The sequence below is a fragment of the Rana temporaria genome, chromosome 3 (genome assembly GCF_905171775.1).
Source record: "Rana temporaria chromosome 3, aRanTem1.1, whole genome shotgun sequence".
NCBI lineage: Eukaryota > Metazoa > Chordata > Amphibia > Anura > Ranidae > Rana > Rana temporaria.
This window is the reverse complement of record NC_053491.1, coordinates 126198757-126487114: the sequence shown is the minus strand read 5'-3', so window position 1 is coordinate 126487114 and position 288358 is coordinate 126198757. Positions and strand designations below refer to the sequence as shown.

The window sequence follows — 288358 nt, the reverse complement described above, 5'->3', positions numbered from 1 at the left end:
AAAATCAATCCCATTTGAATGTCGCTCGTCCAGACTGTCTGAAAAGCAATATTGAGGAAATCTTGACATATTGCTGACATTGACCCATTAGAGATTTGCATATGTCAGCAATTATAGATGGGATCTCCGTGAAACAACGAATGCAATCAAATTTGGATTTTAATGGATGGGTGGCCTGAGGTTTTATTTTCATACTGCTACTGATACTGTGATAATATACCCCTTATGTAGACAAACAATGCAGTGCGGTACGTTTTGTAGAGATTTTTGTAAGATTTAGTAAAGATGATAAATACAGTGGGGTAGATTCACGTACCTTGTCGCATTAATACACTGGGCGCAGCGTATCTAAGATACACTACGCCGCCGCAACTTATTTTTTTTTTCGAATCCTCAAAGAATTTGCGCCGTAAGTTACGGCAGCGTAGTGTATCTTTGGCGGCGTAAGGGCGCGCCATTCAAATCTCTGTGATGGGGACGTGTTTTATGTTAATACGTCGTGACCCGACGTAAACAACGTTTTTTTTTTTTTTACTGCGCATGCGCCGTCCGTGGGGGTATCCCAGTGCGCATGCTCAAAATTAACCCGGAACAAGCCAATGCTTCCGACGGTGACGTCATTCTACGCAAATCCCTATTCGCGAACGACTTACGCAAATGTCAAATTTCTACGCGGGAACGACGGCAATACTTAAAGGGGTTGTAAAGACAAAAATATTTTCCTCTTAAATTAAAGTCTGACAGTAGCTGATAAAGTAAAAAGTAATGTTTTGCATTATAACTAGTTTGATACCTGTTGAAATTGAGCTCTTTTATTCACCTCCGTCACTCCTGAATCATTATTCTCGCTGACTTCCTGGTTTGCGGTGCACATTCATTCTTGCTACATCACGGCCTAATGGGAACTACAGTTCCCATTAGGCTTAGCCTCCATGCCTGTGAGGGATAAGAGAGCATCTTCACGCAGGGCTGTAGTCATAAGTAGGGGGTGAGCACATTCTGCTTTCCACCATGCAAAACGGCTCAGATGCTGGTTGAAAGCAAGAAGAGGAGTGACAGGAAATGGCATTTTCAAACATGAATTACTGTATTTTGGAGGTCAAAAGGAAAAACGAGGTAAGTGATATTTAAATGCTCTAGCTTAGAGCAATCAATTGATCTAATAAAAAACAAACCTTTAGTGTTCCTTTAACATTGAGTATGCCTCATAACAGCAGCTTTAACTATACACTGTAAAAAGCCGAACGCAAACGACGTAAAAAAATGCGCCGGCCAGACGGACATTCGTGGATCGCCGTAAATAGCTAATTTGCATACTCGACGCGGAATTCGACGGAAACGCCACCTAGCGGCCGCCGAAAAATTGCAGCTTAGATCCGGCGGCGTACTAAGACGTACGCCTGTCGGATCTAGCCGAGATGCCTTTGTATCTTGTTTTGTGGGTACAAAACAAAGGTACGACGCGCAAAATTTGAAATTACGCGGCGTATCAAGAGATACGCCGGCGTAATACCTTTGTGGATCTGCCCCAGTACGTATACCATAATTACTGCTCCTTAGCAATATTGGGAGCATCCTAATGTTTTTTTTTTTACCTGTTATACGGCTCAAAGTGTGACAATGAGTGTTAATCAAACTACATGCTAGATATCGGTATTGCACAGGAGCACCTTGGAAACGGTCTTCCAATGGTTGTTTTTATATTGTATTGCCATTCCAATAAAGCTATTAAAAAAAAAACAGATTGATTTTCTCTCTCTTTTTTTTTTTGGGGGGGGGGGGGGGTCTTCTTTTGTTTGGCTGCAGGCAGAGTAGTATGGACACACTAGTTATCCATATGCCAGGGTTTCTCAACTCCAGTCCTCAAGGCGTCCCAACAGGTCATGTTTTCAGGCTTTCCATTATTTGGCACTGCCTTAGAAATTATCACAGCCGTTTCATCTGAGGGAAATCCTGAAAACATGACCTGTTGGGGCACCTTGAGGACTGGAGTTGAGAAACACTGCCATATGCAACGTTTAACGACATTCTGACTTTTTGTCTGATGTATTCTCTCAGGCTGTGTGTGTACTATGAGTTTCATCTTTCGGTCACCTCTGATTACTGTTTTTCCCACGTTTGTCTGTGTGAACTCAACTTAAATGAAGAATATAAAAAAAAACTGATGACCCATGTAAATAGACCTCTCAGTAACTTTTCAGTCTCCTTTTCCCAGTGGTCAGGCTGCAACTTTTCAGCAAATTTTCAGCAAGTCACAATGTGAGGGTCTGCAGCAGGGGCTGATCTGTTCAAGACATTTGGGAACAAGGCTAAAGACTGCACAGGCTGCAAACATGAGTGTGGGTGGGGTGCAGCGTGGTGTGGTGGCAATAATTCACACAGTCAGTTGCAATAGAAAACTTTAAAAAATATTGGAGTAAGGCAGCAACAGTTCACAACAACCCAGGCGGGACAGCTACCAAGCCAAGCATACTCACAGTTTCCTATAGTGTGAAGAAGTAGATGCCAGCCGAACCTACAGCGTCTGTTGAGCGGGAACAAAATTCAGCCTGGCCGTCTCATGCCCAATCAGGAAGGGGAGATTTGACCTTCCGTCTTCCCTCCTTATCAGGAACTTTTCCTTACCACGAGTTCTGTACCTAACAGACGGGGAACTCTTCCCTACACCACACCCTCACATGGAGTGCCAAACTCAGGAGCCAGGGACTCTTAAATAGTTTCTGGATAGGGAGGGTACCGCGCTTAGGAGCAAAATGTGTGGATGAAGCAAGAAACTTGGGTGGTAAAGATTCCAAAAATAAATGTATATACTCAAATCCCAATGAGTGTGAAAAACAATAATATAGACTGCAGCCCCCCTAATGAGTAATCCCCTAGGGGACACAGAGATAAGTGGAAAAAAGTGAAGGGGTCGTGGCGCTGTCTGAACTGGAGGCAGAATGTACCAGGTTAGTGGTACAATACTAACTTGAATGTGATCCAAATGTGAGTGAGTAGTGGATCTAATCAATACAAGTGCCTGAGTGTATTAATACGTGAGTGCCTATATGACATGTATTAAACGCTCTAATAAACGTGTAATGAGGACATAGTAAATATTATGCACCAAATGCTGGAGATGCAAATTAAAATGTGGCACTTAACCACAGGGTGGTGAGCCACTAGGTGTACTGCTAAAAATAGCCACCAGGGGCCAGTATACTCAATGAATAAATAATAAATATAAGGGTTAACAGTGACCGCCTTGCAGCGGTAAGTGAATACTGGATCAAAGACACCAACGTAGCAGTGAATAACCGGTAAGTGTGTAACACAACAGTGAAAAATATAAAAATATAAGTATAATGTAATAGTCCAATATGCTAAGGACTCAGCAATAGATCGACAGTCCACATAGATATCAAAGGTGAATATGTTCGTGAACCGGTGCACCCACTCTGGGTGATAAATCACAATATGCAGTTGTGTGGATTCGCACAGTGGTTCCGGTGCTCCCCCTCCTGGGTCCCTACTCACCGGAGGCACTCACCCATGCAGGGGTAAAGTGCAAGTATATGTGCTCTCCAACAGCTAGGCTTTCAGAAAACGTAATCAATACGAAACGTGCGTAAAGCGGCTACACGCACACCCACACGCACTTCCGGATCGATCAGCTGATCCTCAGTGGAACGCACGCCGTTCCCTAGCTGGCGCTGACATATTAACTTACCGGCTATTAGTGCTGTGGTGGGAGGCTCTGCTATCGCTTAGATAGCTGTCTGCTGCTTTGTTTTTATCATTTTTCCCTTTATTTTATTTTATCCAATTTTATATGGAACCTTGGTTCTAAGTTTTTTTGTAACTCCTTGCTCTGTTGCACATGCCTGCTTGTGGCAGTGCTAAATAAAACATTTTTTATATTTTGAACATACTGCGCTATGAGATTGTCTTTTTCCCTGGAGGAATCTTGGACAATTTAAAAGAAGTGGAGCTATCCGGACCGGGAGACCCATCCATCCATAGGACCCAGGGAGACGAAAGCCTAGCTGTTGGAGAGCACATATACTTGCACTTTACCCCTGCAGGGGTGAGTGCCTCCGATGAGTAGGGACCCAGGAGGGGGAGCACCGGAACCACTGTGCGAATCCACACAACTGCATATTGTGATTTATCCCCCAGAGTGGGTGCACCGGTTCACGAACATATTCACCTTTGATATCTATGTGGACTGTCGATCTATTGCTGAGTCCTTAGAATATTGGACTATTACATTATACTTATATTTTTATATTTTTCACTGTTGTGTTACACACTTACCGGTTATTCACTGCTACGTTGGTGTCTTTGATCCAGTATTCACTTACCGCTGCAAGGCGGTCACTGTTAACCCTTATATTTATTATTTATTCATTGAGTATACTGGCCCCTGGTGGCTATTTTTAGCAGTACACCTAGTGGCTCACCACCCTGGGGTTAAGTGCCACATTTTAATTTGCATCTCCAGCATTTGGTGCATATTATTTACTATGTCCTCATTACCCGTTTATTAGAGCGTTTAATACATGTCATATAGGCACTCACGTATTAATACACTCAGGCACTTGTATTGATTAGATCCACTACTCACTCACATTTGGATCACATTCAAGTTAGTATTGTACCACTAACCTGGTACATTCTGCCTCCAGTTCAGACAGCGCTACGACCCCTTCACTTTTTCCACTTAAATAGTTTCTGCCATACCTATGATGGCCACCAGAGTCACATGGGCAGCCGCCATATGGCTGATCCAATGACTCAGGAAACCATAGATGAACCCTGTTCCTCGTGACTTCCTTTCCCTCTGCAGTACCGCTGTGGTTGAGCGCCAACTTCAGTGGAAACAGCAGACTGCACCTGCCCACACGACCATGTCCTTTTTAGCCCAACTTCTGAGCCCAGGAAGTAAATAATGAACCTGGATGATACAAAATACTAAATATTTGGAAGGATTTACACATTACTTAGCATTCATGCACCTAACATGAAAAAATATATCTAATGCTAGGTTCATTTAAAAATGTTGCTTTCTACTGACATATATGTGCACTCCTTAAAGTGGATTTAAACCCTCACATATACTCAGTGAAGTGAACAGGCTCAGATGATAGACAGAGTTGAAACAAATCTCCCTACATAAGTTTTACATGTATATCTGCAGTCCTTCCCTTTCTATATTTTTTAGAAAGTGCCCATTGTGTTAGAAATCTTTCTTCCTGTTTCAGAAGTGGGAGGGGAGTCTGGACATACACTATGTGTGAGCTGATTGGAGGGAAAAAGGCGTGTGCCACATAGGTAGAGGAACAAAGAAACTTGCAGAGCTGTGCTGTGAATAGACAAGCTCTCCATTTATCCATCTCTAAGCTCCCTCCCCGACACAAATTTCCAGCTGCTTTTATATCCTGTGTTGGGGAGCTTGTCAGAAGTTATCATGTTGATAACAGAAGAACAGAGCAGCAGGAAGACACAGCACTGAGAGCTTTGGATAGAGATAGGTAAACAGTACAGGTGCCCAGGTCTCATTTCATGAATGGGGTTTACATCCACTTTATGAGCAATAATTTTCCTGGGTTCATTTTCTTTTTGAGTATATATAAACACATGTCGTGTTCTGCCATCAGTCTATACTTTAAAAATTCTCTAAAAATGTTTTTATACTTGACCTTCTCTTCTCTTATTGGCCACCTAAGGACCAATATGGAGGATTAATGAGGTCTTTTACAGAAAATTCAAGACTTGCGTATGACTCCAACTGTTTATACCTCTGACTCTGCGGGTTGCATTGATTTATGGTTATCGATAACGGCAACCTTTGCTTAGTCTTTTTATAATCATTGGCCCAGTTTGAATTTTCTCGGTTTGCATTGGGTTTACATTTAACAGAATTACCAGTTAAATTACAAGTTGTTGGGTCAGAAAGGTAAAATCATCACCATAAAATCCTATCTGCACAGTACTCCAATAATTCAAAAGAAGTGCGGAATCTCACTAATTGTTCTTTTTCTTTTTTTTGCAATTTTAGCAGCTAATATTTTGGTCTCTTGCCTTTGTTTTTGGCAGAACATATTTTCACTGCAGCTTCAGCAAGCAAAATAGCTCAACAGAATGTCTTGGCTATCTAATCTCCTGGAACATTTGCTGATATTTGTTTTATGACCATTGGCCTTTTATGTCAACTACTTTGTGAGTGATGTTCAATTACTTCAGCAAAATCAGAAGACTAGAGCTTTTTCATAAGATGGAAAAAGTCAATATACGCGCTAGAAGACAGCTAAATGCCAAGAAGTTTAATTGCAATTTACCTCTTAGGGATCCCACAATTATTCCCCTTGCACATGGCAACATTTGCTTTATTAATCCAATACACAAGTACAGGTGTGGTTACTCTCTGGTAATTATGTTATTAGCGCACCTAATTTATAAAATTACAATTATTAATATTACACACAAATGCAAGTATTGTGAATTTCTGGCAATAATGTTATTATAGCAATTAAAAAAAAAAAACTTTTTTTCAATCAAAATACAATACAAACAAATGATGTGCTACAATTAGTAAAATTAGTTAGCTAATCAAATTAGGCCCCATACTCACGAGCAAACATGTCTGCTGAAACTGGCCCGCAGGCCAGTTTCAGCAGACATGTTTGCTCGTGTGTGGGCGCGAGCGGGCCGAATTCCAGCAAACATTTGCCCGCCGGGCCTTTTCCCAGCAGACAAATATTCCTGGACTTGTTTTAAAACAGCCCGCTGGAATTCAGCCCGCTCGGACATGTACGGTCGTCAGTACAGACCTACCGTACATGTCCAGCCGCCCGCCGTGCCTCGCATGCGTCGAATGACTTCGACGCATGCGTGGAAGCATTTTAAAGGCGGGCCGCCCACGTCGCCGCGTCATTGTCGCGGCGACACCGCGTCATCGACGCGGCGACACCGCGGACACGCCCCGCGTATTGTTTACGCGCGGACTTCTGTACGATGGTGTGTACAACCATCGTACAGAAGCCCTCTGGCAGACATGTATGGTGAAAACGGTCCGACGGACCGCTTTCACCATACATGTTTGTCCGTGTGTACCCGGCCTTAGTGTTAGCTGTTAGGAGACAAAGGGCCAGATCCACAACCAGCGGGCGCAACGTAACTTTTGTGATTTAAGTTACACCGCCGCAAATTACACAAGTTAGTGCCCGATCCACAAAGCACTTACCTGGAAATTTGCAGCAGTGTAACTTAAATCCGTCCGGTGCAAGGCTGGCCAATTCAAATGGGGCGAGTCCCATTTAAATTAGGCGCACTCCTGCGCCGGACGTACTGCGCATGCTCCCGATGCTATTTTGCGCTTTGCGTTACGTTACGTTGCGCCAAGTTTTGTGAATCGCGACGGGTAAAAAAGAGATGAGGCGGGAAAAAAAAAAATGTAAAAAGAAATTGGACAGTGACGCGGGAAAGACAGGTATACTTTTACATGGTGTACTAACTTTACACTTTGTAAAAGCAGCCCTATCTTTGCGACGGCAAACTAATACTTTACGGAGACTTAACGAAGGAAAAAAGCTTTGTGGATCTCCGTAAGTGCTAATTTGCATACCCGACGCTGGATTTCGACGAGAAATGCCCCCAGCGGCGGCCGCGGTACTGCATCCTAAGATCCGACAGTGTAAGTCCAATACACATGTCGGATCTTAGGGATATCTATGCGTAACTGATTCTATGAATCAGCCGCATAGATAGAAACAGGGATACGACGGCGTATCAGCAGATACGCCTGCGTATCCCTTTTGTGGATCTGGCCCAAAGATTCCATAGCATCCTACATCCTGTATACAGATATAATCATTTCTGCTTGGCTTGTAAGTGCAGGAGTTCCCATCAACCCTGGTTCCTTAATGCCATTAAATTTGGTCTGCCCAGGAGTGGCTCATAATTAGTTAGAGAAGTCTCCAGAAGCTTTGGCCAACAGAAAAGTCAAGAGTAGGTGCCAAGCCAGGACTATGCAACAGAACAACAACCGGTAGTGCTGGTTGGCTTTCTCACACACCATGACCAACCACTTTTGTAGAAACAACAGCCAGTAAGCTGACATCAGTAATAGCATATTACCTACATAAATGTCCCTTGAAGTGAATGTAAAACCGAAATTATATTTTTTTTTGCTGTCACAATGTAGAGTATTATGCCGCGTACACACGATCATTTTTCGGCATGAAAAAAACGACGTTTTTGAAAATGTCATTTAAAATGATCGTGTGTGGGGCTGCACATCGTTTTCCATCTTCTGAAAAACGAGAAAATAAAAATTGAACATGCTGCATTTTTTAACGTCGTTTTAAACGATGTAGTTTTTTGGGTAGTAAAAAACGATTGTGTGTGGGATAAAACAACGTTTTAAACCCGCGCATGCTCAGAAGCAAGTTATGAGACGGGAACTACTGTTCATAATGGAGTAAGCACATTCATCACGCTGTACCAGACAGAAAAGCGTGAATCGTCTTTTACTAACAAGGAATCAGCTAAAGCAGCCCCAAGGCGAATAGAGCTTCCCCTTTAGAGTGCCGTCGTACGTGTTGTACGTCACCGCGCTTTGTTCATAATTTTTTTTAAACGATGGTGTGTGGGCAACGTCGTTTTTAATGATGAAGTTGGAAAAACTTTGTTTTTTGGACATGCTGAAAAACAATGTTTTTTTTCATGCCGAAAAACGATCACAATATAAGATTCCATGTGATCTGTGCCCAGTCTTGCCACAAAGAGTTAATCCAGCTCTGTGCAATCCTCTTTTCTTTTTTCAGTGAGATAAACGGACAAACAGGTGAAAACTTTTGTCCGTTCTTCCCCCTTGCTGTGAATGACAGGTTATTTACATATCTCATGCACTAGCTTGAGACAGGCATTATTATTTAATTCCCACCCCCACTCCTTTTCTGAAGACATGTGGTTACTTTTCTGGATTTTGACTGGATGTTAGTCATTATAGCAGAATTTAGTGTAAGGAATACCCAGGAGAAAATGCATGTTGACAAGGGGAGTGTAGAGGAGGGCAGGGAGTCTACTGACATCACAACTCCACCCACCAAGCTCCAGACAACCGATCCAACCACAGAATCTGCAGTTTTTCAGTTCTTATAACAGACAGAGGGGAGACATATGACAGGTAAAGATACATGCAGGAGGCATCTATATCCTTATAGATCAGCACTATGGCAGTAGTTTAGAAAGGATGAGAGTGGCTTTACATCCACTTTAACCTATAGTAGGAGCAGTCAGCTAAGTGTAAAGTTTAGTAGGCACCTTGGACAACGTAATTATGTAATTTATTTATTATTAATTTGTTACAGGTATTTATATAGCACCATCAATTTATGCAGTGCTTCACATAGACACTATATTATACATGTATATCAGTCCCTGCCCTCAAGGAGCTTACAGTCACTATCCCACTATCTACAGTCACTATCCCACATTCATACAGACAGGGATCAATTTAGATAGGAGACAATTAACCTACCAACATGTCTTTGGAATGTGGGAGCAAACCAAAGTGCCTGGAGGAAACCCATGCAGGCACAGGGAGAACATGCTAAATCTGTGCAGGTAGTGCCACGGTCAGTATTTAAACTGATGACCCTAGCGCCGCTAGGGGGAAGTGAATGAGAAGAAAAAGAGAAATTAGTGAAAAGGGTTTAAAATTTTGACAAATCTGGTGAATTTTTAAAAGACCATCTTGTTTAGTGATTAGCTGGTTTTCTACATGCAGGTTTGTCCAACGGTGGATTCATCTAATTAACAAATCCAGGCAGGCATGAATTATATGAATCTTTGCAGGCCTTACAAGCCTGCACATATTCAGCAAGTAGGAAATTCATGCACTAATTCACTAATGTCTATTGAAGGGTCTGGCAGATACATTCTGCATAGACATGATATCCAGGCTTAAAGCCGAGTTCTGCCAAATTTATTTTTATTTTTCAAGTCAGCAGCTACAAATACTGCAGCTGCTGACTTTTAAAATATGGACACTTACCTGTCCAGGGCGCCTGCGATGTCGGCACCCGAAGCCGATCTGTCCCTCGGCTCTTGGGTGCTGCCGCCGCCATCTTCGATGAGGAAATCAGGAAGTAAAGCCTTGCAGCTTCACTCGCTGGTTCCCTACTGCACATGCGCGAGCCATGCTGCAAAATCTGAATGGTCCTTGCTATCTTCTGGGTCCTCCGTGTCTCCCAGAAGACAGCAGGGGACGGAGAATGCGACGGACATAGAGTAGATATCCGCGGATATCTATGCCCGGAAGTGGGAGCAAATACCTGGATTAGACAGGTAGCTGCTCCCCCTCCCCCTAAAAGGTGCCACATGTGACAACAGGAGGGGGGGGGGTTCCCAAAAGAGGAAGTTCCATTTTTGGGTGGAACTCTGCTTTCAAGTGGTTCTTCAGTCATCCTATGAAGGATTAAAAGTTAGCAGCTACAAAAACTATAAAGTAAACAGGGTCACTCATCCGGCGCTTCAATCTAAATTAGGGTTAATTACTCTTAATGAAAGTTGGTGGAACTAGCAACCACTATATTAATAAAATACAATATAATCCATAAGCCATTAAGTTTATTCAGAAAAATGCCCTTAAGGCAAAGTGGTGCTTCGAAATAATGTTGTACATCGGTAGATGATAATAGTACATGTAGCGCCCCTTTTGCTTTTAGCATGGGCACTACGCTAGAGTTAGTGGGGAATGGGAGAGTTACTTTGCTCCCATTCAAGATTTGTTCAAATACCGGACGTCTGTCATTCCAGAATTGTCCACTGTGTCAGTCTGTGGTCCAGGGATGCAGTGCCATCCCTGGCCAGCAGTTGGCGCTAGAGGGGTTCTGGCAGAGCAAGCTTTCTCAGCAGCCAATTAGAGGAGTTTTCCCTCGCAAGGCATGCTGGGGGAGAGTATATCTGTGACAGGGGTCATGTGTTCTAAAACTTTCGTGGGGTCCTGTTCCAGGTGCGGTACCCACATTCAGGGTACGCGCATCCATGGACCCCGCCAGCGTGGCCCACCTGGCCAAGGCTCAATACTGCCTCAAACCTCATCGGAAGGAAAAGGTGGACTTCAGTGTTTTTGCTGGATTCCAGGATCTATTGAAAGAATCCCAGTCTGGGATCGGGTGTTCGGATCACTGACAGGTATGCTTGCTGTCATCCGGGGGCCTGTTTAGAAAAAAGTCTACTGGGAGGAGTTGCTCTTTATTCACCTAAGTCCTTTATTGAAATTGAAAAAACAGAGTGCGCCAATCTGAGTGCAGTAAGCCCAAATTTAATAGCTGGAGTAAAATAAAATAAATGTACATATACAAAATGCCTACTCACAAATTTGAGGTAGATGGTAGGCAAAGAGACCAAATTGAGGTCGCGGCCAGTGTGTAAAGAGTAGAGACACGGAGCAATGCAGGGGAAAACCAAGTGGAAACTGCCAGCAACATGGATCTGATGAAACAGCTGACGCTGTGAAACGCGTTATCCTATTGGCCAGCACGGACCTGCACGTCACTTCCGGCGCAACGACGGCACGCTGCGCTCCACGCTGAAGCGCACGCCGCATCCTCTGTGGCTTTCCGGTGTTCCTGTCCCCTGACACCGATTCCAATCCATCTGCTACAGCTTACATTCCGGATGCCCGCCAGCCAAGACCACTGCAGGACTCCAGGCACATATCCATTTGCTGATCGCCCACATCTCCCAATTTTGGTCTCTTTGCCTACCATCTACCTCAAATTTGTGAGTAGGCATTTTGTATATGTACATTTATTTTATTTTACTCCAGCTATTAAATTTGGGCTTACTGCACTCAGATTGGCGCACTCTGTTTTTTCTTTTGATCGTTTCAGAGCAATGCTTCTGCTTTAAGGTGCTGCCGCTAAGTGTTTCCCACAGCCACTTGTACCACATTTCATTGATCCAGGACTTTCATTGGACACTTTTATTATTGGACTTTAGCATTAGAATTACATATACCTCATTTTATTCATTGGTTGCTCCGCAGGATCTTGCGCCACATTTCCGTTTTTTGCATACTGACTTTATTGAAATTGGCCTGTGACCAAGGCCCTAGAGCCGGGTCTGTGAGACAGACCCGTTCCTTCCAGACGGTTCAGAGTGACACTTCGGCTGCCAGGCCTATCATAGGGGTCTGTCCGGGGGCACTTTACCCACTTCGAGTAGAGTGGCGACGAGTTGCAGAAGTTGGTACTATACAGAGTAGTACTGACTGCTTTATTGTTATCCAGGTCTGATACCGCAAGATTTTCTCCTCCTATCCTTTCATCAACCTTGTCCTTCCAAACTAATGTTGATGTTGGCCGTGTTGGCCTGGAAATAAAGCATTGAAAACCCTTCAATTACTGTCTGGACCTTCGCTCACTATTTGTTCTACCACTGCAACCCTGGAGCCATGTCAGGGTAACTTAATTTGCCGATCCCAAATTAATCAGCGGCTGCTTCGGGGGTGAGCGCTACATACAAAACACCCGGTGACAGAAATTCGGTCAAGATGCTTGGGCGACAGTTCATGGAAAACCATCAGGTTTATGGAGAATCCACCATCACTGCACCACGTGATTCCACTCCCCCAAGAATTGCATTTACCAGAAATATGTCAAATCACGCTTTGGATATGTTATGCCCAAACAATATCAAGGGATCATCTTCCAGGATATCTCAAATAAATCACCAGGACAATGGATTGGTACACTCCAATTCACGTTATTCTCACTCATCTGACGTCCTGCCCGCAGACTGTGTGGCCAGAAGTGGGTGCAAATACCTGTCTTTAGACAGGTATCTGCACCCCCTCTCTCCTGAAAGGTGTCAAATGTGACACCGGAGGGGGGGGGGTTCCGATGAGCGGAAGTTCCACTTTAGAGTGGAGCTCCACTTTAAGAGGGAGAATCTGCTGCTTCTGAAAATGTACGTTTTTACTCAAGCCAAATAATATATTATTATGTTATAACATAATAATTTATTATTTATCTATTCACTGTGAAATTACTGGTTTGAAGCTATAACTTCAAACTTCAGTAATTTGTCCGTTAAGCCACCTGCTTGAGTACAGTTTTTGAAAATATAGTAAATTACCTTAAAATCCATATATAATAATTATTTGTATATTACTTTCTTATGGTAATTTACCACTTGCCAGGCAGGCAGTGGCGGCTGGTGAAGTTTTATGATGGGGGGGCGCAATACCCCGCCCTTCCACATTTGGTCCCTCCCACTTCTCATAAGCCACACCCCTTATAGAATCCACCACTCCGTCCCCTGTATTCCACTCAATGTCAGGAGTATACAGCTCAGCGTCACAGCACAGAGTATATAGCCCCAGCATCACAAATCATGGTATATAGCGCAGCCTTACAGATCGGTGCAAACAAACTAAAATATGACACTGTTAGTAATGAAGGACTCTAAATGGGCAGGAGATTACCAGAGACTGCGGACATACTGCACAAGATTACCAGAGACTGCGGACATACTGCACAGGATTACCAGAGACTGCGGACATACTGCACAAGATTACCAGAGACTGCGGACATACTGCACAGGATTACCAGAGACTGCGGACATACTGCACAGGATTACCAGAGACTGCGGACATACTGCACAGGATTACCAGAGACTGCGGACATACTGCACAAGATTACCAGAGACTGCGGACATACTGCACAGGATTACCAGAGACTGCGGACATACTGCACAGGATTACCAGAGACTGCGGACATACTGCACAGGATTACCAGAGACTGCGGACATACTGCACAGGATTACCAGAGACTGCGGACATACTGCACAAGATTACCAGAGACTGCGGACATACTGCACAAGAGTACCAGAGACTGCGGACATACTGCAGAAGATTACCAGAGACTGCGGACATACTGCAGGAGATTACCAGAAACTGCGGACATACTGCAGGAGATTACCAGAGACTGCGGACATACTGCAAAAGATTACCAGAGACTGCGGACATACTGCACAAGATTACCAGAGACTGCGGACATACTGCACAAGATTACCAGAGACTGCGGACATACTGCACAAGATTACCAGAGACTGCGGACATACTGCACAAGATTACCAGAGACTGCGGACATACTGCACAAGATTACCAGAGACTGCGGACATACTGCACAAGATTACCAGAGACTGCAGACATACTGCAGGAGATTACCAGAGACTGCGGACATACTGCAGGAGATTACCAGAGACTGCGGACATACTGCAAAAGATTACCAGAGACTGCGGACATACTACACAAGATTACCAGAGACTGCGGACATACTGCACAAGATTACCAGAGACTGCAGGAATTACTTGTCCTGCGACTTGGGACTTAAATGTTGCATGACAAGTCGTACCCCATGATTTCCAATGAGAACCATTCATATCTGTGCGACTTCAAAGTAGTCCCTGCATTACTTTGGTCCCACTTTGATGCAACTTGAGGTCCGTAGACCTCGAGAATACACAGGCATTGCTTTAAAGGAGTTCTCTAAGCTAAAACTTTTAACCCCCGCTGTGCCCGGGCTGTAAAACTATACAAAATAAACTTTCACTTACCTGCCTATGATCCCCCGTTGTTCCGATATCGCCGTCCCGTTCTCCGGTCCCGTTCTCTTCCACTTCCTGGGGGTCGGTGACTCACAGTGCGCTCAGCCTATCAGCGGCTGCGACGGGACATTGCTGCGGCCGCTGATAGGCTGAGCGCACTGTGAGTCACTGACCCCCAGGAAGTGGAAGAGACCGGGACCAGAGAACGGGACGGCGATATCGGAACAACGGGGGATCGTAGGCAGGTAAGTGAAAGTTTATTTTGTATAGTTTTACAGCCCGGGTACAGCGGGGGTTAAAAGTTTTAGCTCAGAGAACTCCTTTAAGTCACATCAGAATTGCAGTAGAATTGTGCAACTTTCAGACTGCATTAGCCTGAAAGTCGCAAGATTCTGCCACAATTTTTTGGTGCGATTTTGCAGCGACTTGAAGCAATGCCTATGTATTCTGGAGGTCTATGGACCTCAAGTCACATCAAGGTGGGACAAAAGTAATGCAGGGACTACTTCAAAATTGCACAGATATGAACAGTTCTCATTGGAAATCATCGGGTCCAACTCATCCTGCAACTTTCCAGTCCCAAGTCGCAGGACAATTTGCAAGCGGGGGGTGGGGTGGGGTGGTGTTGACGGCCGATATTTTCCCTGCACATTAAGTATAAAAAAAGTTTTTTTTTTAATAACTGGGGGGGGGGGTGGGCTGGTGGGGTAGTGTTACCGCCCGCTATTTGTGCTGTAATGAATTTTTACATAGAAAAGAAATGTTGTTAATAAATGGGTAAATTAATTATAAAAAAAAGATTTTTTTAATAACCGTTATTGGAAAAATCTTTTTTTTATAATTCATTTACCCATTTATTAACAACATTTCTTTTCTATGTAAAAATTCATTACAGCACAAGTAACACTACAGCGGGCGGTAACACTACCCCACCAGACCACTTCCCCCCCCCCCCCCAGTTATTAAAAAAAAAACTTTTTTTATACTTAATGCTAAATTGAATCAAATATAAAAAATAAACTTTTAATAAGCTTAATATATTTAACTAATATTAAATAAAAAAAAACATTGATTGGGGGGGGGGGGGGGGGTTGTTGCCTGGCATTATTTTCGCTGAATATTAAATATTAAAAAATATTTTAAAAAAATATTAAAAAATATATAAAAAAGAAATTGGATTAAGCAGGGGGGTGGAGGGTGGATATTAGATAAAATATTAGAATATTAGATAAAAAACAGAATTTGAATAAGCGGGGGGTGGGGGGGGCCGCCGAATATTAGATAAAAAAAGAGTTTGAATAAGCGGGGGGGGGGGCCGCCGCCGAATATTCGATGCCAAAAAAATGAATAAGCGGGGGGGGGGGGCGGTGCCGCCGAATATTAAATAGAAAAAAATAAGAATAAGCGGGGGGGGGGGGGGGCGCATACGAAACAGTTTGTGGAAACTGCAGGAGGGGTTGGATGATGCTGTGAAGCGGCCGTCGATGTAGAGACAGGCAGGTTTACCTCTTCCACGGTCGGGCGAACTGAGCTCGAGCTGCCCCGACGTCACTTCCTGTTTTTCCAGTGACGTCGGAACGAGCACAGAGACGGGCGGGTGCACACAAACAGTGTATGCACCCTCCCGGCCATAACAATACACTCCATCGCGCCGGAAGCGAGTGGCGCGATGGAGAACGCCACAAAGGCATATTTTTTGTGCCAATGTAGCGCCGCGTCTGCAATCCCGTGATTGCACAGACGTGGCGCTACTCCTACAGCACTGTTCCCGGCGTCCGGCGCGCGGACACAGAGCACAAAAGGCCCGTTTTTGGGAAAAAAAATTCTTAAAGGGACAGATTTAAAAAAAAAAATTTTTTTATTTTTACTGACTGTGGGATGGGGGGCGCCGCCCGGGCGCCCCTATGGACGGGCCGCCACTGCAGGCAGGCCAACTCTGACACTTCTCTCCTACATGTAAAAATCATTTTGTTTTTCTAGAACATTACCCCCAGACATTATATAAATTTTTTTAGCAGACACCCTGGGGAATAAAATAGTGGTTGTGGCAACTTTTTATGTCACACGGTATTTGTGCAGCAATGTTTTAAACACGTTTTATTTTTGGAAAAAAACTTTCATGAATAAAAAATAAATAAATACTAAAATTAGTCCTTTTTTTTGTATAATGTGAAAGATGATGTTACGCCAAATAAATAGATACCTAACATGTCGCACTTTAAATTTGCACACTTGTGGAATGGCACCAAATTTCAGTACTTCTCTCCATAGGCGATGCTTTAAAACGTTTGACAGGTTACGTATTTAGAGTTACAGAGGAGGTCTAAAAATGTGGTGATACATCACATGTGTGGTTTGAATGCCGTTTACATATGCTAAAACAAGTCCTTATGCTGGTTAAATTAGTAAACTATGAGAACTAATGAAGGTGCTATATATATAATTTTTATGGTTTTAATTTAAATTTTTAGGTTTAGGTTCTATTCTTTTATCATATAGATTATATATGGCACGTCCATTAGTTCTCATAGTCTACTAATTTAACTAACATAAGGACTTTAATAAAATCAGGACCAGTGGCGGTGCGTCCATAGTGGGTGCAGGAGCGCCGCCCACTCTCTCCCCTGTACCCGTCACTCAAGTCAACAATACATAAATTTATGCATTGCATGAATCTATGTATTGTTGCCGGCGCCGCTGCCACCCACTATTCAGATGACCGCCCCCCCTGGTGAGCGGGCCGGCCATCTGAATAACAGCAGTTGGTTGGTTTTGGAAGTGTATCAGAGCCAGAGGCTTCCCGATAACAGCCTGTGGGCTCTAATCGGCTTCCAAATAGTTAACCAGGGGACACACAGGGTGTGCATTTCCTGGTTAACACTGACGCGTCTCAGCCAATTAGGTTCATCGGGTCTGGTTACCGGTAACCTGATTGGCTGAAGCGACATCAAGGGCGGGAGAAGACATGGAGGGAGCATGGAGGGAGCATGGCTGACCCAAGTAACGTAAGTGCCGGTCGGGGGGACAATCTGGTGGTATTTGAGGGGGCAATCTGGCGGAATTTTACATGGCAAACTGGTGGTTTGAGGGGGCAAACTGGCGACAATTGATGGGCACAGTGGCGACAATTGATGGCACAGTGGCGACAATTGATGGCATGGCACAGTGGCGACAATTGATGGGCACAGTGGTGACAATTGATGGCATGGCACAGTGGCGACAATTGATGGCATGGCACAGTGGCGACAATTGATGGCACAGGGGCTGCGTTTGATGGCATGGCACAGTGGCTGCGTTTGATGGCATGGCACAGTGGCGACAATTGATGGCACAGTGGCGACAATTGATGGGCACAGTGGCGACAATTGATGGGCACAGTGGTTGCGTTTGATGGGCACAGTGGCGGCAATTGATGGGCACAGTAGCTGCGTTTGATGGGCACAGTGAGGCTGCAATTGATGTATTTTTTTGTTTCGTTTGTTTGCGGCCCCCCAAAATATTTTGAGCACCAGCCGCCACTGATCAGGACTGTTGGTAGCTATATAGAGCACAGTGTAATTGATTTATTTTGTTTCTGCATTCTGTAACAGCCCTATGTACTTGACCAGTGAAATCTCAGCATTTGCAGGGCTGTTACAGAATGCAGAAATAAAAAATAAAAATCTGTTGTCCAATAGATTCCTTTCACCAGACGCTTATTTGTCTCTGGGAATCTGACTGCCTGCATCCTGATGTGCAAGTTTTAAGGGGAAGCCAATTGTCTGAAGATGAAATTGTTCATTTCACAGCGATTGGCTATGCTGTAGGGGTTTATTCACTAAATGGTGATGTGGGGGATTATTCACTAAATAATGTGGGGGATTATTTACTAAATAATGTGGGGGTTTATTCACTAAATGGTGATGTGGGGGATTATTCACTAAATAATGTGGGGGATTATTTACTAAATAATGTGGGGGATTATTCACTAAATACTGTGGGGGATTATTCACTAAATGTTGATGTGGGGTTTATTCACTAAATGGTGATGTAGGGGGGTCATTCAGTAAATGGGGATGTGGGGGGTTATTCACTAAATGGTGATGTAGGGGGGTCATTCAGTAAATGATCATGTGGGGGGTTATTCACTAAATGGTGATGTGGGGGTTTATTCACTAAATAATGTGTGGGTTTATTTCATTAAATAACGTGGGAGATTATTCACTAAATGTTGATGTGGGAGTTTATTCACCATTTAGTGAATAAACCCCCACATTATTTAGTGAATAACCCCCCACGTCACCATTTAGTGAATAAACCCCCAAATTATTTAGTGATGTGGGGGGTTATTCACTAAATGTTGATGTGGGGTTTATTCACTAAATGGTGATATGGGGGTTTATTCACTAAATAATGTGGGGTTTATTCACCAAATAAAGTGGGGGTTTAATTCATTAAATATTGATGTGGGGGTTTACAGTATTCACTAAATGGTGATGTGGGGTTTATTCACTAAATAATATTGGGGTTTATTCACTAAAGCCCCGTACACACGATCCGGAAATCGTACGAAAAATGCCGCTTTCGAAGCAGTGGTTCGTTAGTACAGAGCTTCCGAGAGCCGATCAGGACAGTTCATCCGATTTTATTCTATCGGACATGCACAAATAAAAAAATTTCGGACGATGCCAGATCGTATGATTTTCGTTTAATCAGTACAGCCGTCGTTCGAAAATGCAATATAAATGCATTACAACACATGACATCACTTCCGATTTTTTATTCTGGCGTACGAGAATTTTTGTGACTTTAGTACACTCATCAGATTCGACGTGAGATTAGCATACAAAATAAACGGATCAGATCGTGTGTACCGGGCATTAGTTTATTCACTAAATGTTGATGTGGGGTTTATTAACTAAATAATGCAGGGGTTTATTCACTAAATGGCGATGTGGATGTTTATTCACTAAATAGTGTTTTGGGGGTTTATTCACTAAATAATGTGGAGTTTATTCACTAAATGGTGATGTGGGGTTTATTCACTAAATAATGTGGGGTTTATTCACTAAATAATGTGGAGTTTATTCACTAAATGGTGATGTGGGGTTTATTCACTAAATAATGTGGGGTTTATTCACTAAATAATGTGGGGTTTATTCACTAAATGGTGATGTGGGTTTATTCACTAAATAATGTGGGGTTTATTCACTAAATAATGTGGGGTTTATTCACTAAATAATGTGGGGTTTATTCACTAAATAATGTGGGGTTTATTCACTAAATGGCGATGTGGATGTTTATTCACTTAATGGTGTTTTGGGGGTTTATTCACTAAATAATGATGTGGTGTTTATTCACTAAATAATATGGGGGTTCATTCACTAAATGTTGATGTGGGGTTTATTCACTAAATGTTGATGTGGGGTTTATTCACTAAATGGTGATGTGGGGTTTATTCACTAATAATGTGGGGGGTGCCAGTCAGTCCCCTCCTTTATTTGACCCCGCAATTCCTCACCTATCACAGGTGAAACTCTGAGTACACACACATATTTACCTTAAAGGGGCCTGTCCAGAAGCCATCCCTGGCGTCCTGTACAGAATTTAGAATATTTTTGTATATAAACAAATGCCTTGCATTTCTATTTTAAACCGAATGGGTTGTTTGACAAGGTTGGAGTTCACATATACTTTAAAATTATTCTAAAAGCATTTTGTTGAAATAACAAACTGTAAGGCCTCGTACACACGACCGTTTTCCTCGACAGAATCCATCAAGAAACTTGGTGGGAGAGATTTTTTGCCGAGGAAACCGGTCGTGTGTATGTTTTTCATCGAGAAAACTGTCGAGGAACTCGACGAGAAAAAAAAAACAAGTTCTCTTTTTCCTCGATGGGAGTCTCAATTTCCTTGTCGTGTTCCTCGTCGGGCTGGTTTTCGACGAGAAACACGCTCGTGTGTATGCTAAGAAACCCACGCATGCTCAGAATAAAGTATGAGACGGGAGTGCACCTTCGGTAAAAGTAGCGTTTGTAATGGAGATAGCACATTTGTCACGCTGTAACAGTCTGAAAAGTGCAAATCGTCTCTTACCAAACTTTTACTTAACACGCAGTAACATGAGATTACCAAAAGCAGCCCCAAGGGTTGTGCCAGTGGAATCGAACTTCCCCTGCCATTGTATGTGTTGTACGTCACCGCGTTTGAGAACGACAAGATTTGGTCTTGACAGTGTGTACTCAAAGAAAGCTTGTCAAGTTTCTCCACAAGCCTGACAAGAAACTCGTCGAGGAAAACGATGTTTCATTTACGACGAGTTCCTCGGTCGTGTGTACGAGGCCTTACACTTATCTACTAAGCCCTGATCCTTCTTTTCTGGGGTCCCCACCGGCAATCTTGGCTCCTCCCCCCTGCCATGTGCCCCTATAGCAAGCCCCTCCTGAGCCGACTTTGTGTGTCCCTCTCTCTCCTCACTGGCGGGGATAGACAATGGCTCCTGCTGCTGCCCTTTTGTCCAAAGAGGAGAGAGAGCTAAAGGAGCTGCTTCTCTCGTGCACATCAATGGATCGAGATCAGGCAAGTATTTAGGGGGGCTGCATGCAGAAGATTTTTTACTTCAATACATACAATAATTAAGGTAAAAAAAAATACCTGTACCCTTAGAACCACTTTAAGTTGTAGCTGTCCTTAAAGACAGCGTGCTATAGGGAGTTCCAACATTGCTTTTCAGGGGGATGATATTTTTGCTGGCACGGCAGAGGTATGATGTGGAACAGAGGTATGATGGTGTCCACTATTAATATATAATCTTACTTTAAACCAGTGGTTCTCAACCCTGTCCTCAAGTACCCCAAACAGGCCATGTTTGCAGGTTTTCCTTTATCTTGCTTTAAATCAGAGTCAAGGGCTTGGTATTTTGGACAGCTATTTTATCTAAGAGAAATTCCCAAAACATGACCTGTTGGGGGTACTTGAGGACAGGATGTGAAGCCAGTCTACATCTTTGGCACAAGTAGGGTTAGCTCCATTGCATTTGGTACCAGAGCATATAAATGGTCATGAGAACAATTACTTTACAAATGGATTCATCCTTCAGCAGGTTATTAATATGTGATGTTGCATTTCCTCCTGTGAATACTACACATGGCACATATTAAATGATTATGTTGTGCCTGACCCAAGTTTATAGAAGCAAGCTGTGAAAATAATAATTTTATATATTGTCTAATATGAAAATTGCCTTCCGGTAGTGTGCATGGCATAAATCTTTGTTTGCCCAAGATAAAACATTTCACGTAGTTGATGTAAGAATTATTTTAGTTCTTTTAATTTTTCCTCCAGTTATATAGCATTATAAGCAAAAGGTACAATTAATTAAGATGTGTTCAAGGCATTCATCACTTAGTCTCTAAGTGTATGGTATTAAATCCTGAGCTCTTTAGCATATCTAGAGGGCATTCTTTGCATTCGCAGGACAATTGCCTCATCTCTGGGATGAAGGGTTGGGCAGAGAGCCCAGAGCTACTTTGTGCAAAGTGAGTTCATTGCTCTTTATATTATTATTATTCCTTTTATTTTTATCAGTTTTTAGGAGATCTAGAAGGAGCAAAGAAGCAAATAGGTCATAGCTTATAACATATTGCAGGAAAATATTTTATTAACATATTCATATGCTTTTTAGATTATTTACAGTATATATACACTTTAAATCCTAAGCAAGCAACCATCTCTTACCTCTTATAACACAGAGCATACAGGTTCTACGCAGAACATATGTTTGTAACTCTAAACACCAGTAATAGGTGCATTTACCAGTGAAAGATTTATTCTCAGATAGTGTGGAGCCAATTGTGGGTGCTGTGAACTCCTGTGAGGCATACGACATGGAGTATCTAGCCTTTTACATAAACCCCTGAAAAAAGGCAAAGGGGTTAATTTACTAAAGGCAAATTGTCTGTGCACTGCAAGACATGATATCGGGTTAAGGCCAGGACTCCATAAAGACAGGGATGATCGTATTTGGGGTGGAGGAACTTGACTGTACTGCACAGAGTCCTGACCTCAACCCAACAGAACACCTTTGGGATGCATTATAGCGGAGAGTGCGAGCCAGGCCTTTTGTCCAACATCAGTACCTGACCTCACAAATTAGTTTCTGGAAAAATGGTCAAACTTTCTCATAGACACACTCCTAAACCTTGTGGACAGCCGTCCCAAAAGAGTTGAAGCTGTTATAGCTACAGAGGGTGGGCCAACTCAATATTGAATCATACAGACTAATTCTGGGATGCCATTAAAGTTCATGTGTATGTAAAGGTAGGTGTCCCAATACTTTTGGTAATATAGTGTATACATGCATACATACATACAGACATATATACATATATACAGTCCCTTGAAAAAGTATTCATACACCTTGAAATTGTCCACATTTTGTCATGTTACAAGCAAAAACTTAAATGTATTTTATTGGGATTTTATGTGATAGACCAACACAAAGTGGCACATACAGGTTATTGTGAAGTGGAAGGAAAATGATAAATGGTTTTTAATTTTTTTGTGTGGTGTGCATTTGTATTCAGCTCCCCTGTGTCGATACTTTGTAGAACCACCTTTCGCTGTAATTCTAACACATGAATATGCTTTGATCTAAACCATTCCATTGTAGCTCTAGCTGTATGTTTAGGGTCGTTGTCCCGCCGGAAGCTGAACCTCCACGGCAGCCCTTAATTTCTTTGCAGACTCTAACAGGTTTTCTTCTAAGATAACCCTGTTTTTGGCTACATCCATCTTCCCATCAACTCTGACCAGCTTTACTGTCCCTGCTGAAGCATCCCCACAACATGATATTGCCACCACCATGTTTCACAGTGGGGATGGTGTGTTCAGGGTGATCAGGGCCAGATTAAGAACATCATGGGCCTGGTGCTGAGGATTTTGGTGGGGCCTTTTAGGCTGCATTCACACCTCCGCGACAAGTAACGCCGCGTACGTGGCGTATTTTGCCGCGAATAGTGTAACTTTTTTTTTACAAATCCTTCCTATTGCTTTGTATGGCCGAACGCCAATGCCGCCTGAAAAAAAGGGTCCGGGACTTTTTTCATGCCGCAGGTGTACGGCGTTTATGAGATGTGAACCATCTCATAGACAGCAATGGGAATTCTCCCCTCCAGCGGCACGAGCAGCCGGCGTCGGGCGTTTTGTCGCGGAGGTGTGAATAGGGTGTAATAAATAATAAATAAATGCGTGGGAATGACATGAACGCAGCCCAGCCAAGGCAAGTGACCAAAGGCACAGAACCCAGAAGGAAGACCGGGTGAAGATGGAAGTGCCCGGGCCCCGCCTGATTCATCACAGCACTGGAGAGCTCAGTCTGAAAATTGAAGTGTACACTAATGTGCTAATATGCTGTGCATACTTGTACGTTGTGGCATAACCTACCCCAGGGCCTCTAAAAAGTAGTAATGTCAGGAAAGTTTACTACCGCTTTATTATCACAGGATCCCAGGAGCCTCTCATGGGGCCCCCTACTGACCCGGTGGATGGTGGCCCTTGGGCAGTGCCTAAGTGCACAGTTGTCAACATTTAAAAAATATTTTCAGGGCCACTTTTTTATATAAGTGCTATATTTAGAGTAGCTGAGATCCCCGATGTTCCTCTATACATCATAGTAGTAATCACAAAATTAAATGAGTACTAATAATGGGGCAGAACAAATATGAGAACTGATATTTCCTTTAGTTGAACTAACAAAAGTGTGTCCATTCTAGAGCTGGTAACATTGAGGATATTGAGTATAATTTTAAAGAACTGTTTTTGTGGGTAAGCGACATAGGGGAGGAGTATGGACGGTATATAAGTGGGAAGTATGTGCAGGTGAGGGAGAGGAATGTGGAGGGTCTAACAGTGGGCACTATGTACAGAGGAGGAGTACAAAGGGTACGGAAAAAAGCACTATGTACAGGAGAGGAGTGTGAAGGGTATGACAATGGGCAGTATGTACAGGAAGAGTGAGGGGGTATGACAGAGGGTAGTACGTACCAGAGAGAAGTGTGGAGGGTATGATGGGGCAGTATGTACAGGAGAGGAGTGTGGAGGGTATGACAGTGGGCAGTATGTACAGGAGAGGAATGTAGACAGTATGATAGTGGGCTCTATGTATAGGAGAGGAGTGTGGAGGGTATGACAGTGAACACTATGTATAGGAGAGGAGTGTGGAGGGTATGACAGTGAGCAGTATGTACAGGAGAGGAGTGTGGAGGGTGCGACAGTGGGCACTAAGTACAGGAGAGAAGTGTATGACAGCAGGCACTATGTACAGGAGAGGAGTGTGAAGGGTATGACAGTGGGCGCTATGTATAGGAGAGGAGTGTGGAGGGTATGACAGTGGGCACTATGTACAGGAGAGGAGTGTGTAGGGTATGACAGTGGGTACTATGTACAGGAGAGGAGTGTGGAGAGTATGACAGTGAGCACTATGTACAGGAGTGGAAGGATATTTAGGGACTGAGTAGTGGTTAAGCGGGTCATACATGGATTGAAATTACGCCAATTATGCAGAGACCAGCCATAGTCAATCTATGTATGGGCTAGCTGGTTTTACACAAGTCAATCTATTAATCAACTTGAGTACAACCAGCCTGTTTTTTTTTTCTTAAAACAATCAGTGCTGCCAGCTAAAGTTAGCAACACTGATCATTGTATGCACTGGCAGAACACAATAAAACTGCAGGAGTGATTCCCCCATCCACAGGTCAGCAGGTGAGAGGGTGTGTGGGGACAGGCTGGGGAGAGATACTAGTCAGTGGCTGGGTAGGCACTGGTAGTATCAGAGCCAGATACACACAGGTTACATACACCACGATCGTTAGAGCGAGAACAATAATTCTAGTACTAGACCTCCTCTGTAACTCTAAACATGTAACCTAAAAAAATGTAAAGCATCGCTTAGGATACCAAAAAAAATTGTGCTAACTTAACTAACTAACTGTTTTTTTTAATGAATGAAACATTTTTTTTCCAAAAAAACATGTTTGAAAAATTGCTGCGCAAATACCGTGCTAGAGCTGCACAATTAATCGTTAAAAAAATCGTGATCTCGATTCAACCCCCTGACGATCTCCAATGCAGAGTTTGCCGATTCTTTCATATAACAAGTGGAGAGACTTTCAGCTGTCAAAAGAAAATATCTGGGCAGTCTGCCAAGTGTTTAACAGGAAACATTGTAACTGACACTTCCTTCTTAGATCAAAGGGATACACTTCTGTGTGTAAAGAACAAATCTGGGCAGTCTGCGAAGTTTGTAAACAAAATGAAACATTGTAACTAACTAACATTGTAACTAAATTTAACCACTTAAAGTCCAACACTTGTTTCTTAAAGCGGATGTGCCACGGGAAAATAATATTAAAAGCCAGCAGCTACAAATACTGCAGCTGCTGACTTTTAATATTAGGACACTTACCTGTCCTGGAGTCCAGCGCCGATTGCAGCAGAGCACGAGCGATCGCTCGTCTCTCTGCTGCTCCCCCCGCCATCCACGCTCAGGGAACCAGGAAGTGAAGCGCTGCGGCTTCACTGCCCGGTTCCCTACGGTGCATGCGCGAGTCGCGCCGCGCCAGCCGATTGGCTCCCGCTGTGTGCTGGGAGCCGAGTGTTCCCAGCACACAACGGGCGACAGACGGGATGTGACGGAATGCCCGTCTTTTGCCCGTATCGTGTGGCCGGAAGTGGGTGCAAATACCTGTCTTTAGACAGGTATCTGCACCCCCCTCCCCCCTGAAAGGTGTCAAATGTGACACCGGAGGGGGGAGGGTTCCGATCAGCGGGACTCCACTTTAGGGTGGGGAACCGCTTTAAGTTAGAAAGCAATATTATTTGCTAGAAAATTACTTGGAACCGCCAAACATTATATATATTTTAGCAGAGACTCTAGGGAATACAATGGCAATTGCTGCAATATTTTATGTCACACTGCATTTTCCCACTTCAATGAATAATAAAAACCATAAAAACAAAACAGTGAAGTTAGCCCATTTTTTCTTTTTTGTTGTTTTAATGTGAAAGATGATGTTACGCCGCAACAATCGTGAGAGAATCGTGATCTATCTTCTAAGCAAAAAAATTGCAATTCTCATTTTAGCCAGAATCGTGCAGCTCTGTACCCTGCAACATAAAAAGTGCAAAGACCACCATAGAGTAATTTTCTAGCAAAAAACAAATGATGATTTTTACATGTAGTAGAGAAGTGTCAGAATTGGCCTGGGTGGCAAGGGGTTAATTACCATGAGTAATATACAAATAATTATTATAAGCACTGTGATCCTATCAGTTTGCTGTAGTAGTGTGTCAGCTTGTATTTATATTGGCCGCTCTGAATGTAGCTTCTGACAGGCTGTGCAAGCAGGCCCGTATCTCCGGAACCATAAATGATAGCCGTCCCATATTTTAACCAGTTGTGGGGTAGCTCTTCCCATGCCTACCCCCAAATGTGGGGTTTCTGTGACCTCTGGTCATCGAGCTACAACCCCCCAAATTCGATCTTAAAAAAAAAAAAAAATCTTAACAAAAAAAATAAAACTTTTTTTTTTTTTTTTTTTTTTTTTTGGGCAAATGGGCCTATCTTGTAGAAAGGGGCCTGGAGCTGCAGCTCCATCAGCCCCATTGTTAATCCGGCCCTGAGGGTGATGTGCAGTGTTAGTTTTCTCCCACACATAACATTTTGCTTTTAGGCCAAAAAGTAACATTTTGGTCTCATCTGACCAGAGCACTATCATGGCTTCTCACAAACTGCAAACAGGACTTCTTATGGCTTTCTTTCAACAATGTCTTTATTCTTGTCACTCTTCCATAAAGGCCAGATTTGTGTAGTGTATGACTAATACTTGTCCTGTGGAGAGATTCTCCCACCTGAGCTGTGGATCTCTGCAGCTCCTCCAGAGTTACCATGGGCCTCTTGGCTGCTTCTCTGAATATTGCTCTTCTTGGCCAACCTGTCAGTTTATTTGGACAGTTATGTCTTGGTAGGTTTGCAGTTGGTGCCATACTCTTTCCACTTTTGCATGATGGATTAAACAGTGCTCCGTGAGATGTTCAAAGCTTGGGATATTTTCTAATAACCTAACCCTGCTTTAAACTTCTCCACAACTTTATCCCTAACCTGTCTAGTGTGTGCCTTGGCTTTCATGATGCGGTTTGTTCACTAAGGTTCTCTAACAAACCTCTGAGGGCTTCACAGAACAGCTGTATTTAAATTACACACTTCATTTACTAATTAGGTGACTTCTAAAGGCAATTGGTTCCACTTGATTTTAGTAAGGGGTATCAGACTAAAAGGGGCTGAATACAAATGCACGCCACACTTTTCAGATATTTATTTGTAAAAAATTAAAAACATTTATAATTTTCCTTTCACGTCACTATAATGTGCCACTTTGTGTTGGTCTATCACATAAAGTCCCAATAAAATACATTTACATTTTTGGTTTTAACATGACGAAATGTGGAAAATTGCAAGGGTATGAATACTTTTTCGAGGCACTGTATAGATATATATATATATTGCACATTACTTCTCCGAATCACTGCCAGCCCTTCTGCTAGGATTGTATGATGTATATACTATATGCCATTTTCTAAAATTCTTCTTCTAAATGCAGCTTTTCTTATCCCCGATCATCGGTCATGTGACCACTCAGTGCTGTCTTTCTCCGCTGTATGTATTCCAAAGGGAGGGGCTAAGCTGGGTGGTCACGCGAACGCCCGACGCTGGCTTCCTCCGATGTTTGTATTAGAGAGGGAGGTCACGTGACCGCCTGGCGGACATCAGAGGGAAAGCTCAGCCCCTCTCTCTGGAATACATACAGCGAAGAAAGATTGCACTGGGCGGTCACATGACCGATGATCAGGGATAAGAAAAACTGTATTTATAAGAAGAATCTTAGAAAATGGCATATAGTATAGGGCTGAAACAACTAATCGATTAATCGACAACTAATCGATTATGAAATTAATCGATTACAATTTTCATAATTGATTAATCGGCCAGTAACATAATGGGGTTAAAAAAAACTAAAATTAGCCCTTTATTGTACAAAAAAGCAAATCGCTACTGTAAATATTACTTTCACTGTCCCACAGTAAAAAAATTAACCCATTACAGTAGCAATTATTTGCTCTTTTTGTACATATTTTTGTTTTTTTAACCCCATTATGTTACTAAACAACTCAGGCCTGGGGGTCACACCTCTGTTTTTTGGTGCTTTTTGCAGAAACACACTACAGTTAATTTACATATTTTCCTATGGGACACATTCACATCCTTAATTTTTTTTTTTTAGCTGCTGCGTATTTGTAAAGGGCAAGGACTTTTTAACGCAAAACGGTGCTATTTTTTATTTTTTTTGGTTCAATATACTTCAATGGAGAAGCTGAAGAAAAGCATATAATGTGTTTTTGCGGCAATTTGTGTTTTGTAATCTGCCCAACAACAAATTGGGCCAATTTTTTTTAAAAAGGCTATTATCCGATTAATCGAAACAATAAATCGGCCAACTAATCGATTATGAAAATAATCGTTAGTTGCAGCCCTAATATAGTATATACAGCATATAATTCTAGTAGAGGGGCTGGAAGTGGCTGTGTGCACTGCCTTAACAACCACTTTAACAAGACGCTTCCACATTATACATTTATTGGGCTACTGAATAGCTAAGTTACCACATTAGCTACGGTCAAAATGAGGAAAAGCATAAGTGAATGACGATTTCATTTAATAGAGGAGTGAAGTGCAATGCACAATATTTACTGGGAGAAGCAGGTATCAGATCACAGATTAGGTACTGTAATAAAAGGGTCCTTTTTTTATATGCCTGCTAATCACAGCTTGCTTTTCTTGGTGTACCTGAAGTACTGATAGGAGCAATGAAGGAGTTAGTTTCTACTCTGCTGCTTCTATCCATGTAGCCTCAGCTCAGAAGTGTGAGAGAGCTTTATTTAGTTCTGAGTAACCCACATGAGTCACAGTCTCTGAATCTCTGAACTAATTCCATCTTTAGCATTTAGGGTATAACACTATTAATTCCACTCTCACAACCATTCTCAATCTTTTCTCACTTCCAAACATGCCCAAGAATTTTTATTTCCACTCATTATGGCTTTATTACACCAGCCTATTAAGTATTATTTCAATTTGTACTCCAGGCAAGTAAAGATAAAAATTATTTTAATCAAAGAATGTGTTTGTTAAAACATTACTATAAATTACACAACTTTATGCTTCACAAATAACATTTTTTCTGCATTTAGATGGCCCTCCTCAAAGCCCCTTTCACACTGGGGCGGGGGGCGCGGTGGCGGTATAGCGCCGCTAAAAATAGCGCCTCTATACCGTCGGAATTGCCGCGGGATTCGGCCGCTAGCAGTACGGTATTAACCCCGCTAGCGGCCGATAAAGGGTTAATACTCTGCAGAGGCGCATTGCGGGCGGTATTACCGCGGTTCCCCATTGTTTTAAATGGGAAGGAGCGGTATACATACCACTCCAAAGATGCTGCTTGCAGGAGATTTTTTCTCTCCTCTGGCTTTCACATTGAGAAGGCTGGGGCAGGAGTTTTTCAGGCGGTATTTAGGCGCCATTTTTAGCGCTGTACCGCCTGAAAAACTCCTCAGTGCGAAAGGGGTCTTAGCTGCATTTATGCGTGTTTATATACAAATACACACATTTAGCCACCTTGAGTTTCTAAACACAGCTGAACTGATTGCATTGAAGTGCATTGAAGTCAGGATGCCCACTAACACACGGCTCCTTTCTCTATATGCAACGTAAAGAGCGTCCTGACTCTCCTATAGTCCAAGGGAGGGGGGCGAGCACGACACTCCACACCAGGGAGAAAGCCTTGCATTACTGTGTGGAGTTACAGACAGAAGAACAGGAAGTGAGAATTTCTCAGAAGAAATAAGGACATTTAAAAGCAAAATGGAAGGATGAGGTAAGTGAAGGAGGACTGCACTAAGGTAAAGGAAGCTATTTAGGGGAAAAAAATTGTACATTTACAACCCCTTTAATCCGGCATTTCCATGATTCAGTGTAGAGCCGTTCTCTGCTCATAGCTGACAGCTGTCAAAAAAAAAAAAAGGTAGCCGCAAAGTTTATTACAATATAGCTCAGCGCTGAGTTAAGAAGAAACATTGTATCTTTTGCTTCTTTTAGATCAAAGGAATGAACTTCAGTCTGTACATGAGGGCAGCTTAACCACTTAAAGGCTAAGGGGCAGATCCACAAAGATCTGCCCTGGCGCAGCGTATCTGAGATACGCTACACCACCGTAACTTACTTTTTTTGGTTTGAATCCTGAAAGAATTTGCGCCGTAAGTTACGGCGGCGTAGTGTATCTCTCGCGGCGTAACGCGGCCTAATTCAAATCGGCGAGTAGGGGGGGCGTGTTTCATTTAAATGAAGCGCGTCCCCGCGCCGAACGAATTGCGCATTCCCTGTCCCTAAATTTCCCGTTGTGCATTGCGCTAAATGACGTCATTGTTTTGACGTGGACGTAAATTACGTCCAGCCCGATTCACGGACGACTTACACAAACTAAATTTTTTTTTTTAATTATACGCGGGAACGACGGCCATACTTAACATTGAGTACGCCACCAAACAGCAGCTTTAACTATACGCCGGAAAAAGCCGACTAGAGACGACGTAAAAGAATGCGACGGCCGCTCGTACGTTCGTGGATCGTCGGAAATAGCTAATTTGCATACTCAACGCGGATTACGACGGGAACGCCACCCAGCAGGCACCGAAGAATTGCATCTTAGATCCGAAGGCGTACGAAGACGTATGCCTGTCGGATCTAACCCATATGCCGTCGTATCTTGTTTTGAGGATTCAAAACAAAGATACGATGCAGGAAATTTGAAAGTACGCCGTCGTATCAGTAGATACGCCGGCGTACTCGCTTTGTGGATCTGCCCCTAAACCTTTTTCTGTCATTTGTTGCTTACAATTTAAAATCAGTATTTTTTGTTCGAAAATTATTTAGAACCCCTAAACATTATACAGAGGGCCACATCAGCATTATGGTTGCCCTCAAAGGGCTTGTTGTATCTGTAAGACTAGATCACCCCACCCCCCAACATCAGATGTCATGAGTTTCCCACACTCCCTTACTACATCACAATGCACCCCCCTTACCATGTGCTGCTGCCAGGAAGAAGCTGGGAAGCAGAAAGTGCAGGGTCTGGGGGAGGACCAGAGGAAGGCTGGAGTCAGATGCCAGAGTCAGCTAAATTCTGACACCAGGGGAGGCAGAGACCAGGGGTGCCAGAGAGGCGCAGGATCTCTAGGAGCAGTTCTGTCCTCCTCTCTCCTACCGACTGCTGAGATAGTGTGGGGGGGGGGATTGGGATGAGCAGCTGCACAGAGAAGCGCAAGATCTGGCAGAGAAGTTCTGTCCTCCTCTCTCCTACCGACTGCTGAGACAGTGGGGGGGGGGGTTGATATGAGCGGCTGCACAGAGAAGCGCAAAATCTGACAGAGGAGTTCTGTCCTCCTCTCTCCTATCAACTGCTGAGACAGTGGGGGGGATTGATATGAGCGGCTGCACAGAGAAGCGCAAGATCTGGCAGAGGAGTTCTGTCCTCCTCTCTGCTGCCGACTGCTGAAACATGGTGGGGGACGGAGATGAGGGGGGTGCCAAAGCTGCAGGAGCGGTGCGAAGGCCACATAAAAATGGCCTGGTGGGCCGGATTCGTGCTTTTTGTTCTGCTCACCCTGAGAAAAGGACCCGACTTGGCATCCGGAGGCTGCCCCTTGGGGGGGGGCAATGTCAGGGACCTGCCAATAGGCTCCGGCGTGCACGCATGCGCACACATGCTAATGTCCGGAATCAGCATCAGTCACCTATTCATGTGCGCAGGCGCGTTCCATATGCACACAGTTATGTGCCAAATGCGCGCATCCGTGCGCCAAATGTGCGCGCGCATGCGCCTACTACACGCGCACACTACATGCGCGCACACGACGGCGTCAACGCGCGCGTGCTCGTTAATGCGCGATTGGCGCCACTCGGCCTTTAAAAAAACGAGCAGCTGCAGTGATACTTTGCTGTCTGATCTGCAGCTTTGTATCAGTGAAACCGACCCTCTCCACTCCGACCCCTGGCTTGCCTCTGACTTCGCTCTGCTCTCCTGCCCACCGTTACCAGACCCTGTGCCTGAATCTGACCACGTTTGCCTTAACCACCTGATTATCTGCTAACCCGGCTTGCTTCACCAGCTCCTGCTATCCAGTGCCTGTACCAGCTCCAGAGATGCTGTCTCCTGCACCCACCATCCCGAAGGACCACCAACCGTGCCGAGCTGCTATCATCACCAGGCACTCCTACCTCGCCGCACTCCCGAGCTTGCTGTCCCAACTCCAGCAGCTCCAGAGCTGGGGCTGTAAGAGAGGCCTCCTCCTGCACACTAGGCTCTGGCTACAAGGTACGTTCCAGTACATAACAGTCACACTGTATTTGCGCAGTGGTCTTTCAAACGCAATTTTTGGGGAAAAAATACACTACACTTATGAATAAAAAAAAACACGAAACTGTAAAGTTAGCCCAGTTTTTGGTATAATGTTAAATATGATGTTACCCCAAGAATCAGGATCCTTATTCTGAGCAAAAAAAATAAATCATGATTCTCATTTTAGAACCGTGCAGCTCTTATTTGCAGTATAGATTACATACTAAATAAAGAATGCATAAACCCACCCTGTCACACGTAGAATAACATGAAATATAAAAATTTTGGAGATGTTTAAATTTGTGAAACATAAATTAAATGACAAAAAATTGAATATACTGAAAAAATATAATATAATAACATAACCCAGTCTAATCATTCTTCCTATTTAAATAGAAACAAATGTTAAATCTAAAGGAATAACATTACCCAATTACCTTAGTCAAAAGTTAAAAAGCAATGGCTGTTATACGAATTCATCTAGATGGCATTTGGTCCCCGATGATTCTATATTTACATGCAATCCTAATCCTATGTGCTGGAGATGGAGACACTTGATATAGGAATGCAATTACATGCAGTTCTATTGCTTCAGAAACAACTTTATTTGGAACACAATTATTAATAATATTAATTAAAAAAAAAACTCCCCCCTTCCCTCATCTAACTACTTAATTTGAACAATACATCTGTTTCTCATAAATACAGCGTAAGCAGCAATTTCCCCTAATGGAAGTCAAAGAAGCATTTTGGCTTGAAAGAATGGTATCTGAAGACTGAGCCCAACTCTATCATAAAAAAAACAATAGTGGAACTCATTAGAAAAACCTTTCTTCTCATTGCAGAATTTGGCAAAATGAATAAAATAAATAAAGAATCCTTGTAATCGTTCTTTTCTCTACTCTTAAGCCGTGTACACACGATCGGTTTGTCTGATGAAAACAAACCGATGGACTGTTTTCATCGGACAAACCGATCGTGTGTGGGCCCCATCGGTCTTAAAAAATAGAACATGTTTTAAATTTTTCCTATGGATAAAAAAACGCTAGAAAAATCCGATCGTCTGTGTGGAACTCCATTGGATAAAAATCCACGCATGCTCAGAATTAAGTCGACGCATGCTCAGAAGCATTCAAATGAATTTTCATTTTTTTCAGCTCGTTGTAGTGTTTTACGTTACCGTGTTTTGGCACGGTCGGCTTTTTGACTAATGGTGTGTAGGCAAGACTGATGAAAGTCAGCTTCATCGGATATCCGACAAAAAAAATTCATCGGATTAGATTCCATCAGATATCCGATCGTGTGTACAGGGCTTTAAAGTCCTCATTTTTTAACATGACATACTTCTAACCTTCTGTAAACGTATATGTATAGTGCTTTTTGTATACATTTTTTATATTTGTAGGACTAGGATAGTGTCAGATGTAGAAAAAAATACAGAATATGAATAGTTCATATCGATTTGTAGCCAGCAAGTAGTGTCCTGGATTATTTTCATCAATTTATCAAGCAACTTTTTGCTGCAAAGATCTGTTGTAAACAGAGCTCAGCTGAAGCTCAAATTACACATACGGCTTAATGTATCAGATAAAATATTTTTCCCATTTCCTTCCCACTGTTCTCCTTGCTCTCTTAACCACTTAAGCCCCGAACCATTACGCTGGTCAAAGACCAGGCCACTTTTTGCGATTCGGCACTGCGTCGCTTTAACTGACAATTGCGCAGTCGTGCAACGTGGCTCCCCAAAAAAAATTGATGTCCTTTTTTCCTACAAATAGAGCTTTCTTTTGGTGGTATTTAATCACCTCTGCGGTTTTTATTTTTTGCGCTATAAACAAAAATAGAGAGACAATTTTGAAAAAAACCCCAATATTTTTTACTTTTTGCTATAATAAATACCCACAAAAAAATATAAAAAAAATAGTTTTCCTCAGTTTAGGACGATATGTATTCTTCTACATATTTTTGGTAAAAAAAAAAAAAAAATAATCGCAATAAGCGTTTATTAATCGGTTTGCGCAAAAGTTATAGCGTCTACAAAATAGGGGATAGTTTTATGCCATTTTTATTACCATTGTAATTTTAACAGTGATCAGTGCTATAAAAATGCACTGATTACTGTGAAAATGACACTGAAAGTGAAGGGGTTAACCACTAGGTGGCGCTGTAGGGTTTAAGTGGTCCCTAGAGAGTGATTCTTACTGTTAGGGGGCGTGGCTACATGTGACATGTCACTGATGACCGTTCCCGATCACGGGGAACAGTGACAGTGTCACTAGGCTGTAAGGGCTTACCTTGGTTGGAGTCCATAATGCAGAGTTGTATGCTCACCCTTGCAAATACACACAGCCCACGGTAACAAATTAAGGAGCTACCTGGGATGTGAGTCTTTCCACAGGGGCTTGACAGGGATTTGCCAAAGGATAGTCGAAGTTAAGCCGTGGTTAGGGATTCCAGAATTCAGAATAAACGATAAACATAGCCAGGGTCAGAAGCCGAAGTCAGTCTTGTAGCTGAAACAAAACACTGGAACACAGGAACCTTTGGCAATGACAGGACAGAACAATGAACTGACAAATCCCTCAGAGTGAGGCAGTGTTTTATACCCTAGTTGATTGGGTAACCTGCCTCAGCTGAACTAGGAGAGACAGGTGCAGATTGCAAGTAGATCCAGAGAAGGGCAATCAGCACATCATTCAGAACCAGGCTTAGATGGAAAGCAGGCAAAATACCAAACTGAGGAGTGGCTCAGAGGCAAAGAACCGAAGCAGCAACAGAGAGGTCCCGGGTTCAATACCACCCAGAGCCACTTGGTGCGCAACCATGCCTGGCCGCCTGCATGGCACGGTAGGAACCGTGACAGTCCCCCCCCCCTTAGAAACGCCCTCTGGGCGTGAACAGGCAGTTCCTCATAGGCAAACATACCATATGTACAACAGTGGCGTTAGAAAACTTTTTTCTTTTTGGTCTTTGTTGCTTTTGAAGTTCTAGAAGGGGGTGCATTCGCTGCTTGCAAAGCTCGCTCAAACATTATTAGATCCTGCTTACGGACCATTGTGCCATTCGAGGCATACGTATAGTCAGGTGGAAGAACTTCACTTGGGGACACACTCAACGGAACCTCAATTGGGGATACAGAAGCCGAAACTTCAGTTGGGGACACAGGAAATTCAGGTGGGGACATCAGAATCGGAAGTTCAGCTGGGGACACAGGAACCGAAACTTCAGCTTGGAAGGTAGGTACATCCGACTGGAAATCAGGCACAGCAAGCTGAAGAACAGGTGCATCGGACTGGACAGTAGTCTCTGGAATGTCAAACTGGGGCAAAGGAACTTCAAGCTGCATAGCAGGCAGAGATTCTGGGGTAGCAGGAAGGCTCCCAATTGTACCCACCTGAAGAATCTTTGGCCGAGAAGGGCGAGTTGGGCAGAGAGAAATAAAGTGCCCTCTTACACCACAGTAAAAACAAAGTCCATAGCCTTTCCTCCGCTCTCTTTCTACCTTAGATAGCTTGAACTGGATGGCCCCGATCTCCATGGGTTCCACATCTTCTAAGGTAGGTGTGTGTGCTTCCACAGGAGTGTCAAGGCTTTGTGGTGTTAGAGCTTCATGGCTGGGCACATACAGAGCTTCATAGCTTGGCACATACTGGGCTGGCTTGGTGTTGTGTCTGTACAGAGTATTTCTGTCCCTGGATACCCGTAGGCCACGTGACCAGAGAGCAGATTTGGGAGCACTGGTTTTCTTGGAAACAGGAATGTGAGCGTCCAGAGCAAACATGAAGGTTTCCCAGGTGTCCAAGACTGGACTCTTTTATTGCAACAGCTGATGAGCCCTCAAGATTTGATTTTCCCTGTGAGCAGGTTGATGGAAGCGCGAACCTTAACATAGTCCGTGGCAGAGGTCCTAGGTTTAAGAGCAAACAACAGCTCACAATCCATCTTAAAACACAAGAAGGATGCACAGCTACTGTCAAACCTCTCTGGCATCATAACAGATGGCTCAGGACATGCTGGTTCTGGGGCTGGGCGTACTGTCCCTTTAAGTAATTTAACTTCTTGCTGTAGTTCCAAAATGGTATGGCCCAGGCTGGAGACTTGCAGAGCCAGGGAGGTGAGCATTTTGTACATCTCTGTGGACTCCATGTTGTTGGTCAGTTCATTATGTAAGGGCTTACCTTGGTTGGAGTCCATAATGCAGAGTTGTATGCTCACCCTTGCAAATACACACAGCCCACGGTAACAAAGTAAGAAGCTACCTGGGCTGTGAGTCTGTGCACGGGGGCTTGACAGGGATTTGCCAAAGGATAGTCGAAGTTAAGCCGTGGTCAGGGATTCCAGAATTCAGAATGAACAATAAACATAGCCAGGGTCAGAAGCCGAAGTCAGTCTTGTAGCTGAAACAAAACACAGGAACACAGGCACCTTTGGCAATGACAGGACAGAACAATGAACTGACAAATCCCTCAGAGTAAGTCAGTGTTTTATACCCTAGTTGATTGGGTAACCTGCCTCAGATGAACTAGGAGAGACAGGTGCAGATTGCAAGTAGATCCAGAGAAGGGCAATCAGCTCATCATTCAGAAACAGGCTTAGATGGAAAGCAGGCAAAATACCAAACTGAGGAGTGGCTCAGAGGCAAAGAACCGAAGCAGCAACAGAGAGGTCCCGGGTTCAATACCACCCAGAGCCACTTGGGGCGCGACCACGCCTCTCCGCCTACATGGCACGGTAGGAACCGTGACATAGGCAGAATAAGGGACTGCCTTGTTTACAAAGGCATCCCCCTGTTCTGCCTTTGCCGACCGCAATCGCGGGGCTGCCCGGGAACATCGAGTTCCCGGGACCCGCGAACATGCTCACGAGGCACGCGCACGCTGGGTGGCAGATTTAAAGGGACATACCCATACGCCAATCTGCCTGCCCGTGCCATTCTGTCAACGTAAAAGTGCGTGCGGCGGTCGGCAAGCGGTTAAAGCCATTTGTTTCTGAAAATGCAATGCAATATGGCTACCTAGAAACATAATTTCCTGCTTGTATGATTGGCTCACCAATTTTCCCAGAAGTCTAGATATAAATCAGATTTCAGGCATCTCCTGCAATAAAAAATGTATTTTTGGTGAGATACTTCCAATAGGAAATCACGTCTAAAGCCCAGGAGCTTTTCTCATTAGAGCCCCGCAGGTGCACAGCTGATTGATAGTTATAAAGCCACTCCCATTAGACTCACTTTTCCACATGGGCACAGACACACGCACATTGATTTTTTCAAAATACCAAATGGTAGGAATCTGCAACAAAGTTTGTTAAAATCCTTGTAATGTACATAGATCACCCAGAGGGGAATATTTTTTTCTCAACAAAAGTGGAGTCACACTTTAAGGTGTGGGGCTCCTGGATAGACTATAATGCTTAGGCAAACATTGACTGTTCTCTGCCCTCTTTATAACCTACCCCAGTAGAGGTTACTGAGGCCTACTGGTTGGATCACTTGGGTTTCTTCCTTTTTTTTCCATTTCTCCCTTCCCTCTTACTTTTTTGTCCCAGGCACGTGTTTTTTTCCCCCTCTTGCCTTTAATAGCATATCTGCTTTCCTTTTAGTTGCTGAAGAGCAAACTCTCTCCTATTTAGCATATCACTTCAGGACTCTTCACGCCCCTATCTTGGCCACCTCGCTACGTCTCATTGTGGTTGTTTATGCCTTTGCTACTAAACAGTACCTTGTTTTGTGACGGTATTACTTGTTATTTGTGTAATTTCATACAGTTACTGCCTTTTGTATGCAATCTATTTGTATTTCTATATAAAAAAATAAAAACCTTTATGATTTTTAAGAACAAAATCAACCCTTAAACCTCTTTCCAACTTTTGGTTGGAACTACAGACTTTAGTCCCATAATTCTAGGTGCTGCTAAAGCAATGGTAAAATGTTGGCCAACATTTTCACAGGCTTGGGTTCAGAGTAATTAAGAAGAGAAAGATGCCACCAATAAAGCATTTTGCTAGCAGAATTCCTTGTGGTAGAGGCTAGCCAGGATATCATTTTGAATATCAATTATCATTGAGGCTTTGCAACTCCGAGTCACTTTAAATTCTAACTTTTTACACCTAACTAGAATACATTTTTTTCACTATTGGAATCCAGTACCAACTACCATTTCCACGCCCTGGTAAATTCTAGTTGAAGGACCAGTAGCCAAAAGGCCACAATTGTAATTGAAAATAGCCACAATTATGTTTTATTGATCATGAAGTAAATTGACATCATTAATCATAGTAATCTGCTATCAATTTTCAGTCCCACAACCCCACTCTGTGAAAATTGCCCTTTTAATTTATGGCTGTTAGCCTTTCACCTGGCCATTTTGATGACAGTTTTGGAGCTTTTCCGTCTTATTTTAACCATATAATCTGCTGCTCATAGCTTCATTTGTTTACTAGTTGTAAATGATAAAACACTCATGGGAAAAAAGTCTAAACCATGAGAAGGCATATTCCACCGCAGTCCTATTGTATTGCACCCTGTATCTCCAATTTTTCCTTCAAGGCCTCTACTCTCATGTAAAAGTCTTGCTATTAGACTGAATTTACAACTATTGGTATCATTATAATTAATGTTATTATTGTTGTCAGTGCTATGTTCACTTGTGCCCCAATATATAAACCGTTCTGTATAATTCACAATCACAGTAACAAGAGAATATGCTAAGATAATGACAGTGGAAGAAGAATTATCACAGCAATCTCAGGAAGACATTTCTTATTCCACACGAACATTCATTTCCTGCGTCTTCTGGAGAAAACTATAAAAAAGAATAATGTGACTGTGATAAAATTATGTAAATAGGTGGAATGAGAATTGCATTGAATAATTAAATCAACAGGGCAGCAAGGAGAAGAATGGAAGATGATGAGCAGAAAGTTAATTCAGGAAATAAAGTATAATAATGTTGCCAGCTTCAAAATTAATCAGCCCTCCTTTCTGCAGTCATAGACATGCTTGAATCATTGTGTTATGGCATTGCTCTCAGTTCCATACCAGCAAACTATAAAAAAAAAACATTAAAGCTGAACTCCAGGATAAGTGAATATTGTCTAAATGCATTTGTCATGTCTGTTCTTCAAGGAATCTAGATGTGCTTTCTGTATTTCTTCCAGATCTGTGCAGTAAATCCAGTGTGAAACTTTGCCTTTGTGCAGCAGCCTCCTGTAATAAAGACCAGGCTGCTCTTTCTCCTTGTGCACGGTAACTGGTCTTGTCTCCACTCCCTCTATAGTTTTCTGCAGGGAATCTGTAGTGAGTGGAGCCTGCCACAGCTCTAAATGGGACTAGCCCCTGAGGAAAGTGAAGAACCTGCCTGACGTGGGCCCTGCGTGGTTCCGAAACATTGCCGTATGTTTACCTTGTAACCACAAAAAATAAAGCTTTGGACCCTTTTGAGGAATCCTTGGTGTGCTGATGACATTTCCCTTTGATTGTTTGCGGTTTCCAGCCTATGGTCATTACAGCATCTAGCATCACTGAACAGCCATTTTATTGAACGTGTGCATGGGGAATATTGTGTTTATTCCGTCAAGGAAGTCATGTGATCGTGACATAATGCGTAGGGTGGAGCAGACCAGATCAGAAGTGAAGACTGGTATTTTCCTTCATGGTTTACTTGCGAATTTTATAATTACCGCTATTTTTATGCATATATATTTATATAAATATATATTTTTTTCTTTTTTCAATTTCTCCTTTTTCACCACTAGGTTGGGATTACCAATCGGTAGTATTAATATCCCAAAGATCTGATGAGCTATAAGGAGTCAATCCCCTCCTTTACAGTTTGTTGAATTGTGATTGGTGATCGAATCCTCCCTAAGTGTTTGCCTATAATAACTGCGTAGTAGTGTCGTGCGTCCAATGCCCTGATGACGTAATTTATGATAAAATGCTTACGGCAGAGCTAGGACGTACGACGTGGAACTTACCACGAATGCGCAGCCGATCACGGCCAATCTGGGTACTGGTGAGTGGAGCCGTTTTTTTTCGCTACTGCATTGGAAATGGTGATTTGTTGCTGATGGCATGTAAATTCAATCTTTTAAGAGTCAATAAATAGTTTTAAACTGCATTACGCTATGGTTCGTCTCCCATTTTACATATACTGAATGCAACCTGGTGAACGTGAGCGGGAAGTTGGACCAAGGATGTATCTGAAGCTGGGATTACCTTCCATATCAATGATGAGACCACGGATGTTCCCACACATGAACTTATACGTTGTTATCACTTTGTATGATCTTTTATATCACTGCTACACTTCATGCACTTGCACTTTATTTGAGACATTTTACAGCATTCATGTAATGTTTACGAATTCAATGTTCACACAGGATATGTGTTTTTTTCTAATATTATTGTATTTTGCTTGCACTTTATGTTTAGCGCTGCACATTTTTATAACAATAAACAAACAAAACAACATATGGAGTACAACAGTCAGGATGAGCACCATGTACACTTAAGAGTCCTCCCTTACATCAAAGTCCTCAGCAATCCATCCTTACATCAGAGCCCCCAGAGAACCCCTTACATCTATGTTCCAAAAGTCCCACCTTACATCAGTGCCTCCAGAATTTCATCTTACATCAGAGCTCCCACAGTGTAACCCTACATAAGTGTCCTTAGACTCTCACTTTACATTAGTGTCCCTGGAGTCTCACCTTACATCAGAGCCCCAAGAGTGCCACCTTACATCAGAGCCTAAGAGTTTCATCCTATATCAGAAAAACCCCAGATTGCGGCCCTACATCAGTGTCCCCAGAGTGCCACCTTAGATCAGTTTTCCCAGAGTGCCACCTCAAACCTGGTGCTTTGCACGAAACGGCTGAAAAAAAAGATCCATGTGTCACTGGCTCTGAACAGCTTCAGCTTGTGTGGTGGGGTGTGTGAATAAAAGCCACGTCTGATGTGCACCATGATGTCATCCAGATCTGACCCATAGCCCGATCTGAGGTTGAACCCAGCAGTTCACAAATCGTCTAGCTCCAGAACTGCCCATGTACATTTCATTGCTGGCAACAAGCAGATCTTTTTTACGGGTGCTTTCCTTCTGTCCTGTCCAGTACAATATGCTAAGTGCTGCAATGCCTGTAATAAATAAATAGCTATTGCATCAAAAAGTCTGTAATGATCATGAACATCTTGGGACACATTTGCATAGGTGTGGATAGTTTGTTGTGTTGAGAGGCGGGTAAACTATGTCTCAGGACACAGCAGATTTGCTGTGACCAGAATTCTGCACCAATCCTAGACACATTGGGGCAGATTCTCGTAGAATGGCGCAAAAATGGGCGGGCGTAACGTATCTGATTTACGTTACGCCACCGCAAGTTTTTCAGGCAAGTGCTTTATTCACAAAGCACTTGCCTGTAAAGTTGCGGCGGCGTAGCGTAAATCACCCGGCGAATTCAAATTCGGCGGGTAGGGGGCGTATTTCATTTAAATGAAGCGCGTCCCTGCGCCGAACGAACTGCGCATGCGCCGTCGCTAAAATTTCCTGGCGTGCTCTAAATGACGTCGCAAGGACGTCATTGGTTTTGACGTGGACGTAAATTCCGTCCAGCAGCATTCACGGACGACTTACGCAAACAACGTAATTTTATAAATTTTCGAGGCGGGAACGACGGCCATACTTAACATTGGCTGCGCCTCATATAGCAGGGGCAAGTATACGCCGGGAAAAGCCTAACGTAAACGTAACTTTACTGCCTCGGCCGCGCGTACGTTCGGGAATTCGCGTATCTAGCTAATTTGCATACTCGATGCGGAAATCGACGGAAGCGCCACCTAGCGGGGAAAAAAAATATTGCAGTTACGATCCGACGGTGTAAGAGCCTTACGCCTGTCGGATCGAATGGATATCTATGCGTAACTGATTCTAAGAATCAGTCGCATAGATACGACGGCCCAGATTAGGACTTACGACGGCGTACATGGCGCTGCGCCGTCGTAAGCCCTTTGAGAATCGGGGCCATACTGTTTGCGTTTAGGGTCGGTCGGAGGCTCAATTTCCATCAAGTGCTCAGATTAGTGGTTACCTGGGAACAGCAGTGGTGCTGGCCATTCATTTAAATGTTGTACAAGCGTGACAGCTGCTGCTGTTCGCTCACAGTGTCTGTAGGCCGCATTTAGAACCACCAGCAAGAATCTACCAATTACCACTAGCGGACACACCCGTGCGGCTGTTCGAATGTATCCTTGTGTATATAGGTATCATTAGTCATTACTTATGCTCTGTAATGAAATGGCGCCATTTTTTGTTTTCTTATCCCCACACTGTTGACATTTTCAAGGTAAATATATTATGTAGAAACAATCTTATGTGTAAAAGTCTGGTACTTTATTAGGTCACTTCTGACTTATATGTCAGAAGGTACATACCTCAGACAATAGGTCGGTTTTAAATTCTTTTCTGGTGAAGCGAACAGTATGCTTTGTTACCTCACATAAATTATATCATTAAATTGTCAAGAAATGTCAATAAAAGAGCTCAGCTTTTCATGTGCACACACCTAGGGTGGAGTGCTCCTCATTTCTGGTCATTAGTATAACCAGCTCACAGATAAAATAACTAAAGGAGCAATGTGACAAGTATTTTTATGAAAGACAAGACATGCCTTGCCTAATAAACGTGCATTATTTCACAGCATGATACAACAAGACTGAGAGACACACAATGCTATTACATTACTCATACTGACAGTGTCTCCTTCCATAAACATACATTCTCTATATAAACTGTATTTCTTTATTGGAACATACATATTTACATCATAAATCTTGTGACTGAACTCACATGAAATAGCTAAACTCACAGCTAAAATGTTGATATTTACAATCATGCCCAAAAGATCTGTAAATCTTTTACAGACAGTCTTGTGATCAAGCAACCCCTGATGGACAGCATAGGTAGGTTGGTGACATCCAAGGCCACTTTATTTATATATGTATACCAGCCCTGAGCCCACTACCACTGGAGGTCAGAGGCCACAAAGTCTGCCCTTTCCGGCCTGTACTATCTGTTCTCTTTCAGTGTCAAGCCCAGAGTGTGACTGCCATATCCTTCGTTGAATCCTTATGAACAACCACTACTCCACAGTGCCCTAGTCCTGGTCCACTAGTGGACTGCACCTTACCTCCTTCTGAAAGGGTAACCAATCAGTCTGAGAAAGGGACCATGCAACATTGGAAATAGCTGTTTGGGTAATGAATATGTGTTGGGGTAGGTACATGCTACTATTGGTGAGAGGGCTGTACATGCTGCAGTTAATTGTGTATATTCTGCTGAGGGGTGACAGCCAGGACTGGCTTCTGGAACCTGCTGATTGTCAAGCCATTGGGACCAGACTAGCCACCTGCCAGGAAGTGGTGAACTGAACTAAACGTCCTAAACACCCACCACACACTTTTAGCCCAAGTAGAGACTGCTCCATCTTAGCAGCCTATCTCCCATCACCTATCCACATGCTTAAAGGAACAGTACACCACTTAAAGATGGGCCCCACCAGCTAATGTTAATTACTAGGCACCAAGTACTTTCTACCACCTCCAGGGGTACACCCACACTAGGAACACATACACCCTTCTGCTTTAGGGGTTGTATGCACAAGGTGTACACTGGGACCCTCTTTATTTCTCTTGATTGCGTGATGCCATTTAGGACTCTAGTCACCTGGTTGTAAGCACTACATATAAAATCTTTTTATTTTTTAATGAAAGATTGAAATATGCTAAAATCTTTGTAACATATTGTTCATCATTTTATTTATTGATATATTTTTTTTCCGCGTCCATACCTATTAGCTATCTGTATGTATATAATACAATGACAATGACAGATTAAATTAAATCACTATGAAAGAATAACATTTTTGCTAAACAGGCAGTGGACTGGAGATCTTAAAGCTGAACTGATTAATCTATTTTAGAATGTTTTCTAAGAAGCCCTGAATCAGGTGTGTATTATTTAAATATGTAGGGTCAAAGTCAGACCTCTACTATGTATGTTCTAGGGCTGTGACCCCAAAAATATTGAACACCAACTAGTAGCTCATATGTTTGGCCATTTGCCCCTTTAATGTGACAGTGGTTGATAGTAACAGCCTTGTCATGGGGTCATAAGAAGTGTACATTGTACATGAAGGGGCACATCCATATGTACATTTTTGAACCTGCATATGAATTCCATCATATGAGTGTGAGCGTACTTACATTTACAATAAAGGGCAAATATTCAATAGCTACTCTAGCGCCATGACACGCACTAGTGGATAATAATTTTAGAACACCACCATTTCTCCAGTTTTTAGTGAAATTTAAGTTCAGTGAACCTAAGTTAGGACAAAGATAAACCGCAAACTTTCAGAGGTTAAAAAAAAAATTGGTTTCCACACGATAGGTTGGGGAGGCATACCATGACCTGGGCCACCTGGACCATATTCCATAAGTCATGCTTTACTCCTGAGGTTGGAAGACATGTTGGTGCAGGGAGGAGAGCATTTATCCTCCCCCTCTCCTCCTTACCATTCCTTTACCTTCTCCCCCCCTTTTTTGGGGGGGCTCATATACTGTCCCATTTTTCCCTTTACTGTTTAAGGGCTGAATTTCCATCACATGGTGCATGGTCTCTTGACTGCTCACAGTTCCTATCTTTTGGTGTTACATATTTTATTGAATGTATTCTGATACAACTTCCTAGAATGCTTCAAAGCACTGCAACTTTATATCCTCATACCTGTTATGTTGTGGATTTATAGTTTCTGCAAATTCTGACAAATGGTCTTTTGATTTTGTTCCTTGACATCTATACGATTAATAAAAAACAGATTGAACTTAAAAAAAAAAAAAAAAAATTGGTTTCCAAAGACTGAATAATAATGATAATTTCAAAAATGTCTTTTCAGGAAACAAGTAATGTGTTAACAAATTACAGTTTTTCTGTATCTGAAGTAAATTAAACAATAAAAGTAAATGCAAACAATTCTTAAGGGTCCCAATATTTATTGATTTCTAAAAGCAGTTTTGGAACAAATTGTTTTAATACACCCTCTGGAATATTATTTGGACAGAAGATTGTATGTTCTCATAATTTCAAGAAAAAAGCAATAAAAGAAAGACAGACCATTATAACCCCAAACATTGTAGGTGCTTCCTTTAGACAAATTGCAACAAAAACCTAGGTGTTCATGACTACAGTTACACTATCAAAAAGCACTTGAGAACTTGAATAAACACAGACAGGAATACATCTGGCAGACCGAAGCCACAAAAGAAACAGAAACAAACTTCTAATGCTGCGTACACGCGGTTGGAATTTCCGATGAAAAAAGTCAGACGGAATTTTTCCATCGGATATTCCGACCGTGTGTATGCCCCATCAGTCTTTTTCTGTCGGAAATTCCGATGGACTTAGAAAGAGAACATGTCCGATGGAAAACATTTTTATCGGAAATTCCGTTCGCCGAAATTCCGACGGAGAAAAAAAACACGCATGCTCGGAAACAATTTGACGCATGCTAGGAAGCATTGAACTTCTAGGCTTGTCGAAGTGTTGTACATCACTGCGTTTTTGATGGTCGGAATTTAGTGTGTCCGTGTGTATGCAAGACAGCTTGAACGGAATTCCGTTGGAAAAACCCGTCTATTCCGACGGAAAAAACGGTCGTGTGTACGCGGTATTAGACTCAAAAGCTGGTACGATAGACACCTCACAGAACAATAGTTTCAAGCACAGCTTATAAGTGATCAAAGTAAGCAAGTCTCACTTTAAATGTGAAGAGAAGTCTTCAAAAGTGGGTTTGGGGATTGAGTGCCAGTCATTGCTAAATTGGTAAAACAAGGAAAAGAGGCTTATTTGACCAAGAACCACAGCTAGTAGACGTACTATGGTCGTTTCTGGTGCGATCATGCACATACAGGTGACGTAGGATACCCTAATGTAAGATACCAGTAGCATCAGCACATGTCTATTAGTTAAAAACCCTACAGCTTATTTAATGCATATTCACTTAAAATAAAGTTATTTTAGATTAAGTGAAACCTTAAAAAAAAAATGTTTAAGAGTTATGTTTTATCCACAGACATGAATAGCATTGCTGTGTGCTTATACAACATGCTATGATGTATCCTAAACCTGCATGTCATGCCCAGCTCATTGTGTTTGTCTAATACAGTAGCTGTGAATGAGATATATCAGCAAGCTTGAACACGATATGCTACTGTTCTGGAACCAGGCCATCAAACCATTTGGGAGATGCCAGGGGCATAATTACCAGATCTGTCTGACAAATTATAAATGCACTAAAGTTTGTATCTTTCATTATAATTGTTTTAAAAGTATTTAAGGCTTCTTGGCTGACACGTTTTTTATGAGTTATGGATGAGCTAATAGTACTGTTTGGTACACTAAACAGGAAACAAGATTGGAAATTATTACAACTGTTGTACATGTAAAATGTGCTTAGGTAATTTCTAACAATTTTTTCTTAATTATAGCAGGTTAAGGAAAAGACAGGCAGAGACAGTGATGGCAGGCAGGAAGACCATCACAGGAATGCAAAATACAGGTAGGCATATTTTAATACTGGAGTCTTTTGTTATTCTTTATTTTAGTTCTAAAAAATAACCAGTAATAACTGCAGTTTTTTTTTTTAATGATTTAGGTCATGTGTTGGGTCACCGTCATGTAAAATCGAATTGTAAGTTATTAGACCTCCCCCGATGATAGTACATGATAGATAAAAATCTGCCTTTCTTCTCTTCAGTGTGGGTGCCTTCAATTTTAATTAAATCACCAACATACTCTGGGGTAATGGATCCCCAAACCACCTAAAAACCTCCTCTGTGTATTGCTGCTGCCTGCAGACCGTTGTCCATGTACTGTTCTCCGAGCCCCTTACTGGAAAACCGACTTTATGTAGCCAAAACATTTAAAATTTGATACGCAAAGCACCTGCTGTCATTTTTCTGCATCTTAGTCATGATTTTGTATGTGAATGAGTCTAATTTTATTTTAACCTCAGAGGTATGGCTTTTTGCTCACAACTTTATCTCAAAGACCACTGCTAATAAGACTTTTCTGTACTGTAGATGGGTGTAACGGGTCCCAGTGGTTTCTGACAAATCTAAGTTGAGAATAGTGCTGAGAATCTTCAGAGTTTGAAGAAAAGTTTAAAGTGGATGTAAACCGATTTTTTTTATTATTAAGACTTCTACCTTGTACAGTAGAGGATGTCATGTCATCTGTCCCCAGTCTTGCCACGAAGAGTTAATCCGGCTCTGAGCAAACCTCTAGAAAAAAAATGACACACAGATAAATATGTGCCAGTTTCTTCCCTGTGCTGTGAGTGACAGGTCATTTCTTTATCTCATGCACTAGCATCTCAGAGCTAGCACAGCTATGCCCAAATCTCCTCCCCACTACAGCCTGTGTGGCAGATGCACAGGAGTCACAGGGGGGCTGTGAGTGTGCCCTGCTTCTGCCCAGAATGTGCTCTGTGTCCCCTGTGCGTGCACTTCTCGTATAACAAGCACAAGGTTCATCCTCGTGCCGCTGCCAGCCCAAGGGACTTGTAGAGCTGGGCAGCAGTCTAGTGATGTCACGGCTCCGCCCACTGAGTGCTGCAGCATAGACCCGCCCATGGATTCCACAGTTATGCAGGGCTCCATGTACAAAGGGGGTGATTTGTGAAAGGAGGAAATACATGCAGAAGGCATATATAGATACAGTTGCAAGAAAAAGTATGTGAACCCTTTTGGAATAATATGGATTTCTGCACAAATTTGTCATAAAATGGGATCTGATCTTCATCTAAGTCACACCAATAGACAATCACAGTCTGCTTAAACTAATAACACACAAATAATTAAAATGTTACCATGTTTTGAACACACCATTTAAACATTCACAGTGCAGGTGGAAAAAATATGTGAACCCATGGTTATTTAATAACAGGTTGAACTTCCTTTGGCAGCAAACGTTTCCTGTAGTTGCAGATCAGACGTGCACAATGGTCAGGAGTAATTCTTGACTATTCCTCTTTACAGAACTGTTTCAGTTAAGCAATATTCTTGGCATGTCTGGTGTGAATCACTTTCTTGAGGTCATGTCACAGCATCTCAATCGGGTTGAGGTCAGGACTCTGACTGGGCCACTCCAGAAGGCGTATTTTCTTCTGTTTAAGCCATTCTGTTGTTGATTTACTTCTATGCTTTGGGTTGTTGTCCTGTTGCAACACCCATCTTCTGTTGAGCTTCAGCTGGTGGACAGATGGCCTTAAGTTCTCTTGCAAAATGTCTTTATAAACTTGGGAATTAATTTTTCCTTTGATGATAGCAATCCGTCCAGGCCCTGACGCAGCAAAGCAGCCCCAAACCATGATGCCCCCACCACCATACTTCACAGTTGGGATGAGGTTTTGATGTTGGTGTGCTGTGCCTCTTTTTCTACACACAGTGTTGTGTGTTTCTTCCAAACAACTCAACTTTGGTTTCATCTGTCCACAGAATATCTTGCCAGTACTGCTGTGGAACATCCAGGTGCTCTTGTGCAAACTGTAAACGTGCAGCAATGGGTTTTTTTGGACAGCAGTGGCTTCCTCTGTGGTATCCTCCCATGAAATCTATTCTTGCTTAGTGTTTTACGTATCGAAGATTCACCAACATGGATGTTAACATATGCCAGAGACTTTTGTAAGTCTTTAGCCGACGCTTTAGGATTCTTCTTCACCTCATTGAGCAGTCTGCGCTGTGCTCTTGCAGTCATCTTTACAGGATGGCTATTCCTAGGGAGAGTAGCAGCAATACTGAACTTTCTCCATTTATAGACAATTTGTCTTACCGTGGACTGATGAGCAGCAAGGCTTTTGGAGATACTTTTATAACCCTTTCCAGCTTTATGCAAGTCAACAATTCTTAATCGTAGGTCTTCTAAGAGCTCTTTTGAGCGAGGCATCAGGCAATGCTTCTTGTGAAAAGCAAAACCAGAACTGGTGTGTGTTTTTTATAGGGCAGGCAGCTGTAACCAACACCTCCAATCTCATCTCATTGATTGGACTCCAGTTGGCTGACACCTCACTCCACTTAGCTCTTGGAGATGTCATTAGGCTAGGGCATGGGTCTTCAAACTACGGCCCTCCAGTTGTTCATGAACTACAATTCCCATCATGCCTAGTCACGTCTGTGAACGTCATAGTTTTACAATGCCTCATGGGATGTGTAGTTCTGCAACAGCTGGAGGGCCGTAGTTTGAGGATCCCTGGTCTAGGGGTTCACATACTTTTTCCACTTGCACTGTGAATGTTTACATGGTGTGTTCAATAACATTTAATTCTTTGTGTGTTATTAGTTTAAGAAGACTGTGATTGTCTATTGTTGTGACTTAGATGGAGATCAGATCACATTTTATGACCAATTTGTGCAGAAATCCATATAATTCCAAAAGGGTTCACATACTTTTTCTTGCAACTGTATATACTTTACAATATACTATATATACTTGCAACTGAAGCTTGATGACAAATAGCCCAAGAGGAACCTATACTCCTGATAGAATGAGTCATTACATGAAAAGCCTTTGCTTTTAAACCATAAGCTTGAGATAAACTGAGAAATCCAGCATGAAATAGTAGATTTGGTAGCTGTGTGACCCCTTATTGAGTCCTTTGGAAAGGACCAATAGAGAGTCACGTTGCCCGACTGTGGACATTAATTTCAGATACCCCCTGATTACCTGAGCCACATATAAAGTGTGGAGAGCCTCTCCTAGCCTAGGACAAAAAGAAGGCATAGCAATGTCCTGGTTGAAATGCGAGTCTAAAACCACCTTATGCAAAAAAGATGGCTGAGGAGAAAGAACCACCACGGTAAAGTACCAGAAATAGCTGCCTGCAAGAAAGAGCCGCCAGCTCTGATACCCTCCACAACGAAGTAATGGCAACCAGGAACACAACCTTCCATGTCAAAAGAACTAGGGCCAGATCTGGAATAGGCTCAAATAGAGGTCTCTGTAGAACAAAAAAACACAGATCCCAGGGGGATCTGACTGGGGGAATAATAACATATGTTTCTGCACAAGTAGAATCATTATATCGAATAGGTAGATGTTTATTAACAATGCTCCGAATTTGTCCAAATCCTAAATTGTAGCACAAGACTAAAGAGGGACCCATTTCATTAATCTTCTTATGTGGATTATTTTTAAATAGCAAGTCCATCCTGTTCTTCCCCTTAGCAATGTGATACGCTCTATTAAGGGACCACTTAAGAAAACCTCTATTGAAGCTGTAACATTCTACTCAGGAATTGATCCTGGTACGAAATGTTGAGAAACTAATAGTATTGTGCAGAGAATGGCACAGCAGTAACCATTGTCTTTAGACACTGGCAAAAAAAATAAGTAGCCTCTTATATGGGAGGGGTTATATAGGAGGGAATTTCCTATTTGGTTTGCCAGTGTCCAATCACTTAAAGAACATACTCATTAGGGATGAGCCAAACAACGCCCCCCACCCCACACCCGTTTGGTTCGCACCAGAACCTGCGAACAGACCAAAAGTTTGTGTGAATTTTAGAACCCCATTAAAGTCTATGGGACTCGAACAATTGAAATCTAAAGTGCTAATTTTAAACGCTAACATGCAAGTTATTGTCCTAAAAAGTGTTTGGGGACCCGGGTCCTGCCCCTGGGGACATGTATCAATGCAAAAAAAGTTTTAAAAACTGCAGTTTTTTCGGGAGTAGTTTTTTAAATTACTTTTTATCCTTCAGAAATGACACTTTGTGCAGGAGAGTTCTAAGCACGGGAAACAAGCGCTGCTTTACAGGCATACTTTACACACCCCTAGGTACGAAATGTATTTATTATTAATATTTCACTTTTATGGTTTCACTTAGCATTATTAAAATCACTGCTCCCAAAAAAACGGCTGTTTTTTTAAAACTTTTTTTGCATTGATACATGTCTCCTGGGGCACGAACACCCCAAATTGTTTGCTGTTCGGCGAACAGGCAATGTTCGAGTCGAACATGAGTTTGACTCGAACTCGAAGCTCATCCCTAATACACAAACAACTCTGCCTCTGCGATGTTACAGGCCAGACTGACCCCTGCATGTAATGAGCCTCAGAACCTCTTCAGAGTTTAAATTACTGCACTGATGATGGTCAACAAGGCTGACTCTGTGTGTAAAACTTTGGGATGTATTTAGATTTTTCAAACTTAAAGAATCATGAATCTGGACAAAAATAAAACCTGTGTCACTAGGCTGGTGCTGTAACAGTGGTGAACATAATCCTGTGATTGTCAGTGCCTCTGGAAATTAAATACAGCACTAAAGCATTTAAAGCGGTAGTAAAGTTTAAACTAAAAAAAAATGTTCTTCCTGCAAGGTAAAGGTATAATGTGTATGTGCTAATGCATTGCATACTAGCTCATTATGAGAGACGTACCTTAAAACAAAGCCCTCCAGTGGCGATGTCAGCACTGCAGAGGCTTCCATCTTTGCCCAGTCTACCTTCTGGGCTGCAGCCATTTGAATGACCGAGCCACAATAATGTCATGCGCATGGGAGTCACGATCACAGCACAGAGTTAAAAGCACATGCGCTGGCCACCAGCTGCCAAACAAGCGAATATCTCCTGGACGGGATACACGTTTAGGAGATATTAATTTACCTACAGGTAAGCTTTATTATAAGCCTACAGTACCTCTTAGTAAAAATCAAAATGAGGAGTTTAGAACCACTTTAACTTTTGAAGGTAATCACCATTTTTCTAACTTATCAGTTAGCTGACCACTTTATGATTATGACAGCACTGTTTGGCGAACATGCCAAATGTAGGAGAATATATGCAAACACATTTCAGAACACTGCTTATTTATGAATGGCTCTCACAGAGAAAAAAGCAGATGTTAAGGCATCTATTTATAATTATTTTCACTCAAGAATCACACAATTTACATTAGGAAATGTGTGACTCATGGGTGAAAACGTTGAAAGATAGACCCTTAAATGAATTCTCAGGCATGTAAATTTAGCGGAGGGGTTAAATGTATTGGTAGCCAGAAAAACGAGCCCAAAATGACTAATGGGAATTTTGACTTGCATGTAAATTCCTTGTCTTGAGTACAGTACAGGACACATGACCTACTGGTGAGTAGCTGGGACAGCTGCATGGGCTCCATAATTTTGTTAATTATACTGATATATTTGACCTAGCATTATCTCGAACTAGCGAGGATAGGTAATGGCACATAATAAACAAAATATCGGCAAGATTGTTTTATTATCATAAAGCAATTGTCTGTCATATATATTTTTTAACATTATATCTTTATATTGGTATGCACTTAAATAATTGGGTGTAGTCACAATTTGACTAAATTAAAAAAATATAGGTTAAAACTAATAGTGAAAAAAAAATATATAATAATAATAAAAAAAGGAGCAAATTGTGACAAAAAAAACGTAATATTCCATACCGTGCTCATAAATCATGTGTAAGTTATACAATAAGTCCATAAACCACCATCAAATCTTCAATCCAAGTGAAAAAAAATTAAATGTCAATGAAAAATAGGTATGAATTGCTGTGAAAAATATGTGCCTTCTTCCACTGATAATCAAGCAGACATCTTACTTACGTGACGTAGCAATAAAGATGTGTCCTCAATGGTGTTACGGTACAGTACCGTTGTAAATCCGCCAACAATGATGTGATCATAAACCCAAAGGAGAAAATAAACTCCTCATGTTGTAGTATATAAAAAAGTATTTATTTTCTATAAAACAAGTATCACTTACAGTTGGATGAATTAAAATTGGCCCAAACAGGAATACATGAGCGGGTACGCAGTTTGCCGTCAATCTGCGCTCCAGACAAAAGGCGGAAGTGACGTGTCACGCACTAACAGACCAAAATTTGACTAAAGGCTACTATCCCTGTGATCTTATAAAAAATGGCAGCTATGATAATACTAACGATAGCCCATAATTAATGATAGATCTGTATAGGCATAGGTCCATAATGTAACAAGATTCGATTTATTTACAGTATATTCTATTACAGTGCACCACTAGCTATCCATTGGCCTAATGTCAATGCTGAGTCTTCCTGTCCACTGAGCTTGCTCTTCCATGTGGTTTGGATTTTAAGTAGTTGTACACGTTGCTAACTTCTGTGGCAGGTAGTATATGACATAAAATGTACAAAATGCATATGTGATGCACCGTGTTGCTCAAATCAGCCGAGGCCTGAACATTCATCTGGTAGAACTTGGAGAACGTGTAAACATAGGACCAGGTAGTGGCCTTGCAAATCTAGGAGGCAGATGCTTGATGCAACCCTGGTGGAATAGGCTCCCTTCCTACTGCTCCTTTGGAGGACGGCAGATGGTGTTCCCCCCTAAAATATATAGGCCACTCCCACATATTGGCCGTTTGTGTTAGGGCCATTTGGTTGGCTTACACTTCCACCCTCTAAGTCTGAAGACTTCCGAGGGGAGGACACTCAATTGCCAATGCAAGTGACATCATCACTAGTGACATCATCCGACATACGTGCCACCATCTACAGCGCCCGCCTGCCGTTCTGTGGCATTTCCTCCATTAGAGAAGCCGGGAGGACCACAGAGATGGTGCCATCTTGTCAGGCTGTTGGGCGAGCATTGCAACCAAGTTGACTAGTGTGAGACAGCGACTGTGAATCTAATTTAATTAATGGGTGGCCCACTCTTTGTGCTATATGTACAAGAAAGGTTTTCAGCTGCACATTATACCCTCTTGGCTTCTGTTAAACAGTTGAAAAATACATAATTGCTGGTGACTCAAGACTGCAAGGACTCTTTATACAAGTTATATGCCCAAGTTATATTTTATGGGGTACTTATTTTTGGGTAATGCTATATTGGCCTGGGATAAGAACTATGTATACCCATTCGGAAAGATTTAATTCCCACAAGTTACATATGGGTTTTGCAATTTTATAAAAGATGTATTACACAGTTAAAAGTGTGATTTTCATGTACAGGTGTGTGAAAGTTTTTGCTCCCTTCCTAATTTTTTTTCTCATATTTCTCACACTTAAATGATTCAGATCATCAAACAAATTTTAATATTACACAAAGATAACCCGGGTTAATCCAAGATGCAGTTATTAACCGCTTGCCGACCTTGAGCCATCGTTTGATGGTGGAATAATGGCTCCCCTGTGCGAATCGCCGTAGCTGTATGATGGTCAGTTAAAGGGGTATATGGGGCGTGCGCCCGCTGCCTCACTGAGAAGCCAATGTGCGTGCCCGGCGGCCACGATGTCTGCCGGGCACCTGCGATCACTCCTGAGAGCCAGAATGTGGATGTGTGTGTATGTAAACACACATTCCCCTTCTGGCAGGGTAGAGGAGACAGATCGTGTGTTCCTAGTATATAGGAATGATAAGTCTCCTCCCCCAGGCAGTCCAATCTCCCCACAGTTAGAAAACACTGAGGGAACACATTTAACCCTTTAATCACCTCCTAGTGTTAACCCCTTCCCTGCCATTGACATTTATACAGTAATCAGTGGCTATTCTTAGCTCTGACCACTGTATAAATGCTTTTGGTCCCAAAAAAGTGTCAAAAGGGTGTCCGATCTGTCCGCCGCAGTCTCGATAAAAAAAAAAAAGAAAAAAGCAGATTGTCGCCATTACTCGTAAAAAATAAATAAATAATAAAAATGCCATAAATCTATCCCCTATTTTGTAGACGCTATAACTTTTTCTCAAAACCAATATACGTTTATTGCGATTTTTTACCAAAAATATGTAGAAGAATATATAAATCGGCCTAAACTGAGGAAGTGGGGGGGATATTTACAGTGGGGATAACGAAGCCAAGGAAAGATGGAAAAATCTCCAAAAGGTATCAAATTACAGATTAGACATTCTTATAATATGTAAAAAAAAGTTAGATTTTATTTTCATCATTTACACTTTCAAAATTACAGAAAACATAAACATGGCGTCTGCAAAAGTTTGGGCACCCTGCAGAATTTATAGCATGCACTGCCCCCTTTGCAAAGCTTAAGACCTGCCAGTGTCATGGATTGTTCTCAATCATCGTCTGGGAAGACCAGGTGATGTCAATCTCAAAGGTTTTAAATGCCCAGACTCATCTGACCTTGCCCCAACAATCAGCACCATGGGTTCTTCTAAGCAGTTGTCTAGAAAACGAAAACTGAAAATAGTTGACACTCACAAAGCTATAAGAAGGCTATAAGAAGATAGCAAAGCGTTTTCAGATGTCAATATCCTCTGTTCGGAATGTAATTAAGAAATGGCAGTCATCAGGAACAGTGGAAGTTATAGCAAGATCTGGAAGACCAAGAAAAATATCAGACAGAACAGCTCGCAGGATTGTGAGAAAAGCAATTCAAAACCCACGTTTGAGTGCACGATCCCTCCAGACAGATCTGGCAGACAATGGAGTTGTGGTACACTATTCCACTATAAAGAGATACTTGTACAAATATGGTCTTCATGGAAGAGTCATCAGAAGAAAACCTCTTCTACGTCCTCACCACAAAAATCAGCGTTTGAACTTTGCAAATTAACATATAGACAAGCCTGATGCATTTTGGAAACAAGTTCTGTGGACCGAATAGTTTAAAATATAACTTTTTCGCCGGAATAAGCAAAGGTACGTTTGGAAAAGAAAGGGCACATAATTTAATGAAAATAACCTCTGTCCAACTGTTAAGCATGGGGGTGGATCAATCATGCTTTGGGGTTGTATTGCAGCCAGTGGCACAGGGAACATTTCACGAGTAGAAGGAAAAATGGATTCAATAAAATTTCAGCAAATTTTGGATGGTAACTTGATGCCATCTGTGAAAAAGCTGAATTTAAAAAAAGAGGATGGCTTCTACACATGAATCCTAAACACACCTCAAAATCCACGGGGGATTACATCAAGAGGCGTAAACTGAAGGTTTTGCCATGGCCTTCACAATCTCCTGACCTCAACATAATTTAAAATCTATGGATAGACCTTAAAAGAGCAGTGCGTGACAGACAGCCCAGAAATCTCAAAGAACTGGAAGACTTTTGTAAGGAAGAATGGGCAAAGATACCTCAAACAAGAATTGAAAGACTGTTGGCTGGCTACAAAAAGCGTTTACAAGCTGTGATACTTGCCAAAGGGGGCAGTACAAGATATTAACTCTGCAGGGTGCCCAAACTTTTGCTGCCTTTTGGAGATTTTTCCAACTTTCCTTGGCTTTGTTATGCACATTAATACAAATTTTTACCTGGGGTGCCCAAACTTTCGATCCCAACTGTATTATAGCAAAAAGTAAAAAATATTTTTAGTTTTTTTCAAAATTGTCGCTCATTTTTTGTTTACAGTGCAAAAAATAAAAGCCACATGAGGTGATCAAATACCACCAAAGAAAAGCTCTATTTGTTGGGAAAAAGGACATACATTTTGTTTGGATACAGCGTTGCACGACCAAGCAATTGTCAGTTAAAGCGACACAGTGCTGCTTTGCAAAAATTGGCCTGCTGAAGGGGTTAAATTAATTTTTTAAGAGAAAAAAAGCTGTTCAAACCTGCCTGGCCAAATGTGAAAAAGGAATTGCTCCCTCCCATGCTGAATCATGAATGACCTGTGATTAACCACAATTTGGCTCCTTGCATCTGGGGCTATTCTTCAAGTGGGGCTTTTCTATAAGTGGAAGCACTTCGGCCTCAGCACTTGTCTGAAGATTCTTCTCTCTCTTCACAGGTATGTGTTTGCAGCTGACTGACATCCACCCAGAATTGAAAACTGAACGTGTTTAATTCCCCATAGTCTAAATTGCTGGTATGTGTTTGCAGCTGACTGACATCCACCCAGAATTGAAAACTGAACGTGTTTAATTCCCCATAGTCTAAATTGCTGGTATGTGTTTGCAGCTGACTGACATCCACCCAGAATTGAAAACTGAACGTGTTTAATTCCCCATAGTCTAAATTGCTGGTATGTGTTTGCAGCTGACTGACATCCACCCAGAATTGAAAACTGAACGTGTTTAATTCCCCATAGTCTAAATTGCTGGTATGTGTTTGCAGCTGACTGACATCCACCCAGAATTGAAAACTGAACGTGTTTAATTCCCCATAGTCTAAATTGCTGGTATGTGTTTGCAGCTGACTGACATCCACCCAGAATTGAAAACTGAACGTGTTTAATTCCCCATAGTCTAAATTGCTGGTATGTGTTTGCAGCTGACTGACATCCACCCAGAATTGAAAACTGAACGTGTTTAATTCCCCATAGTCTAAATTGCTGGTATGTGTTTGCAGCTGACTGACATCCACCTAGAATTGAATCATTGCTGTCTGCATTGCTTATGTCCATTTGATAATACTGGCATGTTATCTTTGCTTAACCCTCTGTAGCCCTGTCCACCTTACAATGTTTTATTATCTTCCTTGGCTTACCCAAATCATGGGCCATTAATTTTATTGTCCTCTTGCTGTTCTGTTTCTGAACTAAGAATTCTGCCCTGTTGAACAGCATACCTTATTGCCTCCTGATTAGTTAATTGAAAGCACCCACCCCCTATATCCAGCAGTATAAATGTAAGCTTCCTTTTGGGGGGAAGCATATGCAGGGGGCTCCTTGCATCTGGGGCTATTCTTCAAGTGGGGCTTTTCTATAAGTGGAAGCACTTCGGCCTCAGCACTTCAGCGATTGCACAAAGCAAAACAAATCTTTAGTTTGCTGTTCATGATACAGGTATAATTTTTTTTTTTTTTTTTTGGAGGAATTCACATTCCTCCCCTTCGAAAATGCACTCTCTACCACTCCTTCTGACAGTTGGGTTTTCTATCCTCAAACTTTCTTCCAGTCACCCCTCTGGTCCACCCTACACCCTCTATATATCACCCTCACTTCTGTCCTCTCCTTATTACTGCACTCACCAACTCATGCTAATTCTAAAGTCAAACGCCCAATGCTCCAAATCACTGGGGCAGGTCCACTCATATAAATCGCATTCCCACATTACCTCCCTCACCCTCCTGCTTCTCCTATCCTCTGGTGATATCTCCCCAAACCCTGGGCCTCCTTCATCAAACCGTGCTCAACGCACACATTACCCTACACGCTCTGGGTGCAGTCGCAATGCACACAATCTGGTTCCCATTTCTCTTCTTCCCATGACCAGACTCCCTTTCTCCTGCGCCATTCTGAACGCTCGCTCCATCTGTAACAAACTCACGTCCCTCCACGATCTCTTTATCGCAAACTCATTTAATCTACTCGCCATTACTGAAACCTGGCTCCACGAATCCGACACTGCGTCTTCTGCTGCTCTATCCCACGGTGGTCTTCTTTGGACTCACTCCCCCAGACTCAGTGGACGCAAAGGAGGGGGTGTTGGAATCCTTTTAGCCCCACATAGCACCTTTCAGGTACTTCACCCACCTCCCTCTCTGTCACTCTCCTCATTTGAGGCGCATTGCGTTCCTCTCTTCTCCCCAGTTTCTCTAAGGATAGCTGTGATCTACCGCCCCCCCCGGTCCAGTATCCTCCTTTCTTGATGACTTCTCTGCCTGGCTACCCTACTTTCTCTCTTCTGAAATCCCCACAATCATTCTTGGCGACTTCAACATTCCTACAAATGCTAACACTCCTGCAACTTCCAAACTTCTCAGTCTAACCTCCTCTTTTGACCTGAAGCAATGGATACATGCTCCTACTCACTCTGAAGGCAATACCCTTGACCTTGTCTTTTCCCACCTATGCACTCCATGCAACCTCTCCATCGATCCTTACCCCCTCTCTGATCACCACCTTATTAATTTCACGCTCTCCCTCTCCTCCGTCTCCTCTCCCTCCAAATACTTAACAGTCACTCGTAGAAACCTTCAGCATATCAACCCTTCTCTTCTACACTCTGCAACTGACCACCTCTATGACAAAATTGCACCCCTGTCCTGCACTGACCTAGCTACTTCTGTCTACAACACTTCACTTCTAGCATCACTGGACAGACTGGCCCCCCTCACCACACGCAGAATAAGGCCCCGCCCCCTTCAACCCTGGCAAACTGATGATACTAGAAGTCTGAAAAAACACAACCGTGCTCTCGAGCGCCAGTGGCGCAAGACTAAGTCCCAGGAAGACTTCGTCCAGTATAAATCTGCCCTCCAAAAATACAATTCCAGCCTCCTCGCTGCCAAACAGACCTACTTCATCACCCTCATTAAAAACTTATCATCCCGTCCCCGTCAACTCTTCTCTACCTTCAACTCCCTGCTTCGTCCTCCATTGCCTCCACCCACTAACTCAATCAACGCCCAGGAGATTGCCAATCACTTCAAACAGAAGATTGATACAATTCGCAAGGAGATCTCTACTGTTCAGACATCCTCCACACCTCATGCACACAGGTACAGTCACTACTTCCCTCGTTCAACCCCACCACTACAGAGGAGGTCGCTAAATTACTAACTAATGTCCATCTTACCACCTGCGCTCTAGATCCTGTTCCCTCACAAATGCTACGTTCACCCTCTTGCTCTATTCTACACTCTCTTACCCACATCTTCAATCTCTCCCTCTCTTCTGGCATCTTCCCTAACTCTTTGAAACATGCACTAGTCAGCCCCATACTTAAAAAGCCCTCACTGGACCCATCCAATCTAGACAACCTACGCCCCATCTCCTTGCTCCCCTTTTTATCCAAACTCCTTGAACGTCTAGTCTACAACCAACTGAGCATACACCTTGCTGACAATAACCTTCTTGATCCCCTTCAGTCTGGATTTCGTCCACAACATTCCACTGAAACTGCTCTCCTAAAACTAACAAACGATATACTAACGGCCAAAACTAAAGGACACTATTCTGTGCTCCTACTCCTGGACCTCTCTGCCGCCTTCGACACGGTTGACCACCCACTCCTCCTCAAAAAACTCCACACCTTTGGTCTCTGTGACTTTACTCTTCGCTGGTTCTCTACCTACTTATCCAACCGCACCTTCAGCGTTACTTACAACTCTACTTCCTCCTCTCCTCTACCATTCTCTGTTGGGGTCCCCCAAGGTTCTGTTCTTGGACCCCTCCTATTTTCAATCTACACCTCCTCCCTGGGTCAGCTGATAGCCTCCCACGGCTTCCAATACCATCTTTACGCTGATGACACTCAAATCTATTTCTCTGCCCCTCAACTCACTCCTTCATTTTCCTCACGTATCACTAATTTACTATCAGATATATCACTTTGGATGTCACGTCACTTCCTCAAACTCAACCTATCCAAAACCGAACTTATCATTTTTCCTCCCCCACGTGCCTCTTCCCCTGATCTTTCTGTCAAAATAGATGGCACAACTATCAGCCCATCCCCACATGTCAAGGTCCTAGGAGTAGTCCTGGACTCTGAACTGTCCTTTAAGCCTCATGTTCAATCACTGTCCAAATCTTGCCGCCTCAACCTCCGCAACATCTCCAAAATACGCCCCTTTCTAACCAATGACGCCACAAAGCTCTTAATTCACTCCCTGGTCATCTCTCGCCCTGATTACTGCAATTCCCTTCTCATTGGCTTACCGCTGCATACTCTAACCCCCCTTCAATCCATCATGAATGCTGCAGCCAGACTTATCCACCTTACCAACCGCTCTGTCTCTGCTACTCCTCTATGTCAATCCCTCCACTGGCTTCCGCTTGCCCAACGAATTAAATTCAAAATACTAACTATGACCTTCAAAGCCATCCACAATTCTGCCCCCTGCTACATCACTGACCTAGTCTCCAAATACCAACCTAATCGCTCTCTTCGTTCTTCTCAAGACCTCCTGCTCTCTAGCTCTCTCATCACCTCCTCCCATGCTCGTCTACAGGACTTTTCCAGAGCCTCTCCAAGCCTATGGAACTCCTTACCCCAAACTATCCGTCTATCTCCTTCTCTTTTAGCTTTTCGAGGATCCCTGAAAACCCTCCTCTTCAGAGAAGCCTATCCTACCCACACCTAACAACTGTATTTTAACTTTGCCCACCTGATCACCCCCCACATCTACTACCCTCTGATCCACTTCACCCTCCCTTCTAGATTGTGAGCTCTAACGAGCAGGGCCCTCTGATCATTCCTGTATTAAATTGTATTGTAACTATAATGTCTTCCCTGATGTTGTAAAGCGCTGCGTAAACTGTTGGCGCTATATAAATCCTGTATAATAATAATAATAATAATAATTTTCTGGAAAGCAGATTTAAATTTTACTTGCCACACCAAGGCCTGATTACTGCCAGACCTGTTAAATCAAGAAATCAAATAAATCAAAGCTGTCTGACAAAGTGAAGCACACTAACAGATCACAAAAAAACACACATCATGCCACAATCTAAAACAAATTCAAGAACAGATTAGTAACAGATTAATGTACATGTATCGGTCTAGGAAGGGTTTCAAAGGAATTTCTAAGGCTTTGGAACTCCAGTGAGCCACGGGGAGAGCCATTATCCACAAAATGGAGATAACTTGGAACATTGGTGAACATTCCCTGGAGTGGCCAGCCTACAAAGATTACTACAAGAGCATGACGACTCATCAAGGAGGTAATAAAATAACCCAGAACATCTTAAGAACTGCAAGACTCACTTGCCTCAGGTAAGATCAGTGTTCATGATTCAACAATAAGAGAGAGACTGGGCAAAAATGGCATCCATGGGAGAAGTCACTGCTGACCAAAAAGAACACAAAGGCTCATCTCGTATTTACCGAAAAACATTGATTATCCTCAAGACTTTTGGGAAAATATTCTGTGGACTGATGAGACAAAAATGTAACTTTTTGGAACGTGTGCATCCGGTTACACCTGGCATAAAACGAATACAACATTTAAAGAATACAACATAACAAGATCATACCAACATCCGACCTGGACGACTTACCAAATTAAACCACCAAATTGAACCACAAATTCTGAGCTTTGAAAATTCTAAAGGAGAATGTTCAGCCATCAGTTCGTGGACCTCAAGCTCAAGTGCACTTGAGTTATGCAGCAGGACAATGATCCGAAACACAACAGAAAGTCCACCTCCAAATGGTTGAAACAAAGCAAAATTTAGGTTTTGGAATGGCTAGTCAAAAGCTCGGACTTAAATCCAATTGAGATGCTGTATCATGATCTTACACAGGCCGTTCATTTTGGAGAACCCTCCAATGTGGCTGAATTAAAACAATTCTGCAAAGAAGAGTGGGACAAATTTGCTTCACAGCAATTTGAAAAACTCAAGAAGAAATCAGTAGAAAGACCTGGCAAATGTCAGGCAATTAATACTGACCCAGCGCCCTAATGGATGTTGACTTGTGCGTTTTTTGCTCAAGCACAAAAATCGCTAGTCATCAAATAAAAAAGCAGTGCAGCAGCTATTATATAAACAAAGGTATCTGATTCAAGTATGCCTATAGTATCAATGGTCTCATACATCAATAAAGATAAACATTAACAGCGCTTATTTTTAGGTTCTCTGTGCCTAAAAAAATAAATGTGTTACCACATCCTGCTAAAAAAATATATACGATTAAAAGTCTCTAATAGGAAATATGAATATTAACTTCCACATAGATAAACTCAATAGATCACAAAAGGCAAAATAATCACAAAGTCCTCAGTGTAATTAAACTGCTTAAAAATCTTCAGACAGTGATGGATGTCTGAGATACTGTCATGGACAGAAACGCAGAGTTCTTCTATCAGTCCTACTAAAGTACTGCTGGAAAAAACACTTCTGCTATAACTGTGCTGTTGTACACATTTGACACGTAGGGATCCCCTAGGGGACCTCACTCACCAGATAGATGTTTAACAATAGGCACGAATCACTGGCTGTCTTTCAAAGTGTGTTCAGGTACAGCTGGATCTCTCCTCCGTCCTTCTACTGACACCTGATGGCCTCTGGTGGTGCTCAAATGGATGTATTCATGTAAGGATGAGAGAAAACTCCACATAGTGTAAAACCGTTTATTTTTACAAAATAGAAGAGCTCTTCAATGTTATGCTTACAGATTTAAAATCAAATATGGCGCTGTGTCTCAATCACTAGGTTTGCAGGCTCTCACTACGTTCAGCTGCCTGGGGATTCCTCCTCCTGACGCCGTGAGTCCCGGGATCCCGCACACCTGATTGGACGATTCGATCACGTGGCCACGCCCTGACGCGTTTCGTGATTGGATGTCACGTCTTCAGAGGGCGTGGCCACGTATCGTGAACGAACCGTATTTATAGCGCCATTCATTCAAGCCGCCCGCCTTCTACATGACGTCGGCTGAATGTTAAATGAGTGCTGGGGACGCCCTGTGTTGATAGCTGCAGTTAGACAGACCTGACTGACGTCACTTCTCCAGCTGATAGCTGCGCTGTTTGTTTATTTACTGTCTAGTATAAACTCACTGCGCCCCCAGTGGTCAATGTTCATAGTGCGCTCCCTCTATGTTTAACCTAATGTACATTCTGCCACCAAATGGAATACATAGTAAGCCAGGATATTCATGGTACCTTCCAAGCTTAACTGTGCAGCCTTACAGAATAAACATCAAAGGTTACTAGGGAGACACATCAATGACTATCTCATATGTAATATATATATATATATATATTATATATATATATATATATATATATAATAAAAACGAGAGTAAAATACACAATAAATGATGTTTCCATTAAAATTGCATTGATACTCAATCCTCATCTATATGTTTCTTATCATAAAATTATATAAATATACATAAATATAAAAATAAATATATGAATTCAAAGTGAATATTAAAAACTGTGTTGAGTATCAAATATCTCAAAAATGATCTACACAAAGGACTTAAAAGGTATGGGCAATATGACTGCCCTCCCTACCTACTGTTAAAAGTGGTCATAATTATATTCGCTCTAATCAGCCACCTTACTACTTAGGTATCATGTAATGAATTTACCATTCCTGTTAGGCATATCTTATATACTCACGCTAAGGTATGCCCTAACTTTTAATGGTATCTAGCGGAAAAAAGGAATACAAGGTGAATAATTCTATATATTAGAATGCAGGATCTCTAGTGTATTTTTAATGGTTACTGATAAAACAGTTGAGGTCTAGTTCTATATTTAACCCCTTAGGGCTTAAAGTGTTCGTCAGAAATATCCATTTCGTTTTAGACTTGGAAATTTCCCGTACCATATTAGCACCTCGCCATTTTGGATGAATTTTATCCACCCCCCAGAATTTTCGGCCTATAGGGTCTTGGTTATGTTTTTTGAGGAAGTGTAACGACACGCTATGGTCCTCATAGCCAGTCTTAATATTATATATATGTTCCAAAACTCTTTTTCCTAAGGTGCGTTTGGTACGGCCTATATACATAAGGCCACAGGGGCACTCCAAAGCGTAAACTACATGTGTGGACGCACAAGTTATACATTCCTTAATTTGAAACTGTCTACCATTGGCTGTAGAAGTGAAACTCGTAAGGCCTCGTAGGTGGGTGGATACCTGTTGGCAAGCTTTGCAACGACGGCATGCATGGAAACCCTTTTGATCCCAGAACATCTGTAATGGTTTTGGTTGATCAAGGACCTTTTTAACCACCTGGTCTCCAAACGATGGAGTCTTCCTATAAATGAAGGTTGGTACTTCAGGTAAGGTTGGTTTGAGTATTTTGTCCATAGTTAAGATGTTCCAGTGTTTCCTGAAGATGTTCTCCACTTCCCTATATTGCTCGTGATATTGGGATATGAATCCCCATTCATGCTTCTTGTCAGGATTTTTATTTTTAGGTTGTAACAATGACTCCTGAGAGTTCTTCCCCACAACTTCTCTGATTTGTTCTAATGTGTCATGTTTATACCCTTTTTCCATGAAGCGTTCTGCAATAATTGATGATTGGATCTCATAATCTTTATCGTGTGTGCAGTTGCGACGTATGCGCATAAATTGGCCTTTTGGAATGTTCCTCAACCAATGAGGGTGATGTCCACTCTGCACAGGTATATAGCTATTTCTATCTGTGCTTTTAAAGTATGCTTTTGTGGTTAGCTTATCCTCCTCCTTCATAACCAATACATCAAGATAATGGATTTGTTGTAAATCCCAGTTGTATTCTAATTTAATGTTGTTCGTATTGGTATTTAGCCAAGTCGTAAATTCTTTCAACGACTGTTCAGACCCCTGCCACACTATAAATAAATCATCTATATACCTAGTGTAGAAAATTAGTTCACTACGTCGGTTATTATATATCCACTTGTCCTCCCACTCGCTCATGAAGAGGTTCGCGAGACTTGGAGCGAACTTAGCTCCCATGGCAACCCCCGTTTTTTGACTGTAAAATTCTCCTGCGTACCAAAAATAATTCCTAGATAGGCAAAATTCCAATATCATCTTCAAGAATTTCTTCTGGATATATGGTACATCCTCCCGCTGGCACATAGCCCAATTAAGCGCCAACAGCGCATCGTCATGTTGAATATTTGTATATAGGGCTGAAACATCAGCAGTGACGAGGAAAGTGTCAGTGTCTTTAGATATACTGACCTCTCCCAATTTCCGTATAAAACTGGTGGTGTCTTTCAAGTAGGCTTTAGTGTTTTGTACGCTGGTTTGTAGGAAAAAGTCTAGATATTGTCCTACTCGGGAAGTCACTGATTCGATACCATTGACTATCGGCCTAGCTGGAGGGGCGCTGGGTCAGTATTAATTGCCTGACATTTTCCAGGTCTTTCTACTGATTTCTTCTTTTGTTCTGTATTTATTAACCCTTAGCGAACATGGATTCTATTAATTTCCTGAGCAACCGCCTCCTTAATATGGATTCCATCTTCACCAACGATGGAGGAGGGGAAGATGAGTTGGATTTTAACATTTTATTGAGTACCTTAAGTAATACGCTTGAGAAACAGGTACGCACCTGGTGGGATATTGCCACTTTCGAGCACTACTTAAAAGAAAACATCATTATGCGCAGTTTGAGATGGGAAGTCAGCCCTCAGGATGGTTTAGATGTAGAATCAACTTCAGAATGGCTGGACTTCTTCAATGGGGTGGGTTTCAAACTGCAACAATTGGTGTTAAGACGCAAAAAAAGAAAAATTATTTTTCTGGAAAAAAAGATCTCTGAGATAAAGGAGAAACTAGACCCCGTTAAAAGTACCACTCTAGCTATAAATTTTGATAATGAAATAAAAAAAAAGTTGGAAAAGGTGGATAAAGAAACAGAAGAAAAAAATCAAAAAATATAGACGTGATTACAATGATTTCAATAAAGGGGAGGTGTACTTGTGGCAAAGTACCACTAATAGCGCACCTCCAACTATTTTACCTTTGACTGATCCACCAGTGAGGGGTACCAACCCACAAGTTTCAGGTAGACCTAGTTTTGGACAACATGTTGATCCAACACCACAAGTGGCACAGAAACAACCACTTAAGAACCAACGTGGTAGAGGAAATAATAGAACTGCCCAGAGAGGTAGTGTTCAGGGACACCCGAACTATAACCAACATGATATCCGGATATGACACCCAATCCAATGGGACATACGCAGTAAACACATATAACAGGTTTGAACCTCTGTCCATGCAGGGCATTAGGGACAATATGAATAACGGACCCTCCCCACACCCGGTGTCTTTTTTAGGGAGGGGGAAGAGGGGAGCAGGCCGAGGGAGAGGATGGGGCAACAGACCCTGGAGGGGACGTCCTCAACAACAATACAACCAGAACACCACTCAGGAATGGTGGAACCCTCCACAATGTCAGGAATACCACAGTCCAGTCAGACAGCCAAATATACAACACGCAGAGGCTGCAGAGCAGGCAGAAGGATCAACCAGAAAAAGGCCAAGACAAACAAACAGAGTGGTATATATAATCTCTCCACTATCACTCTATCACAAAAAGAAACAAACATTCTCTGAAGTTTTTAAACAAGTTGTTTTAAGGGACTTGGAAGACCTACCAACCAAAAATAATCTGAACCCTAAGCACATTAGAGAAGGTATCAAGGCTTTGGAAGCCAGGAAAGAAGTAATTATACGCCCGGCGGACAAAGGCGGAGGAGTGGTAATAATGGATAAAACCTTTTACCACACACAACTTCAAAATATGCTTGATGATGATACAACATATAGACACCTATCAAAGGATCCCACTAAAGAGTATAGGACCGAACTTCGAAATGTAGTGGATTATGGCTACTATATGCGAGTGATCACTAAAAAAGAAAAAGCATTCCTATGTCCTAGTTTTAATCGCATTCCAACTATTTATACGGTACCGAAAATTCATAAGCATGCAGTGACCCCTCCAGCTAGGCCGATAGTCAATGGTATCGAATCAGTGACTTCCCGAGTAGGACAATATCTAGACTTTTTCCTACAAACCAGCGTACAAAACACTAAAGCCTACTTGAAAGACACCACCAGTTTTATACGGAAATTGGGAGAGGTCAGTATATCTAAAGACACTGACACTTTCCTCGTCACTGCTGATGTTTCAGCCCTATATACAAATATTCAACATGACGATGCGCTGTTGGCGCTTAATTGGGCTATGTGCCAGCGGGAGGATGTACCATATATCCAGAAGAAATTCTTGAAGATGATATTGGAATTTTGCCTATCTAGGAATTATTTTTGGTACGCAGGAGAATTTTACAGTCAAAAAACGGGGGTTGCCATGGGAGCTAAGTTCGCTCCAAGTCTCGCGAACCTCTTCATGAGCGAGTGGGAGGACAAGTGGATATATAATAACCGACGTAGTGAACTAATTTTCTACACTAGGTATATAGATGATTTATTTATAGTGTGGCAGGGGTCTGAACAGTCGTTGAAAGAATTTACGACTTGGCTAAATACCAATACGAACAACATTAAATTAGAATACAACTGGGATTTACAACAAATCCATTATCTTGATGTATTGGTTATGAAGGAGGAGGATAAGCTAACCACAAAAGCATACTTTAAAAGCACAGATAGAAATAGCTATATACCTGTGCAGAGTGGACATCACCCTCATTGGTTGAGGAACATTCCAAAAGGCCAATTAATGCGCATACGTCGCAACTGCACACACGATAAAGATTATGAGATCCAATCATCAATTATTGCAGAACGCTTCATGGAAAAAGGGTATAAACATGACACATTAGAACAAATCAGAGAAGTTGTGGGGAAGAACTCTCAGGAGTCATTGTTACAACCTAAAAATAAAAATCCTGACAAGAAGCATGAATGGGGATTCATATCCCAATATCACGAGCAATATAGGGAAGTGGAGAACATCTTCAGGAAACACTGGAACATCTTAACTATGGACAAAATACTCAAACCAACCTTACCTGAAATACCAACCTTCATTTATAGGAAGACTCCATCGTTTGGAGACCAGGTGGTTAAAAAGGTCCTTGATCAACCAAAACCATTACAGATGTTCTGGGATCAAAAGGGTTTCCATGCATGCCGTCGTTGCAAAGCTTGCCAACAGGTATCCACCCACCTACGAGGCCTTACGAGTTTCACTTCTACAGCCAATGGTAGACAGTTTCAAATTAAGGAATGTATAACTTGTGCGTCCACACATGTAGTTTACGCTTTGGAGTGCCCCTGTGGCCTTATGTATATAGGCCGTACCAAACGCACCTTAGGAAAAAGAGTTTCGGAACATATATACAATATTAAGACTGGCTATGAGGACCATAGCGTGTCGTTACACTTCCTCAAAAAACATAACCAAGACCCTATAGGCCGAAAATTCTGGGGGGTGGATAAAATTCATCCAAAATGGCGAGGTGCTAATATGGTACGGGAAATTTCCAAGTCTGAAACGAAATGGATATTTCTGACGAACACTTTAAGCCCTAAGGGGTTAAATATAGAACTAGACCTCAACTGTTTTATCAGTAACCATTAAAAATACACTAGAGATCCTGCATTCTAATATATAGAATTATTCACCTTGTATTACTTTTTTCCGCTAGATACCATTAAAAGTTAGGGCATACCTTAGCGTGAGTATATAAGATATGCCTAACAGGAATGGTAAATTCATTACATGATACCTAAGTAGTAAGGTGGCTGATTAGAGAGAATATAATTATGACCACTTTTACCAGTAGGTAGGGAGGGCAGTCATATTGCCCATACCTTTTAAGTCCTTTGTGTAGATCATTTTTGAGATATTTGATACTCAACACAGTTTTTAATATTCACTTTGAATTCATATTTTTATTTTTATATTTATGTATATTTATATAATTTTATGATAAGAAACATATAGACGAGGATTGAGTATCAATGCAATTTTAATGGAAACATCATTTATTGTGTATTTTACTCTCGTTTTTATTATATATATATATATATATATATATATTACATATGAGATAGTCATTGGTGTGTCTCCCTAGTAACCTTTGATGTTTATTCTGTAAGGCTGCACAGTTAAGCTTGGAAGGTACCATGAATATCCTGGCTTACTATGTATTCCATTTGGTGGCAGAATGTACATTAGGTTAAACATAGAGGGAGCGCACTATGAACATTGACCACTGGGGGCGCAGTGAGTTTATACTAGACAGTAAATAAACAAACAGCGCAGCCATCAGCTGGAGAAGTGACGTCAGTCAGGTCTGTCTAACTGCAGCTATCAACACAGGGCGTCCCCAGCACTCATTTAACATTCAGCCGACGTCATGTAGAGGGCGGGCGGCTTGAATAAATGGCGCTATAAATACGGTTCGTTCACGATACGTGGCCACGCCCTCTGAAGACGTGACATCCAATCACGAAACGCGTCAGGGCGTGGCCACGTGATCGAATCGTCCAATCAGGTGTGCGGGATCCCGGGACTCACGGCGTCAGGAGGAGGAATCCCCAGGCAGCTGAACGTAGTGAGAGCCTGCAAACCTAGTGATTGAGACACAGCGCCATATTTGATTTTAAATCTGTAAGCATAACATTGAAGAGCTCTTCTATTTTGTAAAAATAAACGGTTTTACACTATGTGGAGTTTTCTCTCATCCTTACATGAATACATCCATTTGAGCACCACCAGAGGCCATCAGGTGTCAGTAGAAGGACGGAGGAGAGATCCAGCTGTACCTGAACACACTTTGAAAGACAGCCAGTGATTCGTGCCTATTGTTAAACATCTATCTGGTGAGTGAGGTCCCCTAGGGGATCCCTACGTGTCAAATGTGTACAACAGCACAGTTATAGCAGAAGTGTTTTTTCCAGCAGTACTTTTGTAGGACTGATAGAGGAACTCTGCGTTTCTGTCCATGACAGTATCTCAGACATCCATCACTGTCTGAAGATTTTTAAGCAGTTTAATTACACTGAGGACTTTGTGATTATTTTGCCTTTTGTGATCTTTTGAGTTTATCTATGTGGAAGTTAATATTCATATTTCCTATTAGAGAATTTGAAAAACTCATTGCCAGTTATCCCAAATGCTTAATTGCAGTTGTTGCCGTCAAGGGTGGCACAACCAGTTATTAGGTTTAGGGGGCAATTACTTTTTCACATAAAACCAGGCAGGTTTGGACAGATTTCTTGCCTCAATAAATAAAACCATCATTTAAAAACTGCATTTTACTCTGGTTATCTTTGTGTAATAATATTTTTTTGATGATCTGAGTCATTTAAGTGTCAAATATGCAACAACAAAAAATCAGAAGGGGGGCAAATAATTTTTTACACAACTATATATTTATTTTAACATTGCATATAATAAAACACATACTTTTTTATATTTTGTTGTTTGCCATATAAAGTCCCATGGGAATTTACAATTGGTAGAAAATGTGAAACAGGGATATTGGTAACTATAGCTTTATTTATACCCAATACTTGTATCTAATGGGGGAAAGTAGTAATCTGTTCCTAAGGTGTAGGTCCTGGAGATTAGCTGCCTGATCTAGCCAACAATGGTGGAGTGGGGAGCAGAATGTCTTCTATAAGGGCCCACAGGTAGGACAAAGTCTCGGTCCTGTGATTAGAAGCTGTGGCTGCCAGGTAGACCATCTTTAGTAGAAAGGATGCTTTTCGCTCTTGTGCAAACAATAAAGTGCCTCTGTACAGGAAATGGCTGCCAACTCAGAAACCTGCCTAACCAATGTAATGGCTCATAAGAAGGCCCCACTATAAGTGAGGTCTTCCAACAAAATACCTATAGTTGGTTTAAAAGGGAGGTGACACAAGAGGTTGAATTGGGGGTTTACAGTATATGATCTACTCGGGCCAGTAAGTCTGGCCTGTCTGAGAGGCCAATACTTCTCCACAAGAAATCTTAGTATGTCTGTATACTTTGTCCTTCTGGGCAAATTTAGTGCAAGAAGAATCACTGGAACTCTTTTTTCCTCTATCTTGTGCAGCAGCACAGTGGTGTAGTGAGTAGCACTTTCGCCTAGCAGCAAAAGGGTCGCTGGTTCGAATATCGACCACGACACCATCTGCCTGGAGTTTGCATGTTCTCCCTGTGCCTGCGTGGGTTTCCTCCGGGTACTCCGGTTTCCTCCCACACTCCAAAGACATGCTGGTAGGTAAATTGGATCCTGTCTAAATCGGCCCAAAATATATATGTATATCTATGTGTATGACTGTGTGTCCCAAGCATGTCACGATCCTACGGGGTAAAATGACCGCACCAGCCAAGCAGACACTGGCTGGAAAAAGCGCCCAGAGGCGATTCAGTTCGCATGAGTAGCGCTATACAAGTCATACATTCATTCATTCAGTTGAGGGAGTATCTTCATTGGAGGGAAGGCATAAACCAGCTTGGATTGAGTCCAAGGGCATCTACTATGAAGGTAAGAGGATCCCTGGTCTGAACGTTGAATTTGTTGAGCTTGTTTTGAACCTGGAGGCCAGGATGTTGATATCAGTTTTTTCTCATCTTTGATAGGGATTTTGGAAGATCTTTAGGTGCATAGACCACTATCCAAGGTCTAGGTATTGACGGTTTAGGAAGTCTGCCTGGCAATTATCCACTCCAGGGATGTGGACAACAAGACAGCTGGAGAGTAAATCTCCACCCAGGAGAATATCAGACTTTCTTCTCTAAAGGTTAGTTCACATCTGTGCAGTGTATCTTAGGCGAGTTGCTTTTTTAGGTACATTATACATACGTTTTTGTTGTGTTACCATTAAATTATAGTATATATCGTATATAACATGCATTTTCATAAAATTGCAGCAAGGATTTTTTTTAACGCACCACACCTAACTACATATAAAAACAGACAGGTGTGAACATAGCCTTAGGGCAGCTTGACTTCTGGTGACCCATTGATGGTTTAAATGAGCCACTGCTGTGGCATTGTCCGACTGTACCCTGACTGGATAACTTTCTATAAGGGAGGTCCATAGTTGTAGAGATTAGCGGATATCTCACGGTTCAAAAATAATAACAGAGGGTTTTGGATTGTAAATAGAATTGTATAGAAACCTTGAAAATGTGCTTTCCTTTGCCATTTACCATCAAAAAGGCATGTGTAGAAGACAATTTTTACCGTTTAACAAACAAAGATTTTAACCACAAAATTCTGCACATATGTACAAGGAAACAACACATGCTAGAGATCAATTACATTCTCTCAACACAAAATAATCATGCTGGGGGCATCAGCTGTAATTGCTCTAAGAGAGCAGGGTTATCAACGACAGGATCCTGGTCTCTATGCACGGGTCTTCTCCACTTATCAATACCTGACTGCAAGGCAGGGCCTGCAAGAGGGCTTCTAGATGCCTATGAACAGAATTCATAAAAGATGGAAAGTAATTAATAGGAACTGTCTGGCTTTTTTAAGTCGGCCATAGACGACCATGTATTAGCAGGCTGCTTGTACCCAAATTGATCAATTAATCAACTTGGGAACAACCAGCCTGTATGATTTTCTAATTTTAATTATTGCCAGTGCCTATAGCCACTAGCAATAATCACTGTGTTCTCCTGCTTCCCCAGTTCCCCCATGGTTGCAGGAAAGAAAATTGCATGGTCTATGGCAGGCTTTACCTTGTAACAGCAGTTTAAAACTGTATTAAGTGCACTATGTCTTCTATCACTTGCATTATTCCAATACCTAGGCCCAACATCACACATATACCTTTTTATATCTTAAAGGCCATTATTTTAAGTCAGGCTCTAACATCATCCCAATCTCACAGTCATTCTTGGTTGTTCAAGTTTTAATAACAATTCTAATGTATGGTGGTTTTTAATTTTAGATGTAATGTATATGTGCATAATATATGAATGTATATGCTTTGGACAACATGCAATTTACAGAAAACCAAGTTCAAGTGTTGCTACAGACAAAACAAGATTTAGATGAGATATTTAGTCATAATGGAGCAATGCTTATAATAAAAAAGGGAAAAAAATTACTGCAATCACACCCAAACACATTTATGCAATTTTACACTTTAATGGGTTTTGAATGAGCAATTACACAGCAATCCAGTTGTTTTGTTTTAATAGTCAGGGCATGTGCACTAAATATGTATTTTAGAATTTCATAATCATGTCCTCTGTAAAATTGTAAAAGCCTTAATCAAGCAATAAACATTCCTCTTAAACTTTTTTTTTGTAATTTTTGTTTTTTTTAACTTGAATTCTAAAGTGTCTGTTGTAACTATGTAAAGCACTCCTCATTTTGCATTGGTATGAGGGAACAGATTAGCTTTGAGAACGATATTCTAAATGGTTTCTGTATTAGCTGTAGAGTTATCAACTTCAGGGAACAAAATTCTATTTGCAAAACGCTGGAATATTTACATGTCTGTGTTTAAATCTGAAGCCCAACTTTAGGCCAATTTTAATTTAAGTGTCCCCCTGCAAAAAAAAAAAAAAAAACTTACCTTCAGTCTGGAGCTTTTACCAGCTGTACTTTCTTTACACAAGAAGACATTCTCAGGTGGTCAGCATCATTAAGTGTCGAAAACTGAGAACATACTGTGAGCACAGGGTGTTCATGGGTCTACCCCCCTAGATACCCCCTAGCATATACTATGTAATGATGAAGAGAGCGGCACTGACATTATTAAATCCATCCAAGAGGACGGGGGGGAGCACTGGAGGGGAAAAGAGGTTGGAAGTACAGAGCTTGGACTAGGGCTTGAGTTTTTCTGAAACTAGCAGTGTTTGACTAGAGATAGTCAAATGGTAAAAATATGATGCTATAAATACAGATGTGCACACAGCAAATCCAAAATAAGGTTCAACTCATAGGAAAATGTCTGAAGAACACTGCGTACGTACAAGTTCCACAATTATGGTTAACTGACCTACAGAGGATTCATGTGAAAAAATATGATGGACAACCAATTTAAATGGGGTACAACCCTCTTTTATCGAGATGTCAGCAACATCACAGGCATTCTTTTGGTGGTGTAATCTTAAGTATTGGATGGACATATTACTAAAGTCTCAATAGAATGAGCTTTACCTCACTTAAATTTCAGGTTATGCTATGTTATATTTTCCTTTAATAAATACATTTTCCATTGTATGTTGCCCTTGTAATATCGCCCCTTTCATAATCTGGAACTTCTGCTTCAAACACCCAGATCATTCAGATTTGGAAAGTTTGGTTATATTTTATGTGCACCTTTTATCATCTCCCACAACCGGTACCATTAAAACCAAAATGATAAAAAGCTGGAAACATTAAATATTTAAATTTCATAGTGATTAAGCATTTTTCTGATAGAAAATACTGCTTCCTGCTAGTTCAGCACAAACAGAATAAATAATTTCAGTCATCTGAATGGTATAGCACTGTATTTTATTTACCTGTACAGCAGTTATTTGTGAAAAAAAAAAATTCAAGCCACTGCACACACAGCTTTCTAGGTATCCATCTCAAAGCAGCACTGATTTTTCTGTACTTTAGACACTGGCTGAAGAAGTGTGGTTCACACCTAATAGGAAGTGGCTTTATTTAGCTTCCCTAACACACATTATATACCACAGATCAGAAGAGGTCATGCGAGTGAAATCTCGTGTTTCAAAGTTTGTGTTCATACTGAAAAGAAAACGACGATATAAAAAATATGCATTTAAAAAAGAAAACTTCAAAACCCACCGAAAACCATTATTTTAGTGTCAACTAAACATCAATATTTCTTTAAAAAGGTATTTCAGCAGAAAACAAAAATGCTAGCAATGTTAATGTGACTAGCTGTTACACAGCTTGTGACTAACATAGCTGAGGCTGCTGCAGGGTGGTGCATGGTCAGCGATATGACCATTCTAGACCTCACACACCATCTATGCAATTTCAGAAGCTGAGAACTGTATACCAGGGTGTGATCACTAATAGGTAATATTCAACCCCAATCGAGCATCAACCCAACTTTCTAGAAATCATAAAAATAGCAGGTAAATTTAATGAAAAATAAAACAATGAAAATGATTAGCATAAAATATATATTTATTATGCACAGTTAGGGAAAAACTGTAAAATTTACATAATGACATAATCAAATAATAACTCCGGCATGTACAAACTACTGATATACAGTGAGTTAAAGTGAAGAAAATCAGCTGCCAATAAGCATTTACAACACCTCAGTATGTAGAATGTGTGAGGCTGTCAAGACTGAAGCTTGATAACGTGAAGAAGTGATTTTACACCGAACTGAGTACAAACACAGTCAGCTTGTTCCCACTCACTTCAATCAGATACAGAGCAGCTGGAAAACCCAAAAAGAACAAATTGTTTGAAGATTAAAAGTTCATGTTATTCTTGATCTAGCGATTGTATTCAGGATCTAGTGGGAACTCCATTCCAATGCATTCTTGCTTTCACTTGAACCTGATTACATAATAACACCAAAGGAAGATGTCACTCACGGACGGCAGATAGGATTGACCTAATCATCAGAGTCCTCTTCTTGCTGATTCTTTTTCTATTTGGATCAGAACACATTAAAATTATATTAAGATAAAAAATAAATTGCATAAATTAGAGCTGTAGTAAACATCATATTTAAAGGGTTAGCTCAACTTTAAGGACTTTTGCCAAGAACATCCCTATGCATTACAACCATCCTCAGCACAGTAAAATACAGTTCTCCGTTTTGTAAAAGAATGCTTCCTTTTTAATCAGCATTTTCTATTGACCACTACTCTGTCCTGTAGATGGAAGAACATACTGAGCATTGGATGCATGGCCCTGTAAACTCACAAACACTTGGCTTTATTCCCTATTGTGACAGTGCAGGACCATGTCATGGTGTGAGATTAGGAAAGAGATGTAAAGATGACACAAGATTCTCACAGTTTCAGTATATTATGAGCAGAGAATGCTGTGTTTTAAGTTTTCTCTGGGTTTGTAGTCATGGATCGGGGCCTAGAGTTTGAAGGTTTCAGTGTTTATTGGGTGGGACAGAACCTTTGCTCCTTAAATGTGGCCCAATGGTTATCCCAATTATACATGCATTATACGGATGACAGATTGTTTAGAATGGGAGTGAGACCGGATTCCAACTGCCCCAGATGTGCAAGAGATCATGGGGACCTAATCTATTTGTTATGGAGGTGTCCCAAGCTTCATTTATTCTGGACTGGGGTTTGGCCACCGTCAACAGAGTGTATCAGACTACCATACCCACTGAACCAAAGCTGTGCATACTTGGCATCTTAGACAATATTCCCATGGAAGACAATTCTAAACAACCTATGAGGGCCCTGTTTCAAGCCCGCAAGCTGATCCTTAGACATTGGAAGGCGGTTGAGCCTCCAACGTTGAAGGAATGGATTTCCCAAATGGGTAACAACTTGAGATTGGAAAAATATATTTATCAACACAGGGGTCGCTCGGGAACGTTTGATAGGCTGTGGGCACCTTGGCTGGATACCCCTGGCCTCTCCCCGGTTGATCTGGTGATGGATAGGCTGTTGAGGTAGGAGTTGGGTGAGCGAGTACAACACTGAGAGGGTGGAGAACATGACTAATTTGACATTTGCTTGTCAGATGATGGGGCGGGCTTCTAAACGAACAGTCCCTTTAGAGGTTTTGCCTGAATTGTATAATATATGGTGGGAGGGGATGCAATGTGTACTGTCTGAATATACAGTGCCTTGCGAAAGTATTCGGCCCCCTTGAACTTTGCGACCTTTTGCCACATTTCAGGCTTCAAACATAAAGATATAAAACTGTAATTTTTTTTGAAGAATCAACAAGTGGGACACAATCATGAAGTGGAACGAAATGTATTGGATATTTCAAACTTTAACAAAAAACTGAAAAATTGGGCGTGCAAAATTATTGAGCCCCCTTAAGTTAATACTTTGCAGCGCCACCTTTTGCTGCGATTACAGCTGTAAGTCGCTTGGGGTATGTCTCTATCAGTTTTGCACATCGAGAGACTGAAATTATTGACCATTCCTCCTTGCAAAACAGCTCAAGCTCAGTGAGGTTGGATGGAGAGCGTTTGTGAACAGCAGTTTTCAGTTCTTTCCACAGATTCTTGATTGAATTTAGGTCTGGACTTTGACTTGGCCATTCTAACACCTGGATATGTTTATTTGTGAACCATTCCATTGTAGATTTTGCTTTATGTTTTGGATCATTGTCTTGTTGGAAGACAAATCTCCGTCCCAGTCTCAGGTCTTTTGCAGACTCCATCAGGTTTTCTTCCAGAATGGTCCTGTATTTGGCTCCATCCATCTTCCCATCAATTTTAACCATCTTCCCTGTCCCTGTTGAAGAAAAGCAGGCCCAAACCATGATGCTGCCACCACCATGTTTCACAGTGGGGATGGTGTGTTTAGGGTGATGAGCTGTGTTGCTTTTACGCCAAACGTAACGTTTTGCATTGTTGCCAAAAAGTTTGATTTTGATTTTGGTTTCATCTGACCAGAGCACCTTCTTCAACATGTTTGGTGTGTCTCCCAGGTGGCTTGTGGCAAACTTTAAACAACACTTTTTATGGAAATCTTTAAGAAATGTCTTTCTTCTTGCCACTCTTCCATAAAGGCCAGATTTGTGCAGTATACGACTGATTGTTGTCCTATGGACATAGTCTCCCACTTCAGCTGTAGATCTCTGCAGTTCATCCAGAGTGATCATGGGCCTCTTGGCTGCATCTCTGATCAGTCTTCTCCTTGTACGAGCTGAAAGTTTAGAGGGACGGCCAGGTCTTTGTAGATTTGCAGTGGTCTGATACTCCTTTCATTTCAATATTATCGCTTGCACAGTGCTCCTTGGGATGTTTAAAGCTTGGGAAATCTTTTTGTATCCAAATCCGGCTTTAAACTTCTCCACAACAGTATCTCGGACCTGCCTGGTGTGTTCCTTGTTCTTCATGATGCTCTCTGCGCTTTAAACGGACCTCTGAGACTATCACAGTGCAGGTGCATTTATACGGAGACTTGATTACACACAGGTGGATTCTATTTATCATCATTAGTCATTTAGGTCAACATTGGATCATTCAGAGATCCTCACTGAACTTCTGGAGAGAGCTTGCTGCACTGAAAGTAAAGGGGCTGAATAATTTTGCATGCCCAATTTGTTAAAAAAGTTTAAAATATCCAATAAATTTCGTTCCACTTCATGATTGTGTCCCACTTGTTGTCGATTCTTTAAAAAAAAATTACAGTTTTATATCTTTATGTTTGAAGCCTGAAATGTGGCAAAAGGTCGCAAAGTTCAAGGGGGCCAAATACTTTCGCAAGGCACTGTACCTCTTGCAATGATAATAGAACTGTATGACCAACTTTGTGCCTTACATGTGAGCCGTGAAGATTTCCTATTTGTTCTGCTGTGCTTTTCCTTCTGTTTTTTTTTTGTTTTGTTTTCAATAAACATCTATAAAAATAACTGGTGGATGCCTGAAGGTAATATGCCCTCTCTACAGGAGGTATGACACTGAACAAGCTGAACTTCTCCTTACAATATACCCATCCATGTATGATCACTCCCTTTAGTTTAAGGCAGAGCAGTAATAAAAAGGCATAAACTGGCTTCTGCTGATATCGATCTGTTCAATGAGGAGAGAGACAGCGGCTGGAGCACTGCGCTCGTTCGTGCACATCGCTGGATTGGGCTCAGGTAACAAAAAGGGGGGAGGTGTCTGCAGCACAGAAGGTTTTTCACTTTAATGCATAGAATGCATTAAGGTGAAAAACCTTGAGGCTTTACAACCACTTTAAGACACCACTTATGGGTTTAGTCTATTAATTTGTGATAAACAGTCCCATGTTTGCAGAACAGAAAGTTCAGAGAAATGCACTAAATTGTTCACTCTGTCTGCTAGAGGATCTCTGGCATGAAGGATTAGCCAACAGAACTTTTGATTCTGCCTGAAAGACATGCTTCTATAAGGTCGTCTCCTACTTATTTTGTTAGAGTAGCGCTGATATATAGGAGAAGGAATGGCAACTTATTTACATAACAGCAAGTGTCTAGGAGTGCTGGTGCTAGCACAACAACTGGCAGTAAAGGCTTCCAGTTGACTACTAGGTGAAAATACACTGAAAGAATACAGACAGCGGTACTATTTATAAAAAAAAGGGTGTGCTGGCAAGTTGTTTTATTCCACTGTACAGCCATTCCTATTTTATAGTCCAATAGTTAGGCACAAGGGCACTTTAAGAGAAGTTAATTTTGTTTCTAAGGCTGCACTATAAATAAGTCACTAGCATTTTGAAAAGGGAAACAGAAAAATCCACATTAAAACACTTCTACCTTTCAGGGACTTAGCCATTCATAAATCACTGACATGAGAGCCATTTTACAATTTTTACAATTGCCTCATAAACATAAACAGGGCTAGCAGTATAAATGGCCTCCACTCATATGGAATAATACCCAAAGTCTAAAAGTGCAGATGAAGTCATATTATAGTAAATATATAAATATATAAATTGTGTATATATATATATATATATATATATATATATATATATATATATATATATAAAAACACAAACACACACACACACACACACACATATATATTATATATATATATATATATATATATATATATACACACACACACACACACACATACACACACACACACACACACACGACTTTGCTTTTATTGAATGGCTAGCTTTTCATAAGGTATAAATCTTGTAAATATGGCAGCTTTATATTTAGTGCCTGCAAAATCAGTATTATTCACTGAGCCTACTTTCATTTTACTTTCCTTTATATAGTTACAATATCTGTTATAGAACTCATTATCCATATGTAGGTACTTACTCATTGTACAACAATCCCTCACGGTATTAAAAATGTGTTCACTTTACCTCCACTTTTATGCAAATTAAACTTTATTATTCCACTTTATAGGGCCAGTTCATTTAATCTTCTATATTAGCAGTTTCAATCCACTATATGCATTTCTATTTGCATAAGCTGCCCTAATATAAATCAAACTGGTAAAATATAAGTTTACAAAAAAATCAATAAAAGATGTTAGAAACTATTATATAGAACGAAAAACGTATGTAAACCATAACAATGATCTTATTAGCTCTCTTTTAGTCCTAAAAATATGCCAGTGAATTTTTTTTCTTATAAAAAGAACTTTAGGCAAAACATTAATTTGCATTTTGGATTAAGGGAAGGGTATAATCCATGTCAGTTTTTTTTTAAACATCTGTGAACCAATTTCTGCAAATAAAGGGAATCCCTTAGGGCCCCCAAGGTCACCAGAACTAATGTCCCTATTAGAAAATTTCCCCATTATTAAATTTCTGGGGACTACCCAAAATGTAGGATTTTCTTTTACTTTAATTTAATTTAATTTAATAACAGGACAAAGAGGATGAATGTCCCTAATGGGGGCAGAGGTAGCATTTAAAAAAAAACTTTCAGGTGTTCCAATCCCTCTTCACTCTTATCCAAAACTAAAAACAGTTTTGCCTTTAGTTATATTTTAAGTGCAAGATAAGGCCATGTGTGGCTGAAACACATCTATTTTGCTGGGCTATGGATTCCCTTTGTGTCTTGAGTGAATCTAAATAAAGTCGTGGATTTTATATTGAAGTCACCCTGAGTTGCCAGACCTCTTTTCTCTCTCCAGAACTGTCCTGGGTACATGTGTCATCTGTCTCAATGAGCCTAATTAGCACTCCTAGTTCTTATCTTGGGACTACAGATCATTTTATGTTGTTTATGTTTTTGAAAAGAAACCAGATCAGTTGGGGGTTTGAGAAGAAAAAGCCAACTAGTCTATAAAATGCTGTAGGGGTTGTCCGACCCACAACAAAAATTAGAAATGAAGTTCATTTCTGACACATCAACACCTATTTTTTAGTACTTGTAGTGGCTTTAGGGCTGTTTCACATGGAGTAGTGTCTGCTCCAATCTGTAAACAGATCCCCTGCTAAATCAGATCTGAACAGAATATCTGTCAGTTTTTCGACATCCGTGCCCATTCAGTTTGTCTCTGGCAGACCGATGATAGCTCTATGGGGAGCCGGATGTAAACAGGCTCCACTGTCTGATTACAGGCTACCTCTGATCCAGCATGTTTAGGTTAAGAAAAAAAATGGAAAACGACACAGTCCTATCTTTTTTCTTTCCAGACCTGGACAGACCCGAAAGTAGGTGGGTGTAAATGGACGCAAGTCTGCTTACATCCGTCTGTCCATAGTGCTGCATGGCGTTTCTTATCAAGTCTGCTGGTCATTCTTCAGCCTGTGTGAAAAAGCACTTAACCACTTGGCGAACAGCTCTGTTTATAAACAGCAGCTTTTAACCTCTTGCGACTCACATAGTGCTGATGTTTTTAAGCCATCAACCCCAGCCCATATACAGATATTCACTATGTGAGCCAGCGATAGAGCAGAAGCTTTTGTAGGCCATTACAGCTCTTTTTTCCATATCAACCATAAAATTTTAATACGAAAACACAATGTTGGAAAAGAAAATCCATAAAAACCCACAGCAGTTAAAACATTAAATAAACATGAGGCATAGTACCATCCCACTATAGAAGGAACAGGAATCCAAATACATTATTACTCACCAGTTTAAGAAAATCAATGAGTTTGTGAGCATCCTCTCCCGTAGAAAGATCGACAAAATCCTTTGGCAAGCGATAACTCAAGTAAGGACTAGGCTGCACTGTGACTTCACTTGTTGTATAGCGGAATATAGGATGATCCTGGAAAATATGCCATAATTTACTGTCATTCTGTTGTGTTACTTATAGTCAAATGACCCATTTAAATATAAAGAAACAATAGAGCTTGCGCACAACTGCTATATGGGTGCAGTGTTGGTGATTTCCTAAAATGTGTTTAACGCATTTTGAAAGTAATGGCTTTAGTTCCCGAGTATGTACAGCATTACAGTATGCTATAAACACACCCCAGTAAAGGGATGCACAAGCCAGTCACAGTTTTAGCTCAAATTATAATTATGCATGTTTTATAAAATATATAGTTCTTTGTATAAAAGGCACTCTCCTTACTGGTGTGTGTGTGTGTGAATGGTAAAATAGCATCTGAGGAATATTCATCATAAAACTGGAAGAAGCCACAAGCATATATAGTGCAGTGGAAATGCTATGGTTAGCAAGAAATTTAATTCTCCTTCTTTGTGACGATCAACAATTTTAACAATCATACATTAATCTGAGAGTCTATATTTTTATGGCTTTCCTCCATTATTGGTTGTATTAAAAGGTCTAAAAATTCACTGTAACAATAAAATTTTGCTTCCAAGTCTGGAAACCTAATTGTAATATGTAAAAATGTATAGGAAATAGTGCAGCGCAATATAAAATACAATTAAACTAAAGTGCAAAATACAGTTGTTATACCAATACCAAAATGGTAATGAATGGTGCATAAATAATGCATAATAAAAATGTCCAAAAAGTGAAAAGTTCCAAAGGAATAGGGTGACAACCACTCCAAATCTTCACCGGTGACTTTAACTTTAAATAAGTGATCCCTCCACCGTTAAGAATGGCTACTCTCACCTTAAGGTATGGACCCCTGTTTTACCAGGCAGTCATACCAGCAGAAATCGATAAACAGATTGGTGCAATATGTGAATAGCAAACTTCTTAAGGCTCGGCAGCATTGAGATCGAGGATAAGAGAAAAAACTGATCTAAGTGCTCTCTGCTTTAAAAACGGCTTAGGTTTATTAAAAAGGCATTAACAGGCTACTCACATTAGCCCGAAAGGCAAAAACGGCAGAAAGGAAATACACACAACATGTGTCTTCTCAGAGATGGCAGCAAGCAACTTCATGCTCCTTCCCCCGTACGCGTTACGTTGTAGCAACTTCCTCAGCGGGGAAGGGTTTACTTCCTCTTTAACACAATGCCTGTTTATTTTCTGTAATTTTTGGTCTTTTGTCACGATTGCCTTTTTGTTAGGCTTGTATATACATTGAGTAGCTTACAATATCTTCTACAATCTTTATCCTCACCTCAGGCCTGGGTAAGTAGAAAGGCCATAATGGCTTATAGTTTTAGCTGGGCAGACACTGCTATTGATGTTTTGTATAATAAATATCCACACATTATCATTAAATATTGAGAACAAGGGGTATATACAGGCTAGTATTCAAGTGGTTAAGGACTTGCTGAACCTTCAGCCAATATCGTATGATGTTTGGTTATTAAACATGACACCGTCACCTTGCTCATGCTGTGCGAAGGGCATTCCCCGACTCCCAAATACCTTATTTGTGCTCTCTCACAGCTCCTTGCTTATCTGCAGCTGAAAATCGCCTATGTTGGATAACATCACTCTTCTAGTGATGTGAAAGTAGCCGGATCTAGCAATTGATCGCTTGCCTAAGCACTGTGACTGAGGAGCAGCTTACATGCTACAGGCTACATGCCGAAAGTGCCAGGTTATCTCAATGGCTGTGGAGAAGCAAGAAATGGTTAGAAAATGTGCAGGCACAGTGAGCATATCAGGTTGTGGGATGTTCCTTGTGGAGACACTGTTTTGCCTGAATGGGCAAGATGAGTGCGTCCTGTTTAAATACCAACAGCTATGCAATGTAGGCTGAAGGATGAGCTAGTCCTTAACCACTTGAGTACTAGCCTGTATATACCCCTTTATTATCAAGCCATTTTCAGTTTTCAGGGCTGAGATAGTGTGACTGACAATTACTCAGTAAGGCATCAATTTCCCAAATGAACTTTATATACATTTTCTTTGAGATGGCTAGAGCTTTGGTGCCAATAAAAGAGTAGCTCTAATTTTTTTTGACAAAAAAAAATACCATCCCCTCTGTGTGATCAATGTACATTGCCAGGATTTTAACAAACTTTGTTGCAGATTCCTACCTTTCTCTGGTCTGAAGAAAATGCTATTTGATTATGTCAAAGTGCATAGTGAATCCAAATAGGAGTGACCTTTTCATTATTAATCAACTGAGGCACTTGCAATGTTCTAAAGAGGAAAATGCATCCCTTTAGAAGTAATGAACCTTTTGGGAGTATCTAACCAAAACTGAATCCTCCGTTGTAGAGGATGCCTAAAATCGGACTTGTATTATAGTGCAGACTTCTGGGAAAATCAATGAGCAAATCAGACAAGCAGGAATATACATTTCTGGGGAAGTTCTGTACACCAACTGTGCACAGTAGGCCTCCAGGTTTCCATATTGCACTGAATTTTACAGAGAATTACAGCGCTGCAGATTAAAAAGGAAAGGTAATTTTAATAGCATTTCAATTACAACATTGTTTATGCTATTTTTTATTTGCTATTTTTCCAACTAAAGTGGGGTTAACCTTTAATAACCCCTGTTTTTGTTGTTTGGGAACTTCAGGAAGTCTGCCTGTTTCTGTAACAGTCTTTATACTAAAAAAATATTTGGTTTAGGGATTACATAAAATATATCTGATAATAAATCTAAACTGTATATGCTTTGACAGTTAACTGACTGTTACTAGTGTTAAAGTGGGAGTATGCATAATTTGCACCTTCGGGTAAGCTTATAATAAGGCTTTCCTATAGGTACTGTAAATATCTCCTAAACGTGGACAGTTTAGGGGATACTTACTGTACATGCTACCACTTGCTTCACCGGAGCATGCACCAATTGAAGCAACAGCCACCCAGGCCGTTGCTTCAGAGCCCTGTGCTGTAAACGGCAGCTCCTGTGCACTTGTGCGGGAGCGACATCCTCACGACCCGGGCCAGTCACACATCCGGAAGGAAATTGGGTGAAGATGGAAGCCTTGCCTGCGGTGACAGCTCGCTGCTGGAAGGGCTTCTTTCTAAGGTAAGTTTCACAGAATGTGCGAATATGCAATGCATACTAGCACATAATGGCTTTACCTTGCAGGTTCCATAAATAAATAAAAAAAAAAAAAACTGCAGTTTCCTCCTGTTTTAATGGGAAAACACCTAATAACTAACATTCAAGATGTTAGAACTCAACTCCAACCAACCAAACCTTTTCAAACCTTGTATGTGTCCCCACCAAGGTCATTTTGAATATAGTTTATATTCCCCCAGAGCAGTGGTACTCATCCTTTTTAAGGACAAGACCCAAAATTCAGCTATAAATTTTACAGGACCCCAGAGGCTCAATTCACAAAGCCAACACATGAAGATAATGATACTACAGTATTTATAAAGGCAGTGCCAGCTCCACAGCTACACTAAATTATTATATCACAGGAATGCATGGCTCTGCTTGTCTACCGAGTATGCCCATGAGAAAGATTCCAACTTTCCATTTAATCCATAGGTTATGGGAAACAATACGTATCATTACACATCATAGGGGATACACTAGATACATGCCAATATGGGAATAACTATTGTTTATATCGGAGTTGAATAAACTACCAGAATTATTGGAATGGAAAAAAAAAAAATCGGGATTAACTCGTCTATATCAATTGTTCGAAGGAGATGTGCTTTTTACCCTTCGATATATTGAAAGACAGTTTCCAATTATTAAACAGTAATTTCTATCAGTATCTTCAAATACGACACGCTTTACAAAGCCAGACTTTAACATTCCAACTACAATATAATCCATCAGAGATTCTGTTGAAGGCAACCTCAGTACGACCTATGAAACGAGGATTAAATAGGGGACCTCAACCTGATACATGCAGAGAAAGTAGATGGACAGTCGAATAGTTTTAGCCATTGGCAAAAAGACCTGATAGATCTCAGTGAAGAGGAATGGAAAGGAGCTATGGAGAATCGACCTGAGGTATCTATCTCACCATCCCAGCAACTGACCCAGCTTTTTATAATGCATAGAACACAAAAATGATATGCCTGGGGAAAATATACATCGCCCCTATGTCCGCGATGCTCCGTATCCAACGGATCTCTTATACATATGCTTTGGCGCTGCTCTAAGCTTCATAAATATTGGGAAAAAGTGTTTCAGACCCTGAATACATTATGTCGGACAGAAATAACAAGTGCACCTAAAATAGCAATATTGGGAATAATTCCAGATGGAGTTCTACCTGTAGAGATGTATATGATGTGGACTAGAGCCCTCTACCTAGCTCGTAAGCTTATCTTACAAAAGTGGATTGCTACAATGCCACCAACTCACAAACAATGGTGCAATAAGGTAAACTATGTATTGAAAAGAGAAAGACTAGCCTACAAAAATAGAGGAGCTCCCCACAAATTTAACAAAATATGGTCCTACTGGCTTGATTCTAGTAATTTGCTTTATGACGGTTTATGTGAGGAGGATGGTGAGGGAAGGGAGGGGGAGGAGGATGGTGAGGGGAGGGAGGGGGAGGAGGATGGGGAGGGGAGGGAGGGGGAGGAGGATGGGGAGGGGAGGGAGGGGGAGGGAGGGGTAAGAAGGCTAGGTGGGGGCGAGGAGATTGGCTTATAATAAATCAAGAAGCAGAAAACAGAATGAAAATGGAATCCTATCTAGAGGTTTATGTTTATTGTTGTATTTAGATGTTCTTTGTAAAAAATATATCCATTATAGCTATTGTTTGAATTAATCTTTCTCTTTTCTATGTCCACTTAAGACATTAAATTAAATATTTACTATTCTTATATTCATTAAGGGCTCTTTCACACGGAGCGGATCCGTATTTTTCCCCCCAGTGTGTGTCCGTCGGCTCAGCGGGGATCATCCGTAAATCCCCGCTGAGCTGTCGGCAGACAGGGCGGTCCCCGCACACTGTGCAGAGACCGCCCTGTCTTTCCTCCGCTCTCCCCTATGGGGAATCGGATGAATTCCGCCAGACGGAAGAAAAATAGGGTTTTCTTCCGTCTGAAAAAGCGGATCTTTTCGGAGGCGGATCGTTACGGACATTAGCGGATGCATCATCCGCTAACGTCCACAATCCCATAGGGATGCATTACAAGTTCGTAAATGGACTTGTAAAAAACGGTCCGTTCGTCCGCCCGTGTGAAAAGGCCCCAACACATTTTTGTATGTAATAAGCAATAACAAAAACCAAATAAAAAATTATTTGATAAAAAAAAAAGAAAAAGGAGTATGCCCATGTTTAAATGGCATGTGGTGGAAGAGCCTTTCCCACTACCGTGACTACTCTGAATATTCTTATGCTTCCAATTGGGGTTGAAACCTATGGGTTGTGCACCCTGGCCACAGATGTGATTTCTTTTCTCAATCTATTCTGTCCAACATCTTTTTCCTGGACATAAATTTGGAGATAATCTCTCTCACAAGAATGCAAACAGCATTAAACCTGGAAAGCGCTTTTACCCAAATCTAAGGTAAGTAATGGCTGGAGGAGTTTTTTTTTCAGAAGGCTGAAATATGGCATATTTAGTAATAAAGATAGACATTTCGGACACAATCTATTCTTTGGTGTCCATAAACCAGCCCATTTGCTTACTTGATCAACATTTTCTTCATCTCCTGGATTTGCTCCTTTAGTCAGTTCCTCCCAACTGAACAGCAATGAGTCTGTTACTTCTCCAAATGGGTTAAAGTCAATTATCCAAACCTTCCCCTAAAAACATGGACCCCTTTAGATTATAAAAATAGTTTTTTAAACAGAGCATACACAAAATGCAGCAACAGAAGTGCAACTACTACTGCTGCAGTAGAATAAGAAAGACTTTATAGTGAGCAAACACAGAACAAGGAACTTTAAAAAGGTAAATCTAGAATTACAATGAACCATAGAGAAAATAACACAATAGCTGATTCGTCAACAGTCCTCTTCTATGTTAAAGAAAAAAAAAATGACATGGGTAGACTGAATTTATAATGGGCACTTTTAAACAAGAGTCATATCATGTCTAATGTCAGTCTGCTAATGTGATTTCTATCATTCTATCCAAGAAATTGTATTATATAACCTTTAACTCTGTAAAGGTTGAGAGTATTGAAATTGCACACATGAAATGTAAGAGTGCAGTAAAATAAGGAGGAAAAAAGGCATAAAATTATCAAATACTGAACTGAAGATAAATTAATTGTGATATTTAATGTTATAAATTCAGAGGTGTATGAATCAAACAATATACAACCTCTAACAGTAAGTGAAGTAATACTACAGAGGACAAATCAAAAGCTGTAATCTCAAAATCTGTTTTAGCCAACTTAATAAAAGAGTTAGTTGTGCCACATAATGTGGTGCAGAGATGTAACCAATGCTCCCCATTGCAGAAAGAGGTACATTTATCACCATTAGGTAAAGCACCTTGCCAAGATATTGAAGATTGTAGCAAATATCTTAAGAAACTGATAACTGTAAATAGACAGAAAGGCTTTACATATTCAACATGGTAGTCATTTTACCACAAATATTGCTATGAGCATATTTACGGATACCATGCATTTTGCCTGAAATTCAGGGTTAATGTTAAAAGTTAGGTGCAGGCTGAAAAAAAAAAGTTTGCCGTTAAAAGTCATGTTAAAATTAGTAAGGTTCAATAAGTGATTATTACTTCTTCCTTGCTGAAAATTGTCACTGCAACTAAAACACCCCCCCCCCCCCAACAGTTTTTAGAAGCCTCCATCATTGTGTGCTCACATTCAGTAAATGGCAAGCCATTGCAGGCACAGAAATGTAAGTATCTCAAATAAGGGTAAATTCAGCGCTCTAATCCTAACTCAACAGTTTACACATGTCCCATAATGCCATCAAATAAAACTTTGTGTTAAAGGGGTTGTAAAGGTAAAAAATGTTTTCCCTAAATAGCTTCCTTTACCTTAGTGCAGTCCTCCTTCAATTACCTCATTCTTCGATTTTGCTTTTAAATGTTCTTATTTCTTCTGAGAAATCCTCACTTCCTGTTCTTCTGCAAGGCTTTCTCCTTGGTGTGGAGTGTCGTGCTCGCCCCCTCCCTTGAGGGGAGAGGGGCGAGCAGGAGAGTCAGGATGCTCTCTACGTTGCAGATAGAGAAAGGAGCTGTGTGTTAGTGGGCTTCCTGACTCTCCTGCTTGCCCCCTCAAGGGGGCGAGCAAAATCGAAGGATGAGGTAAGTGAAGGAGGACTGCACTAAGGTAAAGGAAGCTATTTAGGGATTTTTTTTAACCTTTACAACCCCTTTAATGTTCTTGATAACTAATAAATAATAATAAATAATAAAACAAACAATCTAATTCTTTGACGTTTTTCTTTGAGAATATATTGTAGATTGATTTATTAGTTCACAAGAACATGGACACAAAGTTTATTTGATAACATTACGGGACATGTGTAAACTACAGTTTTTGTCATTTAGGATTAGAGAACAGTTTTTTGGTTTAATTTATTCAGGGGGATAAAAGGTATTTCCAGCGGTTTGCGACATTACAATATGGTTAAGTGAGTTTTTCCTGAGTGCTGAATAAAACAATTGTGAGCCAATAGGGGTGAAATATGTCACAGGAGCAGGGATCGAGTGACTGTGCCACTTGTTAACTTGTGTGCAGCCTTACATTTAATGTCTATATAAGAGGGGTAGTGACAATGCCCAAAGTCAGGCCAGTTCTTGCAACTGGAGCTAGCAGCTTTGGCAGAGGCTTTAGAGAAGTGATACACATCTACAAATAAGCCACTATAGGCCTAATTTTTTGTTCTGACCAGAGATTGTATGTTTATTTTTTTGTCTCTAGGTTATATAAAGATCTACCTACAAAACATTGATTACATGTAGTCTGCGCCCTCCTAAAATTCAGCATTTTTAAATATTTATCCTGAATTTTTAAAATACGTCTGTACTTGGCATTAGCGACAATTAGGGCAGGGTTCCCCAATTGGTCAATACTGACCCCTAAGTGTCCATAAGAAGATCCAAGGGGGTTGATATAAAGTCTGAGAGTCACAAGGAAGTTAGATAAACCTAAAGAGGTGCAATGGCTCACCCAAATTTCAGAAATGGAGAATCTAACTAACTATAACACTGAAATGACAGGAAGAGAAATAGTGCAAAATCTGGACACCATACTTTTTCTATAAAGACCAAACACCTTTGGCTTCTCAACAGATATAGGTGGGTTAATTTGGTTTTGGCAAATACCATGGTCTGGGAATGTGGGCTTGGGGATGGGGAGAGGCACCACATACCTTCCATTTCCTTAACCCCTGCCCCATCTTTCCCTTCACCCCCCTTTTTCCTTATTCCTTTGACTTGGTGTTCAATATTTACCACCCCCCTCCCTCAACATGTATGTTGAATTCTAAATGATCATGCCGATTCTTCAAAATAAAGATAAAAAAGGGGGGGGGGGACAGGAAACCTGTGGTAAATAGGTTTCATTGAATGATGGGAGGTGGATTGGGGTTTCTGTAAAGTCCTTTGACATCCCTTAGTCCTAAAGACGAGGAGGCTAGCAATGAGACCGTGTTATCCATGATTGCATGGTCAGCCACACATGAGAAGAATTTTGAAATGTCTACCAGCTCTGGGTTGTTAATAGCCCCTTTTTATCAGCATGCTTTGCATTGTGCGTTTGTGACCTGCCACCCTCCCCTTTAAAGAAGGAAACACATACATGTTTAATTCCCCTACTGAGCATACTCCCCCATCTCAAGTTCTGTTGGAGAACCAGTGAGAAGACCCATAGCAATAAGAGTGCTGCCAAAGAACTGATTACTGTGCATTTACGTAAAATTCAGCATTGTAACTACCATATTGGCAACTGCTGATAAGAGGAATGATCAAAATTACTCACAAGAACATTATTATTTGTAGTATTATTTTTAAAGTAGTATTTATTCAATTATTGTATATAATAAACGTGTGGACATTGAGAAACAATCCAAAATGTCTTTATGGGGTTGAGCAGCTGAGGAGTTTAAGGACCCCTCATTTAAGCTACCGGTATTTCTTATTAAATTTGTTACCAGCTTTAAAGTGCTGTTATGGCTTGATAAATGAGGCCCTATCAACCTTATCTAATAAATATTCTAATGTGCTAATTGTTAAGGCCATTGTCAATGGGTTTCTGTTTGAATCAGAATGGCTTTACTCCACTTACAAGTAAATGGTAACGAATAAAGTTTTTTTTTTATCAGTGCTATGCAACATTTTAAATATAAGTACAACAACACTAACAATAATAATTAATAAAGTTTCTCAGTATACAAACACATTTATCCAGCTTCTGAGTTTTCTCATACATCAGGTTCAATGACAAATATTTCACTTACCTCACTGTCTCTGTATATGTCAAAAACAACTATAAGAAGACAAAAAAAAAGTTAAAATTTACAGTTTCAGTGATACACATAGAAGTTATTTAAAACATTTTGAATTTGCTGGAAGCATACTTAAAGTAGAACTAAAGGCAAAACTTTTTTCTTTGTCTTGGATAAAGTGGACATTGATAAGAATATCGGTAAGGTTATTATTGCGGTCTGTGCCCCCATTAAGGAGATCCACCCTCTCCATTTGTCCCGTTTACCATTATCACTGAAAGTGAAAGTAAAAGAAAATACCACATTTTGGATTGTCCCCGCTGAAAAGTAATAGAGATGAAATCATTGAAAGGGGAACACTAGTACTGGTGCTCTCAAGGGATGCCCTTAAATTGCAAGCATTTCTTCTCACTTCCTGTTTTGGTTACGGGACAGAAAGTGAAGGTAAAGCTCTACAATGGAACAAAGATGGCAAAAAGGGGGAGGCTTATTAACCTTTCTTTTGCCCTGTCCAAAATGAAAAAACAAAGTTCTAGTTCTAATTTAAATCTCTAAACTTGGAAGAATAAATGGTTTAGATCAGGTAAGAAAAGGTCAAATGTAGAATTAGATAATGTAGTATCTATAATCCAAAATAGAAACTATTTTAAAGCCCATAAATTCTTGTGCACACTTGGCTATTCACTTATTTGTTCCCTACAACTTAGGAATTAATTTGGATACAGTAAACTATCAGACATAAAACAATTTTTGCATTCATTATATTATTGCCTTTTAAGCTTCAGTATTCATTCTTGATCTGTATTGGTTAATCCAGAGATATAAATCAGAAAGCCAACAACATAGATTACTGAACTGCTTTAATATTCTAAACCAAGTCCTGAACAATGATGTATTAATAATATTCTTGCACATGTGGTACCTGTAGCTTTTGCCATACAATGGGGAACGTTTATCAAAACTGGAGCATACAGAATCTGGAGCATACAGAATCTGGAGCAGCTGTGCATGGTAACCAATCATCTTCCAAATCAAAGTTGTTTAGTTAAGTTTTGAAAATGATAGATAAAAGTTGACTACTGGTTGCTATGCACGTCTGCTCCAGATTCTGGCTGCTCCAGTTTAATAAATTCCCCTCGATGTGTTGCATTTTATCTATTATAGTACTTAACACTTGTACAGGGTAATGTTGGACCTTTATTATTTTTATTTTGTCCCTGCAATTTTCTTTTCTTTCTGACTTTTATACTTTGTAAACCTAATGCCCTGTACACGCGATCGGTTCATCTGATGAAAACGGACCAATGGATTTTTTCATCAGATATTCGATGAAGCTGACTTTCATCAGTCTTGCCTACACACCATCAGTTAAAAATCTGATCGTGTCCAACGCGGTGACGTAAAACACAACAACGTGCTGAGCAAAATGAAGTTCAATGCTTCCGAGCATGCGTCGACTTGATTCTGAGCATGCGTGGATTTTTGTCCGATGGATTTCCCACAGACGATCATTTTTTTCTATCGGTTTTTTAACCATAAGAACATTTTAAAACAGGTTCTATTTTTTTTCACCGATGGGAAAAAAAACGATGGGGCCCACACACGATCGGTTTGTCCGATGAAAACGGTCCATCGGTCCATTTTCATCAGACGAACCGATCGCGTGTACAGGGCATTAGACATCAAAAATGAACAAAGCATGTCTCACTATAGTGTGTACTAATCTGAATTTAAAGCACAGAGTCTGGTTCCTTCCTGATCTCTGTTCTCTCTGCTATCTGCACAACCCAAAGCCTAATAGATTAAGCCAACACCTCCGCCTCCCAGAAGCCATGCCCCCCTGCCCCCAGACTTATACCCTTAGCTCTGCTTCTCTAAACCTGTTTAGAGGGGATATCACTTCCCCATAATCAGCTATCAGATTTCATGGAGCTGTGTGCTCTAGCTCTAAAAAGTGTGTGTGATGTCAGATCCCTGACCCCCGATTTTGCTGTTGAGAGATGCGTTATAAGATGTGCGTTTTTGGAAGACTGTAAAGAAGAGAGGGCTGCAGATAAACAGGTACCACCTAAGTAAGAGGACTGGTTTCATCTCTGTGTATCACCAGAGGCTAGTCACTTCACTGGGCATATGTAAGGATTTACAAACAGTTTAATGTTTGAAAAATAATAGACTAGAATTTCTAGACTCAAATAATTTGTTCTGCAATATATGGGGTAAACGCCCCCCTCCATTGAAATTAATTGAAAGCGCTGTAAAAAGCCTTACCCTTTCACACTGAGGCACTGCAAAAACGCCCTAAAACGTTAGGGTCTTAGCGGTGCTTTACCAGCACATTGGGAATGCAGATGAGACTTTGCTCGAATAACGCTCCAAAAACGCCCCGTTGTGAAAGGGGCCTAAAGGAAGCTTGGCAGCTTACAGTTAGACCCCTTTCACACTGGGGCGTTCTTCGAGCAAATCCTCATCTGCAATCCCAATGTGCTGGTAAAGCACCGCTAAGACCCTAAAGTTTTAGGGCGTTTTTGATGTGCCTCAGTGTGAAAGGGTAAGGCGTTTTTACAGCGCTTTCAATTCATTTCAATGGAGAGGGGCGTTTTTGGAGCGTTTTTTTTCAGTGCCCAAAAGCTGCTCCAAAGATGCTGCTTGCAGGACTTTTCTCAACGCCCCACCAGTGCAACGCCTCAGTGTGAAAGGGTAAGGTGTTTTTACAGTGCTTTCAACTTATTTCAATGGAGAGGGGCGTTTTTGTAGCGTTTATTTCAGCGCCCAAAAGCTGCTCCAAAGATGCTGCTTGCAGGACTCAGTGTGAAAGGGTCCATAGAGATGCATGGAGAGCGTTTTAGGAGCGTTTTAATAGCGCTATTTTTAACGCTAAAACGCTGTAAAAACGCTTAAGCGTGAAAGGGGGCTTATTGTACAAGGAACTGATACTTCTAACAAATCCAATGCCCATACATTGATTGAAATTTGCTGGTCCCTGACGAACCTGGCTGAATTTTAATTAAGGCATGGCTGGCTGGCTTAAAGTGGATGTAAACCCGAAATATTTATTTGCTGTCACAATGTAGAGCATAAGATTTTCTATCATCTGTGCCCATCTTGCCACAAAGAGTTAATCCAGCTCTGAGCAATCCTCTTTTCTTTTTTCAGTGAGATAAACAGACAAACAGGAGAAAACCTTTGTCCGTTCTTCACCCTTGCTGTGAATAACAGGTTATCTATATATCGCATGCACTAGCCTGAGACAGGCATTTTTTTTTTTAATTCCCACCCCCACTCCTTTTCTGAAGTCATGTGGTTATTTTTCTAGATTTTGACTGGATGTCAGTGATCATAGCAGAATTTAGTGTAAGGAATACATGGGAGAAAATGCACGCTGACAAGGGGAGTGTAGAGGTGGGCGGGGAGTCTGACATCACGACTCCACCCACCGAGCTCCAGTCAACAGACCCACCCACAGAATCTGCAGTTTTTCAGTTCTTATACCAGACAGAGGGGAGTCATTTGACAGGTAAGGATACATGCAGGAGGCATGTATATCCTTATAGATCAGCAATATGGCAGTAGTTTAGAAAGGATGAGAGTGGGTTTACATCCATTTTAAGCCTCTAACCATCCTTGTTCTACTAGTGGTTTGTACACTAATACACAGCCCCAGAGTGAGTATCCATCATAATGCTTGCAATGACATGCGTGCACTGGCCAGCACAGCCACATGAATGTGCTGACCAATGCAAAAAGCATCTGAGACATTAAGGCAGCACAGGACATCATGGCTCCCAAGTGTAGCAGGATCTGGGGGTTGGCCAGGAAATTTGGAGTTGCGCAGTACACCTTTTTTTTTGCGAAAAGATTAACTTATTCTTGAACACATTTTAAAGTGATAGTGGAGTGCTGGACTAGCGCTTTTCAGTTATGGCACCCGTTAAAAGTATAACAAATCTCAAAGCATCCCAGTCTAAAATGTAAAAAATGTAAATTGTACTCATCAATGGGAACTGAATTCGCATGCCTGTAGTGGGGGCAGCTTACTGTAAAAAACAGGTCAATGTAGTTTTATTACAACATTTCCCATTTCTTCTGTAAACCGCTGAAGTTTGTTATACTGTGACTGAAAATCTAAAGAAATAGGTGAGCAACCTTGCTTTAAAAGAAAACAGTACTTTGAGCAGTGTTGTTGGATTATTACATATATTATTTGTGTCCAAAACTGTCCAGCTTTAGCAACTATTGACATTGCCATTTAAAAAATTTCCACAGAGCTAACATTTGCACTACACCAAACAAACAAAAAAGAAAGAGTTTGGATGGACACATGATCAGAAATGCAAAAAAAAAAAAAAATACATTTCATACTTACAGTCCTCATCAAAGAAATTGTACTGGATGTCTTTTTGAAAACATTTCTGTATTGATCTTTGGATGTCTTCTTTTTGCTTACAGATGTGATCATAATATTGTGTATAATCTCTTTGTGATATACCTGCAAAGTTGAAATTATTCCATAAGTTCATTTTAAAATGCAGTGTTTGGTAGCATGTTCACTAGAACACGAGGCAACAGTTGGGTAGTGAATGAGGCCGACAGCCTTAGTGAACAGTTTTGTCAATGCTTACCTTACATGGGGGTTGATTTGGTAAAGCTGGAGTGTGCAAAATCTAGTGCAACTCTGCATAGAAACCAATCAGCTTTCAGGTTTTATTGCCAAAGCTTATTTGATCAAGCTGAAATTAGAAGCTGATTGGCTACCATGCATAGCTGCACAATATTCTGGGGGCACCAGCTTTAGAAAATCTCCCATGGTGTTAAACCTTGAGTTGACAAGAGTAAGCAGATATCTCTCCAAGAACAAGAGAGGGCAGCAATAGATCTACTCAGACCACCAAGGTATGGATGCTGCATACATAGGGAGAAAGATCCAATCCTTATTCTCTCAAAATGTAGTAATGAGCACCGAAAGGTTCATTGCTTCTGAAAATAGCTTGGTGACTGACGCCAATTATTCCCAGGGTAAAAAGGGAACAAACCTGCCACCGCTCATATAGGTTCTATGTGTCACTGTTCCAGGCAGTATTTACAATACCCATTTTTCCTGGCAGGAGGTCTGCCCATCCATAGCCAGCCTTAGATTTTACCAGAATAAAAAAAAGGCACATTCAAATTAAACAGCTTCAGGAGAAGGAATCGCATCTTTTCCAGCACACATTTCTAAAAATGTAACAGATACACCGAATGGACTTGTCAGGAAGTATTTATCTTTCAATAGCCTTTTATTGATAAATCAGCAAGAGTACATTAACAGAGATACAGAGATGTAAATACCTCTTCTATTGCAAGGCGGGAGGAGGTAAAAATAGTGTCCCATGGGGGTAGTCCTGCAGTTGTACCTGTACGTTAACAGTAAAAAGCAGCGAGAGAGAGAAAGGAAAGAGAGAAAAAGTAGCAAACGAATAATAGAGGACGGTGTGGTACTCGCTCATCTACACAAATCCAAGTTAGCAAATGTCAGAGATAAATATCTGCCACCATATCTGGTGCAGGGTTCCCAAATGTCATCATTTTGTCAGCAGTATCCAAGAGGATGCCAACTGTTTTCTCCTGTGCCATAATCCATTATATTTTCCTTTTGACCAAGAGAAAGGATACCTTAGGTTGCTTCCAAGCCCAAGCAATCGTTAGCTTGGTTCCAAGGAAAACAAACATGATAAGGCGTTGGCCTAGCTTAGGGGTCTTGGGGATAGGGAAGTTTAAGAGGGCAAATTGAGGGTTCTTTCTGATCAGTAAGCCCATAATTTTCCTAGTAGTGTGAAATATTTTATTCCATAAGCCCCTGATCTTGGGACAATCCCACCATATGTGTAGCATCGACCCGACCTGCCCGTAGTTTTGGAAGCACAAAGGGCAAGCGTACGGATAGATTTTTGGCAATTTTCAGGGGGACCATATACCACCTCATTAGGACTTTCAAGTTCGCTTCAACTAGTGCTATGTTTAGAATGCCCTTGGAAGCCGCAGTCGATGCTCTATGCCATTCCTCAATGCTCCAATTATGTTGCAGGTCATTTTCCCATTCTCTCAGAGTATTTTGGTCTCAGTCCTAGCAAGTGATCGGTATATCACCTATATTCCCCCGCTCTGCTCCACGGCTTGACCACACCACCTTTCATAGTCCGTGATCGAGAGTGGGATGGGTTTAGAAGACCTACAGGACTGGATGAAATGAGCAATCTGGTGGCATCTATATCTTTCCAATCTTGGCATGTCGAGTTTACTTACACAGTGGGCCAGAGTGAGAGGCCCCGCAGGGTTGACAAAATGTTCTATCCTATATAGCCCCTTACCTAGCCACCACTAGAAAGCTGTAATGTCCAAACCAGGAACAAAGGGTTTTCGAAAAATGTGTGACAGTGAATGCCAATGCGAGATCAGTTTTGAGAGAGTCCCATAATGCTAGGGAGTGGGATAGTGTGGGGGCCATGATAGCAGGTCTAGATTTAGCAGGACACCAGAGGATATAGTCCAGGGTATATTGGGGAATATCTTGTCTTTCCATGTGTACCCAGTCAGGGTGTGCCATTTTGGAATATATAGTGGAGATTTGAGATAGCTGTGCTGCCTGATAAATACCAGAGAAGCAAGCAACCCTTCTGCGGGGGGACCCTTATCCCATCCAGACCCCAGCAGAGAGACTGTCAATTGCTCTTCTGATCTGGTCAGGGCCCTGCCTTCCAGGCATAAAATTGACCTTCGTGGATATAAAGGCCAATAAAACTGGATATTCTATCTGCCATAAATAATGATCCAAAACATTTTATGAAAATTATTATATAGGGCGATAATTTGCAATCAGGAAGCATTTATAATGCATAACAATCTGATTTCTACACTACACCAATTTTATAAGTTTAGTGTATATACCTTATTTATCGGCGTATAACACGCACAGGCGTATAACACGCACCCTAACTTTAAGAGGGAAGTTTCAGGAAAAAAACTTTCCATAGCCCCCTGCGTATAACACGCAGGCACAGTTTACCCTCTATTTTCAGGGTAAAAAAGTGAGTCTTATACGCCAATAAATACAGTAACTAAATTACTATAATGAATACTAAAAAAGTGTTATATTAGTTTTAAAGTCTTGCAAATCCGATTCCCTGAAAAAGCAGGTATCAACATTTCCAGATTTATAATGGTAGTGAAAGTAATCAACTCAATAACGTCCCCTTGTACAGAAAAAAACTGGGTGAGGAGATTGAAGTCTGAGAGGAGCAGCGCACACAAGAGGAACACCCAATCTGATTGCAAGATCCACACACAGATGCCCGGGCTCAGTGGGTCCCTACACACCAGAACAAGAGAAATGGATGGATTGAGCCAGCAACTTTGTAGTTGCTATGATTAAGGCTCTCGCTGAAATGTGTCAGGTTTTTTGTTGTCACTCCTTTGTAACCAGTCACCAATAAATTTGAACTACAGTGTTGGCAGCTCAATCTATCCATTGTTCTGGGTGAGAAGGTTGGTGGGGGTTCACCAACTTACCCTTTAACCATGTTGCTTTCATCTTTTATTTGGGATTTGCAATTAATACAAGTAGGAATATTAAAAGGAGTTGGCTATTTTTACGGTATACATCTTCGAATAAAATTTTTTACTTTTTTTTATATATTCTTTATTTTTCAAAAAGGGATGCATCTGAAAATACATTATACATCTTCCATTGTATTTCCATACATGGTACAGTTCTCATCCTATTACCTTATTTAATCCTATTTTTAATCACCTATCTTACCCACTACTCTTTATGTCATAACTTTACATTCCATGTATACTTCCGTAGAAGACACACTAAGATGCCCCTCTTTCTCCTAGGTATCCTTATCTTTTATTTCTTTCAACCTTTCTCATTATTCCCTTTTAAATTTTATATTCCCCCAACTACTCCCCTCCCAAAACAAAACATAACCAAAAAATAAATAAAAAATTTAAAAAAATGGTCCCCTCCTGCCCCTGGGGGCCAGAAAGGACAGACACCCCTCTCCTCCCCTCCCCTAGTGGAGGTTTAGGAATATTGGCCTCCCAATTATTTCTCGTACCCCGAGCGGCCTTACTCCCCCACTATATTTCCCATTAGTCTCTTTCCTTCTTCTGACTGGGCAAATATGTTCCATGTTGACCAGATTTTGGTATATTGCTCTTTTCTGTCTTGGGCCGAAAACACCAAGTCCTCTATGGCCCCCACATTTCTGACCCTGTTGAGCCATTCCGCCATTGTTGGAGGCCTGGAACTTTTCCAATTTTTCGCTATACATGATTTTGCCTCATTGACCAGGTGGCATAACACCGAATTTTTATATATCGGTGTAGGTATTTGCGAGAGATGCAACAGGAAAAACTCCGGGTCATCCGGGACTAGATATGTCACCATTTTTTTAGATATCCTTCGTACCTCTAACCAGTACTGTCTGATCCTGGGGCATGTCCAGTATATATGCAATAAGGTTCCCCGACCACTGTTACATCGCCAACACTGATCTGAGACTTCCGGGAAAAACCTTCCTAATTTTGCTGGCGTATAGTACCACCTGGTCATTAATGTATAGTTTGATTCCTGGGTTTTGGTACATATTGATGAGTTTAAACGCCAGGTATATCATCTTTTGGTATTGAGCTAATGTAAAGGTCTTCTTAAGATCCCTCTCCCACTTTCTCATTGCTGGCATCACATAATTCTCTGCTGGGGCTATTAACATTGTGTATATCTTTGATATTATTCGATTAAGGGGCTCCTTCTCATTACAGTATGTTTCAAATTTAGTCAATTCCCGTTTAAAACTACTTATTGGTCCCAATGACTCCAGGAAGTGTCGAAGTTGTAATGCTTGCCAATATTTTATTTCAAATAGGCCCCCTGATTGCGTCAAAGCCCGCAATTGTGGGCCATGTATCCTATTGCAAAAAATGTGATACCTGGATATAGCCCCTCTCGAAGCCTCCGTAAGGCCCCTGCTTCCATCCCCGGTCTAAAACTTGGATTACCCAATACGGGGTATAATGGAGAGTACCTTGATGAATATTTAGGATTTTGGCAGATTTTAGCACTTATAGACAATGTTGATCCTATAAAGGGATGTTTAAGGGAATCCGGTAGCTTTACATAGCACCAAGTTGCCCTACCCAATGGTACCTGACTGATCTCTTGCTCTAGTTCTATCCATAGTTTGAATTCTTTATGTCTACACCAATCTATGTCTCTTCCCAAATGAACTGCTTGGTTGTATTTAGACACATCTGGGACTACTAAGCCCCCATAGCATTTGGGAAGGGTCATTTGGTTTCTGCTTATCCTTGGTCGTTTGTTGGCCCAAATACATTTGGTAAAGAGCATATTTACTTGCTTGAAGTAGGCCTCCGGAATACCTATTGGTATGGCTTGAAAAAAGTACAACATTTTTGGCAGGATATTCATTTTGATGGTGTTACAGTGGCCAAACAATGAATGAAATCCATGTTGCCATTTGTCTAGTAGGGAGCAGACTGCTTTGTATAACGGGGGGAAATTTACAGAGAATACCTTCTCTAATCTTGATGGTATGCTTATCCCTAAATATTTTAATGCCGACCCTACCCATTTAAAGTTAAAGTTGGGTTGTATATTTTGCCGTGCTACTGAGAGGGCCACCCCCCATCGCTTCCGATTTCGTGTAGTTAATTTTTAAGTTTGCTTATGTCCCGTATCCTATTTCCTTCATCAGGTTTGGCAATGAAACATGGGGGCAAGATAGCATAAGCAGAGATTTTGTAATTCCGATCCCCTATTTGAAGTCCCTGGATATCTGAGTTTTGCCGGATCCTATTCAAAAGGGGTTCTATACAGAGTGCAAACAACATCAGGGAAAGTGGACACCCTTGGCACGTTCCGTTTAAGATTTTAAATGTTTACGAGTAAATACTGTTTACTTTTACCGCGGCCTGGGGTGATGCATACACCCACGCTATTGAACTCCGCATGTTTTCTCCCATTCCCATTTGCCTCAGTACTTTGAACATAAAACGCCAACTAACCCTGCCAAACGCTTTTTCCGCGTCAGTGCTCAAAAAATACAGGGTGTTTTTGTTGTGTTGGCATAATGTACCAGGTTGAGAAACTTTACGGTATTATCCCTAGGGATAAATACAACCTGGTCTCGATGTACCATTTGGTTTAGCAGAGGCTGGAGGCAAGCAATTTAGTAAAAAGTTTTAGGTCTGTATTCAACAATGAGATCGGGCGATAGCTCCCGCACTCCGCTGGATCTTTCCCCTCTTTCGGGATAACAGATATATGTGCCATAAGTGCATCCGGTGGCAGTGCGGGAGCCCGGCCGATCCTATTGAAGGCCTTTGTCATATATGCCCCTAGCATTGAGAAGAAACATTTATAATATTGGATAGTAAATCCATCTGGACCCGGTGCCTTCCCATGTTTAACTGTCTTCATCACTGTCTCCAATTCCTCCACTGATATAGGTATTTCTAGTTTGTTACGATCCGGCGAGGATAACCTAGGCAGATGTGCTGAGAGGAGGTATTCTTCCATCGTAACCTGGGTCACCTGAGTTGGGGTTAAATTATAAAGGGACGAGTAATATTCTCTGAATCTCTGAGCTATATCTTTAGGGAGTGAAATTAACTGTCCGTTTTGCCCCTTTATACGGGGGTTATATACTGTCTTCCATTTCTCTCTAAGTTTCCCTGCCAGGATTTTACTACACTTTTCCCCTAATTCATAAGTGACTTTTCTCCCTGCTTGTATTGCCGCTTTTGCTTTATATCCATCCAAGTAGATCTGTCAGTTGTCTCCACAAATGTGCAAGTTCTATCCCCACTAGCGGCGTCTGTACTTTGTGTTGTACCTCTAATGCCTGAATTTCTCTTAACAGATTTGCTATCTGCCCTTCTTGTGTTCTTTTTAGTCTAGAGCCGTGTTTGATCAAAATCCCTCATTACTACTTTATGTGCTTCCCAAATCATGGGCGGATCACTCCCCGGAGTGTCGTTCATTCGAAAATATGCCTCCATTTCTGCTTAGTTTTTCCCGAATTTCGGGGATCTGTAGCAAACTTTCATTCAAACGCCATCGCCAAATTATTCTGGATCTGCACAGACCTTGAGCTTGACTTTCCTCCATAGACTGGCTCTGGTGAGGACAGCAGCAATGGTCATAGAAAGAAGGAACCGCCGCTCCAGATGATGTACCTCAGTGGTGAATAAAATAGCCCAAAATCCAGTGGGTGCAGGCAATGCACAGAGCATAAATGGGAGAAAATAAATTTTGGACAGCCGCACACCAATAAAAAGGTAAAAAGGTGGTGCCTTTTATTCTGGTAAAAAAAAAATACTACAAAAGCAAGAAAAAAAACAGCAAACTGTGGGGTAATAGAGCTAACTAGTTTCACATTGATAACCAATGCTTAGTCATAGCTGCAATGGTCAACTGCGGGAGGTGGGAGGTTTTCCAGAGACAAAACGAGCAGTTAACCCATGCTGTGCAGCCCTACCACATGGGAGAATTTTATTTTTTCATGGAGTTTTTCTTTAATCAATACTCAGAATAAGTTGTCCAGTGCTCCGCACTGCTATGAATATACTTATTACAGCATAACATGCATGATCAGCGTGCTCTGATTCAATAACTAGGTGACAGTTGAGTTAGATAGATACTCTACGTAGCAATGCCCTCATCAGTTACAGCTGAAGCAGTGTAATTAAATATATATATATATATATATATATATATATATATATATATATATATATATATAATCCAGCGAGTAGAGTTAAGGTTAGAATAGAACAGCTTCAGCCAAGCCAGTTAATACTGTACATACTCATTACAGTTCTATAGTTGCAGACGTCACATTAAGGGTCGCATCAGTCTGCTGGATTAATGTTAATGTGTATATATTACAAACACAAGAAATAACTATGGTATTAAAAAGGTCCCAGCTAAATTAGTTATAATGGGATACTATTACCTACTGTAAACCATAAATTGTAAAAGTTTCCACAAGAAAAGTTCACATCTGAGTCATCAAGCAGCTAGCACTGTGAGGATGTACTTAAAAGTTGACATGACAATGCTGGAGTAAGGTACATATACTGCTTGTCACTTAACATCAGTCTGGTTATAAAGTTATTCATAGCACTGTCATCATATTTTTGCATTTATGGCACTGAATTTTTGAAATACTTGTCAGAGTGTCACTGAGAAATGAGTTCATACCAGCATGCTGAATAATGCAGCTGTGTCAACATAACCTCTTTTTAAAAATGCGCAGCATCAGTGAGGATAGCATAAAGGCAGACAAAACAGAAAAAGATGCACGATTGTTTTGTTGCATAAAATGCCATCAAAAGCTTAGGAAGTTTCTCTGTTCAATGATTTTTATTGTTTTCACAAGGTAGCACACTACAGTCCTGAACAAAATACAGGTCAAAGGGTAGCAGATGTAGACAAACTAATAAAAGACAATTTACAGCTGACCAACCAGACAACCCATATATAGTTTCAGGGCCCGAGCTTAACAATGATCGGTGTACAACAGATGAAAGAAAAAAGGGGGCTGTGGTTGCAGGAAAGAAAAAAAAATGTTGATTCCCTTATTCACACACAATCAGTCTGCCCATACATGGATCGAACCTCGGCTGGCCCCTGATGCACCGGCCGAGATTCAATCAATCAATGGTCAGCATAAGAGAAAGCCTAGGAACTTTTCAATGTTGGCCATACACTGTTTGGAACTAAAGCCTCATACACACGCTTAGATTTTCGGACGACCGTACGTCCGTTTTTGGGGCATGCTAGTCTCATGTCAAAAGTGAAGAGGTTACTCACAATACAAAAATTTTTGTATGACAGAATACAAACGTCAGAAGTGATATAATGTGTTGAATAGTTTTGTATGTGTTCTTTCATTTCTGAGCATGCGTCTTGTTCTTATGATTGAAAATTGGACGTTGAGTTCACTTCCGCCAAAAATTTTACAGCCTGCACATCCAGCTTTTGTCTGACAAAAAAGCAAACATCGGCTGTCTAAAGCACCGTACTAAAAGATCTGAAAAAAAAAAAAAAAAAATCGGCAGACAGCTTGTCGTACAAATTTTTCCCATCCGATTTTCATATCGTGTGTACGGGCCTTTAGTTGGACATGTTAAAAGAAACATTCTAATGATTAACAGCTGCAGATCAGGGATTCTGGACTGTGATCCTACGCTTTTAGGAGAAAATTCTGAAGAGGCCTGAAATGATTTCTTGCCCATTGAATGGTTGGCATTTGTCAAGGTCAGGGTCCCCAAAGCCGACATGATTCTTCTGATCGATAGAAGTTGATTGGTTTGTAACAAAGAAACTTTACTTTTGACTTTGATTATCTTCTACTCCAGTAAGAAGATCCGTTGTTCCACGGAACCGATGCGGTAACCCAAAAATTGTACATCTTGAGTGGGCTCCAAGTTTGAGGTTTATGATGCACCCCAACGTCTCCAGGTGGCTGCAAGCCCTGACCAGATTTTCCTGTAACTTTACTCTAGAAGGGGCAAAAAAAAGGTCATCTAGATAAGAGATCACTGTGATCCCCTGAAGACGAAGTGGTTCAAGAGCTTCCGTCATCTTTGTGAATATTTGCGGAGTGGATGAAAGGTCTAAAGGAAGCACTCTCAACTGCAAATTGGGAATCTGTTTTCCCATATTCACCGCTAGTCTCAGAAACCTTTGAGACTGAGTGGTGATGGGTATGTTAAGGAATGCATCTTTTAGATCTATTGACTCCATCAAAGTTAAAGGATTCCTGACTGTAAAGATTTAGTCCATGCAAAATTTTCTGTCAAGTACAGATTTGTTCAGCAGTTTTAAGTTGAGAATTAGACAAAAATGTTCATCTTCCTTTCTTCACTAGAAAAATACATGAGAGTAGAAACCCTGTGGACATTCTTCTGGCGCTACTCGAACCACCACTCTCTGTTGCATCAGATCCTCTAGAAGGGTGCTTTAGCTGCGTCTTTTGAAAAATTTCTGAGAGAATACTTGAGAATTCTATCCTGTATCCCTGGGAAAGCATCATCAAGATGTACATATTTGATGTTACTATATGTTGGTCCACTGAGGGAGGAACCCCTGAAGCCTTCACAGGAAGTGACAAGCCATTGTGTTTTGTTGGCCTGCGCAGGATGATGGAAAAGTAGTCCACTCTTGCTCTTCAATTTCTGCTAGGAAAAGTTCCTTCTCTTGAACTGGGGCCTGTTGTCTTGGTCTTGAGACCTTTGAGGTCAAAAAAGACCCTTAGGAGGCTGCTTTTTCTTCTTAAGCGGAAATTATTTTTTCCTGTCAGCTGTCCTATCCAGAATAGAATCTAACTCTGGCCCAAACAAAAGATCCCCAGTAAAAGGAAACTCACAAAGCATACTTTTGGATGCCTAGTCCCCTGTCCAGGTTTTCGACTAAAGTGTTCTTTGGCTGAATTAGATAGATGCTGACCTTGCGGTCAATGTAATCTAATAGACTCAGCTGATACATCCACAATGTAGGCTACAGCTGATGAAAGTAGAAAAGGAATCTAACATTTCTTGTTTAAATTTATCTGCCACAATATGTGCCTTTAGCTCCAGATTTCTGGCCACACACGTAGTTTATAATGTCCAGTGTGCATGAGGCCTTATATTCAATAGTTTCTACTTCGAAATATTAAAGTTTAGAAGTTTTAAAGACTATGACAATTTTCAAGCTTGCACTTTGGTATTTTTATTATTATAAATATAAAAAGCAACATTTCCCAAATTAAGAAAAATAACTGACATAATTTAAAGAAATAGATTGATTTTACACACACATGTTCAAACTGATACACAGTTGGAAATCACCACATGAACGCTGGCTAAAGAGCTACCAAAAACACCATTGAAAAAAATAGAAGAAAATACAGAACATGGTAATATTGCATGCATGCACGCATGCACGCACAGGCTCTAACATGAAATGTAAGCATCCATTTCTATTTACTAAAATAGTCATAAAAAGTTTTTTATATTTTTTTCAGAATGTAACTTCTGCATCTGTGGTTTGTGACACACTGTAAAACAAGTATGGGGAATGCAAATATTCTTTGTATGCAAATTAAGAAGGCATGAAATGCAGTCGTACACACTAAGAAATGGAAGATTAATTCTATGGGAAACATGAACAGAACCAAATCTTACATATTAATAAAAAGAGAGAAAAAAATAATAATTTCTACAATATCCACTATCCCCTTCCAGATAATTAAATATTTAAATTCCAACATCATGTAGTGCTCATCTTTAAAGGCCCCTTTCACACTACAGCGGACTACAAAGTCGTGCAATTTGGCCATGATTTCAGGGACTGCCTGTGTAAACATGAGGTCTATGGACCTCACTCGCAAAAAAGTTGGACCAAAGTAGTACAAGGACTACTTAAAGTCGCACAGATATGAATGGTACTTATTGGAAATCATGAGGTACGACTTGTCATGTGACTTTCCAGTCCCAAGTCGCACAAGTGTGAAGGGGCCTAAAGGTTACTCATCCGTTGTATAGTTTATAGTCATGGTTTTGGAAAAGCTTACCTATTAGTTTGTTTTCTTTAACAAAGCATCTAAACTCTCCACCTGGAATCAATTCACACCATTTCCTTAGAACAAGCTAGAGGGAAATAAAAACAAAAAACTAAAAATCCAAACCACTGTCATTATTTGAATCCATTATGAAGTATATCTATGTGGAATTGACATAGTTACTCACAGAAGATTAACTTCTACAAAATGTTAATCAGAATCATTGAGCAAATAACTCACAATTAACAGATTAGTGCAAAGAGCAATGATGCACACCTGCATATGCCAACCAATTAGAATTCAGTAAAGTATTGATGTCACAACAGTAAAAGCCGATGTCTGCTTGGTTACTATACGATTTCCTTAGTCTGTAAAGTTTTCTGTAAAAATATGTCAAGGTTGTGGTTGTGCTGAAAAGCATCGCCCTCATGTCTGGCATAGAAACTAAAAGATGTTTTACAGGAAATTTGCTTTAAAAAAAAAATTGCAATTTACGAAGGCTTAAAAAAACCTTGGTCAAAAGGAAGAGCTGCGCAGCTCCTTCTTTGACCATTATTACTAGTGTTGTATAACATTTTTAGTTGTCGCTTTACCATTTATCAAATCAGCGCAGTACACCCCTCTTTAAAAAAACCTTACCCGAGTCTTCTTTTGATTCAGTGCGGTCCCATTTGTAGCACAGCTGCACTCTCTTCCTTTTCTCCCAGGAGACAGAGCAGCAGGGGAGCTGCGCTGTGTGTGTCTATAGACGCAATCAGCCCAGCTTGGGAACATGGGTGCCCATTCAGCACACTGCTTGCTGAGGGGGCAGCCGGAGTGAAGAAGGAGTGGACAGCGCTGACATGGGACTCTAGAAGAGGAGGTAAGGCACCACTCTGTGCATTACCATTTCACACAGCAGGTAAGTAAAAAACGAAAAAAAATATTTTAATTAAAAGCATTCAATGTTTTAAACAAGGGGAAAAAAATCTAATTCTGAAATGACAAAAGTTGCCAGGATGATAGAAATTTCTAAACAGCAATGTGCCTTTAAAAGGTTAAAAACGGTTGCTCATACTTATCTATTCCCAAAACCTCACATCTACAGTATATCCACTCACCATAATTGTCACTTAAGCTCATGCTGTACTTGTCATACAACTTCAGAGAGTCACAGTATGTGAGACTTTAATAAGAGCTAGAAATGGAATTGGCCTGAAAACACACTATCAGTGATTGCCTGTCTACAGGAAGTAAATATATGCATAATTGTAATATGAAAAGCTAGAGCAAATCGCTGCAACTTCCCAGAAAGCAATTTTATTTACAAAAATTGATCACTGAAGTAATAGTTTAAAATTCCCTTTTGGCAATTCCATTTATAAATTGATATTAATTTAGACGCATATGATAAAGCACTAAAATGTGTATTATTTAAAGTGGAAGTCCGGGCTACAACTAACTAAGCTTAAAACTGCTCCAAACTCCTTCTAACTCCTACACTAACTACTCTGTAGAAGGAAGATGCTTGTACTTGCCTGTTCTCAGGGCACTTCGTTCTGGTCACATGATTGGCTCCCAGTGGCTGCTTAAAAGATGAGAGGGACAGCCAACAACTGACGTCCTGTAGTAAGCCTATAGGTGGTGTGACCATCATGGCATGCTATCTGTTATTGGTACGCTCTCCTCTCCCCTAAAGCTGGCCAGTGGGGAGATCACATGACCAGACAGGAGCGCACTCAGAATAGGTAAGAATATGCATCTTCCTTTTAGAGTGGTTGTACACACCTAGATTAAGGCTTACCTGTAGGTGCTGGAAATATCTCCCAAACCTACACAGATTAGGAGATATTTACCATTTCCCCCACGATAATTTCTACTGCACATGCGCCAATGTATTCGGCACATGCGCACTTTTGAAAGGGCAAGCTGTGCCATTTGTAGATGGGGTCATACCATGACTGGCGGCTCCTGCGTGCATGCCCGAGAGTGACGTCACGCAACTTCGGCCAGTCACAGAGCCGGAGTCCGCGGCCCCGGAAGAAAGAGGGCTGAAGATGGACGCTTGCAGCCAGCAAGGAAATCAGGGACATCGCAGGCTTTAGTTTCAGGTAAGTGACACAAAATGGGCTACTATGTGTTGCATAGTAGCCTATTATGCTTTACCTTTGCAGGGAAACAAAGAGAAAGTAAAACCCATCATGGTTTACTTCCTCTTTAAAGGGTTGTTAGAATAAGAGCTAGAAGAAAAGTGGAAACGGTTTTAGGCTTAGTTGGTTAGATCTACTGTAGCACTGAATTCCACTTCCACGAATGAATTTAAAAAGTGTTACTAAACCCACAACAGTAAATCAGTCTGTATGTGCAGTAAAGTGTGCTTGTTATACTCACTGTGGAACCAAAAAGCTTAATCCTCTGCATTGTGTTTGATCTGGTCTTCTCTGATCCTCCCCTTCTTCTACAGTCTCTAATTCCTCTGCTGATAGAACAGAGCCTTGGGGGCAAGTTGCGCATGCTAAGCTTGGTGTGTATTGCTAGAGTTTATATTTCTTGGGAGAGTGCATGTGATCAGCACAGGGCCAATCAGCACTGTTCAGACACAGGGTCAGGGGTCCTGCAGCATCATAGGACAAACAGGGGATACCTAAATCTCCTCCTACAAGCTTTAACCAGACACTGATAGACGTACCAAGACTTCTCTAATTGTTGATGAGAAAAGGTATATAGAAGTTTATGTTTAATAAAATTGCATTTCCATGTTCTGTGCATTTTGGTAAACCAGTTATAGCGAATGCAGGGTCCTGGGTTTAGTGACACTAAGTTTATAATCGAAATGTGTATTATTTTTTTATTTAGCACACTGCAATAGTTTGGATACATCTTAACAGCTGTCTTAATCAATTCCCATTTTATTTTGTTTTATTGGACAAAAGCAGGGACGCTGTAAAGAAATCTAACTAATATATAAAGGCAGCTCCTGGAAAAATCCTTCTATGACCTGCTGATGCAATGCAGTACGAAATGCAGCTATAATAAAGTATATTGGTTTATTCAACAAAAATTAAATATGTAAGAGTCCAGTATGTGAGTAGAGGAGTTTAGAAAGGAGAAGATCTAAGGTTGAGTATGTTTCTTCCTTTAGTTTGTTTATCTTGCCATCAAGCTTCTTTCAATCTGTATGTAGCATACATGCTAATGCAGAGAACAGGTACAATCCTGTCCGACTCATTTTCCAATAGAAAAACAAGGCCTGTTTCACCATGCTCTCATCACTGTAGCTTCAAACTGAGATACCTTTTAGATGATAACAGGACATTCTGGGGGGATTCCCTGCCCTGAGGAGTTAACAGATTTTGATATGAAACGCAAAGACTTTCTTGAAGTCAATAAAGCACATGGGAATTTCTGGTAGCAATCTGCTTTTTCAATAGACCGGAGCATATTACAAAAGGTCTCTAGTTTCTAGGCCTTTTAATAACCTGAATTTACACTGGGCAATTCTCTATATAGTTTACATTTTCTTGTAAAATAACTTATATGACCTTAATGGCATGCACCAATAAGAAAATTGTACAATAGTTTCTTATATTGTCGGAACCCATTCCTTAGGTATAAGCACTGTATGCAAACTCAATTCCTGTCATTTGGCAATATTCCTGTTTGTCTAAAGCCCTGTACACACGATCGATTCGTCTGATGAAAACAAACCGATGGATTTTTTTCATCTGATATCCGATGAAGCTGACTTTCATCAGTCTTGCCTACACACCATCGGTTAAAAATCCGATCGTGTCCAACGCGGTGACGTAAAACACTACGACGTACTGAGAAAAATGAAGTTCAATGCTTCCGAGCATGCGTCGACTTGATTCTGAGCATGCGTGGATTTTTGACCGATGGAATTTCCCACAGACGATCTTTTTTTTTTAACGATGTGAAAAAAAAAATGTCAATTTTGTTTGGGAGCTACGTCGCACGACCGTGCAATTGTCATTCAAAGCGTGACAGTGCTAAAAGCTGAAAGTTTGCCTGGGCAGGAAGGGGGTATATGTGCCCAGTAAGCAAGTGGTTAAGTTGTCATAAGGTCTGTATTTCGTTTTTTTTTTTTTTTTACACACACCTTTCACCCATTTCTTTACTTTTATTTTTACTTGCTCAGTAAAAGGCCTAGTTAGACTTACCGGTGACGGTATTTCTAAGAGCCTTTCAGGACAACCTTGGAGAGAGCGCAGCTCCGCCCACTTTTTAGGAAACACATGATCCTTTAAGATCCCTCCTCTTCCACCATGGCCTCAGTTATTGTGGTCTCCGACAACTGGAAAACAAGCACAGAAGAACCACAACAAACCATGATAGACATTTAAAACATACTCTTATTCAAATACCTAGGGAGGGAAAATAGCGGTTGTCCTGAAAGGCTCTTAGAAATACCGTCACCGGTAAGTTAACTAGGCCTTTCTCTTATCGCCTTTCAGGACAACCTTGGAGAGGATAACCGAGTAACTTACCCTAGGGTGGGACCACTGCTTGCAGTACCTTCCTGCCGAAGGCTTGCTCCGCAGCGGACAGTAAGTCTAGCCTGTAGTGCCGCAGAAAGGTCGAATAGCTGGACCATGTAGCTGCCTTGCAGATCTGGTCAGGCGTAGCACCGGCTCTTTCGGCCCAGGAAACTGCCGTAGATCTTGTTGAATGGGCCGTGATTCCTGTAGGAGGCACCTCTCCTTTGGCTTGGTAGCTCTCTGTGATGGCTTGTTTGAGCCATCTACCTAACGTGCTTTTGGAAGCCTTTTCTCCTTTCCTTGCCCCTGAGAATATTATAAACAAGGCGTTCGACTTCCTGAATTCCTTGGTGACCGAGAGGTATTGAAGTACACATCGTCTTACATCGAGAGTATGAAAGGTTTCTTCCCCTGCATTAGAGGGAGCTGAACAAAAGGTAGGAAGGATTATTTCCTGAGACCTGTGAAAGGTAGATGAGACCTTAGGAAGGAAGGCTGGATCTGTTCGGAGAATTATTCTGTCCGGAAAAATTCTTAGAAAAGGCTCTAACTGCCAAAGCCTGAATTTCACTGACCCTTCTTGCGGTCGTGATGGCTACCAAAAAAATTGTTTTCAGTACTAAATTCTTTAAAGAAATATTCCCTATGGGTTCAAACGGAGCTCCCGTGAGACCCTGTAAGACAATTGATAAATCCCAACTGGGAAAGGCTCTAAAGGCTACCGGCCTACTTCGACCCAGTGCCTTGAAAAATCTTGAAATTAAATGTTCCTTAGATAAAGTTTTTTCTAAATAAACCGAAAGAGCTGCCACTTGTGTCCTTAGGGTGCTAATTGCTAACCCCTTCTCCATTCCTGCATGAAGAAATTCCACAACTGAAATTACGCTATTAACCTGGAAATTCTTGGACGTACACCAGGAATTGAACTTTCTCCAAACCTTGAGGTAAATTGCTCTGGTTACACTTTTCCTACTGTCTAGTAGGGTTTTTATCACTTTATCAGAGAGTCCCTTTGATCTTAAAAGGTCTTCTTCAGAAACCAGGCCGTCAACTGTAAACGTTCCACTTCCGGATGGTTCACAGGACCCTGAGACAGTAGGTCTTTCCTGAGTGGTAGCTTCCACGGTGGTTTTGTGGCTAAATTCTGAAGTGATGCAAACCACGGTCTTTTTGGCCAGTAGGGAGTGATTAAGATCAGACTGGCTTTTTCTTCCCTGAACTTTCTTAGGACTAGTGGTATTAGTGTGAAAGGGGGGAAGGTGTAGCACAGCTGGTAGTGCCACCGCTGGGCCAGAGCGTCTATGGCCACTGCCTGGTCTTCTCTGTGAAGGGAGAAGAATCTCCGTACTTTCGCATTTTGTTGGTTGGCGAACAGGTCTATCTGTGGCTGACCCCATTCCTGAGTGATTGCCGTGAAAACTTCCGTGTTTAAGCTCCATTCTGCCTCCACTATGCACCTCCTGCTTAGTAGGTCCACCAACAGGTTTTGAGACCCTTTTAGGTGTACCGCTGACAGGGATGCTAGATTTAGCTCTGCCCAAGACAGCAGATGGTTGGCCAGCTGCATAAGACCTCTGCTTCTGGTTCCCCCCTGCTTGAGGACATACGCCACTGCTGTGGTGTTGTCCGACAGGACCTGCACGTGGTGACCCTTCACTATCTGATGAAAGGCCTGAAGCCCCAGGAATATAGCCTTTAATTCTCTCCAGTTTGAAGACCTTCTGGCTTCTGGTTTGGACCAGGTACCTTGAGCAGTCTGTCCCTCTAGATGGGCTCCCCAACCCCAGGAACTCGCGTCTGTTAGGCACTTCTCTACCGGAAAGACCCTTGGTTAAAATGACGGGATTTCTCCACCACCAGAGTGCTCTTTTTATGTTTGACGTCAATCTGATATTTTTCTCTAGTGACTCCTGGTGTGACCAGGATTGAAGAATGCTCCTCTGGAGAGGACGAGAATGTAACCTCGCCCATGGAACTACCGGGATTGAGGCTGTGAGTAGCCCCAGGACTGCCATTGCTGTCCTGACTGACACCCCTAGGTTTGTCTGGACCCGAGCTACCATACCCAAAACCTTCTCCATCTTCTCCTGAGGTAAAAAGACTTTCTGAAGGATTGAATTTATGGTATATCCCAGAAACCTTGTCTCTTGGGAGGGTACCAGATTTGATTTCTCGCGGTTTAGTAACCAACCTAGACCTCCGAGATGAACCTGCGACACCAGAAGGTTCGTCGCAACTTGATCCCGAGAGTCCGTGAAGAACAGCAGGTCGTCCAAGTATGGGACGACCGAAATCCCTTTCAGCTTCAGTGGTTCTAAGGCCTCCGCCATGATCTTCGTGAAGATCCTGGGGGAGGAGGAAAGCCCGAAGGGGAGGGCCCTGAACTGAAGATGCCATACCCTGGACCCCAGGTTCACTGCTAGTCTGAGAAACTGCTGGGAAGCTTGGGCAATCGGGACGTGTAAGTAGGCATCCCTGAGGTCCAGGGATGCCATGAAGCAACCAGGGGTCAGTAATTTTGTTATGGAGTAGATGGTATCCATACGGAAATGTTTGTATCTGATCGACTTGTTTAAAACCTTCAAGTTTAGGATCAGTCGAAACTTGCCCGAGGGCTTCTTTACCAAAAAAAAATGGGAATAGAAGCCCTGGCCCTCCTGATGTTTTGGGACCTGAACTACAACTCCCTGACGCATCAGATCCTGAAGCAGGATAGTCATTGCAGAAGCTTTTTCTTTGTCCCTGGGAAGGGCTGTGATATAGAACCTTCTCGGGGGACACTCTGAAAATTCCAGACTGTACCCTTCCGTGATGATTCTTTCCACAAAGGGACTTATGGGCATCTGCTTCCACTGTGGGAGAAAGGCAGACAACCTTCCTCCTACCGGAAGCAGATCGTCACTTATTTTTGGTAGTCTGTTCTGAGGGGTTTTTGAAAAGGATACCTCCTCTACCTCTACCTCTCTGGGACCCCCAACCTCTTTTATTTTCTTCCTTTTTCTTATGGGATTGCTGAAAAGGACGAAAATTCTTTTTGGGGTTCTGACCCTTTTTAGGGGGAAAAGCCTTTTTCTTATCCGCCGTTCTGTCAAGTACCTTTTCCAGGTCTTGACCGAACAAAAGGTCCCCTGAGAAAGGTAAACCACAAAGTTTAACCTTAGAGGGTGTATCACCCGACCAGGTTTTTAACCATACCGCTCGCCTGACTGAGTTTACCAAGGCTGCTGACCTTGCAGCCATTTTAATGGACTCAGCAGATGCATCTGCCATATATTTGATGGCTTTCAAAATTAAGGGAAAGGACAGATCCTTTCTTGGGGTGCCTGCCTCTACATGACTTTGTAATTTTTCAACCCAGCACTCTAGATTGCGGGCAACTACTGTGGCAGCCATAGCTGGCTTCAGGCTGGTTGAAGCGGAATCCCAGGCCTTCTTTAGGAGGGAATCAGCTCTCTTATCCATCGGGTCTTTTAGAACCCCCATGTCCTCAAAAGCCAGATCTGTGTGACGTGATACCTGCGAGAAAGCGGCGTCTACTTAAGGCCTCTTGTTCCATACTTCAGAATCACTGTCTTCAAATGGAAACCTTCTTTTAAGGGTCTTGGAAAAAAAGGGAGCCCTTTCAGGGTCTTTCCATTCCTTTTTGATTGTGTCCGAGAGGACTTTGTGGACCGGGAAAACCCGATGTTTGGATTCATCCAATCCTTGATACATTTTATCATGTATGGATAACTGGACCCTTTCTTCCTGGATATCCAGGGTAGTGTAAATTGCTTTAAGTAACTCATCAACGTCTTCTAAAGACAATTTAAATTTAGAAGTTTTGCTACTATCATCTTCCTTTTGTTCCTCCTCATCTGAATCCCTGAGGGAGGGGAGAGTACTAGTTCCTTCATCTGCCGAATCTCCCTCTATTTGCCTAGACAACGGGACTTACGGGCTAGGTGGTGGCTGCTGAGGTTCCCCTTGATTTGCGGAGCCTTGTGCAATCAGATCCTTAACCAAACCTAAAGAGCTTGCCAGTTCCTGAACTGAAGAAAATAGGTCCTTATACTGTTGTGAAGTTTCCTCTTCCACCAAATTTTTAATACAGGATCTGCACATTGGTTTTTGCCAAGAATCCCTTAAAGGATTCCTGCAAGATGGGCATTTCCTTGGTGCATCCAAGTGTTTAGTTTTGCCTGCAGATTTTTCCTGCAATGAGATGACAAACCAGAAATTACCATCTTTTTTTATTTTTAAAACACCCAGTGCTGCCACCACCAGAAACAAACAAGGGGCCTGGAAATAAGTGCCACTACCCCTTACGGCTATACAGACCAAGGACATTAACTCGGACTGGTAACCACAGGCTCCCTCAGGGAGGAACAACAAAAAAACACAAAACAAGCCCACCACAGTAAGAATAAAAGGCACCATTGTACCCCTCTTACCTGGGCCTGACCGGTGCTTGCAGCGCCTGTTTCCGCTGGTGCTGTCTGTCTCTCCTCCATCGTAGAGCGCAGCGAGATAGTAGCAGGAAAAAACCCGTTTTTTTTTAATTTTCCCGGGCCTCATCATCGGGGGCCGGAAACGGAAGCGCCGGTCACCTGACCTGCCCCTCAGACGCTGCGTTCCAGGCGTCGAGAACCACTGCGCCACGCCCCCCCAGGAAGCAGCGTCACCGTGCGCGACGCATTCGCCGGCTGGGACCCGGAGCTGGAATGCGGAACACCGCCGACCTGCGGCGGTTACCGCTCGGTCACCAGGCCCTACCGCAGCACCCGAGCACACGCCGCCACCTCCTGGGAAGCCGAATGCTCCACTGAGCCGGAGCGTCTGGGGACTCCTGAACGCCCCCTCCCCGTAGAGGGGGGCCGGGATGGTCACTGCACCATACATAAAACGAGGTAAGCCAACACCCCTCCGCCTTGGAGAGAGCGCAGCTCCCTGGTTCCCTATGATGCTTCCACCATGGCGGAGGAAACACAATAACTGAGGCCATGGTGGAAGAGGAGGGATCTTAAAGGATCATGTGTTTCCTAAAAAGTGGGCGGAGCTGCGCTCTCTCCAAGGTTGTCCTGAAAGGCGATAAGAGAAATTATCTCATTGGTTTTGCGGTCCTTCTGTTTCTCCATCATTAACATTAAAGCCCCATACACACTATCAGTTTTCCTGCAGGTTTTTGTCTTAAGGTTTGACCTCATATTAGATGGTTTTGGTAAACCTGAAGACAAAAACCTGCAGGAAAACTGATAGTGTGTATGGGGCTTTAGAATTTCAAAACAACTTTATTCCAAAAGGCAAAGTTATCGAAGGCACATTTATTTAGTATAATGGCTTTTTTTTCTTCATACATTTTAAGTGAGTCACTGAGGTGGTTAGCATTGCTAACCTAGAGTATTCAGATTCAGCTTTAAAAAGTGGATGTAAACCCCCCCCAAATTTTTTTTTTTTTATGTCACAATGTAGAGAATAAGATTTTTCTATCATCTGTGCCCAGTCTTGCCACACAGAACAGACTTCCAGATAAAAACCTGTCTAAATAAAAAGTCCTTTCCGTCCCCTTGCTTCGAGTGACAGGGTTTTTTCATATCTCGTGCACTAGCTTGGACACATGCACATTCCTGGATGTTTATCATAATATGGGGGGTGATCTACAGTTCATTGTGAGAGGTAATGTATGTCACTCGAAGCAAGGGGACGGAAAGGACTTTTTATTTAGACAGGTTTTTATCTGGAAGTCTGTTAATTTTCACTGAACAATAAAATAGGAGAACTGGATTAACTCTGTGTGGCAAGACTGGGCACAGATGATAGGAAATCTTATTCTCTACATTGTGACATAAAAAAATTGGGTTTACATCCACTTTAAGGCTGTCATTTTGATTTGCCAAAAGTATTGAGATTTTCTTATGCTCTCCATAGTTTATAGCATATGGTCAGTTTTAGTGACAAAGTGCAGCCAATCAGCTTTCAGTACTGTGCAGCTGGTGTTTTCTATGTACTGTACATACAGATGCATCTCATAAAATTACAATATCATCAAAAAGTTACATTTATTTCAGCAATTCAATTCAAAAAGAGACATCTATATATTTTATATAGATTTGTTACACACAGCGTGATATATTTCAAGCATTTCTTTATTTTAATGATTATGGCTTACAGCTAGTGAAAGCCCCAAATTCAGTATTTTTGAAAATTTGAATATTACATTACATTATAGACCAATAAAAAATAAAAGATTTTTAATACAGAAATGTTGGCTTACTGAAAAGTATGTCTATGTACAGTATAATATGCACTCAATACTAGGTCAAGGCTCCTTTTGCATGAATTACTGCATCAATGCAGCGTGGCATGGAGGCGATCAGCTTGTGGCACTGCTGAGGTGATAGCGGCCTTCGGCTCGTTTGCATTGTTGGGTCTGGTGTCTCTCATCTTCCTCTTGACAGTACCCCACAGATTCTCTATGAGGTTTAGGTCAGGCGAGTTTGCTGGCCAATCAAACACAGTGATACCATGATCATTGAACAAGGTTTTGGTAGTTTTGGCTGTGTGGGCATGTGCATAGTCCTGTTGGAAAACTAAATCAGCATCTCCAGCTGGTCAGCAGAGGGAAGCATGAAGTGCTCTAGACGATTTGGTCTACTGTGTTTTATCAAGTGCAAAGTCAGCGCAGCTCTCTAGCAGGAAATTCAAGAGCACATGCATTCCTTTGCTGACCAGCTTTATGGAGATGCTGATTTAATTTTCCAGCAGGACTTGGCACCTGCCCACACTGCCAAAAGTACCAATACCTGATTTAATTACTGAAACAAAACTTTTTGATGATATTCTAATCTTATGAGATGCACCTGTATGGCTGAAGTCTAGGTTCACATCTATGCGGCTGCGCTTAATGTGTTTTTAAGGCACATTTTGCAGTTGCGTTTTGTGTTTTTGAAACCCTATTTGTTATGCGATTGTTTGTATGCAGTTTTCATGCATTGTATGTTTTTTTTTCTTCTCTACAAATATCACTGTATATTGCTGGTTGCTAAGGAGGGGGCCAGGAGGCCATCTGCCGCATCCTTATTCTTATAGCTGTCAGCGGGGCTTCCCCACAGACAAATTAATGTAAAATGAAAGAAAAATTGCAGGCAAAAATAATAAAAAAAGAATAAATAATTAGCAAATTTAACGGCGCGGGCCCATTCACTCCAAAAAGCAGGGAAATAAAACAAACACAACAAGAGCGGGTGGCGAGGAAGAAGACCGCGGCGGCAAAGGAAAATACTTTTTTTTATTAAAAGGACTTGTCAAAAACCATCTTTTTATTTTTTTACATTTCACTGCTTTTTGGGGTGGATGGGTAGGGTTCGATGTACCCCATACCCATTTACATAGGGGGGGGGGGGCCCAAGATTCAGATAATTCCCCCGCTCGCAGACCCCGACAAACACCGACCAGGGTTGTCGGGAAGAGGCCCTTGTCCCGATCAACGCGGGGTAAGTTGCTTTGGGTGAGGGCGCAGAGCTCCCACCACCCCTACATATTGAGGGCATGCTGGGTTGCATACATGTCCCCTCCTTTTCCTGACCTGCTGGGCTGCATGCTCGAATAATGGATTTTGGGGGGGGGGGGGGGGGGGGACATAAAAAAAATTGGCGTGGGGGTTCCCTCTGAATCCATACTAGAGTCGGCAATTTTTTGCCGACAGCTGATGACTCTGTTGAGGATGTGGCTGCCAGCATCCTGGCCCCCTCTTTAGCAACCAGCTATATACAGTGTTTTAAAAGGAAAAAGAACAACCCCAAAACATCAAAAATAGCATTACAAACAACACTTGCAGTTCTGGTGCGATTCCATTGAAGTCTATTACACGCAAAATTCGGGAGAAAAGTCCCATAACCTTTCCAAAAATGTACCGCTTGCAAAATGCATAGATGTGAACGTGTACCATAGGAAACCATGTTAAATGGACTGTAGTGCATTTCTGCAAACAGCAAAACACATTCACATTGAAGAGGTTGCTGGTTACACAAAAACCAGCAAAGCATTTTGATACCCAATTTCTATCTGCAGTTCCGTGATGCCCAGGTGTATTACCTTTCATTCCTTTTTTAAAGCAGGCATTCCAGTCCATTCTGATATCACCAACAATCATTCCTGCAACATCCATCAATTTCAGCTTGAATATGGTCATACTGGTGGTCAATTTCATGCAGATCAGACAGGGTAGTACAAAACTTGAATTACAGCCAAGTTGATATACAATCTGCCAATCATTTTTCAATGCTAATAACAGAAAGCCTAATTTATTGTTTATAAGGAATGGTTTTACGGTTTTGACAATTTAAGGTTTAGAAGTCTACTTTACCTACTATATTTATAGCACCTCAATGATGAATTCTCATCATTGTAATTGTGGTTCAAGGACAAACAGAAAATAAATACAAAATACACTATACATTCTCTTCAAACAAAAAGGGGGCACAAGCTTAAAGAAAGGTGCACATACACAAATTCTTTCTGGTTAAAAGATTATGCAAATAAAAGTATTGTTTACCTCATACTTTACATTGGGGTCAGGGGAATCATCTGTGCAATGAATAAACCTGTAGATCAGAAAAATGAAAGTCTGTCAATAAAATACCTATTATTACATTGCTGTTTGCAATAAATATCTATGGTGGTTAATACCAGTGGTTACCAACCTCCCCAATGGGTCATGTTTTCTGGATTTCTTTCACCATGTAGAGGTGCTTTAAACCAATGCCAATATCTTGGTATTTATAACAGCTTTTTTATCTTAAGGAAAAGTCCCAAAACATGACCTGTTGGGAGTACTTAAGGAATGAGATTGGAAACCAGTTTTTTGAGAATTAAGTGTGATATATACAAAGGGCTTATTAAAATGTGTTGTAGCATTTAATGGTGACCAGAGTGACAAAATGACAATGATGACATAGTTGTTTACCAACTCGGAGACAGAACTTTGTGAACCTCCAACAGAGTATAGATGGAAAATACAATAACAGGATCTTTGATCAAACACAAAAAAAATTCTAGGAGTTTATTAAGGGACGCAGGGTCAGAAGGAAACCAGAAATGTATGACTCGTACTGCCACCTAGAGAAAAAATTGTTAGCCATTCAGTATAACCCACCCATTGCCATCATGTTTCAGTTACACACAAAGGCAGAAGAAGAAGGAGTGATAACAAAAGGATTTTACGCTCAATAAAAACTTCCTGTTGTCTTCCAAGATTTTTTAGGGAACCAAGTCACAAGACTTTACCTAGGTCATGGTGGTCAGCAAAGGTCTTAGGGTTTCAGTCCTCAAGAGCTAGCTAGTTGTCTGCGTAGATTGTTCACCATAAAAGAAGAGGAAGACGGGAGAGCCCTTCTAGTGTAGTAAGTTGGTTCAATGTGGTTCAGCAATCAACTGTTGCATTTGTGGCCACCCATGGGGGTGGTATCATGAAACCTTGCAAGTGCGCTTAGGGAGAAAACCTGTCTCCATGCAGGATGAAAGTGGTCAGTGACGATGCCATGGGGATCCTGATCTTGAGTCCTCTGTGGGGTTCTCAGGCAGGTATAATCGGTGAGTTCAAGAGGAGACCAAAAAAAAGTCCTTCTTGAATAATGCAGAAGGGAGCCACACCAAATAGCCAAGGAAGACTAGTGGAGCAGTTAGTGGATCATGGGCTGGAAAGGCCTGCAGGACCACTTGCAGACAAGCTAGGGAAGACTAAGAGAAGTGGCTGGAATCAAGCAGGAGATAAGGATTCAGGCTGTCAAGCTTGAGGCCCAAGAGAAGGAATACTGCAAGCCCCCATGAAGTTGTTTGTGGTTCATGAATTGAAAAGGTCTGCAGTTTGAGCTGGTTGCAGTCAAGCGAGGGAAGGCTTTGAAGATTGGGTGGATTCAAGCATTGGACAAAGATCCAGACTGTCAGCATCAGGTCCAAGAGGTAGAACGCTGCAAGTCCCTCGGGAGCTGTAAGTGAATCGTGAGCTGGAAATGCTTGCAGGACCACTGCCCTTGCACCAACGATCCGCAATTTTATAGAAAAATAAAAAAAATACTCCAAAGAATACACATGACTTAGCTGCAGACACAGGAAAGGTTATGTAACTTTCTAGGATTAAGTCAACGTAGGAATGAGCAAGGGCTGACCCTGGGACCCCAACAAGGAGCCATACGGGATTCCTCTCTGGCCACATGCAGGAGACACAGAAGAATTGCATGCATGTGTACACATTCCTGTTATGTAACTGTTGTACCACATACTTGTGTTAAAATCTATTCTATTCTCTTTGTATTGCTCCCTTTGAATGAAATACCTAGTGATCCTGCCAGTCCCCTGGCTTTCCTATTTCAAATTGATCACACTAGGCATAGAAGCACATTCATCCAAGAGTGGCCAGTTTTCTAGCTGTGCTGGCATAACAGCCTGCCTGTTCCACAATGGCCATGATTTGTGCTGAAATACCCCCCCTGCACTATCATTCACTAGGAAAATCATTGTACTGTTTATCTACCCTGGCTCTCTAAGCCCCTTATGCAGCGGAGATCAGGGAATACACAAATGTTTTGCCTTTAATTTCTATTTTAAACTGAATGGGTTGTTTTACATGGTAAGGATTCACATTATTTTTAATCCTTGCAGATCGGGGGGCATCCCCACTGCAATGAAGGATTTTTACTTTCCCTATGGGCGTTATAAAAGAATCGTGATTAAAAAAAAAATGTCTTAATAAAAAGGATAATATTTATTGATTTTCTTTGTAAAGAAGACATTGATTTTCCTAGTACACAAGCTAGAAACTTCGATCATGGCCAGGTGACTGGTAGATTGTGGTCTGGACTTGCTGACCCACCATCCCAAAGCATTAGAGTGCAATACAGAGGAATACTTGTAAAGTTGGGGCTGTAGTTGGGAGCAAGAGCTGCATATGCTTATGCCTTCTCTGTAGTGCTGGCTCCTGTCGCATGTGAAGTGATACGGTTTACCCACCCTGCTGGTGCAGTGTACATGCAGCTTTTCTGTAGGTTTGCTGCACTTAGCCATAGACTTCGATTACATCCTGTGGGTTTGGAGTTTTGGTGCGCTTTCAGATAGTGCACCACACCTGCAGTATATAATAGAAGTCTATGGCAATGCGCAGAGAACCCAGAAAAGTTGCAGATGCACTAAGAAACACATCAGTGTGAAAGCAGCCTTATAAGGGGCTCAGAATAGTAAGAATTAATTTACATTTGCAGTTTGGGGGGGATGGTAAAACCCCATAGTTAAGACGTGTTTTTTTCACCCAACTGCACCCTCTTTAGCTGCAGTGGCCAGGGGTGCACACGTGAGGCAGCAGAAGTTATATGCCCTGTCATGGTTGGTGGGTGTAGCACCTGCCAAGCATGACCCATTCAAGTAAATAAGGCCGCTCTGCAAGTGCCCTGTAACCTTGTGCAGTACAGCAAACAAGAGGTTAAAGCAGGCAGCATTGTGTTACTTTTTCAATACCTGCTCTAACCCCTTGGACCCTGCAGAAGCATGCATTTGTAGGGCAGTTGCAGAGTGGCCCCATTAACTTGGGTAGTGATTGGCAGGCAGTAGCAACAGGCAACAGGGCTCTAAACTCCTGCTGCAGAACCACAGAGTTCACAAATGCAGCAGGCACTGCTGCTCCTCTGAAAAGTGAGCCAAGTGTGTTTGAAAGGTCACAAGGAGGCAATGATTTGCCCCATCACCACCCGATTTAAACCCATGATTGCCGTGCAATGCATGCGATTGCGCCACAGTAGTATGTTTCAAGCAGGTGTGAGGAGGTTACTCTGTGTCCGGTGATCTTTGACTTCTCCCATGTTGTTCAGGTAGATCTCCACCTCTTTAAGTTTGCCCACCTCTGGATTAATGTATAACTAAGGGCAAAACGTTTTTTTGTTTTGTTTTGGACAGAGTGGAGATGGATTAGAACACCTATTAGGTTTGTGTTGCTGTCTGTGCCCCCATTAGGAGATTAACCCTCTCTATTTATCCTGTTTACCATCATTGAAAATGAAAGTTAAAGAAAATTCAAAATATTGGGTTGTCCCCAAAAGAGTAATAGAGGGGAAATCTTCCAATGGGGTCTCCAATGGATTCCCTTAGCCAAACAGAATGCGAGAAGAAATCCCTGCAACTTATGGGACAGGAAGTGAAGATAAATCTCCACAATGGGACACAGATGGCTCTATCTGCTTTATCCACAATGAAAACGTTTTGCCTATAGTTCTCCTTGAAGAAATACTCTGCTTGATATGTGCAAGTTATCACTTTAAAAGGGGTTGTAAAGTCTTGTTCTTTAAAAAAATAAAATTAACTCTGATTCCTCCTCCTCTGCTGGGGTCCCTCCTTGGCGCTCCTGGCTCCTCCTCTTCCCGAGTGCCCCGACAGAGAAGCGCTTTCCCTGGAGGGCACTTGTGCGGGCGCACTCCTGTGTCCTGCTTCTGCGTCCATTAACACAGACAGCAGGACACAAGCCCCTCCCCCTGGCCAAAGGCTGCGATGCTATCAACCTATCCAATCAGGGGTGCTCTGGGGGGGGGGGCAGCTGCAGCATAGAATGCATTAAGGTGAAAAGCCCTGAGGGTTTATTATTTATTTTGGGTACTTTACAACCTCTTTAACCAGTTTAGCCAATCCGGGTGGCTGTCATATGACTTTTTTTTGTACTGCCGCCAGTCAGTGTCCCTGATCACCACCACACCAGCTATATGAAGAAGACGCTGTACTCCCTTAGCGACAGTATGTAATTAAAAAATGTAATTAAATTGTGAAAATAGTTTTGGTTTAATTTCATAATTTTCCAACTTGCCATGCCTCTTACTAAATACCCTGGACTGTCTACTTTACAAAAATGGGGTAATTTGGAGGATTTTTGTACTGACCTGACATTTTCAGGCCTTAAGAAATTAGATAGGCCGTCGGTACATTGGGATTTATTAAATTTAATTTCTATACTGTATACATACCATAGATTGCAGATATAATATACGCTGATTTAGGTTGTTTTCAAAGAGATGTAGCAGAATATATTTTTACCTAAATTTATGAAAAACGATTATCTATTTGCAAAATTTTATAACAGAAAGGAAGAGAAGTACGTTATTTCTTTTAACATTTTCAGTCCTTTCATTTAGGCCCCAGTGGTGATTAAATACCACCAAAAGAAAGCTCTAGTTGTGTGAACAAAATGAAATGCTAAAAGCTGAAAATTGGCCTGGGCAGGAAGGAGGTAAAAGTGCCCAGTAGGCAAGTAGTTAAACAGTTTTCTATCATTTTAGTCCCTTACAGCCTTAAAAAAAAAAAAGAAGAAGAATATACATACTGTACTTTCCCAAACAGCTACAGAAACTGGTAAATGAAACACTGAAGATAGATGTACATAATAACAAGTAGGCTGACATATGGCTTTAATATAACAGACTCCTTCAATAACATTGGGTATACAGTTCAGTGTACTGGACACAAACAGTGCACATTTCAGGATCATCCCCTACAAACAGAGGGTCAGTCAACAGAATAACTGGTCATATGTGAAACAGAGAAAATCCAAAACACATATCCAAAGTGTTCTCTGCTGTGATCCAACACACAAATAGTTTTCTGCTGCAATACAAAAGACTGTCTGCGATGATAACTTGCTTGGCTACTTTCAAGAATTTACCATGCAGCTGTCTAAGGCTGAACCCCAACCAGACCGCTAAATACATCCGCATATATGAGAAAAATTGTACATGCCAAATACACAGTAAACCTAAGCAGTCGGTTTTGTGAGCCTGGCATCCCTGAAAGCAAAACTAGAAAAAAACCTCCACTTTGAAAGCAGGGCCACTTGGTTAAGAATATTAGACAAAAAGACCCCCAGCACACTAAAAGGACAATGAAGACCACCTCTGTTCTCACCTTGCTTTCCCATTTTTAGCACGATAACTGTTAACATACCTGCCCTATAGAAGAGACTTATTAAGGGGCTCTTTCATACGGGCTTTCCGCTCAGCGGACTCCGCTTTGCTCAGCCGGGGATCGATCCCGTGATATCTGCTGAGCAGGCAGATGACAGGTCCATCTCTGCTCACTGTGCCGAGACAGACCTGTCAGTGTCCCGTTCTCTATGGGGAGATCGGATGAAAACAGACCGCCTGTCCATTTTTATCCGATCCCATCCGACCTGCTAGACGGAGGGAAAATAGGGTCTCCATCCATCTGGATTTCACAGACAGGATTGGATATCAGCAGATGTCAGTAGACATGTCACCACCCCATAGAGGTGCATGGAGCATCTGATCAGGTCCGCCAGAAAAACTGACAGGCGGACCTGATTGGAAAGCCTGTGTGAAAGGGGCCTTACCTCTCGTTCTGGCCCCACCCTCCCCCAGACGAAGAGCTGATGTGCAGAAGATGATAACTTTAGCTATTTACACTTACTGCATTTAAAAATAAATGTATCTTGCGCCACTACAACCCATTATGCCAATAATATTTTAATAAACATAGAACCACAGGTGGCTCCACAATGACAAACATACTAGTCTACAACCACGCCTCAATATTAGCACAACTAAAAAGACTGGTTTAGACTATCCCCATCTACGCTATGGGGAGATATATAACGAGACACCGTACCATTCAATAACCTACGTCTATGGCTATGCAGAAGACGCCCCAGATCCAAGATTCCCTCTAACTACTCACCTCACTATCAATGCCTAAGCACAGACCTGGTGGAAACTTACGACATCCACTTGGAAGGATACCCCCTTAACGGAGTTAAAGCACCCAATAGGTATTCTGAAATACCTCATTCCAGATATCCGCTTGATAAACTGGCTCAATGACACGGAAAGAACACTTGACATACTATTTGACAAAGGAACCTTTAAATCATTTGATCGACTAGACCTGAAAAACAATATACCCCCTACAGATGTCTATCAGTACCTGCAAATATACAACCCTCAGATCAAATTCACATCCCAATACAGGTGAAAGACTACTTGCACCTGAACTTACATAGAAAGCAAGGTATATCACTGTTCTATTCCACACTTGGGGAAAAAGCCACATTCACAAAACTTTCCCCTATGATCAAATGGGAGAGATTTAAAATGTCAATTCCCCCAAAACCAATGGAAACCAATGCACTCAACACTATTTATACAGCCACCTCATGTACCGCACTATGGGAACTAATCCAAAAATGTACCCAAAGATGGTACTTAACCCCTTCTGTTTTAGCCCACTATAAAGAGAATGCCTCCCCGCTCTGCTGGAGGAACTGTGGCCAAACAAGAACACTTCTATACATAATGTGGGAATGCCCCCATATATGAAATTTCTGGAAAGGAGGTGCTCTCTATTATCAACACTATGGTAACTATGGTAATACTATGGTAAGACCCCCAAGTACACCTATACCCAGGCTTAGCTATTCCTAATCTGAATAGTGATCAAGTACCCCCGGCTGGCAGGAAAGTAGTAATATATATATACACTTCTAGCAGCCAGACTCTCAATAATGAGATTATGGAAAACACCCTCACCACCTAAAGTCCTTGATGTTGTTAACATGATCCAAACACACTGCACATATGAACGCTTATTGACAACTGATAGGGCAAACTATCAAAAAGAAAAGGACAGCATGGCTAGTGTGGACCAAATGGTATGAGGAATACACTAGTTGACTCCTTGATTAAATGGGAAACAACTGGATGTTAACTTAGTTTATTGTTTTGTTATACAATATAATGCTACACTATTTGCCTATAGATGTGATAGTAGGACATGTACATCGCTTATGTAGGTAACTTTGTCTATGTACATGACTGTGTTTCCTCTTTCTAAAGTTGGTAAACCGAGTAAAATAAATATACGTTAATTCAAAGGTTGGCTGAATTGCCTTCGACCCTATGACACAGTTTGTTGCCAGATGGGGGGTCTAGGTGGGGTGGACAATACCTTTATCGTACGTTTAGCACTAGAACTGCATCCACTGTTCAAACTCAACTATGATTCTTGTTTTGCCATTGATCTCATAAGTAGCCAGGGCCGATCCTGGGCAGGTGCACGGGGTGCAGCGCACCCAGGCACCACAGTGGTGGGGGCGCTGAAGCACCAGAGTGCTCCCCTTCCGCCTCCTCTTCTTGTCTGTGTCCAGAGGCAGCTCTCACCGCTGGCAACTGACAGGAGCGGAACAAAGGAGAGACTGTGCCGCCACCGCTGTGTTTCCTGCCCAAGTCATCCCCCCTCCTTCTGTCAGAGGAGGAGAGCGAAGCAGCCATTGAACATAGTGGCAGTCTCGGACCATCTCCTGTATGATGTCTGCAGTCTCTGACCATCGTCTCTGAGCATTTCCTCTAGTATGTCTGCAGTCTCTGACCATCTCCTCTAGTATGTCTGCAGTCTCTGACCATCTCCTCTAGTATGTCTGCAGTCTCTGAACATCTCCTGTAGTATGCCTGCAGTCTATAAAACATCTCCTGTATTATGTCTGCAGTCTCTGACCATCTCCTATACTATATCTACAGTCTCTAACCATCTCCTGTACTATGTCTGCAGTCTCTGACCATGTGGGGGCACCAGAAATATTTCTGCACCCAGGGGTCTGTGACCCTAGGATCGGCCCTGTAAGTAACCCCTCGTTAATAAAAACAAAGCCGCACCATGATGATGTTGCACCAATGTTTTATTTTTATTCAGCCAAACTAGCTTCCCGGATTGTCCCTGCTCATGTCCACGCCCCTCTGATGCATTTCGCCCTAATCAGACAATTGTAGTAGTACCTCTATGATTAAGCCCAATCAGGCTGAAATTAGTCAGAGGGGTGTGGTCACAGGCAGGGCTATACACAAAGCCAGTTTGGCTGAAAAAAAAGTGGCCTGTACAACGTCATTAGTGAGAAGATTTGTTCTCATGTTTTCAGTGGAGTCACTAAGGTTAGTGTCACCCGGTGCGGAAAAGTACAGACCCCCCCTCACCAAGTACAGACCTATCCTCCCACAGTATAGACTGCTCTCCCTCAGTATAGACCCCCACAAAGTAGAGACCCCTCCCCCTCAGTACAGAGAACTCCACCTCAGTACAGACCCCCCAATCCCCTCGGGGGACACCCACTGTGCAGACCCCTCTACCATGAGTATAGACCCCCCTCTCAGTAGAGACCCCCTTCATCAGTGCAGATCCCCTCCATCAGTGCAGATCCCCTCCATCAGTATAGACCCCCCCCCCTCAGACCCCCTTCATCAGTACAGACCCCCCTTCATCAGTATAGACCCTGTCACCCCACTCAGTGCAGACCCTACTCTTGACTTGTGCTAGTACGGGATAGGGTTGTATATGTGCAGGGGGGGAGCTATGGCAGGGCAAAAGGCTTGTGCTCTTGTGGGGGGTTGGATTTGGAATCCAACCTCCACGTCTAACATAGGACCTTCCTCTCCCCTCCCATAGAGCCCCCCAGCACAAGTTCTCTTAATCCCCCTCCCCGATCGCTTCTCCATCTTTTTTTAACTGTTCACTGTCCCCCTCCTCTGTCCTCTGACAATGTACATACCTCAGATCAATGCAGGACATGCACAGCTGTGTCCTTCCCCCTGTGTATATGTAAAAAGCCAGGGGGGGGAGGCGGCTTCGGTCCGCTCCGTTGTGTGTCTGAGACAGGAAGATGGCCACTCCAGAACCATTAAAATTTTCTGCTATAACCACTGGAGGGTCAACTTGGACTTGTGCTTAGGGTCATTGTCATGCTGCAAAAACTTAGTGTCCCATGTGCAGGTTTCGTGCAGAAGAATGTAAATTGTCTGTCAGTATTTTATGATACCATGCTGCTTTCATATTGCCCTCAATTTTCACAGCATTCCCCATGCTTTTAGAGCCCACACACCCCCAAAATATCAATGAGCCACCACCATGCTTCACAGTGGGGATGGTATTCTTTTCGCTATAGGCCTTGTTGACACCTCTTCAAATATAGCACTTATAGTTGTGACAATAAAGTTCTATTTTGGTCTCGTCACTCCAGATTACAGTGTGCAAGAAGCTATGAGGCATGTCAAGGTGTTGTCATTCATATTGTAACCAAGCTTTTTTGTGGCATTGGTGGAGTAAAGGCTTCTGTCAACACGACCATGCAGCTCATTTTTGCAGTATCGTCGTATCATGCCGCTAAAACATCCACGCCATCTTTTTCCAGAGCTGCCTGTATTTCTCCTGAGGTTACCTGTGGGGTTTTCTTTGTATCCCCAACAAGTCTTCTGGCAGTTGCTTGGTATCAAGCGATGCCCACATTTTCCATTTCTTAAAAAGTGATTGAATTGGCATATTTAAGGCTTTGGATATTTTTGTAAATGCTTTGCCATGTTTAACATTTCATTATCTTGTTACACAAGTCTTTTGATATTTATTTTCCGTTTCCCACAGCTCAGTAGCTAGCCTGCTCTGTGCACCCACGTGAGAACTAACAAACTTATTGACTATTTACACAACCATCGAATTGCAATTAAAAAAAGCCACAGATGTGAGAAATTAAACTTCCCATTTTAACCTTGTGTGTCTGTACCAAGGCCAAACATTCCAGGATTTGTAAACTTTTGATCAGGGCCATTTGGGCCCTGTTATCATTAGGTTTTAAAAAGGAGCCAATTAACTATGTGATAATAAATGGCTTCATATGATTGCTATCCTTAAATAAAAAAGACAGTGTTTTTGGCATGATCAGTCATATTTTTAATATCAATGCCAAAATGTTGTGATTTCTGCCAGGGTATTCAAACTTTTGAGCACAGCAACTTTAGTTAAAATAACAACCAAAAAAAAACTGGTTCCATTAAAGCCCAAAACAGGTTTTACTTTTAAATGAGTCTTTTTGCAGGAATGATTGGCTGGCAGAAGGTCCATTTTTCATCTGAAATACTCATCCAGTGTTTTGTGAATGTTCCCTTGAAGAACCAGCTTATCTTTGTACCAGGAACAAAGCACAGTGGGAAAGTGGAGTTGTTCCCATGGTATGCAACAAGGGTTCAATGCTTAAAAGGCAACACACTGGTATGCTGGCCATAGAAGAGAAAGTATTTTCCTAAAAATGATACATGAGTAGATATCCTTCCAGCAACACCTGCCAATATATTGATCTGCCGGTAGTGCATCTGCAGCATTTTTACCCTTTCATTTGGCACATAACATAGGATCAGGCCTTATGCCAAAAAGATTCCTAAATAAATACCGCTTTATCTCCAGCAGATCACAAACTGCCTGATAATCACAAGCAATGACTCCAGTGCATATCTCCAGCAGATGTTTCAGTTATTAGAAGGGAGAGCTCATGAATATATTTGGTGGTGTTTATGTGTAGCCATCCTTTAAAGAGGACACATTGACTGTGTGCTATTCGGACAATTAATCTGCAGGTTGATAGCTTGATTAATATATAAAACAATAAAATGTCTACAGTAACTGCATGAAATAGAACAATTGACAACAATGTAACTTTAAAGAGCGTCTCTTTTTTTGTAAGGAAATGTTATGTGCTACGTGATGTTAGTACAGCGACCTACCCTGTTGTGCTATTGTGTTCTGACAGGGGGGACTGACCCCCACCAGAACACTCCGTTCAGTGCTCTCAGCCATTGGATGATCGCCTCCAACCAGGGCAGCCATCAGGAATTATGGGGCCCCTTACACAGCTTCAGGCATGGGCCCCCTGGAGTAGAGAAGCGGGGGGGGGGGTGGGCCTTTACAAAAATAAGAAGAAAAAAAGAAAAATATATCTAAAAAAAGGGGGATCTCTGTGCCATTTACTTAAATATATATATATATATATATCTATATATATATATATCTATCTATCTATCTCTCACACATACATACAATTTTTTTTTTTATAAAAAAGAGATTACAAAAAAGGGGGGTTGCCACCTGGGGGCCTCTGGACACTTTAATAATAATAAATATATATATATAAATATATATATATATATATATATATATATATATATATATATATATATATATATATATATATATATATATATATATATATATATATATATATATATATATATATATATATATATATATATATATATATATATATATATATATATAAATAAAAATATTTTAAAAAAAGGGGGAGTTGCCATCTGGGGCCCTGTGGGCCTCCGGACCCCCCCTTTTTTTTAAGGGGGTTGTCATCCGGGCCCCTGGGGACCTCCGGGCCCCTTACAGGTGTACTGCCTGTACCCCCCTGATTGCGGCCCTGCCTCCAATACAAAACCCAGTGGTGATCAAATACCACCAAAAGAAAGCTCGATTTAAGGATGGAAAAATTACATAAATTTAATTTATGTACAGCGTTGCATGACTGTGCAATTGTCAAAGTAAGGCAGTGCCGGATAGCTCAAAATGGCCTGGTCATGAAGGGGCACAAATCTTCTGGAGGTCAAGAGTGTAACTCTTGTTCAGAAAAAAAAAAAAAACACTCCCCTCTGGGCTATCTATATACATTGCAGGGATTTTAACAAACTTTGTTGCAGTCTTGCCTTTTTTTATTCTAAAGGAATAGCGGTTTGTTGTTCTTTGTCTATGTGCCAAGTTAATCTGAATAGGAGTGGTTTTACAATTATCAGTCAGCAGCTGCACCTGCGGCGCCCTAATGAAGAAAGTGACAGTGTCTGCATTCCTTTATATGCAATTTCCCTTTGGCAGTATATCACCAAAAAAATTATGTTGCAGGGGGATGCCCAAAATCTGACTTGTATGTTAGTGCAGAGTTCTGGGAAAATCAGCAATGCAAACGCAAAAGAAAAAAAATGAAATTTCTGGGTGGTGTTCTGTACAACATCTGTGTACAGAACACCTCCAAGTTGCCATATTGCATTGTATTTTACAGAAAATTACAATGATGTAAAAAAGGTAATGTTTAATAATATTCAATTATAACGACAATACAATAAGACCTGTGTGGCAATTGTACACAGTATATTATTTTTTTTGGTTTGCACTTTTTTTTTCCACGGAAGTGGAGTTACCCTTTAAACCCTTTAAAGTAAAAGGAATGAAATGCAATGAGATCAACTATGTTCAGGTCACAGAAAGCACATGTAATCGAATGGTTGAAGAGGCAGGCTTGATGTATGGGCCATCTCCTCTTTCGCTTTCCTCTATAAATCATCTACTACTTCACTGCCAAATACAGCCACCCGACAAACATTTACCAACTGCAACTTTCAGCAAAAAAATTATACATATACTGTATATGTCTAATATGTTAGATTAATCAAGCATGGCACAACCAACATGTGTGTATTGTTAGCCAGTGATTTTTTATACTGTTTAATGTCACAGTGAAAAAATATTATAGATGCTACACTTTGAGAGACTTATTTTAATTGTTTCTATTCTAAGAAGAAGTAACTACAGTATGCTTTAAGATAGAGACTAGAAAGTCATGCCAAGCATGTCATGCCTGGCAGGCATGCCATTCATTATGTTTATATGGAATTTTGCAAAAGATCTCTACAAGAAAATATCTGGGGTCACTTAAAAGAGATTCTGTCATATCTATCCATATCTATATATAGGGATTCACAGGTAATCAATTAATCAATGCATTGCCCAGAATAACCAAGCATCAGATATATAAAAATAACTTTATTGGGGTGGCAACGTATAATTCCTCTCACTTTAATATGTATACTAATTTCGGAAAGTAGCATCCTTAAACAATTTAGAGTTTAATGAAGGGTCTGTTAGGGCAGATGTGATTGCACAGTTCGTGGTCTAATTATATGGATGTAGTACATTATGTCATTAGGCAGTCAGTAATTATACAAGATTAAATCCTGGTCTGCTCTTTCGCTGATAAGGAGGGACAGTGTGAGAAATTACAGGTCTCTCGGGCACTAGATAAAGGGGATTGACTGAGATCCACAAAGCATATCATACAAGCTAAGCTGGTTCCAAATTATTCAAGAATTAACACAAATGTTTTTTTTCAGACAATACATTGTGCAGGTTTACCGAATCCCTCCGAAACAACAGACTGCTTAGTTAGGACTCCTACCCAAGTATCCCATAAGCTATACCTCTTACGCTTTTGCAGTTCCTAGCCAGAAGTTTTTGCTTATATTTCAAACTATTATTTTATTTTCATGTTTTTGCATCCTATGCATTAAGGTGAAAAAACACCTGGCTGTCACGGGCCCCCCAGCCCGCCCGTTTTACTTACCTGAGCCACTTCACCTGCTCTGCGTGATCTTCCCCATGGAGTCTCTGCGTTGATTGGATAGATTGACAGCAGCAGTGGTGGACCGGGTGGATAAATTACTGGGAGGGGCTGGGCATGACCCAGCTGTCTTGGTCCACGTTGGAACCAATGACAGTATACATGGAAGGTGGAGGCTCCTTAAGAATCAATTTAAAGAACTAGGCTGCAAGATGAAGGGAAGGACCTCCAAGGTGATATTCTCTGAAATATTGCCTGTGCCATGCGCAACACAGGAAAGGCAGGGGGAGATTAGAGAGCTGAATGCATGGCTAAAGACCTGGTGTAGGAAGGAGGGATTTGGGTTTCTAGAGCACTGGGCTGACTTTTCATTGGGGTGCAACCTATATGCTAAAGACGGTTTGCACTTGAATGGAAGGGGGTCTGCTGTGCTGGGGGAGAGGTTTATGGGAATGCTGGAGGAGTATTTAAACTAGGATTGAGGGGGGAGGGTGAATTAGAATTACATTGAGCAGACAGGTCAGTTAGTGGTCAGACATTAATGGAGAGTGGAATGGGGATAGATGGGGGAAGGGTTATGGCAGGTGACAAGAAAGTTCCCATGTTGCAAACAGCCATTGGAAATAATAGTGCCATTTGTACTACTATAAATTATATGAAAAACACCAGAGAAAAAAAATTTAACAATACATTTAAGTGTTTGTTCACCAATGCCAGAAGTCTGCCAAGCAAAACAGGTGAGCTGGAAGCTCTGGTGCATGAGGAGAGCTATGATGTAATCGGTATTGCTGAAACTTGGCTTCAATCCTCACATGACTGGGCTATTAATATTCCTGGCTATGCTCTCTTTCGGAAAGACAGGGTAAAAAGGAAAGGTGGAGGGGTCTGTCTCTATGTGAGAAGTGACCTCAAAGCAAGCGTGAAAGAGAACCTGGTTGATGGAGAGTGTGATGAGGCTGAAGCATTATGGGTGGAACTGCATACAGATGTGCGTAGTTCAAAATTAATCATTGGAGTTTGTTATAAACCACCCAATGTTAATGAGGAGGTGGAGACTCAGCTCCTTGCACAGATGGAAAGGGCTGCAAGGTCTGGGACGGTGATAATAATGGGGGATTTTAACTACCCAGAAATTGACTGGATTAATGGCACTTCTGGGACAGTTAAAGGACAAAAATTTAAAAACCTATTGCAGGACAATTTTATGGTGCAGTTTATTGAGGCCCCAACTAGGAATGATGCCCTGTTGGACCTGATAATCTCAAACCATGCAGAGCTTATTACTAATGTTCAGATAAAGGAACACCTGGGTAGCAGTGATCATAACATGATTTCATTTAATATTAACTATAAGCAAGAAATACATACAGGAAATATTAAAACACTAAATTTTAAGAGAGCAAATTTTCCAAGGATGAGGGCTGCTCTCCAGGACTTGGACTGGGAGGGACTATTGGCACAGCTGAACACAGAACAGAAATGGGAATTCTTCAAAATGACTGTGTGGAACCTCACTGCAAAGTATGTTCCCATGGGCAATAAGTTTAAAAGGCTAAAAATAAAACCTATGTGGCTCACGGTCAAAGTTAAAAAAGCTATAAACAAAAAGAAAGCAGCTTTTAAAAAATATAAAAATGAAGGAACACTAGTGTTGTTTAAATGTTACAAAGAATATAACAGGATATGCAAAAAGGAAATCAAGGAAGCAAAAATTCAAAACGAACGACAGATTGCAAAAGATAGTAGGACAAACCCCAAAAAATTCTTTAAATATATTAATAGTAAAAAGGTGAAGTCTGAGCATGTAGGCCCCTTACAAAATAATCTAGAGTGGGTGACTGGGGACAAAGAGAAGGCAAATTTATTAAATGTTTTCTTCAGCTCTGTGTATACAATGGAGCATGGGGGAGCTCATGTCCAAAATGGGGGTGGGAGTGACACAGCCTCAAATCCACAATGGCTCAAAAGTGATATGGTCCAGAAATATTTAGACAGAATAAAGGTGGATAAAGCACCTGGACCTGATGGCATCCATCCACGGATCCTAGGTGAGTTGAGCTCTGTCATTTCAAAGCCACTGTATCTAATATTTAGGGACTCATTAATGACAGGAATAGTACCACCACTGGATTGGCGCAGGGCCAATGTGGTGCCCATATTTAAAAAGGGAACAAAGTCTTTACCAAGTAACTATAGACCTGTTAGTCTAACTTCTATAGTTGGGAAGATACTGGAACGTTTAATAAAAGACCACATGGATGAGTTCTTGCAGGAAAAAAACTATTTAAGCAGCAGACAACATGGATTCATGAAAGACAGAAGTTGTCAGACAAACCTGATTTCCTTTTATGAAGAGGTAAGTAAAACCCTGGACAGAGGCGTGGCTGTGGACGTGATATATTTGGATTTTGCAAAAGCGTTCGATACAGTTCCGCACACACGGCTCATGTGTAAGGTAAGGTCTACAGGATTGGATATATCAGTTTGTAAATGGATAGAAAACTGGCTGAAAGACAGAATTCAGAGAGTCATGGTTAATGATTCTTACTCTGAATGGTCCAATGTTATCAGTAGTGTACCCCAAGGTTCAGTGCTGGGACCCTTACTTTTCAATATATTTATAAATGATATTGGGTCTGAGATCAAAAGTAACATTTCTGTCTTTGCAGATGACACCAAGCTATGCAGTGGAATAACGTCCTTGCAGGATGTCTCCAATTTACAAGCCGACCTCAATGCTCTGTCTAATTGGGCGACTAAGTGGCAGATGAGGTTTAATGTAGATAAATGTAAAGTTATGCACTTGGGGGCTAAGAATATGCATGCATCATACATACTAGGGGGAGTACAACTGGGGGGATCTGTAGTGGAGAAGGATCTGGGGGTTTTAGTTGATCATAAGCTCAATAATGGCATGCAATGCCAAGCTGCGGTTTCCAAAGCGAGCAAAGTCCTTTCTTGTATTAAGAGAGGTATGGACTCCAGAGACAGAGATATAATTTTGCCCCTGTACAAATCATTAGTAAGACCTCATCTGGAATATGCAGTTCAGTTTTGGGCACCAGTTCTCAAAAAGGACATCGGAGAACTGGAGAAAGTGCAGAGAAGGGCAACCAAACTGATAAGAGGCATGGAGGAGCTCAGCTATGAGGAAAGATTAGAGGAACTGAATTTATTCACTCTTGAGAAGAGGAGAATAAGGGGGGATATGATCAACATGTACAAATATATAAGAGGTCCATACAGTGAACTTGGTGTTGAGTTATTCACTTTACGGTCAACACTGAGGACAAGGGGGCACTCTTTACGTCTAGAGGAAAAGAGATTTCACCTCCAAATACGGAAAGGTTTCTTCACAGTAAGAGCTGTGAAAATGTGGAACAGACTCCCTCCAGAGGTGGTTCTGGCCAGCTCAGTAGATTGCTTTAAGAAAGGCCTGGATTCTTTCCTAAATGTACAGAATATAACTTGAGTATTAAGATTTGTAGGTAAAGTTGATCCAGGGTAAATCCGATTGCCTCTCGGGGGATCAGGAAGGAATTTTTTCCCCTGCTGTAGCAAATTGGATCATGCTCTGCTGGGGTTTTTTGCCTTCCTCTGGATCAACTGTGGGAATGGAGTTGGGTGTATAGGATTTTACTGTGTTTTTTATTTTTGTTTTTTTATTTTTTGTGGTTGAACTGGATGGACTTGTGTCTTTTTTCAACCTGACTAACTATGTAACTATGTAGCACAGCCATTGGCTCCTGCTGCAGGCAATCAAATCCAATGACGTGGCCGCCTGGGGGCAGGACCGAGTCATATGGTCGGCGTCTATAGATGCCGAGTGTATGACACAAGAGCACATGTGCAAGGTAACTCCCTCAGGAGAGAGATTCCCAGAGGGGATTTAGCTATTGCGTGGAGGAGCCGCTATAAACAAAAGAAGATCAACAAAAAAAAAAGAGCAAAAAAAAAACACACAATGGCCCAGATTCACAAAGAAGTTACGCCAGCGTATTTCGAGATGCGCGGCGTAAGTGTATATATACGCCGCCGTATCTATGTGCCGTACCCACAGAACTAGATACGCCTGAAATTAGGCTTCTTCCAACCGACGTAACTTTCCTACGCCGGCGTAGCGTGGGCGCATATTTACGCTGGACGCATCTGGCGCTCCCATTGATTTTGTATTTAAATACGCAAATTAGGGAGATACGCAGATTCCCGAACGTACGGCAACCATATGGCAGCGATATTTCCTCAGCCTGGACAGGCTCTGTGACGTCAGTCAACAGCAGGCTTCAGCCCGCTGTCGGCTGAAAAAGGGTCATAGGAGTGCAAAACGAACTGCACTCCTGTGATCCACAGGGAAAGTACAGCAAAAAGTCTGCCCCTTCTATCTTTAAAGCGGGAGTTCACCCATTTGTGTTTTTTTTCCTGTTTTCCCCATAGCTGGATGCTCGTTTTGTATAGGGGAATCGGCTATTTGTTTTAAAATATGATCCGTACTTACCCGTTTTTGAGATGCATCTTCTCCGTCGCTTCCGGGTATGGGTCTCCGGGAGCGGGCGTTCCTTCTTGATTGACAGTCTTCCGAGAGGCTTCCGACGGTCGCATCCATCGCGTCACTAGTAGCCGAAAGAAGCCGAACGTCGGTGCGGCTCTATACTGCGCCTGCGCACCGACGTTCGGCTCCTTTCGGAAAATCGTGACGCGATGGATGCGACCGTCGGAAGCCTCTCGGAAGACTGTCAATCAAGAAGGAACGCCCAGTCCCGCAACCCATACCCGGAAGCGACGGAGAAGATGCATCTCGTAAACGGGTAAGTACGGATCATATTTTAAAACAAATAGCCGATTCCCCTAGACAAAACGAGCATCCAGCTATGGGGAAAATGTGTTCTCCATGGGTGAACCTCCGCTTTAAGGCTAAATAACACTGGCATCATTAAACCTGGAAGAATTAGGACATCTTCTGGCAAATAGAGAGTACTGCAGGAGACAGCACTAGATTGAAGGCCAATATTATAGCCAGAGTAAAGAGTAACAAAAATAAATAAAATAAAATTAGCTTGGAGCCTTTTTTTTTTTTTTTTAACGTTTTAGGTTGCTTTTTTTTTTTAAGTGTATTTTGTGCGTATACTCGAGAGTGGAGCCGGACTGCAGGAGTTGGGAGTAGGCAGGCCTCCCCCAGAGGCAATCTGCCACCTTTCTCCATGCCCCGGGTGGCAATGGCGGGTGTGTGAGGGGGTCCTCCCACACAGCCCGCCCTACCTGCTCCGCTTTGAAGCCCAACGGGGCAGAGGGACTCCCTATAAGGGAGTGAGAGGATTAGCCCGCTCAACCAGCCCCGTTAGTCCTTCACCTCTCTTTTTAGAGACCGCGTGGTCAAAGTGCATGCATGCGTGTGTGTGTGTAAGTGTGGTGGTTTTTGTGGGAGGGGGGTGGGCGTACTAAGCGCAGGCTTACTTTGCATAGCACACCCACCGGGAGCCGGGCTGAGACCACCAAACTCAATTCACATGTAGCCGAGACCGGGATCCGAACCCCTAGCTGCAGAGGTGAATGGCTTGTCAGCGCAGTGCCAATCGTGTTGAGCCACCGCAGCTCCCGGAGCTGGCCTTTAAAGCAAACTTGTGCTTTGCTTATGCAGCAAAAATCAACAGTTCACTTTAATGCCCTCTCCCTAGCAACATACTCCTCTTTCCTTTTCTTTTTACATTCCTACCTCGGATCATCCACTGGAAGCAAAAAAAATACCCGATACTTAGGAAGCATGTAAATCACTCCCCTCCCTCTTAGAGATGAATGCCTAATAGTTAAAAAATTGTGATCTCGATTCAACCATTTCTCACGATCTTAATCCAGCATTTCCATGATTTAGCGCAGAGCAGCTCTCTGCTGACAGCTGTCAAAAAAAAATCAGCCTGCCAAGTTTATCACATTTCTCAGTTCTGAGATAAAGAGAAATATTGTATCATTTGGTTCTTTAGATCAAAGGGATTAACTTGGTCTGTAAATGAGGGCAGTTTATCCACTTAAAGGGGTTGTAAAGGTTTTTTTTTTTTTTTTAAATAACAAACCTGTCATACTTACCTCTTCTATGCAAAAGTTTTGCACAGAGAGGCCCTGATCCTCCTCTTCTGGGGTCCCCCAGCGGCGCTCCAGGCTCCTCCTCTTCTCGAGTGCCCCCACGGAGACCAGAATTCCCTTTGACACAGACAGCAGGACTCCGCCCCGTCTACTTGTTTAAGCTATCTAGAATCTAGGAGAGGGGGATGGCCTAGAGCAGGGATCTTCAAACTATGGCCCTCCAGCTGTTGCAGAACTACACATCCCATGAGGCATTGTAAAATTCTGACATTCACAGACATGGCTAGGCATGATGGGAATTGTAGTTCCTGAACAACTGGAGGGCCATAGACCCCTGGCCTAGAGTTATTGCACAATACCAGTCATGGTAAGAATAGACAAATGGGAAATTGAGGCTTTTTCTACAAAAAAAGTAATCATGCAGCTCAACAGTAAACTGGTAAGAGCAGAGTTGGTAAACAGCATTTTACTAGTACATTTAGTACGTTTCCATAAATGATTCCAACAGCCGCTGCTTACAGAAGCATGTTTAATATTTACCTACAGAACATGACAGTACTAGGCCATTAATCAGTGTCCTTCCATTTACCATGAAGGATGATCTGAAGCAGCACCTAGCAACATCAGATTACTGATATGTGCTTGAGTTAACTGTCAGAAGTATTGTCTGGCCAAATAACCTAACACGGTGTGTTTCTGCTTTGAAGCACACTGATTTTGCAGATGAGGGGCCGTTTTCCTGTCAGGTTATGCACAGTCTAGTAATCTTTCAGCTAGTGCTCACAGGAATGCCGTCTGCTCTCTGCGCAGTTCATTTATAATTCACTACAAATCCATGATATACATTAATCCTTTGCCATCAGCTTGTTTCTACTATACATGTAACAAAAAGATATCCTATGTTCTAAAAAAAAAAAAACAGAACCAAAGTCTTATTCTAAAAATTACGTTTACATTTTTCCAAACAGTGCCAGCAGTTTACTGTATAATCCAATAGTATGAAATAGGTTTTCCAGGGTAAAATCAATATTATAATTAATGATTTCACTAACTCAGCAGACATTTTATTTTACTGTTATGCCTGCAACCCAGAACATCAACCAAGAAATTAATCAACAAGTTGTACAACATTGAAAGCTGAAATTGCAGGGGGAGGAAATAAAAAAAATAAAGATTTGCTTTGGTTAAAAAACAGGTAAATACTTATTTGAAACACATATTTAGAATGGTTTAATCTTCCAGGATATTTCTAAAGTAATGCATCTACGATTCAGATCCAACCAATTCTGCTGGGCAGTATGAATGCACAGCTTAACCACTTCAGCCCCGGACCATTTTGCCTGTCAATGACCGGGCTACTTTTTGCGATTCGGCACTGTGTCGCTTTAACTGACAATTGCGCGGTCGTGCGATGTGGCTCCCAAACAAAATTGGCGTCCTTTTTTTCCAACAAATAGAGCTTTCTTTTGGTGGTATTTGATCACTTCTGTGGTTTTTATTTTTTGCGCTATAAACAAAAATAGAGCGACAATTTTGAAAAAAAAAATGAATATTTTTTACTTTTTGCTGTAATAAATATCCCCCAAAAATATATAAAAAAAAAACACAATTTTTTTCCTCAGTTTAGGCCGATATGTATTCTTTTACATATTTTTAGTTAAAAAAAAAAAAAAATCGCAATAAGCATTTATTGATTGGTTTGCGCAAAAGTTATAGCGTCTACAAAATAGGGGATAGATTTATGGAATTTTTATTATTTTTTTTTTTTTACTAGTAATGGCGGCGATCTGCGGTTTTTATCGGTACTGCGACCTTATGGCGGACACTTTGGACACTTGACACATTTTTGGGACCATTGGCATTTTTTTAGCGATCAGTGCTATAAAAATGCATTGATTACTGTAAAAATGTCACTGGCAGGGAAGTGGTTAACACTTGGGGGGGGGGGGAGATCAAGGGGTCAAAAATGTTCCCTCATTGTGTTCTAACTGAAGGGGGGGTGGGACTGACTAGGGGAAATGACAGATCGCTGTTCATACATTGTATGAACATGCGATCAGTCATTTCTCCCCCTGTTTACACACACAGCTCCCGGTTCTCGCTCTGTAACGAGCGATTGCGGGTGCCCGCACCCGAGCCGACCTGCCGCTGTAAAACTACGGTGAGCCGTCGGCAAGCGGTTAAGGACCAGAAAAAAATTTCCCCCTTAATGACCAGGCCATTTTTTGCGACACTGTACCCAAACAAAATTGATGTCCTTTGTTCCCCACAAATAGAGCTTTCTTTTGGTGGTATTTGATCACCTCTGCTTTTTTAATTTTTTGCGCTATAAAAACGAAAAGACAAAAAATTAAAAATAAAGTTTTTTTACTTTTTGCTAAAAAAAAAAAAAAAAACACTTCATCAGTTTAGGCCATATATCATATCATATTTTATCTATTATATTTATATAAAAATATAAATAATATATTTTTTTTCTGTCCTTTTTCATTAATAGAATGAAACAAAAAAACAACAAGGGGGATCAAATGCCACCAAAAGAAAGCTCTATTTGTGTGAACATTTTATTTGAGTACAGTGTTGCATGACCGCGCAGTTTCCGGTTAAAGTAGCGCAGTGCCGAATAGCAAACAATGCTCTGGTTGTAAAATCTTCCAGAGCTGAAGTGGTTAAAAAGAGAACTTTTATGTGTTTTGGTTTTACATATCTGGACTTTTGAAACATTCATATTTGCTGGTTTGGTTTATTACACAAGATTTATGATTATACGATTTGGAGGGGGATCACTTATTATATATAAATATTTGTGGTAAACCACATGTGTTTGATATTTTGCACTAGAGATTGTATTTGTGTCAGTTATATCCGTTTGGATGATCTGGCATATTATTTATATTTAGAAGTTTAGTGTTTATTCTGATATAGCAGCAATGGTCATTTGTCATTCATCTTTGAGTCTATACAAATTGAGTTAGAATAGATTTAAATCACAGAGGAGCACTGCTCAAGTTAGCTGTGTAAATTATTGGTAATAATAATTGGTAAATGATTGGTAAAATAGGTATACAGAATAGCTGCAACAAAAAAGTTTACTTTGCTGTGCGTTTTTTTTATTTTTTTACTTCAAATCAAATAAGCCTGCCTACCATAATGGTCAGCCTAAACTGCACCGCTGTCTTCCCAATACACCATAAAATTAAAATGTATCTCTAAATAGAAGACTAAGGCCCCTTGCACACTGGGGCGTTTTTCATGCGGTACAACGCTAAAAATAGCGCTGCTATACCGCATGAAAAATCATGCCCTGTAGTGTTCAATGTGAAAGCCCGAAGGCTTTCACATTGAAGCGGTGCGCTAGCAGGAGCGCACCAAAAGTCCTGCTAGCCGCATCTTTACCGCGGTATAGGAGCAGTGTGTTCACCACTCCTATACTGCGCCTTCCCATTGAAATCAATGGGAAAGCGCGGTAATACCGCGGTATTAACCCTTTTTCGGCCGCTAGCGGGGGTTAAAACCTCACCGCTAGCGCCCGAATATCGCGGTAAATACGACGGTATAGCCGCGCTACAAATAGCGCGGCTGTGCCGTCACCGCGGCTGCACGCCTCAGTGTGAAACCAGCCTAAAGCTATTATTCAACTGATTGTGATCTGCGTTTTTCTAAAGTGACACTGTCATATTACAGTTCGTTTTGCACAAAGTGATCCCGATCCTCCTGTTCTGGGGCCCACAGTGGCTCTCTCGGCTCCTTCCCACAATAGATAACTCCCTCTGGGCACGCTCCTATGTCATACACTCGGCGTCCATAGCTGCCGAGTGTATGACTTGGCCCCCTCCACTGGCGCCCACGTCATTGGATTTGATTGACAGCAGCGGGAGCCAATAGTTGCGCTGCCATCAATCTATCCAATGAAAAGCCGAGAAGTCGTGGAGAGAGCGACGCAAGATCACGCCCATGGAATTTTGGGGCTCAGGGAAGTAAAACAGGGGGGGGGGGGGGGGGGGCCCCGGCAAGGTGATTTTTCACCTTAAAGGGGTTGTAAAGGTTCATTTTTTATTTTCTAAATAGGCTCCTTTAAGCTAGTGCATTGTTGGTTCACTTACCTTTTCCTTCTATTTCCCTTCTAAACGTTTTTATTCTTTGTTTTCTTTGTCTGAATTTCTCACTTCCTGTTCCTCCTCAGTAAACTGTTCTGGTTGACTAACCCCCAGCCAGATGATGGGGGCAAGCTTACTGAGGAGAAACAGGAAGTGAGAAAGTAAGTGAACCAACAATGCACTAGCTTAACCACTTCCAGACCGCCGCATGTATATGTACGTCGGCAGAATGGCCCATTGTGCGTACCTGTGCGTCCCTGCCTAGACGTGGGTCGGGGGTCCGATCGGGCCCCCCCCCCCCGCTACATGCGGCGGTCGGATTCCCGCGGGGAGCGATCCGGGACAACGGGGCGGCTATTCGTTTATAGCCGCCCCGTCGCGATAGCTCCCTGGAGCTGAAGAACGGGAGAGCCGTATGTAAACACGGCTTCTCCGTGCTTCACTGTGGCGGCGTATCGATCGAGTAATCCCTTTTATAGGGAGACTCGATCGATGACGTCAGTCCTACAGCCACACCCCCCATCAGTTGTTAACACACACTAGGTGAACCCTAACTCCTACAGCGCCCCCTGTGGTTAACTCCCAAACTGCAACTGTCAGTTTCACAATAAAGAATGCAATTTAAATGCATTTTTTGCTGTAAAAATTACAATGGTCCCAAAAATGTGTCAAAATTGTCCGAAGTGTCCGCCATAATATCGCAGTCACGAAAAAAATCACTGATCGCCGCCATTAGTAGTAAAAAAAAATAATAATAATAAAACTATCCCCTATTTTGTAAACGCTATAAATTTTGCGCAAACCAATCGATAAACGCTTATTGCGATTTTTTTTTACCAAAAATAGGTAGAAGAATACGTATCGGCCTAAACTGAAAAAAAATAATTTTTATATATGTTTTTGGGGGAAATTTATTATAGCAAAATGTAAAAAATATTGAATTTTTTCCAAAATTGTCGCTCTATTTTTGTTTATAGCGAAAAAAATAAAAAAAACGTAGAGGTGATCAAATACCACCAAAAGAAAGCTCTATTTGTGGGGAAAAAGGACGCCAATTTTGTTTGGGAGCCACGTAGCACGACCGTGCAATTGTCTGTAAAAAAACCTTGGGTCATGTAGCAGCATATTGGTCCGGTCCTTAAGTGGTTAAAGGCACCTATTGAGAAAATAAAAAACAAAACCTTTACAACCCCTTTAATGCATAGGATGCATAAAGGTGAAAAAAATACAAAGGCTTACAACCCCGTTAGGCAGGAACCGACTACAGCTAAACAACTTATTGCTGTGCAGTCAGCATTACCTTCAGCACCTCCACCTTGCTGTTACATCACCAATGAGAATTTACTCCTCCTCTTAAGAGTTCATCCAGGTTTACTGTTGGAAGTCATAGTAGAAGCCTACTACTATCCTTTTAAAGAAACACATGGGTTTTTCAAAGCGCACTGCTTTAGACACTGTATAGTAACCAAACTGTAAATCCCAATGTATATGTGTATTTTGAATATGGAAGACGCAGTGCTGGGAAACTCCTTATATACCTAATCTGTAGTAAGGATTCATCAAGGTTTCAATGGTTATAGAGCGATGCCGTGTGACTAAAGATCTGTCAGAGTTCTACAGAAAAGAGAATAAACATCATGAATGCAGCAAGGATCCCTCTACTGGAGAACTTTAGCAACTGCCGTGATGGTTTATTTTTAAAAACATTGGCGGCACTCCCACTTAGCACATCTATTAAAAGACCGCAGCAGGTACATGTTACAACAAGGCATTAAATATGCTAGATTTTGCACAGCACATCAGCAGCTGCATCTGAAAGCATATGAGGAGAAATCATCTGTGACAGGAATGTTCAGCTCCACAAACAATACCGATGCAATGAAGTTATTAGCAAAAGGCCATACACTCCACTGGGCAGAAAATGTTCAATTAAAATCTTCACTACTCACGGTTGTGTGAAGTCATGCGTCACAAAATCAGAGCTCTTGAAAATCAGAAAGATGTCACTCAGGGTTTTACATTTCAGTGAGCTGTTGAGTGCGATCCAATAGGCATCCTGTGCAGACAGATAAAAAGAATAAGTAACATAACATAGTACAATGAAAGTGCTCAATTTACCTAGAGATGTCCTAAGGACCGACGACCGAGCCTCTTTCTGACATTTGTTGTTTACAAGTTAAAAAAAAAAAAATTTTGCTAGAAAATTACTTAGAACCCCCAAACATTATACATTTTTTTTTCAAACGCCCTGGAGAATAAAATGGCAGATGTGGCAATACTTTGTCACACCGTATTTGCGCAGCGGTCTTACAAGCGCACTTTTTTTTTTTGGAAAAAATACACTTTTTTTGATTCAAAAAATAAGACAACAGTAAAGTTAGACCAATTTTTTTTTTATACTGTGAAAGATGTTACGCTGAGTAAATTGATACCCAACATGTCATGCTTAAAAATTGCGCCCGCTCATGGAATGGCGACAAACTTTTACCCTTAAAAATCTCCATAGGTGACGTTTAAAAAAATTCTACAGGCTGCATGTTTTGAGGAGGAGGTCTAGAGCTAGAATTATTGCTCTCGCTCTACCGATCATGGCGATACCTTACATGTGTGGTTTGAACACCGTTTTTATATGTGGGCGCTGCTCACGTATGCGTTCACTTCTGCACGCAAGCTCGTCATGGAGGTGCCCCTCTCCTGCCGACGATAATGTTGATCTTGCGGCAAATCCGCCGCAGAGACCACCATTATCGGAAACTGGACCACACGCTGAAGAGATGGATACCTGGGTTATGGCAGATAGCTAGCTGCTGCCATAACAGAGATATCCCTCTTTAAAGTGCCGACTTATATATACAGTGGGCCCTTCCGGAAGTGGTTAAAGCAGTGGTCATCAACCCTGTCCTCAGGGCCCACTAACAGGCCAGATTTTATTTATTACCTTGGGGAGATACAGACAAGAATACTGCAATCACTGAGCAGCAAATGATATCACCTGTCATGTATTTCAGTTATCTTGCAAACCTGGCCTGTAAGGGCCATTTCACACGGTAATGATCCGCCTCTGTGTGTCCGTAAGCTCAGTGGGGATCCTCCGTAAAATCCCCGCTGAGCCATCGGCTGACAGGGCGGTCCCCGCACACTGTCTTTTCTCCGCTCTCCCCTATGGGGGGATCGGATGAACACGGACCGTGTGTCCGTGTTCATCCGATCTGCAGACGGAAGAAAAAATAGGATTTTCTTCCGTCCGCAAAATCGGAGCTTTGCGGAGGTGGAGGAATACAAGTGTCAGCGGATGTTCATCCGCTGACACCCGCAATCACATAGGGACCAATGTATGTCCCTTTTTCATCCGCAAACGGATGGATGAAAATGCGGACATACGGTTCACACATGTGAAAGGGGCCTAAGTGGGCCCTGAGGATAGGGTTGATGACCACTGCTTTAAAGGATTAAGGCACCTTGCATACATAGTAGGTGAGGTTGAAACAAGACACAAGTCCATTAAGCCCAACCTATGTGTGTTATTATATGTCAGTATTACCTTGTATATCCCTGTATGTTGTGGTCATTCAGGTGCTTATCGAATAGTTTCTTGAAACCATTGATGCTCCCCACCGAGACCACCGCCTGTGGAAGGGAATTCCACATCCTTCACACTCTTACCGTAAAGAACCCTCTACGCAGTTTAAGGATGAACCTCTTTTCTTCTAATTTTAATGAGAGGCCACGTGTCTTGTTAAACTCCCTTCTGCAAAAAAGTTTTATCCCTATTGTGGGGTCACCAGTATGGTATTTGTAAATTTAAATCGTACCCCCTCTCAAATGTTTCTTCTCCAGAGAGAATACATTCAGTGCTCACAACCTTTCCTCATAACTAATATCCTTTATTAGCTTTGTTGCCCTTCTTTGTACTCGCTCCATTTCCAGCACATCCTTCCTGAGGACTGGTGCCCAGAACTGGACAGCATACTCTAGATACGGCCTGACCAGAGTCGTGTAGAGCGGGAAAATTATTGTTTTATCCCTGGAGTTAAAGCGGTTGTAAATAAATAATAAAAAAAAATAACAAACATGTTATACTTACCTCCACTGTGCAGCTCTCGTCTTCTGGGGTCCCTCGGCCGCTGTCTCTGGTGCTCCCCGCAAGAACTCCACACATTCATGCGAGAGAACTCGCATGGTGTGGAGTCCTTGCGGGCGCGCTCCCCTGATACAGCGAGTGGCTATAGCCGCTCACTGTATCACTCGGCCCCCGCCCCCCGATGCGCCGTGTCATTGGATGTGATTGACAGCAGCGCCAGCCAATGGCTGCGCTGCTTTCAATCCATCCGCTCTAGCCAATCAACGGCCAGGCCTGAGCAGCGAATAGGATGTCGGAGCCGAGCGTGGGACTTTCGAGGGGCCAGGTAAGTATAACGGGGGGCCGGTATTGCCTGAAGTTTTTTCACCTTAATGCATCCTATGCAACCCTTTACCCTTTTACCTTTACAACCCCTTTAATCCTCTTTTTAATGCATGCCAATGTTCTGTTTGCTTTGTTAGCAGCAGCTTGGCATTGTATGCCATTGCTGAGCCTATTATCTACTAGGACCCCCAGGTCCTTTTCCATCCTAGATTCCCCCAGAGGTTCTCCCCCTAGTGTTTTGTTTGCATTCATATTTTTGCCACCCAAATGCATTATTTTGAATTTTTGTACATTAAACCTCATTTGCCATGTAATTGTCTACCCCATTAGTTTGTTTAGATCTTCCTGCAAGTTTTCCACATCCTGCAGAGAAGTTATTGCCCTGCTTAGCTTAGTATTGTCCGCAAAGACATAGATTCAACCGTTTACCCCCTCTCCAAGTCGTTTATGAACAAATTAAATAGGATTGGTCCCAGCACAGAACCTTGGGGGACCCCACTAGCCACCCTGACCATTCAGAGTATTCCCCATTAATCACCACCCTCTAAAAACGCACTTGTAGCCAGTTTTCAATCCATGTACTCACCTTATGGTCCATGCCAATAGACCTTATTTTGTGCAGTAAACGTTTACACACAGGTGTCAGAATATACTGACGTCTACTCAGTAACTTGTGACGCCCGTGTGCAAGGGGTCAAAAACTGTGTGTAAAGACCTGTGTAATGTTGAGTATAGGTGAGTAAAGATGTGCAAGCATGTACACGAGTATAGATGAATAAAATTAATCTTTATTGCCACTATTGTAATATACTGACTTATTCTTCCGTAAACATTAAACACGCAAGTAAATTACTGCACTCAAAATGTTCCATTTGTGATAACAGTAAAAAAAATACTCATGACCCATTCCTGAAGCGTACATAATTTATTACGCGTGTTTAGAACATTTGTGTAGCAGCAACTCTAGCCAAAAAATACTAATTATTTGAAGGACGCAATTAAAAAAACAAAATGGCCAACACCATTACGGAAGGTTTATGAAAGAATAAAATGTCTGTGTGATCCCCAGCAAATGGATCAGTTTCTTTTTTTGTTTACAAACTTTTATTGTAAAAGATAGAAAGCGGTACATGCAAATGGATACGTTTCAAGGGTAAGGAAGGGAGAATAAATTTGGCTGCCAATATCTCCAAGCAATAGTGTACACACAGCCTGAATATATGTCTACTTAGGGCTGATATTGTAAAAAGTCATATGGATTCACCTGATCATTCTCAATGATTCCAAGATGGATCTCTTTCACTGCCCAAGCCAAGGACTTTAGTATCATTTAGGGATGCACCAATACCGAGTATTTTCATGGGTACACGTACTCGTCAAAATGCTCCCGATATCGATACTTTGTGGTGCGATTTGTGTCAATACAAAATAAATGGGTGCAAATCGCACTGCCCAAAATGAATGCGGTTTCTGCCCAAATCGCTTGCAATTTCCTCCACTGTGTGTAAAAGGAAAAGCGCCATCTAGTGGGCAGTTAATTAAAAAAAATTAAAACTCACATTAACCACGTAAGGACCACCTAATGCAGATATACGTCGACAGAATGGCATGACTGGGCACAGGCACGTACAGATACATTGCCCTTTAAGAGCCCAGCCGTGGGGCGCACTCGCGACTCGGTCCGAAGCTCCGTGACCACGCCCGCGGGACCCGATCGCGGCTGGTGTCCCAAGATCAGTCACAGGAGCTGAAGAACGGGGAGAGGAGAGGGTAAACACACCTTCCCCGTTCTTCTCTGTGGCAGTGTCACTGATCGTCTGTTCCCTGTTATAGGGAACGACGATGAGTGACGTCACACATCCAGCCACACCCCCCTACAGTAAGAACCACTCCCTTAGGGCACACTTAACCCCTTATCGCCCCCTAGTGGTTAACCCCTTCACTGCTGTTGTCATTTTCACAGTAATCAATGCATTTTTATAGCACTTTTCGCTGTGAAAATGACAATGGTCCCAAAAATGTGTCAAAAGTGTCCGCCATAATGTCGCAGTCACGGAGAAAAAAAAAAAAAAACCGCTGATCGCCGCCATTAGTAGTAAAAAAAAAATATTAATAAAAATGCCATAAAAACTATCCCCTATTTTGTAAACGCTATAAATTTTGCGCAAACCAATCGATAAACGCTTATTGCGATTTTTTTTTACCAAAAATAAGTATCGGCCTAAACTGAGGAAAAAAACGTTTTTTTTTTATATATTTAATATAGCAAAAAGTAAAAAATATTGATTTTTTTTTCAAAATTGACGCCCTATTTTTGTTTATAGCGCAAAAAATAAAAACTGCAGAGGTGATCGATTACCACCAAAAGAAAGCTCTATTTGTGGGAAAAGAAGGAAGCCAATTTTGTTTGGAAGCCACGTCGCACGACAGTTAAAGCAACGCAGTGCCGAATCGCAAAAAGGGGCCTGGTCCTTAACCTGCATATTGGTCCGGGTCTTAAGTGGTCAAATTGGTTGTAAAGGCAGAATTATTATTTTTTATATCTTAATGTAGTCTATGCATTAAGATAACAATGCCTTGTGTATGCAGCAGCCCTCCTCAGCCCCCCTAAGCCCCATGTCGATCGAGCAATGTTGCACAAGAGACTTAACTGTCTGAGACTCTCCCTCCTCATAGGCCGAGACAGCAGCGAAGTGCTAATGGCTGCCGCTGCTGTCAAAGTCAGTGAGTCAATGAGGAGAGAGAGGGAGCGGGGCCAGGCCTTGGCTCCGTGTCCCAGTGGACACACAGAGCTGCGGCTTGGCTCGGGTGCCCCTATAGCAAGCCGCTTGCTGTGGGGGCACTCAACAGGAGGGAGGGGCCAGGAGCACAAAAAGGGGACCAGAGAAGAGGAGGATCAGGGCTGCTCTGTGCAAAACCATTACACAGAGCAGGTAAGTGTAACACGTTTGTTATTTTGAGACAAAATAAAAATGATTTTAGTACCACTTTAACCACTTCAATACCAGGCACTTACCCCCTTTCCTACCCAAGCCAATTTTCAGCTTTCAGTGCGGTCACTTTTTAAATAACAATTTCGTGATCATGCTACACTGTACCCAAACAAAATAATTTTTATAATTTTGTTTCCACAAATAGAGCTTTCTTTTGGTGGTATTTGATCACCTGCAGTTTTTATTTTTTGCTAAACAAATAAAAAAAAAAAAAGACAGAAAAAAAAAAAAAGTTTCTCTCTGTTTTCGTTATAAAAGTTCTCCTTCACTGATAAGCTGCACTGATAAGGTGGCACCGACGAGATGGCACCAATAAAATGACACTGATGATGGGCACTGAATGGCTGACGGGTACTTATGGGGGGGGAACTGCTTGGCACTGATAGATTGCACTGGTAAGCATCACTGATTGCACTGGCAGGCACCAGGCATTATTAATGGGCACTGATTGACAGCTGCCTAGTGGTCTAGGGTGGCATACCTGTTGGGGTTCTTTGTGGGCATCCCTGGTGGTCCCGGGCGGGCATCCGCGGGGGGCTGCGCTGATAAACAATCAGCACAGACCCCCCCCCCCCTCAGGAGAGCAGCCGATCGGCTCTACACGTGTCTGTCCACAAACGCGCGATTGCGGCTTATCCTGCTGGACATCATATGACGCCCAGTCAGGATAACTGAACCACTTCCCAGATGTTATTCTGCTAAAGGCCAGGCGGGAAGTGGTTAAGTACATATGTGGCCAAATGCAAATTCTGCATCTGTGTCCCGGTCCCGCTAATGATAGCAAATCAAGCCCTCTGGAGAAGGAGGGCAGCTTCTTCCAGCTCATCTCCCTCTAGAAAGCGTCTATACAGACGCTTATCAGGAGTCAGCCTGATGTGCAGATCTGCATCTAGTCAGACCAGGCAGTGACCTGCAGCTAAAATCTGTGCTGTATTGTAGCAGAGAGATTTGTTTATTGAAGAAACAGATTGCAACACCATTTTTCAGTTTCTAGAGCATGTCGCAAATCCTCTCCAACATATGAGCACTATGTTGTTTATTTGGTGCTTATAAAGTGAGAATCAAATTTGCAGCAAAAAAATGTCATAAAAACAAAAAGGGCGCAAATGTGTTTTTTTTTGGGGGTAAGAGTTTTGTCTCTGAAGGTTTCACTGCAGCTTTCGGTAGAACACAGAAACCGTGCCAGATCTTAACTGCTGTCAATGACCATGGAAAGGAGATCTTCAACATCATCTCAAAACAACAGCCAGGACTTTACAGTAACCTGAGAAACTCTCTGGAATTGATGCTCCAGTCAAGCATAAAGACCCATGTAAATATAAGCTTGAAGGCTTGAAGCCATCTATGATTTAAGTCAGCAGAGCATTGCAGAAATCTCTGCAACTACAACAGTGCATCTTCCGTGTAAACAGTAGTATGCGAATGGCGACTTACTGAATCAGATGTCTTCTATTTACTTATGTGTATCCCCTATGTGAACTGCTTGTGTACATGACAGGTGGGGTTGTCAGATCTTTCAGGCTGCACTTAGAAACACATTAATCAGTCCCCTTTGAACCAGACAGACAGACAAAAATGTCTCACCAGAACATTCGCTTAAAACTGATCTCCAGGTTTTAGTAAACTTTAGTTTGCTTGGACCACACTGGCCCAAGCAAACTATTTACATCACTAAGAGATACAACAGCTGTAAATGCTGTATAAACTGAATGCAACTGCATACACTCCACATCGCTGAAAAGTGGCAACCAGGCAAGGCTGAAATCTAGGCAGATTACACTTTGGCTTTAAAAGCACAGTCTATCCTTCTGGTCATGCTTCATGTTACTTACCTGAATTGCAGGAATATTCTCCCTGCACACACCCGTTTTGAATTTAGCATGGCTGTATATGGCTCTGCGTGTACCTCCATGTCATCCATTAACATGGGTTTATGAACGAAAAGACTACAAGTCTCAGTGGTGACATTTCCACACTTGTAGTCGACTGTGTCCTTCCTCCAGCCCCATACGTCTGTACAGACCCAGGGCTGGGGGGAGAACAGGCATGAGCCTGTGAATTGCACCTACAATGCGCTGATCGCAGTTGCAATGCTGACTCCAATGCACAAATTTAATAAATGCAGAGTTTTGAGATTTTATTAAATGTGGTTGCATTAATATATTTTACGTTCTGTTCCCCAGAAACATGACTACGTGGAAAATGACCTATACCTCTGGTTAAAAAGTTAATCTTTTTAATTAGACTTAACTTATTATTAAAGACACACAGCTACCTTGTCCATTGCTATGGAACAGTCTCTTTCAACCAGGGTACCCAGGCACCCTGGGGTGCTTTGAGGTTTCTTCAGGGGTGTCTTGGCAAAATGCCTAAAAATGTATCAAAAATTGTATACAAGCCAGCAGATGGATCAAGCCTACCTTTTAGTTACACAAAGCCATAGGTTTTCATTGTGCACCATTATGACTTTTTAGACACTTGCATCCTAACAACCAATGACGTCATCAGTTAATAAGGAGGATGACTATTGCCTCCACAGTATTCTTGTTTGACCCTCCTATGCCCTTCTCCCTCAACACTGGGGTGACAGTAGCTGACTGATGGAGAGAAATTGAGGGAGAAGAGAAACATTGGAATACTATAGTCAGTACCAGTGTGCAAAAGTGTATTTCCTTTGGAAGAAAAAATCACCTCTAACGTTGTCCTACGTGTGGATGTTGCTGTATTATGTAAAGCTATTAGCATAGTTTTTTGCATTTTAAAATGGGGTGCCTCGAGACTGTCCATAATTTTAAACGGTGCCCTGAGATGGTTTATAATTCTATAGGGTGCCTTGACTGAAAAAAAGGTTGAGAAACACTGCTCTATAAAGTTGCCCTCCACCCAACATTATGTTCAACTTGCCTGTGCACCTGTCCTCCCTTGCAGCTCCTTGGTACTATGCAGTCAGTAATGAGATTGGCTGTGTTGGACCCAGAGATGTAGTGACATCACTACCCTGATCAGGAAACGCTGCCTGGGCCTTGCAAATACCTGCTAGGCCTGAGCACTTAGAGGAGCAAGTTACGTCCTCCTCCTTACTTGGAAGTGCGGGGATCAACTACTGAGCAGCAAAGTATTGGGAAGGTGAACCAGCAACGATTATGAGGGACATGACACAATGTCACCTTCACTTCATGTGCAAGTTCAAAGTGTCCCTTTTAGGAGGCATGACAACAATACCTACTATTTTCTAGGCAATCTTTTCTGTCCACCTGATGGAAAGATTGGTTGTATGATAATTTCTAGTGCCCAGACAGCATAAGTATAAAATGGCTAATTCGCTGTAGATGTAAAGAGGGATGACAAATGTTTATGCGACGGTGAAAAGAGAAAATAATTACCCTTGGGGAGCTCCAGTTCAGTTTAGGAAAAACACTGCCTCCCAGAGAATTAATGGCTTCTTGCACTTTTATGGAAAACTCTGGAAATTCTGGAGCCTGTGTGAACACAAAGATACATTACTCCCGTAGTACTGGCCAATAGCACCACTACACTTTCATGCAATTTACAGTTGGTGGGATGGTTTCCACAAAGATATCTTACCGTCAGTGTTGTTGTATTTTCATCATCTGACCACTAGGGAGAAAGAAAAAAAAAAGAAGGTTTACTTCAGTATAAATATTGCAGACAACAGTAAAACTATATAAACATGTGAGAATCCAACTACCCTCTAATTATATGTTGTGCATTGTCTGTGGATCTTGCATTAACAGCATCATCAACAATTGTTACAAGTAACACCAGACGGTCAGATACAGTTACACTGAACAGACATTTAATCTGTTATAATTGCATTATACATTATTTAGTTCACATTATGTTCCATATTTAAGGAAGTAGTTAGCTAAATACTGCCTGCATCTAAACTGACCGCATAACACAACCTGATTCAATTTATTAAATGAAAAAACATGGTTGTCATGCCTCTAACAGCTGGGCAAGCTTAAATAAATAAAATGAAGACATGTGGATGGCCACTTGCACTCTCTAGCATATCATAGCTCAGCAGGTTTGCTACCATGATACAATAGGCAATTCAATTAATTTGTATTACTGTATGCAATCCAAAATGAATAAAAAAAAAAAAAAAGAAGAAGAAGAGGTAGTGGGCATAATCAGTTTCTGCAGGGAATTTATGTACTTACACTTCATTTTAAAACTATATTTGCTTAACGTGCACCTGACTATGGACATTAAAGTTTTATGGAAAATAAAGTTTCTAGCTACATGTACAGTTAAAGGGGTTGTAAAGGTTTTTGTTTTTCCTAAAGAGCTTCCTTTACCTTAGTGCAGTCCTCCTTCACTTACCTCATCCTTCCATTTTGCTTTTAAATGTCCTTATTTCTTCTGAGAAATCCTCACTTCCTGTTCTTCTGTCTGTAACTCCACACAGTAATGCAAGGCTTTCTCCCTGGTGTGGAGTGTCGTGCTCGCCCCCTCCCTTGGACTACGGGAGAGTCAGGACGCCCACTAACACACAGCTCCTTTCTCTATCTGCAACGTAGAGAGTGTCCTGACTCTCCTGTATTCCAGGGAAGAGGTCGAGCACGACACTCCACACCAGGGAGAAAGCCTTGCATTACTGTGTGGAATTACAGACAGAAGAACAGGAAGTGAGGATTTCTCAGAATAAATAAGGACATTTAAAAGCAAAATGGAAGGATGACGTAAGTGAAGGAGGACTGCACTGAGGTAAAGGAAGCTATTTAGGGAAAAAAAATTGTACCTTTACAACCCCTTTAAGTAATTCATTTGCAAGGATCCCCAAAATTACAACAGACTCTAAAGCTGGGTTTCAGTCTCTTGCATCTCACAAGTATCTGATGTTTTTTTTAATATATATTAGAAAAGCTGTTGAGATGTTGTATCTCTGGGAAGTAAAAGGGAAAATAAGTTGTCAAATCAATGCCTCTAATGTAAATTTTGAAGAGTAATTTCCCCACAATCCCTATAGCTACAAAGAGGAATAAGGGCTGGTCCCTTTTACCCGTCTACTGAATATGTTAATACTTTAATATGCAGTGGAAATGGTCACTTTAAGTTTCTCTTTAAAATTAAAGTTCAAGAAGATACTGTAGAAAATACCCCTTTTTAATCAAGTTATGATGGAGGAAAGAAAGGGCTGCTAGTCAAAAAAAAGGGATTTTTAATACAGCTTACCTGTAAAATCCTTTTCTTGGAGTACATCACGGGACACAGAGCGGCATATTCATTACTATGTGGGTTATATGGAGTACCTTCAGGTGATGGACACTGGCAATCTCAAACAGGAAGTGCCCCTCCCTATATAACCCCCTCCCATAGGAGGAGTACCTCAGTTTTGTAGCAAGCAGTATGCCTCCCAAAATGGTCCCCATAAGAGGGGTGGGAGCTCTGTGTCCCGTCGTGATGTACTCCAAGAAAAGGATTTTACAGGTAAGCTGTATTAAAAATCCCTTTTTCTTTCTCGTACATCACGGGACACAGAGCGGAATATTCATTACTATGTGGGATGTCCCAAAGCAATGCTTACAATGAGGGGAGGGAGAACATCTTCCCAAAACAAAAGGATTTAATTTAGAGATATACTCAAATCATAATAAATCCAACTTAGTTGAGAAAAATAATTTTTAAATTTAACTCAAAAGGGAGCCCCCGGAATCCGAGGGTCTCAAACTGCAGCCCGCAGCACTGCCTGCCCAAAGGCTGTATCAGTATTCCTTCTTACGTCCAACTGGTAGAATTTTGTAAACGTGTGGACAGAAGACCAGGTTGCCGCTTTGCAAACTTGAGCCATAGAGATCTGGTGGTGTGCTGCCCAGGAGGCGCCCATGGCCCTAGTAGAATGAGCCTTTAATGATAACGGAGGAGGCAACCCTTTCAAGCCGTAGGCCTGAGTGATTAACTGTTTAATCCATCTCGAGATGGTGGATTTTGCAGCTGCCTGCCCCTTCTTGGACCCATCCGGTAAAATGAACAACACATCTGTTTTCCGGATCTTCTCTGTAGCTTTAAGATAGGCCTTCATGGCCCTGACAATATCCAAGGTATGCAGCAACCCTTCCTTTTTGGAAGTAGGTTTAGGAAAGAAGGATGGTAATACCAAATCCTGGTTTAGATGAAAACTGGATATAACCTTTGGTAGGAAGGAAGGATGAGGGCGGAGAACGACCTTGTCCTTATGTAAAATAAGATATGGTTCCTTACAGGATAAGGCTGCCAGTTCCGATACTCTCCTGGCGGAAACCATGGCAACCAAAAATACTAACTTCCTTGTCAGTAAAACCAAAGGAATTTCAGCCAACGGCTCAAAAGGTTGTTTCTGTAAACTTGACAGAACAAGATTTAAATCCCACGGACAAAGCGGGGATTTAACTGGAGGATTAATACGTAAGACCCCTTGAATGAAGGTCTTAACCAGCGAGTGGGTGGCCAGCGGCCGCTGAAACCACACTGACAAAGCTGAAATCTGTCCCTTGATTGTGCTTAATGCCAGTCCTTTATCCACTCCTAGCTGGAGAAAACGTAATACTCTATCGATGGTAAATTTGCGAGAAAGCCATCGCTTGGACTCACACCAGCCTACATAGGCCTTCCAGACCCTGTAATAAATCACCCTAGAGACCGGTTTCCTGGCTCTGATTAGGGTAGAGATTACTTTCTGAGACAGACCCCTACCCCTGAGAATCAGGGATTCAGCTTCCAGGCCGTCAAATTTAGATGCCGTAAGGCAGGGTGGAGGATCGGACCTTGCGATAGCAGGTCTGGCCGTAGAGGAAGAGTCCAAGGGTCTCCCACTACCATCTTCAGGATTAGTGAATACCATGCCCTTCTGGGCCATGCTGGAGCTACCAGGATGACTGGTATGTGCTCCACCCTGATCCTGTGCAGCAGGCGGGGTAGTAACTGGAGCGGGGGAAATGCATAAAGAAGTTTGAACTGATGCCAAGGGCAAACTAACGCATCAGTTCCGCAGGCTCTGGGATCCCTTGTGCGGGACATGAACCTGTCTAGCTTCTTGTTTAGTCTCGATGCCATGATATTCACGTCCGGCACTCCCCACTTCTGGCAGAGTGTCTGAAAGACCTGTGGATGCAGAGACCACTCCCCCGGCAATAGAGTCTGGCGACTTAAGAAGTCCGTCTGTAGGTTGTCCACTCCGGGAATGAATATAGCCGATATGCAGGGCACATGGGCTTCTGCCCACAAGAAAATCAAGCTCACTTCTTTCTGAGCGGCTTGACTCTTGGTTCCCCCTTGGTGATTTATGTATGCCACCGCCGTGGCATTGTCCGATTGTATTCTCACCGGGAACCCCTGCAGTTTGGACGTCCAAGCCCTGAGGGCTAGTCGGGCAGCTCTGAGCTCCAAGATATTGATGGGCAACTGCTTCTCTGCCGCTGCCCAAGTGCCCTGGCGAGTGCAACCATCCAAAATTGCTCCCCAGCCGATCAGGCTGGCGTCTGTGGTTACTATCTTCCAGGTCACAGGACTGAACGTCTTTCCCTTCAGGAGATTCTGAGGGTTTAACCACCAAGATAGACTTTGCCGGACTCTTGGTGAGAGTGGCAAAGGAATCTCCAAGGCCTGAGGCCTCTTGCTCCATGCTGACAGGATGGCTGCCTGCAGGATGCGAGTGTGGCTCTGAGCATACGGTACCGCCTCGAAGGTGGCCACCATCTTGCCTAGTAGCCGCATACATAGGCGAACAGTTGGCTTTCTCTTGCTCAGAACTATTTGTATTAGCTCTTTGATGGCCTTGACCTTTAATAGAGGTAGGAACACCTTCTGTTGTTCTGTATCCAATCTCATGCCGAGATATTCCAGCTGCCTTGTGGGCCGAAATGCTGATTTGTCTCGATTTAGGACCCAGCCGAACCTCTCGAGGTACTGAACCGTGAGGGCGACTGCTCGTTCCAGGCCAGGAAACGAGTGGTCTACGACCAAGAGGTCGTCCAGGTAAGCTAGGACCGTGACCCCTTGGGTCCTTAGATTGGCTAGGATTGGGGCTAGGACCTTCGTGAATACCCGGGGGGCCGTAGCCAACCCGAAGGGGAGCGCCACAAATTGGAAATAACGCTGAGCCACCGAGAAGCGTAGAAATACCTGATGTGGCTGAAAAATTGGCACATGAAGGTAAGCATCCTTTATGTCTATGGACGCCATGAAGTCGTCCTTCTGGAGCACGGCGACAGCTGACCGAATAGTTTCCATCCGGAATGAGCGGACCTTTAGGTACGCATTTACTCCCTTTAAGTCCAAAATTGGCCTGACATCGCCGTTGGGCTTTGGGATGATAAACAGGTTGGAGTAGAACCCCAAGCCCTGTTCCTGGACTGGTACTTCTACTATCACCTTCTGGCACAGCAGATGATTCAATGCCGCCACCAACGCGGCTCCCTTCACCGGGTCGCCTGGTACTCTTGACTCCTGGTAATGAGGAGGAGGGAATTCTGAAAATTCTAGTTTGTAGCCCGTGGCCACGGAAGACCGTACCCAGCAGTCGGGAATGCTGGCCTCCCAAACTTCTGCAAAGAGACGTAGCCTTCCCCCCACCATCGTGGGTGGGGGCGTCCCTTCATAAGGCCGACTTGGGGGCTGGCTTCGCAGGCTTGCGGTACCACTGCTTCTTGCCCCCAGTGGCTTGGCCTTGTGGCTTATTGTTAAAGCCTGATCTTGCAGGAGGCCGTCGATACTGTCTGGTATTAGAGGGCCCCTGTCCCGGGGAGGGCTGGCGCTTAAACGCGGGCCCTCGGGCTTTCTTCTTGACTGGCAAGAGAGTGCTTTTGCCGCTTGATATAGTCTGAATATATCTATCCAGATCTTCTCCGAAGAGTCGTTCTCCATGGAAGGGAAACCCTACCAGGAGCTTTTTGCATGGGGGCTCCGCCTCCCAACTCTTCAACCATAAGAGCCTTCTCATATGGATTAGAAATAAGGATAAACGTGATGCCTGCTGGATGGAGTCCTTGATAGCATCCACCGTAAAGCGTATAGCCCTCGGTATATCCGAAAATTCCTCTGCCTGCCGGGCAGGGATAAGTTTAAGCATTTGCTTAGTCTTATCTGATAATGCTTGGGTAATTCCAATAGCAGCCACAGCGGGCTGAACTATCGCCCCCTGCTGAAGTAAAGGAGGCTTTCAGTAATGTTTCCAAGCGTTTATCAACCGGATCCTTAAACACCTGTACGTTTTCCACCGGACAAGTTAAAGATTTGTTCACATAGGAGATGGCTGCGTCCACCGCCGGGGGCGCCCATCTTTTGGAGAATTTCTCCTCCATAGGATATAAAACAGAGAATTTTTTAGGTGGTAAAAAGACTATCTGGCTTAATCCAATCCTGAAACATGACCTCCTCGAGTAGAGGATGGATCGGGAAAACTGCGTTGCTTTGAGGCGTTCTTAAAGAGCCTAAAGCTGAAACCGCCGATACTTGAGGTTCTGGTATGGGTAACTTAAATGCCTCATGGACCATGTCCGTTAAGGCCTGAACCCACAAACTTTCCCCTTGGGAGGCTGAACCAGACCCCTCAGTATCCAGATCCTCGATCTCTGAACCACCCTGGTCCAAAGCGTCAAGTCTATCCAATTCCCCTAGGGAAAGGATTTCTGTGTCTGAGGGTTCTTGCTCGGGTGACGGGGACCTAGTCCGCTTTCTACCCGATATAGCTTTAGCTATCCTTTTTGCCATTCTTTTCTCTAGTTCACCTAAAGAAACAGCAAGAACTCTCTCAGTGACAAAGCCGGGGTTGGACTGACCTGGATCAGCCCCAGCACCAGATCCCCCAGGTCCCATCAAGGCGTGCCCTGATATGTCCTGTGGGGAGAGCAGCGGCATAGCCGTGTCTGAGCCCTCGGACTTTGCGGGGGAATCCCCACCCTTTGTACCCTCTGACCCAGAAGGCATGGTACAATACCGAGGTACACCTGCTATCACCCAGCCACAGACGTAGCTAAGGGGATCTGTCGGTTTGGGAGCGATAGAGACTAACGCCCAAACTGAGAAGGGAGATCAGCAGTTCTTTCCCTTCTTCTCTTTTTCTTTTTTTTTTTTTTTTTTGAAGAGGAAAATAAACCACTCTGTCTCCCACTAAGTATTGCCAATAGCCATCTGCTGAAAAAAGGAAAAGAAAACCTATCTGTAGGTTTGACAGTCCTTAGAAAAAACTGCAATTCTTCCTTTCGCCACCGGGTGTCCTCCGCGTGCTCCGCTCTGTGTCCTCCTCTCCTCTAGCTCAGGATGACACTGAGCTCTTGGCAGCTAATGGAAGGACCTCCCCTTCCTTTATTTGTGATTCGCCGCCCACCGGGACGCACCCCCACCACGGAAACGGCGCGAAAATCGTTTATATCTCGGGCACGCGCGCGCGCGCCCGTCGGCGGGGGCCATCACACATGGAGGAGGACGGAGCAGCGCAGGCACCCAGGCAGGTAAGCCCTTTAGGTAGGTCACAGACCTCCTTTTAGCATGGGAAAAAGACTCCCCTCTTACAGAGATCCCACACCTAGCGCCAGCAGCCCAGCTAAACAACACTTACCAGGGAGGTCACATATTACTGGGGAAAAAAGATTGAATCATCCTGTCTCTGTCATAGACATAGTGATTCCTTGCCAATGCAGAGCATACCCAGGCCTGTCCCCCTGTGCACCCCCTGTAGGGAACCTGCTAAGAACCAAGTTCCGCAAGCTCCCCCAATACTTACCTGCTCCATGCCGCAGGACTTTTGCACAGCAAGAGGTCCAATCTTCCCCCATCTCCGTGGGTGGCGTCTAGACCTTCAGGCCCTGGGTTCCTATGAAGGAGCCACTGTCCTGGGCCCATATAGCACCCTGGCAACAGAAACATTAGGCCCCCAAAGGTTTCTAAGTTCTGGGCCCAGGGTCCAGCTCTCTGAACAGAAAGCATTATGGGCTATACCCCAATGGTTTGGGGTCCGGTTGCTGACCACTTTAGCACTGAGGCCTTTGGAAAGAACCGGTTAGCCCACCTTAATCCCAAGGATGTGGAGGTAAGCTAAACCATGACCAACACCTAAGACACTGGCGAAAAAACTGAGGTACTCCTCCTATGGGAGGGGGTTATATAGGGAGGGGCACTTCCTGTTTGAGATTGCCAGTGTCCATCACCTGAAGGTACTCCATATAACCCACATAGTAATGAATATGCCGCTCTGTGTCCCGTGATGTACGAGAAAGAAAGGTTCATTGAAATGCACAGTTCTGTTAATACAACAAATTGACCAGCTGATTAAACAGATGATCACATTAATGAGCTGCAGTGCTGTCACTATTCAATCAGTCTTCAACAAGCTGCATTGCTTTATTTGTACTAAAGTAAGGTAAATGGTGATGCCCTGAGCTGGTGCGCTTTTGGCACACGGTTATAAAAAAAGTTTAAATATGGTTTTAACCCCCTCAACAACAATACCCTGCTTACATGTTCTTTGGATTCATTTGACTCATCAGAGCTAGATATAGAAACACTACATTAGTCCTTTCTAGGGCACTACTCACTGCACATAGAATGGTAGTCCTTAGATGGAGCTCCAATGCTCCACCTTCTGTTGAGCCCTGAGTAAAATGAGCTTTATAAACTGTCTGTGTTTGAAAAAGTAACCTATGCACAAAGAGAGGCCCTCCATTAGATATTACTGTACGATTTGGAGTTGTGGGCTGGATTATTGTATTGATCTATTTATCCTGCCTGCTGAATGCCTTTCCTTCACTGGCGGCATAGATTAAAGGGGTTGTAAAGGAATATTTTTTTCGCTAAATAGCTTCCTTTACCTTAGTGCAGTCCACCTTCACTTACCTCATCCTTCCATTTTGCTTTTAAATGTCCTTATTTCTTCTGAGAAATCCTCACTTCCTGTTCTTCTGTCTGCAACTCACCACTAAATGCGAGGCTTTCTTCCTGGTGTGGAGAAAGCCTCTTGAGGGGGCGAGCAGGCAAGTCAGGACACCCTCTACTTTGCAGATAGAGAAAGGAGCTGTGTGTTAGTGGGCGTCATGACACTCCTGCTCGCCCCCTCCAGAGGCTTTCTCCACACCAGGAAGAACGCCTCGCATTACGGTGGCGAGTTACAGACAGAAGAACAGGAAGTGAGGATTTCTCAGATGAAATAAGGACATTTAAAAGTAAAATGGAAGGATGAGGTAAGTGAAGGAGGACTGCACTAAGGTAAAGGAAGCTATTTAGGGAAAAACATTTTTTCCTTTACAACCCCTTTAATGCCTCCCATGCTTGCTTACTGTAGTGTATTCTATATGGCCCGTTTCACACGGGCTTCAGCTTGTATAGGGGCAGTGTGAACAGCAAGCTTTGTTAAAGCTTTTAACCACTTTAGCCCCGGGCCTGTTTTTCAGAGTCGGTGTTTACGAGACAAAACCATTTTTTTTTGCTAGAAAATTACTTAAAACCCCCAAACATTATATATTTTTTTTTCTAACACCATAGAGAATAAAATGACAGTCATTGCAATACTTTTTGTCACACCGTATTTGCGCAGCGGTCTTACAAGCGCATTTTTTTTGGAAAAAATTCACTTTTTTAAATTAAAAAATAAGACAACAATAAATTTGGCCCAATTTTTTTATATATTGTGAAAGATAATGTTACGCCGAGTAAAATGATACCCAACATGTCACGCTTAAAAATTGCGCCCGCTCGTGGCATGGCGTCAAACGTTTTCCCTTAAAAATCTTGATAGGCGACGTTTAAAAAATTCTACAGGTTGCATTTTTTGAGTTAGAGTAGGCCTAAGGCTAAAATTATTGCTCTCGCTCTAACGATCGCGGCGATACCTCACTTGTGTGGTTTGAATACCGTTTTCATATGTCGGCGCTACTCGCGTATGCGTTCGCTTCTACGCGCGAGCTCATCGTGACGGGGCGCTTTAAAAAAATTTTTTTTTTGCTTTTCACATTTATTTTTATTTATTTTAGAATTTTTAACACTGAAAAAAAAAAAAAAAAATCATCACTTTTATTCCTATTACAAGGAATGTAAACATCCCTTGTAATAGAAAAAAGCATGACAGGTCCTCTTAAATATGAGATCTGGGGTCAAAAAGACCTCAGATCTCATATTTGGGCTTAAATGCAAAAAAAAATAAAACATTTGGAAATGTCATTTTTTCAAATGACAAAAAAAAAAAAATGTTTCTTTAAGACGCTGGGCGGGACTGACGTTTTGACGTCACTTCCGCCCAGCAGAGCTATGGGGATGGGCGAAGGAGATTTTTCCTTCAGTCTCGTCCCCGCTCAGCTGCCAGATGGTCGCGATCTCCTCCGCCGCTACCGGAGGGCGCGGGAGAGCGGCGGGAGCCCTCTCCCGCCACCGATAACGGTGATCTCGCGGCGAATCCGCTGCGGAGACAGCCATTATCGTTAACACGGGCGCCCACAGAAGAGATGAATATCTCGATTGTGGCAGCAGCTGCTGCCGTTACCCAGATATTCATCTCTAAAGTGAGGACGTATAACGACGGTGGGCGGTCGGCAAGTAGTTAAAGCGGTGGTTCCCCCTAAAACAAATTTCTAACAATACATTCGTAAGACCCGTTACACTGCGGGTAGGCTGGCTTTTGTTTTGTTTTTTTAGTACATACCTCGATATCGGCGTTTCGTCCCTTGGCGGTGGGCGTTCCTAGTTGATTGACGTTCCTCCGACGGGCACATACTGCGCGTCACGACTTTCCGACAGAAGCCGAACGTCATTGCGCAGGCGCCGTATAGAGTCGGCTCTATACGGCGCCTGCGCAGCGACGTTCGACTTCTTTCGGAAAGTCGTGACGTCACGTATGTGCCCGTCGGAGGAACGTCAATCAACTAGGAACGCCCACCGCCAAGGGACGAAACGCCGAGATCGAGGTATGTACTAAAAAAACAAAACAAAAGCCAGCCTACCCGCAGTGTAACGGGTCTTACGAATGTATTGTTAGAAATTTGTTTTAGGGGGAACCACCCCTTTAAAGTAGCATTCAGCTTCAATTTGTAAATGTTGAACACAAATCCTAAAAATACTGTAGCTGCTGATTTATAATATTGGGGCCCTTACCTGTCCGGGGAGCCCGCAACGTCAGCACCTCAGCCGATCTTCGGATCGACTCCCGGGTGCTGCCGCTGATGTTCCTGGTAAAGGGAAACTGGTAGTGAAGCCTTTCCGCTTCACAGCACGTTCCCTACTGTGCATGCGTGAAGCGCACTGCGCTTTCTAATTGGAGGAAGGAGGAAGGGGGCCGAACTTCTGGGAGATCCGTCTCTGGAAGTGGGGAAGACGTGCCCTGTCTCTGGAAGTAGGGAAGGGGACCTGTCAAAAACAGGTCCCTCGCCCCCCCCCCCTCCTTCCTCCAACTGGGCCATGGGGAGGGAGGGGGTGGGGGGGGGGGAGCGTATAAGCGAGTTCCACTTTTGGATGGAACTTTGCTTTAAGTGTATGTAAACTTCAACAATAAAATGTCTCTTATTTTACTCCTTATGGTCTATTAAACATACAGTGCATCCAGAAAGTGTTCACATCGCTTTACTTTTTCAACATTTAGTTATTTTACAGTCTTATTCCAAAATGAATCAAATGCATTACTTTCCTCAAAATCCTAAAAACAATATCCCATAATGATATATGTGAAAGAAGTTTGTTTGAAATCTTTGCAAACTTACAAAAAAAAAAAATCACATGTACCAAGTATAAGCATTTACAGCCTTTGCTTAACTACTTGCCGACCAGCCGCCGCAGTTATACGACGGCAGGTCGGCTGCGCGAGATCACGTAGCTATACGTCACCTCGCTAGGCAGCCAATAGGGGCGAGCGCCCCCCGCTCGCCCCTGGTCCCGATGCGCGTGCCCGGCGGGCGCGATCACCGCCAGGCACCCCCGATTGCTTGTTACAGAGCGAGAACAGGGAGCTGTGTGTGTAAACACACAGCTCCCGGTCCTGTCAGGGGGAGAAATGACTGTTCGCTGTTCATACAATGTATGAACAGCGATCTGTCATTTCCCCAAGTCAGTCCCACCCCCCCTTCAGTTAGAACACACCTAGGGAACATAATTAACCCCTTCCTCGCCCCCTAGTGTTAACCCCTTCCCTGCCAGTGGCATTTTTATAGTAATCAATGCATTTTTATAGCACTGATCGCTATAAAAATGCCAATGGTCCCAAAAATGTGTCAAAAGTGTCCGAAGTGTCTGCCATAAGGTCGCAGTACCGATAAAAAAATCGCTGATCGCCGCCATTACTAGTAAAAAAAAAAAATATTAATAAAAATGCCATAAAACTATGCCCTATTTTGTAGACGCCTATAACTTTTGCGCAAACCAATCAATAAACGGTTATTGCGATTTTTTAAACTGAGGAAAAAAATTGTGTTTTTTATATATTTTTGGGGGATATTTATTACAGCAAAAAGTAAAAAATATTCATTTTTTTTTTCAAAATTGTCGCTCTATTTTTGTTTCTAACGCAAAAAAAATAAAAACCGCAGAGGTGATCAAATACCACCAAAAGAAACCTCCATTTGTGGGAAAAAAAGGACGCCAATTTTTTTGGGGAGCCACGTCGCAGGACAGCGCAATTGTCAGTTAAAGCAACGCATGGCCGACTCGCAAAAAAGTGGCCCGGTCATTGACCAGCAATATGGTCCGGGGCTGAAGTGGTTAATACTTTGTTGAAGCACCTTTGGCACCAATTACAGTCTCAAGTCTTTTTGAGTATGATGCTACAAGCTTGGCACATTCTCCCATTCTTCTTTGCGTGACCTCTCAAGCTCCATCAAGTTTGATGGGGAGCTTTGGTGTACATATGTACATATGCAGATCTCTCCAGAGATGTTCAATCGGGTTCAAGTCTGAGCTCTGGCTGGGCCACTCAAGGACATTCACAGAGTTGTCCCATAGCCACTCCTTTGTAATCTTGGTTTGTGCTTAGGGTCCTTGTTCCTGTCGCTGAAAAAAAAAAAAACAGCATGATGCTGCCACCACCATGCTTCACTGTAGGGATGGCATTGGCCAGGTTACATCGGTGCCTGGTTTACTCCAGACATGATGCTTGCCATTCAGGCCAAAAGAGTTCAATCTTTGTTTCATCAGACCAGAGAATTTTATTTCTCATGGTCTGGGGGTCCTTCAGGTGCCTTTTAGCAAACTCCAGGCAAGCTATTATGAGCCTTTTACTGAAGAGTGGCTTTTGTCTGGCCACTCTACCATACAGGCTTGATTGGTGGAGTACTGCAGAGATGGTTGTTCTTCTGGAAGGTTCTCTTGCCACAGAGAAACGCTGGAGCTCTGTCAGAGTAACCATCTGGTTCTTGTCACCTCCCCGACTAATGTCCTTCTTCCCAATCGTTCAGTTGGGCCGGGTGGCCTGCTCTAGGAAGAGTCCTGGTGGTTCCAAACTTCTTCCAGTTACAGGCGATTGGGACCACTGTACTCTTTGGGACCTTTAATGCTGCAGAAACGTTTTTGTACCCTTCCCCAGATCTGTGCCTAGATACAATCATGTCTCGGAGGTCTACAGACAATTCCTTGGACTTTACGGCTTGATTTGTGCTCTGACATGCACTGTCAACAGGGAGATATTATATAGACAGGTGTGTGCCTTTCCAAATCATTTCCTATCAGCTGAATTTACCACAGATGGACTCCAATCAAGTTGTAAAAACATCTCAAGGATGATCCGTGGAAACAGAATGTGTCTGAGCTCAATTTTGAGTGTCATGGCAAAGGCTGTGAATACTTATGTACATGTAATTTTTTTATTTTTAATAAATTTGCAAAGATTTCAAACAAACTTCTTTCACATTGTCATTATGGGGTATTGTTTGTAGAATTTTTAGGAAAATAATTTAATCCATTTTGGAAGGCTGTAACATAACAAAATGTGGAAAAAGTGAAGCACTGTAAATAATTTCCAGATGCACTGTACTATTGAAAATACTGTGTTTTATCATTCAGACAAATGCGCAGAAATACCTGCTGATCCTGCCAGAAATCTAGTGATCCGATCATTTCCTGTGCACTCTGCCTGTGCTGCATTTTTGTCAGTAATGTTCCTATTTCTCCCTATAAACTACAGAATCCTTGCCCCCTATGTTATGAAGAGGAGTAAAGAAGGAGGTATCCCTGAGACAAAACGTGTGTCAGGACTACAGGAGACCGTATTACTTCTTTATAGATAAAGTATGGCCAGTGAGCATCTCCACCCTAGGACACTAAATGTAATAATCGAAGGATCAACAGGTGACATAAGGAAAAAAAAAAAATATTTAAAAAAGTGAACTAATGCAGCCATCATATCACAGGGCTGGTAAGCTGCAATATTTTACACGTTTATGTTTATATTTACATACACGCTAAAGCCCAATATTAAAAACTACCAAACTAAATTTGGGATAATAAAACCACAGGTATGTTAAAGGGTCACTAAAGGAAAACATTTATTTTTGCTGAAATGACTGTTTACAGGGTATAGAGACATAAAAGTTAACTGATTCCTTTTAAAAATGATTAAAAATAGATAAAAATCAATCCTATAATGTGCCTGCAGGTTAGTTTCACTTTTAAACTGGTTTCATGTTCCTCTGAACTAGAGAGACACACAGAACAAAAACAAACAAATCCAGGGCAGTGTTTTGTTTTTAAAATGAATCTGATTGGCTCTGTTAAGTTTTAGACACACAGTAATGACAACTTAGACCAACAGTGAAAAGCTCCCAGTACGGTCGTTATAAGGAAACAGGCAACCAGGAAGTGTGGAGATCACAGCAGAATTACAGCTACTTCAAAGCAAAAACGAATAATAAGGACATGAAACCAGTACTGCAGTAAGATAAAGGAAGCTATTTAGCTAAAAAAAAAAAAAAAAATCCTTTAGTGACCCTTTAATGCTTGATCTGTAATCTTTTACTACAGTGATCTGTATCTACAACCTTAATTTGTGCCCGTTATCGACACCCACTTCCTCTGAGATAGCACTATGCTATATTTCTAACATCTGAATAATGATTTACATAATGCAGTGACTGTAGCATTGACTGTTATCAGCGTAAAAACAAAACACTACCTGTACCTCTTCTTCCTCATCGTTACTGTTAGAATCTGGGTGGGAACACCCAGCAGAATCCTCCCTAGAAACAGAAAAACAATAGACCTTTATGACATCACTGAGTAGCAGTAACAAACAAATAAGAATACAGGGTGGAGCAATGTAAATTGTTTTAATGCCCTGATGGTCAACTATTAAAGTGTCTGGGTTATAGCAAATATAAAGTCCAACATACAGAACCAGTTATCCAAATGCCATATATTCCAGTATATAAAGTCAGATCATTATTTTATTTTTGCTCTTTAAATAGAGGGAAATTACTTAAATGTTACATTGTTTCAGCTTGGAGCAATGTAAGTATACATGAGCCATGCCTGGCCTATCTCAGTGGAAGGTGAAAAAATCACTGTGGTAGGCATTGCCACTACAGTGATTGCTGCAGATTTTCAGGACACAGGAAGCTGCTTGCTCGCCACAATAAACTGACCTCATTTGCAGACCAACATTCATCCATTTCATCTAAAATAACTAAATGATACAATGGGGGGGTTATTTACGAAAGGCAAATCCACTTTACACTACAGGTGCAAACTACAAGTGCACTTGAAATTGCACTTGGAAGTACAGTCGCTGTAGATCCGAGGGGGACATGCAAGGAAAATAAAGCTAGACCATGATTGGATGATAAAAAATCGGCAGAGGTTCCCCTCATTTCAGATCTACCCCTCAGATTTTCAGTGCTATTGTACTTGTAGTGCAAAGTGGATTTGCCTTTCGTAAATAACCCCCAATGTTTCTTTTTATCTCAGCTTTGAGCAATGTTGCGATTGGCTGGCTGCCCTTTTCTTTATTTTTATTTTTTTGACAGCTCTGAGCAGAGAATGGCTCTGCACTTTGCATGAATCATGTAAATGCTGAATTAAGATCGTGAGGGGGGTGAATCGAGAACACAATTTTAACGATTAATCATGCAGCTCAAATATCTACCCAACAAGGTAGATGCAGTAAAAAAAAAGAAAAAAAGAAAACTAGCAAGGGATTTACCCTCTTTCCTGCTCTATCAAAAATACAAATGTAATTTACAGATACCCTTTAAAACATACACAAGAATACCAAACGCAATGACAAGAAGAAACACACATAATTGCAAATACGGTAACTGTGGGAATAATAAAATATGTGGTACCTTCCAGAAACAACAAGGGTTCCATCGTCTAGTAAATAGTCTTTCACATTTTCTGGCAGTGGGATTATAACACTAAACAAGAGAGATAAATGTGAAATATGAGGATGCAATAAGAAATCTAATAAAAAAACTCATGTACAACAAGAGAAATAATATGCTACTAACAACCATGAAAAGAAGAAAAACATGTTTGGGCACATTAAAGGAAAAGTTCACCTTTTGAGCATGCAACACGTTACACCCATATTGAGAATGTAATGTGTAACATGATCCAGGTCTGCCACCTTAGGCTCCTTTCACACATGCGGACCGTATGTCTGCTTTTTTATCCATCTGTTTACGGATGAAAAAGGGACATACATTGATACCTATGAGATAGCGGGTGTCAGCGGATTAACATCTGCTGACACACGATCTCATCAGTGTCCGCAATCCTCCGATTCTGCAGACGGAGGAAAATCCTATTTTTCCATCTGTCTGCAGAGTGAACACGGACAGACGGTCCGTGTTCATCCGATCCCCCCATAGGAGAGAGCCCTGTTATTCGCCAGCTCAGCGGAGCGATCCCCTCTGAGCAAGCGGAGGTTCACTGGGCGGATCATCACGGATCCGTCCCGTGTGAAAGGGCCCTTAACTAGCAAGGCCTTAATAAGAGCTGTGATAAAGAAAACTTACAAAAATATAATGAAACAAATGTAACTGTAAAAATATAAAATTAGCCTACCTTAAAAATGGACAATAGGGCGGTGGACATTGTCAGTAGTTTTTTATTTGTATTATTTTACTTATTAGAATTTTATTTTTAATTATTTTTTTTTAATTTTTTTAGCAGTCCTCTTAGGGATGCATAGCTATATTAAAGTCACACGCCCTGGCCTTACAAAAGAAAAGGCACATCAAATTAATGCATTATAAGCTACATGTGGCCATCTCGCTCTTTTCTCTGCAATCAGTGGTTTATGGATTACAAAAATACACCTCAGCTGATCTCCAGTTCTTAAACTACAATAGTGCACATAACTGTACAGGGGAAAAAAATAAAAAAACAGGAAATCCTCTGGGATTTATTATTGTAAATAGATATTTTACTATAAATGTTAAAAGAGAAGCATTGTATTTTTTTTTTTTTTTTTTTTTAGAGAATCATACTTTCCTAGGTGGATGCAGCATCGGTCCGATGCGGCATCTGGCTTTAACATAGAACCGAGCGATCGAACACCACAGATAGCTCTTTGCTCACTAAGCTATGAGAACTAAGCTAAGGACTGTCAGTCACCAGCTCCCTGCTCTGCCCCCCCCCCCCACGCTCACTGGAGCGCTGGGCTGTGGAGGGGATGGGAGCGGCCGACTCAAGCTCTTAGTGGCTCGCTGAGAAGCTGAGCCGGTTGCTGGTCCAGGGATCTGGGCGGATCCTGGTCATATGGTCACGATTTCTCAAGCCTGGACCGGCTCTGTGACATCAGCAGACTTTACGAGTATAATTTACACGCTTGTGACCTTGTGATCCACAGGAGACGTACAACCAAATAAGCATTAGCTGTACTTCTCCTTTAAGTTCTGAAGTGCGAAGTTATTATACATGTACTACCTTATCAGTTGTTTCTTGCCTCACTCAAAGTCCCAAGTCCTTTCTATATCCCTTTGATTTAGGGATGGAGGCACACATTATAATTTATTGTGTGCTTCATGTAAAGTCCCAAAGCAATTCCTATCCCTTTGAGTTTAGTAGTGTACTTATGTATAGGAAAAGTTAAACGCTTATGTTCCTGCAAACCTCTATACATTCTATCCTGGACTAATGCTGCATACACACCATCACTTTATGTGATGAAAAAAAACGTAATTTTCTGTGAAGTAAAAAACAACATTTTTGAAACTTCAATTTTCAAAGACGAAGTTGCCTACACACCATCGTTTTTTCACAATGCTCTAGCAAAGCGAGGTTACGTTCACCACTTTTTTCCATTGAAGCTCGCTTCATAACTAGCTTCTGGGCATGCGCGGGTGTAAAAACGTTGTTTTAAACGTTGTTTTTTGCTACACACGGTCAATTTCTGTGAAGTAAAAAAACGACGTTTTGAAAAACGACACATAAAATTAAAGCATGCTTCAATTTTTTTTTGTAGTTTTTCACAAGACATAAAACGACGTTTTCCCCCACACACGGTCATTTAAAGTGACGTTTTTAAAAACGTCGTTTTTTTTCATCACATAAAGTGATGGTGTGTACGTGGCATTACAGGAATGGCTGTGAATCCTCAATCTGCACAAATGTGTGAATCGCTTTTAAAGCTTATCAGTCTCTTCTACCAGAGGAACCTAGCTGCACCGACTCCACATGCATCTTTCTGTTCTGAATCAGATCCTCCATACCCCTCCTCGATCGCTCCTGCCCATTGAAGTCAATGGGGCACCGTGGCTATACCGCCGGCAATGTACCTCTGAAGAGGCGCTTTTTAGCCCTTTCTCGGCCGCTAGCGGGGGGTAAAACCACCACTGGGCGGTAAAAAGCGCAGCTAAAAATAGCGGTGTTATAACGCTGACGCTGCTCCCTCCCCAGTGTGAAAGGGTCCTAACTCACACATACACATGCTAGGGGCAATTTAGATTACCTGGAACTTCAAATCCCTGGACTCCTACACTGGCACTGACAGTTCATCACCCACATACTGTAAGAGTACAATCGGATCAGGGGGAGGGTAAAGTGTTTGTTTACCATTTTAGAAAAAAGAAAAGTGAACTAACCCTTTAAACGCTCCTTACGCAGACACAAATCAAATGTGTTTATAAAGCCTAACCCATGCCCTTTGTTAACAGAGTGGAGAAGAGTTACTGATCAAATGCACATATATTCGCCAGCACATCACGGAAGCACGCCAGCACATCTTTATGCGCTGGCGTGTGATGACATTGCTGTCACATTTTTATCTTGGTCTGCGACTGGGGAGATTTGAACCCAGGACAAGAAATACAGTGATCAGCTGCCAGCGGGACAGCAATTAAAATATCATCGGTAGTGCTAACCCTCCCCCACTCTTCAAAAACAAACTCTGTCTGAGATTTTTACTGTGATCGTCTGTCCTCACAGGAAGTAATAGGAAATCTCCTAGATTTGGGCACAGACAGCAATAACAGCGCTAACCATTCCCCTCTTTATCCAAACTAGAACAAAGAGATCAGCTTCACTAAAGACATCCAGGCTGCATGACAAGACACAGAAACCCAGCTCTGCACATGGGACATTCCTATTAAAACAGTTCTAAAAAATTTAAAGTCAGCAGGTAGAAATACTGCAGCTGCTGACTTTTAATATAAGGACACTTATCTGTCCAGGTATCACGCGATGTCGGCACCCTGAGCCGATTCGTCAGTAGGATTTGGGTGCAGGCGTCGGCATCTTCACTAAAGGAAACCTAATGCCTCGTACGCGTGACCGGTTTTCCCGGCAGGAAAACTATCATGAGAGCTTTTGTCTGGGAATCCCGGACGTGTGTATGCTCCATCGCAGTTTTCCTGACAGGAAAACTGCAGGGAAGAAATAAAAGAACTTATTTTTTCCTGCCGGGCTTCCCGGCTGACTTTTTTCCATCGGGAAAACCGGTCGTGTGTATGCTTTCCCGAGGGGGGGGGGGGGAACGCGCATGCTCAGAATCAAGTATGAGACGGGAGCGCCCGTTCTGGTTAAACTAGCATTGGTAATGGAGATAGCACATTCGTCACGCTGTAACAGACTGAAAAGCACAAAGACTGAAAAGCGTGAATCGTCTCTCACCAAACTTTTACTAACACAAGGATCAGCAAAAGCAGCCCAAAGGGTGGCGCCGTTTGAATGGAACTTCCCCTTTATAGTCCCGTTGTACGTTGTGTACGTCAACGCGCTTTGGACGGGCGGTATTTGGCCAGAACGTGTGTATGCAAGGCAGGCTTGAGAAGAATCCCGTCAAGAAAAACGTTGTTTTTTTTCTTGTCGAGGCATTACAGGTTGACAGCCCGTTTCCTGACGCAATGCACTTTCTGAATAGTCCCACTGTCTTCTGGGACATGCGAGTCTCCCAGAAGGCAGGGGGGATTTCATAGATCACTGTGCGTTTTGAAAGGTATCCCGCTCCCCCCAAAAATGTCCCAAATGTGGAGGGGGAGGAGGGTGCGAACAAGCAGAGCATCCCCTTTTCGGTGGAGTTCCACTTTAAGTCCAACCTCCCAACTTCCTGTGATGAGATGACACCTCTTCTTTTACTGCACTAAAATGCCATGTAGTGTTGTCAGCTCTGCTTTACTAAAGAACATTTCCCCCTCTCTTATTTCCATAACATAATACTGGTCTAGATATGACTGAAGGAGGAGGGGGGTAGTGAAAGTGAGCAGTGGGTTATATTGCACTCCACCTCCTAAATAAAAGCAATGCTCCTTCTCCTCCAGGCTGAACCACGAACCATCTCCTCACCTCCTAATACTGAGCCGCTTAAACCTGGGATACCACACAGAAAACTGGCAGTTCACCACTTGCTCCTTCTTCATGCTGGAAACACCGGGACCGGAAGTGTGCCCTCCCTAAAACCTTCCCTACAGAACATCGCTTAGAATTAAAGGTCCCCTATGTGGTAAAACACACCGAGGCTAACAGAACGTGCACAAGTCGTTTTAATTAGCCCACACAGAGCTGCTAATCTTTGAACATCACGTCCCTACATTTCTAATGAATGGCACACACAGACTTTCAGTCATTCTCACACATTCCGCTTGTTCTAAACCTTTCCAGCCCTGACAGGGTTAAAAAATGAGGCATTTGCGAGTCACGCCTCGTTTACATGTCATTTCACAGTCCTGTACAGAAGACTATTGGCTGAGTTCTCTTCGAAACGAGGCTTGGCTCTCTCAGAGGTTCCGCGCTGATTGGCGAAGGGGCGGGTATTGTGGTGACGGGGTGTGGCCTGTAGGTAGGCGTGTTGTAGCGCTTGCATGTGTCCTCTGATCGCTTGACTTGTGTATCGTTGTGCTGTTCTCGCTGTACAGGTAGGCCAGGAGGGGGGCGGGCAGTGCCTGGGAGAGGTGCCAGATTTCACCGGTCTGTGTGTGGAAGGCTCGGCTTCCTCTGAGCTGTGCGCTCTCTGTGCCCAACGTGCAGTGCTGGACGTAGTGGAGGTTCGGATTTAGCTAGAATGGGACGTGCCTGGAAAGGAATTTTACTTTCGCTTAGTACAGAATGAGACTAGGAGGATTTACTAAAAGCGGAGAATGGGAACCAATCGGCTTCCAGGTTTTATCGTCAAAGCTTAATTGAACAAGCTGAAGTTAGAAGCTGATTGGCTACCATGTGCAGCTGCACCAGATGTTGCACTCTTCAGTTTAACAACTTCACCCCCGGAAGGTTTTACCCCCCTTAATGACCAGACCATATTTTGCGATACGGCACTGCATAACTTTATCTGACAATTGCGCCGTCGTGTGACGCTGTACCCAAATAAAATGTAATGTATTTTTTTCCCACAAATAGATCTTTCCTTTGGTGGTATTTGATCACCTGTGGTTTTTATTTTGACCGGCGATGAAAATAAATAAATAATAATAATAATAATAATGTATAATTTTTTATTTATGTTTTCCTTTCTGCTGTAAAACATTCAATAACAAAATGTAAAAGATCAAATTTCTTTATCAATTTAGGTCAATGGGGGGGGGGGTGGAGAGGAAGATCCCAGCCGAGGCAGTGACAGTTTTTCAAATGCAGGGGCCGGGCGTGACGTCATAACGTCACGCCCGGCCTCCGAATGATCATAGAAACTCCGTGGACCATCTGGTCCGCCGGAAATCTCCATCATCTGGTGTTACAATTCATCTTCTCTATCCAGCACTAATAAAAGAGAAGTACGAAGTACGGACCCGACGGGGGGGAGGGGGGGAGTTTGCACAATCCGGGGGCTGCAGCCACTGGGATTGTGTGCAAAACTGACCGGCAGACTCCTGTGATTGGGGGGGGGGGGGGGGGGGAGTTGCATAAAACAAATATTAATAATTTATTAATTTATTTTGCAAAAAAAATTGAAACATCCAAGCACATAAAATCCCACCACCACATATACGCACGTATGAACATAAACGCATGTCCTGGGGGCAACTACATGTGAAAACATTGATTGCAATAGACGTTACATATCGCTGCACACGCTGGAGTAAGAGTAATGATTGTAGCACAAGACCTCCTTTGTAGCACTTAGGCTGCATTCACATCTAGGCGGACGAAATCGTGGCGTTTTGTCGCCGCAAATCGCGGTAGAAATAGCGGCGTTTTGTACCGCGATTTGCGGCGACAAAACGCCGGTATTGTCCGCCTAGATGTGTCCCAAGATGACCACCTCTATGGAGATGATTCCCATCTCCTAGCCGAACGCTCGAAGACGCCTGAAAAAAAGGTCCGGGACCTTTTTTCACGCGGCAGGCGTCCGGCGTGGAGATGTGAACCATCTCCATAGAGGGACATCTGTTTTCAGCCCTCTGGCGGCAGCGGCGTAGCGCTACAGGCGTAAAAACGCCTAGGTGTGAATGCGGTTTTAACTGATGATTCATAGGGGGCTTTTGACACATCGCCTATAGAAAATATAGGGTATTGAAGTCTGTTCCCATTTCACTGGTGCACGCAAATGTAACCCCTTTGTGCCAACTGTACACAAATATGCAGTCTCTCGGCACTTGGTTTTTAGTGCGAAGGGGGAACAGGTTGGCATTATTTGCCCTCAACTGTGTTTACACATAGCTGTGTCGAGAATGCGCGTGCTCCCAGCACAGTTACCGTCGCTTTACCAAAAGTTTTCGGACCACGTGACCGCCAATCACGGTTAAGCCGCTCCCGGCATCATAAACCAGGAGGCGCCGGCACAAAGAGGTTAAGGTTTGATATTTTGGATATCTATTTTCCCAGTGCAACCGCATCTTTTATATTTTACCTTTGTGGTAATATGATTTGACATAAAAAAAAAAAAATTGGAGCTACCAGTATTTTATTCTAGGGTGTCTGCTTTTAAAAAGTATTTAATGCAGGCTTTATGTAATCTTCAGGTCTACATTTATTTTTATGTGTGCAAAAACATCAGAAACCGCTCTGGCAGTGAAACGGTTACAGTGGGTGTAACCAAAGTGACCTTTCTGTCTGCTGCTGCTTCATTCCTCTGCTATCAGCATGAATCACTTCTGACACGTTTTCCTGACACTTGTCAGAAAACATGAATCAGACCGAGACAGAAGTACAGTTAAATCACACTTGTTTAATAATTAAAGTAAATAGAACAAACGTAGTCAAAACATAGCCAAAGTTTGGTAATCGGAATGGATAGTCAGACAAGTCAGGAAGCCAGGAATCAGCGTAGTGAAACAGCAATCAGGATCTGGAGCCAGAAGGAATGTCAGCCAAGCAAGTCTTTCACAGGAATGCAGGAGAGTCTCTGTGATGTTGACCAAGGCGAAGGCAGAGATCATCTGGGCTGGATGGTTTAAGGGCTCTTTCACACGTCGGCTCAGTTTTTTAGATCCGTTTTTTTTTTCATCAGTTGATCCGTCTTTCCATCAGTTTTCCATCCGTTTTTTTTATTTTTTTTTTTTTTTATTTATTTTGGGGGCTTTTTACATATTTTGATGAAAAACGGATGTTAGCGGATCGGATGGTAAACGGATCATCCGCTAACGTCCGTTTTTCGTCCATCCAGTTTTTTTGACGGAAGAAAAATAGGGTTTTCTTCCGTCCTTAACGCAGACGGATGCTAACGGACGTTAGCGGATGCTCATCCGCTAACGGACGCTAGCCCATAGGGAAGCATTGCGGTCCGTTAACGGACGTCCAAAAAACGGACGAACGGAACGGACGTGTGAAAGAGCCCTAAGTAGGCAAGACTGACAAGCAGGATATCCTCAACAGGAAGAGATAGGAGCTGGCTGACAGCTAAACGCGGCCAGCTCAGAGAGGGAGGGGCTAAGCCCAGCCCTAACAACACCAAGAGAAAAATGGTGACAGGGGAGGGACCTCCAGCAGATTGACAGCCTCAGCTCTGTTCCTGTGTCCTGATTGAAAGGGGATGTGTCCCTTCCCTCCAATCAGCTCTCAGAGCTTTCCTCACTGTTGGAACTTCAGCTTTCTTCCCCCTGCTTTTTAGAGCTGAGAGATCCTGTGTAAATTCTGCATTTTGAATGGTTGTAGGAAAGATGGTTGTAAATAGTTATAACTTATGTAGGGAGATTTGTTTCATCTCTGTGTATCACCTGAGGCCAGTCACTTCACTGGGTATATGTGAGGGTTTACATCCAATTTGAGTCAAAGGGCTCATTGGCACTAAGTGCCGTTTCCTGTGTTTTTTCTTCATGGATAAACGCAGGTAACTGCAATGACACATGCAAAATAAGTTTTCTGTGTGTCATGTTTACACCAGAATACCGTGAGCTGTGTGAGATTATGCAACATGTTTGTAATAAGATTGCACCTCTCTGGATGGTACTGCAGGTTAATGCACAGCAAGGTCATTTCACTGTGCTGCTGATCAGTGCCATGAATGAAGGGTCACTTTGTACCCGTCATATAAAGTTCCGTTAAAAAAAAAAAATAGAACGTACGTTATACCACACTGCACCACTCTGCAGCTCAAAATGCTGGTGCCACCATACTAGTTTAGTGTGCTGGCAGCAGCATTTTTTGGACTGTGGGCTAATGTGACCGGGCCCTGAGCCAGAACAGCCTATTCTGTGCCACACTGGTTCTATTTAAAGTAGTGTAAGGGAGGATTTGAATAGAAACAAGAAATGGTAATAAGGGATCGATACCTGTAAGTACTATGAATATCTCCTAAACCTTCACGGCTTAAGAGATATTCACACTTCATGCAGCCAGTGAGGTCACCTGCGCATTTGCTCTATAGGGATGGTATACCCATGCCATCCCTTCAGAGCTCCGTGGCATAATCACGGTGAGGCCAATCAGACGGCTCAAGGATGCAAACCCGAAGGAAGACCGGGTGAAGATAGTAGCGTCTGTCAGAGCTCACAGCGTGGCAGTGCAGGGCTTCATTTTAAAGCGGAGTTCCACCCAAAAGTGGAACTTCCGCTTAATCCACTCCTCGCCCCCTTACATGCCACATTTTGGCATGTAATTTTTTTTGGGGGGGGGGGGGGGGAGTAGGGGCTTCAGGAGGAGTGGGACTTCCTGTCCCACTTCCTCCTTCCGCCGAGGGACTGCTAAGGCGAATAGTCATATCGCCTTTTGGCAGCCCCTCCCTGTAGGCGATCGCCTAGGACACATGACAGGTCCCAGGCGATCGCCTGTCCAATTGGATGGTGCAGCGCCGCTCGCGCATGCACAGTGGGTGCCCGGCCGTGAAGCCGAAAGCTGTCACGGCCGGGTGCCCACATTTAGAATGAAGACGCCGGGTGGAGAGGAGCCCTGGCCGGCGCGTCGCTGGAAAGTGGAGCAGGTGAGTGTATGTTTATTAAAAGCCAGCAGCTACACTTTTTGTAGCTGCTGACTTTTAATAAACATTAAAAATGACTGGAACACCCCTTTAAAGAAAGTATTTCATAATGTGCATGCATACTAGCACATTATGCCTTTTACTTTATTTTTTTAATTGAAACTTTTGCGCGGTTTACTTCCTCTTTTAAAGTAGAAGCCAAAAACGAACTAATGCAAAAATCGCTACACAAACTTTTTCTGCAGCCCGCCTGGTCCAACATGGAGCTGTTGGCAGCGGCTTCTGTGTGTAGGTGGGTACAGGAGAAGCAGCCAACAACGGAAGCCCTATAGTAACTCTATGGGTGTCACGTCCTAGCCATTGTCCGCTGTCTCTTCTATGCAGCATCCGCTGCTGGAGACCAGACCATTTCGGCTGCTGGAGACCAGACCGGATCGGCTGCAGAAAAGTAAGTATGACGATTTTTGCATTACAGGGTTAGATTGAGTCTTGGGATTTAGCTGCCAGTAGATTTGGAGTTAGTTTTAGGCTAAACTTCTACTTTAATGACACCCCAATCTAAAACAAATCCCACTGTGTAGTTAAAAATGTGACATTGTTGTCCTCTTCTATTTTCCCCAAGGAACCACACATGGGCCTCCCATATAATCAATAAAATGCAACAAAATATGATCTAGCACAATACAATAAATACAATTAACCAACTATGTCATAGAACATCACTGCAGATTTCATACAATTCGTCAATTTAAAGGCATAAAAAACCTGCCTATGCAGATAAGGGGCCTCTGTAGATAAAAACAAGTTGCTTTTGGCCAAAGGTAAATAATGCATTTGCTATAGGTGTAGGCCATTTATGTACCTCATGAAGCCTGGCTGGAAAACGTCTAGGAAGCCTAGTGTTACAGCTCATCTTCAGCATCACAGATGGTTTTTGTAAATCTAAAGGAAATCGGACAACAAAAGTTGTATAGTGTATAATGGGGTCTTAGGTCAGCGTTTGAAAGTTCCCTACTGTGATAATGGAGGTGAGCAGTAACGGCTAGGCCTCTCTTAGCAACATCCTAAAAGTTTCCCAGTTAGGCTTCATGAGGTACGTAAATGGCCTACACCTATAGGAAGGGCATTACTTCACTTTAGATAATGTTAGATAAAGCTGTACAGTTTGTTTTATCTACAAATATCACTTGGTGGGCAGTTTTTTTGGTAAAAGTGAACTAACCCTTAAAGGGGTTGTAAAGGAATTTTTTTTTTAATTTCATAATAAGCCAGGGTTTGACAAATTTGCTTGGAATCTAGGAGCCAGCTAAAAAAGTTAGGAGCCAGAAAACGCACCTTGTCCCGACAAGCTTTCGCGCAGAAGCGAACACATACATGAGCAGCGCCCGCATATGTAAACTGTGTTCAAACCACACATGTGAGGTATCGCCGCGATTGGTAGAGCGAGAGCGATAATTCTAGCCCTAGACCTCCTCTGTAACTCAAAACATGCAACCTGTAGATTTTTTTTAAACGTCGCCTATGAAGATTTTAAAGGGTAAAAGTTTGTCGGCATTCCACGAGCGGACGCAATTTTGAAGCGTGACATGTTGGGTATGAATTTACTCGGCGTAACATTATCTTTCATAATATTAAAAAAAATGGGGATAACTTTACTGTTGTCTTATTTTTTAATTAAAAAAAGTTTTTTTTTTTCCCAAAAAAGTGCGCTTGTAAGACCGCTGCGCAAATACGGCGTGACAGAAAGTGTTGCAACGATCGCCATTTTATTCTCTAGGGCAGGGATATGCAATTAGCGGACCTCCAGCTGTTGCAAAACTACAAGTCCCATCATGCTTCTGTCTCTGGGAGTCATGCTTGAGTCTTGCTATGCCTCATGGGATTTGTAGTTCTGCAACAGCTGGAGGTCCGCTAATTGCATATCCCTGCTCTAGGGTGTAAGGATAAAAAGTATATATAATGTTTGGGGGTTCTAATTAAAGGGATGAAGATGGCAGTGAAATAGTGAAAAATGACATTAGAATTGCTGTTTAACTTGTAATGCTTAACTTGTAATACCAACGGCCACCACCACATGGCGCCAGCTCACACAAGGAAGAGCTGGGGACTTCACAAAAAAAAAAAAAAATGTTTTGCCCACCTTCCAAGCTAAGTCGCCGGGATGCTATTTCTAGTCGCCCTGGCGACCAGGATTTGTCGAGCCCTGTAATAAGCAACCTTTACCTGCAGACATTCCTCTTTTCACTTCCTCATTGTTCGTTTTTGCTCAGAAGTTGCTCTATTTCTTCTCTGTTCTGTTCACTTGTCTGATTGTTACTGACCACCGTGAAGGGAGGCTTTACTGCGGTGGTCAGTAACGTGCTCGCCCCCTCCTGGGAACTACATCTGTGGGGCAGGACGCTCTCTATGTGTTAGAGACTTCAAGGAGGTGTGAATTACTGGGCTTGCCGCAATGCATACTGGGAAATGTAGTTCTTGCATAAATGAGCGCCGCAAACCAGGAAGTGAATGAGAGAACAGAAACTAGAACGCCAGAGGTGATATAGATGAAGGAATTTAATAGGTATTTACTCGTTTTTTAAAGCGGTTCTCCACCCTAAAGTGAAGTCGCGCTGATCGGCACCCTCCCCCCCTCCGGTGTCACATTTGACACCTTTCAGGGGGGAGGGGGGTGCAGATACCTGTCTAAAGACAGGTATTTGCACCCACTTCCGGCCCGGCATTCACGGGCAAAAGACGGGCATTGCGTCACATCCCGTCGCCCCCCCCCCCCTCGTTGTGTGCTGGGAACACTCAGCTCCCAGCACACAGTGGGAGCCAATCGGCGGGCGCAGCGCGACTCGCGCATGCGCCGTAGGGAACCGGGCAGTGAAGCCGGAGCGCTTCACTTCCTGGTTCCCTCAGCGTGGATGGAGGGGGGAGCAGCAGGGTAACGGAGCGATCGCTCGTCCTCTGCTGCAGACGCCGCTGGACTCCAGGACAGGTGAGTGTCCTAATATTAAAAGTCAGCAGCTGCAGTATTTGTAGCTGCTGGCTTTTAATATTTTTTTTTGAGCGAACATCCGCTTTAACAGAATCTTTACACTATTCTGTCTGTCTACCTTGCAGACATTAATTTTAGGCAAAACAATGTTTTCCTTTACAACTCCTTTTAAGCATGTTGGATGAGCAGAAAATTAAGCTTAAGAAATAATCATTCATTCAAAGCATTAGCCTGCAATGCACGCAGTCACAGGACATCATGTACTATGCATCAAGATAGTGTATCAACATATGTAGATAGGTTGTCAGCTGAGTATTGTGACTGAGGGGTTGATTTTACTAAAACTGGGGAGTACAAAATCTGGTGAAGCTTTGTATGGTAGCCAGTTGGCTTCTAACTTCAGCTTGTTAAAGTGGTACTATAGGTCCATTTGTTATTTAAAAGAAGAAAAAAAAACATATCATACTGTGGCCCGAACGCCGTTTTCTGGGCTTCCTCGGCGGCTCTCTCGACTCCTCCCGCCTCAGATAACCCCCCTCTGGGAAGCTCTCTCCCGAGGGGGATATGTATGTATGTATGTGTGTGTATATGTATATAATTTCATTTCTATGTTAAACTGAATAGGTTGCTTTACAAAGGGTTTACAATCACTTTAATGCATTGCATTAACTGGAATACTGTACATTGAACGTGTGTATTGCCACAATGCATTGGTGTAAAGTGACCGTTTTATACTTAAAGGGACACTAAAAGTTCCCGTTTGTTGTTTAAAAAAAAAAAAAAAAAAACATGTCATACTTACCTTCCACTGTGCAGCTTGTTTTGCACAGAGTGGCCCCGACCTGGGTCTTCTGGGGTCCTCCGGCTGTCACAGATCTTCCCTGCATCAGCTAACCCCCTTCATAGGAAGCTCTCTCTCCCATGGGGGTTAGATTGTGAGCATGCTCCCGTGATACAGCCGGCGGCTATAGCCGCCGACTGGATCACTCGGCCCCACCCCTGGCGCGCCTTGTCATTGATTTGATTGACAGCAGCGGGAACCAATGGTTGCACTGCTATCAATCAACCAATGAATGAGCCAAGAAGCCAGGGCGTTCACGGTGCGGGACTTTCGAGGGGGTCAGGTGGGGGCTGGGGGGCCACTAATCCTCGGTTGTTTTTTCACCTTAATGCATAGAATACATTAAGGTGAAAAAACATGTACCTTTACAACCCCTTTAAGCTGAGCTGTAGACATTTAGTGGCCACAGCTGTCAGGATCAAAGTTGCAAAGCATTTTTTTCCTGTCATATTACTTTTAATCCAGCATTATAATGTCTAGTATTACAATTGAAAAATTATTGCATGGTCAGGAATGTCCCTAAATGATTGCAAGTTTGTGGTCATTGACAATGGGCCATACATGAAAATTGACAGACAACTGTCATACTGTAGGAAGTCCTTTTTTTTAGAGAGTAAAGTATAACTAATGCTCAATGAGTGGATAGAGATTTGAACACCTGTCAGGTTTTTATTGCTATCTGTGTCCCCATTAGGAAGATTATCCCTTTATAAGTATTTGTCATGATTATTACCAGGGCTGTGGAGTCGGAGTCGAGGAGTCGGAGTCGGGGGAAATTTTGGGTACCTGGAGTCGGAGTCGGCAAACAATGCACCGACTCCGACTCCAACTCCTACTAAATTTAGATTGGAATAAAAAAAAAAAAGCAAGTTTAAATGTCCCAATTCACAAAAAGTTATAATTAATGACTTCTCTACTGTAAGAATAAAGACCAATGCATGCAGTGCCTCACGTAACCGCAAAACGAACATGTTAAGTGACCGTGAAGAAGCATGCTTTTCATGTGCTTCACTATATGGCACGCAACGCACAATTAGGAGCTGCAATACTTATACTTTCCATAGTGTTGTGTTCTGCTTTTACAGGGAACGCAGCGTCCATGTGTAACCTAGCCTCTCACTGATAAGGGATTAAATAAATATGTTTTTTGCAGGACTAGAGAGTGAGACACTTGTATAAGTGAAGGCAATGGAGGGCCAATAGTTCAAGACTGAAGCTGTAAACCATTGGAAAAACTGCTGTCATTCAGCTAAGGCTATAAAAACTTGTAAACTCCGATTGTTCGCTTAAACTTTAAACATGACTATGGGATTCTCCTAGGAAAATCATGTTTTAGAATAAATGCCCCTTCCTGGATCCTGCCACTGCCCTATCTTCAGCAGCAGATAAGCACACAAAGGAGAAAGCAGCCGCCCAACTACCTCTCTGCTAGAAGAGCTTAGAAGAACTTGGTGGAACAGCTTATTGGATTCAACTGTAAGTGTTTTATATTTATTTTAAAACCTGCATGCCTGCTTGTCTGTATGAGGGAAGACGTGTACATGTTTCTAGAAGAAACTGTCTATCCTAGGTTTGTAAGTGTGGTGCAGGAATGTATGAATGTTTGTTTATGTATAGTGCAGATTGCTTATATGCTCTGAGTACTAAAATGTAGGCTCTGTGTTGTGTGTGTGTACAGTACATGTCTGTGCATGTTTTTCTGTGTAGGACAAATCATGTCTAGATTTAGTGCTGGGATATATAGCTTATTTGTTTGTAAAGCCATGTACGTACAACTTACAAGACTGTGTATGTTGATATACTAACTGGCATATAATTAAATTTTTAATAACATATTTTATATTTTAGGGAAAGAGGCCTCCTAAACAATGGCAAAAAGACTGCTAACAACAAACACGACAAAGTCTACTGTTTATGAGCAAAAAAACGTTCAGAAATCTACTGGAGAAGAACAATCACAAATAAGAAAATTCTTTACATCTGACAAAGTTACCATAAGGATGACACCAGAAAAATTCAAACACCACATTATTGAAATGGTAGTAAAGAATAGTTTACCACTATCCTTCTTTTCACAGACAGCCTTTTTAGGCCTAAATGGAGAAATGGCAAAAAAATTGGTGTTTCTCTGGAAAGAGAAAGTATAAGGAAATGTATAATTGAGGAGGCCAAATGTAAAAAGGAAGAACTACAGAAAGTTCTGAAAGGACGTTTTGTCTTCCTTAAAATGGATGCATGCACACGTCACAGAGTCAATTATTTTGCTATTAATGTTAGATTTGTGGATGAAAATAACAAAACAATAACACGGACCCTCGGATTAAAGGACACTCGGGCACATCACACCAGTGATTACCTTCAGAAGTTAGTGGAGGATGTTCTAGAAGATTTTGAAATTAAAAAGGAACAGATTTTATGTGTTGTGACAGATAACGCTTCTAACATGTTGAGCAAAATTGAGAAGATGAACGCAGATGAAGAAGGTAACAAACAGATATTAGAGTTAGAGGAAGACAGCTCTGCAAGTATTGGAGAAAGTTTAGAAACTGAAGAGAATGCTGACATTTTTTTAGACAACTTTGTTGAAGAAGCATTGAAGCTTGGTAGTACTACTATTCATCATATGCGATGTGCTGTTCATACACTGCAACTTGCCATAAGAGATGGATTAAAAGATCGCCATGCAGCTACACTAATTGGCAAATTACGGCAAGTAACTGTTGCAGCCAGGGCCCCGAAAACAGATGTAATTTTGAAAAAACGTGCAGGAAAAGGAGCCATTTTGGATCAAACAACTCGCTGGGGAAGCACTTATTTAATGGTGAAGCGTTTGCTTGAACTTAAAGACTTCATAGAAGAAATGGACAATGAAAATCTTGCATTAACTGAAAGCCAGTGGACACAAACAAAAGAGCTGGAGAACCTTCTTTCTCACCCCTTCACTGTCACCAAGAGGTTGCAATGTGACGATCTAACCCCGGGTAAATTCCTCTTGGAATGGAAGAGCCTGTTATATCGCCTAAACAAAAATGGAGGGTTAATAGCTGAGGGCATTGCATCTTCAATGGTGAAAAGAGAGCGTCTTTTGCTGGAAAATGAAATCTTGTTAGCGGCTATTTATGTCGACCCAATGAGCCGACTTTTGTTGAACAGTGAACAGACTGCTACTGGGAAAAAGGCCCTCTATGATGTAGCAGTTCGCATGAAGGGATTACGACCTGAAATACCTCCACAGGATGAAGTTCTTTTAAGCAATAGTGGTAACTCCGGATCATCTTCTTCAAACGAAGAATTAGACTTTGATTCCTTCTTAGACAAAATGGAAGTTGCTAAAGGAAAAAGACGTCGCATAAGCGTTAGAGAACCAGTAAGTGTCCAAATAAAAAAATTCCAACAGGAGTTTTATAAAGCACTAAAAGAAGTTGAAAAGTATGATCGCTCATCAAAACTTACTGTTGAAGAAGCCATCCTTGTTTATCCAGAGATCGTTAGTGATGTGGCCAGAATAGTTACTGCAATGCCACCCACCCAAGTCAGTGTCGAAAGATTATTTTCAGCCCTAAAAATAATAAAGTCTGACTTAAGAGCCTCTATGAAAGAGGATCTGGCAGAGGCAATTCTCTTCCTTAGAACTCTACATTGAATTGATTTGCATTTGCTAAGCCTATAACTACATTTAAAGATTAATATAAACCATTTCTAGGTTTTACAGATTTTGTTTTTGGTTCATTATAGATAAGCTTTGTTTTTGTTCTAAAACAACCAAATAATGTGGCTTGTATTTTTGAACTGGTAAAGATCCTGTTTCTGATGTTTATGCCTGCTGCTACTATCCAGCCACTTGATTGATTAATAAAAAAAAAATTAATAAAACGTTGTTTTCATTGTGTTTGTCTTTTGCTTAAACTGTGCAATACAGTAGACTGTTGGCTTCCCAGCCAGTAGTCCTGTGGTAGGTTGCGTTTCTTTCCCTCAAGGAATGTATAAAATACATTCGCATATTAATACAGAGGAGTCGGAGTCGGGGAGTCGGAGGTACATAAAACGTCGGAGTCGGAACATTTATCTACCGACTCCACAGCCCTGATTATTACTATAGTTGTCATGTAAGCGAAAGAAAGTCCCAAATTTTAGGTTGTCTGCAGAACAGGAATAGGGAGAAATGCTTCCAATGGGTACACCTGTTCTGGTGACTCTGGTAACAACCAGGGATTCCCTCAGTTTCAACAATTTTACGTCATCCCTTCTTTTGGCACAGAAAGTGAAGGTAAAGGTCCCAGTTGGGACACAGCAAAAAAAAAAAAAAAAAAAACTGCCCAAAATTCCAAAACGAAGGGATAAAGATTTGCCATGCGAGGTTCTTCTCATCTTTTTAAACCCCCACCTCCTGCACTGTGATGTCAAACCAGGATAGGAATTCTCAACTTTCCAAGGATATCGCAGGAAAGTCTCTGAAATCACCCTCACCCTGGGCACCATGGGTGGAAACCGGGGTGTATTGGAAGTATGTTTTTTTTTTTTTTTCCCTCCTAATGTTCCGATCGTGTATATGTATGTATGTATGTATGTATGTATGTATGTATTACTAGGTGCTTTTACGTGGGCGAAGAGTGGCTTTTTAATAAATGCAATATTGAGCTACTGTCTCTCTTACCACGGCTAGTAAGGAAAGAATAAAAAATATTTTGATGTTTTCCAGAAAAATGGAAAGCGTGAATTCAGAAGATGCATCAAATTCTACAAAAGACACCATCATAAAGGAAAAGGTAAATTTGCAGTTATTACATGTTTTTAATAGGTCAACATTATTCTAAACACAAAAACAAAAGCATAAAACAAGAAAGCATAGGTAATATAGAGGTAAACGTGTGTAAAGGGGAAAACTAAAGCGCTGGTCAATACTCTCACCGTGAGGAAAAGATAATAAAACAATGATGTGAATAAATTAATAAATGCAGCTCGAATCTAAAATGTACTAACGACAAAGAATAATTTGAATAAGGTGAAATGATGAGCGCAAAAATTGATGAATAGTGAATAATAAACAATAATGAATATACATAAGATCCCCAATCAAGGGGAAAGAGCCAATGGGTGAATAAATTATGTCCTCAATAAAAATTATCACTCAAATCACTGTGGCAGTGATAACAATAAAGCAAAATGTCCTGTGTTATAAATAAAAGGAAAAATAAATGTCCCAGAGTAATCCACAATGAACTTGTGCATCCAAATAAAGGTGATCAAACATATGTGTCCCAAAGTGATCGACAATGACCTTGTGCATCAAAATAGAGATGTTAAAACACGATCCCACCGGCAACTGAGCTCACGGAGCGCTTACCTTTCCAATATGTAAAATCAGCGTGTGGAAACTCGGATGGAGACTTTCAAAACTTCCCTCTACTCAGATGAGTTAATACGATCCTCTGTGATGTTGCTTGGAGAACGTCCGCCCTCACTGTGGGTGGTCCGGGGCTACACCAAAATGGAGGCTCCGTATACGGAGCGTGCACAGGCAATCAACGAGGTGTATAAAAAGGAGGAAAAGAAAGGGGGGACTCCAAATAGTGAAATACTTCTTGGCAAACAAAAATTTTATTGGTCCAAATAGTAAAATGCTCAACAGGAGCTTTAAAAATCAAACGTAAAAACGGCAAGTATCGAATGTGCGGACGGGACTAAACGTCACTTCCGGTCACGTCTAAACAGGGCCTTACGCGTTGCGTCGCGTCACGTGACTCTGATGAAGTCACGTGACGCAACGCGTAAGGCCCTGTTTAGACGTGACCGGAAGTGACGTTTAGTCCCGTCCGCACATTCGATACTTGCCGTTTTTACGTTTGATTTTTAAAGCTCCTGTTGAGCATTTTACTATTTGGACCAATAATATTTTTGTTTGCCAAGAAGTATTTCACTATTTGGAGTCCCCCCTTTCTTTTCCTCCTTTTTATACACCTCGTTGATTGCCTGTGCACGCTCCGTATACGGAGCCTCCATTTTGGTGTAGCCCCGGACCACCCACAGTGAGGGCGGACGTTCTCCAAGCAACATCACAGAGGATCGTATTAACTCATCTGAGTAGAGGGAAGTTTTGAAAGTCTCCATCCGAGTTTCCACACGCTGATTTTACATATTGGAAAGGTAAGCGCTCCGTGAGCTCAGCTGCCGGTGGGATCGTGTTTTAACATCTCTATTTTGATGCACAAGGTCATTGTCGATCACTTTGGGACACATATGTTTGATCACCTTTATTTGGATGCACAAGTTCATTGTGGATTACTCTGGGACATTTATTTTTCCTTTTATTTATAACACAGGACATTTTGCTTTATTGTTATCACTGCCACAGTGATTTGAGTGATAATTTTTATTGAGGACATAATTTATTCACCCATTGGCTCTTTCCCCTTGATTGGGGATCTTATGTATATTCATTATTGTTTATTATTCACTATTCATCAATTTTTGCGCTCATCATTTCACCTTATTCATAGGTAATATAGAGTTTTATAGAAGGTAGGGGCAAGATAAAAAAAAAGCAAACAAGGCAAAAGGATGTGGAGCAGAGCAAGAATGAGGACATGATTTTAACAAGGACCCATTCACACTACTCTATATGCATTGGGCAGGTTTGCCTTGTGTCCTATTTGTTTTTGGCTCAAAGGTGCAGTGTAGTTCCACTTTACCCCCCAAAAATATAAAAAAAGCATAATGCTTCCACCTCCCATGTTTGACGGTGGGGATGGTGTTCCTAGGGTCATAGGCAGCATTCCTCCTCCTCCAAACACGATGAGTTGATACCAAAGAGCTCGATTTTGGTCCCATCTGACCAAAACACTTTCTCCCGGTTCTCATTCAGATATTCCTTAGCAAACTTCAGACAGGCCTTTACATTTGCTTTCTTAAACAGGGGTACCTTGCGGGCGCTGCAGGATTTTAATCCTTCACGGTGTAGTGTTACCAATTGTTTTCTTGGTGACTATGGTCCCAGCTGCCTTGAGATCACTGACAAGATTCTCCCGCGTAGTTCTGGGCTGATTCCTCACCGTTCTCATGATCATTGAAACTCCACGAGGTGAGATCTTGCATGGAGCCCCAGACCGAGGGAGATTGACAGTTATTTTGTGTTTCTTCCATTTGCGAATAATCGCACCGACTGTTGTCACCCTCTCACCAAGCTGCTTGGCGATGGTCTTGTAACCCATTCCAGCTTTATGTAGGTCTACAATCTTGTCCCTGACATCCTTGGACAGCTCTTTGGTTTTGGCCATGGTAGAGAGATTGGAATCTGATTACTTCTGTGAATAGGTGTCTTTTATACAGGTAACAAGCTGAGATTAGCAGCGCTCCCTTTAAGAAGACACCTGGGAGCCAGAAATCTTGCTGATTCATACAGGATCAAATACTTATTTCACGCATTAACCACTTCCAGACCTGCGCACGACGATGTACGTCCTATTTTTAAAGACGGATATCTCGGTAACGGCAGCAGCTGCTGTCACAACCGAGGTATCCATCTTTAGGGTGCGCGGTCTGGAATCCGATAATGGCGGTCTCCGCGGCGGATTCACCGCGAGATCGCCGTTATCGGTGGCGGGAGAGGGGCCCCCCCCCCTCCCGCCGCTCTCCCGTGCCCTCCGCCGCTTACCGGAGCCGTCGGTAGCGGCGGAGGCGATCGGATGCTGTCGGCTGGTGAGCGGGGACGGGACTGAAGGAAAAATCTCCTTCGCCCGTCCCCATAGCTCGGCTGGGCGGAAGTGACGTCAAAACGTCAGTCCCGCCCAGCCTCTTAAAGAGACAAATTTTTTTTTTGGTCATTTGAAAAAATGACATTTTTTATTTTTTTTCTATTTTTTGCATTTAAGCCCAAATATGAGATCTGAGGTCTTTTTGACCCCAGATCTCATATTTAAGAGGACCTGTCATGCTTTTTTCTATTACAAGGGATGTTTACATTCCTTGTAATAGGAATAAAAGTGATAATTTTTTTTTTTTTTTTTTTTTCAGTGTTAAAAATTCTAAAATAAATAAAAATAAATGCGAAAAGCAAAAAAAAATTTTTTTAAAGCGCCCCGTCCCGACGAGCTCGCGCGTAGAAGCGAACGCATACGCGAGTAGCGCCGACATATGAAAACGGTATTCAAACCACACAAGTGAGGTATCGCCGCGATCGTTAGAGCGAGAGCAATAATTTTAGCCTTAGGCCTACTCTGTAACTCAAAAAATGCAACCTGTAGAATTTTTTAAACGTCGCCTATCAAGATTTTTAAGGGTAAAAGTTTGACGCCATGCCACGAGCGGGCGCAATTTTTAAGCGTGACATGTTGGGCATCATTTTACTCGGCGTAACATTATCTTTCAAAATATATAAAACAATTGGGCCAAATTTATTGTTGTCTTATTTTTTAATTCAAAAAAGTGAATTTTTTCCAAAAAAAGTGCGCTTGTAAGACCGCTGCGCAAATACGGTGTGACAAAAAGTATTGGAATGACCACTATTTTATTCTCTAGGGTGTTAGAAAAAAAAAATATATAATGTTTGGGGGTTTTAAGTAATTTTCTAGCAGAAAAAAATGTTTTAGTCTTGCAAACACCGAATCTGAAAAACACCTAAGGTCTGGAAGTGGTTAAAATGCAAATCAATTTAAAACTTTTTTGAAATGCGTTTTTCTGAATATTTTTGTTGTTCTATCTCTTACTGATAAAATAAACCTACCATTAAAATTATAGACTGATCTATTCTTTGTCAGTGGGCAAACGTCCAAAATTAGCAGGGGATCAAATACTTTTTCCCCTCACTGTATGATTTTTTTATTCTGCTGCTTGATGTGCAGATGGATATTGATGCCTATAGCTGGACCAGTAAAATCTCGGTTAAAATGTCTTGGTTGATAATTGGCCAGTCTATGAACAGATGTCCAGTGTCCACTTTGCAAGTGTTGCAGAACACATTTTTCTAAATTTTCAGATGCAATTTTTTTCCCCCCATACTGGATGAGCATGGAACTCGGTTTTAAATGATATTCCTTACTACTGTTTCAAATAAAACTAATTGGATGTTTGCTCTTGTTCATTAGATCTGTGTTTTTGTTTTAGACACTTCTAAAAGGAAAATGGCTACAGCTTGAGGAAACTACATATGTGGACCATGAAGGAAAAACCAGGTTGGTAACAGTTTTCAGCACAGCATAATAGCATGTGTTAAGACCTGCAGTGGTTATGGTACTGCGGCCTTCTTTCCATCCCTCAATCACCAAGCATAAGTGATTATCACTACCATAGGAGGTAGAGGGATAGTGGAGATGAATGCAGTTTCCAGGATGATTCTTCCCAATGGTTAGAATATTCCCCTAAACATGAGCCAAGACTTCATGAAAGGTGTACCAGGCATAGACAATCTTTATTGAGAAGGCAGGCTCTTGTATACACCAAAAAGAATACTTGCAGTAATCAGGACAATGACACACTCCACCCACAACATCATACAATAGGTACTAACGAGCCTCCAATACACATCTTTTAGGAAACAGACATACTGTCTCCGAGATAATCTACATGAGCTAATTACTAATCATTTACCCAGACAAGGTGACTCCGAGATAAGCTCTTCTCACCTGCTATACAATATACATTTATCGTCAATAGAAATTCACACAATACAGTGTCAATTGGCATCACACAATGAAAGGTTCTTGAAAGCCAAACTAAGGTTCATTAACATGACAGTAGCAGACGACATTACCACAGCAAGCTTTTATAGTACACCTGCCCTCTCTCTGCCTTGGAGATATTGAGATCAGTTAAGGAAAAAAACAATTCTCTCCTGGCAGAGAGCACACAATCTTCCCAGTAGTTGGAACACCCATTTCCACACAAGGTATCCCTACAATTACATATCCCCTCATAGCCCTGATCTGGGGGACCAACATATCCAAATTTCACTCAGATCGGTCCAGGGGTTCATAAAAAAAAAAAAAACCTGAACCTATGAGAAAATACCGAAAAAAAGTCTATTTTCTTCACAGCATGGTATTTATTTTGCACTATGGACTGTGGCGGTATAGTGCCACTATTTTTAGCGGCCCTATACCGTCGAAATTGCGGCGGTATTTGGCCGCTAGCAGTGCGGTTTTAACCCCTAAATATTGCAAATAACATGTTGGAACTGGATGAAAAGCAAAGGTATAGCTCAAAGCAGCCATTTTCTAACATGCTATAAAAATGATGAGCCTGTTGCCTGAAGTAGACGGCATAGATACTAGTCTCATTAGCCAGATTTTGCTGTAATCAGATTTATTGTGGGCGCCAGTTATATTTAGCAGTCTTTGTTTGCATGTTTTATAACCTAAATTATAACCAAAGGCAAAACTTTACAGTGTGGCGAGGAATTTGAAGACCTATTAGGTTTTTAATTCTGTCTGTGCCCCCGTTAGGGAGATTAGCTCTCTATATTTGTCCTGTTTAACATTTTCGCTGAAAGTTAAAGTAAAAGAAAATTCAAAATTTTGGGTTCTCCCCAGAAATGTAATACAGGGGAAATTTTCCAATGGGGGGGGGGCACCAGTTATGTTGACCTGGGCATTTTTTTAGAATTTGCAGGGTGTTACTCTATTTAACTTTTTGGTTGTGGGACAGGAAGTGAATGTAAATCTCCTTAATGGGACACAGGTGGCAAAAAAAAAATGACGGACATTATAACCCTCCCTCGCTATCCGAAAAAATAAAAAAAAGCCTATAGTTCTACTTTAATAATAATAACAGAAAGGCGAACAATTCCCTTTTCTTTAATTCATGCTGTACAGGTATTGGTAGAGAAGGATTTTCTTTTATTTGTATACAATCGAAATAAACAAGTTCTAAAAACTAAGCCTATTTATAAAGTGATTTTTATACATTTTATTAAGGATATCTACAAATGTGCAAGAAACAGTAATGAACTATTGCTCATCTGAATTTTCTGTAGGTTTAACCAATTCCGGACCGCCGCACGCCGATATACGTTGGCTGTCTAAGAGGGATATCTTTGTTATGGCAGCAGCTAGCTGCCATAACCCAGGTATCTTCATCTTCAGCCGGTGGTCCTGTTTCAGATAATAGTGGTCTCTGCGGTGGATTCGTTGTGAGATTACATTTATCGGCGGTGGGAGAGGGGCCCCCCCTTCCACCGCTCTCCTGTGCCCTCCGCTGCTTACCGGAGACGATCGGGTCCTCTTGCTGGCTGGGTATGGAGACAAGTGAGGGGAAGATGGCCCCCACCCATCTCCATACCATATGTGCACTTCTAAGACCCAAAAATGGAACTTCCACTTTTGGATTCCTCTCCCCTCATGGTCGCATTTGGCACCTTTCAGGGGGGAGAAGGGAGCAGATACAGGTATTTGCTCCCACTTCCTGGCATAGATCACCTCGGTGACCTACGCCACCTCCAGCGCCTATTCTGTCCTCCCCCCGCTGTCTTCTGGGAGACACACAGGTCCAGTGAGGGCGCCTTGTGGCTTCACTTCCTGAGATTCCCTTACCAAGGATTCTGGCGGGGACAGCCGATCGATTAATCGGCTTCGGCTGCTGACATCGCGGGCACCCAGGACAGGTAATTGTCCATATATTAAAAGTTAGCAGCTGCTGTATTTGTAGCTGCTGGCTTTTAACATTTTTTTTTTTTTTTTTCGTGGGACCCCAGCTTTAAGTGGTTATTTTGCACAGCTGTCAAATGCGAAAAGTGAACTTTTGTAGGGTTATAAAGAAAAGTGATGTTTAGGAAGGCTTTGTCATTGGCGTTTCTAATTTTACTATGGAAGTATGAAATTAATTCTGTATAGATAATCAAGTCAGCACCCAAATCACAAGTGGACTTGCATAACATCAGGCTGGGTGGACTTGTGTTTCTATTTCTGACTGTCATTTGCACAAAATAATTTTGCAATCTTCTTGAATATAGTATGGGCAGATTAGGAGGTCTCAGTGTTGCTTGAAGGTATTTTTTGTATAATAGTTGCATCTACATATTGTTTGAAACAGATTTGGGACTTGTGTACTCAATGTCGCCTCAAAACTACTTCTCTCCCAAAACAAGTCGAGGGGAAGCAAATGCGGAGAAGACGCACATTGGCAACAAGTGCCTTAGAACAGCGGTCCTCAACCTTTTTTGGCACCAGGGACCGGCTGTGTGCAAGTAAATTGTGCCAAGGCCCAGGGGGTCGGCGTGGGGAAGCTTCTTTTTTTTTTTTTTGCGCGCAATGGCTGGTGTTAGTGCTTCAATCATCCCGGTACTATGGTTTTATGGTGTCAGGATGATTGAAACGCATTATTTCTATCATTACTAGGGGTGCAACGGATCAAAAAACTCACGGTTCGGATCGTTCCTCGGATCAGGAGTCACGGATCGGATCATTTTTCGGATCAGCAAAAAAAAAAATTTGCAGCCTCCCTGTGCCCCAAATTGCCGCCTCCCTGTGCCCCAAATTGCCGCCTCCCTGTGCCCCAAATTGCCGCCTCCCTGTGCCCCAAATTGCCGCCTCCCTGTGCCCCAAATTGCCGCCTCCCTGTGCCCCAAATTGCCGCCTCCCTGTGCCCCAAATTGCCGCCTCACTGTGCCCAAATTGCCGCCTCACTGTGCCCAAATTGCCGCCTCACTGTGCCCAAATTGCCGCCTCACTGTGCCCCAAATTGCCGCCTCACTGTGCCCCAAATTGCCGCCTCACTGTGCCCCAAATTGCCGCCTCGCCAGGGTGGAAGAAGTGAGAGGGCAGCCAGCAGAGCTGGATTTCCTTTCCCTGCCACCCCAAGGCCAGGTTTTGCAATGCACCCCCTCCCCACCAACCGAACCACCCCCCGGAGAATAGCAGTTGGATGGCAGGGGCGGCACGGTTAGTTCAAATATTTTTTTGTTTCTTCTTTTTTTTTTTTATTACATTATCACTTTTTTTTTTTTTTTGTAGCTTGTCGTTTTTACTTTTTTAATTTTTGTATAATTTTCTTATTTTTTATATTTTTCTTCTTCTTTACTTTTTAATTACTTATTTTTTTATTAATTGAATTATTTCTTATTTTTTTTTACATTTAACTTTATTGCTATTACACAAGAGAAAACAATTCCCTGTGTCATAGCAATTGAAGGTGACAGGTTCTCTTTGTTAACCCTGTCAGCTCCAAAAACAGTCCTCACAGTTGAGATGGGAAGAGCATAGCTTACCCATCTCACTGTGTGCTATTTGCAGCAAGGACAGGAGACTCGTCAGCTGGGGGAGGAGGAACGAACGGACGGAAGGCAGCTGGGGGGAGGGAGGAGGGGAACGGACGGACGGGAGGGGGGGGTTATCAGAGCCAGCAGGGAGAAGTGTGGGGGGAACGGACGGACGGCAGCTGGGGGGAGGGAGGAGGGGAACGGACGGACGGGAGGGGGGGGTTATCAGAGCCAGCAGGGAGAAGTGTGGGGGGAACGGATGGACGGCAGCAGAACATTCTCTGCTAGGAACTAACTGAACTCACCGCCCGTATGTTTAAACGTCTCCACTCCTGCTCGTACACAGCCCCACCTCCTCCTAAGCCCACGCTGTAATAGACAAAACACATCAGCGCATTGGACACGCATTCTGTCTATCACAGCGTGGTTAGGAGCAGGCGGGGCTGTGTGCAAGCAGGCGAGACAATTTCAATGTGTTTTTTTACCGCTTTGCTCTGCAGTCCCGCGGCACGCCACGGATCACGTGTGTGCCGATCCGAAGTCATTGATCCGTGCGGATCACGGATCAATGACGATCCGTTACACCCCTAATCATTACATTGTAATAGTTCAAACAAAATGAAATAGTTCAACTTGCCATAATGCAGAATCAGTGGGAGCCTTGAGAGTGTCACTTGCAACCATTGCTTGCCACTTTGCCTGCCACCAGATGAGGATGTCACTTGCCACTTTGCCTGCCACCAGATGAGGATGTCACTTGCCACTTTGCCTGCCACCAGATGAGGATGTCACTTGCCACTTTGCCTGCCACCAGATGAGGATGTCACTTGCCACTGTATCTGCCACCAGATGAGGATGTCACTTGCCACGCTGCCTGCTAGCATCATGGAGATTGCCACAGTTACCTGGCTGCCACCCAAAAAATAGCAGTTTGTCATTAATTAATTTACATGTCACATGGCTGCAGAGTACTTGCAGCCAGGTACAACGCTGTCAGCCTCTCCTCGGTGAGGTAAAATAACTGCAGGTGAAACACATGTGAGGGCGGGCGGGGTAGACATCATTCTCTCTTCTGGGTCGCGGCTGCACCCCCATGTAGAGCAGCCTTTGTGGCCCTGTAAGTAAGGGCGAAACAGCGGTGCGGGCAATGAGAGATGTCATGTCTCTCCCCCGTTGCCGCACCGCTGACATTACTTGTCTCCTCCACGGCCTGGCGTTGGGCCAGAGGACCACAGGTTGGAGACCTCTGCCTTAGAGGATTGTGGACAGCTCTTTAGCTCACTATTGATGATTTTAGTTATTTGTTTTTTGATCAGCCAGTGGGGTGGACGGAGGATTCTCCCACCACAGTATACTTTGTTCACACGCTGCAGCCCTGATCGAGAGAGGCTTTCTAGTATTCCCCTTCAACAGAAGTCAATCAAGTGTTTGACTTCTGTCAAGCAGGAATGGGCCACACAGTGATAGAAATTCGTCTGGTCCTTGCTGAACTGGACACATTTCAATCCACCTATGGACAGCGTTAGAAGCATCTCAAAGTTTTCCTGAATGCTGCATTTAGTCTCATACACATACATTTTAGGATGTTGTCTGATCCCAAACTCCACATTTCTCCCCAAAGCTTTCCTCGTTTAGCTCTGTTGAAGGTCCTCCAGCATAATTTTTCTTAAAATTTTGTTTTGTACTCGCCTGTACTAAATTCTTCACAGTGCAACTTTCCTTTGATTCTTGTCTGGTAAAATCATTGTCACTGGGGCAGAAGGTAAAAGGAGCCATGGTTATCCATAAAAACCGAACAAGGGTTCTACCCAAATCTAAAACCTAAAATCTAAAGAGTTTGTTAACCCTGCTCCTTTTTAAAGCATTTTATACAGCACAGTGCTTGTGCTGTGTGTTTTGCCCCCCTTTAACGCGTGCAATACCAGGCTGATCCTGACGGTTTCTGCTTTCCCCTATGTAAACTGACCACGGTGTATCATGGCTGCTGAGCCTGACACCATGGTCAGTTTACGTACCTCGTCAGCCACAGCTCTCCTGTCATCCTGTGTGCTCCTGTGCCAGCCCCCTGTGCTCATCACTTTTTAAAATTCATATAATCCTGCTGGTTCCCTAATGACAGGCGCTGTTTTTTCTGTGTTTAACTTTTTTTTTTTTAAATGGCTCGTTTACTGTATTTCAGAGCAGCTCCCGTGGTCACATGACCGGCCAGCTCTCTCCTCTCCTCCTTGCGTCCCGTGTGACGTCAGCGGGGGGACTCTCGCATTGTCATTGGGGAAGCAGCAGGATTATGTACATTTGTAGGGGTGGGTGTTAACAAATACTTTAACCGTTTTAAGAGTTTTTCTTCATCTCTTCCCTTAGAACATGGGAGACTGTGAAACGTACAACCAGAATAAAAGGAAATGCTGTAGACGGTAAGCAATTTTCTCCAGTTGCATTTCATTTGTTAAAAATAAAGGATACAATCTGGTTACATTTAGAGTGTTAATTATTTAAATTGTTGTTGTTCAACAGGTGTAGCAATTATACCAGTACTACAGAGAACTCTTCATTATGAATGTATGGTGCTCATAAAACAGTTTCGGCCTCCTTTAGGCTGCTATTGCCTGGAATTCCCAGCAGGTCAGTGTTGCTTTGCCAGCATAATTTTCAACTTGTCCTTCTTTAGAGCCATTGACACTATTGTGCTGCGGTGACATGCGTATAGCAAGGTACGTTTTAGTATATTGTTTTGTGATTTGCTATCAGTAAAAATGATCCAGGTGGGTGTAGAGCCACCTGATGATAATTGTTACAGTACCGAGAAGATGACGCTATGATGTTACCTTCTATGCCATTTTATAAAAGGCCTAGTAGCGTGCTTATTTTATTTTTTTTAACACTGAATCTGTTAAAGTTATGGGGTTTGTAATTTTATAAAAAATATACAGATACCTGAAACCTTAGCAATAATATTACACAGTCCACAAAGGCCTGTATTTCTGACTAACTGACTTATTTTTAATCGCTGTACTGGGTTTACCTTGCCAGGCCTTATTGACGAGAATGAGACTACAGAACAGGCAGCACTTCGAGAACTGGAGGAAGAAACTGGATACAAAGGAGAAGTTATGGAATGCTCTCCTGGTGTGTTGAACGTTTTTTCTCTCCTAAGAATGACTTTCTATTAAAGTTGAGCTGTTGCTATTTTCAAAGGTTAAATGGTAACGTCACTTTTGTGGGGAAAAAAATGTAGAGAATAAAAATATATATAGCATATACTATATATATGCATGACACAAGCTATACTGTAATTCAATGCTATGAAAAAAAAGTTTTCCTTTTTTTTTTTTTAATTCGTAGCACTGCAATATTCTGTAAAATTTTATGGCAACCTGCAGGCGTTCTGTACACGATTGGTGTACAGCGGGGGTCAGCAACCTGTAGATCGTGGTCTGGGATTGCTTACCTGCCATTCCAGTGCAATGCAGAGGGACTACTTGTAAAGTTAGAGCTGTTGAAGGGAGCAAGAGCTGCATAAGCCGATGCCTCGTCTGTAGTGCTGACTCCTGTCCCATGCGGAGTGATACCAATTGTACTCCACCTCTTATCCTGGCTAGCAGTCTCCAGAGTGGTGACAACAGGCAGATAGAAGAGATCTTCAGGTCACTGTCAAGCAATACACTGGGCTTTATAGTAGAGATGCAGCGAAATTTCAGCCGCTGAAAATTATCAGCCGAAAACTGTGTTTTTCTATATCGGCTAAACGGGGGAAAAATGATACCGGAAGGGGGCGGGGTCCACCCCAGGTGCCGTCCATAGCGGGAGTGTCATCCTGGCTCATCCCAATTCTCCACTCCCTCCTCTCCTCGTTGCAATCTCTGTATGTCACAGACTTGAATTGCAGGGGCTTCAGTAACAATGTCCCGCGTCCTGTGATAGACGGCAGACTGATCAAATGCAGGGGACATTGAATTAGTGTGACGTGACCACAAGAGGTGGGACATTGTCCTCTCCATGACACAAGGCGATTGTCGCTCTGATCTGGGCACAGGCAGGCTGGATCCACAGGCACTGGTGAGGTTGCTGGACACAGGCAGGCTGCGTGTGACGGGCACTGGTGAGGCTGCATTGATCTCTTGTATCATGTCTGCTAGAGGTGCACCGAATGGAAATTTTGCTAATACTATTGGCAGTGGCCCGGATTCAGAAAGAAGATACGACGGCGTATCTCCTGATACGCCGTCGTATCTCTGAGTTTGGCCGTCGTATCTATGCGACTGATTCATAGAATCGGGTTACACATAGATATCCCTAAGATCTGACAGGTGTAAGTGACTTACACCGTCGGACCTTAGGCTGCAATTCCAGGCCGGCAGCTAGGTGGCGCTTCCGTATTATTACGCGAGGAATATGCAAATGAGGAATTACGCCAATTCAGAAACAAACGACCGCCCGGCTTTTTTTTTTACGCCGTTTGTGTTCGGCTTTTTCCGGCGTATCTCTGCTGCTATATGAGGCGTAGCTAATGTTAAGTATGGCCGTCGTTCCCGCGCCGAGTTTTGAAATTTTTACGTCGTTTGCGTAAGTCATTCGCGAATACGGATGGACGTAATTTACGTTCCTGTCGATACCAATGACGTCCTTGCGACGTCATTTAGAGAAATTCACTCTGATTTTTTTGGGACGGCGCATGCGCAGTTCGGTCGGCGTGGGGGCACGCTTCATTTAAATAATACACGCCCCCCTACCCACCAATTCCGCCAGGGGATTTACGATACGCCGCAACTTTACAGGCAAGTGCTTTGTGAATAAAGCACTTGCCTGAAAAACTTGCGGTGGCGTAACGTAAATCAGATAGGTTACGCGGATCTAAAGATCCGCTCACCTATCTGAATCTAGCCCATTGTGTTTAAGTAAGAAACTGCAGACATGATACAAGGGATGGTCAGACTACAGACTGCATTTTTCTTGAGCTTTGCTTGCACTAAAGGTGACAATAATGGCCAACAATAAATTCATATTAATTTAAATTGATGCTAATAATTAAAAAGTGGAATATAATACAATTGTGTATATAAAAATATAAATGTTTCTTAAAAACTCTTTTTTTTTTTCGGTTTTCTGTTTTGGTACCAAAATTTCCATTCGGTGCACCCCTACATAATGGTATAGGGCTGCTTTCACACTGATGTGCTGCAGTGTACCTGCAGGTTTGCTATGCTTGGCCATAGACTTCTGTTATATCCTTGCTGTTTTACCACCCCCAACTTTACGTGTGAATGAGCCCTAAGGGTGCCACTGCTGAATGCAAGGGCTCATTCACAAGTGTTGCTCCTCCTAAAAAGCAATCCGAGTGTGTGTTGATGGGTGCTGGGGAGGCGATGTGTTGCTTTCTTGCCACCCCGATTTAAACCCATGTTGCCATGCAATGCACGCGTTTGCGACACAATAGTGGTGCTTTTAGAGGATTAAATCGGGTGTGAGGAGGTGACTCTGTGCCCGTGATCTTTAACCTCTCCCGTGTTCAGGTATATCTCCACCTGTTTAAGGTTGCCTACCCCATGTGCACAAAAATGCCTACATAAATTTTATTTTCTGCTTGTTTGGCTGACTGATTTTCCCAGAAGATACAAATCAGATTTTAAGCATCCTCTGCAACAAATATTTCATTTTTGGTGAGCTGCTTTCAAAGGCTTAAAGTGGTTGTAAACCTCCAGACATGAAATATGAACAAAGCATATGCCTTTATAGTGTGTACTTATCTTAATGTTCTATCAAGAGCACGTAGTGTCATTTCTGTTTTGCTGCTTCTTTCCTCTATCAATATGAATCACTTTTGACAAGTTTTCCTGACGCCAAGAGAAAAAAGGTAACGGGGAAGGGATCCCCAGCTGACTGACAGCCTCAGCTCTGTTTCTGTGTGAAGGGGGTGTGTCTCTTCCCTGCAATCGGCTCTCGGAACTCTCCTCATTGAGCTCTGCAGAATGTAACTTCAGCTCTCCACCCCCTTTTTTTTCTGACAGTTAGGCAAGCTTTAAAAATTCTGTATTTTGAATGGATGTATAGTAGAAAGACTGCAGATACAGTACAACTTATGTAGGATTTATCTAATTGCTAAGTATTACCTGAGGCCACTCACTTCACTGGGTATATGTAAGGGTTTACAACCACTTTAGTCAATTTTAAAGCTATGGAGACCTTGCAACTTTCCTCTGCAAGTGCATCAGCTGAACAATAATGAAAAAGTCACTCCCATTCAGAATCAGTATCCAAAAGACATAGAAGAACAAACTGCCTTTTCTTCAGAGCAGAGAGACTGGTAGAAATCTGTGGCAAAATTTATTAAAACCCTCATAATGTACATGGATCATCCAGAGGGGATTGCTTTTTTTTTCACAACAAATGTGAAGTTACTCTTTTTTCAAAGAGGGCCAGATTTGATTAAGTGAACATGCGTGAGGGCCGACTATTTTGCCTGACATTCTTTGAACCATTAAAATTTGGTCTAAGTGTATTCGCACTACTACACTGCCCAACAAGAATTCTCTTGCCTCTGTGGCTGTGTGGTGAATAGAAGAGCTTGGGCGTGTTATTTGGATATACAGTATATATTTCTTTTGTGGCCCCAACGAATCCCAGAGCGCTGCTTGGGACTAAGGATGAGCTTGGGCGTGTTATTTGGATATACCGTATTTATCGTCGTATAACACGCATGGGCTTACCATTGCCATGAATGCAGCCTCACATGTGCCATGAATGCAGCCTCACATGTGCCATGAATGCAGCCTCACATGTGCCATGAATGCAGCCTCACATGTGCCATGAATGCAGCCTCACATGTGCCATGAATGCAGCCTCACATGTGCCATAAATGCAGCCTCACATGTGCCATAAATGCAGCCTCACCATTGCAACCAATGCAGCCTTACCATTGCAACCAATGCAGCCTCACATGTGCCATGAATGCAGCCTTACCATTGCCATCAGTGCAGCCTGAACGATGCCCATCTGCAGCCTCGGAGGGCAGAGGGAGGGGCGGGACGAGTGCTGACAGATTACAAACAGGAGAATCTCTTGTTTACTCTGTGGCTTCTTTAATACAAAGTCCCGCCTCCTATGATAGACAGAACAGTCGTCCAATGGCATCCTAGGAGACAGGATTTCCAATAGAGACGCTCCCGAGTAAACAGGAAATTCTCTTCATGTAATCCGACGGCGCACGTCCTGCCCCCTCCCTGTCCCCTCCAAGGCAGCGCCAAAAAATACAGTATATATCTTTTGTGGCCCTGGGGGGCCACAAACATATAGAGATATATATATATATATATATATATATATATATATATATATATATATATATATATATATATATATATATATAAATATATATATATATATATATATATATATATAAATATATAAATATATAAATATATATCTATATATCTCCATCTCCAAATCCCCAGGGGGGGCCATATTAAATCAACAGGGAGGCCGCATTTGGCCCCCGGGACGGACTTTGGACATGCCTGCTCTAAACACTGCCAATCCTTGCAGAGAGAGAACTTAATACCTACCTGTGCCGCTGCTCATGCTGCCAAAGTTTTCTAGGCACATTTATGGATGTATCACTTGCATGGTCCCATGCTGCTGGGCAAGAATTAAAAAGAGAGCGCCACTAGTTGATTCAATGTGAAACTACAAACTATTTATATGCAATTTTAAATTGTGATTACTCAAGTGCTAATATGGACCAACTAAAATATACAAATATAACTAATTATAACGAGATGAAAAACAGCTGCAGCTATTCAAATGTGTTCTGATAGCACATAAATTAAAAAAAAAAACAATAATAGTGTTCTAAATTTCAAAATTGACTGCTTTACAGAAATATCCAGTGAACAGGTGAGAAACTATATTCTTCAAAATAAGGAAAATCCACGTAATCTGTGCTCCGTGACAGTCTTTGCAAGACGATCACCACCACCTTAAAGTGTGATGCCTGCTCACCTCAATTAAAGACCTCCTTGGGGCTAATGTCACTTTCAGTCTCTTGTCTCATATACCTGGATGTGTAGTGAGGAGGAGAGCTGTTTCATAGCTAACTGATCATTTTCAATGCGTTCTTTTTTTTTTTATTTTTTTTTTTTTACCAACCTTTTTTTTATTTATTTTTTGCAAACAAATTTGTTTATTTCATGTGGATTTTCCTTATTTTGAAGAATATGGTTTCTCACATGTTCACTGGATATTTCTGTAAAGCAGTCAATATTGAAATCTGTTGTGTGGTGTCTGTTTTTTTATTTTTTTTTATGCAATATTCTATTTTATTAAATATTTCTAAAAATTGTATTTACTCCTGACGATAAGAAAATATAATTTAGTATGCATTTCCATCAAGGTTGACTTGTATAGAAAAGTGACATTTAGTTTTTTATTTTCCTAGTTTTGCTTTTGTTCACTAATTAATTATTTTTTTTACTTCACTTTTTTTAGTGTCTTGCTTGGATCCTGGATTGTCAAATTGTACAACCTATGTTGTAACTGTGCACATTAACGGGGATGATTGTGCAAATGGCAAACCTAAACCCAAGCTTGGTAAGTTAACTTTATTAAGGTGTTCAGTGACTAAAACAGAAAGGTAGGAGGAGGATCTTTCCAGTGGCGGCTGGTGCTAAAAATGCCTCCAGGTCCGCACTTGCCAGAGGATGCCTTGCTTCCACAGGATGAGAAGCCGGAAACCGTTAGTGACGCAATGACAAATATTGATTGCTAAAATCAAAAGTGGTTGGGTTCAGGACAACCTGAAATAAGCTAATTCGAGCCTCGGCCTCATCAATTTTTCTTTAGATATTTTTTTGGACCTAATTGTGCACCCCCCAGCATTGTGTAGGATGCCTGCTAATCATATGACCACTGGCAGCCAATAACAGGCTTACGAAGTACAATTTTTATTTTATTTTTTACACTGAGGTACAGGCGGTCCCCGGGTTACAAATAAGATATGGTCTGTAGGTTTGTTCCTAAGTTGAATCAGGTACATCTTTAAGTGTAGCTCCAGCCAAAAAAAAAACGATTTTTAAGCTTTTTGGATAGCAAAGGGGAGGGTTAACCCTATAATGTTTGTTTTGCTGCCTGTGCCCCTGTTCAGAAGATTTCACCTCACTTTCTGTCACAATGACAATTGGATTTTGAAACTTTTGGGTTGTTGTAGAAACCAGCCTATGTGATAAAGCATCAGTGGAGGTACTTTTTTTCCCATAATAACTTGCAGTAGTGAATTTCCCTTCCATGGGGAAGATTTCCTCTCACTTCCTGTTGTCTCCCTCCGTAGGAGTTGTTTGTAAGTTGGATTTTTTGTAACTAGGGGACCACCTGTACTGTCAGGTGACACAACCCTGGTGAAAAGTCCTTTTTAATGAGACATTAGGTGTCTTTCATTTGTGTTGGGGGGTAAAAAAAGAGTCCTTGGAAAGGGCAGCTCTACATCTCTTTATGGCCGGTGTATAGTACATGTCAACTTTACCTAATGGCTTAGAGCAGTCAGAGGCTTTGGAGATTGTTGGATCCAGTTCTGATTAGTAGGGGATCCTTGAGATCATCCCCTGCTGAACAGAGCAGAGTGGGCGGGCTCAGTTTCTGCAGCGCGAACATGGGGAGAACACACTCTGATCTAAGGATGGCCAAGAGTAAATGGACTTTGCTGTCCATTTAAACCTGGCTACCTTTGATCGGCTCCACCTAAACAGAGGAAGATGTAGTCCTCCTCCCCTTCTTTTTTTTTTTTTTTTTTATTGTGATTTACAGCCGCCTGCAACATAGAAACACATGGACCTTCTGTCAGGTCTGCCTGAAAATCTGACAGGTGGACCTGATTGGAACACCCGCCATACTGTAAATCTAAATAGATAAAGATTATTGGAGTATGTTGTGGAAAGATTATGTTGAACAATATTAATGGAGACTCCCAGTTTAAATAAAAGCTTCTTGCCTTTTTTTTTTTTTTTCTTAATGAATTATTTAATTTGTTAGTAGGTGAACATATTCTTATTTTTCTCTTTTTCTGTTTTTATGTCTTATTCTATCCCCCTGTTACACTTAGCGGATGGAGGTATGTGATTTTGTTTATTTGAAGTCTGTCCACATCATAGAGCATTATTTATATATTCTCCATACAGCATTAATATAACTTTTATTTTATTTTATAGAATTTACAGAAACTATCTTGATACCGAAACTTGAGCTGCGCAAGCGCATTGATGGTATTTTTAATTATTTTTTCTCCTTACACAGTAATATGTTCTACAACATCTATGATCTCAAAGGATTTTAATATTTGGATCTTGTAGTAATCTTATAAATCATCTCTAGCTGTCTCTGATTCATCTTTCCTCCAGACCATCTTGGGAGTCTTGCAACCCTGGGAATTTGATATCCAAATTCTTCCTAGAACTTGTAAAGTTAAATTCTGTCTTGTCCCTTTCCAAAACGTTGTGAAATCTTTTAAAACATGGGAGACGACATTGTGGAGTTTTAATTAAAAGTATAATTAAAGGCAAAACCTCATTAGTTTTGGACAGAGCCGGGAAGGATTAGAACACATGTCAGTTTTTATTGATGTCTGTGCCTCTATTATGGAGATTCACTCTTTGTCCTGTTTACCATTATCATTGAAAGTAAAAGAAAATCACAAATTTTGGGTTGTCCCCAGAAAAGTAATAGTTTGCAGGGTTTTACTCTCCTTTTGGTTATAGCCCTCCCCTACTATACACAAAATGAGAAAGTTTTGCCTATAGTTCTACTTTAAGAACCTTGGTTCGATTTCTATAATATAGAATAGAATCGTTTTGTTCGATTTCTATAATATAGAATAGAATCGTTTTGTGAGGGTTCGAACACTGTGGAGTAAAGGTAAACTAGTGAGTGATGCCCACTACTCTAGTACATCCAAGGTGGTGGTGATGGCAGGATGTACCAGAGCTGCATGTGCGAAGCGGTTACTACCACTGCAGCCGCCTTGATTTTTGTGCAGGTTCAACTTTACGAGAATATCAAGCTTTGTTTTTTCGGTTCAAAAACATCCCAAGTTTGGAAATTTTCTAACGAACGATGGATTGACAGGTTAATGTGTTTCACGTCTGAACTGTTTGCACTAGGTATATGTAAAAAAACAAAACTGAGCGATTTATTAGACATTACATGATGGCACTATCGTTTGCTCTCACGGCAGAATGTCCGTGTTTTTTTTTTATCGTGTTTGCCCGATTTTACGTATTGTGTATAGCCAGCATAAGTTAAATAAGTAGGAAGGCCTTCATATAGAAGCCTAAACACCTGTAACAATTTTTGCATAAGATCAGTAATAACTTTCTTTTGAATACTGTGCATGACTATGTAATGTCATCAAAAGAAACCTATGTGAATACTTTTACTTTTTACTTTTGTCATTATGTTAACTAATATCATCATGTTTTTAATGTGTTAACAGAGCTTGTGGCAAAAGAGAAGCTGGTGGTTGATGCAAGAGTCTACACGTATGCCTTGGCTCTGGAACATGCTGTTGCTAAGCCTTATGAGCTACCATTCCTAAAGGGTTAGGGTCACTAGTTTGTAACCTTCATATCCAGACATGGCACTTAATGTTTACATCTTTGAATTGCACAACAGCAGCAGCCCTTCTGATGTGTCACTAACATAGTGCTAATGCACTTCACATTTTTATTTCAATATTCCATCCACTATAGAACACTCATTTCGATATAAAAAAACATTTAAAATTCAAAATTCACAACGCCTCAAAAGCATTCGACGTGAAAATGAACTGGAACATTTCTGTAGAGATTGATTATACATTCTACAAGCATGTGGCTTTGCTTTTGCATGACTAGAAATAGGTTTGACAAATACAGTGAAGCAGTGTAATCTTAGCTCAGATGCAGCAGTACACTTTATTTGCAATTTGTCCCTAACCAAATTGGTACATTTTCTGAAGTATTTATGAAGGATTGCATTGTCAGAGGAAATCGGTGGAAGTGAATTTGCTGCCTTCAGTTTTGAACCAATATAAAAATCAGTAACTTTTTTATTATTGTCTGCATTCGATTTAGGATTAGTTGGTAACGTAAAGGTTTACCCTTTAACTGTTTGACCAGTTCTACAAGAAAAGACCATTATTTTTGTCTGCCTTCAAAGGTGTCTTACCATTTTGATCATTTAGAAAATAAGATAAAAATAGCATGTGTTGTGTGCTTACTGTCAAGGCCTGTAGCAATGTTATCCATGTTGTCACGTTAATTTCTGTTGCATTACTCACCTTTTGCTAAAGGTTACATATGGGTATTAATGTCGGACCAAAAGGAATCAATGGAGGAAAATGTAATAAAATGATGGGACAGCTTCTGCTTTTTTTACTCATCTATATACTTTGATAACATGATTTCTACCTCCCAAGTCTATGAACTGTATGCTGTCTAGAACAGCTTTTCTCAACCTTTTTTACCCTGAATAACTCTTGAAATAATTTTCAGGTTCTTGCTAAAAAGTTTTTTTTAGATTCTTGCTAATAAGGCTTGCACCTACAGCTTATGGTACATTAGTGTTGTCAATAAGTTTTAGTTCAATAAGTTGAACAATTTGTTTTCTATATGCTTTGTTTTTCTACATTCCATCGCCTATGTTCACACCATACTGTACCATGCAGTGGTATGCAGAAAGATGCAGCTTGCCAAATATGGTGTGAACAAGCCCTTAAATAAAAAGTTAAGGTAAAGTAAGGCACCTAGTGTATTTGACACTCGAGGCATATTTATTTTCTTAACCAACCCACTAGATTTATTTAATTTTTTGAAATTTTCTGGAAATGAAAAGAATGGCAGATGGTAAAAATTGTGGCATGCTTTAACATTAGTGGTCTGTGTAGTAGTGACCCCTTGCATTGGTGGTTAGTAGAAAACTTCATGCTTGCATTGGAGGTCCATATACTGTAGATGGAAGATCAGTCCACCATTGTTCACTGTTCCAAGGAACCCTGGTTGAGAAAAACTAGTCTAACAGCCTAAAATCTAGACTTTAACATTCTTAATAGCATTTAAATGCACATGTTTTTGAACTTTTTATAATAAACTATTTGCTGGTAAAAAATTCTTCTGTGTCTCTAAATTCTAAACGCATGTTAAATGTGATGTACAAAGAATTGCATGAAATACTTTTACTAATTGCAATAATGAAAATATTTAAGAATATGTCAGATGTACAAAGTGCTTTTTGGTAAAGGAATTTGTTCAAGTTTTGGTGGTCTTAAAGTTACCATGCTTTGATAAGGGAATACACACTTTACGGTGTGATTTTTCTGAAGCCATAGAAAAAAAAAAGTTCAGCGTAACACAATGGGGTTGAGTGCAATATCGGGTGCAGCTCTGCATAGAATTCAATCAGCTTCCAGGTTTTGCTTCCCCTTTTTTTTTTTTTGTGTGAAGGCCTAATTGAACAAACCTGAAGTTAGAAGCTCATTGGCAACCATGCAGAGTTGCACCGAAGCAAGATGTTGATTCAGTGCACCCCTGATAAGCATGGTGCCTAACTCTAAACTAACAGAGCAGACTTATCTCAAAGCAGCCCTTTATAAAATGTACAGCAACACAATGGAAGCGTCCAGTTTTGCTTTCAAATGTATTAACAAGGTTTTTGTTAATCTTAATCGCACAGTACAGGACACTGGCAAAGTATCTAGAGACCCTAAACTCATACATTTTGGAGGACACTCCCCCTGGGCACCTCACCCTCAACCCTACCCCACTCTGAATCCTGCAGGGAGCTATACAGGTCCAGTGCTGTGGTCCATCCCTTTAGAACCCAGACCCTGAAGATGCCTTTGAGGATATTCCCACCAAGATGGGAAAAGCCTGGACTTTTATATACAGTCCAGGATTGGGGACAGGTAAGACAGGGTCACTCTGTCTGTTACTCTAAAACACCAGAGTTATTTTTGGAATGTATTCACTTTACAGTGTAAACGTTTCAAACATGGTGCTAAAATGTAACAACTCAGAGCTTTTAAAACGCCTACTGAGTGAAAAATTATATCTGTAAATGGGTCTGTGAAACCTCAATAAGATAACAAGAAGGGGTTAATTCCTAAATTGGGTAGAAGCCTGAAAATTATCATTTACATCACAGTAGCAGACGATATTAACCCCTAACAGTCTATGTTCCCACATTGAATGAGTCACTCTTTCAATTGACCTGTTGAGTTCAGAATCAAGTTATATTTCAAGATATTCTGAATGACCATTATGTTCTGGCTCATATTTTGTACAAGCTTCTGCGTCCCACGGGCCCTCTCGTTACACACCATCCCTACTGTAAAACATGGCGGTGGCAGCATTATGTTATGAGGATGCTTTTCTTCAGCAGGGACAGGGAAACTAGTCAGAGTTGATGGACGGAGCCAAATACAGGGCAGTCTTGGAAGAAAATCTGTTTGAGTTTAAAAAAAGACTTGAGACTGGGGTGGAGGTTGAGTCCAGCAGTACAACCACCCTAAACATACAGCCAGAGCTACAATGAATTAATTGGTTTAGATCAAAGCATATTCATGTGTTAGAATGGCCCAGTCAAAGTCCCGACCTAATTCCAATTGAGTATCTATGGGAAGACTTTAAAATTGCTGTTCAGACACTCTACATCCAATCTGACTGAGAATTAGCTATTTTGCAAAGAAGAATGGGCAAACATTTCACTCTCTAGATGTGCAACGCTGGTAGCGACATCCCCAAAAAGATGTGCAGCGAAAGGTGGTTCCACAAAGTATTCCACAAATACAAATGCACCCCACATTTTTCAGATATTTGTTAAACATTTTGAAAACCATTTATCATTTTACTTCCACTTCACAATAATGTGCCACTTTGTGTTGGTCTATCACATAAAATCCCTCGAACATTTATTTTCAGTTGTAACATGACAAAATTTCAAAGGGTATGAATACTTTTTCAAGGCACTGTATGTGCATCTATCCAGGAAGTGAACAGGCTGCAGCTTTAGCTGCCCACAGTTAAAATGGCTGCAGCCAGACTTGGTGGAGGGAGATTTCTGCAGCATATTTGGCAAGTACAAATTCACAGTATATATAAAATATTATGCAAAGTGGTTGGAGGGAAGCTTCAGAGTGGCAAAGATGTTTTTTTATTACAAATTATTTGAGCAGACTGCAGTTCCTCGTAAAGTTCGCTGCTCCAGGCGGTCTTATTTTGGAGTGGCTCTGCTCTCTGCAGTATCCGATGGAGCCACCCTTGCATGCAGATTTGTGTTTCTCTACATTGTGTGCATCAATAGAAACACACAACCATGTAACATAGGATGACAAAGTACTCCTCTGCTCAGTTCGTCTCCTCCCAGCAAACAGACTGGAGCCTGCACTGTCCACTGTTAAAAATTTCATGTGAAGCACAGATGTTCAGGAAAGCAACACAGAAAGCAGGAGGCAGAAACATTGAAAGTTAAAACGACTAACAAACAAATAAGGAAAATGTTAGATGCTTTGCCGTGCATAGATATACTTTTATTAGTATACAAGAAAAATTACTAGAAAAAGACCCCAATTACATTGTCACAAAAACGACAGACATAGCCAGTATATTACTGCACTAAATGTAAAATGATCCTACTGCTATAAATCGAGAAACAATTAAACTCAAATATAGAAGTCTTTATTGAAAAACAATTACAGAGTTTTATAGATAAGTACTTTGAGACTATTCATAGACAACTATAAAAAGTAGCAAACATTCAAATAATTAATACTTTAATTCAATCACATATACTGTATCTTTTTCAAGTAACATCTAGGATCTGCACTGGTTTGTAAACATTATTTGTGAGCATCCGAAAAATTTGCATTATCACATATGGTTTCTCATCAGTAACTTTACTTTTATTTTATATTTTTTTCTCTCCCCCCCCCCCCCCCCCATTTTTCTTTGCAGGATCACATTACAGTTAAAGAAAATCAGATTTTTGTGCTGGCAGTTAAAATCATTACTTTTTTGCAGTCTATGGGAGGACACGGCTTTATTGTAAAAACATAGGATTATACTGCCACCTAAAGGAGAAATGGACACTAGGCACTTAGAAAACTGAAGTCCAGCACCCTTGAGGCTGTAACTCCTCCCAGCTGCTCAGTTAAACCCAAGCAGTCAAAAAGAGAGACCCATAGCAAATGAGGGGTGGGTGCTGTGTCCCACAATGGACTCGGAGAAAAGAATTGTACAGTGGGAGTAAAAAAAACGATTTTCCTATCATGCATTGATGGACAGTACTTGATAGTAAGAAATCTACAGACAATCAACAGAAGTTCAAACTGAGAGATGGGCACACAAACAATTATGGCCAACCAATCCAACAAGGGAAACCAGGGTCATTAAATAGCTGCTTGCAACCGAAACTAGACACATGCACTTTGTAAAATGTCTGAAGGTCTGTACATAAGACTAGGTCGCAAACTTACAGAGATAACACATACAGGGCTGGTGGTAAAAAGCTCAAGCGTCCCTTGACCCAGTGAAGGGGGGGGGGGTTCAACAGGAAAAGGAGGACTTTATCTTAACACAGATAGGCCTGCTCAACAATCTTCCTAAACCACAGAAATATTTAAACCGTTTATGAAGTGTGTGGGACTACCAACATCACCGTGCCAGTGGAGGGTTTCACCCCAATAAATTGACCAATGTATAGGTAAGTGGTAGGATTTTAAATACCCCTCCAATGGACAAATACGAAATATTAAAAAATATATACAAATCTTTATTTCATCCAATTTAAAAGCTTTGATAAAAACATGTATCATAAATGCATGAACATTGATACTACCAATCATCACCCACTAAGGGGACATGAATGCTTTTATATATAATTTTAAATATTACCATAATGTTATTTTTAAATATACCAAACTTTAATATAATTTGTGTCCATTGGAGAGGTATTTAAAATCCTACCACTTACCTGTTGTGACAGGAAGTCAGGTAAATCTGTGGGTGTTGTCACAGACGGAACATACATTTCTGCCTTGTTTAGACAATACACCAATCGTTATTAGGCGTCGGCTGGAAAATGTAGCCAGGAAGGCTAAGGGCCGTTGGAAAACTTCAGCTGTTCAGAATGAGGCAATTAAGACCTCTATAAGTAGTCCAAAGGATTGCTGCATTCTGAAGCTTTGTGAGGGAAAGCGAGCAGTAACTGAAGGTCTTGTGTGGAGGTGAGGAGAGGATTGATTTTTCTGTGTGGTAAAAATCAAAAATACTATTGTTTTGTGCTGTATGACCAGCACTGTCTACCCAGCAGTAGGCTGTGTTAGACTTCATAGATAGGTTCCTGTGTGAAAGGTAGACGCCCAAAGTGGCCAGGAGTTATTTTATGTTTAATTTTGTTTATGCTGTTTGGATGCTTGCAATTGTTTTCCAGCAAGATGGAAAAAATAAACCAAAAACGTTGTTTTCAACCGTCTTCGACTGCCAGTCTGTATAAATTCAGTGTGTGGTGAACCCATCCAAGGGGTCACACACCCCGCTTCCGAGCTAACCCCTCACACTGTACATTGTTTAACCACTTTAGCCCCGGACCATTTTGCTGGTCAATGACCGGGCCACTTTTTGCAATTCGGTACTGCGTCGCTTTAACTGACATTTGCGCGGTCATGCGACGTGGCTCCCAAACAAAATTGGCGTCCTTTTTCCCCACAAATAGAGCTTTCTTTTGGTGGTATTTGATCACCTCTGCGGGTCTTATTTTTTGCGCTATAACCAAAAATAGAGCGACAGTTTTTTTTAAAAAAAAAAGAATATTTTTTACTTTTTGCTATAATAAATATCCCCCAAAAATATATATAAAAAAAAATGTTTTCCTCATTTTAGGCCTACCACATATTTTTCGTAAAAAAAAAAAATCGCAATAAGCGTTTATTGATTGGTTTGCGCAAAAGTTATAGCGTCTACAAAATAGGGGATAGTTTTATGGCAATTTTATTAATATTTTTTTACTAGTAATGGTGGCGATCTGCGATTTTTATCGGTACTGCGACCTTATGGCGGACACTTGACACATTTTTGGAATCAGTGTCATTTTTATAGCGATCAGTGCTATAAAAATGCATTTACTGTAAAAATGTCGCTGGAAGGGAAGGGGTTAACATTAGGGGGGCGGTCATGGGGTTAAAAAAATTCCTCATTGTGTTCTAACTGAAGGGGGGTGGGACTGACTAGGGGAAATTACAGATCGCTGTTCATACATTGTATGAACAGACGATCAGTCATTTCTCCCCCTGAAAGAACCGGGAGCTGTGTGTTTACACACACAGCTCCCGTTTCTCGCTCTGTAATGAGCGATCGCGTGTGCCCGGCGGTGATCGCGCTCGCCGGGCACTCGCATCGGCACCAGGGGCAAGCAGGGGGCGAGCGCTCCCCTAGTGGCCACAATGTAAAATCACGTAATATTACGTGATTTTGCGCAGCCGAGCTGACCTGCCGCCGTAAAACTACAGTGGGAGGTCGGCAAGCGGTTAAAAGCACAGAAATAGTGGATCTGGAAGACTATTTTAGGCTCTTCAACGGGATAGCAGCACAATATCTAAATTAGGATGAAAAGTAGAAACCACTATGGGTAAAAAGAGGTTGTTGGTGTCAAACTACCCATGACTAAGTAATATCAAATGGGGCTCCTTACAGGCTAACTCCTTTGGCTAAATTGATGTTAACAAGATAGGCTACCATACAAGGGAGTAAAACCCAACCAATAGGTTTGAATAGAGGTTTTTAGAACTAATTAATATTGGATTTAAATCCCACAGTTGGAGTAAAAGCCTATCAGGGAAAGCAACATGTGTAACCCCTAGTTTAGAAGTAGGAATCAGAAAATGATTAACAAGAGGAAGTTGAATTGGCAATGCAGACACTTGACCTATGGTATTATTAAACGGGTTGTAAAGGTTCGTTGTTTATTTTCTAAATAGGTTCCTTTAAGCTAGTGCATTGTTCTTCGATTTACTTTCTAAATGTTTTTTTTCTTTGTCTGAATTTCTCACTTCCTGTTCCTTCTCAGTAAGCTTGGGACTACATCCCTGCGGGGAGACGCTGTGTTGCGTCTCCCGGCAGGGATGCAGTCCCAAGGGAGGGGGCTAGCACGCTGACTAACCCCCGGCCAGAATGGCTCGGATGATGGGGGCAAGCTTACTGAGGAGAAACAGGAAGTGAGAAATTCAGACAAAGAAAAAAAACATTTAGAAGGAAAAATCGAAGGAAAAGGTTAGTGAACCAACAATGCACTAGCTTAACCACTTAACCCCCGGACCATATTGCTGGTCAAAGACCAGAGCACTTTTTGCGATTCGGCACTGCGTCGCTTTAACTGACAATTGCGCGGTCGTGCGACGTGGCTCCCAAACAAAATTGGCGTCCTTTTTTCCCCACAAATAGAGCTTTCTTTTGGTGGCATTTGATCACCTCTGCAGTTTTATGGCATTTTTATCAATATATATTTTTTTACTAGTAATGGCGGCGATCAGCACATTTTTTTCAGTACTGCGACATTATGGCGGACACTTTTTTGGGACCATTGGCATTTTTATAGCGATCAGTGCTATAAAAATGCATTGGATTACTATAAAAATGCCACTGGCAGGGAACGGGTTAACACTAGGGGGCGGGGAAGGGGTTAAGTATGTTCCCTGGGTGTGTTCTAACTGTAGGGGGGGGGGTGGACTCACTAGGGGAAATGACTGATCGCTGTTCATACATTGTATGAACAGACGGTCAGGCATTTTTCCCCTGACAGGACTGGGAGCTGTGCGTTTACACACACAGGACCGGGAGCTGTGCGTTTACACACACAGGACCGGGAGCTGTGCGTTTACACACACAGCTCCCGGTCCCCGCTCTGTAACGAGCGATCGTGGGTGCCCGGCAGCGATCACGTCCGCAGGGCACGGGGGTCGAGCGGGGGGCACGCCTGCATGCGTGCCCCTATGGGCTGCTGGGCGAGGTGACATATAGCTACGTGCTCTCACCCAGCAGAGCCAACCTGTCGGCGTATAACTGCGGCGGCTGGTCGGCAAGCAGTTAAAGGAATCTATTTAGAAAATAAAAAACAAACCTTTTCGAAATCCTACTTCTACAGCGCCACCAAGATCACCGACTGAGGGTGAAGTGCAGTCATGCAACATGGACAGCATTGGGGCTGGTGTGTGCATTTTTTGGGGGGAATTTTGGAAAACAGTGGCTAAAAAAGTACAGTGCCCAGTCACCAAAAAAAAAAAAAAGTATAGACATGTACAGCCCAAGAACAAAAAGTAAAAAAAAAAAAAAAAAAAAGTGTTTTTACCTCCATAAATACAATTCCCAGCATGCAAACTTGTATTGGTAAAGACAAAAAATTGAGACATAAAAGGAATGTTTAAACAGTTCAATAAACCTGTCCCTCCTTGTAAGTGCCACAGCCGCTAGTAAGGAAAGTACCACACACAAATACCCCAGGTACATGTACAGGGAAAAATCCTCAACACAAAAGACTTGTTACATCCACTCACAACAGCGATTCTTAATGGATGGGAACAGTAAACTGCCACACTTCTTGTCCCAGTAACTCTGCAAGGATTATATATATATATATATATATATATATATATATATATATATATATACACACACACATACATACATACATACATACACACACACACACACACACGCCTTTCCTGAATAATGGAGTATCCTGTGTAAACCGAAACGCAGGCAGGTTGCCAATATCGAATGCAATAACACCAGTATATTTAATAAAATGGAAATACCTGCGCTTATTGGCTAATCAGAGAAATTTCCAGTATTGTGCCTGAAGTAGCTGTTGAAAGTTAAAAATTCTTCCAATTGAAGTAGAAAATATAGAAGAAAGGAGAAGACATTCATTCTCAAGGCGAAACTGAGAAGGAGGGAAAATCGGAGGGGGTAAAGCCTTAAAGTGAATGTAAACCCTCACATATAGTCAGTGAAGTGAACAGCCTCAGATGATACACAGGGATGAAGCAAATCTCCCTACAAAAGTTTTACTTGCATATATGCTGTCTTCAGCTTTATATATGGTTCAGAAAGTGCATGTCATGTTAGACCTTTGGGTGTGGATTCTTGATATACACTGTGAGACAGCTGACAGGAGGAAAGGCACACACCCCCTCTCCATATAGGCAGAAAAAAGGAAGAAACAATGCAGAGCTGTGCTGTGAATAGACCAGCTCTCTGCTCATTTCTATGCATCCAACCTAACACAAAAATCAGCCTGGTTTTATCTCAGTTGATGGAGAATTTGTAAGAAGTTATCAGGCCTATAAAAAATTAACTAAACAGGAGAAAACTAGACTTAGGCCCCTTTCACATTGAGGAGTTTTTCAGGCGGTAAAGCGCTAAAAATAGCGCTGCTATCCCGCCTGAAAAACTCCTGCACTGCAGACTCAATGTGAAAGCCTGAGGGCTTTCACACTGAGGCGATGCGCTGGCGGGAGACAAAAAAATCTCCTGTCAGCAGCATCTTTGGAGCGGTGAGAGGAGCGGCGTGTATACCGCTCCTTCCCATTGAAAACAATGGGAACCGCGGCAATACCGCCCGCAATGCGCCTCTATAGAGGCGCATTGCGGGCGATATTAACTCTTTATCGGCCGCTAGCGGGGGTTAATACCGCACCGCTAGCGGCTGATACCCGCGGCAATTCCGGCGGTATAGCGCCGCTATTTTTAGCGGCGTTATACCGCCACCGCAGCTCCTGCCTCAGTCTGAAAGGGGCCTTAGGGATTTAAAGAGAGATAAGAAAACACTACAGATAGATGTGCCCAGGTCAAATTTCATGAATGGGTTTTACATCCACTTTAAGGGGGGGGGGGTCTGGTCTTCAGTTTTCTATTTTCCTAGTTTCCAGTTCTTCTGTAGGTGGCAGTATAACCTTAGGTTTCTTACCATCAAGCTGTGTCTCTCAATGGATGATAAGGGCACTTTAGCCACACATTTCTTACAAAAACGACCTTTACAATGAGCTAAAACTATGGAATCCACTTAGAATAAATGGTCAGTGCCAAAAACCTCCCCCTAGTTATCCCTGAACTGAAAACTGAAAAATACAGAAAATCAAGTTTTTACATTTAAGTGCCACACAGCTTCTACATTAATCTCCATTAATTTCTATATAAAGCCTCGCCATACATTTTTGAAGAGGCAGTGTTTTGCACAGCGAATACCTCAGAGTAGGGGACGTGCAAGGAATCCTGGGCTGTGGTTCTGACCACAAAAATAGAATCTAAATGTTCATAATCTATAAAGTAATAGTATGCGGTAGCCCTTAAACGAAGTGCAGAGTGTACATATGTGATGTGGCACAGCATATGAACAATATAGCCATTTTCTGTGTCAAACTTGCAACCAATACTTTATTCTTAAAACATACTTTATAAAAAACATCACATACATAATACTGCAATTGCAAAGTTAATTACAGCTAAATGTAGTCATTAACATGGAGAGGTTGCAATATTATGATAGGATCATTGCAAAAGACTGCACCATCACAACTACCGTAATCATAATTTTTTTTATTTAAAATCAATGTAATCAGAGAGAAAGCCATTAGCAGCCCCTAATAAAAGAACAAAAAGTTCACAAAAAGGTACTTTGTTCAACAAACCTGTATTAAATATTCAACAGTATCATACATTTAGCAAAATACACCCAAAAGAAAAATAATGCAATTCTGTGCTTTTCCAGCTGAAGTAGGTATTTCTATTATACTGGCCTAAACTCTAAAAAGGTCTGTGTTTTTCAACTCCAGTCCTCAAGGCACCCCAACAGCTCATGTTTTCAGGATTTCCCTCAGATGAAACAGCTGTGGTAATTACTAAGGCAGTGAAACTGATCAAATCACCTGTGCAAAATAATGGAAAGCCTGAAAACATGACCTGCTGGGGTGCCTTGAGGTCGAGAGTTGAGAAACACTGGTCTATAGAGCCAAAATAGTTTAATATGAGCAGCTTTTGCATCCCTCATTAGAAAGCTATATAACAAAATAATGTACTAGGAACTGGATGTAGTGCATACCCTATTACTTGCTCCAGCACTCTCCTTGGCTTCAGATTATGGGGGGGCTCTTGCAGTCTTGTAAAATGCAGGGCTACTGGCTTTGTATTGTACAAGTCATCGTACAACCGCCTTCTGGAGCATCGTAGAAAAGAGGCTGCGGAGGACTAGTTGCCTGCCAAATCGGGTAGTGAGCAAAGTATAACTCTATAACCCTAGAGTTAACAAGCAGATATTTTGTAATTCCGGGAGTTGGGTTTAAGTCATGTAAACAGCCACAATCTACAGTGATAAAGTATCTAGAGTAAAATCTTTACTCTGAAGTCCATTAAGGAACACTAGATAATAGAGTCTTTACTATAAGTTCCATTAATGAAAAATTATCTATGAATGGAGGACGCGGCCTGTCTCCCATTCATAAAGTGGTTTTCATTCATGGAAGCTATAGTACAGTGCCTATGAATGGAAAAAGGGGCAGAAAGTGCAAGTGCAAATTACAGGTTCTTTGTCTTGTGTTAACCTCTGCGGCACCTGAAAAAAATGGCTGCGGGGGCCGGGGGATTCGAGCACAGAGGATTTCAAAAAGATGTCCTGTTTTCTGAATAGACAATCCATCTTGTCAGACTGTGTTTTTTAAATTGTGTATCCACCCCCGACAGTCTGTTTGCATAAATTGTACCTGCCCCCAATTAGTCCGTATCATACTGAAACCATCAAAACGTGTACACAAACTGAATACTTTTGATCCTTTAAATTTTATAGTAAGCGTACCTGAAAACCAGGGCCACAGGAACTAACTCAAATCTTACCCAATGCGGACAAGTTGCATACTTTTTATTTTTTTAAATACTATAGTAAGTGTACATATAATCACAGCCACAGGAGCTCCGAGACTCACCTAAAACTGACACGCTGTATACAAATTCTGATTCAGAAGTATACAGCTTTTTAGCATTAAGTGAGATTTGGGGTGAACCCTGTTGGTGATTATAAAATGAAACTCTAGGAATTAGGCAAAATACACCCTTGCAGTGGGGCCCCTGCCACTGCAAGCGTTAACTGCTCGGTAAATCTAGGTGTGCTGGAATCTGGAGAAATGCCTTATTTATTCTCCCTCGAGTTGTACGACTGGTCCCACACTGTCTCCTCTCTAGGGCATCCTAGCTGAAGTCAAACTCCAGCCTCCTCCACATACAATACAGGGTTAATAGCCCTGCAATTTATTTTTTAAATATTACAGGTAATTATATAGCACCATCAATTTACACATATATTGTACAATCACATCAGTCTCTGCCCTCAAGGAGCTTACAATCCAAAGGTCCCTAACTCACATTCATACATACGCATACCTGGGCAAATTTAGACAGGAGCCAATTAACCTACCAGCATGTCTTTGGAGTGTGGGAGGAAACCCACAGAGGCACAGGGAGACAGGGCTGTGGAGTCGGTAGATAAATGTTCCGACTCCTCAGTTTTATGTACTTCCGACTCCGACTCCTCTGTATTAATATGCGAATGTATTTTATACATTCCTTGAGGGAAAGAAACACAACCTACCACAGGACTACTGGCTGGGAAGCCAACAGTCTACTGTATTGCACAGTTTAAGCAAAAGACAAACACAATGGCCCAGATTCAGGTAGAATCGCGCAATATTTGCGTGGGCAAAGAGCAAATTTTTTTCTCTGCGCCCACGCAAATATTGCGCTTTGCCTGCGATTCACGGAGCAGTTGCTCCGTGAATTTAAATTAGGCACGCTCCCGCGCCGAGCGAACAGCGCATGCTCCGTCGGGAAACTTTCCCGACGTGCATTGCGGCAAATGACGTCGCAAGGACGTCATTTGCTTCTAAGTGAACGTGAATGGCGTCCAGCGCCATTCACGGTTCACTTACGTAAACGACGTGAAATTTAAATTTCACGGGCGGGAGGCGCAGCTATACTTTAGCATTGGCTGCGCCTGCTATTAGCAGGAGCAGCCTTATGCTAAAGGCGCCGTACGGAAACTCCGTACCTTGCGTACGCAGGGCCCGCGCAACTTTTGTGAATCGGTGGTAGTATGCAATTTGCATACTATACGCCGATCACAAAGGCCGCGCCCCCTAGCGGCCAACGCAAGAATGCAGCCTGGGATGTGAAGGCATAAGGAGGCTTATGTCTGTCACATCCTAGGCTGCAGTCGGTGTAACGAGGTTCCTGAATCAGGAGCACTCGTTACACCGGAGCAAGTAAGCACTTGCGCCGCGCAACTATGGTTGCGCGGGCGCAAGTGCTTCTTGAATCTGGGCCAATGAAAACAATCAAGTGGCTGGATAGTAGCAGCAGGCATAAACATCAGGAACAGGATCTTTACCAGTTCAAAAATACAAACCACATTATTTGGTTGTTTTAGAACAAAAACAAAGCTTATCTATAATGAACCAAAAACAAAATCTGTAAAACCTAGAAATGGTTTATATTAATCTTGAAATGTAGTTCTAGGATTAGCAAATGCAAATCAATTCAATGTAGAGTTCTAAGGAAGAGAATTGCCTCTGCCAGATCCTCTTTCATAGAGGCTCTTAAGTCAGACTTTATTATTTTTAGGGCTGAAAATAATCTTTCGACACTGACTTGGGTGGGTGGCATTGCAGTAACTATTCTGGCCACATCACTAACGATCTCTGGATAAACGGATGGCTTCTTCAACAGTAAGTTTTGATGAGCGATCATACTTTTCAACTTCTTTTAGTGCTTTATAAAACTCCTGTTGGAATTTTTTTATTTGGACACTTACTGGTTCTCTAACATGCGTTCCCTGTAAAAGCAGAACACAACACTATGGAAAGTATAAGTATTGCAGCTCCTAATTGTGCGTTGCGTGCCATATAGTGAAGCACATGAAAAGCATGCTTCTTCACGGTCACTTAACGTGTTTGTTTTGCGGTTACGTGAGGCACTGCATGCATTGGTCTTTATTCTTACAGTAGAGAAGTCATTAATTATAACTTTTTGTGAATTGGGACATTTAAACTTGCTTTTTTTTTTTTTTATTCCAATCTAAATTTAGTAGGAGTCGGAGTCGGTGCATTGTTTGTCGACTCCGACTCCGACTCCAGATACCCAAAATTTCCCCCGACTCCGACTCCTCGACTCCACAGCCCTGCAGGGAGAACATGCTAATTCTGAGAAGGTAGTGCCGTGGTTGGGTTTCGAACCAATGACCCAAGCGCTGCTAGGCGGAAGTGCTAACCACTTGTAAGTGATGACTGAGGGATAGCAGGACAGCCCACAAGCTGGAGTTTATGGGAGAAGAGGACAGCGCCAGAGTGGCGTGTATAATGCAAGTAATACTGCCTCTTCAACCCCCCCCCCTCCAAGACTTAACTATAGTGAAACCCTTATATTTTGTTTAATTCATAGAGTTCAGCTTCAAGTACATTTGTCACTTACTTAGATTACACAGAGTCACAACAACATAGTCCTGTACCCTTGTCCAACGTCATCCAGTGCCATTCTGTGGTCTGTTTCTATACCTCAGCCCCCCACTTCTTCCGCTCTCCAAACCAGGAGCCCCTGTCAGGCTGCACATACACAGCTTTAGGTTATTAATATATACAAACCTTAAGATTTCCAGGCGGAGACACTAGTATACAAACTGGACAGCGATAACAAAACAGAAGAGCCGGAATTACCATGCGATTTCAGGCAAGTTTCCAGCTATGTTAATCTTAGCTACAGCATCATTTTTTTTCTGCAGTCGTAGGTAAACCACTGCATCTTTCCACCAATTATTCTTTTTTTATTTGCATACCCTAAATGTCCTGGCAGGTACCCCAGGTTGGGGGAAACATAAGGGATAGCTATGGATGTGAGAGTCCTTAAAGCATAACAAACTAGCAAACTGATTCTCCAGGCTCTCCCGTGCCATCGGAGGCCCGGAGAGCGAATCGGCCGCTGCCGAATGAAGAGCATAGAGATTTCCGGTGACCAGATAGTCACCGGTCATCTCTATGACCGTCGGAGGCCCGGGTTCGACGTTATGACGTCACGCCTGGGTACCTGGAAGTAAATAAAGCCGCAATCGTGGCTGAAAGCATGAAATCAGTGAATTTTTTTTCCCCGTGTTAATGCTTTCCAGCCTGGAGGAAAAATGTGGGGTCTTATTGACCCCGCATCTCTCCATAAAGAGGACCTGTCACACATCTGTAACCTGGTAACCTGTAAAAAAAAATTAAATGTAGATTTTTAAGTACCGAAGTTTGGCGCCATTCCATGACTGTGCGCAATTTTAAAGCGTGACAAGTTAGGTATCTATTTACTCAGCGTAACATCTTTCACATTATACAAAAAAATTGGGCTAACTTTACGGTTTTGTTATTTTCTAATTCATGAAACCGTTTTTTCCCCCCAAAAAGGCGTTTGAAAAATTATTGCGCAAATACAGAGCAAGATAAAAAGTTGTAATGACCGCCACTTTATTCCCTAGGGTGTCTGCTAAAAAATGTCTAGTAAAAAAAAATTATGATTTTTACATAAAGAAAAGGACTGCCAGAATAGGTGCGGTATGGAAGTGGTTAAAAAAAATGCCTTTACTATCACTTTAAGCACAACTCAAATTCTACTGCCCCCTAAATTTTTTATTTAGTACTCCAATTAGGCACGTGTAAACAGTCCAGCTGACATAGACAGGCGTCCTACAATCAAATGTCATCCTTTATATATTCGAATCATCTGTGATTGGAATTAAGTTTGGCATTAGCGGCTATAAGATGATTTTAAGCTTAACTCCAGGTAAACATCCAATTCACAGTTGAAATACATTACACACTATAGATAAATAGAGAGATAGAGATAGAGAGATACAAACACACCCACAAACACGGTAACAGTCGGTTTTTGATCTAAACAAGCCTGCTATACAGCATGGCCACATTCTCTACCTCCAATGTGAAAGCACAATCATTCGGTCAGGAACATACTCCCAGCCTGCTGACTGGACAATGAAGAAGCAGCAGCTTTTTGAACACATATCACTGATGTTTGTTGCCTGCTTTGATCTCAGTTAAAAAAAAAAAAAAAAAAAAAATCACTTGTGGACTTTTTAAATTATGATATTTTGCCAAGAAGTTATACAGTTGCAATGTAAAATGTAACATGTTGGTGTTTTGATCCCCATGATAAAGATTTTTTTTTATAGAAAAGATTGCTTTATCCAATGGCCGATGTCCAGATATGTCCATAGTTAGTCCAGCTATGCAAATGTCTGTTTGATGATATCTTCTTGTTGTTGTTTATGCAGAGTCCCAATACCTACTGCAGGAGCAGGAAGAGCAGGTCTGCTGATAAGACGCAGCTATAAAAGACATGCCAAACAAATTATTGGGCGTTCCAAATACTACTCTTACATAAAGTAATAGCAAGTATTACAATACAAGTTTCATTTATGAACAACCTCTGAGAAAATATTTCTATACATTTAGCTGAATGAGTACTCCCAACTTTTTACCAATTGCATATACTGTATGTCACAGTTAAAGGGGTTGTAAAGGTACATGCTCTTTCACCTTAATGCATTCTCTCTGCATTAAGGCGAAAAAACATCCGAGCATTAGCTTGCTCCCCCCCCCCCTCGAGCCCTTGTTTACTTACCTGACCCCTTTGAAGGTCCTGCGCTGGCTTCTCGGCTCATTCACTGGTTGATTAAAACAGCGCAGCCATTGGCTCGCGCTGCTGTCAATCATATCCAATGATGCGGCGTGCTGGGAGGCGGAGCCGAGTCATACAGTGAGCGGCTATAGCCGCCTGCTGTATCACGGGAGCGCACCCGCAAGAACTTACCACCAGGCGAGAGAGCTCGCATGAAGGTAGAAAGTTCTTGCAGGCGGAGCCGGAGACAGCTGCCAGGGGGACCCCAGAAGACCAGGTTCGGGGCCACTCTGTGCAAATCGAGCTGCACAGTGGAGGTAAGCATACTGCGCATGCGCATCGTCGTTCGGCTCCTTTCGCCAATCGTGACGCGGCTTACGCGACGGGGGGAGAGCTCGTTTTTGGACAAAACGTCAATCAACAGCATGTGAGGAACGCCCACTCCCGCGGGACTCGCAACCCGGATGCACGGGTGAATATGCTGTATCAAGGTATGTACAGCAGCAAAAAAATAATAAGAGCCTTAATTCGATTGTAATGTGGGGGGGCAGTGGAATAAAAAAAAGTTGTTTTAAGGGGGAACCACCGCTTTAAATGCAGCTATGAAAATAAATAAAAAAATTACATAAAATATACATCACAGTGCTGTGCAAATTAAAGTGCTATTGTGCCTATGTAAACACTGCTAGGTAAAGAAAATGTGCAAAACGTGAAATTCCTGTACCATTATGGTACCCATGTTAACCCTTTAAGAGATTTTTGTTTTTCAGTGCAATATAATGTCCTTATTGGAAGTAAACAAATCCAATTGCCAAGTGCTGAGTGATTCGAAAAGTGCTTTGTGCCCTTGTTGTATGCCGTGATCACTGCAATCCGTGCTCTTTTACACCCCTTCTTAGGGTCTGGTGCCTTCACAGTATAGGCCACTGTGTAGCCCTCTTGCTGTTACGCGTCCCCCTGCGCTGATGATGTTAGTCCAGTAATAGCCCATACATAGGAGAGAAAGGAGCCCCAGATAGTGTAGTATCGTTTAAAGTGGATGTAAACCCCCAAAAAAAATTTTTGATGTCACAATGTAGAGTATAAGATTTCCTATCATCTGTGCCCAGTCTTGCCACAAAGAGTTAATCCAGCTCTGAGCAATCCTCTTTTATTGTTCAGTGGAAATTAACAGAATTCCAGATAAAAACTTGCCAAATTATAAAGTCCGTTTCTCTGTTCTTGCTTTGTGTTACAGGTTATTTACATATCCTGGTAATATACAATGAACTTTGGATCACCTCATATTATGATAAACATAACATAACATATGATAAACATGTCCAAGCTCTAGATATGTAAATAACCTGTAACACAAAGCAAGAACAGAGAAACGGACTTTGTAATTTGGCAAGTTTTTATCTGGAATTCTGTTCATTTTCACTGAACATTAAAAGAGGATTGCTCAGCGCTGGATTAACTCTGTGCGACAAGACTGGGCACAGATGATAGGAAATCTTATACTCTACATTGTGACATCAAAAAAAAAAAAAAATTTGGGTTTACATCCACTTTAAACTTTATTTAAATAAACGAAAAATGGGTACTCACATGTAGACAAAAACAGTGTGGCATATAATGTTGACAAAAGTCTGATGCCTGGAAACGATGTGACGATCGTAGCGTGTTCTACCAGTTTTGTCGTGTGACTTCATCTGGAACACGCTGAGCGTCACTTTCACTTCCTTTTTAAAGCAGACTGTGACCTGTCTTCCACCATTTTGGGTGCGATATAGAAGACTGGAGCCTGAAATAGATCGCCTACCATTTTGGGTAGGTTTTTGAAGACCGAAGACCACAAATAGTCAGTCAGGCAGCGGCCATGTTTGGTGGGATTTTGTCTTACTTCCTATAATTAAATTGTTAGTATTAGCCTGACGGCCGTTTAAATTATTTTTGGAGACACAGATCAATACAAGGTTGTAAAACATGCTATGTGTTACTGGAATCTTGTAACGTCTAATCCCCAGGTCACGAAGTGCTATATTAAGACAGATAACAACAAGCTCAAAAAATTGGTTAAAAAAGAGGTTACTGGACTAACATCAGCGCAGGGGGACGCGTATCGGCCAGAGGGCTACACAGTGGCCTATACTGTGAAGGCACCAGACCCTAAGAAGGGGTGAAAAAATGGATTTTTAATAACAGCTTACCTGTAAAATCCTTTTCTTGTAGTACATCACGGGACACAGAGCAGCATAGCCATTACATATGGGTTATATAGTGTACCTTCAGGTGATGGACACTGGCACTCTCCGACAGGAAGTTCCCTCCCTATATAACCCCCACCCATAGTGGGAGTACCTCAGTTTTGTAGCAAGCAATATGTCTCCCAAAAATTCCCCATAAGAGGGGTGGGAGCTCTGTGTCCCGTGATGTACTACAAGAAAAGGATTTTACAGGTAAGCTGTTATTAAAAATCCCTTTTTCTTTATCGTACATCACGGGACACAGAGCAGCATAGCCATTACATATGGGATGTCCCCAAGCAATGCTAAAATGAGGGGAGGGAGAGCAACCAGGCAAAGCAAAAAATCAGCGGGTGCCAAAGGACAAGAGGACTTTATACTGCGGCCTGTAGAACCGCCTGCCCGAAGGCTGCGTTCCTCCTAACGTCCATTTGATAAAATTTAGCAAACGTATGAACAGATGACCAGGTCGCTGCCCTGCAGACTTGAGCCATAGAGACCTGGTGATACGCTGCCCAAGAGGCGCTCACAGCTCTAGTGGAGTGGGCCTTAACCGACAAAGGCGGGTTTTTCCCTTTCAGGCCATAGGCTTGAATAATCAACTGTCTAATCCACTTGGAAATGGTGGCTTTAGACGCTGCCTGACCGTTCTTGGGTCCTTCTGGCAGAATAAACAAGACGTCAGTCTTGCGAATCTGTGCTGTGGCTTTCAAATAAATCCTAACAGCCCTGACCACATCTAAGGAATGTAGTAGTCATTCCTTCTTTGAAGAAGGTTTAGGAAAAAATGACGGAAGAATCAAGTCCTGATTTAGATGAAAACTAGATACTACTTTCGGAAGAAAAGACGGATGTGGCCGAAGAACGACCCTGTCCTTATGTAGTACTAGATAGGGTGCCTTACACGACAAGGCTGCCAGTTCTGACACCCTTCTGGCGGAAGACATAGCCACCAGAAAAACCAATTTCCTAGTTAACAAGACCAGCGGGATCTCAGATAAGGGTTCAAAAGGCTGAAATTGTAAGGCCGATAGAACCAAATTTAAATCCCAAGGATACAGGGGAGCCTTCACCGGAGGATTAATCCGAATAACCCCTTGTAAGAACGACTTTATTAGAGAGTGAGAGGCCAAGGGTCTTTGGAAAAAGACTGATAAGGCAGAAACCTGCCCCTTGATTGTGCTAACAGCTAGACCCTTCTCTACTCCTAACTGTAGGAAATCCAAGATTCTCCCGATGACATACTTGCGGGGATGCCACTTCCTAGCCTCACACCATGCAATGTAGGCTTTCCACACCCTATAGTATATAAGCCTAGAAACTGGCTTTCTAGCATTAACTAGGGTGGAAATAACCTGGCCAGAAAGGCCCCTGTCTTTAAGAATTAGGGATTCAGCCGCCAGGCCGTCAAATTTAAGGCCCGTAAGGCAGGATGGAAGAACGGCCCTTGTGAGAGGAGGTCCGGCCGCAACGGGAGGACCCAAGGTTCCTCTAATGCCATCCTTTTTATTAAGGAGTACCAAGGCCTCCGGGGCCAAGCCGGGGCTACCAGAATCGTTGGTTTGCGCTCCACCTGGATTCTGTGAAGACGGGGTAGCATTCGTAACGGAGGGAAGGCGTAGATCAGCGCAAACTGATGCCAAGGACATACCAGGGCGTCCGTCCCGCAGGCCAATGGATCCCTTGTCCGGGATACAAATCTGATTAGTTTCGTATTGAATCTGGAGGCCATGACATCCACCTCCGGAGTTCCCCATCTCTGGCAGATGTCCTGAAACACTTCGGGATGGAGAGACCATTCTCCCGGGGACATTTGTTGGCGGCTGAGAAAATCCGCCTGCCAATTGTCCACTCCGGGGATAAATACTGCTGAAATGCATGGAATATGGGTCTCTGCCCAAGAAAAGATTCGGTCCACCTCTCTCTGGGCTGCCTGACTTCTGGTGCCGCCCTGGTGGTTTATATAAGCCACAGCAGTGGCGTTGTCGGACTGTATCCTTACTAGGGAGTCCTGTAATACATCCGTCCATGCAACTAGAGCCAACCGGGCTGCTCGTATCTCTAGGACATTTATGGATAGAGTCGACTCTCTTTTTGACCACTTCCCCTGCTGGGTCAGTCCTTCCAGGACTGCACCCCAACCCGATAGACTCGCGTCTGTGGTGACAATTCTCCAAGAGACGGGACTGAATGATCTTCCCCTTAGAAGATTGTGCGGGACTAACCACCAGCACAGACTCTGACGTGCTGCATGGGACAGGGATATGGGAAGATCCAGGGCCTTGACCCTCTTGTCCCAGGCTGCGAGAATTGCTCTCTGTAGTTTCCGAGAGTGGATTTGGGCGTAGGGCACCGCTTCGAAGGTCGCCACTAACTTGCCCAATAGGCGCATACACAGACGAACGGTCGGCCTTGCGCTGCTTAGAATCACTTGAATTAGCTCCTTTATAGAATCCACCCTGGACTGGGGAAGAAAGATTTTCTGATGCACAGTATCTAGAATCAGCCCAAGATATTCCAACCTTCTTGTGGGCTGTAAGGCCGATTTAGGATCCAACCTAGAGATTCCAGGTAGGTTACCACTAGGCCTACTGCTTGCCTCAGACTGGCCTCTGAGAGATCGATCACTATAAGATCGTCTAAATAAGCCATAACCAGGATCCCCTGAGATCTTAGTTTGGCCAGAACTGGGGCCAGAATCTTTGTGAAAACCCGAGGGGCCGTGGCTAGCCCGAAGGGCAAGGCCACGAACTGAAAATGCCGATGTCCCAGAGCAAATCGAAGAAACTTGAAATGCCCGGGAAAGATCGGGACGTGCAGGTATGCATCCTTGATATCGATAGATGCGAGGAATTCTTTCCCTTGTAGGGCGGCCACTACCGAACGAATAGATTCCATTCGGAAAGAGCGAATCCTTAGGAAGCGGTTTAGGGCTTTTAGATCCAATATTGGTCTTACATCGCCGTTGGGCTTCGGGACTACAAATAGATTTGAATAAAATCCTTGTCCGCGCTCCAGGGCTGGTACCTCCATAATCACTCCTTGATTTAAGAGGCGGTCTAGGGCTGCTAGAAGCGAGACCCCTTTTTGAGGATCGCTTGGGAGCCTTGACTCCTGGAAGTGGGGAGGGGGAAACCCCCAAAACTCCAGCTTGTACCCCTGGGCCACTGAGGACAGAACCCATTGGTCGGAGATTCTGGCCTTCCAAAGCTCCGAGAAGAAGCGGAGTCTTCCCCCCACCCGAGAGAGTGGGGGCGTCCCTTCACAAATTCGCTTTAGGGGCAGCTTTAACTGGTTTACGAAACCATGGCTTCTTGTTGCCTGAAGCTTGCCCTTGCGACCTGTTAGCAGGCGAACGGCCAGCAGGCCGTCGATACTGCCTAGAGGGTGACGGTCCTGAGACTGGAGAGGTTGGACGTTTAAAAGGTAGGCCCCCGAAACCTCTTAACAGGCAAAAGAGTGCTTTTGCCACTGGAGATTTTCTGAATATATTTGTCTAGATCATCTCCAAACAATCTTTCACCCTGGAAGGAAAAAGCCGTTAAGAGTTTCTTGCAGGGGGTTTCTGCAGACCAGTTTTTTAACCAGAGAAGCCTTCTCATATGAACCAGAAATAAGGATAAACGAGAAGCTTGCTGGATGGAATCCTTAATGGCGTCTACGGCAAAACATAAGGCTCTGGGCAAGTCAGCTAGGTCCTGAGCTTGTTGTGCCGGAAGGTCTCTTAGGACCTGTTTGGTCTGTTCTTTCAATGCCTGGCATACTCCTATGGCAATAGAAATAAACAAAAACCAAAAGGTTGACGCTGCGCTAAATTAAATATTGAATTATGAATGTAAATAGCTGCTAGCACTAAATTGTGTACAACAACTTGGTAACATAAAAAAGAAAAAAACAGTGCAGCGCTAGTGAGTGATATTGTGCTCATATAAATTAATAATAAACAAAAAAAGTCATTCTGGAATAAACTGAAAATTTAGCCAGAATAGGAAAAAACATAAAAATGCAGATGGATATATGAAGAAAAAGTCTTAAAAAGCCACGAAACAAAGTTCATATGACTCTATCCAGTAATTTTCCTTGTGAAAGAGAAGTGGATTGTGCAGACAATGTGAAAGACTCTTGATTGATGTGAGGTAAGCTGTCACCAATACACCCGTGAGGAAGGATAAGATTGCCTGCTTACCAGATGAAAAGACTGTTTTGCATCAGTCTAATAGGGCCTGTGGGAAGTCTGGTCTCCCAATACCTTAGCCGTCAAGATAACCACGGTATAGCTCAGCATACAATCCGAAGAGTCATAAACCAAAAAAAAGAGAAGAAGGACCTCTCATAGCGTATAACGTTTAAAAATAGAAGAGGGTTTAATAAAAATTGCACTTACAATTAGGCAATATAAATACAGCATGGATAGCAAAACGTCTCCGATCTCTTGTTCCGATGCTTCTCGCTACTCGGTCAGGAAAACACAGCCGGCGTTCAGGACGGAACGCGATGACGTCACGGCACCCTACGATCGTTTCGTCGCTAATGGACTTCAACGGGGGAGTAAGCCGGATGTTGACGTCAGCGCGCTAGGTGTTTAAATACCCACGGTTTCCATGTTTGATACTGGAAAACTCGGGGAGAGTCCTCATAGTGACTGAGGGCAAAATAATTGAGTAGCGAGAAATGGAAAAGTGTTCTAATCATGTTGTACATAACGTATTATATTAGTACAGAACGCGGGGGTGTTTAATAACTGGTAGCGGAGCATCGAATAATGAAAATAAGATCGGAGGTTAACAATATATGCAAAAAGATTGTATCATAAATTTGCATAATCATAAAAATCAATCTATATTTAATTAGAAAAGATCTATATCATAAAAATCATCTATATTTAATTAGAGAAGATCTATAAATTAATTTAAATTTTGATAATGATTATGATAATTAAAATTGGAATAAAAAATTAACAAAAAAAGAAAGAAAAAAAAAAAAAAAAAAAAAAAAATTTTATTATGAATTATTTAAAAAGCAGTTTATATCCCAATCTACGTTAAGTCCGAACGGAATAAAAGATTTCATAGAAAAAATCCAGCGAGTTTCGAGCCTAGATATGGCCCGAACCATATTAGTACCACGCCAATGAGGACGAATGTTATCTATGGCAAAAAAACTTGTCCCCTTTAATTGTCTCCCATGGAATTTATCGTAATGTTTCGAGAGGTTATGTTTAGGGAACCCGCTTTTGATCCTGCCCACATGCTCACTAAGACGTATATGCAGTTCTCTCTTAGTACGGCCGATATATTGCTTTGAGCATGGACATTGAATCATGTAAACAACGTATTTTGTTGAGCAAGTCATAAATGAATCTATGTCATAAATTGTACCAGTAGCTGTTGATTGAAAATTAGTACATTTCCGTTCCCTAAAGGAATTTACCTTGCAGATATTACATCTGCGACATGGGAAAAAACCTTTAAGGGACTGGAAAAACGTTGTTTACATGATTCAATGTCCATGCTCAAAGCAATATATCGGCCGTACTAAGAGAGAACTGCATATACGTCTTAGTGAGCATGTGGGCAGGATCAAAAGCGGGTTCCCTAAACATAACCTCTCGAAACATTACGATAAATTCCATGGGAGACAATTAAAGGGGACAAGTTTTTTTGCCATAGATAACATTCGTCCTCATTGGCGTGGTACTAATATGGTTCGGGCCATATCTAGGCTCGAAACTCGCTGGATTTTTTCTATGAAATCTTTTATTCCGTTCGGACTTAACGTAGATTGGGATATAAACTGCTTTTTAAATAATTCATAATAAAAAATTTTTTTTTTTTTTTTTTTTTTTTTCTTTCTTTTTTTGTTAATTTTTTATTCCAATTTTAATTATCATAATCATTATCAAAATTTAAATTAATTTATAGATCTTCTCTAATTAAATATAGATGATTTTTATGATATAGATCTTTTCTAATTAAATATAGATTGATTTTTATGATTATGCAAATTTATGATACAATCTTTTTGCATATATTGTTAACCTCCGATCTTATTTTCATTATTCGATGCTCCGCTACCAGTTATTAAACACCCCCGCGTTCTGTACTAATATAATACGTTATGTACAACATGATTAGAACACTTTTCCATTTCTCGCTACTCAATTATTTTGCCCTCAGTCACTATGAGGACTCTCCCCGAGTTTTCCAGTATCAAACATGGAAACCGTGGGTATTTAAACACCTAGCGCGCTGACGTCAACATCCGGCTTACTCCCCCGTTGAAGTCCATTAGCGACGAAACGATCGTAGGGTGCCGTGACGTCATCGCGTTCCGTCCTGAACGCCGGCTGTGTTTTCCTGACCGAGTAGCGAGAAGCATCGGAACAAGAGATCGGAGACGTTTTGCTATCCATGCTGTATTTATATTGCCTAATTGTAAGTGCAATTTTTATTAAACCCTCTTCTATTTTTAAACGTTATACGCTATGAGAGGTCCTTCTTCTCTTTTTTTTGGTTTATGACTCTTCGGATTGTATGCTGAGCTATACCGTGGTTATCTTGACGGCTAAGGTATTGGGAGACCAGACTTCCCACAGGCCCTATTAGACTGATGCAAAACAGTCTTTTCATCTGGTAAGCAGGCAATCTTATCCTTCCTCACGGGTGTATTGGTGACAGCTTACCTCACATCAATCAAGAGTCTTTCACATTGTCTGCACAATCCACTTCTCTTTCACAAGGAAAATTACTGGATAGTCATATGAACTTTGTTTCGTGGCTTTTTAAGACTTTTTCTTCATATATCCATCTGCATTTTTATGTTTTTTCCTATTCTGGCTAAATTTTCAGTTTATTCCAGAATGACTTTTTTTGTTTATTATTAATTTATATGAGCACAATATCACTCACTAGCGCTGCACTGTTTTTTTCTTTTTTATACTCCTATGGCAGCCACAGCTGGTTGAACTACTGCACCTGCAGTGGCAAAGGAGGCCTTTAACAATGTTTCAAGCCTCTTATCGACAGGGTCCTTGAACATATGAATATTGTCTACTGGACAAGTTAAGGCTTTGTTAACACATGAAATGGCTGCGTCCACTGTAGGGACAACCCACTTCTTAGAAAAACCTTCTTCCAAAGGATACAGCACTGAGAACCTTTTAGGAGGAAGAAAAATCCTATCTGGTTTGACCCAGTCCTGGAAAATTAGGTCCCTCAGTAAGGGATGGACCGGAAACACTGCATTGGATTGAGGAGCCCTTAGGGAACCTAGAGAGGATACGGCAGCCTGAGGTTCAGGCAGGGGTAATTTAAACTCCGTCCGTACCATGTCCGCTAGGGACTGGATCCATAACTTCTCTGCTTGGGAAGCTGAAAACGGTTCCTCTATTGTGGACTCCTCAGAACCCTGTTCCAAGTGGTCTTCCCCTTGCTCCGTCGAGAAATCGAATTCCTCTGCGGAAAGGATCTCTTCGTCTGGAGACTCAACCCTAGGGGATGGGGACCTAGTCCGCTTCTTCCCAGGTAATGAGGCTGAAATCAAAGCAGCCATTCTCCGCTCAAATCCACCCAAGGTGGTGGCTAACATCTCCTCCGTAACAAAGGTAGGAGCTGGTTGAATGGGGCCAGCCGCAGCACCCAGCAACCCTGATGGCACATCTAGGGCAGCAACCTCCAGTTTATCTGGGGAGGAAGGCACAGCCGACGATTGGCCGAGATCCTCAGAGCCCGATGGGGAACCCTTCTGTTTCTTTGGGCCCTTGGCATTTTTGGAGCCATGACACAAACCCAAGGTACTCCGCTATAATACCACTGACTATTAAGTCGGAGTAAACACACGCCCCCTAACAAGAGAGGCGTCAGTTACTAAAATAGAAATAGTAATAGGTTAGGGTAATATTACAAAACCTTGTTTCCCCAAACCTATGAGGATAGGTAATACAATGCCCCAAGGGCTTGTCACTCACAGGACCACTATGAGTCAGGTATTACCCCCTTAAATTGCTGCTGGTCCAGAAGCCTGGGTTTACCAACTAGCTTAGGCTGCTGCAAGTACACCGGCTTTAGAATCACTATTTAAGAGCCAAGCTCTTATTAGGGTGCGTACTCCAATTTGGCCACCGGGTGTCACTCTCCCCAAAAAAAACCTGGTATAACAAACCACACGCAGCTCAGTGTCCCACGGCGATCATGACTGACTGAGAGCCTAATATAGGCTTCAGAAGGACCGCCCCTACGCTCAGCCCGCCCCCCCACGCCGCGTCGCCGAAGCTATTTACAACGCGCGCGCACACGCGCGCGCGCCTGACGCTGCTGGAGGAACCAGGAAGTCTCAGGGAGACAGCGTGGACGCTGACGGAGCTATGGGGAGCGAAGGCACCCAGGGAAGACTCCCATCTCTGGGAGGTAAGTCCAGCTTACTTTTACCAGGACCCTTCACTCCTATGGCAGCGCAGCAAGCCTCTAGACCAGCCAGGGGAAAATTTACATGGGGGAGAAAAGACCATCCAGTGCAAACAGACTTTGTGGTGACATATATTGCCCATGCACAGAGACATAATATAGGCTGCCCCCGAATCCCCTGTGGAGGGCTCACTGACAAACCAAGTTCCGTGGGCCCTCGCTTACCTTCTCCACGCCACAGGGTATTGCCAAAGGCCCCAATCTTCCCCCATCTCCGTGGGTATGGTCATAGACCTTCAGGGACCGGGGTCCAGTTTAGGAACACCATACACCTGGACCTATATAGCACTGCTGGCATCAGGATTGCTAGGTTAAAAACCAGTCCTGGAACCCAGAGTCCAGCCCTCCCAAAAAGGAGAGGCATTATAGGCAAAACCCCTCCACGACTTGGGGCCCGGGTACCGTCCACTTTGGCTATGAAGCACCTTGGACGGATCCGGTAGGCTTGCCCGGGTCCCAAGGACAACTATAGGCAGAGCTCTTCAACGTGCACCAACACCTAAGACACTGGCGGAAAAACTGAGGTACTCCCACTATGGGTGGGGGTTATATAGGGAGGGAACTTCCTGTCGGAGAGTGCCAGTGTCCATCACCTGAAGGTACACTATATAACCCATATGTAATGGCTATGCTGCTCTGTGTCCCGTGATGTACGATAAAGAAAGTTGGTGAGTGCAGGGTGTATAAGAGCACTTATTGCAGTGATCACGGCACACAACAAGGGCACAAATCGCTTTTAGAATCACTCAGCACTTGGATTTGTTTACTTAAAATAAGGACATTATATTGCACTAAAAAACAAAAACACTTTTTTTTTTTCAGCACATCTCTTAAAGGGTTAACAAAGGTACCCTAATGGTACAGGAATTTCACGTTTTGCACATTTTCTTTACCTAGCAGTGTTTACACACACTTTAACTTGCACAGCACTGTAAAAAAAAGATGTCATTTTATTTATTTATTTTCATAGCTGCATTTATGATATATACTGTGGAATCATTCTAGTAGTTTAGGCACTTTGGATCGTTTAGCACTTTTTGTATATTTTGCACACTGCACCTTACACTAGGAGCCTCTTTTATGGAGCATTTGTCTCTGTAGGACCAGCGCCAACTCTACTTTCTTTTTCTTCTCAACACTTTCTTGCTCCACTTAGGTGGAAGCAATTAGTAGAGGCAGCTGTCCACTGATCACCTTCAACCATACCTAGTCCAATACCAAATACTTTTGCTGTCACTGGTGTTTTTAAATATACTTGCGTGGATTTATTTTAACACATACACGTAAGTATAACATGTTTGTTATTAAAAAAAAAATAAAAAATTCTCTTTAGTGTTCCTTTAAAATATATGTAAAAGGGTAAAAAATAAAACGGCTCCTCAAATGGCACTTAAAAAGATGCCTTAAAATGTGGCATTCGCCAATCATTCCCTGCAGGTAAATCAAACACTGTAATTGGAAAACACATGCAGGAAGGTACACCTGCAGTAAATATTGGGTGTATAGTATGTCACATTTAGGTTCCGTTCACAGCTAGGCATTCCAGATCACCACGATTCTGCCCACGATCCCGAATCACGGAAAAAAATAAATCGCAGGGGGACCCGTGCAATTCCAGTCACTTACAATGGCATCTCAATCTTGCCGCAATTGTCACCCGATGAATCGCAGTTAGATCACAGAAACAGAATCGCGGGACGCCTGTCGCCCAAAAAAAGGTCAAAAATAAAAATTTGTAAAATTATTAACACCTGCTTCATCTGATAAAGTTCACCCAATTAACCACTTAAGGACCCCTTTACGCCGATATACGTCGGCAGAATGGCACAGCTGGGCACATTCACGTACCTGTACGTGGCCCTTTAAGCCCAGCCATGGGGTCGCCGGCGCGTGCACGCGACCCGGTCCGAAGCCTTGTGACCCCGATCGCCACTGGAGTCCCATGATCGGTCCCCGGAGCTGAAGAACGAGGAGAGCTGTGTGTAAACACAGCTTCCTCGTTCTTCACTGTGGCACTGTCATTGATCGTGTGTTCCCTATTATAGGGAAACACGATCAATGATGTCACACGTCCAGCCCTGCCCCCCTACAGTTAGAAACACATATGAGGTCACACTTAACCCCTTCAGCGCCCCCTAGTGGTTAATTCCCAAACTGCAATTGTAATTTTCACAGTAAACAATGAATTTTTATAGCATTTTTTGCTGTGAAAATGACAATTGTCCCAAAAATGTGTCAAAATTGTCCGTTGTGTCTGCCATAATGTCGCGATCACGAAAAAAAACCGCTGATCGCCGCCATTAGTAGTAAAAAAAAATTATTAATAAAAATGCAATAAAACTATTCCTTATTTTTTAAAAACAATATAAATTTTGCGCAAACCAATCGATAAACGCTTATTGCGATTTTTTTTACCAAAAATAGATAGAAGAATACGTATCGGCCTAAACTGAGGAAAAAAAACGTTTTTTTTATATACTTTTGGGGGGATATATATTTTAGCAAAAAGGAAAAAAAATATTGCATTTTTTTCAAAATTGTCGCTCTATTTTTGTTTATAGCGCATAAAATAAAAACCACAGAGGTGATCAAATACCACCAAAAGAAAGCTCTATTTGTGGGAAAAAAAGGACGCCAATTTTGTTTGGGAGCCACGTTGCACGACCGCGCAATTGTCAGTTAAAGCGACGCAGTGCCGAATCGCACAAACTAGCAGAGTCCTTTACCTGCATTTTGGTCCGGGTCTTAAGTGGTTAAATAATGTAGTTTGGGTTTGTTTTCAAGGGCCAAGGGTCAGAAATGTTGCTTACTATTAAATTAGGTCTATGGATGCTGTCATACGCTCAGTATGTTAAATGTGACTTTTTTGCAAAGTAATTTGTAAATTTTGTAGTGCTTGCATAAATGTGTTGCCCTTCTGGAATGACCAGAATTTCCAGGTTTCATTGTGAACTATTTTTTTGCTTTATGTTTTGCAAGGGCTATGTGTAAATCGGTTCTAGGCTCTGAATGTATCACTATCTTGTGAAGTTAGAACTGTTTAATGCATACGATTGGAAAAAATATGCAAGTATGATTTCTAGGCAAGTTTTGAATTCTAATAATGAGAAGCAAGAAAAGCACTTGTCAAAAGTAAAGCCAAAAACTGCCTAATAAAAAAAGTCATAATATAGTAAAAGTCTTACCTTACAACCCAACTGCTTTTCAAATCTTGGAGCAATAAAAGTCCATGGACCCATATTTTGTGGTTCTTCTTGGCTCCAAACAAAATCTTTGACAAAAAGCAAAAAAGACAATATAATGTTTTATTTACTGGAATATCTTACATCACATTGTTTAGCCATACTCTCAATAGAGCATCAAGTTATATGTAAAAGACACCTACACATGTAAAAGTTATAATGACAAAGTGAGTTGTTTCATGCCTTTTTGTCTGAATATTGCCAAACTTTAGGCAAAACCTGCTGGCAATTATCCCTGTGTCCGTGGTGAAAACGACTCTTAGGAAAAAAAGGGTTAAAAGGATTCAGACTAATTAGTGGTTTACTTCCATGCAGAATGTGGTCAAGATTTCTTCTAAGGATGCAGAACACAAATCATAAGCATGTCCTTGCACCTCTCTCCTTGAACAATAATATAAATCAAATAGAAAATGCACCATCATCATGTAAAATGTTAAAACTTTTATAAACAGCTATATTTTATATTCAGAGAAGTGTTTGGCAAAACAACATAAAATACATCAAATTTCAGAATTGCTCAATCAACAGGATACAGAGGTCTGACTGTCAAACCCGTATAACTACTAATCAATTCCACAAACGTGCAGAGTGGTTTATGCTTTTCACCATCTTTATCAGAGCATGGGAGGGTTTGCCCCTTAAAATGAGCAAACCAAAATTCACATCTGCATCCAGTCGATTGAGCAGTTCTTAACTTGGATGGATTGTAGGTTATACACGTTTTTACCAAGCAATTTTGGGAGTACAAGATATCTTGGTTAATAAGAGTTTTAAGGGTCGCGCTACTATATGAAATACATATTAATGAATAATAAGTGAAATGTATATACAGATTTCTCTGAGGGGTAAAACCAAATCCAAAACCACAAAAGAGTCCACGTGTAATAAAAAAAAATAAAAAAATGGAAAACAGGGGACACAAAATCATCTTCTTAAGTGTTCATATAAGTTTGTGCATAATGAGCATCCATCACCTTTGGAAAATTGTAAACAGAGACCACCATCACTTATGGAAGGAATTCAGGCTTACCAGCTATATATGACCCTCTAATTAAGGAAAGGTCAGACGAGCTTGTGACCAAACCACCAGGCAAGGATAATCCCAGAATGGTTCTAAAGGTTATCCACAGAGGCAGATGGTTAAACAATAATGATATCCCAGCATCATCCCAAATGGCTCATCACCAGGACATAGAAAGAAAAAACGCTCCAGCTAGTGAAAAACCTGACTTTCATATTTATTAAAATTTAAAAACGCACTTGCATAGATAAATCCAATATACCGCTATACAGAAAATCCCTCGCTGGCTAAACTAAAAGCATAACACCTGCACTTTAGGGAATACGCGAGAATATTAGCACACCTATGCGTTTCATTACACGCGAGACAAAACCATGTAGGGCGGAGCGACATGCTGACTTCATCGCGTATTCCCAGGAAGGTGCTATGCTTCTAGTTTGGCTGGTGAGGTATTATCTGCATATACTATATTAGATTTATCTATACAAATATGTTTTTAAAACTTTAATACATTTGAAATGAACTTTTAATGTGTTTTTACAGATTTTTTTTGCAGTAATATTGTGTGACATAAAAATTAGAACAAACACTTTTTTATTCTCTAGGGTGTCTGCTTTCAGAAAATAGATAATGTTTTGGGAGTTTTATGTAATCTTCAGGACTAAATTTTTTTTTTTAAATGTATGCAAAAAAATAAAATAAAACTGTCTCACAAGTTTTTTAGCTTGCTCCAAAATTCAAAGCAAATTTGTTAAGCCTTGGGTTTAATACAGTTTTTACATAATGCTGTTGCACTTTGTTTTTTTAATATGTTAAAACATGGACAATCTACACGACTGCATTCAACCTATAGGCCCCTTTCACACCGTATGTCCGCTCTTTCATCTATCTGTTTACGGATAGAAAAAAGGGACATACATTGATTCCTATAAGATTGCGGGTGTCAGCGAATGAACATCCGCTGACACCCGATCTCATCAGTGTCCGCAATGCTCCGATTCTGCAGACGGAGGAAAATCCTATTTTTCCATCCGTATGCGGATCGGATGAACGTGGACAGACAGTCAGTGTTTATCCGATCCCCCCCATAGGGGAGAGCTGATATCTGACAGGGCGGTCCCTGCACAGTGTGCCGGGAACGGCCTGTCATCCGCCGGCTCATCGGCGCGATCCCTGCTGTGCAAGTGGAGGTTCACGGGGCATTACCTTTAGGTCTACTATCTATAGTCCACGAACAAGGGAAATGGCTAGTGTGCAGAAAAGTACAGATATTATATATAAAGAAAAGATATTTCACTATAAGTAAAAACCTACTGATTTTCATGACACAGATTCCAGCCACGCAGCCAGCTCATGGCATTTAAGGTAATGGCAAACAGAGAAAAACTGTGGCAAATGAACGCGGCTTACCTTTGGCTTTTGGATATTTGCTCAACTCTTGCTGGAGCCCTTCTAATGGAAATGGACACAATTCTTCAATGCGAATAATAGAGAATTTGTGTCCCTGCTCTCCAAGTGCCTCTTTCTGTTTAGCCAAAGAATAGTAATGTTTCCCAGAACAAAGGATCACTGTGCTTACACTGTAGGAAAAGACATGTGAAAAAGATCGGCACAGCAGTGATACATAACATAGGTAAACAAACCTACCCTTTAATGTAAATACAATATATTACCAAAAGTATTGGGATGCCTGCCTTTACACGCACATGAACTTTAATGACATCCCAGTCTTAGTCTGTAGGGTTCAATATTGAGTTGGACCATCCTTTGCAGCTATAACAGCTTCAACTCTTCTGGGAAGGCTGTCCACAAGGTTTAGGAGGGTGTCTATGGGAATGTTTGACCCTTCTTCCAGAAACGTATTTGTGGGATCAGGCACTGATGTGGATGAGAAGGCCTGGCTTGCAGTCTCCACTCCAATTCATCCCAAAGGTGTTCTATTGGGTTGAGGTCAGGACTCTGTGCAGGCCAGTAAAGTTTCTCCACCCCAAACTCGCTCAGCCATGTCTTTATGTACCTTGCTTTGTGCACTGTTCCAAGTTATTTGGTGGAGGAAACTGCGAGCCAGGCCTTCTCAGCCAAAATCAGTGCCTGACCTCACAAATGCACTTCTGGATGAATGGTCAAACATTCCCATAGACACACTCCTAAACCTTGTGGACAGCCTTCGCAGACGTGCTAAAGCTGGTATAGCTGCAAAGGGTGGGCCAACTCAATATTGAAACCTACGGACCAAGTGCTGCTCAACCATTCATAGGAAGCTTTGTAATCTATGGATGAATACAAAGCCTCCTTTGACTGGCTGAGGCGGGCAGATGATTTCACAATCTCCGCCTCAGCCAATCAGAAGAAAGTTTTGTATTTAAAGAACACAAATCTCCCTGTGAATGGTCAAACAGCGCTCAGCCCAACTCGATTTTATTCTGGAAACAGGACAGGAAATCCCCATCTCACTGCCAGAAGACAGCACTGTATACTGTAGCAGAGGCTACAAAAGGTTTATTCAGCGCTGTATCCGTTTAGAAATATATTTTTTAGACCAACTTGGTCCAATTAGCAATTGCGTGTCATGATGCGCTAGAACAAGTACATTTAGGTCTACTGAATGCAGAATACATGTTAAAGTATTGATTAGGGTTGTCCCGATACCACTTCTTTTAAAGACAGAGTACAAGTACCAATACTTTTTTCCAAGTACTCACCAATACCGATTACCGATACTTTTTTTTCAATGTCATGTGACAACTTGACAGATGGGGACCGATAGGTGGCACTGACAGGCGGCACTTATAGGCACTGACTGGTGGCTAGCACTGGTGGCTGGCACTAATAGGTGACAATTATGGGCACTGACTGGCGCTGATGGGCACTAATAGGTGGCACTTGTGGGCACTGACAGGTGGCTGGCACTGAAATGCTGCGAAAAAAATTACACAAGGAAAGGATTTATTAAAAAAACTATGCTGCAACGCCCATCTTGGTACACCCTGCACTCGGCTGCAGTAAGCAGCAGCAGACATCTTGTTACACCAATCCCGAACTATATGGGCTGGGTGTAACAAAATGTCCGCTGCTGGCTTACTGCAGCCGAGTGCACGGTGTACCAAGATGGGCATAGGGACATTCAGCCGCTCACGGCAACCGAATGTGACAGCACTGGTCACCGATGCGGCTGCGCCCTACACCCCTGCCAGCTTACCAATTTCCACTGCAGGTGAGGACTCGCTCTCGGCCCGCAGACTCCATCCACCAACTGTGCCCGCCCTCTGCAGCCAGACTCCGCTCCCGCCCTCTCCAGCCACAGACTCCGCTCGCCCTCTCCAGCCAGACTCCCCTCACACTCCCCAGCCACTGACTCCTCCCACCCTCTCCAGCCACGGAATCTACCCTAAAAAAAAAAAAAAAAAAGGTGTCGGGTGAGGCAGCGGGAGCATTTGCGTGAGTACAAGTATTCCCGCAAATGCTCGGTATCGGGACAACCCTAGTATCGATACCAATGAAGGCATTTTTTTGTTTTGTTTTTTACAATCAATTATATGTGTTGCAATCAATACATAATTTACACATTCTCTTTCTCTTGAAACAGATTTCATATAAAGGTGGTCCAAAATGTAATGCATTACCTTTTAGGATCTGCAACAGCCTCCCCAAGAACAGGTTTAAATGTCTTTCCAGGTGCCAATTCATCAAAACTTGACACAGCAGCCTTGTAAAACAAACCAACCATGTAGACATTTTCAAATGCTCCACCAAAGAATGAACAGTTATTATTGATTATTAATACTAGGATATTACCTATAACATTCCCCCTAGCAAATTTCTTAACTGTATACAGCTTATGTCTACTTTTTTACTCCCTATAAATGGTGCATCTACTGTAAATCACATTGGTAAAGCATTAATATGCAAAGAAATTCAGCCTTAGGGCAAGTAATTAAAAAAAAAAAAGGTAATTAATAATGCCCCATGAAATTCAGTCACTGATACGTCAGAATGCTTTAAGTCAGGGGTGTCCAAACTTTTTTTTAAAGAAGGCCAGATTTGATGAAGTGAACATGCGTGAGGGCCAACCATTTTGCCTGACATTCTTTGAACCATTAAAAGTTGGTCTAAGTGTGTTTGTCTGAGCACTACACTGCCCAACAAGAATTATCTTGCCTTTGTGACTGTGTGTGTTGAAGAGATGAGGTCGGGCATGTTATATGTATGTATGTATGTATGTATGTATGTATGTATGTATGTATGTATGTATGTATGTATTTTGTGGCCCCAACGAATCCCAGCGCTGCTCAGGACTAAGGATGAGCTTGGGTGTGTTATTTGGATATACCGTATTTATCGGCGTATAACACGCACCTTTACTTAACGAGGGAAGTTTCAGGAAAAAAAAAACAAACAAAAAAACTTACATTTTAAATAAAAGTACTGTTAAGCAAAATAAGGGTCAGGCAGCCTAATCAGTGCCCATCTGCAGCCTCTTCATTGCCACAAATGCCACCTCACCTTTGCCCGAATGCAGCCTCACCATTGCCACCAGTGCAGCCTGATCGATGCCCATCGGCAGCCTCGGAGGGGATGAGGGGGAGGGCGGGGCGAGCGCCAACAGATTACATACAGGAGAATCTCCTGTTTACATTGCAGCTTCTTTAATACACCTCCTATGATAAACAGAAGAGTCGTCCAATGGCAGCCCAGGAGACGGAACTTCCTATTACGGATGCCGCCACATAAACAGGAGATTTTCCGGTATGTAACCTGACGGCACTCGTGTATCCCCCTCCCCTCTGAGGCAGCGCCGAAAAATACAGCCCTGGGGGCCACAAAAGATATATATATCCAAATTACCAGGGGGGCCACATTAAACTGGAACGGGGGCCACAATTGGCCCGCGGGCTGGACTTTGGACATGCCTGCTTTAAGTGCTTTTTCTTTTAGTGCTATCCTTAACTTTGATTATTCTTGGACATATTCCCGAGCCATCCCCATCAAATCATTTTCTGCAGCGATTACCTTTTGTATCCCCTCACCCCCCCTTAGAATGAAAGCTCTACGAGCAGGGCCCTCCTATGCCTTTTGTGTTGAACTGTACTGCAATTGTGTTGTCCCCCCTATACATTATAAAGCGCTGCCTAAACTGTTGGCGCTATATAAATCGTGTATAATAATAACAACAATAATATTCTGGGCACTATAGAAATGGAAACCTGGTGTGCTTACTCAATGTGTTATTTTGCATATTACATATTCAGAAGGATAGAAATAAATACATAAAAAAAAAAAAAATCACATGATAAATTTTCTTTAACCACTTGCCCACCAGGTAAATTCTGGCACTTCTCTCCTTCATGTGAAAATCACAATTTTTTTGCTAGAAAATTTATCAGAACCCCCAAACATTATATATTTTTTTTTAGCAGACATCCTAGGGAATAAAATGGCAGTCATTGCAATACTTTTTGTCACACCGTATTTGCGCAGCGGTCTTACAAGCGCACTTTTTTTGGATAAAAATCACTTTTTTGAATTAAAAAATAAGACAACAATACATTTTGCCCAATTTTTTTATATATTGTGAAAGATAATGTTACGCCGAGTAAAATGATACCCAACATGTCACGCTTAAAAATTGCGCCCGCTCGTGGCATGGTGTCAAACTTTTACCCTTAAAAATCTCGATAGGCGACGTTTAAAAAATTCTACAGGTTGCATTTTTTGAGTTGCAGAGTAGGTCTAGGGCTAGAATTATTGCTCTCGCTCTAACGATCGCGGCGATACCTCACTTGTGTGGTTTGAATACCGTTTTCATATGCGGGCGCTACTCGCGTATGCGTTTACTTCTGCGCGCGAGCTCGTCGGGACGGGGCGCTTTAAAAAATTTTTTTTTGGTTTTCTTATTTATTTTTATTTAGTTTTATAATTTTTTACACTGAAAAAAATAAAATAAAAAAAATTGATCACTTTTATTCCTATTACAAGGAATGTAAACATCCCTTGTAATAGAAAAAAGCATGACAGGTCCTCTTAAATATGAGATCTGGGGTCAAAAAGACCTCAGATCTCATAATTAGACTTAAATGCAAAAAAAAAAATAAAAAAAAAAAAGTTGTCATTTTTTCAAATGACAAAAAAAAAAATGTTTCTTTAAGAGGCTGGGCGGGACTGACGTTTTGACGTCACTTCCGCCCAGCAGAGCTATGAGGACGGGTGAAGGAGATTTCTCCTTCAGTCCCGTCCCCGCTCAGCTGCCGGACACATCGGATCCCCTCCGCCGCTACCGACGGCTCCGGTAAGCGGCGGAGAGCGCGGGAGAGCGGCGGGAGGGGGGGGGCCCCTCTCCCGCCACCGATAACGGCGATCTCGCGGAGACCGCCGTTATCGTGTACACCACCGCCCCCTGCAAAGATGAATATCTCGGTTGTGGCAGCAGCTGCTGCCGTTATCGAGATATTCAACTTTAAAAAGGAGGACGTCTTTTTGACATGGGGCGGTGGTCAAGAGGTTAACCACTTAAGACCCGGACCAATATGCAGGTAAAGGACCAGGCCCCTTTTTGCGATTCTGCACTGCGTCGCTTTAACTGACAATTTCGCGGTATTGCGACGTGGCTCTCAAATAAAATTGGCGTCATTTTTTTCCCACAAATAGAGCTTTCTTTTGGTGGCATTTGATCACCTCTGCGGTTTTTATTTTTTGCGCTATAAACAAAAATAGAGCGAATTTTTTTACTTTTTGCTATAATAAATATCCCCCAAAAAAAGATATAAAAAAAACGTTTTTTTCCCTCAGTTTTGGCCGATACGTATTCTTCTACCTATTTTTAGAAAAAAAAATAAAAAATCGCAATAAGCGTTTAACGATTAGTTTGCGCAAAATTTATAGCGTTTACAAAATAGGTGATAGTTTTATGGCATTTTTATTAATAATTTTATTTTTTTACTACCAATGCCGGCGATCAGTGATTTTTCTCATGACTGCGACATTATGGCGGAGATTGGTCTTGATGCTGTCCCTAGATTTGTCTTGATGCTGTCAGAGGACCTTAGACTGTGGAGGGTGGGCAGTGAGACGCAACAGTGACTGGTCTAGCAGTGCAGAGGAGCCAGCAGAGGAAAGGATCAAGTAAATGGGCCCTAGGCATGAACAAAGAGTTAACCCTTGCAGTGCAGGCACAGCCCATCTGCAAAGAAACGCTTTTTAGTTTTTCAATGTTCAGACTTGTTCAGATGGTGGAAAATTTCCTACAATACATAGTATATGAACAAAATGATTACCGGATATCGAAGCAGCATTTTTGGAGAGGCCACAATCAGAGGTTTTCTGAAATTCCGAACCATTTGCCTACGTAGTAAGTGAAAATACTGTGCTGGAGTTGTTGGGTGAACAACAAACATATTAACATTATCTCCATCCACACCTTCTTCTGTACTGTCACACATCTGTAAGAAGTGCCAAAAATAATATCGTCATTGCTCAAATTCAAGCAGGAAAGAAGTCTAGTAAGCCATAACATGCACTCACTAACAAGGACCTACTACATTATCCGCTCTCTGTTAAACTCTGCTTGGTAGTGCATATATAGTGGCCTGCATTCTACGGCCCAATAATAAAATGCAGGCCGAGGTGTACAGCTGGCAGTTCCTTACAGAGTTCTCTACACTTAATACAGCAGAGAGAGCTGGGAGAATGAAGAAGAGCCAGTTATGTGACTGAAAGGTGACATGAGTGGACTCTCCTCCTTTCATTGACTTTTTGCTATTTGCTGGCTTTGAAGTCTTGAAGCCAGCAAAGCCGAATGCACAATTGTAAAAACACGGCTTTGCATTATACATTTTTTTGCCATGGTATCTCAATGCAACTGACAAACTGTTTTTACAATATCCCCTTAGACCAGGGATCTCCAAACTACAGCCTGAGGGCCACATAAGGCCTGCTACAAGATTTTGCTTGTCCCCCAGCAACTCTAATGTCACGGGGGATGGGGTGGCGGGTGATTTTAATTAACCATTTATAAAACTGCCTTTTTTCAGCCCACAAAAATTTGTAAAATATATAATGCGCCCTCATACTGAAAAGATTGGAGACCCCTGCCTTAGACTATATGCCGAAAAAGAAGAACCGTGGGGAAGGATACCTACTACCATAATGCCTCTCATTGACCTAATGGTTTCACACTATTAATGAGCTCCCACACCCAATCTAGTATGTTTATAGCAATTGGCAGGTGTAAAAAATCACTGGTTAGGGAAAATAAAATGGAACCGTTAAAAAAAAAAAAAATACTGGAAGGAGAGAAAAGATAAATTGGGGTGACAGGATAAAAGTGGACTTACATTTAAAGCGGGGGTTCACCCTTAGAGGGCACTTTTTCCCCTTAGATTCCTGCTCGTTTTCTCTAGGGGAATCGGCAATTTGTTTTAAAATATGTGCAGTACTTACCCGTTTACGAGATGCATCCTCTCCGTCGCTTCCGGGTATGGGCTGCGGGAATGGGCGTTCCTTCTTGATTGACAGTCTTCCGAGAGGCTTCCGACGGTCGCATCCATCGCGCCACGATTTTCCGAAAGAAGCCGAACGTCGGTGCGCAGGCGCAGTATAGAGCCGCACCGACGTTCGGCTTCTTTCGGCTACGAGTGACGCGATGGATGCGACCGTCGGAAGCCTGTCAATCAAGAAGGAACGCCCGCTCCCGAAGACCCATACCCGGAAGCGACGGAAGAAGATGCAGCTCGAAAACGGGTAAGTACTGCTCATATTTTAATACAAATAGCCGATTCCCCTAGACCGAACGAGCAGGAATCTAAGGGGAGAAAAAAAAAATTTAATAAATGGGTGAACTCCCGCTTTAATAAACTCATAAAGTCAATATTCCATCAGAATAGATTGTTTTGCAAGCATATAAAGTATGTGGGTTCGTTTGGAAATTCTAAATCCAATGCTGTATAATTTCTCTTTTTCCATTTTGTTCTGGGCTGAATCACATGTACACCTACAAAACAAGATTACTTGAAGACTCTCACCTGCAGAAAGCGTTCAATGCGACAGGAGGAGTGCTCTGGACCAGCACCGTCATAGCCATGAGGAAGTAAAATCACAATTCCACTCTGTAGCAGCCACTTAGCCTCACCTATTAAAGTAGGGTAACTGCTTTTATTATAAGGAGTGGTCTATTTCATGCTTATGCACTATTCTACAATATTAATACTTATGCACTATTATATTAATTCTGGCTTAAGCTTATACTCCCTTGCACTACATCCAGCATGAAAACAGGGGTGCAACTATGTAAATATGTGTAAAAAAGTAAATATGGATCTGTTCTTTGCATAGAGTTATTCGGTTAGGATATATACCCATTTTATAAAATGTTATCTGCATTTTTGTGGCTATAACAAAATGTCTTTATATTTAAATGCATTTATATTGTAAAACATTTAAAAAAATTCTAGAATAAATATTACAGAAAAACAAAAATTGTAACTTGCCTATAAAATTCCATAGCCTTGAGTACAGAACAGGATACAGGAAGCGTATTCATACACCATAGGATGTTCACAAACAATGAATAGGAAGGGTGGGCAACAACAAGGAAACCAGGACTGTGCCAACAGGCCCAAATCCAAGGGCCAAAAGACCCAACCCCAGAGCCAGTAAAAGAACCTTTAGGCCAAATACTGCATCAGCTAAAGAATGGACATCCACCTGGTAAAACTTTGAAAAGGTATGAACAGAAGACCAGGGTGTGGCCTTACACAACTGAGCTACAGAGGCTTGGCAACGAAATGCCATGGAAACTCCCACAGATCTGGTGGCAATCATATTTCGTATCCATCGTGCAATGGTGTACTTTGAAACAGGGTGTTCCTTGTGAAGTCCAGAAAACAGGAAAAAACAGTGAATCAGTCTGATTGGAGCAGTAGCCTTGAGGTATACTCTAATGGCTCTGACTACATCTAGGCAACGTAGAGAGATTTCCTTTGGATGCTTAAGAGCAGGGCACAAGGATGGGAAGACAATGTCCTCACTGAGGTTGAAAGCTGAGACCATCTTCAGAATAAAGGATGGCCTTGAAAGCAAGACAACTTTGTTATTGTGAAGAATGAGGAAAGACATTTTACATGATAGGGTCACCAGAAACACGTCTGGCAGACGCAATAGCAACCAAAAAGCCTATGTTGCACAAGAGATCCTCAACTGGATATCCCCGATAGAAAGAACTAGGTTAGAATCCCAAGAAAGCACAGGGTGCTGCAAGGGGTGCTTAACCAGTTCCCTACCGAGCCATAATAATATGACGTTGGCAGGAACTGTGTCTTTCAGAGTGGACGTCATATGACGTCCTGTGCATCGCGGCCGCTAAGGGGCGCGCGCCGTCGACAAAGCTTGCGACCCGGTGCGCGTGCCCGGCGGTCGCGATGTCCGCCGGGCACCCGCGATTGCCGGCAAACATGGCAGAAGTGTGGATCTGTGTGTGTAAACACACAGATCCACCTCCTGTCAGAGGGGAGGAGACCGATGTGTGTTCCCAGAACAGAGGAACACAGATCGGTCTCCTCCCCTTGTGAGTCCCCCTGCCCCTACAGTTAGAAATCACTCCCAGGGAACATATTAACCCCTTCAGCGCCCCCTAGTGTTAACCCCTTCCCTGCCAGTCACATTTACACAATAATCAGTGCAGTTTTATAGCACTAATCACTGTATAAATGTGAATGGTCCCAAAAATGTGTCAAAAGTATCCGATATGTCCGGAACAATGTCACAATAAAAAAAAAAAAAAAAAAAAAAACGCAGATCGCCGCCATTACTAGTAAAACATCAAATAAAAACAAAAGCCATAAATCTATCCCCTATTTTGTAGACGCTATAACTTTTGCGCAAACCAATCAATATACGCTTAGTGCGATTTTTTTTTTACCAAAAATATGTAGAAGAATATGTATCGGTCTAAACTGAGGAAACCTTTTTTTTTTTTAAATGTTGATATTTATTAAATCAAAGAGTAAAAAATATAATGTTTTTTCAAAATTGTTGCTCTTCTTTTGTTTATAGCGCAAAAAATAAAAACCGCAGAGATGATCAAATACCACCAAACAAAATCTCTATTTGTTGGGGGAAAAACAAAGATTTCATTTGGGTATAGTGCTGCATGACCGCGCAATTGTCATTCAAAGTGCAACAGCGCTGAAAACTAAAAATTGGTCTGGGCAGGAAGGGGGTGAAAATGCCCTGTATGCAGGGCTCAAGTCCTGTGGGAACGGAGTTCCTGCACTTTTTTCACAGCAGGAATGCAGTTCCCTTTGCAGGACTAGAGCAGCTGAGCCGCCCGAGTCAATCCTTCACTAAGCGGCGATGCCCAGATCGAGTCACTGTCAGGGGCAGGCAAACCTTTGTAATCCTTTATGTTACTGGCCGCTTCCTGTATATGGATTCATCGGGTAGTGTGCGGGTATTCCGTCACTTCCTCGATGCCGCAATGTCTCCTGAGAGCTTTTGTCATTGTTCCCAGGAGACATTGCGGAGGTCTGCCGCCAGTTATCGGGGGATTTAGAAAGAAGCATGACAAAAGCTCCCAGGAGACATTGCGGCATCGAGGAAGTGACGGAATACCCGCACACTACCTGATGAATCCATATACAGGAAGCGGCCAGTAACATAAAGGATTACTAAGGTACAGTGGATCGGAAAAAAAAAACATGTGGTTTAGTAATTATGCATATGAGCGTATCATCTTTTTTTTTTGGTGGGGGAGTGGATCTTGGGTGGGAGTTCCCACACTTTCCCTAGGACTTGACCCCTGCCTGTATGGAAGTGGTTAATATGAGATTCACTTTGAAGAAAAGGTTCTTATAACAGAGCGATAGCAAAAGGTCTTAAAAAAATAATAATAATAATAATAATAATAAATTAAAAAAAGAGTAATAATAATAATAAAAAAAAAAAAGAGGAGTACTTAATGACCACTTCTGGTCAAGACCTGTTTTTTTAAGAAGACCAGAATTCAAGGTACAGAGTAATCTCTGAGAATGAAGTGCCTGTTTTCACACTAGACAAAAAAGAATTTCCAGATGTGACAATATATATTTCTAGAAGAAGAGGTTTTTCTTGTTTTAGCAAGGTAGGAATCACAGATCCTGCTTTTCTTTAACCCTTGGGTTTTAACAGCCATGCTGTTAAATCCAGAGACTGAAAAGCATAATGCAGACCTTGAGATAGCAGATCTGGCCTGTTCGGAAGAGCCAGGGGTCATCAGCTAAAAGTCTATGTACATGTACTTTATACCAAGTTCTTCTGGGAAGGCTTGGTGCAATTAGAATGCTCATTTCCTCCCTTGCTCTATTTTCTTGAGCATACAAGGTAGGATTTGCACTGGATCTCTGGTTCTGGCAACAAATAGAGGTAGTTTATTGTTAATCTGGACGCTAGGACATCCACAATACATTTTTGGGATATCAAATTGAAGATATCTGGATGAAGAGCTCATTCCTCTTGATTTAGGCGATTGCAGCTTAGATAATCCGCTTTTCAGTTGTGGGATAATGACCGCAAAGATAGCAGAACAGCGAGTTTTTGTTCAAGAGTTGATCTGGTTTGCTTCCTTCAAAGCAGCCAGGCTTCTGGTGCCCCCTTGATATTTGATGTAGGCCACTGCTGTAGCATTGTTTGACTGCACCCTTATTGGGTGCCCCTTCAGAAGGGGGGTCCAGTGTTTCAGGGCAAACCCAACTGCCACGAACAGAAAATGTTTTGCAAGTCTTTTTGTACCCAAACTGGCATGGCAAGACAAAGGAGTTTTCCCAATGCCAAGGCTTTTGTTGACAAGGGCAATGAGCTTCTTAAAATTAGCAAGAATGTTGCATGAAGCTTATTTCTTCAATATAGTATCTGTCTGGGGGAGAAAAATATCTTACACAGCTTGCTCCAATATGGCCCGATATCTTCCTAATTCTGTGTATGTGTCTTCGAAGACTGGAATATCAGGAAGGATCCGATTTTGGTTGAGAAATGGGAGGAGAAGGGGGGTGGCATTTTTTTAGGGCCTGGACTGAGATGGCTGTATTAAAGCCATAATTTTTCTGAGGAAACATGGCAGATGCAAAGAATTTTGCTTTAGTCAACTAGGCTGCTTATTGAGTGCCTGAAATTGAGTTGGAATCAGTTGCTGGTAACAGAATCGATTCTAGCTCCACTGCAAGGGATGCATCATCACTCTGAGGTTGAGTGCTGAGTGGGCCTTCAGCTGAGCGAATGTTCACCTGTAGCTTCGACTCCCTTTCACCTGGTTTTCGCCATAACTACAAGTGAGGGTGGTCCTCTGTAGGGTACTCACGGAATAGGGTGCAGAATACAGGGAAAGTGTGTACGCAAGGAGTAATTAATCCCTGTGGAGAAAAGGGAGGGAGGAAATGGCTGAAAACATTATAGGAGTTCTATGTGGAAGTGGCATGTGAACAGAGGTGTGATCTAACAGCTAGTCATCTGAGACTAAGCTCTGAGTGGTTGAATTTTAGTGCCAAATTTGAAAAGTTTACAGTGCAAGGTGCTTACCTTTCAAACATAGCCCCATTTTAACACAAATGGTCAGAGATACAGGTTGACTCTGTCGTGCCTGTCAATGACACTGGACTGTAAATAAAGTCAAGAGCTATCACAGTAGACATACCCCAAAGGGGTCTTCAGGGACAGGGTTCCATAGCCATGGTCCACGACCCTGGAACTGTATAGAGCCCTACAGGCAACGCAAACTTGTTGCACCAAGTGCCAAGATGAGCACCCCAAGCAGGATACAGTGCCTAAAATTAAAAGGCTGTCCTCAGTGTGGAGGGGTGTGTCCTTTAAAACTGTGCCAGTGTCCAATGACCTGAAGGTGCACGCCTATAACCCATGTTGTATGAATACTCTGTCCATGTTCTGTACTGTATGATTAGGATACATAGTTTATGATCTTATTAGTATTTGAAGATAAAACCCCCTAAAGAATAAGTAAAAGAAAGCATTATGATCACATAGCTGTTGATAGGCTTATCACATTGACGTAGACAGAAGGATTGAGCAGACAGCTCTGTGAATCGTATGGCAATTCACACTGCTTTAAAAGATTTTTCATATCATCATACCTCCAGAAATAAAAGTGTCAAATATAATCTGGGCACCATTGAAGAAATCTCCAAACTGCGCCTCCCAAATTGGCAGTAACTTAGGGCTTTCTATACTCATGCCATATTCAAATCCAAGGACAGCTTCCTCTGACAGGGCACTATTGCTTACCTTTTGGAGAGAGAACAAATGCACAATTAGTAGTAGTAGTAGTAGTAAAAGGTCATTGCAAAAACATACTCAGTGGCCTCAAAAAGGAAATCCCTCTTCATTACTGCAATAGAGCGCTTTTGCATTTGACTGCCCAATCCAGACACGCTACCACATGGTATGTTTACCACAATTTCCATCCTATTTATAAAGTATGGACCCTATTAGAAGCTCACCCCCTCTTTATTGTTGGACCCCCACCCCCATTTCTTCCACCTGGGAGAGTGTGTTTAGGTGGAATTTGTAACTCTAAGAGTGGAATAGAACCTAGTGGTAAACTGTTGATATATTGGCATATATGGATGTATAGTAACTTTATTATACTATGTACCAACATTGTTGTTAACATTTATGATTTCAGATCATCACGCCTTGAAGTTTCCCTAAGGGGGATTTTTTTTCCCTGCGAAACGCGTAGAGTCAGCAACAAGATGGACGAGGACCCCCTATGTACCAATCATAGCATTGTTCAGCCTTTGGGCCCTCAATCTAAAATATAGTTTTATACCATTTTAATCTTTATGTATGTATGCATGCATTTTAACTTCATATCTGTCAATAAAATTTGGTAAATATATTTTTAGTCTGTCGTCCCTATGCACCAGAAAAAGGCCATAGTATCGGCAATTTTTTTTTCCACTCTCTTCCTTCCACCTTATGGGTTGAGGATTCCTCCATTTTTATGTAAATTGGAGGTGGCGCCTTAAAATAATAGCACCCTCTCAATCTAAGCTCTTTATAAAGTAGGGAACAGCTAACTAGCAAATTGGCAGACTGATCTTTAAAATGTATAAACTGAATTGGCACATTTTTATTCCAATGCCCAAAACACCTGCCGTACTAGAACAAACATTTGATAGAGAAAGTCTTGTATTACAGGCAATGTTCGACATATTCATAATTAAACCAACCTTACAAACTCTTCATCTGCAAAGTCTATCATCATCTTAGGCAGCAAATGGTTCACTAGAAAAATGAATGTGTACCAGCTTTGCTGCCTTTTAGAGTTGACAAGGTACCCCCAAAACACAGGTTGCCCTGTGATACCACCAGTGACCATCTTCTGTGCTCCCTAGTTCTGACTGACTCACTTCCACGTTTTCTGCTTTAGTACTGGCCCATTGTTGTGATGGACAACCTTACTAGCCAATAGTATGATAGAAAACAAATTGAGGGGTTAGGCCACAAGCCAGCAACCATGTTATCTGGTCACTGGTTGCATTATAGAGCAGTCTTAGTTTTGGAGGTTCCCAGGCCCTCTACAGGGCATAAAGATGGATATCAGTATCTGGACATGCGTGTTCATTATGGTGAATGCCAGTTTACATTGTTTGTGGGTACGAGCTATAGATACACTTTAAAGGTCATTAGCCCAGTTATATTACAGGCGGTACTATTGTTTTATCCATTTTCCAGTCAGTATTGGAACACTCCAGCAAATTTAAAGTAAACAATGGAGTGTTGTGAATACTGGCTTTTCTCCTAATTATGCTGAGGCCGCAAAGAATGACATTAACTAAACAAAATCTACAATGCCCTGGACTCTTATTTCATGTTATAAATTACATCATAAACACATTACTATGTGCCAAATAGTATACCATTAAAAAGAAGATATGAGTTTGATTTACTAAAACTGGAGAGTGAAAAATCTGGTGCAGCTGTGCGTAACCAATCAGCTCCTAACTTCAGCTTGTTCAATTAAGCTTAAAAAAAAAAAAAAAAAAAAAGGAAGCCAAATGGTTTGTATGCAGAGCTGAACCAGCTTTTGCCCTCTTTGTTTTATTAAATCAATCCCATAGCTCCATCTGAATATGCATTTTCTCAGTTCTGTTTTAAATTACTTTATATATTTAATCATATACATATTACACACCTCCAAAAAGCCTTTCTGGTCAGGTGTTATGTGATTTAAAGGAATGTAGGTGTCATTAGTCTCTTGACAAACCACCATGGCATGTCTTTGACTGAAGGTTCCACGTCCTACATCTTGTCCACTTATTCGAATATTAAGCCCTTAAAACACAAACAAAATAATATCAGATTAGAAGCACTCTGATGCTTGTGATCCAACAGTAAAACAGATGCTAGAGGTAACATATACAAATGGTTATTTTTAAGGCATGCTTTGGATTTTGCACTTCTGTCCATCTAAACACTTACACATTTTTTAATTCATTTTAATCATGCAATTTGATATTAATCATAGAAAATCTAAAGAAATAACTTTACTTTCGGGTAGTGTCTGGAAGTATTCATACCCTTGTTAGATTTACATTGCCTTCCTAGTATTTCTGGGTCGATTCACTCTCCTAATTTCTCTTGGTGACCACTGTCACTGGGACACAAAATGATTGGAATACAAAGTACTACAGTTGTCACAGAAATGGTAAACGAGGAGACACAAACGTCTGGGATTTTCCCCTCATTTTGTACACAATTTCTCTTAGGCTTCACGTTCCAGCGTTTTGGATAAAATGAAAAATGTCTGTAAATGAAACACTGCTAAACACGAGGCGCTTGAAATGCCTCTAAACACAGCTTCTGAACACATTTTTTGGGGTTCCAGAAAAAGCCTCAATACTCAACTGCTGTAACAGCTCTAGTGAATGGAGTGAACCACAACTGCGGTTAGCAAGGATTTCAATGCACTTCTTTATGTGAGAATTCAGTATTGGACCCCAGGCATCTCTCCACACAAACAGGAGTTTGGGGGTTCTCCACATCATCTCTCTCACATAAAGAAAGGCGTTGAGCTACTAAGGATGGACGCATTACAACATGCGACCAGAGCTTAGGGTTTTAAAATTAAAATATAGACTTTGAAGATTCAAATGCACCTCTATATGCAAGTGATTATCAGTACGTGGCCCCAGGCGTCACTCCACACAAACAGGAGTTTGGTGGTTCTCTACATCATATCACTTAAACATATAGAGATGCATTAGGCCACTAAAGGGAGTTGGAATGAAATACCATCAACCCTTAGCATAGAAAAGTTAGCATGAACATGTTCAACAAGTTAGGGCAAGGCCCATAAGCAATTAACACTTATGTCAAGCACGTAGTAAATAGGAGTTGTAGAGACAACTAATAGTTGCGTATGAGAGGCAATATAGCTCAGGTAATAATAGTTGCATATAAGAGGCAAATATTGCTCAGGTAATTTGAGAGTAGATGTCCCTTTAAGATATTCCTTAGCAAGCAGTCATACGCACAACAGTCTATCCCAAGTAGTATGTTAATAGCCACAAGCCATAATAATTATCAGCAATTGTTTTAGATGGAAAATATGCAGCAGATGTTTCTATAGAACTACAAGTGACACTATAGCTACTTATCCGTTTTCAGGGCTTCAGTGTAGAAAGTAGGGAATCCATTGTGTACGATGTCCGCAAGGAAGCCTCAGAAGGTTGTTCTAAGCAATGGCACTCTGTTGCAATAAATGCAACAGCTCTAATGCAGAAGATGCAGGCTGGTCCGTTGTTGCAGCATGGGGAGCGATGGCACCATTGTTTGTAGCGTGGCCGAGCTACGACAATAATAGAATGATGTGCAGTCAGCACACCGCTCTGATTAAAGGATAAGGCCAGGTGCAGTGCATTAGCACTGATTCTAAAAGAAGGGCTGAATGCTTCGGCGCACTTCCGCGTTCCACGGTGGTACGCACGTGGCACCGGGTGATGACGTCATCGCGCGGTCGCCGTAATGCGTTCCAGCGTGGAACGCATTACAGAAAGGAGAGGGCGCACGTAGCGCCTGTTACAACTGCCTAGAAACGACCCGGTGTACATGTACTTATAAGATAACAGAGGGGAGTTCAGGAGCAGTTGACAAAAAAAATGCCAAACTGCTCCTAAATGTCCGTTTACCAGCAGCAGTGTACATGAGGCCTTACTTTAAAAAGCGTAAATTATACATTATAGTTTCTTTTTAAGCAGTTATTTTATTTTTATATTTTTTTGTGTCTATATGGAGTACTTAAAATGACTGGTTCTCTTCACAGCAGATCTTTTACCACCACCTAACCTAGGGGTGTCCAACCTGCGGTCCAAGGCGGGTATGAATGCAGCCCAACACAAAATCATAAACTTAGTTAAAGTGATTGTAAACAATCACCTAAATGTTGATTTTTGGAAAAATGCATTTACACTTCTTTGCGAATGCGAACACATGCAGTCGAAAGAAAAATAGACCATGGCTTTTTACTGGACTTTTATAAAAGTTTCATCTTCACAAAGAAAAATATCCCACTGTTCACAATCATGCTGTTCACAATTCATGTCATCAGTTGTTGGCAGCACCTATATCTGTGAACAACGATTTTCAAAGATGAAGCACACAAAGGGCAAAACTAGAACCAAAACATCTGATGAGCACCTTTAAAATAGATTGACACTACATCCATCAAACCAGATAATGAATTAATTTTTCAAACAAACAGTGTCAAAATATTGCACTAGCTTTATGTTGCTCTCTTTTACTTTTATAATATATATTTTTATTATATAGTTTTATTACTTGGGTAGGTTTATTATCTATATCCGTGATCGCAAACTTGTGATCTGCCTGTTTTTTACTGTTCATCAGCTATTTTTATTTTTAGTGCATTTTATGTTTGGCCCAAGACAATTCCTTCTTCCAATGTGGCCGAAGAAGGCCAGACGGGTGGGCACCCCTGACTTAACTTGTACCACCCAAGATGACCACTTGTTATTCTACAACTTTTCTAGATAGAAGCAGTTACCCGGCTGATTATCTAATGGAACATTATATCAGGAGCAAGGAAGGACATATGGAGGCATGTTATTTATTACTTTAGACACCCATTACCAATTCCCATACCAGCCATTGTAATATGATGGCCACAGGAACACTCTGTCCCTCCGGGCGGCAGTCATAAGACATCCCTTCCCGGCGTTGTAAGAGGCACGCGTCGCATCACTCGAAAGTCGATGCGTGTGCCCGGCAGCCGCGATTGCTCGTCACAGATCCACGTTCCTGTTCTGTGTGTGTAAGGAGACCGATCCGTGTGTTCCTAACACATAGGAACACAGATCAGTCTCCTTCACTAGTCAGTCCCCTCTCCCACCGTTAGATTCACTCCCTAGGTAACACATTTAACCCCTTGATCGCCCCCTAGTGTTAACCCCTTCCCCTGAAATTTAAACAGTAATCATTCCATATTTATAGCACTGATCGCTGTGTAATTGTCAATGGTCCCAAAATAGTGTCAAAAGTGTCCGATCTTTCTGCCATAATGTCGCACTCCTGATGAAAAAAAAAAAAAGTGATCAAATACCACCAAAAGAAAGCTCTATTTGTGGGGGAAAAATGTATCAAAATTTCATTTGGGTACAACGTCACACGACCGCGCAATTGCCATTCAAAATGTTACAGCGTTGAAAGCTGAAAATTGGCCTGGGCAGGAAGGAGGTGAAAATGCCCTGTATTGAAGTGGTTAAATGCAAATATTTCAGAGACCTGCAATACAGAAATTAACAAAATACAATAAAATGACAGAATTGAAAAGGAGGTCAAGATACACCCGCTGCCCATAAAGAGCTTGATAAAAGCAAGTAAAGCTCATAATTTTGAAAACTGTGTTTTCTAGTGTTCTCGAATAGACATAAAAACATTCATCAGGCTTTTGAATACTCTTGTTACCACACATAAAATTGTTGCAACGTGTAAAATCTCCATGAAAAATGGGCTTGATACATCACTTTACTAAAGAGACGAGTGAGCATACACAGCAGGAAGAAATGGGCTTGCATTATGGAGGTGGGTCTCAGTAAAGTTATGGAAAGGACAGTGAGATATCTACTTGCCAGTTTTTTGGGGATGTACTCTTGTTTATGGCCAAGTTTATACCCAATCAGAACACAAAGCTAATGAAAGTTCACATTTGTTTCTTACAATATGGATGAGGGGGCTTTATTAGGAGATCACGGGATATTTTTTACAAATGCAATTATAAAGTAAACCCATCACATCCAAAAAATAGTAACAGGCGTCACCATGGAAATAAACCATCTTCTGTGTGCACAGGCACCCCCTGGACCCAGGTGCACAGATCTAGGAATCCCTGACTTGGTTCCAACTCAGAACTATTGCACTCCACCTTCATCACACTATCTCACATCCAAATGATCAGAGCTTAAGGCTGCATTCACACTGTAACGCCGCGTACGCAACGTATTTTGCCGCAAATTGTTTATTTTTTTTTTTTAAGCAAATCATTTCCATTGCTGTCTATGGCCGAACGCCAATGCCGCCTGAAAAAAAGGGTCCGGGACTTGTTTTCAGGCGGCAGGCGTACGGCGTTTCGGCGTTCGGCGTGAGATGTGAACCATCTCATAGACAGCAATGGAAATTCGCCCCTCCAGCGTATCGAGCGTCGGGCGTTTTGTCGCCTAGGTGTGAATGGAGTGTTAGTGGCCAACAAGAGGCAATGCACCTGCCTGTGGAACAGTAAAAGGGGCCAGGATGGAGGTGCAGCAAAGGACTTCCAAAAGATACAGTAGGGTTTAGTGAAGCTTACGTGGCAAACAGTGAAGGTGGTTCTTAAAATAAAAGGTAGGAAAGAAAGTTACCGCTCCAGGTGGATTGTGTTAGGATGATCAGTATGGTCTCAGGAGATCAAGGGTGCTGGCAATGCACAAGGCAACAAATTAAAAAGCTCATAGCTATGATTAACCACTTAACCCCCGGACCATATTGCTGGTCAAAGACCAGAGCACTTTTTGCGATTCGGCACTGCGTCGCTTTAAATGACAATTGCGCGTTCGCGCGACGTGGCTTCCAAACAAAATTAGCGTCCTTTTTTCCCCACAAATAGAGCTTTCTTTTGGTAGTATTTGATCACCTCTGTGGTTTTTAGTTTTTGCGCTATAAACAAAAATAGAGCGACAATTTTGAAAGAAAATGAAAATGTTTTACTTTAATAAATATCCCCCAAAAATATATATATATATTTATATATATATAAAAAAAAAAAAATCCTCAGTTTAGGCCGATACGTATTCTACATATTTTTGTAAAAAAAAAAAAAAAAATTGCAATAAGCGTTTACAAACTAGGGGGTATTTTTATGGCATTTTATAAATTTTTTTTTTTTTACTAGTAATGGCGGCGATCAGCGATTTTTTTTTTTTCGGTACTGCGACAATATGGCGGACACTTCAGACACATTCTTGAGACCATTGCCTTTTTTTATAGCGATCAGTGCTATAAAAATGCATTTGATTACTATAAAAATGCCACTGGCAGTGAAAGGGTTAACACTAGGGGGCGGGGAAGGGGTTAAGTATGTTCCCTGGGTGAGTTCTAACTGTAGAGGGGGGGTGGCCTCACTAGGGGAAATTACTGATCTTCTGTTCATACATTGTATGAACAGAAAGAAGATCAGCATTTCTCCCCCTGACAGGACCGAGAGCTATGTGTTTACACACACAGCTCCCGGTCACCGCTCTGTAATGAGCAATCGCGGGTGCCCGGCTGCGATCGCGCCCTCCCAGGACGGGGATCGGGGGTGAGTGCACGCGCCCTTAGTGGCCTGCGCGAGAGCCGACGTTATATTACGTGCTCTCGCGCAGGGGAGCCGACCTGCCGCCAACAAAAAAACAACGGCGGCTGGTCGGGAAGTGGTTAAGCACCAATTTACAGTGCGAAACGCGTCAGCGTGTTTTACTCCCGTGTAGTGTGCTGTGACTTGTAGTGGATTTTTCCTTTTTTAAATAAAGACAACCAAAGTTTTTTGGAGTGCGGCTGTCCATATTTTCTTTTTCCATTTGTTAAAATAAAGGTACTGCCAGGCAGCATGAAGTGCATCATTTTCGGGAGCGTTTGGCTTATTTTTGTGTTACAGGTTTGTTTTAATCTCTTCAGCACCTCAAATAATCATGGCTCATATACAGAAAGTTCCATACAGTATAAATTAGGAGAAAAACAGATAATTGTATTACCTTGGCAAAGTAACGACCCAAAAGCCAAAGCTTCAGCTGTACCCCAATCCACCTTTGTTCCTTCCTGCAACTTCTGTATTCTAGACTAAAAAGAAAAAAAAATTATACAACTAATCAACAAAAAAAAAATGCAATACAATCACATACAAAAACTATATTAGAAACGTAGGCTGCCATTACAACAGAGTAGGGACCAAATATTTTTCTAAAATGCACTGTAGGGATCATATAGATGTTATAATATGTAGGAACATAATTCCCTGATGCTACACTGGTTTTGACAGAAAATAAATTTGCCAATTTGTCAAGGAAAGATTGTCTGGGAATGCGAACGTCGGTTTTTAAAGTTTAATGGCTGCTGTCTAAGGATTGCTAAAGTACTGCAACAGGGTACAGAGTGCAATATAGAGCTTGCAACAACCTCTGTGCATAGACACAGTGCCTTGAAAAAGTATTTATGTTCCTTTAAAATTTTTCACATTTTGTCATGTTACAAGCAAAAACGTAAATGTATTTTATTGAGATTTTATGTGATAGACCAACACAAACTGGCACATAATTGTGAAGTGGAAGGAAAATTATAAATGGGTTTTCCACAGTTTTTACACATGAATATCTGAGAAGTGTGGTGTGCATTTGTATTCAGCCCCTTTACTCTGATAACCCTAAATAAAATCTAGTGGAACCAATTGCCTTCAGAAGTCACCTAATCAGTAAATAGAGGCCACCTGTGTGCAATTTAATATCAGTATAAATACAGCTGTTCTGTGAAGTGTTCCGAGATTTGTTAGAGAACCTTAGTGAACAAACAGCATCATGAAGGCCAAGGAAAACACCAGACAGGTCAGGGATAAAGTTGTGGAGAAGTTTAAAGCAGGGTTAGGTTATAAAAAAAAAATATTCCAAGCTTTGAACAGTGCTCCGTGAGATGTTCAATGCATCATCTGAAAATGGAAAGAGTATGGAACAACTGCAAGCCTACAAAGACATGGCTGTCCACCTAAACCCTCAGACCGGGCAAGGAGACCATTAATCAGAGAAGCAGCCAATCGGCCCATGGTAACTCTGGAGGAGCTGCAGAGATCCACAGCTCAAGTAGGAGAATCTGTCCACAGGACAACTAATAGTCGTGCACTCCACATATCTGGCCTTTATGGCAAGAAGAAAGACATTGTTAAAAGAAAGCCATCAGAAGTTATTTTTGCAAACTGCATTGTGGCATAAAAGCAACACAATGTGCGTGGCGGAAAAAATAACACTTCAAGGGGAGTTCCACCCACAATTTCACTTTTTAAATATAAAATACCCCTGTAATACACAAGCTTAATGTATTCTAGTAAGGTTAGTCTGTAAACTAAGGTCCGTTTTGTTAGGTTGTTACCGAATTTAGATAGTTTATAATCTAGTAATAGACCGTGGCCATCTTAAGTGTGGGCATCATGAAGCCAGACTGTATGACTTCCTGGAATTCAGCTTTGCATATCTCGCACATGCTCAGTGCACAAGCAATGTAATAGGTTTCAGTCAGGTTTGCAAGGACTACTGGGAAACATGATGCCTATCCCAGAAACCCTTGCAAATAACCTAGGCTAATAAGGAGGAGGAAGTAATGAAGGACTACAAAATAAAGGTATTTACAAGCAGCAAATTAAATAAAAATTGTCCATTCTGAACACTATGAGATTAGAGCATGCAGCACAGACAAACATAAAAAAATGGGTGGAACTCCACTTTCACATCACTCTGAACACACCACCCCCATCGTGAAACATGTTGGTGGCAGCATCATGTTGTGGGAATGCTGGGACAGGGAAGCTGGTTGGAGTTGGAGAGATGGATGGAGCCACATACTGGGCAATCTTAGAAGAAAACCTGTTAGAGTCTGCCAAAGACTTGAGACGAAGGTTCACCTTCCAGCAGGACAACAACCCTAAACATACAGCCAGAGCTACAATGGAATGGTTTAGATCAAAGCACATTTATGTGTTAGAATTGCCAAATAAAAGTCTAGACCTAAACCCAAATGAGAATCTGTAGCAAGAATTGAAAATTGCTGTTCACAAAAGACCTGCAGCTGCAATTGCAGAGAAAGGTGGTTCTACAAAGTAATGACTCAGGGGGGCTGAATACAAATGCACGCCACACTTTCACATATTTATTTGTAAAAAAAATTAAATAAAAAAAATTAAAACCCATTTATCATTTTCCTTCTACTTCACAATTATGTGCCACTTTGTGTTTGGTCTATAAAATCCCAATGAAATTCATGATTTTGGTTGTAACATGACAAAATGGGGAAAATTTCAAGGGGTATGAATACTTTTTCAGGGCACTGTAAATATAACCAACCAACCTGTGCATGCATCTTGAGCAGATGGCTGTGCAGTTGAAACTCCTCAGGAACCTCCACAGATTTGGCTCCGATAAATTTAAGCAGGTCAGCAGGAACACCGGTGTCCCACGTTGTGATGCGTGCACTTGGTTCTACCATTTCACTCCAGTGATCTTGAAGGTTGATCGGGGGAGGAGTGTAAAGAGTCATATTGGCAAGATGATCATTCAGCTTTGCATAATAAGACGTCTTGATGTCCGAGATTTCATCTTCCGCCAATAACCCTTCAGATATTAAACGCTCTGAATATACGTCCGGTATACTCTTTCGTGACCTAAACAGAAGAAGCCACGTATTTGGTTAGACGAAATAAACATCTGTGAAGCAATTATAAATAAACTCTACATCACCTGTTGATTAGAATGAAATTCTACACTTACCATAGATGCTAAAGCCATGTCACTACACTATAGAGTGGATTTAACTTTGAATTCCCAATCACATGCAAATAAAAAAATAATTTGCACATATGATTGGATAATTGGAGTTGTGAATCTTCACTTAATAAAGTAAAATTCAGTTCTTTTGGAATTCAGCATTTGCCTCCAAGGACCACTTCTGTTTAACCACTTCCTGCCGGCCGTACGACTTTGTACGGCCGCAGTGTGGATCCCAATTGCTGGGAGGCCGTCTATATATATGGCCTCCGGCCACTGGGGGGTGTACGAGCGCATGCCTGGCGGCCGCGATGTCCGCCAGGTACCCGCGTTTGGCGGTTACACAGACAAGGACTGGGATCTGTGTGTGTAAACACATAGATCCACGTCCTGTCAGGGAGAGAGGAGAAAGATGCTGTGTCCCTTGTACATAGGAACACAGATCGGTCACCTCCCCCAGTCAGTCCCCTCCCCCCCCAGTTAGAACACTCACTAGGCTACACATTTAACCCCTTCCTCGCCCCCTAGTGTTAACCCCTTCCCTGCCAGTCACATTTATATAGTAATTAGTGCATATTTATAGCACTGATCGCTGTATAAATGTGAATGGTGCCAAAATGTGTCAAAAGTGTCCGCCATAATGTCGAGGTCACAATAAAAACCGCAGATTGCCGCCATTACTAGTAAAAAAAAAAAAAAATTCTGTCCCCTATTTTGTAGGCGCTATAACTTTTGCGCAAACCAGTCGCTTATTGTGTTTTTTCTTTTTTTTTTTACCAAAAATATGTAGAAGAATACGTATCGGCTTAGACTGAGGGGAAAAAAAAAAGTTTTTTAAAAAAAAATTGGGATATTTATTATAGCAACAAGTAAAAAATATTGATTTTTTTTTTCAAAATTGTCGCTCTTTGTTTATAGCGCAAAAAATAAAAACCGCAGAGGTGATCAAATACCACCAAAAGAAAGCTCTACTTGTGGGGAAAAAAGGACATCAATTTTGTTTGGGAGCCACGTCGAATGACTGCGCAATTGTCAATTAAAGCGACGCAGTGCCGGAAGCTGAAATTTCGCCTGGGCAGGAGGGGGGTATATGTGCCCAGTAAGCAAGTGGTTAAAAGCCTAGTAGATTTACCATCTTAATTAATTTAGCATAATACAGTGGAATCTCGGATTGCGAGTAACACGGTTAACGAGCGTTTCGCAATACGAGCACTGTATTTTTAAAAATCCTTATCGGTTTGCGAGTGTTGTCTCGCAAAACGAGCAGGATTCAAGCTACAGCGCTGTGCAGTACCACGTTTGGCCTGAGGGAGGCGCCAGAGCCGAGCGGTGTCATTCGGAATTACTCAAAAATACTCAGTTCGAGGTCAGCCGAGCTGTCCTCGGGCCTTTCCATTTGTTCCCAAGGCTCTCCAGCGCCCCCCCCCCCACCTCTGGCTGCATGCGGTATTGCATGCCATTGAAGTCAATAAGGAACAAAATTATTTTCCTTTCCATTGACTTCAATGGGGAAACTCGCTTTGATATGCGAGTACTTTGGATTATGAGCATTCTCCTGGATTAAAGCGGAGTTCCACCCAAAAGTGGAACTTTCGCTTAATCCACTCCTCGCCCCCTTACATGCCACATTTGGCATGTAATTCTTTTGGGGGGGGGGGGGGAGTGGGGGCTTCAGGAGGACTTCCTGTCCCACTTCCTCCTTCCGCTGAGGGGCTGCTAAGGCGAATAGTCAGATCGCCTTTTGGCAGCCCCTCCTGTCCAATCGCCTGTCCAATCGGCCGGGTGCCCACACTTAGAATGAAGACGCCGGAGCGGAGCCCCGGCCGGCGCGTCGCTGGAACGTGGAGCAGGTGAGTGTATGTTAATTAAAAGCCAGCAGCTACACTTTTTGTAGCTGCTGACTTTTAATAAACATTAAAAATGACTGGAACACCCCTTTAAGATTGTAATCTGAGGTTTCACTGTATAAAAGATAAAGAAATATTCTATAATACAGGTTGTCTTTACTGAAAACAAAGATGAAAAAAATGTAATAAAAAAAAAAAAAAAAAAAAGCCACATTAATTTGATTCTAGACTTACCGGATAATTTTGTACATTTCAGGATTAGTAAAGAAGGGCTCATCCAGTTCATTATGGCCCCACTGCCGATAACACAACAAATCTATAATCACATCCTTTCTAAAAAGCCTCTGATATTCAACTGCTAATCTTGTTGCTTTGAGGACTTCTTCTGGAACATCTCCATTCACATGAACTACAGCACAGTCAACTAGTTTACCTAAAACATAAGAAAAAGTACTTCTTACACCAATTACAAATTAGTAAAACTAACAAAAATTGGGAAATAAAATAAAAATCTAAATAATGACATCACTATAGGTTTAGTAAATGTTTTAAGAAGATATGTAGGGCAATACAGACAGTCTAATGACTTCATGCCAGACTTCTTGATAAATGGGGCCATCTTATGACCAACTGTGCTCAAAAATGTTATTGTAATAATACCGAAACTATATAACAGTCATATAAAGCTGCAAACATTCTTACAAAATGTTCCTATAAAAATGTGATTGTCAGTAGAGGTACATAATAAACATAACTAGAAAAAAAAAAAAATTTGAGCACTTACAAAAGAACAGCAAGTGAAGGCACCTCAACACCCCCGCTACTAATACCTTATAAATTCCCCTTAATTTATTGCATTCCATTCGATGTATAAAACGTTACCAAACATGCTTTTATGTAAAATATTTGAAAACCACTGGTCTTGTGCAAAAAAAAAAAAAAAAAGTTTTTTTGAGGGGGGGGGGGGCATGTCATTCAAACTGTCAAACAGAAGACTTCAGTAAGAGAAATGTGAAGAACTACATGGCTTTGTGACTCGATACTGTGCTTTTCTGCAAATTATTCTTTTTTTAAACAGTGTTCTTGTGCAAGAAACTTTTTTTGTTTTGTTTTAAGGGGAGGGGGCACACTGTCAAACAGGAGCCTTTGGGTGCAGTTTAAAAGAAATGTCAACTACTACAGTGATTTATGATTTAATACAGTTGTTATGTGCACTCAGAAGCTAGGGGTCAGTGTCATGAGGCCATTCCGGTGACAGGGCATAAATTGTTGGACCTACATTACCATTTACCAATGACTTTCAAGCCAAACAGGCTGATTCAGAAAAGTAAAACAGTTATTTTGGGATAAAATAGAAAGCTTTCATGATCAAGCCTTGACAGTCCTAATAATTCAAGACATACCGTAGCTGCAAGGGGGCCAAACAGCATTCATGAACATACAGAATCTGTGTAAAATTATTCAGGCGCTGCATACAGCAATCTATAGAAAACAGTTACAGGATGCAGGTGCATGCAGGCATAAGCTGACACTTTGCGCATGTACCGCATGACTTTTATGCATGCCCTGGCGTATGCCTGCGTACAGCCGTATCCTGTAGTTCAGGGATATGCAATTAGCGGACCTCCAGCTGTTGCATCATACCTCTGCCTCTGTGTGTCACTCTTGTGGCTGTCAGAGTCTTACTATGCCTCATGGGAATTGTAGTTCTGTAACAGTTGGAGGTCCGCTAATTGCATATCCCTGCTGTATTTTTTTTTTTATTTACGGCTGTACACAGGGCCGATCCGCCCTATAGGCTCACTATGCAAGCTGCTTAGGGCCCCCCAAATTACTAGAGGCCCGCCTTATGAGAAGTAATTTTCGGCCCCTCACCCCGCTTTTCAACTCGCTGGCTGCATGGGAGAAGAGGTAAGAAGTCAGCAACCCCCGCTTCTCACTTTAATGTAAGATGTCATTTCCGACAGCAGAACACCCGCTTTCTAACTTTAATCTTTAATGTGACATGTCATTTTCAGCAGCCCCCCAACTGTAATGCGACATGTCATTTATGATTTTACACGGGTTCTCTAAGCTTTTGCCCACTGTATTGTCCCCTGCTGAGGCTTGATTATGAAAGCCATTTGTTTCCTACAAACTTTTTTACTTTTCTGAATCAGACTGTTTAGCCTGAAAGTTAAAGATAAGAGAGGTCATCTAAGTTTGAAAAATTCTGTCATTCGACCGCTTGGCCTCACCGCACTGTCTCCCAGCATCAAATTACACCTCGTGGTTGATGACCTTTCTTTTAAAATACATCTAAAGGCTCCAGTTTGACAGTCTGAAGAGTTTTGAAACCCAATTACTATGTGTTGCAAAACCTCAAAAGCAAAAAGAATAAAGTTTCTTTACCTCTTCCAAATGAGACAAATTCTCCATAGTTTGTCTCATATGTATGCCCCCACCCCACGGTCAGTTAATTAAACATCTCACACACACACACACACACACACACAAAAAGGGGGATATTAGGCTGCTTTAACACCGATACAAAAAGGTGCTGCTTTGTTGCACCGTGCCATAGACTTCTATTATATCCTGTAGGTTTAGTGCGCTTTCTGGAATTCTGCAAAGCACAGCTATCCCGCAGGAAAATCGCATACTGCGTTGCACCCACGATGCGGGTAAACCTCAAAGCTCAGGACAGTAAGGGCACGCTTACATTTGTGGTTTAGGGAGTGGCAGTGGCAGTAAAACCCCATAGTTCATTATGGCCTGCAATCGGTTACCAAATCACTTAAGTGGCCATCGCTCTCCACAAGCTTGAGCACCCCTGTTCTAAACCATAATGCATAAAGTAAATAAAAGAACAAATATAATCTTTAATTTATTCAGATTAGCCTAGTTGCTACTTGATCCCATTTTACATGAGAATGTGGACAGCGAAGAAAGGCCCAATTAAGGCTGCACCATTTCTATACAAGAACTGTAGATATGCTGCGCAAACTGTTGGCGCTATATAAATCCTGTATAATAATAATGGCACCTGCAGGCTGGCTGCATGCTTGGACACACCATCCTTACAGTATACTCAGATGCCAAACATAAATAAATAAATAAATACGTAAGCTACTATGTCAACGCACTTTCAGGTGCAATGAACACAAACATATAGACCAGACAACTGCAAATAAAAAACCAAATGACTCTAGAGTTAACAGTTCGCCCTACTAGTAAACATGCATTCTAAAGCTTTAATGGTTAACCTGAATGCCAAGATAGATCAGTGGCAGGACAAAGGTAAATCCACTGGTTCAAAAAAAAGCATGAAGAATGTTGTAGGCCTAGAATAATACAGCCTATATTGGTTAAATGTGTGTGTGTATATATAAATATAAATTTATATATATATATATATATATATATATATATATATATATATATATATATATATATATATATATATATATATATACACACACACACACACACACACATATATATATATATACACATACATACACATTATATATTTTATACCCTGGCAGAATTTATTAATTCTTGGCCATTTTTCAGAGAATATGAATGACAACACAAAAACTTGCAAGGGTCTGTCAGGAGTCCAGAAACTCATTAGGCCCCTTTCAGACGTCCGCTCCGCCTGTCCGTTTTTACAAGTCCATTAACGGACTTGTAATACATCCCTATGGGATCGCGTCCGTTGGGATCCGGTTTTCGGACGGAAGAAAACCCTATTTTTCTTCCGTCCGGCGGAACGGAACTGATGCAGACGGACAGACGGTCCGTCTGCATCCGGTTCCCCATAGGGCAGAGCGGAGCTGAGACAGGGCTGTCCCTGCACTGTGTGCGGGGACCGCCCTATCCGCCGACAGCTCAGCGGGGATCCCCGCTGAGCCGACGGAGACACACGGAGCGGACCCAGAAACGGTCCGCTCCGTGTGAAAGAGCCCTTAACCTTTTATACACACACACACACTAATTACAATCAAACAGATCACAGGTGAGGATGGTTACCTTTATCCACTTAAGGACCCCTTCACGCCAATATACGTCGGCAGAATGGCACGGCTGGGCACATCCACCTACCTGTACGTTGCCCTTTAAAGGATCACTAAAGGAATTTTTTTTTTTTAGCTAAATAGCTTCCTTTACCTTACTGCAGTCCTGGTTTCATTTCCTCATTGTTCGTTTTTGCTTTGAAGTTGCTGTAATTCTGCTGTGATCTCCACACTTCCTGGTTGTCTGGCTCCTTATAACCACAGTACTGGGAGCTTTTCACGGTGGTCTAAGCCAGTGTTTTTCAACCTTTTTTTAACCAAGTCACCCTTTAAAATCTGTCAGAATCTCAAGGCACACCAAACCTGTGATAACTCACATGTGTGGTGCAAATACTGTTTACATATGCGTGTGCAACTTGCGCATCAACTTGCATAGGGATGGGGCGGGTGCCAAAAAAAAAAATGTTGTCTTATTTATATTTTTTTTTTTTCCTTTTCACTGTCCCTTTAAAAAAAAAATAATAATAATAATAATATCATTTTTATTCCTTATTACAAGGGATGTAAACATCCCTTGTAATAGATATAAGCATGATAGGTCCTCTTTATGGAGAGATACGAGTCAAAAAGACCTCATCTCTCTCCTTTACCTTTAAAAGCAAAATATTTTTTTTTTGTATTTGTTTCTCAGGCGAGACGGTGGGAGGGGGGGGGGGGGGGACATCCCCTCCCGTCACTTCTAAAGCGCTCCAGTGGCTCAAGAGCCGCTCGGAACGCTTTCATGAGAAAGCCAGCCACTGTCTGTAAAAAAACAATACCAAGGTTATGGCTGATATCTTCAGCCATAACCCCAGGCAAACAATTTAAAATCTGTGCTCTTGTGAAAAAAAAAAAAAAAAACCTACATAACACTTGTTACATTGACTCATTCCTATGGTGATTTAATATTTTTTTCATATATTATAGATGGGTTATGTGGGTTATTATTGATAATGATAACTGTATACTTCAATACTGCAGTTTGGCCGCAGCGCAGGTGTAGCGGTTTTCATGTGGTTTCTCATGAACTTCTATTATGTCTATTCATTTTTGGTACATTTTCTGAAAGTGCACCAAAAATGAGGGACATAATATAAGTCTGAGAAACCACATGAAAACTGCAGGTACACTGCGCTACACCTGTCCTGCGGCCAAACTGCAGTATTGAAGTATACAGTTATCATTATCAATAATAACCCACATAGCCCATGTAAATATATTACATTTAAAATATACACACCATGCCTGCAATAAAACTATTCACATTCATAGTGACAGGTACAAATACTTTCACCTCTATTACTCTCTCGTTCTTCTTCCCCCTTCCCCCCCAGTCTGACCCTGGAACCCGCAGCTCTCACGTCACACGTAACAGTGCGTGCGCCCGAGCCTCCCATAGCAACCGATGACGTATTCGGTTGGCAAGACGCGGTCGGGAGGCCCGCACAGCTAGCACAGCTTCCCGAGTGTCGGGAAGTGAGTTTTACACAGCGGACTGGCACCGCTGTAAAGGCGAATAATAACGAAGTGGCCAGCAGTAGCTGTTAGATAGCAGCCATAGCTGCCTATATTGGGGGTCATTTTGCCGTGGCACACCAGGGGACTCTTCACGGCACACCAGTGTGCCGCGGCACACTGGTTGGGAAACGCTGGTCTAAGCTGTCATTACTGTGTGTCTAAAACTTAACAGAACCAATCAGATTCATTTTAAAAACAAAACACTGCCCTGGATTTGTTTGTTTTTGTTCTGTGTGTCTCTCTAGTTCACAGGAACATGAAACCAGTTTAAAAGTGAAACTAACCTGCAGGCACATTATAGGAAGAAAAGGAATCAGTTAACTTTTATGTCTCTATACCCTGTAAACAGTCATTTCAGCAAAAAAAAATGTTTCCTTTAGTCACCCTTTAAGCCCAGCCGTGGGATCGCGTGCACGCGACCCGGTCCGAAGCTCCGTGACCGCGGCACCCGCGGACCCGATCGCCGCTGGAGTCCCGCGATCGGTCCCCGGAGCTGAAGAACGGGGAGAGCTGTGTGTAAACACAGCTTCCCTGTTCTTCACTGTGGCGCCGTCATTGATCGTGTGTTGCCTTATATAGGGAAACACAATCAATGACGTCACACCTACAGCCACACCCCCCTACAGTTAGAAACACAGATGAGGTCACACTTAACCCCTTCAGCGCCCCCTTGTGGTTAACGCCCAAACTGCAATTGGCATTTTCACAGTAAACAATGCATTTTTAATGCATTTTTTGCTGTGAAAATGACAATGGTCCCAAAAATTTGTCAAAATTGTCCGAAGTGTCCGCCATAATGTCGCAGTCACAAAAAAAAAAAAAAAAAAAAAAACGCTGATCGCCACCATTAGTAGTAAAAAACATTTTTTTTTTTTTTTTTTTTTTATATAAAAATGTAATAAAACTATCCCCTATTTTGTAAACGCTATAAATTTTGCGCAAAGCAATCGATAAACGCTTATTGCGATTTTATTTTTACCAAAAATAGGTAGAAGAATACGTATCGGCCTAAACCGAGGAAAAAAAAAATGTTTTATATATATTTTTGGGGGATATTATGGCAAAAAGTTAAAAATATTGCATTTTTTTTTTTAATTGTCGCTTTATTTTTGTTTATAGCGCAAAAAATAAAAACCGCAGAGGTGATTAAATACCACCAAAAGAAAGCTCTATTTGTGGGGAAAAAAAAGGATGGCAATTTTGTTTGGGAGCCACGTCCCACGACCGCGCAATTGTCAGTTAAAGCGACGCAGTGCCAAATCGCAAAAACGGGTCAGGTCCTTTAGCTGCCTAAAGGTCCGGGTCTTAAGTGGTTAATAGCCATTCAAACCCCTTTGTGTCAACTTGTGTGCATGTTATCAGGAATCAATTATCAGGGTATGTAAACTTTTGATCAGGGTCATTTGGTAGTTTCTGTTGTGATTATGGATTTAAAAAGAGTAAACACATTTGATTGATAATAAATGGCTTCAGCCAAACACTATGAGTGAAAGAAATGTTTTTGTGTTATCATTCATATTCTCTGAGAAATGGTCAAGAAATCATAAATTCTGCCAGGGTATGTAAACTTATGAGCACAAAATATATTTTATATATATATATATATATACACACACACACACATACACATACATACACACACACACACACACGCGCGTATATACAGTGCCTTGCGAAAGTATTTGGCCCCCTTGAACTTTGCGACCTTTTGCCACATTTCAGGCTTCAAACATAAAGATATAAAACTAATTTTTTTTTCGAAGAATCAACAACAAGTGGGACACAATCATGAAGTGGAACGAAATTTATTGGATATTTCAAACTTTTTTAACAAATAAAAAACTGAAAAATTGGGCGTGGAAAATTATTCTGCCCCTTTACTTTCAGTGCAGCAAACTCTCTCCAGAAGTTCAGTGAGGATCTCTGAACGATCCAATGTTGACCTAAATGACTAATGATGATAAATAGAATCCACCTGTGTGTAATCAAGTCTCCGTATAAATGCACCTGCACTGTGATAGTCTCAGAGGTCAGTTTAAAGTGCAGAGAGCATCATGAAGTACAAGGAACACACCAGGCAGGTCCGAGATACTGTTGTGGAGAAGTTTAAAGCCGGACTTGGATACAAAAAGCTTTAAACATCCCAAGGAGCACTGTGCAAGCGATAATATTGAAATGGAAGGAGTATCAGACCACTGCAAATCTACGAAGACGTGGCCGTCCCTCTAAACTTTCAGCTCATACAAGGAGAAGACTGATCAGAGATGCAGACAAGAGGCCCATGATCACTCTGGATGAACTGCAGAGATCTACAGCTGAGGTGGGAGACTCTGTCCATAGGACAACAATCAGTCGTATACTGCACAAATCTGGCCTTTATGGAAGAGTGGCAAGAAGAAAGCCATTTCTTAAAGATATCCATAAAAAGTGTTGTTTAAAGTTTGCCACAAGCCACCTGGGAGACACACCAAACATATGGAAGAAGGTGCTCTGGTCAGATGAAACCAAAACCAAACTTTTTGGCAACAATGCAAAACGTTATGTTTGGCGTAAAAGCAACACAGCTCATCACCCTGAACACACCATCCCCACTGTGAAACATGGTGGTGGCAGCATCATGGTTTGATGCTTTTCTTCAGCAGGGACAGGGAAGATGGTTAAAATTGATGGGAAGATGGATGGAGCCAAATACAGGACCATTCTGGAAGAAAACCTGATGGAGTCTGCAAAAGACCTGAGACTGGGACGGAGATTTGTCTTCCAACAAGACAATGATCCAAAACATAAAGCAAAATCTACAATGGAATGGTTCACAAATAAACATATCTAGGTGTTAGAATGGCCAAGTCAAAGTCCAGACCTGAATCCAATCGAGAATCCGTGGAAAGAACTGAAAACTGCTGTTCACAAACGCTCTCCATCCAACCTCACTGAGCTCGAGCGGTTTTGCAAGGAGGAATGGGCAAAAATTTCAATCTCTCGATGTGCAAAACTGATAGAGACATACCCCAAGCGACTTACAGCTGTAATCGCAGCAAAAGGTGGCGCTACAAAGTATTAACTTAAGGGGGCTGAATAATTTTGCACGCCCAATTTTTCAGTTTTTTATTTGTTAAAAAAGTTTGAAATATCCAATAAATTTCGTTCCACTTCATGATTGTGTCCCACGTGTTGTTGATTCTTCAAAAAATATTACCGTTTTATATCTTTATGTTTGAGACCTGAAATGTGGCAAAAGTTCAAGGGGGTCGAATACTTTCGGAAGGCACTGTATATATCCTTAGAGCTGAACACCTTCGAACATCACTTGGGAGCACTTACCCACATCACTAGTATACAAAGAAGATCTGCCACGATCTGAAGGAGTAGTATAACCAACCTGGTTATTTACAATCAGATGGATACTGCCACCTATTCGATAGTGAGGTAGATTTGAAAGTGTAAAAGTTTCAGGGACAATGCCTTGACCAGAAAATGAAGCATCTCCATGTACCTGTAAGAAGAAAGCAAAATAAATCCAAATATCTACAATCAATCCATTAGAATGGTAAAGAGCTGGGAAGAGAAATCTCTAAAAATTAATCACTTCCATATCTCGTAACATTGGTTTCATTGTGCTTGCATTATTTGACATTTATGCCGCCACCACCACAACTCTTGATCAGTATATAAAAATAGTCTCGAGCAGTGGTTAGTACAAGCTGTAAAATCAGCATCTTGGGAGGAAAGGAGGATACAAGCAGCAATGAAAGGACCACCTACCACAGAACTGGACCAGAAAGGGAAACATTACATGAAGTGGAAATTAGATGACTGTACACGCAATTATAATGTGCACAAGGTGGACACTTCCTATTGGATTACTGGTGGCAGGGTCCTCTCTGGCAGGGCCGATCCACGCCATATAGGCTCACTATGCAAGCCGCATAGGGCGTCGCAAAGCTGCGGAGGGCCCCCAAATTACTAGAGGCCCAGCCTGGTGAGAAGTCATTTTCGGCCCCTCACCCCGCTTCTCAACTCGCTGGCTGCATGGGAGAAGAGGTAAGAAGTCATCATCCCCCGCTTCTCACTTAAATGTAAGAGGTCATTTCCCCCCGCTTCTCAACCTTCATCTTTAATGTGACATGTCACTGCCCCACCCCCATTTCTAAACTTTAATGTCACATGTCATTTTGCTTAGGGCCCCATTGAGGTCAGGATCGACACTGCTCTCGGGAAACAGAAGAGGCCGTTGTGTTCATAGAGGGACAGCAGGGGACTGGTGGTCTACAATCACAGCGTTGGATAAGTGGTCCCACACATGGGAACTGGCAGAAGATAGTGAACTAAACGGAACACTTATGCCCTGTACACATGATTGGGCTTTTGCCCGACCAAACTCACATCGGAATTCCATCGGAGGAAAAGAGAACATGTAAACTCTGATGGAATTTCTCGGAATGGGCATACACACGGTCGGAATTTCCGATGGAGAAAGTCAGTCTGACTTTTTTTCATCGGAAATTCCGATCGTGTGTACAAGGCATTAGAGGAGTATCGTTATGACTAAGGCCATCTGCCGAAACATGTTGTGGTTCTTTTCTTCACTATTGTGTAGCTAAAGATGTACAAACATTTCTTTCACAGTGGCTTAAATGGTGGTGGAAGGGGAAAAAAGGTTTTGCCCAGAGTGAGGCTTTGAAGTCTATTAATCTTTAATGTAGGTAACATATATGCATCAGCTATGATTGGCTCCAATCACATTGATGACATGGAAAATAAAAATAAAAATCTGAATTTGAAGAAAACCGCAATTCAAACCGCTGGTCTACGCTCCACTGCCTAAATCTAAAGAGTGTAATAAGGGGGGGAGGGGGAGCAATTGGGGAAACTGCATTTCCCAACATTCTTGGTGTTACTGCCTCATTAAGAGGCAGCCAATGTGCCAATAGGAAGAAGAAGAGGCAGTGAGGATTGATACTACTAGATAGTAGATGTCATTGTCGAACGCTGTAGTCGCAAAGAACGAAATGGATGCTCGCAATGACTACAGCCTACTTGGGGGAAATGCGGAAGTGTGGTCACTTCATGGAAGAAAGTGATGAAACAATGTAATGAAAACTTTTTTTAAAGTAAGTAGTGACAGTCTGCTTGTTTTATCAAATATTGACTACTATGGACTTTGCCTTATACTGCTTCTTTTTTTTTTTTTTTTTAACACGATTGGACTATGGTTCTTGTTTAAAACTAGAAGAAAAAAAAAAAAATGACCTTGATTTTATCCCTAAATAGATTAACTATTTGTCTTCCCGCTTTTTGTACCTACCGGTTTAAAAAACGACTATTCTTACTGTTAAAACAAAAATGTGTTTTAAATTTTTCTTTTGTAGTGTTAACATAAAAAAAATCACTAAATTAAAAACAAAAACAAAAATTCATCTCTAAATAATGTTACCATGCTCTGTACCATTAACATCATTTTGGTGATATAAAAAACAGGACAGATCAAAGTAAATGCCATTGAAACCCCAGCTGATTTTACATTTAGACAGCTGGGTTATACTGCAACATTGGACACTGGCAACAATATAAAATGGTCAGCGGGATAAACCCAACCCACAAGTATCATGCCTCTGTTTTGTAGCAAAGTAATATCAAAAGCAGGATATAAATCAAGTTTGTAGCTCTATTAACAATGTCAGTTTTCCCCATATTGGCACTATATACACTAAAAAATATGCTACAAGCAAGTAAATATTTTCTTGGGGGAGATTTTAAGTGTTTGGGTGTAACTTTAAATTTTTTGCTTTTTTTTTTTTTTTACTAAAAACTGTTTTGTCACATACAGTAACTTGAAAAAAATATTTTCCACATTTTGTTACAACCAAAAACGTAAATATATTTGATTGGGATTTTATGTGATAGACCCACACAAAGTGGCACATAATTGTGAAGTGGAAGGAAAATGATAAATGGTTTTCAAAATTATTTACAAATAAATATGTGAAAAGTTTGGTGTTCATTTGTATTCCACCCCTTTTACTCCAATACCCGTAACTAAAATCTAGTTGAACCAATTGCCCTCAGAAGTCACTTAATTAGTAAATAGAGTTCACCTGTGTGTAATTTCATCTCCATATAAATACAGCTGTTCTTTGAAGCCCTCAGAGGTTTGGTCGAGAACCTAAGTGAACAAACAGCATCATGAAGGCCAAGGAACACACCAGACAGGTCAGGAATAAAGTTGTGGAGAGGTTTGAAGGGGTTGTAAAAGGTAAAAAAAAGAAAATCCTATATAGCTTCCTTTACCTTAGTGCAGTCCTCCTTCACTTACCTCATCCTTCCATTTTGCTTTTAAATGTCCTTATTTCTTCTGAGAAATCCTCACTTCCTGTTCTTCGGTCTGTAACTCCACACAGTAATGCAAGGCTTTCTCCCTGGTGTGGAGTGTCGTGCTCGCCCCCTACCTTGGACTCAGTACGCCCACTAACACACAGCTTTTTTCTCTATCTGCAACATAGAGAGTGTCCTGACTCTCCAGTAGTCCAAGGGAGGGGGGAGCATGACACTCCACACCAGGGAGAAAGCCTTGCATTACTGTGTGGAGTTAGAAGAAATAAGGACATTTGAAAAGCAAAATCGAAGGATGAGGTAAGTGAAGGAGGACTGCACTATGGTAAAGGAAGCTATTTAGGAAACGTTTTTTTACCTTTACAACCCCTTTAAAGCAGGGTTAGGTTATAAAACAATATTCCAAGCTCTGAACATCTCATGGAGTACTGTTTAATGCATCATCCAAAAATGGAAAGAGTATGGCACAACTGCAAACCTACCAAAACATGGCCGTCCACCTAAAGAGACAGGCCGGGCAAGAAGAGCATTAATCAGAGAAGCAGCCAAGAGGCCCATGGTAACTCTGGAGGAGCTGCTGAGATCCACAGCTCAGGAGGGAGAATCTCTCCGCAGGACAACTATTAGTTGTGCATTCCACAAATCTGCCTTTATAAAAGAGTGACAAGAAAAAAGCCATTGTTGAAGGAAAGCCATAATAAGTCCTGTTTTAAGTTTGAGAGAAGCCATGTTGGGGACACAGCAAACATGTGGAAGAAGGTCCTCTGTTCAGATGAGACCAACATTGTACTGTTTTGCCTAAAAACAAAACCAAACGTGTGGTGGAAAACGAAACACTGCACATCACCCTGAACACACCACCCCCACCGTGAAACATGGTGGTGGCATTATCATGTGGTGGGGATGCTTTTCTTCAGCAGGGACAGGAAAGCTGGTCAGAGTTGATAGGAAGATGGATGGGTCCAAATGCAGGGCAATCTTAGTAGAAAACCTGTTGAGTCTGCAAAAGACTTGACTGGGGGCAGAGGTTCACCTCCCAGCAGGACAGCGACCCTAAACATACAGCCAAAGCTACAATGGAATGGTTTAGATCAAAGCATATTCATGCGTTAGAATGGCCCATTCAAGGTCCAGACCTAAATCAATATTGGAGAATCTGTGACAAGACTTGAAGATTGTTGTTCTCTATCCAATCTGACAGAGCTTGAGCCATTTTGCAAAGAAAAATGGGCAAAAATGTCACTCTCTAGATGTGCAATGCTGGTAGAGACATCCCCAAAAAGACTTGCAGGTGTAATTGCAGAGAAAGGCGGTTCTACAAAGTATTGACTGGGGGGCTGAAAACAAATGCACACCGCATTTTTCACATAGTTGTTTGTAAAAAAAATATTAAAAAACAATAAGAATAAAACAATAAGAAAATGAAAACGGTCACTTACCTGAAGGCATATAACTTTGTCCCCAGGTTGTGCAAGACTATCAGTAGAATAATCTCCATCAGACAAAGACTGCTGTCTTCCCCGAGTTTTACCAACGGCTACTGGGTTTATGGCTTCCAAATGTGAAGGGTTTGGTAACAATGTAACATGGAGAGGCTTGTCAGAACCAAAATCCAAATCCACAGAGGAAGTCAAGTGGGAAAGAACATCCCCAATAGCTGGAGAATTTTCTGGGAACTCGCTTAAACCACGCATCTTGCGAAACATCAGCTACAAATAAAAAATAAATTGGCTGGTAAATAATACTCAAATGTACATACTTTTGAAAAAAATAGTACTTACTTGATCAACAATATCATATATGTAGTGCAATTACCAGTTAAGATGATCTGTGGGGTAAACTTACTTATGCCGCGTACACACATGCGTTTTTCATGACGAGAAAAATGCAATTTTTTTAATTGGTCGTAAAAAACTGTTGTGTGTAAAAATTTAGAACATGCTCTAATTTTTCTCACATCATGAACAAACCATTGTGTGTACGCTTTAACGACGGGGAAAAAAACGTGCATGCTCAGAAGCAAGTTATGAGACAGGAGCGCTTGTTCTGGTAAAACTAGCGTTTGTAATGGAGATAGCACATTCGTCACGCTGTAACAGACTGAAAAGCAGGAAGACTCAAATACGCGAATCGTCTCTCACCAAACTTTTACTAACACGCGGTAACATGAAATCAGCAAAAGCAGCCTAAAGGGTGGCGCCATTCGAATGGAACTTCCCCTTTATAGTGCCGTTGTACGTCACCGTGCTTTGCTCAAGCATTTTTTATTACAAACGTGTGTATGCAAGGCAGGCTCGAGAGGAATCGCGACGAGAAAACGTTTTTTCCATGACATGAATAACGGTCGTGTGTGCGCGGCATAAGAGTTAAAGTGAAGGTCCAACCAAAATGGGAAGCTCCGCTTGTCTGCCTCCCCCCCCCCCCCACCACTGCCAAATTTAGCACCTTTTGGGGGGAGAGGGTACCTGGTTTTGACTTCCGGAAGTTTGGCCCCCTCCTCCTTCCCCTGCAGCCAAGCCAATGATAGAGCGCAGCGTGCTATACGCATGTGCAGTATGGAAACCCGCTGTGAAGCTACAAGGCTTCACTGCCAGTTTCCCTTAGCGGAGATTGCAGCGGCAGCACCCGATAGCTCACCAGCTTGGGTGAAGACACCGCTGGATTCCTGGACAGGCAAGTGTCCTAATATTAAATGTCAGCAGCTACAGTATTAGTAGTAGCTGGTGACTTAAAGTGGTTGTAAACTTGTTTTTATAACTTTTACCTACAGGTAAGCCTATAATAGGCCCAATTTTTTTATATATTGTGAAAGATAATGTTACACCGAGTAAAATGATACCCAACATGTCACGCTTAAAAATTGCGCCCGCTCGTGGCATGGCGTCAAACTTTTACCCTTAAAAATCTCGATAGGCGATGTTTAAAAAATTCTAGAGGTTGCATTTTTTGAGCTACAGAGTAGCTCTAGGGCTAGAATTATTGCTCTCGCTCTAATGATCGCGGCGATACCTCACTTGTGTGATTTGAACACCGTTTTCATATGCGGGCGCTACTCGCGTATGCATTCGCTTCCGCGCGCGAGCTCGTCGGGACGGGGCGCTTTAAAAAAATGTTTTTTTTGTTTTCTTATTTATTTTTCTTTTATTACGTTTTACACTGAAAAAAATAAAATAAAAAATTGATCACTTTTATTCCTATTATAAGGAATGTAAACATCCCTTGTAATAGAAAAAAGCATGACAGGTCCTCTTAAATATGAGATCTGGGGTCAAAAAGACCTCAGATCTCATATTTGGGCTTAAATGTGAATCCGCCGCGGAGACCGCTGTTATCGTTTACCAGACCGCGCACACTAAAGATTGATACCTCGGTTGTGGCAGCAGCTGCTGCCGTTACCGAGATATCAATCTTTAAAAAATGGACGTACATCGTCGTGCGCAGGTCTGGAAGTGGTTAAAGTAAACTTAAAAAAAAAAAATAATAATAATAATTTCCCCCTGCAAGGTAAAAGGCATAATGTGCTAGTATGCATCACATACTAGCACACTGGGAAAGACTTACCATCAAAAGTAGGGATGCACCGATACCACAATTTTAGCAACACGTACAAGTGCCTATTATTTTTTTGAAGTATTTGCCAATTTCTGGCATTTGGAAAGAGGAGGAGGAGAAGGAGGAGGAGTCTCCATGATCATCTATCGGTGTGCTGTGTAATATTACCAATATTACCATCTAGATGAGACCAAGTAATGAACAACACAGCACTCCCAACACTTAGCACTGTCCGCCCCACAACTACGAGGACCAACTGAGTCAGAAGGTATCGGTTTTAAGTATCAGGGCATTTTCACGAGTACCGATACTTGCGTAAATGCCTAGTATCAGCACCGATACCAGTATCGGTGCAACCCTAAAGCAGTGAGCAGTCATCGCTGCAGAGGCTTCCATCCTCACCTGGTCTTCCATTCGCTTGAATGGCTGAGCCACGATTGTGTCACTCCCGCGCATGCACATGGGAGTTACAGCCGCGGTACAGAGCTCTAAAGGAACTGCACGGGTATGGTGTTCCTTCAGAGCGCATGCGCCGGCGACGTCACCAGCTGCTGCTCACTAGAATATCTCCTAAACAGTGCACGTTTATGGGGCTATTCATTTGACCTACAGATAAACTTTATTAGAAGCTTACCTGTAGATAAAAATTAAAAAAAAAATACAGTTTACTACTATCAACTTTAGGATTATTCTGCGTCCACCCAGTTTACCCTTGGCTTATATAAAAATAAATGTTTTGGAGTAGAAAACTTATTTATATTAAAACAGAATTAGAAGCTTTGAAAAGGAAATAAATAAAAAGAAAGTAGAATTACCTCTGGTGGGAAATGGAGAAGTCCTGTTAGAAGATTAAGCCTCCCTCTGTGAGGCATTCCTAGAACAACATCAGTCACCCCACTGAAGGAACAGACCTTAAACAGCTCATGGAAGAATCCCATCATGCTTTCTGCTCCCTCTCCTCCATAGCGCTTTACAGTGGAGAACTTGGTTGCCAGAAAATGGTCAAATTCCTGTAAGCAAAGAACATGTGGGCATTTAAATGCACATCACAAATAATTCTAGATGATGGTTTGTAAGTAATGAAGAGACAATGGCTGGTTAACCTCTTCTGCGTTTATGGTTATTGATTTTTTTTTTATAAGATGTAAACAGATTGATCATTATACGCTTCAGTCTAAAAACTCACATAGTAATCAATAAGAGAAAGGAGGATAGGACCACCTCTGAACAATACTAAAGATGTTCTAGAATTCTTAACAAAGGCTCTTAGAACAGGAATGGGGGAATTAGAAACCTTGCTGATAGGGATAAGCAACCACTAAATGATGTATAAGATCCAAGGCCCCCGTTCGCATATCACTTAGCAGGAATATGGGTTCCTACAAGCGCTATAAAAAGCATGCGTCGTACATAGGGCAGCCTATTCAATGGACTTCCCTATGTGCGTACGTCGCACTAAAAAAAACTCAGAGACCATAATTTGGCCTTGGGCCAGGAGTGATGAGTTTTGCCACGTTACAGTCGCTGCAAAATTGCGACACATTTGGGGTGAGGATGAATGGCGCCCAAAGTGCGTTGTGCCTGGTTTACAATTAAAAAGTTAAACATAGCATGACCAATCATCAGCCACCCTGCTGGGATACATTTGAATAACAAGTTTTGTTATGCATGCCAAAGAGATCAATGGGTATGACCAGATGCGTCTAATAGTGGGAGTGGCCTAAAACAGTGGCATCACTAGGGTTGGATTCACCCGGTTCCAAAAAAAAAAAAATGGTGTCACCCCCCCACCAACTATAGTCCCCCCTCAGAACAGACCCCCCTCCCGCAGTTTAGATTCCCCCTTCCTCAGTACAGACCCCCCACTAAGTACAGACCCCCCTCCATCAATATAGATCCCCTCCCTCAGTATAAACCTCCCCCCTCAGTACAGACACCCCCACCTCAGTGCAGACCCCAGCAGTACAGACACCCCCTCCCCCAGCATTAGACACCCCCTTTCCTCATCAGTATAGACGCCCCCCCCCCCTTACAGACCTCAGAACAGAGCAGCAGATACACACAGCGGTGTGTCCCTCGAGCGCGGGCTCCTCCTCCTCTGTGGATGTAAATAGAGAGGAGGGGGCGGCGGCTTCCTTCTGCTCCGCTGAGGGACACTGCCGCGGCGCGAGCCACGAGACACAAGGCAGCGGGCAGGCAGTGTTGGAGGGGTGCTGCTACCCACGGGTGTCACCCCTCTGGTGGGTGTCACCCGGGTGCGGCCTCCCCCCTCCCGCACCTGACTAGCAACGCCGCTGGCCTAAAAGAGAATGATTGAACAGAACCGCTTCTGACCACCTACCTCTAAATGAACATAGCAGCTGCTTGGATGAGCACACATTGTCATGGCCTCAATGTTCAACTTAATGCTTAGCTTTATAGGTGTGGCAATTTTAACTCAACATGTCAAGTTTGACAGATGGCCTCACCTGTCAAACTAGCCCACTGAGCTCAATGGGGCTGCACAGCCCCATGCCAAAGTTGAAAAGATATTCCCCTTGCAATTAGCCGCTGACTGCAACAGCGCATGCGCACAGGGGATTCTCGGCTGAAGGCCCGGCAGACGCCAGACCATGCCAGAAAGAAGCCTCCCGTGCGTATGTGCGACGACATCGCGGCTCCAGCCACCCACGCTGTCAGCAACATGTCAGCTACCTTGGTGTGGACCAGGTAAGTTACTGACACCTCGTTCTAAGGTAAGTATTTACTGACGGTTGGCATTCAGACAGTGTAAGGACCTGATGGGCTTTGGCTTACTTGAGACATGTTTTGCACTCCCATAGAATTCTATAAAAATGTTAAAACCTGTTCGAAGCAGGTCAGAAAGAGGTCAAATGCTTCTGTCAAATTTTGAAACTAGCGATTACGGCCGGTATGAATAGTAGTGGCAGGAATCAGAGATTTCTGCTGTGGCTCTCAGCGGTTAGGTGCACTATAATGACAGGTCACCAACAAACGCAGCTATTCGCAGCTCTCTGCCAAGGCAATTCGCTGGCTGTGCAAAGAGCCATGAAAAGCTACGCCCAACACTGACCCGCCATTATAGTAAATGGGGCCAGCGGCTGCAACTACCCCCCCTTAAAGCGGAAGTAAACCCATCGATTTAAAGCTTACCTGTAGCTACCCGGGATATCTCCTAAGCCTGCCCGGTTTAGGAGATATCCCCTGTCCCCTGCATGCGCCAATGTCATTGGCACATGCGCACTGAGGCAAACTGAAGCAACGGCACCATAGGTGCCGTTGCTTCAGTCCGTGTGCCGTTACCGGCGGCTCCTGTGTGCATGCGTGGGAGTGACGTCATCTCGGCTCCGGCCAATCACAGCGCCGGAGCCGCGATACCTGGAAGTTACCCCCGGGAGAAATGACGCCGACGAAGGGGGGGGGACGAGGACCGATGCGGGGGCTTCGATCTCAGGTAAGTAATTCTTAATGAGCTAGTATGCTATGCAGAACAATTCATTATGCCTTTGTCTTGCAGGGGTTTTTTTTTTCCCTGAGGGTTTACAACCACTTTAACAGTTTCAAGAAACGGTTACATTCCCGGCACATGCCAGAAATGCAATTGTCACATTAAATGTGCTCTCACCAAACTGTCAAACCATCCAATGACTGGTGTCATAACTGATCACATGTGCAGCATCATGACCATTGAGAATTAAACAGAGGCCAAGATGGCAGCTTCCTTGACTGAAAACGAAAGGAGGGTTTAGTTCCACTTTAATGGCCAATGTGAATGCAGCCTTATTGTATAAAAACATTTAATGGGGAACATTTTTAGGCTGCATTCACACCTGAGCGTTTTGTCGCCTGAAGCTCCAAAACGCTAGAGGGGAAAAAATACATTATTCTCAATGGAGATGGTTCACATTTCAGCTCCAAAACGCCTGAAGCTCAAACAAGTTCTGGATCCTTTTTTGTCGCTCAAATTGAGCCTATTTAGGCATTTTTTTTTAACATTGGTGACCCTAGACCTGTCCAAAATCGCGGTAAAAAACGCTGCGCCAAATCGCGGTAAAAAATCCGCT

The 288358-nt window shown here is 42.0% G+C and overlaps 3 protein-coding genes across 10 annotated transcripts in view; 1 reads left to right on the top strand and 2 right to left on the bottom strand.

The window, feature by feature from the left end:
- Window positions 1-76581: 76581 nt before the first annotated feature.
- Window positions 76582-176481, bottom strand: CDC123 (cell division cycle 123). Of its 2 annotated transcripts, none has more exons than XM_040343395.1 (13): window positions 176294-176481; window positions 171850-171921; window positions 170682-170745; window positions 156185-156217; window positions 155983-156078; window positions 147151-147257; window positions 121338-121386; window positions 108339-108414; window positions 97079-97201; window positions 92728-92756; window positions 88978-89094; window positions 83162-83299; window positions 76582-77077 (listed from the first exon to the last, which is right to left on the bottom strand). In XM_040343395.1, the coding sequence occupies exons 1-13, from the start codon at window positions 176365-176367 to the stop codon at window positions 77042-77044; spliced, it is 1014 nt and encodes a 337-aa protein (XP_040199329.1). In that variant the 5' UTR covers window positions 176368-176481; the 3' UTR covers window positions 76582-77041. The 2 variants fall into 2 exon arrangements, with proteins under 2 accessions (XP_040199329.1, XP_040199330.1); XM_040343396.1 differs by having other exon boundaries at window positions 170688-170745.
- Window positions 176482-176763: 282 nt separating this feature from the next.
- NUDT5 (nudix hydrolase 5) lies at window positions 176764-211432 on the top strand. Of its 6 annotated transcripts, XR_005747893.1 has the most exons (11): window positions 189495-189623; window positions 189819-189885; window positions 194219-194286; window positions 200667-200719; window positions 200820-200927; window positions 201336-201431; window positions 206787-206888; window positions 208393-208401; window positions 208499-208552; window positions 209779-210482; window positions 210516-211432. XR_005747893.1 is itself a non-coding variant. In XM_040343400.1 (10 exons), exons 2-10 carry the CDS (start codon window positions 189823-189825, stop codon window positions 209886-209888), a joined length of 663 nt encoding a protein of 220 aa, XP_040199334.1. In that variant the 5' UTR covers window positions 176764-176786; window positions 189819-189822; the 3' UTR covers window positions 209889-211430. The 6 variants fall into 6 exon arrangements, 5 of the variants coding, with proteins under 5 accessions (XP_040199334.1, XP_040199332.1, XP_040199335.1 ...); XM_040343400.1 differs by lacking the exon at window positions 189495-189623 and adding an exon at window positions 176764-176786 and having other exon boundaries at window positions 209779-211430; XM_040343398.1 differs by lacking the exon at window positions 189495-189623 and adding an exon at window positions 176774-176862 and having other exon boundaries at window positions 209779-211430.
- Window positions 211433-225993: 14561 nt separating this feature from the next.
- Window positions 225994-288358, bottom strand: part of DHTKD1 (dehydrogenase E1 and transketolase domain containing 1) — an 83538-nt gene continuing 21173 nt past the window's right edge. For both annotated transcript variants that reach the window (XM_040343393.1, XM_040343394.1), the window contains exons 4-17: window positions 285110-285304; window positions 282182-282451; window positions 277734-277905; window positions 269092-269290; window positions 266595-266907; window positions 264242-264326; window positions 258151-258290; window positions 256085-256235; window positions 250991-251097; window positions 249245-249409; window positions 245597-245679; window positions 243384-243553; window positions 240896-240981; window positions 225994-226727 (exon numbers count right to left, since the gene is read on the bottom strand). In XM_040343393.1, the coding sequence (XP_040199327.1) occupies window positions 226626-226727; window positions 240896-240981; window positions 243384-243553; window positions 245597-245679; window positions 249245-249409; window positions 250991-251097; window positions 256085-256235; window positions 258151-258290; window positions 264242-264326; window positions 266595-266907; window positions 269092-269290; window positions 277734-277905; window positions 282182-282451; window positions 285110-285304 (2238 nt within the window). In that variant the 3' untranslated portion in view covers window positions 225994-226625. The remainder of the gene's footprint in view (window positions 226728-240895; window positions 240982-243383; window positions 243554-245596; window positions 245680-249244; window positions 249410-250990; window positions 251098-256084; window positions 256236-258150; window positions 258291-264241; window positions 264327-266594; window positions 266908-269091; window positions 269291-277733; window positions 277906-282181; window positions 282452-285109; window positions 285305-288358) is intronic.

Coding starts and splice junctions, on each gene's coding strand:
- CDC123 (XM_040343395.1), bottom strand. CDS start 176,367: ATGAAGAAGGAGCAAGTGGTGAACTGCCAGTTTTCTGTGTGGTATCCC. Junction 170,746..171,849: donor ACCCTTGTTGTTTCTGGAAG/GTACCACATATT, acceptor TTCTGTTTCTAG/GGAGGATTCTGCTGGGTGTT. Junction 92,757..97,078: donor CAATTTCTTTGATGAGGACT/GTAAGTATGAAA, acceptor GTCTTCTTATAG/TTGTTTTTGACATATACAGA.
- NUDT5 (XM_040343397.1), top strand. CDS start 189,517: ATGTCAAACCAGGATAGGAATTCTCAACTTTCCAAGGATATCGCAGGA. Junction 189,886..194,218: donor ACACCATCATAAAGGAAAAG/GTAAATTTGCAG, acceptor TTTTTGTTTTAG/ACACTTCTAAAAGGAAAATG. Junction 208,553..209,778: donor GCTGCGCAAGCGCATTGATG/GTATTTTTAATT, acceptor ATGTGTTAACAG/AGCTTGTGGCAAAAGAGAAG.